Source organism: Colletotrichum abscissum, assembly GCF_030869225.1.
Source record: "Colletotrichum abscissum strain IMI 504890 chromosome Unknown Scaffold_6.1, whole genome shotgun sequence".
NCBI lineage: Eukaryota > Fungi > Ascomycota > Sordariomycetes > Glomerellales > Glomerellaceae > Colletotrichum > Colletotrichum abscissum.
The window spans coordinates 1363947-1630708 of record NW_026850503.1 but is presented as its reverse complement, the minus strand read 5'-3'; the positions used below and the strand labels follow the sequence as shown (position 1 = coordinate 1630708).

At 51.5% G+C, this 266762-nt stretch overlaps 93 protein-coding genes across 93 annotated transcripts; 43 read left to right on the top strand and 50 right to left on the bottom strand.

The window, feature by feature from the left end:
- Positions 1-2216: 2216 nt before the first annotated feature.
- On the bottom strand, positions 2217-2630 carry CABS01_03529 (uncharacterized protein; the record flags this gene model as incomplete). The annotated part of the gene is made up of 1 exon (XM_060536904.1): positions 2217-2630. One exon carries the CDS (start codon positions 2628-2630, stop codon positions 2217-2219), a length of 414 nt encoding a protein of 137 aa, XP_060392823.1.
- A 583-nt stretch (positions 2631-3213) lies between these two features.
- CABS01_03528 (FAD binding domain-containing protein) lies at positions 3214-4831 on the bottom strand (the record flags this gene model as incomplete). The annotated part of the gene is made up of 3 exons (XM_060536903.1): positions 3214-4245; positions 4312-4519; positions 4581-4831. The coding sequence occupies 3 exons, from the start codon at positions 4829-4831 to the stop codon at positions 3214-3216; spliced, it is 1491 nt and encodes a 496-aa protein (XP_060392822.1).
- Positions 4832-7489: 2658 nt separating this feature from the next.
- CABS01_03527 (uncharacterized protein) lies at positions 7490-9112 on the top strand (the record flags this gene model as incomplete). Its single annotated transcript, XM_060536902.1, has 1 exon — positions 7490-9112. One exon carries the CDS (start codon positions 7490-7492, stop codon positions 9110-9112), a length of 1623 nt encoding a protein of 540 aa, XP_060392821.1.
- Positions 9113-10643: 1531 nt separating this feature from the next.
- On the top strand, positions 10644-10787 carry CABS01_03526 (uncharacterized protein; the record flags this gene model as incomplete). The annotated part of the gene is made up of 1 exon (XM_060536901.1): positions 10644-10787. The coding sequence occupies one exon, from the start codon at positions 10644-10646 to the stop codon at positions 10785-10787; it is 144 nt and encodes a 47-aa protein (XP_060392820.1).
- Positions 10788-19439: 8652 nt separating this feature from the next.
- On the bottom strand, positions 19440-21371 carry CABS01_03525 (fork head domain-containing protein; the record flags this gene model as incomplete). The annotated part of the gene is made up of 2 exons (XM_060536900.1): positions 19440-20222; positions 20430-21371. The coding sequence occupies 2 exons, from the start codon at positions 21369-21371 to the stop codon at positions 19440-19442; spliced, it is 1725 nt and encodes a 574-aa protein (XP_060392819.1).
- Positions 21372-23194: 1823 nt separating this feature from the next.
- Positions 23195-23686, top strand: CABS01_03524 (uncharacterized protein; the record flags this gene model as incomplete). The annotated part of the gene is made up of 1 exon (XM_060536899.1): positions 23195-23686. One exon carries the CDS (start codon positions 23195-23197, stop codon positions 23684-23686), a length of 492 nt encoding a protein of 163 aa, XP_060392818.1.
- Positions 23687-24504: 818 nt separating this feature from the next.
- CABS01_03523 (uncharacterized protein) lies at positions 24505-26556 on the bottom strand (the record flags this gene model as incomplete). The annotated part of the gene is made up of 3 exons (XM_060536898.1): positions 24505-24522; positions 24600-24632; positions 25123-26556. 3 exons carry the CDS (start codon positions 26554-26556, stop codon positions 24505-24507), a joined length of 1485 nt encoding a protein of 494 aa, XP_060392817.1.
- Positions 26557-27250: 694 nt separating this feature from the next.
- CABS01_03522 (DNA photolyase) lies at positions 27251-29703 on the top strand (the record flags this gene model as incomplete). The annotated part of the gene is made up of 3 exons (XM_060536897.1): positions 27251-28713; positions 28783-29328; positions 29610-29703. The coding sequence occupies 3 exons, from the start codon at positions 27251-27253 to the stop codon at positions 29701-29703; spliced, it is 2103 nt and encodes a 700-aa protein (XP_060392816.1).
- A 1274-nt stretch (positions 29704-30977) lies between these two features.
- On the top strand, positions 30978-32203 carry CABS01_03521 (cellulase; the record flags this gene model as incomplete). Its single annotated transcript, XM_060536896.1, has 2 exons — positions 30978-31343; positions 31400-32203. The coding sequence occupies 2 exons, from the start codon at positions 30978-30980 to the stop codon at positions 32201-32203; spliced, it is 1170 nt and encodes a 389-aa protein (XP_060392815.1).
- A 1503-nt stretch (positions 32204-33706) lies between these two features.
- On the bottom strand, positions 33707-34740 carry CABS01_03520 (aflatoxin biosynthesis ketoreductase nor-1; the record flags this gene model as incomplete). The annotated part of the gene is made up of 5 exons (XM_060536895.1): positions 33707-33781; positions 33855-33954; positions 34011-34061; positions 34133-34619; positions 34698-34740. The coding sequence occupies 5 exons, from the start codon at positions 34738-34740 to the stop codon at positions 33707-33709; spliced, it is 756 nt and encodes a 251-aa protein (XP_060392814.1).
- Positions 34741-35583: 843 nt separating this feature from the next.
- On the bottom strand, positions 35584-36759 carry CABS01_03519 (beta-lactamase; the record flags this gene model as incomplete). Its single annotated transcript, XM_060536894.1, has 1 exon — positions 35584-36759. One exon carries the CDS (start codon positions 36757-36759, stop codon positions 35584-35586), a length of 1176 nt encoding a protein of 391 aa, XP_060392813.1.
- A 1267-nt stretch (positions 36760-38026) lies between these two features.
- CABS01_03518 (trichothecene 3-O-acetyltransferase) lies at positions 38027-39358 on the top strand (the record flags this gene model as incomplete). The annotated part of the gene is made up of 1 exon (XM_060536893.1): positions 38027-39358. The coding sequence occupies one exon, from the start codon at positions 38027-38029 to the stop codon at positions 39356-39358; it is 1332 nt and encodes a 443-aa protein (XP_060392812.1).
- Positions 39359-39432: 74 nt separating this feature from the next.
- On the bottom strand, positions 39433-40765 carry CABS01_03517 (tyrosinase central domain-containing protein; the record flags this gene model as incomplete). Its single annotated transcript, XM_060536892.1, has 3 exons — positions 39433-40160; positions 40220-40292; positions 40367-40765. The coding sequence occupies 3 exons, from the start codon at positions 40763-40765 to the stop codon at positions 39433-39435; spliced, it is 1200 nt and encodes a 399-aa protein (XP_060392811.1).
- Positions 40766-42688: 1923 nt separating this feature from the next.
- CABS01_03516 (spherulin-1A) lies at positions 42689-42853 on the bottom strand (the record flags this gene model as incomplete). The annotated part of the gene is made up of 1 exon (XM_060536891.1): positions 42689-42853. The coding sequence occupies one exon, from the start codon at positions 42851-42853 to the stop codon at positions 42689-42691; it is 165 nt and encodes a 54-aa protein (XP_060392810.1).
- Positions 42854-44547: 1694 nt separating this feature from the next.
- CABS01_03515 (FAD binding domain-containing protein) lies at positions 44548-46096 on the top strand (the record flags this gene model as incomplete). The annotated part of the gene is made up of 2 exons (XM_060536890.1): positions 44548-45041; positions 45097-46096. 2 exons carry the CDS (start codon positions 44548-44550, stop codon positions 46094-46096), a joined length of 1494 nt encoding a protein of 497 aa, XP_060392809.1.
- A 157-nt stretch (positions 46097-46253) lies between these two features.
- On the bottom strand, positions 46254-47565 carry CABS01_03514 (uncharacterized protein; the record flags this gene model as incomplete). The annotated part of the gene is made up of 3 exons (XM_060536889.1): positions 46254-46529; positions 46619-46938; positions 47178-47565. The coding sequence occupies 3 exons, from the start codon at positions 47563-47565 to the stop codon at positions 46254-46256; spliced, it is 984 nt and encodes a 327-aa protein (XP_060392808.1).
- Positions 47566-48592: 1027 nt separating this feature from the next.
- CABS01_03513 (daunorubicin C-13 ketoreductase) lies at positions 48593-49786 on the top strand (the record flags this gene model as incomplete). The annotated part of the gene is made up of 4 exons (XM_060536888.1): positions 48593-48666; positions 48722-48954; positions 49020-49092; positions 49147-49786. The coding sequence occupies 4 exons, from the start codon at positions 48593-48595 to the stop codon at positions 49784-49786; spliced, it is 1020 nt and encodes a 339-aa protein (XP_060392807.1).
- Positions 49787-51169: 1383 nt separating this feature from the next.
- Positions 51170-52555, top strand: CABS01_03512 (uncharacterized protein; the record flags this gene model as incomplete). The annotated part of the gene is made up of 5 exons (XM_060536887.1): positions 51170-51416; positions 51472-51551; positions 51623-51999; positions 52060-52124; positions 52182-52555. 5 exons carry the CDS (start codon positions 51170-51172, stop codon positions 52553-52555), a joined length of 1143 nt encoding a protein of 380 aa, XP_060392806.1.
- Positions 52556-55798: 3243 nt separating this feature from the next.
- CABS01_03511 (uncharacterized protein) lies at positions 55799-57843 on the top strand (the record flags this gene model as incomplete). The annotated part of the gene is made up of 4 exons (XM_060536886.1): positions 55799-55856; positions 56596-56780; positions 56830-57311; positions 57378-57843. 4 exons carry the CDS (start codon positions 55799-55801, stop codon positions 57841-57843), a joined length of 1191 nt encoding a protein of 396 aa, XP_060392805.1.
- A 217-nt stretch (positions 57844-58060) lies between these two features.
- Positions 58061-58642, bottom strand: CABS01_03510 (uncharacterized protein; the record flags this gene model as incomplete). The annotated part of the gene is made up of 1 exon (XM_060536885.1): positions 58061-58642. The coding sequence occupies one exon, from the start codon at positions 58640-58642 to the stop codon at positions 58061-58063; it is 582 nt and encodes a 193-aa protein (XP_060392804.1).
- A 1521-nt stretch (positions 58643-60163) lies between these two features.
- CABS01_03509 (UV radiation resistance-associated protein) lies at positions 60164-62049 on the top strand (the record flags this gene model as incomplete). Its single annotated transcript, XM_060536884.1, has 2 exons — positions 60164-60541; positions 60598-62049. The coding sequence occupies 2 exons, from the start codon at positions 60164-60166 to the stop codon at positions 62047-62049; spliced, it is 1830 nt and encodes a 609-aa protein (XP_060392803.1).
- A 325-nt stretch (positions 62050-62374) lies between these two features.
- CABS01_03508 (WD domain-containing protein) lies at positions 62375-66217 on the bottom strand (the record flags this gene model as incomplete). Its single annotated transcript, XM_060536883.1, has 1 exon — positions 62375-66217. The coding sequence occupies one exon, from the start codon at positions 66215-66217 to the stop codon at positions 62375-62377; it is 3843 nt and encodes a 1280-aa protein (XP_060392802.1).
- A 902-nt stretch (positions 66218-67119) lies between these two features.
- On the bottom strand, positions 67120-68277 carry CABS01_03507 (uncharacterized protein; the record flags this gene model as incomplete). Its single annotated transcript, XM_060536882.1, has 3 exons — positions 67120-67257; positions 67308-68055; positions 68108-68277. 3 exons carry the CDS (start codon positions 68275-68277, stop codon positions 67120-67122), a joined length of 1056 nt encoding a protein of 351 aa, XP_060392801.1.
- Positions 68278-69865: 1588 nt separating this feature from the next.
- CABS01_03506 (uncharacterized protein) lies at positions 69866-70751 on the bottom strand (the record flags this gene model as incomplete). Its single annotated transcript, XM_060536881.1, has 3 exons — positions 69866-69932; positions 69989-70255; positions 70330-70751. The coding sequence occupies 3 exons, from the start codon at positions 70749-70751 to the stop codon at positions 69866-69868; spliced, it is 756 nt and encodes a 251-aa protein (XP_060392800.1).
- Positions 70752-71254: 503 nt separating this feature from the next.
- On the bottom strand, positions 71255-72604 carry CABS01_03505 (uncharacterized protein; the record flags this gene model as incomplete). The annotated part of the gene is made up of 3 exons (XM_060536880.1): positions 71255-71807; positions 71858-72396; positions 72449-72604. 3 exons carry the CDS (start codon positions 72602-72604, stop codon positions 71255-71257), a joined length of 1248 nt encoding a protein of 415 aa, XP_060392799.1.
- Positions 72605-73608: 1004 nt separating this feature from the next.
- CABS01_03504 (uncharacterized protein) lies at positions 73609-74463 on the bottom strand (the record flags this gene model as incomplete). The annotated part of the gene is made up of 1 exon (XM_060536879.1): positions 73609-74463. The coding sequence occupies one exon, from the start codon at positions 74461-74463 to the stop codon at positions 73609-73611; it is 855 nt and encodes a 284-aa protein (XP_060392798.1).
- A 1082-nt stretch (positions 74464-75545) lies between these two features.
- On the top strand, positions 75546-76211 carry CABS01_03503 (uncharacterized protein; the record flags this gene model as incomplete). Its single annotated transcript, XM_060536878.1, has 1 exon — positions 75546-76211. The coding sequence occupies one exon, from the start codon at positions 75546-75548 to the stop codon at positions 76209-76211; it is 666 nt and encodes a 221-aa protein (XP_060392797.1).
- A 1204-nt stretch (positions 76212-77415) lies between these two features.
- On the top strand, positions 77416-80055 carry CABS01_03502 (uncharacterized protein; the record flags this gene model as incomplete). The annotated part of the gene is made up of 1 exon (XM_060536877.1): positions 77416-80055. The coding sequence occupies one exon, from the start codon at positions 77416-77418 to the stop codon at positions 80053-80055; it is 2640 nt and encodes an 879-aa protein (XP_060392796.1).
- A 354-nt stretch (positions 80056-80409) lies between these two features.
- Positions 80410-80976, bottom strand: CABS01_03501 (uncharacterized protein; the record flags this gene model as incomplete). The annotated part of the gene is made up of 2 exons (XM_060536876.1): positions 80410-80875; positions 80957-80976. The coding sequence occupies 2 exons, from the start codon at positions 80974-80976 to the stop codon at positions 80410-80412; spliced, it is 486 nt and encodes a 161-aa protein (XP_060392795.1).
- Positions 80977-82311: 1335 nt separating this feature from the next.
- On the top strand, positions 82312-84168 carry CABS01_03500 (uncharacterized protein; the record flags this gene model as incomplete). Its single annotated transcript, XM_060536875.1, has 6 exons — positions 82312-82333; positions 82386-82813; positions 82885-83071; positions 83132-83249; positions 83313-83597; positions 83655-84168. The coding sequence occupies 6 exons, from the start codon at positions 82312-82314 to the stop codon at positions 84166-84168; spliced, it is 1554 nt and encodes a 517-aa protein (XP_060392794.1).
- A 776-nt stretch (positions 84169-84944) lies between these two features.
- On the top strand, positions 84945-85861 carry CABS01_03499 (TRI15; the record flags this gene model as incomplete). The annotated part of the gene is made up of 2 exons (XM_060536874.1): positions 84945-85117; positions 85180-85861. 2 exons carry the CDS (start codon positions 84945-84947, stop codon positions 85859-85861), a joined length of 855 nt encoding a protein of 284 aa, XP_060392793.1.
- Positions 85862-86517: 656 nt separating this feature from the next.
- Positions 86518-89261, bottom strand: CABS01_03498 (uncharacterized protein; the record flags this gene model as incomplete). The annotated part of the gene is made up of 5 exons (XM_060536873.1): positions 86518-86978; positions 87053-88538; positions 88593-88821; positions 88883-89015; positions 89081-89261. The coding sequence occupies 5 exons, from the start codon at positions 89259-89261 to the stop codon at positions 86518-86520; spliced, it is 2490 nt and encodes an 829-aa protein (XP_060392792.1).
- Positions 89262-90052: 791 nt separating this feature from the next.
- On the top strand, positions 90053-90747 carry CABS01_03497 (uncharacterized protein; the record flags this gene model as incomplete). Its single annotated transcript, XM_060536872.1, has 3 exons — positions 90053-90104; positions 90235-90524; positions 90607-90747. 3 exons carry the CDS (start codon positions 90053-90055, stop codon positions 90745-90747), a joined length of 483 nt encoding a protein of 160 aa, XP_060392791.1.
- A 136-nt stretch (positions 90748-90883) lies between these two features.
- On the bottom strand, positions 90884-92697 carry CABS01_03496 (FAD dependent oxidoreductase; the record flags this gene model as incomplete). The annotated part of the gene is made up of 2 exons (XM_060536871.1): positions 90884-92564; positions 92627-92697. 2 exons carry the CDS (start codon positions 92695-92697, stop codon positions 90884-90886), a joined length of 1752 nt encoding a protein of 583 aa, XP_060392790.1.
- Positions 92698-93435: 738 nt separating this feature from the next.
- On the bottom strand, positions 93436-94480 carry CABS01_03495 (uncharacterized protein; the record flags this gene model as incomplete). The annotated part of the gene is made up of 2 exons (XM_060536870.1): positions 93436-94054; positions 94149-94480. The coding sequence occupies 2 exons, from the start codon at positions 94478-94480 to the stop codon at positions 93436-93438; spliced, it is 951 nt and encodes a 316-aa protein (XP_060392789.1).
- Positions 94481-95485: 1005 nt separating this feature from the next.
- CABS01_03494 (S1/P1 Nuclease) lies at positions 95486-96529 on the bottom strand (the record flags this gene model as incomplete). The annotated part of the gene is made up of 3 exons (XM_060536869.1): positions 95486-96082; positions 96137-96228; positions 96298-96529. The coding sequence occupies 3 exons, from the start codon at positions 96527-96529 to the stop codon at positions 95486-95488; spliced, it is 921 nt and encodes a 306-aa protein (XP_060392788.1).
- Positions 96530-96688: 159 nt separating this feature from the next.
- CABS01_03493 (uncharacterized protein) lies at positions 96689-97448 on the bottom strand (the record flags this gene model as incomplete). Its single annotated transcript, XM_060536868.1, has 4 exons — positions 96689-96895; positions 97000-97047; positions 97114-97269; positions 97341-97448. 4 exons carry the CDS (start codon positions 97446-97448, stop codon positions 96689-96691), a joined length of 519 nt encoding a protein of 172 aa, XP_060392787.1.
- Positions 97449-98420: 972 nt separating this feature from the next.
- Positions 98421-99240, top strand: CABS01_03492 (isochorismatase; the record flags this gene model as incomplete). Its single annotated transcript, XM_060536867.1, has 2 exons — positions 98421-98486; positions 98611-99240. 2 exons carry the CDS (start codon positions 98421-98423, stop codon positions 99238-99240), a joined length of 696 nt encoding a protein of 231 aa, XP_060392786.1.
- A 4343-nt stretch (positions 99241-103583) lies between these two features.
- CABS01_03491 (hydroxymethylglutaryl-coenzyme A reductase) lies at positions 103584-107177 on the top strand (the record flags this gene model as incomplete). Its single annotated transcript, XM_060536866.1, has 2 exons — positions 103584-106735; positions 106787-107177. The coding sequence occupies 2 exons, from the start codon at positions 103584-103586 to the stop codon at positions 107175-107177; spliced, it is 3543 nt and encodes a 1180-aa protein (XP_060392785.1).
- Positions 107178-108376: 1199 nt separating this feature from the next.
- CABS01_03490 (AAA family ATPase) lies at positions 108377-110453 on the top strand (the record flags this gene model as incomplete). The annotated part of the gene is made up of 2 exons (XM_060536865.1): positions 108377-108646; positions 108702-110453. 2 exons carry the CDS (start codon positions 108377-108379, stop codon positions 110451-110453), a joined length of 2022 nt encoding a protein of 673 aa, XP_060392784.1.
- Positions 110454-112320: 1867 nt separating this feature from the next.
- CABS01_03489 (fluconazole resistance protein 1) lies at positions 112321-114063 on the top strand (the record flags this gene model as incomplete). Its single annotated transcript, XM_060536864.1, has 5 exons — positions 112321-112529; positions 112580-112601; positions 112665-112738; positions 112801-113130; positions 113190-114063. The coding sequence occupies 5 exons, from the start codon at positions 112321-112323 to the stop codon at positions 114061-114063; spliced, it is 1509 nt and encodes a 502-aa protein (XP_060392783.1).
- Positions 114064-114324: 261 nt separating this feature from the next.
- CABS01_03488 (uncharacterized protein) lies at positions 114325-115680 on the bottom strand (the record flags this gene model as incomplete). The annotated part of the gene is made up of 1 exon (XM_060536863.1): positions 114325-115680. The coding sequence occupies one exon, from the start codon at positions 115678-115680 to the stop codon at positions 114325-114327; it is 1356 nt and encodes a 451-aa protein (XP_060392782.1).
- A 4053-nt stretch (positions 115681-119733) lies between these two features.
- Positions 119734-120711, top strand: CABS01_03487 (uncharacterized protein; the record flags this gene model as incomplete). Its single annotated transcript, XM_060536862.1, has 1 exon — positions 119734-120711. One exon carries the CDS (start codon positions 119734-119736, stop codon positions 120709-120711), a length of 978 nt encoding a protein of 325 aa, XP_060392781.1.
- A 160-nt stretch (positions 120712-120871) lies between these two features.
- On the bottom strand, positions 120872-121051 carry CABS01_03486 (uncharacterized protein; the record flags this gene model as incomplete). Its single annotated transcript, XM_060536861.1, has 1 exon — positions 120872-121051. The coding sequence occupies one exon, from the start codon at positions 121049-121051 to the stop codon at positions 120872-120874; it is 180 nt and encodes a 59-aa protein (XP_060392780.1).
- Positions 121052-121086: 35 nt separating this feature from the next.
- Positions 121087-122997, bottom strand: CABS01_03485 (cytochrome P450; the record flags this gene model as incomplete). Its single annotated transcript, XM_060536860.1, has 6 exons — positions 121087-121209; positions 121264-121756; positions 121807-121932; positions 121997-122361; positions 122482-122678; positions 122802-122997. 6 exons carry the CDS (start codon positions 122995-122997, stop codon positions 121087-121089), a joined length of 1500 nt encoding a protein of 499 aa, XP_060392779.1.
- Positions 122998-125610: 2613 nt separating this feature from the next.
- CABS01_03484 (uncharacterized protein) lies at positions 125611-127121 on the bottom strand (the record flags this gene model as incomplete). The annotated part of the gene is made up of 3 exons (XM_060536859.1): positions 125611-126147; positions 126224-126799; positions 126876-127121. The coding sequence occupies 3 exons, from the start codon at positions 127119-127121 to the stop codon at positions 125611-125613; spliced, it is 1359 nt and encodes a 452-aa protein (XP_060392778.1).
- A 1186-nt stretch (positions 127122-128307) lies between these two features.
- On the bottom strand, positions 128308-128571 carry CABS01_03483 (uncharacterized protein; the record flags this gene model as incomplete). Its single annotated transcript, XM_060536858.1, has 1 exon — positions 128308-128571. A coding segment is annotated over one exon (264 nt), but the record flags the coding sequence as incomplete, so codon positions are not given.
- A 3290-nt stretch (positions 128572-131861) lies between these two features.
- On the bottom strand, positions 131862-132869 carry CABS01_03482 (uncharacterized protein; the record flags this gene model as incomplete). The annotated part of the gene is made up of 1 exon (XM_060536857.1): positions 131862-132869. The coding sequence occupies one exon, from the start codon at positions 132867-132869 to the stop codon at positions 131862-131864; it is 1008 nt and encodes a 335-aa protein (XP_060392776.1).
- A 1024-nt stretch (positions 132870-133893) lies between these two features.
- On the top strand, positions 133894-134631 carry CABS01_03481 (uncharacterized protein; the record flags this gene model as incomplete). The annotated part of the gene is made up of 1 exon (XM_060536856.1): positions 133894-134631. One exon carries the CDS (start codon positions 133894-133896, stop codon positions 134629-134631), a length of 738 nt encoding a protein of 245 aa, XP_060392775.1.
- A 496-nt stretch (positions 134632-135127) lies between these two features.
- On the top strand, positions 135128-135745 carry CABS01_03480 (uncharacterized protein; the record flags this gene model as incomplete). Its single annotated transcript, XM_060536855.1, has 3 exons — positions 135128-135322; positions 135376-135450; positions 135659-135745. The coding sequence occupies 3 exons, from the start codon at positions 135128-135130 to the stop codon at positions 135743-135745; spliced, it is 357 nt and encodes a 118-aa protein (XP_060392774.1).
- Positions 135746-136220: 475 nt separating this feature from the next.
- On the bottom strand, positions 136221-136760 carry CABS01_03479 (uncharacterized protein; the record flags this gene model as incomplete). The annotated part of the gene is made up of 1 exon (XM_060536854.1): positions 136221-136760. One exon carries the CDS (start codon positions 136758-136760, stop codon positions 136221-136223), a length of 540 nt encoding a protein of 179 aa, XP_060392773.1.
- A 909-nt stretch (positions 136761-137669) lies between these two features.
- CABS01_03478 (uncharacterized protein) lies at positions 137670-137912 on the top strand (the record flags this gene model as incomplete). Its single annotated transcript, XM_060536853.1, has 1 exon — positions 137670-137912. One exon carries the CDS (start codon positions 137670-137672, stop codon positions 137910-137912), a length of 243 nt encoding a protein of 80 aa, XP_060392772.1.
- Positions 137913-138406: 494 nt separating this feature from the next.
- On the bottom strand, positions 138407-139879 carry CABS01_03477 (monooxygenase; the record flags this gene model as incomplete). Its single annotated transcript, XM_060536852.1, has 1 exon — positions 138407-139879. The coding sequence occupies one exon, from the start codon at positions 139877-139879 to the stop codon at positions 138407-138409; it is 1473 nt and encodes a 490-aa protein (XP_060392771.1).
- Positions 139880-143226: 3347 nt separating this feature from the next.
- On the top strand, positions 143227-143802 carry CABS01_03476 (S-(hydroxymethyl)glutathione synthase; the record flags this gene model as incomplete). Its single annotated transcript, XM_060536851.1, has 1 exon — positions 143227-143802. One exon carries the CDS (start codon positions 143227-143229, stop codon positions 143800-143802), a length of 576 nt encoding a protein of 191 aa, XP_060392770.1.
- Positions 143803-148060: 4258 nt separating this feature from the next.
- On the top strand, positions 148061-149505 carry CABS01_03475 (uncharacterized protein; the record flags this gene model as incomplete). Its single annotated transcript, XM_060536850.1, has 5 exons — positions 148061-148235; positions 148301-148326; positions 148392-148428; positions 148485-148938; positions 148998-149505. The coding sequence occupies 5 exons, from the start codon at positions 148061-148063 to the stop codon at positions 149503-149505; spliced, it is 1200 nt and encodes a 399-aa protein (XP_060392769.1).
- A 1377-nt stretch (positions 149506-150882) lies between these two features.
- CABS01_03474 (POT family protein) lies at positions 150883-152781 on the bottom strand (the record flags this gene model as incomplete). The annotated part of the gene is made up of 2 exons (XM_060536849.1): positions 150883-152272; positions 152327-152781. The coding sequence occupies 2 exons, from the start codon at positions 152779-152781 to the stop codon at positions 150883-150885; spliced, it is 1845 nt and encodes a 614-aa protein (XP_060392768.1).
- A 4116-nt stretch (positions 152782-156897) lies between these two features.
- CABS01_03473 (uncharacterized protein) lies at positions 156898-157339 on the bottom strand (the record flags this gene model as incomplete). Its single annotated transcript, XM_060536848.1, has 2 exons — positions 156898-157115; positions 157309-157339. 2 exons carry the CDS (start codon positions 157337-157339, stop codon positions 156898-156900), a joined length of 249 nt encoding a protein of 82 aa, XP_060392767.1.
- A 1520-nt stretch (positions 157340-158859) lies between these two features.
- CABS01_03472 (D-isomer specific 2-hydroxyacid dehydrogenase) lies at positions 158860-160166 on the top strand (the record flags this gene model as incomplete). Its single annotated transcript, XM_060536847.1, has 2 exons — positions 158860-159211; positions 159298-160166. 2 exons carry the CDS (start codon positions 158860-158862, stop codon positions 160164-160166), a joined length of 1221 nt encoding a protein of 406 aa, XP_060392766.1.
- A 1415-nt stretch (positions 160167-161581) lies between these two features.
- Positions 161582-162721, top strand: CABS01_03471 (uncharacterized protein; the record flags this gene model as incomplete). Its single annotated transcript, XM_060536846.1, has 1 exon — positions 161582-162721. One exon carries the CDS (start codon positions 161582-161584, stop codon positions 162719-162721), a length of 1140 nt encoding a protein of 379 aa, XP_060392765.1.
- Positions 162722-162961: 240 nt separating this feature from the next.
- On the bottom strand, positions 162962-164361 carry CABS01_03470 (F-box domain-containing protein; the record flags this gene model as incomplete). Its single annotated transcript, XM_060536845.1, has 3 exons — positions 162962-163309; positions 163464-163956; positions 164042-164361. 3 exons carry the CDS (start codon positions 164359-164361, stop codon positions 162962-162964), a joined length of 1161 nt encoding a protein of 386 aa, XP_060392764.1.
- Positions 164362-165284: 923 nt separating this feature from the next.
- CABS01_03469 (F-box domain-containing protein) lies at positions 165285-166590 on the bottom strand (the record flags this gene model as incomplete). The annotated part of the gene is made up of 3 exons (XM_060536844.1): positions 165285-165629; positions 165711-166245; positions 166307-166590. 3 exons carry the CDS (start codon positions 166588-166590, stop codon positions 165285-165287), a joined length of 1164 nt encoding a protein of 387 aa, XP_060392763.1.
- A 1465-nt stretch (positions 166591-168055) lies between these two features.
- CABS01_03468 (uncharacterized protein) lies at positions 168056-168757 on the top strand (the record flags this gene model as incomplete). Its single annotated transcript, XM_060536843.1, has 1 exon — positions 168056-168757. The coding sequence occupies one exon, from the start codon at positions 168056-168058 to the stop codon at positions 168755-168757; it is 702 nt and encodes a 233-aa protein (XP_060392762.1).
- A 189-nt stretch (positions 168758-168946) lies between these two features.
- On the bottom strand, positions 168947-169909 carry CABS01_03467 (short-chain dehydrogenase; the record flags this gene model as incomplete). The annotated part of the gene is made up of 3 exons (XM_060536842.1): positions 168947-169441; positions 169503-169758; positions 169872-169909. The coding sequence occupies 3 exons, from the start codon at positions 169907-169909 to the stop codon at positions 168947-168949; spliced, it is 789 nt and encodes a 262-aa protein (XP_060392761.1).
- A 949-nt stretch (positions 169910-170858) lies between these two features.
- Positions 170859-172096, top strand: CABS01_03466 (Ras family protein; the record flags this gene model as incomplete). The annotated part of the gene is made up of 4 exons (XM_060536841.1): positions 170859-170921; positions 171002-171066; positions 171153-171282; positions 171350-172096. The coding sequence occupies 4 exons, from the start codon at positions 170859-170861 to the stop codon at positions 172094-172096; spliced, it is 1005 nt and encodes a 334-aa protein (XP_060392760.1).
- Positions 172097-172504: 408 nt separating this feature from the next.
- CABS01_03465 (uncharacterized protein) lies at positions 172505-173209 on the bottom strand (the record flags this gene model as incomplete). The annotated part of the gene is made up of 2 exons (XM_060536840.1): positions 172505-172926; positions 173164-173209. The coding sequence occupies 2 exons, from the start codon at positions 173207-173209 to the stop codon at positions 172505-172507; spliced, it is 468 nt and encodes a 155-aa protein (XP_060392759.1).
- Positions 173210-174466: 1257 nt separating this feature from the next.
- Positions 174467-177154, top strand: CABS01_03464 (glycosyl hydrolase family 2; the record flags this gene model as incomplete). Its single annotated transcript, XM_060536839.1, has 2 exons — positions 174467-175051; positions 175106-177154. The coding sequence occupies 2 exons, from the start codon at positions 174467-174469 to the stop codon at positions 177152-177154; spliced, it is 2634 nt and encodes an 877-aa protein (XP_060392758.1).
- Positions 177155-177409: 255 nt separating this feature from the next.
- On the bottom strand, positions 177410-178691 carry CABS01_03463 (xylose isomerase TIM barrel; the record flags this gene model as incomplete). The annotated part of the gene is made up of 7 exons (XM_060536838.1): positions 177410-177509; positions 177599-177771; positions 177838-177940; positions 178004-178162; positions 178223-178360; positions 178422-178515; positions 178589-178691. The coding sequence occupies 7 exons, from the start codon at positions 178689-178691 to the stop codon at positions 177410-177412; spliced, it is 870 nt and encodes a 289-aa protein (XP_060392757.1).
- A 1188-nt stretch (positions 178692-179879) lies between these two features.
- CABS01_03462 (sister chromatid cohesion protein Eso1) lies at positions 179880-181625 on the bottom strand (the record flags this gene model as incomplete). The annotated part of the gene is made up of 1 exon (XM_060536837.1): positions 179880-181625. One exon carries the CDS (start codon positions 181623-181625, stop codon positions 179880-179882), a length of 1746 nt encoding a protein of 581 aa, XP_060392756.1.
- An 856-nt stretch (positions 181626-182481) lies between these two features.
- On the bottom strand, positions 182482-182826 carry CABS01_03461 (uncharacterized protein; the record flags this gene model as incomplete). Its single annotated transcript, XM_060536836.1, has 2 exons — positions 182482-182661; positions 182725-182826. The coding sequence occupies 2 exons, from the start codon at positions 182824-182826 to the stop codon at positions 182482-182484; spliced, it is 282 nt and encodes a 93-aa protein (XP_060392755.1).
- A 2780-nt stretch (positions 182827-185606) lies between these two features.
- On the top strand, positions 185607-186117 carry CABS01_03460 (uncharacterized protein; the record flags this gene model as incomplete). Its single annotated transcript, XM_060536835.1, has 2 exons — positions 185607-185815; positions 185937-186117. 2 exons carry the CDS (start codon positions 185607-185609, stop codon positions 186115-186117), a joined length of 390 nt encoding a protein of 129 aa, XP_060392754.1.
- A 2340-nt stretch (positions 186118-188457) lies between these two features.
- CABS01_03459 (alcohol dehydrogenase GroES-like domain-containing protein) lies at positions 188458-189676 on the top strand (the record flags this gene model as incomplete). Its single annotated transcript, XM_060536834.1, has 2 exons — positions 188458-188481; positions 188552-189676. The coding sequence occupies 2 exons, from the start codon at positions 188458-188460 to the stop codon at positions 189674-189676; spliced, it is 1149 nt and encodes a 382-aa protein (XP_060392753.1).
- Positions 189677-191313: 1637 nt separating this feature from the next.
- Positions 191314-192421, top strand: CABS01_03458 (uncharacterized protein; the record flags this gene model as incomplete). The annotated part of the gene is made up of 2 exons (XM_060536833.1): positions 191314-191550; positions 191624-192421. 2 exons carry the CDS (start codon positions 191314-191316, stop codon positions 192419-192421), a joined length of 1035 nt encoding a protein of 344 aa, XP_060392752.1.
- Positions 192422-193895: 1474 nt separating this feature from the next.
- Positions 193896-194573, top strand: CABS01_03457 (uncharacterized protein; the record flags this gene model as incomplete). The annotated part of the gene is made up of 1 exon (XM_060536832.1): positions 193896-194573. One exon carries the CDS (start codon positions 193896-193898, stop codon positions 194571-194573), a length of 678 nt encoding a protein of 225 aa, XP_060392751.1.
- Positions 194574-195801: 1228 nt separating this feature from the next.
- On the top strand, positions 195802-195921 carry CABS01_03456 (uncharacterized protein; the record flags this gene model as incomplete). The annotated part of the gene is made up of 1 exon (XM_060536831.1): positions 195802-195921. The coding sequence occupies one exon, from the start codon at positions 195802-195804 to the stop codon at positions 195919-195921; it is 120 nt and encodes a 39-aa protein (XP_060392750.1).
- A 1272-nt stretch (positions 195922-197193) lies between these two features.
- On the bottom strand, positions 197194-205885 carry CABS01_03455 (uncharacterized protein; the record flags this gene model as incomplete). Its single annotated transcript, XM_060536830.1, has 2 exons — positions 197194-199709; positions 203446-205885. The coding sequence occupies 2 exons, from the start codon at positions 205883-205885 to the stop codon at positions 197194-197196; spliced, it is 4956 nt and encodes a 1651-aa protein (XP_060392749.1).
- A 3168-nt stretch (positions 205886-209053) lies between these two features.
- On the top strand, positions 209054-209638 carry CABS01_03454 (uncharacterized protein; the record flags this gene model as incomplete). The annotated part of the gene is made up of 2 exons (XM_060536829.1): positions 209054-209093; positions 209346-209638. Coding segments are annotated over 2 exons (333 nt in total), but the record flags the coding sequence as incomplete, so codon positions are not given.
- A 260-nt stretch (positions 209639-209898) lies between these two features.
- On the bottom strand, positions 209899-210627 carry CABS01_03453 (uncharacterized protein; the record flags this gene model as incomplete). Its single annotated transcript, XM_060536828.1, has 1 exon — positions 209899-210627. The coding sequence occupies one exon, from the start codon at positions 210625-210627 to the stop codon at positions 209899-209901; it is 729 nt and encodes a 242-aa protein (XP_060392747.1).
- A 298-nt stretch (positions 210628-210925) lies between these two features.
- CABS01_03452 (uncharacterized protein) lies at positions 210926-212608 on the bottom strand (the record flags this gene model as incomplete). Its single annotated transcript, XM_060536827.1, has 4 exons — positions 210926-211569; positions 211795-212028; positions 212093-212266; positions 212395-212608. The coding sequence occupies 4 exons, from the start codon at positions 212606-212608 to the stop codon at positions 210926-210928; spliced, it is 1266 nt and encodes a 421-aa protein (XP_060392746.1).
- A 13028-nt stretch (positions 212609-225636) lies between these two features.
- Positions 225637-226354, bottom strand: CABS01_03451 (uncharacterized protein; the record flags this gene model as incomplete). The annotated part of the gene is made up of 2 exons (XM_060536826.1): positions 225637-225861; positions 225926-226354. 2 exons carry the CDS (start codon positions 226352-226354, stop codon positions 225637-225639), a joined length of 654 nt encoding a protein of 217 aa, XP_060392745.1.
- Positions 226355-228875: 2521 nt separating this feature from the next.
- On the bottom strand, positions 228876-229826 carry CABS01_03450 (uncharacterized protein; the record flags this gene model as incomplete). Its single annotated transcript, XM_060536825.1, has 2 exons — positions 228876-229473; positions 229537-229826. The coding sequence occupies 2 exons, from the start codon at positions 229824-229826 to the stop codon at positions 228876-228878; spliced, it is 888 nt and encodes a 295-aa protein (XP_060392744.1).
- A 720-nt stretch (positions 229827-230546) lies between these two features.
- CABS01_03449 (oxidoreductase) lies at positions 230547-231551 on the top strand (the record flags this gene model as incomplete). The annotated part of the gene is made up of 1 exon (XM_060536824.1): positions 230547-231551. One exon carries the CDS (start codon positions 230547-230549, stop codon positions 231549-231551), a length of 1005 nt encoding a protein of 334 aa, XP_060392743.1.
- Positions 231552-231982: 431 nt separating this feature from the next.
- On the bottom strand, positions 231983-233460 carry CABS01_03448 (major facilitator superfamily transporter; the record flags this gene model as incomplete). Its single annotated transcript, XM_060536823.1, has 2 exons — positions 231983-233275; positions 233359-233460. The coding sequence occupies 2 exons, from the start codon at positions 233458-233460 to the stop codon at positions 231983-231985; spliced, it is 1395 nt and encodes a 464-aa protein (XP_060392742.1).
- A 1294-nt stretch (positions 233461-234754) lies between these two features.
- CABS01_03447 (uncharacterized protein) lies at positions 234755-236868 on the bottom strand (the record flags this gene model as incomplete). Its single annotated transcript, XM_060536822.1, has 7 exons — positions 234755-234796; positions 234858-235696; positions 235774-235914; positions 235979-236020; positions 236100-236303; positions 236377-236389; positions 236503-236868. The coding sequence occupies 7 exons, from the start codon at positions 236866-236868 to the stop codon at positions 234755-234757; spliced, it is 1647 nt and encodes a 548-aa protein (XP_060392741.1).
- A 604-nt stretch (positions 236869-237472) lies between these two features.
- Positions 237473-237853, bottom strand: CABS01_03446 (uncharacterized protein; the record flags this gene model as incomplete). The annotated part of the gene is made up of 2 exons (XM_060536821.1): positions 237473-237666; positions 237748-237853. The coding sequence occupies 2 exons, from the start codon at positions 237851-237853 to the stop codon at positions 237473-237475; spliced, it is 300 nt and encodes a 99-aa protein (XP_060392740.1).
- A 2459-nt stretch (positions 237854-240312) lies between these two features.
- Positions 240313-241106, top strand: CABS01_03445 (uncharacterized protein; the record flags this gene model as incomplete). Its single annotated transcript, XM_060536820.1, has 2 exons — positions 240313-240589; positions 240649-241106. 2 exons carry the CDS (start codon positions 240313-240315, stop codon positions 241104-241106), a joined length of 735 nt encoding a protein of 244 aa, XP_060392739.1.
- Positions 241107-242978: 1872 nt separating this feature from the next.
- Positions 242979-243758, top strand: CABS01_03444 (uncharacterized protein; the record flags this gene model as incomplete). Its single annotated transcript, XM_060536819.1, has 1 exon — positions 242979-243758. The coding sequence occupies one exon, from the start codon at positions 242979-242981 to the stop codon at positions 243756-243758; it is 780 nt and encodes a 259-aa protein (XP_060392738.1).
- Positions 243759-244407: 649 nt separating this feature from the next.
- On the bottom strand, positions 244408-245267 carry CABS01_03443 (uncharacterized protein; the record flags this gene model as incomplete). The annotated part of the gene is made up of 2 exons (XM_060536818.1): positions 244408-244510; positions 244579-245267. The coding sequence occupies 2 exons, from the start codon at positions 245265-245267 to the stop codon at positions 244408-244410; spliced, it is 792 nt and encodes a 263-aa protein (XP_060392737.1).
- Positions 245268-245963: 696 nt separating this feature from the next.
- On the bottom strand, positions 245964-248685 carry CABS01_03442 (OPT family small oligopeptide transporter; the record flags this gene model as incomplete). Its single annotated transcript, XM_060536817.1, has 4 exons — positions 245964-246916; positions 246970-247867; positions 248011-248304; positions 248434-248685. 4 exons carry the CDS (start codon positions 248683-248685, stop codon positions 245964-245966), a joined length of 2397 nt encoding a protein of 798 aa, XP_060392736.1.
- A 3250-nt stretch (positions 248686-251935) lies between these two features.
- On the top strand, positions 251936-253828 carry CABS01_03441 (glutamate decarboxylase; the record flags this gene model as incomplete). The annotated part of the gene is made up of 4 exons (XM_060536816.1): positions 251936-251953; positions 252033-252271; positions 252329-252931; positions 252982-253828. The coding sequence occupies 4 exons, from the start codon at positions 251936-251938 to the stop codon at positions 253826-253828; spliced, it is 1707 nt and encodes a 568-aa protein (XP_060392735.1).
- A 585-nt stretch (positions 253829-254413) lies between these two features.
- On the bottom strand, positions 254414-254950 carry CABS01_03440 (RNAse P Rpr2/Rpp21/SNM1 subunit domain-containing protein; the record flags this gene model as incomplete). The annotated part of the gene is made up of 1 exon (XM_060536815.1): positions 254414-254950. One exon carries the CDS (start codon positions 254948-254950, stop codon positions 254414-254416), a length of 537 nt encoding a protein of 178 aa, XP_060392734.1.
- Positions 254951-255604: 654 nt separating this feature from the next.
- Positions 255605-257585, top strand: CABS01_03439 (DEAD/DEAH box helicase; the record flags this gene model as incomplete). Its single annotated transcript, XM_060536814.1, has 4 exons — positions 255605-255827; positions 256399-256809; positions 256861-257479; positions 257537-257585. 4 exons carry the CDS (start codon positions 255605-255607, stop codon positions 257583-257585), a joined length of 1302 nt encoding a protein of 433 aa, XP_060392733.1.
- Positions 257586-259002: 1417 nt separating this feature from the next.
- Positions 259003-259257, bottom strand: CABS01_03438 (uncharacterized protein; the record flags this gene model as incomplete). The annotated part of the gene is made up of 1 exon (XM_060536813.1): positions 259003-259257. One exon carries the CDS (start codon positions 259255-259257, stop codon positions 259003-259005), a length of 255 nt encoding a protein of 84 aa, XP_060392732.1.
- Positions 259258-264906: 5649 nt separating this feature from the next.
- Positions 264907-265131, top strand: CABS01_03437 (uncharacterized protein; the record flags this gene model as incomplete). The annotated part of the gene is made up of 1 exon (XM_060536812.1): positions 264907-265131. One exon carries the CDS (start codon positions 264907-264909, stop codon positions 265129-265131), a length of 225 nt encoding a protein of 74 aa, XP_060392731.1.
- Between the last annotated feature and the right edge of the window lie 1631 nt (positions 265132-266762).

Sequence of the window (266762 nt, the reverse complement as noted above, 5' to 3'; positions counted from 1 at the left end):
GAATTTTCTCTGCTCTTGTCTCCTCCTTTGTCGGCGCAAAATTTCGTTTCTCGTGGCGGGCTAGGGGCAGGCGAAGGGTGTCGTTTCGCGCAGTGTTTTTGTTTTCCATTCGTGCATGCCGTCAATCGGTGTTTCTGTCGAAGTCGAAGCTCAATCCAACACTTCCGGCCGTTGCCTTGCTGTCTTCAAGATTTCCTCCTCTTTTCCTGCGTCGATCGTAGTGTTGTTTTGTGTCGAAATTTCGAGCGCCCGCCCGCTTCGTGCCGCGTGCATCCCACCAAAACCCCCGTCGTCGCTGGAGGAGGGGTGAAAAGAAGCCGAAAATTTTGCGCCGTCGCTGGATTCGAAGAGTAGAGTGACAATGACTTACGAGAGCTTGGCCATTGTGTCGGTTTGGGGGTGTCGGAATCAACTACGGGGCTGGCTGGAGGGTTAGATGGCGGACGTGGAATCGTGAACTAGGCTGGAAATTTCACGACTTCGAAAATGTTTTTGGTGAATCGCTGGTGTGGAGCACCGAACCCTACGCTCCTCCCTTACCCGAGCCAGAATTGTCGGTCACGTGTAGATTAGATAAGCTGTCCCGAAAACCTTTTCCTCTGTTTTTTGGATGCACAAAGACCCCGCTGTAAGTCTTGCCCCACCTCACTCTCTCCCAGGGCCCGCCCCTCATCACTGCCATGGGGGAAGATACAACCGCAGTGAAGGATGTTGGGTCTTTCTTCGGTTCTCAAAGACTGTAGATTGCAGTGAACGGGTATTATACAGTCATGTAATCGTTCACCGGCGAATATAACTAATCAGTCCAGATCAGCCATTCTCACCGACTCTTACCGAGCCACCCCCACTTGATCATCTTGGGAGGAATAAAAATAGCAGCGAAGACGGCGCTGCGCGATATCCGTTTTCGCTCTCAATCAGTTATGGGAAGATAGACTTCTAAGTCATTCGATTTGCTGCGTGCTTAACTTACACACGGGCAAGCCTAACGAGGCCCATTACGATTGGCTGGGATGCTAGATGTGGATACTTCACCCTTCAGTTCCACGCCTTTGCGTGGGATAACAGCGAAGCACATCAAGAGCTCCCGAATCCATCGCCCGTGAACGGGTCGAGATTGAACTTGACTTAGAAGACCGTAAGGAGGTACGGTATGTTCGACGATGAGGGAAGCGATCGTTGCTTGAAATAGAAGCGACGCAAATGACGCAGTCTTCTTGATGACTTCGAGTTTTGAGCTTCCTTACACGACGCCCTGCATCACGCTCATGGGAATGACTGCTTTGTAAACATACCTGCATTTGTCTCATGATAAGACTTTCATCGTCGCTCCAATACCATATTGAAAGCCCTTCCCCATTCCGTTGTTATACTTGGTAGCAAGGACAATGTTACTTCTGTTCTCTTATCAGTTCGCCGAGATTCATATCATCGACCATCTGGTGCAAGGCGCTCTCCAGTTGAAGCCTAGCTCAAATAAAGCTCATAGACCGTGCATCACAGATACCACCATCGCGCAGACGACTCTTTCGTATCAGGCCATCTGAGAGTAATCCGTTGTCCACTTCCACCTCCAAAGTCCCCATCCAGACATCCTCGGGGCAAGGTCCATCAGCCAAGGCCTATCATCCCGGCATACAACACTCCGAGCCCCTCCATCACCCCGTTGGTGATCGTAGTCTACGGCAACCGGGTGAATAAGAAGATTCTGGCGATGCGACTGAAGAACCACATCATTCCGGTGCCGGCTTGTAGGCTCAAGTGAGGATAATTCTGGGTGAGATAACCGCCCCGAGATGTAAGAGGTCACGATATGAGAGGCAGGGCTGTATTTTCACACCTTGATAAGATCTTGGGGGCGACTGATGTTCAACTGATTCCAAGTGGGTTTCGTAATCATTTTACAAGGAGCTATTGTAAAAGTAGATCAAGACCCAAGTCTGAAACATGGTTGCTAATTCCAATAGTTTGCTAAAGCGGACTAGAAGATAACACAGTCGTTGAACAAAGCCGGACATGATCAAATATGAGCTGCCGGAGCCTTGATCGCATCTTGAGTTCCAAGTCTCGAGACCATGATTCTCAGCGTAGCTAAGACTATCTAAGTCATCTCCGAAGCCTCTTGACTTCAAAGTCGCAGTCTAACCCATACCAACATCGCGCCCAACGACCTCAACTCAAGCCATCACCCAAACAACCGTCACCATCCCTCTCACTCATCCTCTAACCCATCTAACCCCCTCCTCTACCAAAACCGCACCCAGCACCCCCATTACACCCCACGCAAAAACCTCATACCCCAAAGCCCCAAACCTCCTCAGCACCATCCACCTCAACATCCGGAAGCAATCCCACCGACTCAGCTCCACCTTCCACCCGGGCGGATACCACTCCGGCACAGGCGGATCCTCCGGGCACCACATGTCCCGCCCGCCGGCCTCGAAGACGAGGTAACCGATGCTGCGGAGCGTGAGGATGGTGCAGTAGGTTATGTAGACGAGGTAGATTCCCAACACGACCTCGCGCGGCGTGAGGAGGGAGGGGTGGTGGAGGATGTGGGATATCCGGGTTGCGGATTCAAGGACGGTGTAGGGGCGGCGGGAGAGGTTGCCGTTAATTACGGAGGGCATCTTTTGGTCGGTTGGGGGTGAGGTTGTGAGGTGGTGAAGAGTGAAGATGCTAGTACTGATTGACAGGGAAGTTTCGAGACGAATCTGAGTTCACATCAATTGCTTCGAATACATCAATCAGATCAAAGGCTTGATGAGGAACGAGCTCCCGCCAGGCGAGACGAAGGATTGTTGAGTCTAAATGATGCTGGCGTTGGTGGTGGTTGATGATGAGTGTTGGCCGATGAGAGGGCGAAATTACGGCCCCCACAAAGGACGGACCAGGATCGCATCGCGGGTGCCTATGTGTCCTGCCGTTGCCCAGGTCGGTCATCTGACTCCAAAGGTGCACATTGTTATTTGAATGCCTAGCAGGCTTCCTTGAGTTTTCACGGCACTTGCGTAACCACAAACGTGGCCAAATGATGAATCCAATAGAATATGCTTGAATTGATACCGGGTATCTTTGAAGAAAACAGCCCACTGCCTCATGATCTACCGAGCCAGTGCCTCAAGCCATGAGTATAGAGAATGCCAAAATCATAACCGTTGTGAACACGAGTCCCATAAGACCAGGTAGATGCCGGGTGCTCCCGGCCCCTTCCTAGCTCCCACCGCCTGTCGAATCGCTATTATTCGAGCCATTCGAACCACCACTAGTCGTAGGCGCGACAATCTGAGCGCTCGCGTTGGGTCGCACGCTCTGGGGATTCGAGAACAGATCCTTGGGATCCCACGTCGCTTTGATGCGCTCCAGCGTTGGGAGGTTGGTTCCCCAATACCTCTCTTGCGCGTTGTCGAGTGTCGGGTCGACATAACCAGCATACGTGCTCAGCTCGTTCGGACTCGCTTTCCGGATCTTGTCGGCGACTCCGGACATGAAATCCTTGGTCTTGCTGCTCAAGGTCGGGATGCCGACACCGTAGCCCTGGAAGAACATGACCTTGTCGCGGTGACGGTAGGCGGTAGCGTTCATGGGCACGTCGTTGATTGCGCCGCCGGTAACGTCAAAGATGAGGAACCAAATCAGGGTACCGCGGTCGGCACCATCCACATAGTCCATCATTCCTTGAATGCCGTCTTCGCTGAGGAGGTCGTTGCGTGTAAAGGCGAGACTTTTGGAGGTGAAGGGTGACTGGATGTCACTCAGCCAGAGCGCCGCATCTTGTGCCTTTTGAGCAACGTCGCCGAGCCAGTCATTTACCACCACGGACACCTTGCCCTCGGGGATGCGGTCGGGAATGCCCGTCTTCTTGAACTCATCTTCTGTACCGTAAAATGTAGCCGTGATGGCGACGCCGAGCTCCTGCATCACAAACTCGCTGCTGAACCGACGGTCCAGCTCTGGATCAGAAATGAGATCTTGCCATTGCTTGAAGACAGGTGCAAGATCGCGGTGCTTGGCGAAAGTGATGGCGTACGAGTATTGTACAACATCGCCGGGCTCCGGGTGGGTCCGCATAACAAATTCGGTGATGACGCCGAAGCCGGCGCCGGCGCCCTTGAGAGCAAAGAAGAGGTCCGAGTTCTGGCTCTCGCTTGCTCGCTGGATCTTGCCGTCTGCGGTAACCACCTCAACTTCGACGACATGATCAAGACAACTTCCCCACATTCTTGAGCTGGGGCCGAGACCGCCCTAAATGTGACATGCATTAGCAGGGCGCACGAAGGCTTGATATATCGCCGACTGCGGGGGACTAACAATTGTGGCATGGCCTCCGATGCCTACGCCGGGACACGTGCCGTGAGCCATGGCTCTCTTCCCATTGTCGTGCAACTTTTCCGTCACGTCGTGCAGCTTGTGACCTCCGCCGATAGTTGCCTGCCAAGTGTTCGTGTCCATGGAGAAGTTTTGAAAGTTTGCCAAGTCAATGACGAGAGCGCCGTCGGTGCCGCCAATGCCAAAGTTGCTGAGGAGAGATGAGCATGTTAGCAGTGGACTAGATAACGATGACATGTCGAGAAACCTACGCATATGAGTGGCCTCCCGATTTGGCTTGCACCTTGACATTGTTGTCCGCAGCGCATTTGACGAAACCGGCGACATCTTCCGTTGTTGACGGTTTTGTGACAGCGATGGGCTCCACCGGGATATCGAGATTGTACGGCTTCACCCAGTTGAGCTGGAAGAGAGGGTCGTTTGGATATCCAACGCAAGAGGAGCGGCCATTGCAGACGTTGTCGAGACAAGTCGCCAACGGACTGCTAGGCTTCTGTCCCATGATTATTGCCACGAAGGGGATTTATCGAGGGCAGTAGAGCATAACACGAGATGCGCAGAACTGAAGGGGGGACGGTATTGGGTTGTTAAAGGTCGTGGGTATGCTCCGTACTCAGTTTATACATGGCAGGGGATCCCCTCTGGCGTCGCAATCCTTCCCGGTACTCTGGAGGCCCCAACAACGAATTATGGGGGAGAGAAGCAGGTGATGTCCAACTTCTTGCGGTGGGATAGGCCGAGCCATAACCAAGATCCTTGATGTTTGGCGTGTTTAGGTAGCAGCGACGGGCCACGGATAGCGTTCCTGGCTGATCATCCCATGGCAAGGTAAGGTAGTACACGTTGACGCCTGCCACTTTCGCCTTCCGCCGCCGTCATCCCCTCGCCTCGGAGAGCCAGGCTTGCCAGGTCTGTCCTATAATTCAGACGCAACACCAACGTACTGTAGGCATGGCTGAGGTGTGGCTGGCAGCGGACCACCGAAAAGATGGCCAATGGTGGGTGGCCAGCGGCGTGGAAGATTGCCACCGGTATCCTACTTTGTTGCCGTGAATGCCATATGGCGCGGTGCGAGAAATTGATGAAGGCTCCCCTCACTTGGGAACGTCATCCGCCATGTCCCTGTCCCTGCTTTTCGTGCCTGGCAAGCATGGCACTGGTGATGTGCCCTTGACGGACCAGTCAGCGCCTGGCGACAGGCTCGCAGGAATCCTGAATCAAGCTTGTTCAGCGGGGGTGGCGTAGCACCGAAAGAAGTCCAACCAAGTTAACAGGCTCGCATGGGATCTTGGCGATAGACGGGGGGTTTCTCATACAATGATGCTGGAGCGTGGATGTTTGGTGGACTGGAGGAAAAACGAGTGGCGCATTCGGCGCCACGCGAGGTCGAGGCGGAAAATATGGGGGCGTTATGGCGGTGCACAGCTACGCCAATGAAAGACTTCGGATGATGATGAGTGACGGCTTTCTCTCGTCTTTTTCAGGGAGTCTGGAGCGGCCCAGCTCCACGTTGACGGTAGCATTACAACGGTCTGTCTCACTTTTCCACGCTGCTTAATGATCTTGAAGCGGTCAGTGGCTGGCGATTGTCTTATACAAGCTGGAGTTCTGGACTCTTGACGTTGCAAAGGCGCTTGACTTGACTCCATTGAAGGAACCTAATCAAGGCAAGTATGAACAAGAAATAATAGCACCTAGGTATTGCGTAGAGGACTGGCACACTGGGAAACGTCAAAATATCCGACCACCGACCCAAGGTAGATTGGGTACGTACCTGGCGTTCATCTTCATGACTTACATAAGGTTTGAGGCACGTGCCCTCATGAATCCCATTGAGCTGAGTAAGGCACTGAACTTTGAAGACAACGGGTGAGATGAGTAAGAGAAGTAAGAAAGTTGATGGAACGGAAAAGCGTACGGCTGGAAAAGAGTACACATCGTACCGAAGCCCGACTGAGATATTCCTAGATCAACCATTCTTGACGTGAACGTACAGTAGTATGGTACTGCCAATGTTAGGATGCCCCTGCTGGATGTTCGTCCAAACCTTATCCTACTTCAGCCTCAAGTTCTCCCAGCTCTCAATCATCCCGACTTGGACCAACGTTGCTTCTGAGACACGTCAAATTCAGTCGGTTGCAGCTTGTTTACTCTGACATGGCGTGAGCAAAAGGCTTCGAATGAGGGGGAATAGTTGAAAATCTTCGTTTTCATGGTAAGTAAGATACGTTCACATCCCCGTTCGACTTACATTCATGGACAAGTACGCAAGACTTTGTCTGTCAATGTCGTGGCACCCACCCAATGTTGTGGTACACTATGCTCGACAGCCTCACTTGCCCCAAGTATATGAGACCTATGAATGTTGGCACCCGTTTCTTCATGCTGCCCTCATGCTCACTCTCACGCACGTTCTCATCGGGGTTCTGTAAATTGGACGACCCTCTCACCCTGTGTTTCCATGCACAGTGCAGATAGTCTGTCAATTATCCCCACATTTCTTTCCCCTCCCATCTTCATTGTGGCTTGACAACCGGAAGCCACAGTCTCCAACTTTTGCTTCTCACTGTACGTGGCTGCCTGATTGATGCACCGCAGCGCGCCAAGTCTTTGGTGATACCTTCCACCTCCACGTCTTGCTCTCCAACCTACTCCTTTGAACCCAACGAATTCCATCACCCTCAACATCCCCGCCATCCTTTCCGTTCCGCGGGGCTAATGCTTCTTGTCATACGTGTCACTGCAAGATCACCACATCCTTTCTGCATCAGACGCCCCAAAATTGACCGGCCACTATCCTTCTACGCCCATCCGAAGCAACTCATAGATGCTGCGACTAGCACAACCGCCGTGTTCTTGGTCCACTTCATTCTAACTCATTCATTGAGAGCTGCGTCAAAACGTTTCATCAAGACTCTGTCCAAAGAATAGGGCCGACGTACTCACCAGTAACGTCGCACCGGAAGTCTTTCTGCTCGAACCCCAATTACCTGCTGCAAGGCTTCGTCTGAATCGGCTCTTGACGTGCCGTCGATGCAACGGCCCTCCAGCTGCGAGATAACGCCGCTTCGAGTTCTCACGCGGCTAGCTGCGTATTCTCCCATCTGATAGACCACGGAAGTTTGTTCTTAGTTGTCGAGTATACGGGACTTGCGCAGCCATGACAACACCGTCCGTCTGGCGACGGCTGCCTGTGCCTCCTTCAGCCGATCTGCCCAACCTTTTGGTATCGACAACATTCACGACTACATCATACACAATCTTTGTTACAGACCTGGCCAACATATGGTCTGAATCGTTGGATCGGCGTGCAATCTACAAGCGCAGCCTCAATGAGTCCACTAGTATCGACCCGACGGACAGCGACAGCAACATGCGAGCATTCATGTCCAAGATTCAATCTGTCTTTGATCCAAGCCACCGAGACCATGGAAAAGCATCCATGTCGATATCAACACACTCTAACAAGGAAGCTGGGGAGCAGGGTCTGACATTGAGTATTACTTGCGAACTGGATAACATGCAACCTCTAGAATGGCCGATGTATCTGCAAAAGTGTTCCCAGTCAGAACTCACGACAGAACTTGTCGTGCCCCTCGCACAAGCAAACTCTGTGAGCCGCCGGCGAGTGGAGTCCCTTACAGAAACCATCAAGCAGAAGGATGCCGTTATCATGAAGCTTCTGGACAAATTAGAAGCTACTGGGACCCGCCTGGAGAACGTTTTCGCCGTCTTGTCCGCAAAACAGAAGCCCACGAGAAAGATGGCAGAGGAAAAAGTCAAGGGTTTGGCTCCCTTTTCTCTCGAGGATTGGAAGGCGCAGTCAGACCACGGCCTGGAGGACGTCCTCGGTGCTATTGAGAGTCTCTTTGGCGGCGATGGACTCGAGTATAGTCGCAAGGCTGACATGGACACCGCAACTCCTCTTGACGACTGGTGGGCCAGGCCAGAGGCGTTATGTATCCCGATTGTGGGACCCAAGTCGAGGTCCCGTTCAAGCAGGCCGGCAATGTCGCCTCCCGAATCCGAACGAGAGGGGCATGGTCACAGCGAGCGGGCAAACAAGGGGATTGCGGGAGAGGATCAGGATGATGATTTTCAAGTGCAGTCGACGCCTCCCCATCTTATGCCCGCCCGGAAACGTTCCGTCCCGCCGCCCTCCGGACGCGACGACGATAGCACTGAAGACGAAGACGAATCCCACATTCCAGACAGCGTACCTGTACCTCCTGATGAACCCATCATTCAATCTAATCGCCTGGGTACGATAGGAAAGAAAGGCCAGCCTGCAACAGCAACGAGATCTTCAGGCCTGAAAGATCCTGTGCCAGCTGCTCCAGGCTCGGATACTGAAACGGCATCTGAAGACGAAAGTCCATTATCGGTAGTTGAGATCTCGCCACCACCGAAGCCTGCCGCGAGTAACTTCAAAGGGGGCTTGTGTCGTATCGGCGATGGTCGTGCCAGTCGCTCAAAGACTCCAGAATCTCCGAAGAAGGGGGCTTTAGGCCGCATTGGTGGCGACCGTCAACCTTCAAAATCGCCAGAGCCATCTAAGAAGCCTGTTTTGGGCAGGATAGGCAGAGGCGCGCGCCCATCGAAGACTCCAGAGCCGAAGACCGAAGATGCGGAAATCAGGGGAAGGTCTGGAGCGGACGAGGAGCCTTCGGTGAAGCCCAGGGAGACGTCACAGGAACGGGCAGATCGGAAACGAGATGAACTACAACAAGAGATACAGAAAAAGGCCACGTCGGGACCAGCACGGAAGAAGCGGAAGTTCTAGATCGACCCTAGTCTCAAGTCTTACATCTCTATGCCACTCGAAGCTACCTCATCACTGAACATCCTTCCGGCCATTTGGCAGTACTGCAATGAGGTGATATCGAAAGCGATGCCGGCTGCTATCTTTAGACGGACAATACTCGACTGGTAGCCTACTCAGGAGAAGAAGACATCAGCGTAACAAGGCTATTCTCGAAATAGATATTGGCATGCCGTCGGACCGGGAATTAAGGTGGACGAAGTGTTCAAGAATGTATCCGATGCGGATTGCCTTACACATGAGACACCCTCTGGCTCGGATTCTGGTTTAGAACTACTTCATTCTTCTCTCAAATCTGACAGCCTTCAGGACGTGGCGCAAATTACTCCACACGAGCCATGCAAGGTCGCTTGATAAAGGACCGAAAAGATTTACACGTCGTTAGCTCGTTTGTCCGACATAGGATGTTCGTTTCCGGAGCCCCGACGTTGAGCAGCAGAATCTTGCATACCTCCGTGTGGTTTCCTTGAGATGTTCGCAACTGCGTCTTCCTCCGAGGTTATACCTGGAGCTGAAGCGAGACAGGCCGAGCTTGTACAACAGCAGAAACGCGTCTGGCCGTGCCGCGGATCACGTACATTATTTCTAGAAGCCCAGTGACAGATCAGGAACAACTGTCATTTCTCAATGTCGAGACTTTATGTCCCATTGCGATACCCAGCCAACGGCACGTAACGTATTTCAACAACAATGGAATGAGAGGATGAAACGTTGCAGCCTTTTCAACGCAAGACCGTCTAGAAGATGAATATTGCTCGTGGACATCGTTCCACTTCAGCATGGACATGCCGTTCTATTTATGACATCTCCCGATGGCAAGGTGGCACCAGGTCACACATCGGCAGTCGATCCAAAAGGCTCGTCTTGTTCTTGAGAAGCGCAAAGTAATACCGAGACATATCTCAAGATACCTTTCCCCCACGTGGCACTCATAAACATCTTCAACCGGCGTACCGCCCTTCAAGTTCGATACAACTCAACGGAAGGTCTCCGCCTTGTTAGACGTTGGACCGTGCAACACTCGTTCCTCAGTTTGGCAAACCGCGCCCATTCTCGGGAAATCTCTCGCGCATCTTAACGGCGCGGCCCATAAGCGGAAAGTAATATTCGTTGTAAGACGAAGTACAGAGAAGCGCTCGTCTATTCCGTCTGTCGGCTACAGTGACACGCCTGCGGCTATGGAGCATTGTATTCAACGAGACGTAAAACCCTGTATACGATATCATGCCAAAGGAAGCCATTCGCTTTGATGCATTGCTTAGAGACGACACCGGTCAAGGGACGGTGCATGATCTGGGTTCCGACCAGCTGCCCGAGGCCGCGGCCCGCGATGCGACCTTGCAGCGTTGCGGGACAGATTTCTTCCTCATACGTTTGGCGATGTAACATGTAGCAATAAGGCTTCGAGATTCCTGCAATGAAGCTTGGCAGTTTACGTCCGCATTTCCGCAGAAGCAACTGTCCTTGAACGCCTCAAGTTTCAACGGGGCAGATGCATCACGACCATACCAATGCTGCATCGGAACGATGCCCCGGTGGCTCGTCCCGTCGACCGGGCAGGACTTCTCAGGGCACAAAGTTGTGCTCTTTCGCCCGTAAGATCGCACGTAAGAAGACGGGAAACCTGCCGTCGTGAGTGGGTGACTGCTTTAGCGAGCCCACACGTCAGCTTCTGCTACAACCCAAGGGCTTATCGGAGCCTTCTTTACGGACGTTATAATTCAACGACTTGTCTTCGACCTGCGTGCCATTTTTCTTTCCTAGCATTTGTGCTTAACGGCCGAAGGCAAAGCCATCGGTTGAGGAACATTGCCTTTGCCAGCCAGAATCAAGCTCAAACGGCCGTTCTCAACCGGCCAGCGCTGGTCTGCAGCTTCGCGATGGCGAAGATTCAACGTGAATCACTGAATGATTGGTGCAGATCGATACACGGGCATCATTCTTGTCGCAGGATATTGGCTCGAGAAAAGAAAGCGCCTCGGTGGCATCAATCACCGGAGTGCCATCAGAATAGCGAACTGAGGATACGACAGAATGCCATCGAAAGATCAAATGAAACGTCCCCGAATCGACTTGAGAGGCGTAAAGTCGGCTAAAAGGCTTTGAAGATGACATTGAACAGGAGAAACTCGGTGCGGTCATTCATCACCACCCGCGTCTCCATGCCGTGAGTGCGCTCGACAATTATGAGGGAGGAATTGAAGATCGATCGAGAGGATGCTTCTTTCTCGGCGAGAATAAGATTTCAGATTTACGGACCGCTGCATTACGCTGCATCAACTAACCGCGGTCCGGACGGACATCAAAGGACTTCTGCAGGCTGTTCAAGCATACCCGACAATGTAAGCCGATGGCGCCGTGTGTTCGAGTAGTTGCTCTGCACGCTGCGGATTGACGATCCTCGCCAGCGTGGCCTGCGCATCAGACGGGAAGATTCAAACACATATCCCAGGGCCGCCCGCGGCACGGAAACTCGACCGGAGCCATAGATATGGGCCGAGGGGCCTGCGGCTTTCCTTCGAGGATGTCGATCCCGCGCCGCTGTGCAACGCAATGAAGCATAAGATGCGATGTATACATGTTCCTTTGAAGTTGCACTCAAGCCTGTCAACCGGGAAGCAGCATATAGGCTACTCCTGTGCGGGTTCTCGAGGCGAAAGCCATGGATCTGCCAACTTCATCTGCGTGACCCAGAAGCCAGTGATCTCAACCTTTCTAGGATGAATCGGGTTTTAAGGAACAAGGACTTAACGTCAATCTCGGTCCACACAGCACGGATCCCGTGCTCATGTGTGGGAGAGCCGAATGGCGGTGGACGACATTGCAGACACGGTTTCTGGGCGCTGGCTCCCCCCCAAAGTTCATCATCACCGATCAATGCCGTGCGCTGTGTGACAGACCATTCATGGACTTACGTCCGTACTTGGCAAGGAGAGCGAAAAAAACGGCCGGGAACTCGTCAGAACTGCCATCTCGATAATCAGAGATCCAGGATCTATCACAAAATTCAGCCATCGAACTCTCGATTTTGTGACGAGCGGCTCTTGGTAGAATAAGTCCTCGGCGAGCCACGGTGGTGTGCGATAATCAAGCTGGAGTCCAGGACTTGTGGAAGCACCCCCCTCATGTTTGAACGCAAAGAGGTCTGGCGAGTTGGTATCTGTGCCGCCGTATCTGTACCGCGGGCCCCCATCTGGATTGTTGGACCAACGAACAAAATTCGAGTCCTGGACAGGCACGCGTGTCTCCTCCGGCGGGATCTGCCCCCACCAAACCCGAGAGCCAGGGTATAGTTGCCTGTCTCGCAACCGTCTTTGCAATGACAGTGGATAGACCGTTGGAGGTGCTCAACTGTGGACGAGGAAGGACTAGCGAGAAAAAACGGCGTGCTAGCTCGCCCGGCAGGACGGCTGTCAAATCTGTCAACCGCGCAGCCAGTCGACACCACCTTTTGCTCGACTGTATTGGCACATGTGGGGGATGAGCGACTATGAGCGAATCATCTCGGCACCCACGAGCCCCCGCCTGGGTTGGGATATCGTCGTAATTGTGCTCTTTTGGCATTTTCCGATCACCCAACGAGTGCCGTTTGACATCTTTTGTTCCCCCGATCACTTATCCGAAGATTCGAAGCCGTTGGCGCGGGGTTCTCGCACCTATGAACGTGCCAGGTTAGGGATGGTTGTTGGAAACAACCCCCCCAGGAGCCAACCTTGCAAGCGTGATCTGTCCACCGCTGGCCCTGGACTAGACTAGTTGTCTCCTCAGCCTTTTTGAAGACATGTCAACACGAGGGTCAAGGACGGGACGCATAGCGACACAGCACAGGACTCGACCCAAGGGAAGCTTGAAAGAGGGCAAAGGTTGCGAGTTGTCGTTGGTTGTTGGCCGTTGCCACTTGGGTGTTTCTAGTGACAGTCTTCGCGCTGGTGACTCGAGACCCAAGCCTTGACAGACCAGGGGGGGTTCATTCGAGGGAACGACGGTCGCGTTGGGCGGACCTCTTGGACGGAGCGGAGGAAGTGTCCGAGGCGGCGAGGTGTTTCCGCAAAGAGGAATGCAAGAGGTCGGAGAGGGGGGTAAGAAGGATTTCCACTTGTACCTGGCACTTCCAGGTTAAAAAGTGGATGATTTGTGGACCATGTCCATCGGACGTTTGCCCGTCCCCCCGCCGCAAAGAATGGGAAAAGAGGAACGCCCAAGAGAGAAAAGGCAAGTCTGTTTCAACGACGTGCGTCTTCTGGTGAGCCAGGCCTACCAGACATACCAGACAGGCCATCATTTGGTGTTGGCGGACTCTCGTCAACTCCGACTTGGGGGGCGGTGACAACCTCTTCAACATCTCAGACGCTTATTTTACCCTTAGGGTTTGTTGCATGCCGCCGCAAACAATTACCGGCGGTCAGTCAAGGCTTTATCGGTCTATCGATCCTTTTGCCTGCATCTCATGTGGCACAAGATGTGCCCCAGACATTGGGCCTACATCAAAGAAGCTGGATCGCTCAGCGGCATCTAATTTGAGCGTGGCTTTTGCTTGGGAATCTTGGATGACTGGACTGGGCCCCCCCTTCCTCACAGTCTCACACAGCTCACATCTATGCCAGTCTTGCGCCTCAGCTGTTATGCAGACTATGAACAACGGCACATCGTATTACTGTGTAAGGTATCTCGTCCCAGTATCAGTGCGGGACAAGTACCCATGACACCCTCAACCGTTGGCCATATGACCGTGCGACTGCGGGTTTTCTTTGTCAAACCAGCCACTCGAGGGGTCGACAGTCCTGCAAAGACAGATCCGGCCTGCCGTGCGGCTTCCGGGCAACCAGTCAGCAGCTCGCGCCCAGCTTCGTGGCTTGCCGGTTCTCTTGGCTCGATGCCTCGAGTAGAAAAAAGATGGGGGCCATCTGGCCACAGTCAGGGACAGGGATACCTTCGCGACATAACTTGACGCTGCGACGGGCCTACCCTACTAACGAGGCCGTATTGTGCGCTGCGCCGCTGGCCTCGGGTTTTGTCAGTCGACGTTGCCAGTGTTTAGAAGATTGATAAGTTTTTGGCGCAAACCCGGCTTAAAGCCACCCAAGATATACAGATTCCCGACGAGGGCACCCCCGCCTTGAGGACATATGCAGAATACGATGGCTTCTTCCAGTTCCAGTTGCGAGTCTGACCCCTGGAATGGTGTTGCGAGATCAGTCCAAAAACGCACCCTAGCCTTTGAGAAAGAGGCACGAAGAGGGTGCTTGAGCAGGGTGTGAGCAAACCGCCTACCAAGAGAGGGCAGTGGGACCCAACAACCTCGTCTCGAGTCCAACTACCTGCTCCATGGTCCATGGGCTAGCTAACCAGCTAGTGTGGTTCTTGTTCATCCCAGGACCTTGGCATGGCCACACCTGCCACCTAGAATCCACCTCGAACGAGCAGAAGTCCGGGATTAACGAGCAGAACTCCGGGTTGGGAGACGCCATGTACCAGGACCAAGACGCCCATCAGTCCCTAGTCTCGACCCGAGGGCTCGGTAACCAATGATAGAGAAAGAAGCGAGAGTCACAACCCTCTTATCACCCTTCAATGACAGGCTCTGTGGACAAGCATGACGTTCACCCAGGGCGCGGCAGGACAAGTGGTTCGCCAGTTATTCGCCATTGCTGCATGGCAAAAATCCCCGGCAGGGTTATACGCGGTCTCGCGGAAGTCGGGATCGCAGAGCGGCTAGTCCTGTTACATTCAAGCGTCTATCATACCCATCTCCTCCTCTCGATGTGCTGCAGATAAAGGAGGAAATCAAAAGACGTCTTGCATGAGTTGTTGCTTCTCCAACGGGCGTGCGTGAAAGGGAGATGGCCCTCATCTCGACAAAGAGACTATGGAGCCATCCTCTCGTCGGCCTCCTCTCCACCCCCGCGATGCGACATGCGGAAGACACAGACGGGTTGACAATGCTACGAGGAAAAAGAAAGCGGCAGACATTTGACAAATTGACGCGACGTTGGGCCCTGAAGAACTCTTTCCCCTCAGAGGGGTGTGCTACCACGCTACCTACATTCACCGCTGATGGCCTGGCTTGGGCGACAACCTCGTCGCCTCCGCCTCCTCCGCCGCCGAGCCTTGCCGCCCAGTAGTCCAGGCCGATCTGACCCGGGGCGACTGTCGTTGTTGTCGTCGTCTACAGGACCTATCATGTCTCATCGCTTACCCTAATGACTATCTGCCCGCCTAGTTCTAGCGTGCCCTGATGCAATGAGGGCTGCGCTTTGCGAGGCTTTGATCTCCGGCCTCACAGGGCGAAGGAAGTAGATTGGGAGTATCCAATGCAAGGGCCGCATGGCTACGCATGGCTATGGAGCGCGGCGCTGCGGCAGGCACATCAAGCTCCATCCTGGCGATCCCCGATACTCGGGGCTTGCTCTTCTCCACATTCCCACGACGTTCGAGGAAACCCGATGTGTTCTTCGTAGCAAACCGCCCACGCCCCTGGTGCGTTCGTTCCATGGCATCTCTTCATCTCAAATCCTCTGTGTCCGAGGAGTAGGGAGGCCTTCCCGCCTGCCTGGCTTCAGTCACCCAATCCAGGTCAGGGATCTGAGAGGAGAGGGTGAAGGCTGACGAGGGACCTAGTGCGAGAGATGAGGAGGAAATAGAAGCTTTGTGACGATCCCGTCGTCTCATTCAACGGCCAGGTCTGACGGGACCCGCAGCTGGGTACGCTTTCCTTGACTTACCAGGCTCACCTAACCTTACCTACTTTACCTACTTTACCTATCTTACCTTACCTTACCTGCGCCGTCCGACTCCGACGGTCCGACTACTCTGTGCTCCATTTGAGGCTTGCGTGACTCCAAGAAGCACCCGGGTCTAGACTGAACGCCATGGCTGACGGGAGGGTTCATCGTCCGACCTTCGAGATTGGAGCTCCACCTGGCCGCCCACCCTGGATTACTTTGGTTTCGATTAGCAGGTTGACATTTCAACAGGCCTGGTATTGCCATCTCCATTTTGCTTCTCCACATTGGGCGACTGCATCTAGTAGTCTAGAGTTGATCATGGGCATCCATCGACTTTGCTACATATTGTCCTCTTGAATGATCTTCCTCTGGCCCTGCGCAGGCCACCTGGCCCACGCCCATACTCGCAGTCCATCTCCCCTGGTTCCTCTAGACATACACAGCACTGTACCTAGCTACGAATACCTTCCACGCCCCCGCAAGTTGGCCTGCCCAGTCACAGAGACGGGAGATGACACAAGCTTCCGCATAAGTCTGTACGCTGTCAGTTTCTATACGCTGTCTGCGGACACATTCTCTTTGTTCCTGTCCGCGACGAACAACGATCTACCCTTCCTCCGACCCTGGTCGACCTTTCTTCCTGTTACCTCCAGCCGCCATCTGCACACACAAGTCGACCAGTGACGGGCCAGTCACCACCACCCTCTTGGACCTCACCCCTGGCTATCTCTCTACGTACGATCACCCATCGTCCGTGCGCTTCTCTCAAGGACCAGAGCGACCAATAACCAGAGATGAAGCAAGGAACAAGCAAAGTCGCTTGATCGATCGTCCGTCCGCTACCGTCATGCTCCCCGAAAGTCTATCTCTATCCACGCACCACCCCCAAACGGGGTCCCACGCGGGCAGATTTTCTCGGAAATCACCCCCCCTTGTTCGCTGCCCACAGCTCCACTTTCATTGGTGAGATGACCAGGGTGTCGGAGCCGAGGAGGGGTGTGTGAGAGACAAGTACTCCGTAGACTAGGTGTGAATTGTGCGCGGCCGTCTCGTGCTGGCCCTCGAGGGCTTTGCTCTCTGTGATCTCGAGGCTCCCAAGGTTCCAAGCTCCCTTGGGATTTTTTTACTTTTTTCTTTGCTCCCTCTTTCCGATAAACTGGTAAATTAAACATTTCCAATTGAGATGAGATGGCACGAAATGAGGGGAATGAGGAATAATGAAGGGTAGGAGGGAGCTAGGGGAGGGGAGTGTGTGTGTGTGTGAGAGAGTTTCGCTTGACGTGCGGCTTTGGAATCTTTGGATGCAACAGCGAAATGCCCGACAGACTGGAGACTTAAGCAGAGAGGAGGATCTCCTTAGCTCGACTATGACCGTATGCATGCATCATCACCAGTCATCGTCATAAGTGGTTTTTATGACCATTATAGAAGAGAAGATGGTTTATTGCACTTCTTCTGGAAAGGATAATCATAATACTCATAATTCAGATCATGAAGCCAACACTACATCAATTTTCTTGTCCCTTCTAGATATCAAGACACTGTCCACGTTGAAGAACTCATACTGACTCATCAAGCTATTCCGCTTGTGAAACCCTATCTTGAGGTAAATGCAAAACTGGCATAAAGACTAATAGCAGTGAAAATCAAGCAAACTCGTTCCGAACCGCAAAACCTATAAACCAGAAAATTGCAAAAAAGGGAAACAAAACTACTTAGGTATTGACGAAACATGGGGGTATTTTGCAGCAGCGGCTGCACACGCTTCTATGATCATAATGATGATATCGATGACGATGTTGACTTGGTGGATGTTGATGCTTCTTTTTTCGTCGACGAGTTGCCTGGCCCAAGGGTAAAGATGATGGTGATCGTTGTCGTGAGATGTTGGTTGAAATTCTTTTTTGCATCGATGCCGCCTCGGTTCGTGGATGTAAATTGAAGGAAGGTTCAAGAAGAGAAGAAGTGCGAATGAAAAGAAAATGCAAGTAAAACATAAACTTGGTCGTTTCCCAGGTATCCTTGTTGTTCCCTAGTTCCGTATACCCTCATATCGTGTCGCTGCGTGTGCTTTCTCATCCTGTCCCGTCCTGTGCCGCAATGAAAGCGAAAAGGTGGAACACCAACCAATTGAGAACTCTAAGAGAGAGGAAAAAGGAAAAGAGACAAGCGGGAGTTGCAAGTTGGGTAGGCAGCACATTCGCCACTCTCTTCTCTTCCCTCCTCTCCCCTCTCGCGTTCTGCTTCTCCTAGTCTCGTCGCATTCCCCCTTCTCTCTCACGCTCGCACCGCGATCCTGACCGTATATTCAGAATTGCTTTTTCCCTTGCCCTGTCAACTTGGGTTCGCGGCAACTGCTTCCAACAGAGAGGGAAGCTAGCCCACAACACGCAACACGCTCCGCGCCGCCGCACCATCCACTGTCTGTCCGTCACCACACACACACACCTGGCAGAACACCGAAAAGACAGTGAGAGGGAAGAAAAAGAAAGACTAGTCGTAGTGTAGAGCACCAACGAGTCTCGAACCCTGCAGGTGTCAAAGACGGGCACTGTACCCTTCAAATCCGAGCAGGATGAGGGGGGCGTGGATGTATGGAAATTCGGTGTGGGAGAGGAGGGGATGAGGGAGGGGTGGGTGCTTGTGTCTGTGTGTATGTAGGTGTGGTGGGTGTGGTAGGTGTTGGGAGGAGAGAGAGACAGCATCGAGAGAATTGTTCTCCACCGCCCACGCCTCAAGCACCCATGTCCTGCCCCCCATCTCACCGTCGAGCGGATTGCAAGACACAGATCCCCGTCCCCTGGGTTGGCCCTTTTCTCTGCCCTGCCCCCGATGTGCGTCGTCGACCCTCATCCGAACATGTCCCCGGAGCGCCAGATCTTGGCGGGAAGAAAAGACGTAGGAGAGGACAGGGGTGGGGGGACAGAGAAAGAGAGAAGGTAGAGCGACCGGGGCCGGGGCCCCCGAGAACAGCTAGAGAAGATAGCCGGACCGCTCTCGTGATGTCCCGTCCAACCAGACGGAATACTCCGCCGCGAAAACTTGTTGCTGGTTTTCCGTCTTAACAGGAAAGGCGAGGGTAGTCGTTAGAGATGGAGATAGGCGTAAGCAGACCAAATCGAGAAGTGTGACAAGAGGTGGAAGAGGCTTTGATGGGGTAATGAAACAACTGGAAGCTCTATTCCTCTTGGGAACTGATCTTCATGTCTTTTTGTGTTTTTTTTTTGTTGCCCTCTTCTGACCCTTGACATCCAGAGGCGGAGACTTTTTGACTTCCCGCGACCGTCCAACCCGCCGTACAATAATACATCATCGCCCTAAAAGGCGGAAAAGCGAGAAAGAAAGCCACCCACCCATGACCAACCCAACTCGATCTACGCTTCTGGTAGAGGGGAGGGGGAAACAATCGTTACCCCCGGTAAACGCCGTTGTGAAAAAAATAGATAGAGGAAGGGAAAGAGTTACAGACCACCCCAGAGACGAAGCACTCACACCACAGGAGCCACACCAACCCAGCCGCACCAACCCGTCTCCAATCATGAGATGTGATGTGCCAACACCGCTCACAACTGGGCGTTGGAGCCCCATCCATAGATGGCACCGCCGGCGGGTGTCGAAGGGCTGTACACTCCAGAAACATCAGCCATGGCATAGCCCTGGAACTGGTAGGGCTGGGCCGCGGCCATGAAGGGATCCGGAGCACTGGTAGGAGTCGTGATGTTGCCGCCGCCGGGCGTGCTGCCAACGATGACGGTTCCGGTAGGAGAAATGGGGCTGAGGTTGAGAGGACCGCCGCGAGCTTGAATTTCGCGCTGCTGCTGTTGCTGGAAGCACTGCTCGTTGGTCACCTGACTCCGTCTCATCATCTCCTCGTGAATCTGCATGTGCGGAGGAAGCTGCTGCTGATGGTGATGGTGCTGGTGGTGATGCTGCGAGGCCATGACGGGGCTCATGGACCCGGTCTGGGATCGCTGGCGCCTTGCGTTGCGGGAGTTTGTCGTGGCGCGGCCTCCTCGGCGTCCAGACATGGCGCGGCCGGGCATGGATCGGTTGGGATAGTCGGGGTTCGGGTAGTGCGTGATGGTGGAAGAGCGGGGAGGGCTGTTGCGTCTTCCCATGCCCATGGGACCGCCGCCGAGTGCGTTGGCGTTGGCGGCGGCGGCGTTGCAGGCACGGCGACCGAGGAGGCTGCGAGAGGTGCCGCCACGGTTGCCATCGCGGAAGTGCGTGGTCGGCAGAATGTCATCAAGGTACTTGGGGTTGAGGTACCACTCAGACACGCGCTTCTCGTTAGAGGTGTGGCCGTCTGGTTGCGTAAAAATCTCCTTCTCTCTTCTCTGGAAAGCCTAGATGGGAGTTCTCGTGTTAGCGAACAGGATCATTGTGTTACGGTAGGGGACAAAGAGGGGCTCGTCGGTTAGGCTTATGCAAGATGCAAATGCTTCACTAGCCAGGGGGTTGGAGTTCAAGCATAATATGCATGGGGCCTTCTTGGGCAGGATAATGATCCTACTGGAGTGACGTGGGGCGAGCGAACAGGCAAAGATACTTACGTCGTTCATGCTGAGGTTGTGACGGATGCTGTTCTGCCATCCGTTCTTCTCGGTCCTCTGAGGCTTGTTGGTGTTGTCTCTGAACCACTTGTAGAGCTCCTGCAAAGTCATGGAGTGGTCTGGTGCGTTCTTGAGGGCTCTGTGGATGAGTTTGGCGTAAGGCGGACCCTCGCCGTTGTTGTTGGCAGCATCTGACTGGGGGTTGGCCTTGGTAGAGGGACTCTGGCTACCGAGATTCTGGATGCCATCGGGCAAGTCGCCAACGTGGAACGAGGTCGGAGAGCCGCCGTAGGGTGACCCAGGAGCGTCGGTACCCGGCGAAGATGCGTAGTGAACTCTATCGCTCTCCAGAGTTCGCTGCAAGGGCTCGGGATCGAAATGGCGCTGCTCAAAGCCGTGGGGATAGCCGCTGTTACTGTAGTGAAGGGAGACATTTAGATCTGTTCCGCGTAGAGTCTCTGGCGACATTGTCAAGTGGTCGTTGGCAAGCCCAAAGGCTGGTTCCTGCGAACGAATGGGCAACTCGTACTGCGAGGCTTGCACCGGTGGGGGGGTCTGGGTTGACGAGGGCCAGCTTCTCGGTGAGAGAGAGGCTGGGTTGTATGCCGACTGAACGGTCTGGCCGCGGTATGAGTAGTTGTCAAATTCATCTGTAGACATGGACTGTGGCGAGGACCAGGTAGTGTGGTTCATGACTGGCGACGGATATTGATGCTGGCTGATGGCAGTGAGCTGTGTGTAGTATGGTTGAGGATCTTGGACGGTGAAAGATCGTTGCTGAAGTTGTTGTTGTTGTGGTTGCTGTTCAGGGGCCATGGTGTTGTATGTTTCCACCATGTCCGTCTTGATGGCCAAGGCGGTTGAAGACTGTGTGCTATTGCTCTGCTGTTGATGGGCCAGGGTAGCGCCCATGTTGTGTTGAGGTGAGTTCTTTGCCGTCATGATGCGGTGAACAGTAGGACTGTGTGGAGGAGGAAGGGGAAGAGAATCAGGTAACGCTGTCTGAAACAAGTTGGGAAGAAGTTTGCGCGGAAAGAGGTTTCAAAATGAGGGATAGATGAAGATGCCAGACACCACTTGAAGATGATGTTGTAAGGATGAAGGCAGGGTGGGGGAGAGGAGGAGTCGAAGTTTAACAATGGTCGAGGTGAGACAACGGGTTGACGATGTTGAGCTTGATATCGAATAAAAGACCGTCTCAGGAAGGCGTCTCGAGAAAGTGAGAGGAGACACGAGAGGTTATTAATGAGGCGACTTCAACGATGTTGGTTCAAGACCAAAAGAAGCACAGATGGCTATTCAAGGTGCCTCCAGCAAGGGGTTGACCCCGTTGTGATTTAACAAGAGAGAGAGAGAGAGAGAGGCCTGTCCTATCTTCCAGATGTTCCCATGTTGGTAGTAGAGCGTAGTGCAAGGAACAGACAGACGTATGTCGCCCAATTTGGTCTTCTTGAGTACGTACAAGAAGATACGTACAGGATCTGGGATGAGCCAGCCAGAGAGGCGCAGGACCGGGGTAAGGTTGCAAGATGGGGGGGTGTGTGGACTGTCGATAGAACTGACATGGGTTGTAGGGGGTGTTAGCGTAACATTGGCCATGTGGATATCGGGAGAGGAAGAGAGAGAGAGAGAGAGAGGAACAGAGTGAGTGAGAATGACAGAGAGGGCAACATGTGCCAGCTCATTGCTTGGCTCTTGTTTTAGCGTTGTCTTCCCGCTGCCGCGGCGGCGCCATGTGTGTGTGTGTGTATGCGTGTGCGTGTATGTGTGTGTGTGTGTGTGTCTGCTTGTTGTGTATATGCTTGTGTGCGTATATGCGTCTGTCTGAAGCTCTTCTCTATGCGCGATTGCTGGTCTGCGCGCCCTCCAGTCTCCTTTACTCTCTCTCTCTGCCGCCTGCGTTTCCCTCTCTGTCTTTGCCTATGTGCGTGTGTCAACTAGATAGAGGTCCCCATCCACGTCTGCGGCAACCTCTCTGCTGCATGCACAGATCCGTTGCAGCCTCTATTCTCCAAGACCGGACGCAAACGGAAACAGATGGAGGCTTGGATGTGGCTTCTGCCATCAGCTCCGTCCGGGGCAAGTGCAAGAGTATAGTCGACCGGGATCATGGAATTTCTATTCTGGAATGCTGATTGAAGGAATGTCGGAAATGGCGTCCCCTTATGCATCCTCATGAAGGGATCAGGTTACTAACTCTGAACTGAACGGACGCCCTGTTGCCAAAGAAAAGGTGCGAGGAGTAGAAGACGGCCGGGGCTGGACTGGGCGGTACGGGGAGCCTCCAAGGGCGTTTCTTTCTTCGGATTACCTTTCTCTCCTCCTCCCTCGTCTCCATGTGGTCTCTACCCCGAAGGTAGAGCAAAAGCCGTTGGAACTAACAACGCCACCGACCTGGTGCCCATTCGTTAAGAGCCGTCGACCCATGATCCAGGTCGTCTGCGTGCAACCATGGTTTGATAGCAGGAGCGGAACTCTGCCCCAGTGACCGCACGGGACGGCCATGGCGGCCATGACAGTCCAGGTCCATCGCCCTGTACGGGATGGCGGATGGAGAGGGGGGAGTGTGGGAGGTCAACGGCAGGATACTGGCATGGTACATGCTCTAAGCCTGAGGCTACCTAGACACCAGGCGAGATCGCGAGAGAGCGGAGACGCGAGAGAATGAGAGGTTGTTGCACACATCCACAACCAGGCCCATGTGGGTAGCAGGTCGTGGCGGGGCATATTGTAACAGGTACAGCTCGACATGAGATGTACAGACCATGTACGCCTGTCATTCTCATGGTTGGAGTGAGGCCCGCCAGCCAGCTTTGACAACCAGCCAGTCAATTATCGAGCTGAGAAAGGAGGCATCTGGGGCAGAACAACAGCTCTTCGGAGACCAGCAGCAGGTACACCGGACGCATGCATCGACTTTGGCGAGAAGACCAATCACTCGCTGCCGTCTCCACGAGCGCTGCCTCAAAGTCCTGGCTTGTACCAGTGTAGGAGAGTTGCAAGGCAGGCGGATGATCGGTCTCTTGATGCCAGCCCGCGGGCACGTAGATCATTTTCGGATTCTAGAAAGTTTATGGTGCTCCCTAACACTCAACGCTGTCGACACGGATTTAGAGCAGGGAAATCATGTAGTCAAGGTGGAGATTCAATCCCGCCTATGCCGAAATGTGGCCGCTTGCTCAAGAGTGGTGTTTCGGGTTTCTTTGCCTCTCTACATCTGTGCATCACGGGGAAGACCGATCGTTCCAGGTCAGTAGTACCCAGGGACTCTGCTGCTCGTCATAGTACCCCGTCTTCCCACCGACAACGCCCAACGGCCAAGTCGGTGAAGGGGGTTGGATCGCCAGCCCAGAGATGAGAGGGTAGGCGTGGCAGGGTGGTGGGTGGATTCCTCTGCGGTGGCGTGGAGATCAGCAAGTAGCTGCAGCCATTGTACTCGGACTCTGGTCAGGATAGCTTCATACAAGTCTGCTTAGAATCATGTCAGTCGTCCGGGGCCGGCAGCACTTAGCGTCGTGGGGGCCAGGCAGCTATTCCAAGTAAAGGTACAGTAACAGTCCGAAAAGGGTTGCCCTGGCGCCCCGTCCGGTGCCTTGATGCCTTGGTGCCCTGGTACCAACTACCAACAGTTGCACGAGAAGATGAAAAGGAGGCAATTGATTAGTTGCAGACGAGAGCTATGGTCGCCTGTGTGATTGTGCGTCATTCTCTTGTCTTCCCAGGAGGTCGGCCCGCGGCCAGCGGCGGTCTGTTGCGGTCGTCGGCGGGTGTATGATCCGAACGGTGGAGGAGAAGAAAAAGAGGAGAGAATGTACGTGGTACCAGCGAAAGTGAGAGCGGCCGGCGAGCGAGCGAGCGGGAGAAGAAGATGAGGCGGACGGGATCTGAAGATGGATAGCAGATACAGATCTGTCCTGACTTCTGGCCAGGCCAAAAACAAAACAACCTCCCAGCACCAAACGTTGTCCCAATGTATCCGCCCACCCGGTTGATTCTGTCACATCGTGACATCGTAGATGCATCGTGACAATACGAGCGAGCCTCCTTTCCAACCCCAGCCCGATTCTGGGGGCAATTACTTCCGGTAGTAGATCTGCGGAGGGGGGGGCATCATGTCAGTATGGTTGCAATCAGAGAGAATCAAACGTGGGAGTGGGACTTGTTCCTTACCTTTTTGAATTGAAAGTGCAGTTGCAGGATACCCTGCAGGGAGTATAAGATTAGCTCAACGCCATGACAAGGGTGGCTGGTGTCAAGTAATATGACAGAAAAACAGGAGAATATGTCCAGAGGCGCGCGTGTAGGCGGTTGGGCAAGGGGAGGGGGGGGGAGGGGGAGGAATGGCGGAGTCGGTGGTCTGGCGGAAAGCGAAGGCTGTCTTCCCCTCGTCTCCTCGTGGACCGCCTATCACGGCATTGGAGAAAGGTCTCATGGAGGGTCGGTTCCTTCGACATGACGGCAGATTGGGGAAACGAGGAAAAGAGAGAAGGGTAAGGGGCACAGTTGTGCGGGCGTTGCTCTTTGCAACCCCCCCCCCCCCCCTTTGAGTGATTCTTGTGCTCTCCGTGCATATGCACCGCGTCGACTCCGCCACGAGCACTATGAGAAGGGAGAGAGAGAGAGAGAGAAACAAGACAAGATGCAGATGAAAAGGGCCACGTGAAGACGGTGTAGAAAACGCCACAAAACATACCTTATCGAAAGAACTTTTGAAGCCGCGATCCTTCTTCGCACTGTAATCCCACTCGCGGTCCACGATTCTGAAGGCAATGTCTTCGTAAGGTGGACCTGCGATGAATCGGATGAGGCATGTATCTTCCTCCCCTGCTGCGGCAAAAGACTCCCCCCTTTTCCTGCCGTGTTCTCGAATGATTTTGAAAGTAGGCGCCTTGGTCTTGTCAATGAGTTCGGGATAGAAGATGTTGAACTTGTAGCCCTGGACAACCTTTGGGGGCGGGTTGTCATGGTCGTAATGTGTCTGGTTGTACTTGTTCCATTCGTAGCCCATCTGAACGCGGTTGAAGTATCTCGGCTTTCGTGGACGGTGCTTGTCAGCCCATTGAGGTTTCGAGCCACTTGCAACGGTCTCTTCTGCCGTGAATATCTCCTCGTCCTCACCAATGCCACGCGCGACCTCACGGTCGTATAGAGCTTTGGTAGCTTGGGAAAAGTCTTCGTTGCCCGTCTGAGCGAATCGAGCAGTTCCCGGGGGCGCACTTGAAACAGGTACCGCCTTTGTTTCTGTCCTGCTTGGTTCAGATGACAGGTTCCTGACTGCTGCAGGGCCCGAAATAGAATCGGCATGGTTGGCTTGGTGGTGGCCCAGTGCCTTTGCCTTTTCCGGATCCTGCAGCTTCAGCAGTGCGGCTTTGCTGTCGTTGATTGCTTCGGACACCTTTCTCAGCTTGGCCTTAGCCTTCCACACCAGCAGACTGCGGAGAAGCTGCTCCCAATAGTCGACATCGATATCGTCGTTGGAGCGGAGCTTTGCCTTGATCTGTGATTCGAGTGCCTCGAGCTGCTCGTACGTCTTGGGGCGCAGGATCTTGTCGACATCTTCGGATACTGTGCTCACGACCCGAGCGTCTGGACCTTGTGGTTTCAGCTTCTGCCGCCTGTCGGCACAGATGGCTTGCAACGACTTCCAGTAGTCGCGATTGCGGTCGTTTTGCTCGAGGGTGTGGTAGGACGTGATGTCAGAATCCAGGTCTCGTAGCTGTGATTCGTCGAGCCCCTGCAGGACCTCCTCGGGAGAGGCCACATTGAGGTGCAAGTCGGCATCGTCGTCGTCGAAGACGTCCCGGTCGTCGTCGATGAAGCGCAGATTGAAGGCCAGAAGATCAATAGGCTTGGCTCGGCCTTCCCGAACTCGAATATCAGCCTTCTTCTTGGCTTGTTTCAGAACGAACTTGTCCTCATCGGCGACAAACTGTCTAGACTGCTCATCCTGCGTCATATAGCTCGAATTGTTGTTCTGACGTGGCCGCGAAGAAGGGGGAAGGTTCGAGGGTTTGGTGATGCGATTATTCGGGTCGCGTCGTGGAGAGGCTATGTCTCTGTCTCTTTCGCGATCTCTGCGGCTGGGTGATCTGCGCCCTGAGAGCATGGCTCTGCGGCCCGGGTCCATGTTTGCTGTCGTTGAGGGATTGGGGGATCGGCGACAACGGTTCTGGTGTCAGGTAGAATACTGTCTTTGTCGTGAAGGTCGTAAGTTGGGGGCGATCTCGTCGTCGCGAGCTGAGCGAGCTGCCTTGCGACAACAGGAAAGAAGGCCCAGGGCTTATCGGGGAACTTGTCTTACGGGGGGCCAGCTCTTATCGCCATGTGACGTGAGATTGATGCGTGGGTCCGGCTGATCTCCGGGCACTGTTTTCCGTCCTTACCCCATAAGGTACCCATAATACACCGAGGCTTACCGAAAGCGCTTCTGCTCACCGGGCGTTGGTCCAGATCGTTCACCTCGAGCCGCACGGACGGTCCCCAAAGGCCAATCAGATTCGCTTTTCGCTTTCTCCGCCCCGCCATGGATCCCTGAACCAATCGGGCGGGGCAACAGGGCCCCCGCTAAACCAGGGCCTTGGGAGCTGAGATGGCACGCTAGAGCTGATGCACGTCCAGATCTCCCGATTTCAGGAACATGATGACGCACAAGACATCGCGCCGATCGTGAACCTTTCTCCAGCTGGATCATGTCCAAAGCCCCTTCCCACAGGCTGAAGAGCTTGATGGGAGGGCCAGACGAAAGTTAGAACCATGCAATATTCAATCAAACAGTTCAGATTCAGTCTTTCGATTGGAAAAATCTCAGTTTTCGTCACCTTATGCTCGCCTGTCGCGTCTTGCTCCCCAGCAACGCGCTTCCACCTCTAACTCATTCTTATACTCGTGTTGCGATTGCTACTACTGCCATTTCTCCCTTTGCCTCGCGCTTCAACTCGACTTCCGCCTTGAGCTTTTCTCAACTCTGCAACTCCCGCCTCCTCTGCAGTACTCGACAACCGAGCTCGATCAACCTCACAGCAGCGAATCCTCGCTCTCATCCTCACTACTTCACCACGATGCCGCCCAAGCAGAAGCGCAAGGCGGCACCGGCGGCGGAGTCTAGCGACTCTGGGAGAAAGAGAACCAAGACGGAGCAGAATGGCGGAGATCCCCTGCGCAAGCCGCACCCGTTCCACGAAGACGCTGAGAAGCATGGGATCGTCCTCCGGAAGTTCTATCCACACGAGATGAGCAACGACCGAGCACGCGCCTACAACGAGAACGAACTTCCAAGACCAATCGAGGAGCTCACCTCCGCTCTGGAGCAGACTTCCAAAACGAGAAAGGCAGTCAAGACAAAGAACGCCGTCGTCCATTGGTTCAAGATGGACCTCCGGACAACAGACAACAGATCGCTGTCTCTAGCGAGCGCTAAGGCCAAGGAAGCGGGCGTTCCACTGATCGCCATGTTCATTGTCAGTCCCCAGGACTATGAAGCGCATCTAACGGCCCCCATCCGCATCGATTTTATGCTCAGGACCCTGCATGTTCTGAGGGAGGACCTCGCCAAACTTGACATCCCGCTTTATGTCGAGACCGTTGAAAAACGCAAAAAGATTCCCGAACGGATCGCTGAGCTCATGGATCAATGGGAGGCCAGCCACTTGTTTGCCAATATGGAGTACGAGGTGGACGAGCTCCGCCGAGAGGGGAAGATGGTCCGCATGTTTGCCGACAAGGGCCTCTCGTACGAGGTCCTGCACGATACGTGCGTCGTCCCTCCCGGACTTTTGACCAGCGGGGCAGGCAAACAGTACGCCGTTTATTCACCCTGGTTCCGGGCCTGGGTCCGGCACGTCCACGAGAACTTGGACCTTCTCGAGCTATACGATCCGCCCGCGAAGAACCCATCCAGCGCAAGGGAGAAGTACGGCAAGCTATTTGAAACGGAGATTCCGGAGGAGATTGTAGACCGGAAGCTCGACGACGACCAGAAGAAGCGCTACCGTGCCTTCTTCCCGGCTGGCGAACATGAGGCACGAAGCCGTCTGGAGAAGTTCTGCGAGGAAAAGGTCGGCCAGTATCACAACAAACGCAACATCCCTCACGACGCCGGGACCTCCACCTTGTCAGTGCACCTTGCCAGTGGGACCATCAGTTCGAGAACATGCGTGCGGTACGCTCGGGACCGCAACAAGACCAAGAAGCTGGATGCGGGCAACGAGGGGATACGGGTATGGATCAGCGAGGTGGCATGGCGAGACTTCTACAAGCACGTCTTGGTAAATTGGCCATATGTCTGGTATGTCGGACAACGTTCCCCTTTCCGTCCATAATCCGAAAGCCTTGATCACTAACAAGTCCCAACTAGCATGAACAAGCCTTTCAAGCCCGAGTACGCAAACATCGAATGGTCCTACGATATGGACGACTTCAAAGCCTGGAAAGAGGGCAGGACCGGATTCCCCATTGTCGACGCGGCGATGCGCCAGATGGTCCACATGGGCTGGATGCATAACCGATGTCGCATGATCGTCGCCTGCTTCCTCGCAAAGGATCTCCTTATTGACTGGCGCATGGGAGAACGAGTGTTTATGGAAACCCTTATTGATGGCGATTTCGCCTCAAACAATGGCGGCTGGGGTTTCTCTGCCAGTGTCGGCGTAGATCCCCAGCCCTACTTTCGCATTTTCAATCCACTCCTCCAGAGCGAGAAGTTTGATGCTGACGGAGACTATATCCGCAAGTGGGTGCCTGAGTTGAAGGGCATCAAGGGCAAGGCGATCCACGCCCCGTACGACCGCGGTGCGGGCGCCCAGGCGAAGAAAGCAGGCTATCCCGAGCCCATGGTTGAACACAAGGGATGTCGTGAACGAGCCTTATCGGCGTACAAGGCTGGATTGGGCAGAACCGACTTGTGAGCATTACTGCTTAGGCCTGTGGTCGACCAATTGGTCTTTGTAAGGTAGTGTTGCAAGTCTTGGTGGGGTTGGTCTCGACGTCGAGCAAGGTTATGTTACCCCTGGGTGGATAGAAAGCAATACCATAATAGTGTCTGTCGTGACCAAATACCTCACCTCGAGCATGACAAGTCAAAATAGTGTGTATCTCTGGGTGAAGACAAGTCTTTCGAACACCTCTCTCGAGACCTTATCATTCGTTCGATTACTGTTGATGTAACGCGTTCTTCTCGATCAGCCTCTCGAAGCCAGCATCCACGGTCAAGGTTTGGGACGCAAGCGCGGTCGAATGGGCGCCGTCTCTCTCGAGAAGTACTGACCAGCAGCAGTAATCATCTGCTTATATTAAACACTTTTTTTACACCGCTCCGATCATCCAAATGAATCTTCATTTCTTTACGTTGAACCTTTGCTGGATGTGTCCATCTTTCGTAACGTTCATACAGCCTCTCGCCTTTTAGACGTCAACCGAGGCCTAGGATGATGTTCGGACAAGAAGGTCCTTGGGTCGCACAGATCTACGACAGTCTCGGCAGTCATGTTCCGTCACCTGCATCTGGCATTGGCTACAGCCGTTGGTCAACAGTTGTTGGTGAAGTGGCTGCCGGCGTCGACGCCAAGATGCCAAGCCGTGAACTCTCCGAACGCTCAACCTGCGGGTTACCCAAGTCAACGCAAGACTCGTGACCACAAAGCGTATATTGACGACTTCCAAGTCAGCTTGACAATACTTAGAGCTGCTATCGCGAAACAGAATGTATGTATGTGAGTGAACCAGTTTCGCGAAGGCACTGGGACGCAGCGACGAGCCGTGGCGGAAGCATCCAACGGCGGGACCCAGGCCTTCTTACCCCTTGCGCCCACTCTCAACTTCATTTCAATCGAATTCATCACTGGTGGGATCGTGAATAAGGATTCATCACATTTCGCGGTACCGAAAAATGCTCGAGTCGTAGTCATGTGCTGTAAAGTGCGTTCCGATGGCCCGATGCAACCTCGGAGGCAGCTACTCCGGCTCGACCGCCCACCAAAGACCACGACTTTTCCGACATCGCAGGTCCCGTTCTTCCACTCCTGGAAATGAAACATACTCTCATTGGTCCCACGTAGTCGCATTTCTTCGAGGTCACCTGCCCCTTCTCCGGATTGTGTGATTCCAGTGAGCCGGTCCGACGTTGCTGTCGTCCTCACCACGAGTCTATGGCACCTGCGGCTCTAGGAATGCCGGCCCCCAAGGGGAAACAGACTAGGGTACCTAGTCTAGATCGTTCCCTTCACGGAGTCTAGAGCCGGTGATATAAGGCAAATTCGCAAAAGGCAACATTGAGATTACCCCTGTGAGAACGGTAGCGAGTCGGGCGGGACATGCGACCCCACGGGGGCTCCCAACTTTCATGGTGAAAGAGGGAAGGTGCCACGGAGTAGAGGGTTCCATGAGCCGACGAAAATAAGAATATGGGCTAAAGGAAGCTTGGGAGGTGACATGCTGCTCTAAAGCCTGGCTTATAAGAAGACAGCCAAGTATATGTGCCGAGACATACTTCCCATTTGCTTCTTCATCCAGATACCCAAGAGTCGTAAAGAGTCTACGCAACTCTCACTCATCATGAAGCACCTCGCATCTCTCGGAGCCCTCATCGGCGCCGTCTCTGCACAAGCGCCCCTGTATGGGCAATGCGGGGGCCAAGGATGGGCTGGGGCAACGACATGTGTCAGCGGCTCAGTATGCACTGCTACGAACCAATGGTACAGCCAGTGTCTTCCCGGAACGGCCGCGCCTTCGGTCACAACGACGCTCGTCACGAAGACGACTTCCACGGCCAAATCCACCGCCACAGCAACCTCTCCACCTGCCGACTCTCTCGGCTGGAAGTGGTTCGGTGTCAACGAGGCCGGTGGTGAATTCGGAGAGAAGACGCTGCCTGGTGTTTGGGGCACGGATTTCATCTTCCCTGACACATCTACCATTACTGTGAGTTTCCGAGAGTTCAGTCTAGGTAATTGGACTTGAAACTTACACTTGTTTAGACTCTTCGAGGCCAGGGTTACAACACATTCCGTGTCCAGTTTAAGATGGAGCGCATGACTCCAAACTCCCTGACGGCAGGCTTCAACACAGCCTACCTGGCAAACCTTACAACCGTTATCAATCATATTACCTCAAGCGGAGGCTGGGCTGTCTTGGATCCCCACAACTACGGACGGTTCTACGACAACATCATCACTGATACTGGTGCTTTCCAAACGTGGTGGAAGAACTTTGCCACCCAGTTCAAGAATAATGATCACGTCATCTTTGATACGAACAACGAGTATAACACCATGGACCAGACACTTGTACTCAACCTGAACCAGGCCGCTATCAATGGTATCCGCGCAGCAGGAGCAACCCAGTATATCTTCGTCGAAGGAAATCAGTGGTCTGGCGCCTGGTCGTGGGTGACAGTCAACGATAACATGAAGGCCCTCACCGACCCGTTGAACAAGATTGTTTACGAAATGCATCAGTACCTCGACTCAGACAGCTCCGGTACATCGGCAACGTGTGTTTCTGCAACTATTGGCGTTGAAAGACTTACTGCTGCCACTAATTGGCTGCGCGAGAATGGTAAGGTTGGTATCTTGGGCGAGTTCGCCGGCGGAGCCAACCCCCAATGCCAGGCCGCCGTCAAGGGCATGCTTGACTACCTCAAGGCCAACTCAGAAGTATTTTTGGGGGCCCTTTGGTGGTCAAGCGGGCCTTGGTGGGGTGATTATATCTACAGTTTCGAGCCTCCCTCTGGCACGGGTTACACGTATTACAACTCCTTGTTGAAGGGGTATGTTGCGTGAGGCGGTTGGAGATGCGGTACAGCCTTGCGTACTGTGTAACGCAAGGAAGGTGCTCTGGGGACGTCTGAAATGGCTGTAAGGTCATGCTTATACCTTAAATTTGCTGTACATATTCACTTCGTATATATGATTCGATTCTTACCCAGACATGACAAACGTCAACTTGAAGCTTGGAAACTAGAGGTTTGTCCTGATCATCAGCCACGAGGAGACTTGAAATTGGGAACAGAAGAAAGAGATTGGAAAGATATGAGTTGTGTTGTTGAAGAGTTTGACGCGGTGGATGCTAAACTATCACCGCACCATCGGGGCCCTCCGGGTGAGGAGCCGGTATCTCGGCCCCACTCATACCGAGAAAGTGGACCACACCCGGACCAATCCGGCATGGACATTTTTCTGCCTTACACGTACCTTCAGCGATATTGAAACAAGACGCAATTCGATTTCATAATTCAATCTGATCGTTGAGGCTTTTATCTAACAATTGAGACTTCAATCTCATCGTCGAGATTAAAGCCATTAAGATAGAAAGGAAGTAGTGCAATGCCTTGCCGACTCGCGGTCCCTTCGTCAGGTAGCTGCAGGTGGATAGACAAATGGCCTGACACCCAGCACATCCCGGGAGGTTATTCCTAGTGTCACTTCGACCTCTATCACTGCCCGAATCTCGATTTCTATCTTTGTTATCGCCATCATCTCTACCATTACTCGTGTTCGCCTTTTTCTTTTGAATATCCTCTATCGAATACTTTCGAAGTGTTGGAATATGATATTGGTAGTGAAGGTAATGGCAAGGGTGAAGAGGACGTTCTGCTGTGGATCGACCTCTATGTAATTTTTTCAACGGGGAAAACTTCACGGAAAGTCCAGTCACCAAGCAATCACCTTCAATTCTCCAGCAACAGCCCCAAGACCACCATCTTCATCGGCGCTCAGTCTAAAATCAGCCTATCTATGGCGTCCCGCCAATTGCGCCTAGGCATGGTAGTTAGGCATGCCCTAGTGTAATTAGCGCGCTACCAGTTCATGGCGGTTAGCTGACATCTGTAACTTCGTCTCGTAGAAAGCTCTCGGCTTGATCAAGGGTCTGCCATTCTGCTTATCAAACCACGATGTTGCTTTTGAAGAGAACCAGTGGGCAAGTTTACCTCCTGCGCCACCAGTCGTCAAAGTCATCTGCAGGCACATCACGTATCGCTTGAAAAAGAAGTGCTGAAAGTTTTCTGCATGTGAGGAAATGGGAAATCTGAGGCCACTGTACGCGATTGCTTACGAGGACATCAAGACTGGGCCAGCGAAGTAGATCATCACTGAGCCTATATCATAGTCTTAAAGGGATGATTCATGTCTTCTATAGTCTTCATTCACAACTGAAGTCCTGAATGCTGCCAAGATCACCCAGGTACCTTTTGCCGATGTTCGAATCCAGGCTGTGGCATCAATGTTCTAGAACTTTCAATTCTCTAGCTTCTGACTTTGAGAGGATCATGTGGAGCTAGCACTTCACCAGGGAATTTCCTGGCCGGTAATGACGTTGATAAACTTGCCCGACGTACTTTCGCGGGTTGCGTTGTCGATCTATCAATATCTCAGTCAGCCAGCCTAATTCCCAATTACTTGAAGAGAGTCAGGAGACATCGGAACAACTTACTAAGTCTATCGTCTTCGAAGTACTCTCTTCAATCGTATGCGGTGCTTCTTTAAGCCCCATGATGCGCGCACCGATGTTGCCCATCTCCGTCTGAACATGGCTACGCCTTAGGTCAGCATGTTTTGTCGACAACTATCAGCTCCAGAAGCTGCTTACCCAGGGTGAATGGCAAATGCGACCAGAGAAGGGTTGCCGGCATGAATAGCTCTGCCATGAGCGAGTTGTAAGCGATCTAATTCCGGAGCTTGTCCACCATCTGACTTTGCCTAATCACTTACACGGTGAACCAATCCTGAGCGGCCTTAGACACGCCATAAGCACCAGCATAGAACGCCATGTACTTCTCGCAGTTGGTGATGGAGCCGGCACCGCTCGATACCGAAACCCACTTCGGCGAAGTGGACTTGTCGAGAAGTGGCTTGAAAGCCTGGAAGAGACGAATGGGACCCAGAGTGTTGACCTGCAGGGTGTACTCTACTGTTTCGATTTCCGCGGTGTCCAGCTTTTTGGGTGGCATGGGGCCCATACCAGCGTTGGCGATGATGAGGTCTACATGTTCAATTCCAGCTGCTTCGACATCCTTGAACGCCTGCAGAGGATCGGTCGATGAAATACTGTCGATGCCGACGAGGAGAAGGCGGGAGCCTTCGGCTTTGGGAAGTTTGTCCAAGTCTTGGGATGCTTGGGCTTTGGTATCCCGCACGCTACCGATGATTGTATGCTTCGGTCGAGCAAGGTACTTTTGCAGAAGTCCCTTCCCGATACCTGGCGCGCCATTAGGTTCGGGACGTCATTACCTCAACTTGATTGAGAAACAGCATCAAGACAAGGAAGAGAGCCCACCTTTATTGACTCCAGTGATGAGCACAACAGTTGAGGTAGACATTTCCTGTTCTTTTCAAATCTCAGAAGATTCAGGTAAATATGTTTCGAAGTAAAGAGTATTCAGGTTGGAAGCAGCGAGATGGCAGGCAAAAGGGGTGTTTGGCGTATAGCCTGTGATCGGATCTCTTGTGATGATAGAAAATGTTGCAGTCTCTTTATAAAACCTCAAACCACTTACAAACTATTCGAAGCTACTGAGACAAAAGAAACCGTCTAGTCTTTTCTTGGCTAGGTGTCGTTCGCTTTCGGAGTAAATTGCTGCCTAAGGTACATCGTAGTGAGGGGCTAACTGCATGTTTTTGTTGGAAATGCGGCACCAGAAGAATACTTGCTGCCTGTTTATCTGAAAACGCATCCGAACCAGTCGTAATGAGGAAATTGGCGAGTTATGCGGGCCCCAAAACGGGTTTACTGTACTGTTGCCGCATGACCGTGGAGACAAGCTGCAGATGCGGTTTGAACGACAGTCCGGCTCGCGACCACGCACTGATGTGATCTTGGTCAACCGGCTAGATGATGTTCAACATTGCGAGCCCATGCTAGAGCATAGATCTCATGATCAACCAATCGCAATGACTTGATAGAGCTAAGGAAGCTTATCCCCTAAACTTCTGCCTGCCGTCTGTGGAACTCGAGAAGCTTGATTTCACGTACCTTAGGCAACGATTTCGGTAAGGTACTCTCGTGCTGAACCTTGCGACATTGATCTCATCATCATGGAGTCCTGGGGCAAGTGATGCCGGAGCATGATAATTGCAAATCCTATTGTACCATTGAGTGCATTACATAACAACTATTCGATGGAACCGAGAAGTCGTGTTGTACAACCCTTTACAACCTCATGTCACTGCTCCTCTAATGCCTTATAAATGGCCCTGATGTATGACTTCGCAGCGTTGTTTCCCAAACCCGACATGGACAGCTTATTCATCACATATGCGATGGTGATTTTCCTGTCTAGATCCATAACGACGAATGATCCACCGAGGCCTGCCCAGAAGCATATACGTCCGTTAGGCAGGAAATCAGCAACCGCCGTACCACCTTCGCCCGTAATGCCAAATCCGATACCGAAACGCATAGGCACGCCCATAACAAGATCAACCCCGTTGGATTGTTGCTCAAATATGAGGTTGATGGTGTCTTGTGAGAGGAAACGTTTGCCGTCGACGCTGCCGCCGAGACTGATGATCGAGAGAATTCGCGTGAGCGCGTAGGCATTGGCGTGCCCGCTCCCGGCGAGGATGTCGCCCTGGCGCCAGGTAGGACCGTTAGCGAAGTCTGAGGGGAAGGGCATGGGGTTCATGGTCTTGAACGTGATGGAGCCCGGCTGGGGACCCATGCCGGGACCGAGGGGAGGCATAGGTGCGGAAATAACATCCGTCGTCCGGGGGAGTTCTTTGTCGGAAACGCCAAAGTGAAAGTCTGCGCCCAGTGGCTTTACGATCTCTTCCATGATGAAATCTCTTAGCGTTGTACCCGTCGCGCGACGGACGATGGCTGCTAGTAGATGGCCAAACGTGAATGAGTGATATCCAGATGCTGTGCCGGGTTCCCACCACGGTGCCTGCGTAGCTAGCTTTGCTGCAGCCGCGTCGAGGTCAGAGATTTCTTCGAAAGAGAGCGGTCCATCGGCATCCCAGCCAGAGACCCCCGACGTGTGAGAGAGGATATGGCGGATCTCGATATCTTCTTTACCATTGGCGGCGAACTCAGGCCAATGCTTCGAGACCTTGTCGTTGATCGAAAGGATTTTTCGGTCGACGAGAATGAGGATGGCGAGACTGAGGACGGTCTTGGTGGAGGAGAAGATGGTGACGAGGGTGTTTTTGGTCCATGGCTGGGTGCGTTCCTTGTCCGTGTAGCCACCCCACAGGTTTACAACATCGTTGCCCTCAATGTTGACAGCAATGGCGGCGCCGACTTCTTCTCCACTGTCGATATAGTCCTGAAGTTGCTTGCGTACCTCTTGAAACTTAGGGTCGCAAGTGCCGTGCGTTTGTGTTCGTGTTTCTGTCATGATGACGAGACTGTTAACCAAGAATAAGCAGTGGACTTGGTCGAGTTGTAAGTTGTATGGTGGGGCTGGAGTTGATTGAAAAGTCGATGATGAAGGCTGATTTTACAAAACTCATAGAGTACAGCGAGACATGTTTTCCTTTTATAGTTGATATGATGCCAACGACACCTACATTGTCGGTGGTTGTTCACTCCGAGCCATCACGGCTTCAGATGCAGGCTGCCAAGCGCAGGTCTTCGTTCCACCCTAGAGCGTCTCGCAGTGCAGTGTCGGTAGCTACCACTGCCGACTCCCCGGCCATCGGAGCGGCGCGTGGCGCCTGAGAAGTCGGTGCTTCACCCGCCGACTGGCCGGACGGAGTGTGTCTGTTCTAGGGCCTCAGCAGGCACACAGGCCAGCGGTGCTTCTTGGCGCTCTGGGTGCCTCGCTGCTTACTGTCGCTAACCGTTGTTGGCTTCAGGCGCAGGCCATGGGGATAACGCGCAACTTCCGAGGTGACCCGGAATTAACCCAGTTAAGAGTCTTTCCAGCTAGTGTATGGAGTATCTATCATTTGATGACTGGTACAGAGAGTTTTCTCGAATTCCCCGGGCAAAGGTCAATGTAATGTTGCGGCGCAGAGCGGGTGGCATCAACCGAGTAACAACGGGTAGGCCTACCCTCGTTTCAACCTCCAATCGCTCAACTCTCACCCAACTCTCACCAGTACCTCTGCATCATTCCGAGAAATATTGGCCTTTTCTCCCATGGGCGATGGCCAAGCCGTTGGGTTCGGACTAGGTCTTGCCCTGGGCGGTGTTTTCAGCGGCACTGTCGGGTGGCGATGGGGGCTTCATGCTGCTGCAATCCTTCACGTCTGCGGCCTTCTCACGAACATCGTCGTTGCGGTCTTTCTGTCACGTCTCGAGCATCCTATGCCGTCACGGTTGCTTGTTTTGGGGGTGAACTTCCTCCTGCGAGATGGGGGCGACGTAAGATTGTCGAACCAATGAGAGTTGGCTGCTGCAGTGAGCCATGATGATTCATTGTGGGTATTCAGGGCTGCTAGGTATGACAATGCTTGAATAGAGCATGTTGCTTACTCCGTAGTAATACTTATTCACCTGTAGCCCCGTTTGATTAAATACCAGGGATGACATGACGGGCTTGCAGTCAATTCCTTCCGACTTCAACTCACTCGACATCACCACATCACAGACCCCTTCGCATCTCCGGCGACACAGTTGCGTTTTCTGACATTTGCATACATCAAGTCACTTCAAAAAACATGGACGAGCCTATCGAGATTCTGGGCCAGCAGCCCACTCTCAAAATCTACACCCAGATAGCGGTCTGCTTTTCCGTCCAAGATGACCAATCCTATGCAAACATCACCAAAACTCTGACAAGCGGTCTTGAGCGACTTACCGCCGGGTTTCCCTGGGTTGCAGGGCAGATAATCAACGAGGGCGCGAGCGAAGGTAACACTGGCATCTTCAAGATCGCGCCACTGGAACCAACCCCGCCCTTGATTGTCAAGGATCTGAGAGAGGACCCATCAGTATCGTCGATGAAAGACATGAAAACGTCAGGCTTTCCCTTCGCCATGCTTGACGAAAGCATCGTCTGTCCTCGCCCGACTCTACCCATCGATCCCAATCTAGTAGGGAAACCTGAGCCAGTTTTCATCACCCAAGCTACGTTCATCAAAGGCGGGCTCGTTCTCGCATTCCTTGGCCACCATCAGGTGCTCGATGGAACCGGGCAAGGACAACTCATCAAACTCCTGTCCAAGGCGTGCATGGGCGAAGACTTCACCGAAGAGGAAATTGCAACTGGAAACCTGTCACGACACAACATTATTCCCCTCCTCGACGACTTTGAGGGTGGGCCCGAGACTGATGCGATGATCATCAAGCCCTCAGCAACGCCGGCAACGGCACCTGCCACGTGCAGCTGGGCCTACTTTGACTTTTCTGCAGCTTCTCTTTCAGCCTTAAAGTCATTGGCTTCGGAGACGGTCAAGTCAGGCTACATCACAACAGACGATGCCCTTACTGCCTTCGTCTGGCAGTCAATCAGCCGCATTCGTGCGAACCGCCTATCACACGAAGCGACAACTAAGCTCGCTCGAGCCATCAATGTGAGAGGATACATGGGCATTCCTCAAACTTTCCCAGCCCTCATCCAAAGCATGACGAACAACTCCATGGCGATTAAGGACCTCATCGAAAGACCACTGGGGGAAGCGGCATCTCAGCTCCGATCTGCTGTGGATCCTACAGCCTTGAGCTATGGAGTACGAGCTTTGGCGACACTCATGAACCAAGCGGCCGATAAGAGTGTCTTCTCATTCACCGGGACCCTTCATCTCGATAGAGATTTGGCTTTTAGTTCCTGGGCGAAACTCGATCTTTATGAGCACGACTTTGGATTGGGATTGGGCAAGCCTGAGTCGGTCCGGAGACCGCAATTCACACCCGTGGAGAGTCTTGGCTACCTGCTTCCCAAGGCACCAGATGGCAGCATCGCACTAGCAATATGTTTAAGGGACGAGGACATGAATGGGTTAAAGAAGGATGAATTATGGTTGAAGTATTCAAAGTACATAGGAAAGTAATTATCGGGCATTCCAGGCCCTTCAACGACTGCCATTCTGTCCCCCCTAATCTTGATCTGATACCACAGGAGCAACTACCCCTCGTAGACGTAGCAAAATGGAGAGCCACCGATTCCAATCGTGCTCATAAGGTCCCTCAGCTTTCTTGGCCCAGCCAAAGGCCGAAGATCAACCAGGTCGTCCAAAGTGCCGTTGCGGCTCGGGGGAATATTTTGCATCGTAACAGTACCAAAGATATCCTGCCTGTTCTCCCAGTCAAGCATCTGCCAGATCCAATAAACACGGTCGATCTGGCTGTGGTGCAGGAAGAATGCTGGGTCAGCCGGAGAGATGAAGAAGTTGTTGCCAGAGTCGCCTCCGAGCTGCCAGTGGCCAGCCGCATGAACTCCTAGCTCAAAGGGGTTGATGTAACGATCATCACCATTCAAAAAGCCCCAGAACGACTCGAGAGTGTTGTGCTCAGTCAGAAGGAGCGTCGTGTTCCGAAATGTGGTGTGCCGAGAAGAGACGTGCTTGTTCAGGTCTCGCTGCAGGCAGCGCGGGTCCGCAGCGAGAGGAGTGTCTGTGTTCTGAACGACGGGGAGGTTGACCGTCATTTTAGAGAAGGGGCCCGACATGACACACCCACCACCAGATCCGGGCTCGAGCTTGAGGGTTACGTTGGTGTAAGCCTGGTGAATTTCGAGGCCTTCATGAGGAACAAAGGCGCCGTTGCTGCCGATGGAAGTGTCCGATCCGTCAAAGAGAGGTGACAGCGTAGGGTCTTCCGCATCATAACCCCATTCCCAGAAGGGAAACGTACCTAAGATTGTGTCAGATGTATACTGACAGATGGTCAGGCAATAAGCCACAAATGCTTACCAGTATAACCGCATTCGCGGACCTTTTGCTCAAACACGTCTGTGTACAGGCGATGCCAGACCTGGAAATTAGCCTAGGCAGAAGAACAAGAGAAACGTTAGCTCTCGGCACAACATCGTTTTTCTTACACCAAACTTGCGCTCTTACCGTTCTGTGAATGACAGGAGTCTGCTTGAGGTGGATAGCCACAAAGTCATCATACAAAGTCTTTGCAGCAGGCATCACTCCCGGCTCATACAAGCTCGGGGAACTCTGCATACACTCAATAGCAGCTACAAAGGCTCTCCTCTGCTCGGCAGGGAGTGTTCTCCATTCTCGGCGGACGCGAACCTTGTCCGGCGTGCATGTTGAGTTCGCAAATGCACCCAAACGTTGGTGCAATTCTTTAGAGTTAGCCAGAGCCTGTGCAGCAAGTTGAGCAAGGGCGTCGCCGTTGTTGATGGCCTCTTGGGTAAAGTTGTAAGATGGTGCCGCGGCCTTGATGGGGAGGAAGAAGGAAGTGGCAAATAAAAGCACCGAAAAGGCGCTGAGAAGAGAAGGACTCATGGTGAGAAAAGAGTGGACGCCGAAAAGTGCTCGACTGCAAGAACTTCAATGGCCTCTAAGCGCGGTCAATGATTGGATATTAGGCTGGTTGATGAAAGATGGCACGGATAATGGAGCGGACTCCAAGGTACTTAAGTTCAACAAGATGACAGCAAAACTATATAAAACCTCCCGATATCAAGTGCCCGTGGGTCCAAGGAAATCCATCCGCGATCCATTTGGGAGATGACCAGTTGCAGTTGCGGTGACAGCATCATCCTGGGCCAGGGTCGTGAATCTCGTGGCGTACTCTACTAGTCTTTGGAGATGCAAATTGCAACATCGCTTACAGGATCCCGACTCAGAGTACGAAAGCGAGGATTGCGCGTGGGTTCTAGCACGGAACCTTGTTATCTGGGGCACCACCCTCAAGCCTGGTCAAGCGCGCCGAACAGCCGCAATGACACAGCCAAGTTCACGGCTTGAATTTACGGGCACTTTTTTGTCAGCGTGGTCCAAGGTAGTGACTCGCGTGTGAACATAGACTGCATTATACTTGTCCAGGGTTCTAGTCCTCATAGAGCAGGTCAGAATTGAAACCCAGGCTCTCAAAATAACCTTAATTTCATCGCTAAGGCTCATGGGTGTAATTCCTGATGCAAGGTCACCTTCAACTGCAAACAAGCATTTTAGCAGCCGAGAAGTATTGGCACCTATTTTAGGTTTGTGAAACTGGAGTTGATAGAATAAGCTCTGTGATGGTCGGGAGCTTTTCGGTTCCGCAGCTCGGGGTCACCAATGTTTCATAGCATTTTGAGTTGCACCCAAGTGGGGAAGCAATCTATGTGAGTATTATCACCATGACCTATAGGAAAGCTAGTCATATTGTTAAAAATGACTTTCCATATGGATAGCTCCATCCCTGACACAGATCGCCTTGTTTAGGGCTAAGCGCCAGGTCTTTCCTATAAGTTGATTCCTAGGCAGTCAAGTCCGTCGAATAATAGACTAGCTTGGCTATCGCTTAGCCCAGTCTCGCCAACCTCCGAATACAGTGGCACTGCAGGCTAAGTTCCTGACGCTTCCGTGCTTGCTTGACAAGATTTTATGTGGGCTGGAGACATGATGGTCGCAATGGAGACTTCAGCTTCACAAGTTTTCTGAGGACTTATCCAAAGCTCTCTGGCTCGTTCTCATTGTCAGGATACGAGTCAAAAGGTAACATGGTGCAACATCATCATATTTGACTGACTCATTGATCACGTAACCGCGTTGGAGGATCTATCATGGCAACTTTGGTACAGTGGCTAGGAGATAACAGTGCTTCAACTCGCGCTATGAGTGGCTCACCTGAAGGAGGGTACGGATGTCCGTGTAATGAAACTGCAAACTCCCTACTCTATCCCTTTACTCCTAATCACTGCTGAGTGACACTTCTCCAACCCCCCAGAAAGAAGTTCTTTCTTCTTGTTCATTACTTCACAAGCAAACTGAATAAACATTTACGAAGTGAAATATCAGCATAATCGCGTTATCAACCCAAATAGAACGAAAAGAAAAGCATAAGATTCGGAACTTCATACTTGAAACGGTTCGCTCAGCCTGCAAACTCCTGGCATCATCGCCATTCTAGTTCCTCACTCTAGCGCTTTCCCATGCCGCACCTAGCCAAGCACTCTTCGGATCCGAGGGCAGCTCCGGTGCCCACACCAGGAACGCGATTTCCACTTCCTTCGCTACTCTTCGATCCCGAAATGCCTCCGAAGGCAGCCTGAACCATGTCATTGGGCAACTTGAAAAGGCCGTTGAGTATACTCAAGGTGCCCGTATCATCGGAGTCAAGGGCTGAAATAAGCGTGGCATAGCCGCACCCTGCAAGAAGGGGTTACAATTAGCCAAGAGCTTATTCGTGCCGCCCCGTCATAAACCATAAATATACCTGTTCTACGTGGGGTGGAGACTGCCCCTGGGGAAGATGGTCAGCTGTCCTGGCTTGAGTGTCGTGGTGGCTAGGTCAGCACCATTCTCTTGAATCATCCATGTCTGCGTCTGGCCTTCAACAGCGGCCACAAAATTGGTGGCACGGGGGTGGTAGTGAGGCGGCAACATAGCACAGAGCCCAAGAGCGAGCCAGGTGACAGTCAACCCATGACCAGTTGCCGCGGAGAAGTTGCTGCGTTTGCGTTCACGACGCCGCCGGGCGAGTATGTGAAGTACTCGTGTTTCTTGAAGTCAAATACATAGTCATTTTTGACGAGCTGCAACTTGTCGAGCTTAGTAGCCGTTTTTTTTTTTTTTTTTTTTTTTTTTTTTAAGCTTTGTGTTGATATCAGGGCTCACTGGCTTGTCTACTGTAAGGGCAATACCCGCAACGAAAGAAATGTAGAAGACAATGATCAACATTGTGCTAGAATGCAGCGTGAAGGATATTGTTGGCACCTTTGAGACAGGTATTTAATGAAGTAGAACGAAGTTGTAGAGTATTTCACATTTGAGACACTGTCAAGATTCTCGATAGTCAACATCTATTTTATACTTCCCAGAAATGCAGAAACTTGTGAAGATTGCTCAGCTTAATGCTCGCCCCCAACGGAAGAACCATCTCAAAAATGCCAGACGAGCGAGGCTGGAGGAGTCATAGACGTCAATTGCAGGCACAGGTACTAAGTGGGAGCTAAAGAGGAGTTGATAAATTAAACGTGCGTCCTATTATATCGAGGCATGCAGATGCTGCGCTGTCATAAAGATCCTTCAGGAGTCGGGTGAGATATTAATTAATTAGTGTGGTGTGTTTCTCAATCGTCGAGATCAACTTATCATCCTCCTAGGCTCAAGCCCTCAACTCCTTGCACATCAGCGCGAGGACAGCCTAGCAGGCTAGGAAGTGCGGTTGCACTTATCACATTGTCTACTCAATTGATCTATGGAAACTACAAAATTTCATGATACTTGGCGATATTGACATTATGGCGGATGAATGCGCATCCCCTGCCTCTGATGCTATCAGTCAAAAATGATTTCAGAGGCTGAGACAGGAACCATGTGTGGCACCAAGGTACAATTAAGTAGGGGCTAAGGCACCCCTCCAGGCCGGTGGTCGAGGATAATGTGCTGGGATTGGGCCATCAAATACTTGCAGTCATCTTGCGGCTTGCTCCTCAGCTAGACCCAATTGGAGCGTTCGTCTTGAAGTTCACCCTTGACGAAACTACGGACGAGCTGGCCTTCGGTTGGTGGTTGTCCTACGAGCCTTGTAGACCTTGAAATCATTGTTCATCTCGGAGGACTACAGGATGGGGTACGGCCCAGGAAAGCCCGAGACAAGCGCCCTCTCTATAATTTTTATATGGCTTCCCGAAGTTTGGCCGCCTCGCCGTACCTAGGTAGTACCTTATTTCTCGTGTTTGAAAGGCCTAAATTTGCGATCGGTTTGGTCTTGGGCCGTTTCCGTCGGTGCAAACAGATCGACCCCCGGGCTAAACTGTTTGTGACTAAGGCCCCAGACAAAGACCAGTCATCAACTTGGGAGCTGGCGCCTCTTTCCATTGTCTGGTCTGATCCCCAGAAAACCCACAAATCCAAATGGCCCCGTGGAGAAGCTTGTTCGGATCATGTTCAAAGATCAAAGAGATGACGGGCGGCCCTACCGAACCCTTACCGCTCTCGTGGAGGCGAATGGGTCTAGGTGCAACACCAGGAATAGACGTCCTAGTCTCTTCGTCGACATATAAACCTACATGGCACGGAGAGCTGGACCACGAAACTCATCTTTCGAGGCAAGCTCACTCACATTCATTGATAACATGTGGTCAAATATCATTCTTTCTTTGGCTCTTGGCAGCATTCACTCGACCGTGGCTAAGCCGTTGCCCGAAGCAGCAACCAAACCCGGCACATCGAACAACACAGTCCAGGGGTGTCTCAACGCCGCCAAGGCACCAGTTGCCGTATCCTCATCCTCAGATTGGTCCGACGATATCCGGCCCTACAACTCTCGTTTGCAATACACACCAGCCGTTGTAGTAACGGCGACCGATGTCAGCCATGTGCAGGCCGCCGTGAAGTGCGGAGCGCAGTATAATCTCAAGGTCACAGCCCGAGGCGGCGGTCACAGCTACTCTTCGGCCGGACTCGGAGGCGAAAACGGCCATGTGGTTGTTTGGCTCGACGAGATGTACGGCGTGACGTTGAATTCCGATAACACTGCGACGGTGCAAGCGGGCGCGAGGCTTGGCCACATCGCGACGGAGCTGTTTAATCAGGGAGGCCGGGCCATCTCACATGGATCATGTCCTGGGTAAGCATCAAAGTACATTGGTCAGTTGTGGAAGAGGCTAACACCAAATTGGCAGTGTTGGTATGGGACATGTCTTGCATGGAGGCTTCGGCTTTTCATCTTCCATGTACGGCCTTGCGCAAGATTGGATCGTTGAGGCGACCGTAGTCACGGCCGACGGAAAGGTCGTCAAAGCATCGCAGACCCAAAATACGGATCTCTTTTGGGCCCTTCGTGGCGCGGGGTCGTCTTTCGGCATCGTTACAGAGTTCAAGTTCAACACCTTCGCAGCTCCATCAGTTGTCACATGGTTCAAGGTCTCATCACCATTGAAGAAGGACAAGCTGGCTTCGGCTCTCGTGGCTCTCCAAAAGTATGCCCAGAACGACAAGCCTATTGAGTTAAATATGCGGGCCGTCGTCACCGCCGACAGCACCGCGTTTGACGGCCTCTACTACGGGACCGCAGACCAGACACGCGCTGTGCTCAAGAAGTTCCTCTCACCCCTAGGTATCGACGTCGGTGGCGCAACCATTACCCAGACTGACTGGATCGGCCAGCTGGAGCACTACGCCGGCTCAGTGGCCCTTGACGAGACCGGACCGCAAAGCCTATCCGATACTTTCTACGCCTCGAGTCTCATGACCAAGACGGTCTCGAATGCAGGCTTCGCTGCCTTTGCCGATTACTACCAGAACACAGCAAAGTCGACGGACAGCGGCTGGTTCGTCCTCATCGATGTCCATGGTGGCAAAACCAAGACAGCCCAGGTTTCAAACTCAGCGACAGCTTACGCCCATCGTGATAAGGTGCTCATGTGGCAGTTCTATGACTCCTCTGGAAGTTCTGCGTACCCAAAGTCCGGATACAAATTCCTCAGCAAATGGATGGCATCAGTAACAAACACCATGGCAACTAATGAGTGGGGTCGCTACGTGAATTATGCCGACTCCCAGCTCAGCAATGCGGACGCACAAGATCAGTACTACCGGGATAATCTGGGGCGTTTGAAGACTATCAAGGCTAAGCTTGATCCCAAGAATTTGTTCACCTACCCGCAGGGGGTGGGCTCATAAGTCATGTGCACACATGTAACTACCTAGCCTATTTACTGTCACATTAGTTCCACGCTGGGGCGTGTATGAGAATTGTTTTAATGAGACAAAAAAGCGTGGATCATTAGCACCAAGCATTGAAATATCATGATGTAGTTTTTGGTATTAGTAAGGTAATTTAGGCAGCTCTCGTCGGAGTTCTTGTCGGACGTATCACATAGTCCATGTTCCGGTTCACTCCCCCAGCTCTTTTCGATTCTTCTGATTTGAAGCTGAGATTGACCTGTGCCATGTGTGCCGGGGACAGATCGTTCTCGCTGAAGAACATTTGCAGATCGTTGAGCGACTCATCCCCCTCTCCCACAGCCGACTTTGTCCCACCAGTGCACAAAAGTGCCATGCGTTCAACGGCTTTCAAGTGCTTTTCGGCTACGTCAGGTTCTCCAACCAGATTCTGGGACGATTTGTGTTAGCACGTCATGGTCGTACTCACTTGATACTAGGCATGTGATCTTGAACCCTGGGGATATGGTGATCTCTTACAGCGTCTGATGCCAAGCAAAGGCTCTTGGCCATGGTGAGGTTACTGATATTGTTTCCCTCTCTGGTGATTGTTGCGTTGAGCTGGCGTATGGTCTCCATCTTATACATCGTCATCACGGGGTCATTGTAGCCCTCCTCTCGTACAGTGGCAAGGTGTCGCATAGACCAGAGCAGTACCAAAGAAAGCATTCCCGGATCGGCGAGGGCTGACTGCACCCAGTAGGTCGTCATCATCTTGCAGAATGCCGTTCGTTCACCTTGCACCATCACTTCCATCTCTGGCAAACGGATCAACTCTAGTAACGCCATGCTGCGCAGGACTGCATACAGACATAGTCAGCTTTTAGCCTTGGCACAATCAAGAAAAACAGCATGCTCTTTTCGAGGTGTGAGCTGCAGTCTGTGGATGCAAGCAACGGGAAGGGCGGGAGGGAACAGGGAAAGGTTCCTTTATACCGCAGCCCGCCCTTTTATACTTGCAAGGTTGACTGCAGTCACGGCCCGCAACTTCTACAGGCTGATGTACATTATCAGTCAAGCTTTCAGGTCTCATACTCACAGTGGTCAAGAAGTCCTTGCTCCTGGATAGTGACCCTCCTGACGAAGGCGTTGAATGGATCCGTTCTAGCGGCGCCGAGCATTGAAACGGGGCTGCCGGCGAGAAGGGGGGTGTGGCCAGAACGCGAGCCGTTTTTCAGGGTCGTGACAAGCCACAACCTCACAGATTGAATCGATGGGCGAGCCGGGGAATCTTCGATTTGGCTTTGATCAGGAGGTGTGGTTGACTTCTGATAGGCGGCCACCCGCTGCTGACGGGCTTTTGGATTCCGTGCGGCGTGCGATCTGACCTTTTTCTTCCAGGCCTTGGTCTCGCTTGGATGGGTGATGGGCACAAAAAGGAACCCTTCCTCCCGGCTCCTGCCGCCGCCCTTGCTCGCGGGCGGCATCGCGGGCGAAGCCGTGGACCACTGTCGTCGAGAGGCGAAGGAGTAAGGGCTGGATGTTGAACGACCTCGGATGGCGTACCCTTCGTACCCCTTCCCGGTTCACCTCGAAAATGGAGTCAAGGACCTTCGTTACCGAATAGCAAGGCGGCGAGAGAAACCCGCTAATCGAACTGAACCGTAGGGCCGGGACGAGAGGTACGAGATGGGTGACTTGAGCAAGCTTCAGTGGCTCGGGAGACGTCCGTGATGATCTGGGAACAAGGTTGGCATTTGCCTATTCCAGCAAACGCTCGGGTCACACAAGGGTTTCTGGTGCACGAGATGAGAGGAGTGAAATCCTGACTGACGGGAAGGGTGTGTGGCAGAATCGAAAGAGGAGAATGTCTGGAGAAAGCCAGAAAGCTGACTGTGTTGTCGACATTTGGCTTCGTCTCCGGCCCCCCTCCTCATCTTCTCCCGCTGCCTCCTTCCCTCCGCCGCGTGCGGTCTTCGAACGAATGGACAGCCCTCGACTCACTTTGCTTGTTGGTTACAGGTTGTTTCTGGCCATGGCACGAAACTTGACCAATCATGTATCTCGTCTCTTCAACCCAACCCCGGCAACAAAGAGCAGCCGGTGGATAGTGTCTAGACTCTCCACGAATCAGAATCTCAAATTATACAAACGTCCCAACAATGGTGGAGAGTGCCAAGGCCAGCATTGTCCCGAATCGGACGAGACCCAAGGGGCAGCGGCTCCATCCGAACCCCCAGTCGTCTCCGCTCCCGTCGGGCTCGGCACCGGTCTACGGGTTGATTACATGAGCAATGTTTGAAAAGTGTCCGAGAAGGGAGACGTCGGCCTGATTGTGCCTAGCAGGGACACAGTGACGCGGCACGCCAGATCGATGAATCCTTCGCGCTGAAGATAATAAGTACAACGGCGAAGACAGGAGAAAACATCGTACAGTGTACATGGTCAAGATAAAGTGATTCGATCACAAAATTCCCGAACTACAACAAGTTGAAGAGAAAAAAGCAGCTCAAGATGTCTGGAAAGTGGGACCCCCTCACTGATATGCCCAACCTCGAAGGTAAAGTGGTTGTTGTTACCGGTGGGAAGTATGTTGTGGACCCAACCGAATAAAAGCTAGCAATTCTTTTGACACACCCGCAGTGCAGGCATTGGCTTGTCAACCGTCAAGTACCTCGCCCTTCGAGGTGCCAAGGTTTACTTCACAGCAAGATCGAAGGCCAAAGCCGACGAGACTCGCACAGCACTGGCGGCCGAAAATCCTGCGATAAATACCGCCAACCTCCACTGGCTCCCCTTGGACTTGGCAGACCTCAAGTCGGTCGCCTCCGCTGTTGAAGAGCTGAAGAGCAAGGAGACCAGGGTGGACATTCTTAGTGAGTCGTCGTTGTGTTTATTAAGAGTTGAGGGCAGAAATATGCTGATAGGATACTCCTCAAAGTAAACAATGCCGGTCTAGCCTCCGGCACAACGGAGACGATGGGTCCTGGGTGGGAATGGCACATGGGGGTCAAGTAAGTGCTCATCAAACCCACGTGGACATGTTTGCTAATATTTCGTGCAACTAGCCACGTCGGGCACTTTGTTCTCACCAACGGCGTACTGCCGCTTCTCAAGGAAGCCACAAAGCAACCCGGGGCCGACGTCCGTATCATCACTCTCAGCTCCAACGTCAACTATGCCATGCTGCCATCAAACTACGGCTTCACCTTTGATTCCGCTTCTTTCTTGACGAAGCCTGTGCCTTATTACCCGTGGCAATGGCGCTATATCATTAGCCGTATTTTTGTGGTCGACATGATTCGCTACGCTGTCTCTAAGGTCGCCAATCTCCTTTTCGCCCAAGAGCTGCAGCGAATTCTGGATGAGCAAAGTCTCCCGATCCTGTCCATCTCAGTGCACCCCGGTGGCGTGGCCAGCCCCGGTAGCAAGGACATTGGAAACTCCCTCTTCTCCCTTGTTAGATCGGCGGCCTTCCTCACCGTCGACCAAGGCGCCATCACATCCGTCTTTGCGGCCACTGCCGCCGAGGTTCGCGAGAACGCAGACAAGTACAAGGGTAGGTACCTGGAGCCGTTCGGGAAGATCGTGACACCGAATCCGGTCGCCAAGAACGAGAAGCAGGTGAGGGGTATGTGGGAGCACACCACAGTCGAGGCGAACAAGTACCTGGCGACGCTCGGCCTCGCACCCCTTCAAGAATGGTAGCCGCGACGAGATGATGGCAGATGAGGTTCGCCCAGGCTTCCATACGAATGTTCTCATCTATCATATTCTCGATGCACACAAATACTCGATCAATCAACAGAACACAGTAGTATATCAAATTTGGTTCGAAGCCCTGAGCGAGCATGCGGTTACGGAGTATACAGGACTCGTTTCCAGGTGCATGGGATAGCATTCTCCGAAGAGGTGTGAAGCCGGTTGATATCATCTCGAAGGCACCAACGCGCGCACCCACTCTTCAGAAATGAGGTTCAGCATCCTTTCAGAGCATCAAGAAAGTTGAGAAAGAAATAATGACGTTGAGCAGCTTCCAGTAATAATTACATGACGTTTCACCAAGGATGATCTCCCGCGATTCCTGCAATCTCACAGCAGGATGCATGTTTAGTGCCTGGGCCATCACAATATGCCACGATGATCCCAATGTTAACTGCTTTCCAGGCCAGTGTCCCACTGCTCGCAGATGCCTGTATCCCACGTGTTGAGACTGCCAGTGATCACACATCGAGACGGTCCGGCCCCGCCAGGTGAGTCGGCAAAGGCAGAATTCTTCCTCAAGGCGTCAGTGCGCCGAGCATTAGTTTGCTCCCAGCCCGAGGCACTAGGTTGAAAATGGTGAGCTATGTTGGTCTAATTCGGGATTGCTAATTTTGTTCTGCCCGTGGCTCCTCTTGAAGAATTGGAGAGGGCGGTCTTGTGGCGGCCTCTTGTCGATTGGCGCCGAGATAAGCTGTGCCGTAATCTTCTTTTCATGTTCCGAACAGGAATCCTCATCGTCGTTTCTTCACTCGGAGACTGAATCGACGATGAAGTTGAGGGTGCGAAACGACCTACAAGATGGAAAACATGTTGTTTACATCTTTCCGTACTCGTTGTTAAGATTCTCTCTTCCCGCACAAAGACCGAAGGGCCATAGCATATCGCGCTCCATAAACACGAGTCTGCACGTACACCCTCAAGCAATTTATGAAGACTTTGCACACTGTAGTGCCTTGGAAGTCGCTGCTAGCTCCCGCCCATTGACGCGGCACTCGGTGAGGTCTCTTTTTGATCTGCTGTTCTTTCGCGTGGCGCCGAAGGGGAGGAGGCGCAAAACGTCACTCGTGAAACCATGGTGGCTTGTCGATGCTCATGACAACGGCCGTGATGCATGGGCATAGAATACTTTCGGGTCTGTGTAGAAAAGTCAATGGCCTCCCGCCACACGACGCGCTTTCGTCGTGATGTTTGATGGTCTTCTCTTCCGCAAAGATTGTTCTTCTTTCTTCGCGCCCAGCGCTTTTCAGTTCTTTGCTGTCGACATTGAGTGTCGACATGATTAATCAATAACATTTTCTACGCCTTTTCCAGTTCTATACGTCAAACATGAATAGCGAACTCGCCAACGGGTCGGATCTGCAGGTCGTCAGAACGGGAGGTGGTACCGGTGATAAAAGGAGTTTGGTGACGGTGGTTTGGGCGGTCAACCTCACGGCTTTCGTCCTCGTCGGAATAATAGTGCCTTTGCGGATTATCGTTCGCTGCACTGTAACACGAAATTTCTTCAGCGACGATGTACTTGTTATCATTTCTGCCCTCTTCACTTTTGCAGTATGCGCACTGCTTCCTATAGGTATGTTCTCATCCGTCAGAGATAAAATCAAGTCTGTTACTTACAAAGATGCCAGCGACCGACCTAGGACTTGGTCAGCACTCCTGGAATCTCGATGCTGAATTCCTTCCTGATAATACCAAGAGTTTACTCCAGGTATGGACCGTGAAGCGAACGCACTAGGAAGACAATCTCTGTGGGAAAGAAATGACTGACCGGCCTTGTAGCTCATCTTCATTGCTAATACTTTGTATCCTTGCGCAATCGCGTTCACTCGTCTCTCAGCCATCAGCTCTTTTCTCAGACTCATAACACATAAAAGCGCTCGCTGGATCATGTATGGTGCAGCGTTCGTCACGGGGGGGTTCTGCTTGGCATCCGTGTTTGCCGTCATCTTCCAATGCAAGCCCATCACGGCGGCATGGGATTCGTCGACTGGCAACGCTACTTGCTGCCCTTTTATTGACTTTCTTCATGCCAGCGCGGCGTTGAACATTGCAATCGACATGCTGCTGTGCACCGTGCCCTTGCCGTATATATGGAACATGAAAATGACAACGGGCAAGAAAGTTCTGCTCACGATTCTCTTTGCCTTTTCTGGACTGTGAGTTTTAATAGGATAGTGTTGGACGGAGAGGAACGTTTGAACTAACAAGAGACTCAGCTCATGTGCTGCGGCAATCCTCAAGCTTGTCAACCTAGAGCCTCTGAACGACTCTGACGTGCCCTGTAAGTTTTTCTTGCATCCCAAAATAGAGAGAATTCAGACATTGACCACTGTCACAGACAACTGGGTCTCCTGGGTGCTCTGTTCTATCGCAGAGTGCACCATCGGCATCGTCTGCATGTCAATACCGCCGATCATTCCTCTCTTCACCAAGTGCTCCTGCAACAAGCCGCCGACGCCTCGAAAGGAAAGAAGCAAGTCGTTGCGGTATACCTTATTTGCTGAAAAGCCAACCTTCAGCCGTGCTGTGGCACCGCGAGTCATAAGGCCGATGGCAACACCGTGGAAGGATCAACCGCTCGAGAGGACCGTCAACCCGGACTTCAAGCCAGATTTTCACTGGCTCAGACTGGAGCAGCAAGAGTATGGACGTTGTTGGGACAGAACGCCTCAGTCTACTAAGGTGGATCAGGTTCTTGGGATTGCGTTGTAGAAAGTTTCTTCTATTACCATGCGTCACTTTCGTTTATTACAGTTTCGAGATATTCAGCGAATGAGTTTGAGAGATTCCCACATAGACGTACGAATATATCCAGATTGGTGAACGGATAAAAGACTGTTGCGAACGGACTTGGTATAAAACAAGACAGCCATGAACATGGATCTATCGATCGAATATCACAAGTGCCATCGTATAGTAACCTGAGTCGGTAAGTAATTTGTGATCAGGGCCGTGCAGTATCTCTAATCCACCCGAGACCACTGGGTTATCAACTGCCGAGCCGCAATAGGGGGCAGACTTCACCGAAGATCTCCCATATCGACTCGCACGCCCGTCAACCAACCAGCTGGTGATGGTCCTGGCACCGGAGCATCGCCGGTGCTCAAAATCATATCGCATATGATTGGGTGAGTGTCGTTGTAGCCAATGGGGATTCCATCCGCGACCGGCGGCCGCTGGTATTCAAGAGTACGTAGGCAGTCACAACTCCGCCTTATATCCCCGGGGCTGGGTCTTGAAGTCGTCCGCCCACGACTATACGGTCAAAGCTTTTGAAACCCAAGCACCTGCCATGGGGTGATCTTCGAAGCTTCTGCGGAATCCACGGGAGCCAGCAAAGATCCGGGTGTGGTCTGGACTCATGTCGACATGGTCTCATGCCTGTCCCGTTTGCTCGTGGTCGAACCATCCGGTGGTCGAGGCGGTTCAAAGCCGGGAGAAGGGCTGACAGCTATGGTGTGTTTGCTACTGACTCTTGTAAGATTGCGGATCCGCGGGCCCCGTTTCAAGCTGTCTGGGAGGATTTGACAGACGGACTAGGTATGCGGCAATGAGGATCTTGAACTGCACAGATATCCGTGGCATTTTCCATGGAGGCGACCTCGGAAGTCGGAGCATGAAAGCTCTCACTGCCACTTAGACTAAGATATTTCGTCCCCATGACCCAATAAATACGAGGAGTAATTAGAATGATGTGCCGGTGTCAACTAACTAGATATGTTTTGGTATTCGAGGCATCATACTAACATTAGTTCGAGACAGATCTCTCACAATGCGACTTTGGAATGAAATGCTGTACACGTAAAGCCGGAAGAAATTCCGCCACCTACCAGGAACTCGAGCCTTCAATTGAGATCTAATACGATCTAGCAGGGAAGAGACTCGTAAGTACGGGTTCGACCTTCGGAAAACCGATATTTAGGTTGATCTAAAAGAGCCTAGCCTTGCACTACAAACCAACTGACAGAGGCGAAAGCTATCCGTACGGTCGTACCAAGTGCTTTTCCTGGGGTTTTCTGAAACTACCAAACTCAGCTCTCCACCTCGGGCGACGTCCCTGCTTCATTCCATCTACTCCGTACGCCGTGGGCAGCAGGGCCAGACGATGGCACGAACACCACATCAAGCAACAAGGGGAACACACGGGATAAGGAACTAGGGCCCGCGTCTATCTCAGCCCCATCAAAAGCCCCAGCCGACTCCAAAGAGCCGTCAACCCGGTATCCGAACCTCAAATCATGACGTGCAGCGGCGACACAGCCAAGCAGCATCCAAGGACGACTCAGAAAAGTGCTGCCACTTCGAATCAACACGATCCGAATCGAAACTCAAAATCCATAAAAGGTCACACCAACTTCGGCTGCAGTTGTTGCCCGCGCCCGTCCGCCACCTGGCTCCATCACCTCTCCCGTTCTAGCGCGTGGGCTTAAAGAGCAGCAAATCGAGTAGCATAACTAGGCAAGGAAGCCATTACCACCAGAACCAGAATCTCCGGCACTGACCGCCCAGGCGTCGTCTGACCCAAGCGCCGGGAAAATGCTGCTTCTGCGGAGTTAGCGCCTGTATAGCGCCGGCGACCATTGGAACAGAGTTCGCCCGTGGTTTGATATGTTCATTCCCAAGTTATTTAAAGGGGGTAAAATCTGCCGGTTAGGAATCAACACTGAACAAATCCTGCGCGCCGTGACGCTAGAATTCGCTTGGAATCTACGTTTAAGGGTTCTAGAAAGGAAGCTGAACGCAAGTGGAAAGGTAGAAAACCTTCGCCCTCGGTTACAACATACCTTGAGACATTGAATCTCTATGGAATGGATGCTGTCTTACTGCATCTTTGTGTTCATTTGGAAACTGCCGACACCATCTCCTGTTGATTCAACTTGGTCAGTCGGGCAGTGCCGGCCTCGCTCGCATCCTCTTCTAACCACATCCCCAAACACGAAGTGAAGTCATGACTTTGCCTAATTAACCCCCCGTCGCGAGTCATTGGACAGGCTGACAATTCGACGTCCGGTCAGACCTCTTCAGAGGATTTAGCCTGCCTTTATCCGCTCCGCTACCCGACATGGGAACCATTTAGTGTCCGTCCAAAGGTGTGGACGCACCCAGTGAGCAACGAGCTGCCCCTGAGGCGCCCGAGCGGCATCAGATTCGCCGACAGGTAGCGTCCGAATTTCTCTGTGGCTAGAACTCGCTGTCTCTCACCCTCCCTCTCATGTCTGTACTGTCTGTCTTTTTGTGTCTGCTCATCTCTCGAACGAAAATGGCCAAAGGGTGGTGGGGGGCTTCATAGGCGAGGGACCCCCTTTTGGCATGTCGCTGATCGCAAGTTTCCCATCCCCGCACTGACAGGGCCTAAAATGTGATAAAGCTCCTAAAGAGTGGTCCTTTCATCGGGGAGGTCTTCCCGATTCATCGCCCCCAACGCCACCCTACCAACTCGGCCGTACGACGCCCTTCCGGCTTAGCTTCCAGCCATTCTAGGTATTGTATTCGCTGCTTACTCTTTCTTCAGCAAGAAGCTCTAGCTGATCCAAGAGGGTTTGGTAGATCTTGAGTGACAATCTCACACAAGTTACATAATAGTAAGAAGTACGGGAGGGCGTTCGGCGCCGGCCTACACAGCCACTACCATTGTACGGCTCTACTAAACGACTTAGAGTGTTTCTAGACGCATTGACAGTCCTTCTTCTGGTCCAAACTATCGTCGGCCAGGGTTCATGCAGAAGCGTGTGTCAGGAAAAGCCCACCCGCCATGTGGGTTCCCCTTGCACCATGCTTCACGTACTTCGTACCTTCTTTTTTTCTCCTTCCTGCAGCGGGCAGCAGTTCTGACCCCTCGGTGGACTAGCCCGCTTTTGCTCTTTTCGCCCGGAAGTCTGCCGCGTCGACGCAGAGACAAGCGCAGGTATCTGTGGGTGTGGTGGGTGTGTCACTGTGGGTTGGCCATGGTGAAAGATGGGCTCGCGCACTCGCGCGATAGAGGTCTTGGCCACCGGGTGGGATTCGAGGAACTGTGAGTGGGAGAGGGGAGGGGGTCCAATGCTGCCCACTGCGTAGCCTTCTTAATTCGTTCCAGTCTCTTTTTCTCATAGAAGGAGGTAGGTCGGATAAAGGGCCTTGCTTCATATTAAAGAAGACCGGCGGGTCGCACAAACATCCTGGAGAATGGAGATGCCCTTTTCCTTCCCCCTTCGCTTCTTCGATTGCTACTGGCTTTTTCCTGGGTTTAATTACTTGTTTCCCTTCATGATTCCCCCCAGGGTATCTAGGAGATGACCACATATCCGAGGCGGTATGGCCGGCGCTCGCTATTACTGCTCCTACTGTGGTGTATTGCTTCGGTAGTTGAGGCTCAGAGCGTCGCCGGCCTGCTCACACAAATCCCTAATTGCGCAGTAAGTCAACACCAACGTCAAGTTTCTGTCGTTTGCTCAACTCTGTTGTTTGCTTTTTGTACTTGCATGCCCTTGCATTCCCGGCATGGGGCCTTGTCAAATGTTCTCCGGGCCGTATGGAGTACAGTAGGGCTGACTTGTCATGTTTGTTGCGATAGCTTCCATGCATTACACAAGGTCTACAAGAGGGCAACTGCAGCTTGGCATCGGTTGCGATTGTGGCCGAATGTCTCTGTCCCAATATCAAACTGCAGTCAGATTTGTCAACGTGTGTGCAACTCAAATGTCACCTCGAAGACCAAGCTCGTAGGTTTTCTGCAAGTATCGACACGATATTCGCATACTGATGACTGCCAGGCGCCGCCAAGCTCGAGACAAGTCTTTGCGATGCGTATCCCAAAGAGTCTAGGAGTAATGAAGTCAAGACTATCGCCATCGCGCTGTCAGTCATCACATTTCCCGTTGTTGCGTTGCGGTGCATATCAAGATGGAAGATCACCAACAAGTTGTGGTGGGATGACTGGACAGCCATCTTCGCAACAGTGAGTGAACTCTTCGCAACACCAAAGACGAAAGCTGACGAGAAATCAGATGTTGCTAGCCGGCTTGGCCGGCATCGAAATTGCGAGTGCCGACCTAGGATTCGGAACTCACTACTGGAACATTGAACTCGATGCTGGAACGAAACTACTCAAGCTTTTCTACGCCGTTCAGCAACTCTACATCATGATTCAAGTCTTCGCCAAAATCTCGATCCTGTTGTTCTTCTCCCGAATTTTCCCGGCAAAGTGGTTCCAGCTCACCGTCCGCTACTTTATCATGTTTTTGCTGCTCCACGGGCTGATATTCCTTCTGGTTATCGTGTTCCAATGCACGCCAGTCTCTTCGGTTTGGGACAGAAGCAACCCGAACCGGACATGCCTCAACGTGACCGCCATTGGATACGCCGGAGCAGTCTTCAGTATTGTGGAAGACTTGGTGATCTTGGTTCTGCCTATCCCCGAGTTGGTGAAGCTCCAGCTCAATATAAGGAAGAAAATTGCGCTGGGCTTCATGTTCAGCCTTGGCTCATTGTGAGTATTTCTTTACAGCCATATTGGTCTATCGTTATCGACGGTTGTGACTAACATAGTTCGCAGTGCCTGTATCACAACTATGGTTCGTTTGAAATATCTCGTCATGTTCTCGAGCACTTTCGATACTACGTGGGACAACGTCGACATTGTCATATGGTCCATCATCGAGGAATTCTGCGCCATCCTCTGCGCAAGTCTTCCAGCACTCCGGCCTTTGCTTCAAAAGGTCCCGCAACTCTTCTCCAGCAACAAGACCAACACCAAAGATCAAAGCTTAGGGACGGTAAACTCAAGACGCTCTATGCTCAATATTGGAAAGGACAAGTTCCACGAAATTCCCGAGACGCCGTCAATGGCTTCAGAACTACCACCCACACCAATCGATCTTGCAGACGAGATGGCGGCAAAGGCCGACGGGAAGCGTCAAGTCCTCATCACCAAGGATGTCAAGGTCAACGTAGCCAATTTTGAGCTGCAAAATGTCAAGTCTGGCAGGAAATGGCAAAAGAACGAAAATGGGAGGTTCTAATTGGTCAAGGAGGCAGATGGGAAGAGAGTCGAAAGTATTCAGCGTTATGGATAAACGTTTTTTTTTGTATTACATTGGCATTAAAGCGACGGCGAACTTGGAAACTTGATTTGGGAGCGGCGGAATACCAATACCCAGAATACCATTTTGTTTCAGCAAGGGTATAGAACACGATCAAACTTGGGATGTGTGTATAATGGAACGAGTAATGAGCAGATCAGCCGTCGCGCGCTTTGTCCAACTCCTGCGTCTCTCGTGTCTCTGCCTTCTGCTCCTCCGTAACCAAGTCCCAGTCCTCATCCAACTGCCGACGATATTCTGCCGCTGCCAAGCCAGTGGCGACCACCAGATCGAGGTCGAGATCTGCGAGAGCGGCATGCAGCTCGAACCCGGGTCCCCGCCCGGCCTTGCTCATCGTGTTTGTATGACTTGCAGGTGCAGGTCGGCTCCCGCCTTCTCCACTCCCTCTCGAACTGTGTCCTTCCTCTTCTTCTCCTCTGGGGCCAGCATTCACCACGTGCAGCCTCGGACGGAAAAAAGCTAGAGTTTTGCCGTTGAAATCGATGAGCTTCATGCCTTTGCCGTGCTTGCCCAGATCCTCCCACAGCATCTCGCCCACGCCCAGGAAGCGGAAGCTGAGAGTACTAGACAGGGGGTGCTTGCGTGCCACCTTGAACTTGACACCTCGGACGGTAGCCTCTACCCTCGAGGGTAGTGTGCGGAGTTTGACAGCGGCGATGGGGCGGTGTTCTGCGGAGATGGCGTCGCAGTTTACTCGCCGGATTTCCATTTTGGTCATTTTGGTGTTATGACTGATTGTGTATACTGGGATGAGACACTCTTTGTGTTTGAGTAAGTTGACAACGATAGCATCCTCGTTACCTCTACTGAGGACAAGGATGTGTCGCGGCTCTGGTGGGATTTCCATAAGGTATGTGAGGAACTAGCTCAGAAGAGACGAGCAGCGCTGGTAAATTCTCAGGTTTCCTACATTAATATCAAGTTTCATCTGCTGAGAAGACGTTGAGGAAATGTATTCCGCGGGTTTCTTGTAGGTTCGTTGACGTATGCCAAAGTTTCCCAAGGTTACTCAGCAAGACTCTCAGCAAGACTATCTATGGGCGGCATCCCACGGTGCTCTGAAAGTATGTAGACCGAAGACGGGATGGAGAAGGCCATAGAAGGTGGTTCATCTATGAATCTCGGGCGCAATGGTGAGACGGATGGGCGAACCAAAGTGTCAGATCCATGAGGGGAGCTGAAGCTGCCACACTTGGCATCTAAAACCAAGCCCAAGGCACCCGTCTCCTATCGCTCGATGCGCCGCGGCGGCTATGCTGTGTACCTTTCTCCGATGACGTATGCCTCAATATTCCTCTGGTAGAAGCTGATGTGCCGACGACGGGAAAATCCCCAGTATCCCACATACGGCCAAGCTCGGGCATTTTGGCAGCGATTTAAGGTTTCGGCGAGGGCGGGGCGATCGGAGGTGGAGTCGCTTTGCAGTTCACCGTCAGGGACAAGCCGCGATGCCGGTACTACCGGGGGAGGGAATCTCGATACGACGGGCGCATCCGCGTGTGACCGGAGACTTAATCGATCTTGTTCCTCTCTAAAGCTTGACTGGCATATGGCTGGGTATCAGAAAGGGGCGTGTCTAGCCGAGACCAGCCCATTGTCGCGTGTTACTGCAAGGAACGCATGGTTTGGTTAATTCATGGTTCCGTTGGAGGAACTCTCTTCTTCGATCGTGATCGAACACATGTCGAACCTGCTGAAGCTTTGGAAGAATGTGAAGATGTGTCAAACTGGACATATGAATGAAGGAAAAAAAGAAGAGAATGTGGTCAAGTCCCACATTATCCATCAAAGTTGCATCAATGAAGAGTATGCACATAAGAAATAAATGCAACACTCATCTGGCCATTCGGAAAGACAAGCAGTAAATGCATCTATGCATCTAAGCAGCTATGACGATGGTGGGGCTAATTCCATAACAGCCTGGAAGGAGCTCCCCGAGGTCGTTCCTTCCTGCAGCAATGGCACCGTGCTTTTGGGGAGGTACCTTCCGTCAGCAGCAGGAGCAGCAGGAGCAGCAGCAGCAGTGACAGGAGCAACGTGGACGGGCAACCGGGAAGCTTTGCCCGCACCCAACGACCATCACCACCCGACATCACGATCCTTTGACAAACTTGGGCGTGCGGCTCTTCACACCACATCCTTGTCAAAACACAATTCAAAGCTGCGACACCGACACCCGGTCTCATGAATCTTTGACGCAAACCTCCCCCACCGGCCATGAATTGACCTGCAAGTCAAGATGCCTCCCCCCGAGTCCCGCCCCCTCCTTATTCCTCAAAACCGCAAGCTTCGTCATCTTCGAGGCATCTACCTGCGAAACCTGAGCTTCATTCGCCCTCGAGGCCACACCATTGATGACACTGCTGTGAACAAGACATCCTCGAAGCTCGAATCTCTTCGCGACACTCCTCAGCTCCAACATGCTCTCTCCAGCGACAATCTGCGACCCAAAGCGCTGCGCCGCCGCAGCACTGCTCTGGCCCAAGCTACACCAATCACGAGACAGCGGATGCTACAGTTGACCATCGACGGTAGGGCCGCCGATGTCTTCTTCTCGCTGCATTGCGAAGGCGAAGATGAGCCAGTCTATATTAGTGAAATGCAGGAGCATGCGACGGTATGTCAAATTCCAATCCTTATGTTCCACAGCCGGACTGACAAGGCGACCAACAGAACTTCAACTTTCAATTCTTCGATCTCAACCACCATGGCCCCTCTGTCACCCGCTCCCCGGTGATGACGATCAAGATCTGGGCGAAGCGAACAGCATGGACTTTGCTGCTTCAAGATACAATCGATCTCCGAAGTCTCCATTTCATCGGCAGCCTCCAGAATCGCAAATTCCCGCCCAACGGCCTCATCTTCCACCTTGCCGACGGTATATACTCGCTCGATGTCCCGGCCAAGCCCACGCACCCGAAGGAGCTGCCACCCCTCCACACATCTTCTTACAACGCTCTGATGAAGCTCGCGACTCTGGACAACTCTATCCAGGACGCCATTGCGACACAGGAGCAGCTCACATCCCAAATCAACGACATCCTAGATGAGACCGCGCACAACGAGACACCAGCCGCCGAGGAGAAGGTGAAGCTGGCCAACAAATACGTGGCCCAAGAGCTGCGATCCTTGAAGGCAGCCGAAAAGCGGCGAGAGGAGCTACGCGAGTCTCTCAAGTCGCGTCGAGAAGCGATTGCCCAAGGCCGCGCCCTCCAAGATAAGCTGGCAAAGGATATTGTCGACGCCACAGAGCACCTATCGGCATCTAAAGAAGTTCTTGCCAAGACCAAGGAGACGATTCGCGGTCAGCGACGCCGCATTTGCGCAGACCTCGGCAACATCTACCAGATCACGCCCTGCCCCACGAGTGCTCCCCTCTTTTTCCAGATCGCGGGTCTGCCCCTTCCAAATACGAGCTACGACAGCGCCACTTCACGCGGCCCCGATGACGACCTTCTCTCCGCCGCTCTGGGCCATGTTGCTGCTCTCACCAATGCGCTGCAATACTACCTCTCTGTGCCGCTTCCATACCCAATCACGCCTTTCGGCTCACGGTCCCATATTCGCGACGATATATCTCTGCTTACCGATCTGAACTCGGTGCAGGCGGCTCGACAGCGCGATTTCCCCCTGTACCTCCCGCGAGGTGGGTCGACCGCGGCCCAGTATCGCTTCGACTACGGTTGGTTCATTCTCAACAAAAATATTGAGGCACTCTGTGCCAGCCAAGGGTTGAAAGTCGTCGACATACGTCATACGTTACCCAACCTCAAGTATCTCCTGTACGTGTGCAGCGCCGGCACCGAAGAAGTTCCCGAGCGTAAGCGAGGCGGCGTCCGTGGTCTCTGGGCGGGACGGTTTAAAGGTCGCATCCCTTCGTCGGTGGCAGGCGTTGGCGATGAAGACTCGAGCAGCGTCGGCGGCAGTCGCCGTGGCAGCACCGACAGCGAGGTGCTCAGCCGGCAGCGTGATGAGCTTAGGAAGGCCATGACCGTTCGTGACGGTGCGAATTCCCCTGTCGACTACAACTTCACTCACGGGAATGGTGGGTCTGCGGGCCTCCCATTCGATGATTTCAAAGTGTCGCTGAGAACCAAGGGCATGAGAGAAAACGCTGGGAATTGATGGCAGCCGTTGCCAGAAAATTCAGGATGGTTCAACGTTGGTCGAATTACGTGGTTTCATTGTTTGAGATACCCCGGCGATTCGTCGCCGCCATAATAAAATTGCTAATGCTGGAATCAATCGTGTCGAACAACATTCGGTGGGAATCGTCTCCATGCCCCCAATGCCCCAACTGGAAAAAAGTACATGTAGCAACACCGTGAACAACATGCGTAGAAATACGCCATATGCTCCCCTCAACGCCGTGAAACACCAAATAACACAACCCGACACCATCCTTCCGTCATGGCAATTACAGAGACCGCCAGAGACGACCGAGCTGCCACTAACGCTCCGTCGGCACAAACTTGACGCTCTTCCTCCTCTCGCGCTCGCCGGGTCCAGTCCTGCTCCCCGGGCTTGAACTCAGTATCCCTGACGTAGGCGTACCGTTCGCCAACGCCTCGCGAACGCTCTCCACCGCACGACTCTGCGGCACTTCGACGCTGTCGCCGCGGACATTGGGCGGGATCACAGGACTCCGTCCCCCTTCGGCTTTACCCCCTCCACCGACGCCGCCAACCAAACCGCCCCCGCCGATGCGTACTTTCTCGACAGCTGCACGACCAAGCTCGTCTGAGCGCGTCGTCGACTTCTCATCCCGCCATTTGCCGGGAAGACACGCGTGTCCGCAACCGTCGAGGGGACAACACCCGTCGCTGAGCTCGTAGCTGCCGTCGTCCGAGGGCGCGTGCCAATCTTGAAGACAGGTCGCGTGACCGCCGTGGGCGCAGCCGGGACAGTACCACCATATGCTCATCACCGGGTCGGTTGGTGCCGGGGCGGCGGAGACGCCTTCGGCGAGGGAGAGCATCGTCGCTGTGGTCTCGCGGTGGCCGCATACGGCGCAAGGGGCCATTGTTGTTCGGCAGCGGTCGCATTTCCACAGGGCCCTGGAGCCGAGAGACGGGTCCAGCTCTCGCGGCTTGTGGCAGCTAGGACAGATGAAACCGCCCTTGACGCCTTGTTGAGCGGGGCCGAAAATGGATGTGTAGTTTTCGCCCCAATCTGGAATACCTTCGGGCCAGCCTTTGATACAGAGCTTTCGGAGGAGGGCAGCTTCGATGAAGAGCTTCATTCCTGTCAGGCGTGAGTGGTGTTGCCGGAGGATGGAGGATGCGCGATGGGGATCGATGACGGATTCGGGCACGAGAGGCTTCAGCAGTAGGACCATGGCGGAGGCGTTGAGTGCTGATGTCCGTGTTTCAAAATCCAGGGCGCGAGATAGGAGGGTATACGGGTTCAGCGGCGGTGAGCGGTCCTCCTCTGGGTTCGATGATAAAGGATGTGGGTATGATGGGTCCTCCGGCCATGGGAGGTAGTCGGACTCGAGAATATTCGGTGTTGTGTCGTGTTGAGGGGCTGTGGCGATCCTCGGAGGGCTCGACGCAGCAACACCGACGTGAAGAGGTGCATGGTCTTCGTAGGTCGCAGGTAGTGATCCCAGCTGTGAATGTGTCGACGGTTCATCCGTAGCTGTATCAGAAGCCATGGTCGTCTGAGAAATCATAAAGATTTCTTCTGGAGATTCTTTGGGCATACTCTCGCCAGGACCATGCAGCGATGCCAGGGCACCATGTTCTGGAGAGTCCTCGATTTCTTTGCCACGGATGCGGCTTTCATATTCGCCCTGCTCTTTAGCATTCCTTTGATGTGCAAGCTGAGCGGGATAGCTAGTGATGGAGTGAGCCGACGCTGATGTACCCCCTTCGGAGGATGATGCCAGCCCAGAAGTCTGTCGGCTGCTCTCGGACATGGAGAACATTTGAGAAAAGCCATCAGAGTCATGTCGCAACGGGCGTCGACTATTCGGCGTGCGGGGGCCATAGTCCAAGGGCTTCTGCTCCTTTTTCTTTGGCTCGGGCACATCTATCGCTTGAGACAGTGCGTCAGTATCATAGAAGTCGTATCCCTCTGTGATGGAGGCCTGCGTCTGATCGCTTTCATGACTTGTAGTAGACAAAGGAACCGAGTCCAGCCGTCTCCTTGGACTTATGTTGAACGTACTGTGGGCAGCGGGGGGCAAAGCAAAGCTATCCAACTCTTTGACCGGCGGCAGCTGAGCTTCCTCAAACTGATCCGCATTTTCCTCGTTGATGGCCCTCGCAATTGGGGTTGCAACGTTGGATGTGCTTTCAATCTCTTCGGAGAGCAAGGACCGCGGCCCCAAAGACTTGCTGTCTATGCCATTGGATGTAAGAGCTGACGGCCGTCGAGGGGTTTCTTCCCCATTCATCTCCACAACAACATCCAATGCTCTCGGTACCCTGAGCTTGGGTACGTCTTTGCCTTTGGAAATGGACCGCCTCTTCTGGAATCGCCCAAGTCGCGTCTCGAGGTGGAACTGCGCTCTTCTGCTCAACAAGAGGTTCATTGAGTAAGCCAGAATCCGCCATGTCTGTGCTAGGCGGAACAGATTGACGTGTTCTGCAGCGCGTGCGTATTTCTCCATAATGCCAGAGATTCTTTGCGCTAGTGGTTTCGCTCCATCGACAAACGGGAGGTCTTTGTCCAGAGTCTCAAGATAGTAGCTGGAAAGATATTGATAAACATCGACTCTTGCTGCTGCAGGCACATGACCAACAGCCATAGACTGCTGAGTCTTGTAAGTGCCTGTGACTTTGATGGCTTGCTCAAGACCCAGAACGAGATCGTCGCCTAGGCCTGGCCCTGATGGAGGGGTGGTGCTGAGGACAGGGATGGAGCGCAGACTGTGCCTGCGTTTCCTGCTCACTCGCCGACGAGGCCCTAAAAAGCTGCCGACGACATCTTCTTCAGAATCACTGCGACTGATGCTCAGCATCGGTGTCGTCGGACTTGAGCTGTAGGATGTTCGTGGAGGCACGACGCTTGGCTGATGATGGACGATGGGAGGTCGTGGGCGGTCATGTAGTCGCTCGTCGAGGAACATGACGGCATCGCCTCTAGCAGATAGTGCCATCGTCGACACAGATTGCCTATCGAGGACTTTCGGGGCAAATGCTACATCGCATTGGTTGAAAAAGCCGTCGTGGCCGACGGTCCAGAGAAGGTCCTGGTTCTGCCACAACAGACCTGAGGGGGAGATCTCGAAGCGCTCAATCTCCTTGTATGGCATGGATGGCCTGGCCAAGTCCCAAATGTGTACGGCGTTGATACCGTATCGCTTGTGGCTGCCGTCGTCGTAAGAGACAGCAACCTGAGCGGCGCGTTTTCCCTGAGCGCTGGCAGACCAAAGACCAGGCCGCCACGCCACCGCAGACACAGAGGAGGGTGTGTAGATGACCCATCGAGGCTTTTGACGTTTATCAGCATTCTTGGACATATCCCATACAGCGCATTTGCTGTCCCAGCCGCCGCTGATCAGATGGTTGCCATCCGGATGCCACGAGATGGAGGCGCAGGCCTTGTCATGCGCAGGGATCTTGAGCAATGGCTGAGCAATCTTGCGTACGTCCCACTTGAGCACGACGCCAGACTCGGTGCCACAGGCAAAGTAGAAACCATCTTTGGGTGACCATTTGACCTGCCGGACTCCGTCCGCATTGCACTTGTATGCCCCTCGAGGGCTGTAGGTGAGCCCCCCTGACCTGCTTTGTACTGGCGCGCGAATGTCGAAATACCGCACCAGACCATCCTGACTCCCGGAGAGTAAGGTGGTTTGCCTATGAGGGTTGATGTCGAGACTGTTGACCTGTCGCGAATCCTCCCTCGTCTGAACGAACTCGAGCGCAGCGCCGCCGGTCGCAATCCTCGAAAGGTCGTAGGAGAAGATCTTGCCGTTGGCACAGGCAGTGAAGATGGTGGCGTCGCCATGCCATTTGACGTCTCGAATGGAGAGTTGGTCTGCCGTCAGAGAGCTCGATGCGCCCTTGCTCGAGGCGGAATTGATAGCGGCGCGGAGGTCGGTGCCTTCGCTGACGGACAGGCCGTCGAAGAGGATGGTCTTGAGAACATGTCTACCGGCGATGACAGCAGCTCGGTGATCGGTGGAGGTATCGAGGCATAGAATGGGGGCGCCGGCAGGGTAGACGACGTTCTGAGAGGCACTGGGTCTGTAGGAGGCCTGGTATTGCGGCGCACTGGTGATGCCGATGGAGTGGGTGTCGGTGCTGCTTTCGGCAGTTACTTTGCCGAGGAGTTTTCTCATGATCTTGTTTTCGCGGCTATACATGGAGCTCGCACGGCGCCATTGGCAGCGCCGTTATAATGTGGTCGGTATGCCGAGGGCTTATTCGGGTGGTGAATGTGATGCGATGGTAATGAGTCGAGTCGCACCTCCAGTAGAAGCGGCGACAGCGACTGGCAGGTAATCGGGCACTTTGGTAGGTGCGAAGCTCGGCGCGTCCAAGCTCAACCGAAGTCGTCGATAAGAAGATTACGATAAGAGGGGTGGTGTCTATCGATAAGATTAGATAAGTAATCATGGTGGGGTCTCCTTTTGCCTCCAGCTTCCATTGCTCTCCTTTGGTTCATCACCATCCAAAACTCCATTATCAACTATCGCCTCTTTGGCTTCTAGCCCTGCGCCCTATCCCTATGAAAAACGTACGGTCACATACTTCGACAGGAAAGACCAATTGCCGGCCATGACTATGCAATGACAATCGGTGCAAACGAGACAGTGGCTGGCTTGCTTGCGAACTCGCTCACCAGACCCCACCACTTGGATCGAATTACATCTAGACAATGACACGATTTCCTCGATTCGCGGAACTTCGCCTTCTTCGAACCAATGTATAGTTACGAAACTTTATTTGCGATACCTTTAGAGCGATTCTTCGTATCAAGTCATCCGCCATCAATCTCATAACTCATCGTCTTGGTCACACGCCGTCCAGAGGAGTTGATCTGCCCTCAACGTTCCATGTTGCCATCGTCCCTTGCACAGGGAATTCTCTCGATAACAGCCGCGATGCAACATCGTACAGCCCACGCTACTTCAAATACGGGAACGCCAGACGCTACTACTGAGTCACCCGCGATTGCTGTCGTCGCCACCAACTATTACGCCACCAACTATTAGGTGCGTTGAGAATCAGGCAGGTCACCTCAGCATGTAGCTGCCAGCTGCCTCGTCATGCTCTCCGAGGCCTCATTCTTTTGGACTTCTCGACTCTCCCCCTCGGAGCTCTCGCTGGCTGGAATGTCCTGGTCCTCCCCGCCTCTCTTGCCCGCCGCCGTTCTCCCCTGTCAAGCGTCAGCAAAGTGTATGATCAAGGACGATTGTCAGATTCTACATACAAAAGCTGGTACAGCTCTTCAGTCTCAAGGTCTGATATGGCTGAGTCCGAACCACGACGTTCATATCCCACCTCGATGGGCCCTTGTGGTAACGATACTGCGGGCAACGGCACTGCAGGTGCTGCTGGGATATCGACTTCCCTATGGCTGCTGACCTCGGGAGATGTGGGCGAATTCGAAGTCAATACTGCATTTTCCGATAGCCTGGGCATACTCAATTCCAAGCCTGGGTCTTGCTCGTTGTCTCTTGAAGCAAGTTCCCACATCTGATACGCTAGTACTTCGTGGGGGTGGACTGAGGACAAGTATTGCGCCAATGGCTGCTCCGCTTTGGCATCTTCGGCGCCTTCGGTAGTCCCGAAAGGCGACGTGCCACGTTCGATCTGTTCATACACTCCAGGTACTCTTCTTTTCCCAAGAATTACCGATCCGCAGTTGGAAGAGTTCGCGTCGTGCCCGTCATCGTTGTCGGGAGGCAGCCATAGCGCCCGTCTCTCATGCGATTGAGGGCATGCCAAGTACGATTCCAACGGCCCAGCGGCTGGTGGTGTTTTTGACGCCAAGCTATCAGACGATGAAGCCTCGGGCGTTGCTGGAGTTCCAGGCCGCGACCGCGCTGCTCGTACTGTCTCGTCATGTTGCAAGTGTGTACTCTTGGCAGTGCTTCCATTGACATCCACGACAGACTCAGGAGATGGGGCGGATGACCGACGAAAAGCTTGTTTTGGGAGCTCAATCTCTGGGCTGGTTTCAATTAGAACACAATCCTCGTTTCGCCGAGCAGAGAGAACGTTACCGGAACACACTCTTCTCTTCTATCCTCGGTTCTAAGCTGATGCTTGATCCGCCGGGTGATCTCGATCCATCGCGACAGAAGCCAACTACGTTGACCTCCGGGCTCATGCCAATACCATGATATTCGATGTTCTCCAAGTCGGGATAGGAACCAGAATTCGTTATGGTCATCCTGCAGGACGAAAACACCACACTACCAAGGCGTATGGCTTCTCTCTTCGCCAGTTGAGTTCGAATCAGCAATGATCGATGGTGGTAGCAGCCAGCTTTGGGTAAGGGAGTGAGTAGGGCAGGAAAAGCAAAGATTGCACAGAATAAGTCCTCAAACTGGAGGACAAAAAGTAGCACTATCCTCTGATCTTCTCTTTCGGACTCTCGCGCACGCCAACACAGGACGAGAAAGTCCCAAGCTGGCGGCGCAGCAAGGCGACCACTATCACGCTTTGAGAAATCCCGAATCCAGAGCGTTGGGTTCCGGCCCGCGTGAAAGTCTGCACATTGGCGAGACAGGGAACGGTCACACTTTTAACTGACCACCTTCATCGTCCCAGGCCGAAGCCTTTTCTGCAGACGGACGCTCCTACAATCCCTGGACAAGACAAAAAGGTCTGGCGACAGGATGGTGATACGACCACTCGTTGATTATGGTGGGGTTGTGCAGGGTTCCCGACAGAATGGCACACCAATTCCTGGGAGATCCTGGGCGGCAATAAACAGCCACTCTTCCCCGTGGCTCCCACCGCGGAAGCTCGGCGGGGAGACGCCAACAGGGCTTGATCGGGGGGGCCCTGGTTGTCATTCTTTCTTTTTGTCATGGCACCCAATTCCCAGCTTCATTTCAAGAAGCAGCTGCCTCGTCTGAGAGGGTGCCGTTTGGCTGGAAATTGCACCGGTGGTATGGATAGATGCGCTGCAACCCTCTTCCCCTTGCTTGCCAACGGGGTTTGCTCTGCCCATCCATTTTCTGCATGTCTCTGTCTGCAAATTTCTACGGAGGTGTGGGAGGACTCATGGATGGGCTGATGGGCTTGTAGTTTGACGATGATTGACATGCACAGCTCACCACATGAGTGAAAAAAGCAAATCTTGCTCATTGCTGCTAGGTTGGCTCTGTCTGTTAATGAGCGAAAGCGGACTCGAACGTTGCATTGAAGACTATCATTTGCCCATCCGGGAGAGACTTGCATCCATCACAAAAGCACAGAGCCGAGCGCATTACTGAATTATTGAAGACTTAATCTCTGTGTTGCAGACTTGCATATACGTCAGCGGCATTCTCATCCGGATATAAGACTTCGGGATTTGAACATTCTCTCAATTCTCAAGTTCCTCAATTGCTGCCACCTCGTATCATCTCACCTTTTATGGTTCCGTTTGTCTTTCCCGTCAAAGTTTTGACTTCGACTCGGCATTCATCCCCATGCAGGGAGGCGTTGTTAATGAGCTAGGATTGGCAAGAGATTCGTCAGTTGTTCAGGGGCAGCCCGGACGTCCCGTCGCGCCCGCTCCTCCTTACCATTCTGCTGGGTCGTCCCCGCCGTCAACTCGTGTGTTGGCAGATTGTGCGGCCCTGGCGAACCATCACATCTTTCGAACATTTTCTATCAACTTCATCCTCCTCCCTTACTCTCGGGACCAGACTGCAGATCTAAATAATACATCATTAATGCTGTGGATCTGCAAAGCCAGGTCTCGACGAATTGCGTTCTCGACGCTACGATTTCGGTCTGCGTGTAAGTTTCCTCATGCTTGACGCTGCTCATCCCCCATGTTTCTTCGACCTCCTTCGCATGAAGTACCCAGTCACAGTCGCAATGCCAACTGGTCTGCGAAATCGTTAGCAAAGACGCCGCAGCCTGTCTGGCTCACGTACCCAACTCACAGCAACAACACCCGGAGCACGCCCACCGCCATGCCCATCCTTAGTCCAGTCCAGCACTCCGCCGACTGCTCACCGTATTCATTGCAGGGAGCCTTGTCTAGATTGGCCTTCATCGCAAAAATGAGATATGATCCCGTCGCGGTGGCGTTGAGACAGAGGAGGGCGGCAAACCCAACAGAGAGAGCCATCCCAAACCAAGAGCACGCCACCAAGGTGACGATGGTCCAAGCGCCAACCTCGACGCACATGGATATCAGCGATATCATGCTGCGTGTCTTTGTGTCAGTGTTACCGAGTCGACTGGCTTACAAGAACGACGAGCGAGATGGGCAGAAACTCACGAGACAAAGTCGGCCCTCTCAACCAGGCCCTGGAACTTCTTGACTCGTTGAAGGCTCTGTGAGGAGATGACAATTGCAATGACCTCAAAGATGATGAGGACTACATGTCCCGTGAAGATTACCGCTCCACCATTCTCTGGCTTGGACCACCCCCGTGATGACGGCGTCCTCACGCGGGACCTTATTGGCGGATGAGGCCTGCTCGATGCACCATTTGTGCTGTCCCTAAAAGTCTTGAGCGAGCTAAACTTGCCGGTCCAACTCCGAGTCTCATCGGCGTTGGCGTTATGATCTGTCCAAGGTTGTTGCGGTATTGGCGACGGGGGCGGAAATCCGGACCCATTGGTCCCATGGGCCCTCCGTTGTGACTGGTGAGCGCTGGCGGACCTGACCTGCGCCTCCGGATCACTATCGTCAACCATTCTGATGGATGTCGATGCGGCTTGCTTTTCTCTCGATTGAGTCGTTGTTTGAGAGAAATCCGGAGTCTCGTGAAACCCACTCGGGCTAAGGTATGAGCTTATGAGTCTCGAGTGAGCACTTTTTTACTTCTTTCTGAGGCGCTTCATCAGGCACCCGGCGCAAAGTGAGGCGAAGGCCTCCCTCAGCCGCCAAGCACGATTCTGCCTCGTTGATCGGCGAACCCGCCAGACTAACTCATTCAGCCCAGCTACGGAGCCGATCAGCCGACTCACAGTAAGCTTAAGGCTTCGCTCCATGCTTTTGATAAGTCTTCGATGTTCGATGTGGATCAATCTGCCTACTCAGTGAGGCGCAACCGCATCTCAGGTCACCATCATGATGATGCAACATCGACCACCACGGGTCAGACTCAAACGTCGCATTTGATGAGTTGCCGAGTCAAGCTTATGTACGAAGTTTGAGGACTACCTAAGGAGTGCCGTGTTATTCACGTATCCCCTCTTCAACCTTTCAGAACATCCAGCGGAAACCTGGTCGCAATTTCCTGATACCCAGCCACATTCGGATGCAAATGATCACCACCATCAAACTGCGCCTTCAACTTATCCCCATCACCAATAAACCCCGCAAAGTCCACGACATGATCAAACGTCCCACTCTCCAGAATCCACTTATTCACCCTCACACGCGTCCGCTCCCTCTCCGCGTTCGAGTACGCCTGCCCGCTCCCCGCAAACGGCGTGATGGTGGCCCCGACGGTAGCTAGCCCGGCCTTCTTGCAGTCGGCCACGATCTTCTGGTACGCGGCGATGAGCCCGTCGCCGATGCGCTGCTGGGAGCCCGTATCGGTACCGCCGCCGCCGATATCGTTTACGCCTTCAAAGATGAGAACGCGGGAGACGCCTTGCTGGGTGAGCGCGTCGCGGGAGTAGCGGGTTAGGAGGGTGGGGCCGAGGCCGCCGCTGAGGACTGCGTTGCCGCCGGCTGCTTGGTTTGCGATGGCGAGGTTTGTTATTCCCTCCTTTTGCAGGCGTGCCAGAAGAAGGTCGGACCAGCTGTGAAGATATCAGTTGATTGAGATTGTCATGAGACGGCCGTGGCTAACCGGTTGTTCTTGTCATCGTCGCTCCCACGTCCATCCGAGATGCTATCTCCAAGAACAATCATCGCAGACGTGTTCCTGGGAGCCCAAGCTTCCACAGCACTAGCAAAATACCAGTGCTTTGTGCTAGCACCTCCGATAGACGATGTATTCACCTGATTCCCATTCTGCATCCATGACGTCGTGCGACTGCCGGGGTGTCCCGTGATACGAGTCCCAGACTGGCCTTGCTGGGAGTACAGACTCAGCGCGATGTTTGCCTGCGGTTGCACCTTAAAGTCTATCGGGTCAGAGTAAACGACCGCGCCTTGCTTGATAATCACAGACGGAGACCCGGAGAAAGTGAGTCCCTTGGTGGTAGCAGGATCAATTCCAGATACGCCTGCGGCTCCGCCGAGTGGAAAGGCGACGGAGGCTGCTGTGATGGGCAGATCTGAACCCCCAAAGGTGTTTGTAAGCTGAAAACGGATGCGTGATGCGCCGATAGAAACGTGGAAGGTCTGGCGAAGCGTCGCGTTGCGGAACTGAACACTTCCTTCATTCTACGAGAGTCATATTAGTACAGGCACGGTGTAGGGGAAGAAGGCAGCATACGTATGGTGAAGGTGGAAGATTACTCTGTTCCACCTCTTGGGTCATAGACGTCCATGTCACGACCCAGTGGTTGTCGTCTTGTTGTTCGTAGAGGTTATCGTCAATTGGGATGGCGAGGGCGAGCGTTGCCCAGAGAAACAGCAGGTATGCCAGCATTACGAAAACCCGCAATGCGAACTCACTTCGGTAGATTGACAAGGATTCTCACTATTCTCGAGGCTGGAGGCAGTCGGGCTTCATCGTTGATATATAACTGCTCTTCGTTTCAAACCTCGGAATGAAGTCGTCCGAATTTGGACTGTTTGAACCCCTCCCCCACGTGGCTTTTAGCCAGATCATCCCTGGACCAAAGTTAGTTCCCGTACATCCGTATATCAGCCAAAGTGTGGATGAGACATACCTAGAGACGAAGATGTTATGACGAGTCAAGGGTTCCCCGGTTGTGGTGGACAAGCTTTGCAGACGAGATGCCGGGTCCCCAGTCTCCATGTTAGTCCCGGCGCCGAAAGCCTGCACTGGCGCACTACTCTATTCATCCCACTTGCATGTCTAATGTCGTCGGGCTACGTTGGAAAAAAGCAAACATCACGCAAAGTCACATTTAACCGTCCAGACCCGACGAGCAAGGTTCGGAATGGATTGTCAGGCCAGACACAACCTCGGGAGTGGAAAGTAGCAGATCCTGGGGGAAGCCAGATGGGCTATTACTGTTTCCTCAGATATTGCTTGTGCCGTTCTGGGAGAAATACTAAGCGATAATCGGCCGCAAGGAGATCAATTTGGAAGCGTCAGTTGGCTGAGATATACGGCAGCTTGTGAACTTGACTCTTTACTTATGACTCTACTAACTCCGTCATCGTCATCACAGTTGATAAGAGAACTCGGACTTGTACGGTAATTGTTGGTGCGTGTACTCAATATTACACATCAAGCAAGTAGGAATGGCTAAGTAAACATGGCTTGGGATAATGTATAATGCATTAATGTAGACAGTAATGATGTACAGTTGTATTCAGAACCGTTCTGGGCAATTACAGCATCTTGCCTTCACGGTCCATGATCCCACGAAGACCTTCAAGTGATTAATCAAGTTTCCCAATCTCATGAATCCATCTCTGTGCCGAGATCGCGTGGATTCGCACCTGAGCCTTTGGCTCTCCTCAATTCTTCCTTCCCTTCCCCTTCTTGCACTCCTTTCTCATCTTCTTTGCAACTCGTGTACGTCGGGCTGCAGCCTCGGTGAGCTTCTGGGCTCTGGGGCGGGAAATGGTTGTTCCCAGGCGCTTCAAGGTGGGCTCCTTGCAAAGTTTCGATATGCACTTCTTGCGGAGTTCAATCCAATGGTTGAAGGCTTCGTGGTCCTCCATGGACTCGAGAATCCCGGTACCATCGGTGAATTGCTCAAAGGAGAACTCCACTGTCTTATTTGTGATTATATCGAACCAATTGAGAACCTTTTGGTCGGGGTTCCATTGGAACTCAATGGCTGTTGAGGTGCCGAGAGGGGGGCTTGGCCAGCGAGAATACGAGAACGGAAGGTCGTCGGCTTCAGAATCTTCCTCGTAAGCTTTGTAACGACACCGTGTTGCCCACCAGTCGAAGTTGGCGTTTTTAAGTGTCGCGTACACAGTGTGTGCCAATTTGACTTGTGTGAGATTCTCCAATGAGGGATCGAGCTGACTTATGTTGATCCATGAAGAGCAGCTCTTAATCAAGTTGGCCATGCTCTCGGCTGGCTCATATCGACGAAGTAGATTTGCCCAGGAATCTAGATTGTCTCTAGCGCTGGTTGCGTTCAACTCGTCTCTCGGTGAATCAGACGCGATGTCTGAGAGGAACGGCAGTCCCATAAAACCTCTCTTAGCAATAGCCATGTTGTCGGGTATATCGATACCCTGAACGACGATGTGTTTAGAGAAGATCTTTTGACTCTTATCGTCGCCGTTGCTGTGGGACTGTTCTTTGCGCACATATCCCGGCGCTGAGCTAAACAACAAGTCGGATGTGTAATCCATCTTGATGATTGAAGCGTCTGAAAGGGAACTGATGATGAAAAAGTGTGTCAGGTGATGCTGGAGGCAAGATACTGAAGCAATGCAGTCAAACTGCGGGCGGTAAGACAGAGGAAGACCGAGTGGTATGTGTGGTATGAGGCGGTGGGAAGATGATTGAGTATGGAGGATGCCAGTTGGAAAGAAAAGCAAAAGAAATATTGCAGAAGAAGCGATTATATAGGGTCAGCAGCAAGAACCTTCCCGGTTTTGACACCCTTCCAGCCCGGTACGTCTTGTTCTCGCCGACATCGTGAGCAAATTATATGAAGCAAACCATCCGGGCACCTCTTTCGCTTCCGGAGATAGGTTTTGAAGGTTGTGAACCGGGAGTGAAGAATAGTTCGACCGGCCTGAGGTAACTGATAGTGCCAAGAATGAAGCCGCAAGGTTATCTATTTGCCTCGTTCCGTCCGACACGTCAACTTTATCCGTGGGAAGAATGGGCAGTATCTTGTCTGAGTTTGGCTGTTCGAAAATACGTTGACCATGGTGATTTTCAATTATATACGGAAGCTGACGTATTCAAGGCATACACACAAACTCACGCAGGCATAGTTCCAAAACACAACCAGTAGCAGGTGGATTTTGTCATTTCTATCACTTGCAAGTCTGCAAATCTGTAGCTTATATCCGTGGTCTTCTAGTCTAAGGAACTGTACACAATCTGGAAAGATGTCAAACGGAGTATCGGCATGAAAACTCATTACCAAGACTATGGTTAGGGTTCCGTCCCTTGACCCCCTAACACCCGTAGCGGAGATGGGTACCTGCAGCCGCCGTCCCCAAGTAGACTAGCCTGAACCCAGGAAGGTGGCTTTTGGGGTATCCAGGTGCCTTATTCCAACCCCAAAGTTTCATTCCACAACATCTCACTTCTGCCAAACTATGGGCCCCTGGCTTACTTACTCATGAAAACGACTCTTAAATCAAACTCGAGGTCTTTGTATACAAGTCTTTGGTGTAGCAAAGGATCACTGCTACACAGCCCTCTCGCCCAACGCCGTACACAGCAACACCCCCAGCCAAAGTTCTCATCGACGACCATGCCGAGACGTACCAGAGCAAGTCTACAAGCTGAGATCAAGGACAAAGCGGGATCTTTACCTATGCCAGCTAGCAATGCAATTATTCCACCAAACTCCTCGGAGTCAATCCCAACGCTGCTCTTCGAGGATCACTCCAAGTGGGAGAGCTACCTTGAGAACTCGTACCAAAATGCACTGGGCGTTTGGCTCAAAATCTCCAAAAAGAACGCCGAAAAGCCAACAGTCACGTATGATCAAGCGCTCGATGTGGCGCTCTGCTTCGGCTGGATCGACGGGCAACGCAAAGCCTTCGACGAGCAGCACTTTATCCAGAGGTTTACACCACGACGGAAGAACAGCCTCTGGTCAAAGAGGAACGTTGACAAAGTTGCGGCTCTGACACAAGCAGAACGCATGAGACCAGCTGGACAGGCCGAGGTTAACGCCGCCAAGGCCGATGGGCGATGGGATCGAGCCTACTCTTCTGCAAGCACGATGGAAGTGCCTTCAGACTTTGCGGAGGCGTTGCGCCGCAACAATGAGGCAAACAAGTTCTTTGATGCTTTGAATAAGACACAGCGGTATGCCTTCCTGTGGCGGATCGAGACGACGAAACGTCCAGAAACGAGGAAACGAAAGATAGACCAGTTTGTCAATCTTTTAGCTGAGCACAAGACAGTTTGAAAGAAGTTCTCGACTACTGATGGAATTACGGAGTTGGATAGTTTTATGCATGTGTTTGATAAGAACGAAAGAACTTCAAGCAATGGGTCCCTGTGGTGACCGGAATGTCTGCAATGTGAGCTTTATATTGCAACTTATCCATTTTTCCATGCGTCCTTCGCTTGGTTGGCCACATCAGGAAGTTAGCACCCTTATCCCAAGCCTTGTGGAATTCAACCTGCCTACCGTCGCGACAGAGGAACTATGAAAATGATCTGAACCAAATCGTTTGTGCTTTTGAATCGGAATTTGTGTAACCATGTAGTCATCCACGTTCTGCGGAGTCATTGGTTCACGCCAATATCCCCAGCTATCCTTTTCCAATATGCGTACATGTAGATTCTTAAGACGCTATCAAGCTTGGAGTGAGAGCGGGCGATGTTCATGCGATAACATGTGACAAATGAGCCAAAGATCAGGTTCGAAAACCTTCCTGATTCGATGTAGAGCATAACCATAGTAGTATGGGTGTTGGCCAGAAAAGAAGTGCAGCGTCTGACTAGGGGCTGAGCGTACATCGCTGGTGTTGCTACATGATTCGATCGGGCGATTGCACTGGACAGGGCATCAAAATAGCACAAGTAGCAGATTTGATTTGACTCACCCACGCCCTTCGCTCCGACATTTCTACAAGTCGACCTTTTGATTCCCATCTCGAATGACCGATCTGGTCTGACCCGACATGTTGACAACCCGCAGCAGAATAGCATGGAGGCTCGTGGAAATCTGCAACACCTTGCAACTCCAACTTGCGCCCTTCAATTTCATGGTGCTGATGAGGCCAGTGTTCTCCACGCTAGGCAGCAGCCGTCAGCAGCGTCATTCCAGGGGTTCGTGCATTTTCCCGATTCGGATTACCACCATGGAAGTACGGTGTAAGCATTCTACAGTTGACCGTCAAGTCATCACAGCCAATAGAAACTTGGAGACTGTCTTGGCATCCTACCTTTCTCTCCTCATTGTCAAGTCACTTCTACTGTTACATCTCCGTTGCTTGGCGACATTTAAATTATATGTATCAACAGCAATCACGTTCAGCTTCCCAGGGCAGTTACATGTCCACAACGTCACTAAGCCAGACTTCGACCTGGCAATCCAATCTGAACTCTGCTTGCCCGATTTTTCTTCCTCCATTGGGGTTAGATGATTATCTTTCACGAGAACGATGGATGACCTACTCCCTCAAAGAATCGTTCGAATCGCCCGGCAGCTCTCGGTCACCCCGGCTGAGCTCATTGAGCCTGTCCTCGCCGACCTCCCATATCACCGCATCCTCGACCTTCTGGGAACTCAGTATGGCGCAAACTCTCCTCACGGCACGTCCCTTCAATCAGCCCTCGGCAACAGCAAAGCATGGGCGGTACTACGCGATCAACATCTCGGCCACTTAGCAAAATCCTGGGTAGCTTTGAACAGGCTCTCTTTGTTATCAGAGGGACAGCTCGTTATGGCAACGAAGCCAGACTCTGAATTTAGGCCCCGACATGCCAAGGCTTCATCCTCTGCTTTGCCGGACTGGCCACGTCCCGCAGCTGTTCTCGAAGATGACCTGGTGCGCGCCTTTTCCAGGATGATACTTCACAAGGAAAAATTTCGGGATCGTGGCACCAAGCTCTACGCCGTCATACAGTATCTACCCAAACCCAAAGATTCAACAGCTTTCCAACATCCACGGACTGTTGCGGGGTTTCGCGCCAAAGGCTGGAAACCTGACGATTGCGTCGAAATTATTCCACGTCTTGCCGAGGCACAGATACTTCTCAATGATGAAAAGGCATCAGAGCTCCACCGTCTGGCCAATCTCTACGAGCAGTTCCCAATGTACCTGAAGACTCCCTTGGCACCTCAAACCCCACGGAAGAACATTGCTCATGTTCCTCGGCAACTACGTTTGTACGCTCGAAGAGCGGGACGTACACTATGGTCGTTTCGGTACGCCCACCCAATACTGGTACCATACGACTGGTGTCTCCAGCTATTTCATGCTGTCAATGAAGAGCTAGACTACTCTTTGGACCTACAGAAGACAAGAGACGGCATCCAAAGCATTCGCATCCTCGAAGATACCCTCCCGCGCTTGAGCTCGACTAAAGGGGTGAGACTTCAAGAGCTCAAGAACACCATGCCTAGTACTCCGGCAGAATTGGAGTGGCTTGAGTCTTTTATGCGTGTCGTTGAACAAATAGAAAGTCGATTCCCCGAACTAGCTTCAAGTATCAAGGAGAGCACTGCACACCAGCCCTCCGAGGAGAGAATTGCCAGTCCTCCTGAAGTGGCCGAGGACCCCCCAAGTGTTCTTCTGGGACCGTCCGACTATCAACACTTCATCGCGAACTCACGACTTCAAGATGTCGCAAACCAACTACGATATGATTTTGACCTGTCGAAAAAGGCTGCAAAAGACGAAACAGAGCTGCCCAGCCTTCTCGCTCTTTATATGCCTCCGTCATCTTCAGCTGAATCTAAAAGAGTTTCATTCCACCTTTGGCCCATCCTTGATCCAGGTATGCGCCAACTGCTATTCGAGCAAATGATTGAGACCATCAAGACAAGACTCTCCGATACGCCTTCAGAAGCCGCTAACGATAATCCGTATGATCGGGTGCACCGACATATGCCAATGGGCAGTCGGAAACGAACTTGCTACGTCTGCCGCATGATTCTCGATAACCCACATCCAGAACTGGGATCGATGTGCATTCCTTGTGGAGAGTTCAATCTCGCGGAAAGAGCTTTGTCGCTACCCGAGAACATGTCACTAAATGACAAGACCGCTGTCGTTACTGGTGGACGCGTCAATCTCGGCTTCCACACGGCCCTGCGGCTGCTCCGTTGCGGTGCTGCTGTTATCGTGTCGTCACGTTATCCCGAAGATGCGCTCTCGCGATACCGGCAGGAGGCAGACTTTGATGACTGGGCCCAGAGATTGAGGATCATTGGGGCGGATTTCCGAGCAGCAGCTGATGCTTTCGCTCTGGTCCAAAGCATCAAGAAAGTTCTACAGCAAGAAGGATGGGATCTTGACTATCTGATCAACAACGCCGCTCAAACTCTTACGGATCCCCTTCAGAAAGAGGAACGCGCCATTGAACATGAGCAGTTTCTTCTTGGCAAGCCGTCGGACGATGGAAAAGGTGTGGTCATACGCCAAGGTTACACACCCCGTGTACGAGGTGGTGCCGGCAGTCTTCCTGATGGGGTGAAAGGAAAGGTTTCTGGTAGTGTTGCTGGGCCTTCAGCTCCGAAAAGCACGTCCGTTTCCGACTCAATGTCTAAGTTGCAAATATCTGGCACAGACACACCAGCCCCATCATCTTGGGTTCAGTCACTCTCGGAGATCCCTTATGAGGATGTCATCACGGCACACAGCGTCAACACTTTTGTGCCTCTGATATTGATCCGGGAGTTGCTACCTTCGATGCGAAAAGGTGGTCACATTGTCAACGTCTCATCCAGAGAAGGTATATTCGAGTCAACTCAACGCAGCTCCGCTAAAAATAGCAAGCATGTTCACACCAATATGTCAAAGGCTGGACTGAATATGATTACGGAGACGGAGGCGCCGATGGCTTGGAAGCTAGGCGTGGCCATGAACACTGTTGACCCGGGCTACATGAGTGCCGCTCCCGAATTCGAGCAGGCTTACGGTGGCGAGCGGCCCATTGGTTGGGAGGATGGAGCTGGCCGGGTCCTGTGGCCCATAGCCAGAGCTGGCAGGAAGAGACTGTATTCTCCTCCTATTTGGGGACGATTCTTGAAGCACTATGGCGCGGTCAGGGTTGATACCCGACTAGGCCGTGGGTGATGTATCCATTCTCATACTGCCTCCCCATAAGACGTTCTCTACATTTGAGGCGGACATCAACCATGGTTCTGGAGCACTCTTTGCATTCAGTGCCTTGAACAGATCTTCGTAGATCATGTTCATGGATCAAGTCTTGCCCATATTCGTTTTGAGCCACCCGAGCGTTGCATTTGCATTCAAGCCGACAGGACTTGAGGGGAATATGGTGGTGATTCAAGTGTCGACGTAAAAGTAGCCAGACTCAAAAGATTTCTTCTTTGTGTGCCGTTGAGGTTTGATATTATCTATGCAACTGCGCGATTGTCTCTTCGATAGCCTCCCATGTCATCCCTTCGAGTGATGCCCGAAGTCAGTTTACAGAGCCCATGGTCCGCATAAGCCGGTGTTCGGATCCGGGACTTGCTTTGGGCCCTTGACGCAAGTGACATCCTTCCTACCCCAGCAAGTAGCACCCTTGAACTGTTCCCATGCAACGAATGTGGTTGTGAACTTCGTTCCAACATTGTTCCACGCGCGCCAAACCCTCAAATCTCCACGGTAGAGTTGTGTTCCCGCAGGGCACGACTTGTCCCCCTGCACCACGGAAGGACTACCTTCAGCCCATCCAGCACAATCGGGACCCAAGATGAGGCTCACTCCCTTCGACGCGACAGCAAGAGCATCGACAGGGTCTTTGGCGCAGACCGAGGTATCACAACCAACTTGAAGACAGTCTGAACTGCCAGAGTCGTCGCGGTAGGCACCACGCGGGCTGAGACCGGTGACGTCAATCGCGGTGGCAGAGCATAGCTGGACCAGAGCCAAACAAGCCCAAATGTTGCTGCCGTGATATTAGCAAAGTGTCTTCTCGAATTTACAAGTATCATGTCGCATTTGTGTTTGATCGTTGAGGGTAACTTACGCTTTCGTGAACAGCAACATTCTCTATCTTGATCTGTAAACTACGAGTTGTTCGATGGAGAAGTTCGACCCAGTGCTGGTTGTATTGAATGGAAGGAGGCAGGACTAAACAAATGGCCACGGGCTCGAAAGCCAGGCTCCAGCACAGCTCTATTATATGTAGAAACTTATTGCTAGTCTCAGTCGGTTGACAACCTTCGTATCGGCTCGGTCTCCGTCAGCTTCTCCTCGCACCCTCATCCACCTCTTCTTTGCAGTCATGGTCCGCCTCATTGTCGCACAGCGGCGCTCATTTCCGAGAGATATTCGCTCTTTCTGCGACGGAGGAGTTCGTCCTGGGAGGACAAGGTTTTTGCCCATCAGGGTAGACAGGTACCGGGCATCGAACCAACAACACTGTTAACCTAGATCTGCCTACGAGAAATCAGCTCATGCTTGGGCCGATGACAGGGCAAAATGCCCATGACAAGCTTTTCTGAATTTTTCAACATGGTCTTGGCAACAACTTTTGTTGATCGTTGTCAGAAGCACAGACTTGAAAGAAACGTAAAAACGCAAAAACGCTTGGCCCCATCAGTGATCAGCTCTCAAAACCGCGATCAACCCAGCGAGGAATGAGAAGGATAGCGAAACATGCGGTAAACAAAAAGGCGAAAAAAATGCCATTTTCTGCCCAGCTATGTGATCGAGTTAGTCACGAAGTGATTCGTCGTTATAATCTAACATGAGCGCGAGCACCTGGATAGTTCCACCATTTCAATGCTTTCTGTAAAGCCAGCCTAGCAAGGAGAGATATGACGATGTTCTCCAGGCTGGCGATAGTAGAAACTCATGTCCCCGTTACCTCAAAATGCCATAAACCTGGAAGAAAAGGGTTGACTTCAAGATGCAGAACTTTGAAAGAGTTGCCCCGTATCAGTCGTCAATGATTCTTTTGATCCCTCGAAAATGTTCGCCAGTGACACTTCAATAGCACATACTCTAATTACTAGAGATGCAAGCCAGCTTGTCGAGCCAGGTCTTGGTCAATGTCCGTACTAAAGTCTAGATAAACTTTTCAGAACGCCCCCATCCTTGTTACAACTCCCGTGCTCAGCAATCCGCCTTATTGCCGATCAGTCACCGAGATTAACGGAAATAAAGTGATCAATCACATCTAATCAGATTTTCGATCAAAGTTTCGGAAACCTCCGTAGGAGAGACAATCGTGAAGTCTTGTCAATTACCGCAGACTGAATTTCCACAATTTGCCAAGTCTAGGTTTTCCCAGCGAAAAAGTTGCGGACGGACTAAGGATGTGTCAGGCAAGCACTATGTGTCGTCGCCCCAGACTTCTGAGTTCACTGACTGCCCATCATGGAGACGCCTGATGAGGAATGTATAAGACTATGTCAGTCACCAGCAGCTTCGGATCAAGCTGATACTCGCAGCTAGAGCTCCTCTGCAACCCTCTACGTCCCTTCAGTCTCGATACGAAGTCCTTCTCCCAATGCGCCTCTCATTCGTAGCCGTCTGGCTATCCTCAGCCACGGCTCTAGCCGCCGCCGCCGTGGACTGGAAAACCGTCAAGTGCCAAGGTACGGTCATTGATGCAAAGGCCTTGCCTGACAAGAGATGGGCGGCAGCCGGCGCCACTGAGGCCCTCAACGAGGTACTCAAGGCCTGGAAGGAGTACGACTCTGGCCCGAACGAGGTCAAGTTCGAGTTTAGCCAGTTCGCGTCGTGGTATCTCGGCGGCCCGGAGATGTGGCGATGCACGCAGCTGCTTGACGTGCCTTGCTCAACGTCGTTGACGTGCGAGGATACCAAGTACCCCGCTGGCCATCTGATTCTCAACTCCTTCTCCAAGATGCACCAAGTAAGTCCCACATCCCAATGGAAGACGTTACATGTTGTACGTGTGCGAACAGCGACTAACGACCGACTCAGTTCCACCGTCGGTACTTCGAGGCTCTCGACCAGGCACAGATGGACATTCAGTCCGAGATGGGTCTCTTTGCCGAGAAATTCTCTGTCCCTCTTGCAGAGAGCGACTCTTCGGCGAGAATGCAGAGAATTATGCTCAACGTCATCTACGGAGTCGTTGGTATTGCGCAAGCTTACACCAACAACATCTGTAAGTCTCCCGAAGAACTCTCTAATGTCATTGGTTCATCAAAGCTAACGATTTGAAAAGTTGTGTACTCGGCCCTGTTCCAGAGTTTCCTCACTCAGACAATGCGATCTCAAATCACCACAACCAGCAGTTACACAATCTTCACCAGTTGGGCTATTGGAAAGGATTTCCTCCTTCCGTAAGTCTCAAACTTCATAAATTATAGCTCACGATGATTCGGATCACTGACGCCAGCAAACAGAGGTGCTTCACCCAAGCCTGCCTATGGAACATTGTCTGCTATGATGGGCGACGTGTTCGACAGCTGGAAGGCAGCTGAGGTCGAGTACCTCAAGAGAATCTTTACTCCCAGAGATGACGCTACGATCAAGTTCTTGACTGCCGCGCTGGACAACGGCCTCATGTCTGCCACCCCCGACGATATTGACTTCAGGGAGATGTCCAAGGTGATCAAGAAGCTCTTCTACCCCAACCTCATGCTTGCTGCCTGGGAGACTGTTCCCTCGGCTCGGAGACCCTTCGTCCTGTATGTTGCCCACTCTCTAGCGCACCCCAACGAGCCGTTACTAACATGCAGCACCAGCCAAACCGGTCTCCCCTGCAAGATGGGCAAGACCGAGAGAGACGATTCTCTCTGGCCATTCTTGCCTGCCGACTCACACGAGAGGGCTGCTGCCTGCTACAACGGCGCCCTTTTCTACCTTCTCGACATTAGAAACGAGGGTGTGGAGTTGAGCATCGGTCACCCCTCCATCAGACCCAGTGAAAACAACCCCTTCTCTGCCCTCTTTGGTACGGACACCATGGACGGCAAGCAGTGGGGTGGTGTCACAAAGGAAGATATCGTCGCCGCTGTGTATGGAGGCTGGGTCGAGGGCGGCCGGATGAACAACAACTTCAACATGAATTACACCAACATACAGCCTAGCGAGGGATCCAGCTTGTGGTTTGGAAACGGCATTCGCGTCCCTGGCTACGTCAAGATGCCGCTCTGCAACAACATTTACACCATTGTTGGCAATGTCGAGTTTGGCAAGCCAGAGACCAACCCTTCCTGGCCTTGTGCTAGTCTTCCCGTCATTAAGCCTTCTAGATAATCATCTTTGACCTTATGTAGTTTCAGGCAATTTGACTTGATATGTGGAATGCACCAAGAATTGTTTTGAGTATGATGGTCTAGCTCAATCGCTGCACTTGATCAAGGTACCTATAGTAGTATCAATGCCATGGTAATGAATGTTGCTATACACACAAGCCTGATTCTCAATCGCGCTGGTAATGTAAGTCTACCATGTACTACCACTTTTCTAGAGTGTAAGGTCCCTGGACGTAGCTCTGCTCTGTTCGATGTCACGCCACAAAAATTGAAGAGAACCCCTCTCCAAAGAAACATGAAAATGCGCCGTTCGTGACATCCTGTTTTGCCCACATTCGCTACATGTATTCGTATACTTAGAGTTTCTAGCTGACCGAATATGAGTAAGTCTGTTTTGTTGGTAATCTCCTCCATGGGACACGGCGAAAGACCTATTGGTTGATTACCAAAAGTATCCCGTGCCGCCACTCCACTGCCTCTTTGAGCACTATTTATGCAGTCATACGGTAAGTTACGCAAATAGGAAGGTCGTGAAGCACTTCAGCGGCGTTCTGGGCCCATTTGTTCTTCCTTCCATCCAACGAACTTGGGTCTAGACCTTGTGCTCGTGGATATTGTATTTTTACCGCACATTATAAGACCGGTGAAAATGCCATGAAGTCCCATTTTATATCAGCATGTACATGATCCAAGTCCTCATCTCTCCCCCGTCGCTGAGGTGTTGTACGTCCAGCAAGACACTCCTTGGATAGCTCAAGAAGCCTCCATCATCTCATCATGTCAGAACTATCGGTCTCGCGGTCGATCCCCGTCGCCGAACTCGAGAACGCCACTGAATTTCTCAGCAAAAGACTTCAAGAGGCATCTCTTTCAAAATCAGACACAGATGAACATGACACTGAATCATCCGGCGAAGACACTTCGCCCCAGGACATCTTCAACCCCAGCCAGTGCCTCTTTTGCAATGAGCTCAGCACAGAATTCGCAGAAAGCATGCTGCACATGCAGAAAGCATGCTGCACATGCAGAAGCGCCATGGGCTCTCTATTCCAAATCTCGAAAGTCTGATAGTAGACCTGGAGACGTTGATCAAATACTGTCATCTCGTCATGGTCGAGTACAAGGAGTGTCTTTACTGCAGCTCCGTCAGGAACACAGCCCAGGCCGTCCGGCAGCACATGACGGGCAAGTCACACTGTCGGATCGACATTGGCAAGCCAGACTCAGAATTTAGAGACTTTTATGATCTCGGCTCTAGTTGTGGCAGAGACAGCGAGGACAATTTTGGATGCTGGCGTTTCGCCGACTCGGACGAAGACAGCAGAGAGTTGGCATCTGGAAAGGTCGTATCAAACCGAAATAGGAAGAAAGCTAAAAATCACCGGAAGTCTACTCAAGGCCAGAGGAAATCCAGCGACTCACTGCTGGTTGGTAAAAGTTCACTAAGAGAAGACGCATCGACAGCCTTGACAGCAAGTGGTGATAGCAAGAAGGGCCTGACGGCAGCAGCCGTCAAGCGGAACGGAATTTTCGAGAAGCAATTAGCCACGCTTCGCCCAGCCGATCGACAGGTCTTGTCGCACTTGCCGCTCCCACAACAGAGGGCTGTGGTAGCCAAGGCGAAGAAACAGCAAGAGACTTGGAACAGCGAGCAGGTGGCGCAGAAGATGAAGATTCAAATGAAGGCCAGATAAGGGCCAGTCTGCAATATTTATCAATCGATTTCACCCTATTCGAAAACGTTGCTATTCCTTGTGTCATGGCTGGAGTGAAGAGATCATTACTCTGGCACGGAAACAGTGCTGGATCGGAGCGGAAGCCCGGACTCGGCATAAGTGGGACCCAAAGCCGTTGCTGGCCGGCCGATGTCCAGGACCAACTTTGAAAATGCCTTCAATGTCAACCACAATGAGTTTCAACAGCTGTTTTTATGCTAAAATGGTGAGATGATGGACATAGCTACTCATAGGGCCAAAAATCAAAAGAAATATGACAAGAGTGGGATTCGAACCCACGCCAATTACTTGACTAGCACCTGAAGCTAGCGCCTTAGACCGCTCGGCCATCTTGCCTTGATTTTCCTGGCGGGTTTGTATCCTGAGTAGCAACGGGTCGAGCTTCGCAGTCTCGAGTGCGCGTGTCGTCTCGCGCGACATCCATCTTTTGCAGCTTCAGTCGCCGACTTGAAGATTTTCTAGTTGACAGGCAGGGAGAGAAGAGACTGGACGACTTCACATCGCTCGGCCATCTTGCCTTGGTCTTCCTGGAAGGCAGGGGTGAAATATCATTACTGAAGTGAGTACTAAGTTTAGATATGAGAACTACTTATCTAGAATGTTACGTTTACTTCTCAGCATCCATTGAGGAATGCATAAACACTCGAATCTTCGACTCCAATGTATAAGTACTCGTCCCTACTGTCTCCATTCAAGTCCCCAAACGTCACCATATTCGAGGTTGACCAATTTGGTAAATAGCTTACTCCGGAAGCGATTGATCCCGGGTTCCACCACACCAAGGGAGCGACGGCAGCCCAGTTCTGGCTCTGCGGGCCGCGGTTATACCACGCCTTCAGCCCGCCTGTGGCACTCTCAACGGCGATGTAGTCATCACGACCGTCACCGTTCAAGTCAGCAAAACGAATGTTCTCACGGCTGGTGCCGACTCCACTAGCGATCACGCCCCAGTTCCACCATCCCCAGCCGCCTGTTTCGCGACGCCCTTGGTTGATGTATAGGGTAGCCGCGCCATTCTCTGCGAGGTGGATGAAGTCCGCTTTCCCATCGCCATTCATATCAGCAAAGCGCACACCTGTACATCAAAGTTGAGGTTAGTTTTGGTTTTGAACCGAAGAAAGCAGTGACTGAAGTAAAGTAGCGACTTACCTTGGCCGTCTCCAATGCCCGTGGCGATCTCTTCGCCGGCGCCTGGACCCCAGATGACTTTGACTTGGCCATCAGAGGCGAAGCCCCTATTCCACCACACCGTCGCAGATCCAGAATCCTTGACCCAGATAAACTCGGAACGACCATCACCATCGATATCAGCAAAGCGAACCTGGTGTCCCTGTGCCCCGCCACCACTCGCAATAACACCGACAGGTTGCCACTGAACCTTACCAGCATTTGGACCCTCGTCGGGAGCTTTGCCAATATTCCAGTACATGTAAACCTCGCCGTTCTCACTGACGTGGAGGTAGTCGTCCCGCCCGTCGCCGTCAATATCCGCCATGAAGACAGCAGTGGCGTTATTTTCGAGGGCCGCGCTTCCGAGCCCACCGCCGGACGCGACTGTGCCCTGAGGGATCCAGGTGGGCACCGTCCCGCACACGACACCGCCACCGCCGTTGTCCGGAGGCTGACCCGCAACAGGATCGTCGATCCAGCGATTCTCGAATGCCTGCTGCACGCCGTTCCACCAGTTAGTAGCCATGATAATGTAGCCTAGATCGTTGGGGTGCAGCCCGTCGATCAGATCCGCCGTGCCGACAGCTTCGTCCATGCGAATGACTAGCACCTTCTTGCCGTCGTCCGCGCGGGCGTTCATAGCATCCTCAACGCCGTCGTTAAAGGCGTTGATACGAGCTTGCATGCTTGTGGAGGTGGATGGTATGATGCGGGCCACGAGCACGGTTGCATCGGGACATTTGGCGATGATCATGTCCACCAGGTTCATCAGGCGGTTAACAGCTCCAACTGCACCAGCATCGCTGCCCATGTCGTTGGTGCCCGCATGTAGCAGAACAACATTGGGCCGCTGTGAGAGAACGCGCTCTGCGTACCCGGAAATCTCGGCGATTGTGGCACCGTTATGGCCCTCGTGGTCGGCATCGTCGGCATCGCCTGACCGAACGGAACCGATCATGTCAACAACGTTGTGAACCTCAGTGGCGAGGTTGTAGAAGTAGCCACGGTACCCGGCGTTGCTGCTGCTACCGAAGCCGTTGGTAATCGAGTCTCCTAAAGGTAGCACACGCAGGTCTGGTCGCTCAGGTTCAGGCTCGGGCTCAGGGTCAGAGGGAGGATTGCATCCGTTATTAGGAGGTAGGTTGCCAGGCGAGCCCTCGTCGATGTCTTTGTCAAACTCAATTCGGAGAAGAGGATTGGTGCAAATGACTTGACCACTAGGGTGCTGGTCACATTGTCGATCAACGAGTTTCCCCAAATTGTCCGCAAACTGATGACCTATCCCGAAACTTGCACTTCCGAAATTATGGTTCTCTAGAATGTTGCGATGATCCGGCGTAGGGAACCCGTTCCAACTGACCAAATCAGCCAGCTGCCACTCCTTTTTGTGATTCTCCAATTGGTCATCCGCTTCATTTGCGAATCGGAAGGCATGTGTTGAGGGCCCGTCTTTATGGTAAACAATCTATCAATACACGTTAGGCGATGAACGACCACGGGTTCAGAGTTACTATCATACCTTGGGATGGCCTTCATTGTGCCATCGCACCTCGTCCGCATTTTTGCAGTCGTAACCGCCATGTGCCGAGGCACATACTATTTTTTGTACGGTGCTGTCATCTGGAATCAAGACAATGATATGCTCCCAGTCGTGGCGGTGTCCAGTACCGGGCCCGATAGCGTAGTCCTTCTCAAAGTAGTAGTCATACATGTAAGCACACCAGCCATTATTACATCGCTGCCGTGAGCTACGGCCAATCTGGTCAGCATCAAACAGTCGAGTGAATGATGATCGAGGAGCTAACTTACTAAACGTTGGAGTTGTCAAGATCAGCCTCGTCACGGCAGCCTTGCCACTCGCCACTACCTTCAGATAAACCCTCAGAAACACGCTTGTCGCAGCCAATAGCAGGCACATTGTAGCAGCCATCAGTATCAAAGTCTTGAAAAGATATTAGCAGTGGGAAAACACGCAGCTACCAGCTTTATTGCAAGAAGCGATCTTACCAAGAGCTGGTTGGTGGCGAAGATCGTTCTCCGTAGCCCATTCCGGAAGCTTCGTAGGGGGCTCGACACTCTGTCTCAGCGTAAGAGCATGAGAGGGCGAGAAAAGTGCTGCCCCAAGGAGCCAGAGAGCAGTTTTTGCTAGAGCATGCTGCCCTCGTCGCGAGGATGTGGATAACGACATATTTGCGAAGGATAGTGTCTTTTGCTGAGAATCTAGCAGCTTGCTTTCGGGCTAATACATCAAATGGACCGACTAACAATGGGGGACACAAGTTATATACTTGACTCCTAACAATTGAACCTATGCGCAGAGACTTCGATAGACAAAGGATTGTTTGCGAGGTGAAAGACTACACTACACGTCTTTGCTAACATTCGCTGTTGATTCCGGAGTATGGGCTGTCAAAAGCAGCTGCCTAAAGAGCGTAGCAGAACATAGTTGAAGTGAGATCTTAGGTTATTCGTTAGTTTCTCTTGGCTAATCAATATCCTAGTTTGTATAACTGTCCTGCGGTATTTTCTGCTTTTGTTTTTTATAAATGGCAAATTACTTGAGGGAATTCAGAGCCGATAAGGCCCTGATCTCTTCGCAGTCAGAGCCAGTCATGGGCCAGAACCAGGACTGCTGAATCCATTGTCAAGCACGAACAGCGGGTCAAAAGAATCTGGAGGTGTCTGGACTCGGGGCTGAGGGTCGAAGATATTTCCTTGCACGAAAATAGCGCCCAGAGTAAATGCATCTTGATTTCGCTTGCCCTATCTGGACGACGCTGGCTCACTTGTACATGCACATCGGCTTACATGATTTGCCAAGCCAGCAAGCGAGCGAAGTTTAAATCAAATATCTGACATAAGAACATCCCCTGTATAGAAGACTATGCTTCCCGTTGCAGCTGAAAGGGTTCATTAAGCTTGCAAACGAGTAAAGACGAAATGACTATCTGACACAAATTACTCCCTGCTGAGAAGAATATGCTTGAGGTTGCCGATGTGGAGGTAATTCACCGCCGCAAGGCAACAAATTGTATGTGGAGCCCTTCGTCTTTCTAATTATTATTCTTTGTGTATCTTGACATCTGGTGGATCCAGCCGGTGGGCGATACCTACCTACTTCAGGTAATTGAAGAATCCTTGACAGAAAAGCTGACACGAAGACGAACGATTCGGGAAGTTGAGAAGACTTGGCGGCGGCATCGGACCCGGAAGGCCCGAGCTGGGACCGGATGGGCATCCGGCCGAGCCCACCGCCACCAGGGAACCCGAGCCTGAGCCGACGCCGTCAGGCGAGATATGCCTTGCGGGTTGGTCAGCGGTCTTTATAGCGGGGTACAACGACTTTGGCTACGTCGCCTTCAAGCACGACGATCTCTGCGGCCACAACTCGGTCCGTATCAACGAATTTAAGATTGATGGCACTGGCGACCTGGCCCAGAACAAGTCCAGGGTCTCGTTTGTGTTGTGCGGGGTGAAAGCGTAGTTCTGAAGATTCCGTGCCGTATCGAGAGACACTCGGTTGCGGTACGCAGCTTGTGGCGGACGACAAGAGGTATCCTGCTGGTGAGGTGGGCTCCATGGAAGCCCCGTGTTTTGGCTCTTGTACGGTGGGACCGGCGTTTGTGTCGGCCATGGGAATCTTAAAGTTCCCCAATACGCCCGTCTGCCAGTGAAGGTAACTGGTTGGTTGAGCCCACGATTATTTCCTTGTGACGGTAAAATAGCTAGGTGATATAGTTTGTCATTGAACAGCAAGTCTCCTCTTGTTTTCATACAAAAGACTCTATATCCGCTACCCCGTTCTCGATTCTAAGGCTGACTCCGCCCGTTGTTCCCATCCGCCAGGTTCTCCGTGCTTCGCCCTGCCTTAACCTCCTCCCTCCAAACCGACCTCTCTTGCTCAGCCACACCAGGACCCTTGTACACACTGCCATATAACCCAGAAGCCCAGCTCGCACCATCCTTGGCCTTCTGGCTCTTGCTGTCCTTGAACTTGCGACGATACCATTTCCCATACGCCAACAGATAGTAGAGCCTGAAGCACAAGAGCGCAAACTTGTCGTGCTCCAAATCCTCGGGGTAATCCGCGCCCATGTCGACAGCGGCAGCAATACCAGACATGATGGCGACCTCGTGCGCATTGACCAGAGTCCATGAGCCTGCGAAACGGACGCGCTTCTTGGCTTGGAGGAACATCATCCACGGTACGACAAAGGTGTAGTGCTTCCATGTGTGGCAAAGCTGATGCCACCAGTCGGCGCGGATGATCTTGTCCTTGTCAATCTCGCTGTCGGTCCAGTGCTTGCGGTCGCGGTCCTTGTTCAGGTAGATGGTCTGGAAGACGTGCTGCTCAAAGGGAACCTTGTCGGGGAACTGGGACTGGTAGTTGGTGGTGTCAAAGCACATCTCCAGCTTGGAAAGGTCATCGTCGTACATGCGAATGTAGTACATGGGTCTAAAGTTGTCCTTGGCGAACGCAAGGCGGGATGACTCGTCAACCTCGCCCTTCTTGCCGAGTGTCTTTACAGCCTTCTTCTCGTCGTAAAAGTTCTCATAGTACTTCTTCATGTAGTCGGCGTCGTTGTGAGTAATTGTGATATCGTCGGAGAAGGTAGCCGAGCCGAGCACCTTGCGCTCGCGCCATGATGAGGTCTTGCCCAGGATCTTCTTAGCGGTGTCGGCAAGGACGCACATGACGATCTCGTCGTAGTGTTCCTCTGACTCGATTGCATCTGGGTCGCCGCCAACGGGGTTATGTCCGTCTTCCACGGGGGTCCGGGGTTTGGTCTTGACGAGGACGCCGCGCTTGTTGCGGTGGACAACCTCAGTGAGCTCCGTCGACAAGCGAACGGTCACGCCTCGAGACTCAAGGTCCTTCTTCCAGGTAGTATAGAAATCGGTAAAGTTGGGGAAGACGACCATTGGCGGCTGGTTAGAGGCGACGCTGTTCGGGTCGGCGGGGTACCACATTCCGTACGTTGGCGAAGTACAAAGACGTTCCAGCATGATGGCGGGCACCTCTGGCGTCGCGTTGCCAGTACCAAGGAAGAGAGCAGTCATGGGCAATCCCACGACGTTTGTGAACTCGTCTGAGAATCGAAACAGTTTGAAGACAATTTTCAACGGCAGTAATGCGAAAAAAACTTCGAACCACCTCATAATCTTGAGCATGAAAGCCAGTCTGCGAACTTCGGCCTGGTGCTTCTCGATGAACTCGGTCGGGAAGACGTTGGTCCAGAACTTATCGTCTTTACCGAAGGAGACCTGAAGCTTGACGGGATCCGCGTGGTAGCCTTGGCGGGCGAACATGGTCAGCGTGTGGTGGAAGATGTAGCTGCCGCCCTGTACACCCTGGTTGAACCAGCTCGCGCCGTGTCGCTCCTTGTTAATGGGCATCGAAAAGGCCTGTCCTCCGCAGTAATCGACCGAATCGATGAGGGTCACATCGAACTTGTCCGGGTGGTTCGAGAGATGGTACGCTGTCGACATGCTACGACATGTGAGTCTCTCGCCGTGCGAATTACAATCGTTCGTCTTGATAGTTTTGCTTACCCAGCAGCACCGGCGCCGACAACGAGGACCCTCTTCCGCCCATCCTTGCCTGTGTTTCCGTTTTGCGACATGGTTTTGGAGCCGTTTTGCTCAAGGTCACGATTGGGATCCTGAGATGCCATCAATGTCAAAGGAGAGATTCGTTATCTCATCACATCAGTGTAGACATCCCAGCTGGCATGCGGACGCGTGCGGGTCAAATATGGGACGAGAAATGTGTAACTATGGCGTCTATGACGCTGTGACATTGAGTTTAATGAGGTCACCACCCGCAAAGCGCCTCTTCGTTGTTCACCTGCGCCCACTACGCCCAGGGGGGAGCTACTAGCGATCGATCCGGGGGATCCACCCCCAAGAAGATCCTAAAGATCGGGACTAGGGTGTCACGGTGCTTAAATCGTTAGCGGATGCGCTGGACGACGCCTGTCACACCTCGTGCGCTCACATGTAAACATGAGCGTGTCACTCTTTTCTCACCTTCATCACGATGAGAGAGCTTTAAGCTCCTGAAGGGCAAAGTTCTACACCACGTCGAAAGTTTGGGGCTGAAGACGAACTACTATTCACATGAGTGGCCGTATCATGAACTTGTCGAATCTCGAGTCCAGACTAACACAATGCAGAGATCACCCCACTATAGACTCTGGTAACACTCAACTGAAGATATTCAAGAGGTAGTAAAATGCTTAGATACGTGTAGAAATTCCCGATTCCGGCAGTCAATCAATCTACTTATCTTGCCCAGGTTCACAGAATGACACGATGTGTCTCAACTCACTCTCACCATTCACTCTCACCACTCACTCTCATCAAAGCTTAGCAGCCTTCTGCAACTGCCTCACAAACCGCCCATCATCCCTATCCCACCATGGCCAGAACGGAACACTCTCCCGATCAACAGACCCCGTAAACTCAGGCTTCCTCCTCTCCAAGAAACACTTCACCCCTTCAACATTGTCCTCCGTCCCAGCAAGCTGCACAAACACCCTCGAATCCAACACGTGCGCCCCCTCAGGCGAAGCCGGACAATACACCATCATATCCCTCATCAACTTACCACTCACCAACGACGTATTCTCCGCCAGATCCTCCGCCAACCTCACCGCGTACTCCACCGTCTCCCCCGGCGAGGGCAAGAACTTTGAAAACAGCCCGCTGACAAGCGGATCCGTGACGGGGTACATGTCCCCCGTCGCGACGACGTGATTGGCGCGCGAGAGGCCTATGAGGCGCGGGAGGAAGAAGGCGCTGCAGGATTCGAGGACGAGACCGCGCCGGGAGAAGGGGAAGCCGCACCGCGCGCCCTCGTAGGCTACCCGGATCGTGGCCGGGAGGATCATTGTCAGACCGACGCCGGCGGCGGGGCCGTTGACGGCGGCGATGGTGGGTTTCTTACAGTTTGAGATTGCCAGCGCGACGCGTCCGCCCCTGTGTGAAGAGTGAAGTATGCATCAGTCCGAATTCGCGTTAAGTATCCTGCGGGATTACTGTTTCTATGGCTTTGGAATCAGGCAAGGCTCACCAATCCCTAAAATCCCTCATCGATTCCTCCGTCTCCTTGAGGGCCATCATACCCATAAACCCAACATCCAGGTCCGCCCCTCCGGAGAACGCCTTGCCTGCCCCCGTGATGACGACCGCGCGGACCCGCGGGTCCTCGCTGACGGTGTTGAAGATCACCTCGAGGCCGGTGAACATGTCTCCCTTCATGGCGTTGTACTTTTTGGGCCGGTTGAGGGTGACCATGATGACCTTTGTAACGGATGAAGAGCTCGCTGGGACATGGGAGACGAGTAGACCATCGTACTTGAACGAAGCGTATGATTCGGGCAGCTTATTTGGGAATGAGGCCATTGTTTTTTGCGGATCTGTTCTATGAGTGCTTGTGATTTACTATCAAAGGTGAAATTGCCGTCAATGATGCAACGTAAACAGCGACTGCCATCAGTTTCTGTCATTCTACTTATATGTCTCCGGTCTGCAGTTCGCGGAGGGAGCCTCGGCAGATTCACCACTGCATGTAAGTAATCACTAATCGACAAAACATCAACTTGGCCGAAGCATCCTGCGAAATGCCTGTCGACCCCGCGTTCAACCCGTCGACCCCAACTTTGAATCCCGACAACTGAGTTCTGGAGTGACATTGACCACCCTTATGTACAACGCCTCGGCTGGGACTTTGGTTTGCTGGTGCATCTGATAGGATAGATGAAAAGACACCAAAGATGACGGCCTGTTGTTACGGCCGGTTCATGGGGTCCAGGTCTCATGAGTCTGTTTGCTCTCATTAACGCCAGCTTTCCCAAGTTGGCAAGTCTAGGCAGGTAGGAGAAGACTTAATAGAGGCTTATGGCTATTCATCGCCTACCGAGTCTTGGCTCGGGACGATGTTAATGCCCATAGTCACGGAGTAAAGAATGATCGGTGGTCGATCAATTATATGGAAAGCAGAAGCGATGACCACCAACCCCATAGGAACGAATACAATGGGATGCCGTTCAAGAGTCTAAGTTCTCATCGTTTCTTCATGCCATCAAGAGCCAAACGTAGCTTTCCATACCTGTCGTCGTCAATAAGCTGCTGAGCACCGCCTCAACTTGGCTACAATCATACGTTTCGTGATATGTAAGTCACCAGCGTCGTATTCCCTGGTCCTAAAGGAATCAGAAGCAGCTCGATGGTGTGTTTCACGAAATATCGATCTATTCTCAATCAAAGACTGCTAACATAAGACATGCAAGCAAGTCTCTGGACTTCCAGGTCGGTGCTTGGCAGGAGATCAGATCTCGCCAAGTATCGCCCTCAGATGTTGACATCAAGCCTGGACCTCATGCCCTGCGATCAAGCCCGTTTGATTCTTCAAAGATCCTCAAACACAGGCTCCTTCTTCTCAGCAGATAATCTCTCGGCAATGGCGTTCAGCCACGCTCCCAGCCTCACGCCCGCCTTCCCAATCACCTCATCAACGACTTCCCAGTTCTCATCAAAGTACCCCTCGCTGAGGTCATTCGACTTCAACCAAGCCAGACCCTTCTTCAGCACGTGTGAACAGACGTACGCATTCGACTCCGTGGCCCAGCCCAACGCACACGAACCCGTCTTGAGATCAATGCACTGCCCGTCCGTTGCGTTGACACCTGCCTGCTCTTGGCGTTGATAGAGGTCAGCTGCCCATGAGGCGGCGGCAACCTTCTCCTGCGGAATGCTCAGGTGCGGCGGCAGACCGCGGATGCGGTGCGGAATCTGGGTATCCCAGACGGAGTGCAGGCTCATTGGGCCGTTGCAGACACCGTGATTGGGCTGGCGGCGCCAGCAGACGGGCCGGATGTCGTTGCCGCCGCGAAGGAGACCTGTGGCGTGCAGGGGCTGATGGATATCGCCCAGGAAGTGTATTACAAACATTGTCGCGTTCTTGCGGTCAATGTGTGGGAGGCTCGTATCGAGTATTTGAGATGTCTGGTCCGAGCAGGTCAGTCTTGATGATTGCTGCGATGCAAGGGTGGTTCTTACGTAGTTTGTGATGGCGGAGATGATGCAGCCGCTGGATGGGCAGTCTTGAGGGTACTTCATGCCGCACATACTAGGGGGGTCGTCGCGGGGATCTGGCAAGTTGTGAGCTTTTGGATCTTGCGAGCGTGGCTATGGCATGGTCCAGGTGACAGGATTCGTACTGATGTAGTGATACTTGCTTGCCCAGCCCATGTGGCCTCTGAGTGTATCGGCCCAAGTCGCAGCATCAGAGAAGTCATAGTTGCGATCGTTGGCGAGCAGGTCTCCGTAGATGGCGGCGGCTTCATCAGTCAGGTACTTCTCGGCGAGATATCCGACGGTACGGTGACCGACATTGCCCCAAGACACGACCGGTCTGGCGACCGCGGCCAGGAGAATAGTAGAGAGACGCATCTTCAGTTATGTTGAAGCTGTATGTGTAAGAGCGTTGTCGGTTCTTTGGCAACCTGCGACGCAAACGCGGAGCTTGGAGCTCTTATCAGATATCGCCGTTCCCCCTCCAGCGAGTGACCCGTGCGACAGGCTAACCCGTTGCATCGCACTATTGGGCTGTCACCTCTGAAGTGGCTGGCTGCCGTCTGATGTGGCACGTCGAGACACGGCGGCAGCAGCTCTCGGAGACTTCCGCAGTTGAACGGCCATTTGGTGCTTTTGATTGGAGAGAGACACAACAGGGCTGAGACGCAGGTCCAGAATGGGGACTGGAGCTCTCTGTTCACGACTCAGCTCGAGGGGAGCTCTGAGGCGGGAGCTTTGATACTGGTGAGGTGTGGACACTGGACAGCTGAGAGCTCTGCTAACAGATTGGCGTGCCAGTCGTGCCAGCCTGGTGCTAGAATCTGCCGGTTGGCTTGTATGCGTACTTGAGAAATCGTTGAGTACTGGATGGGAATGACGTCTCCATCGGCGAGCTGAGGATATTTGGGAAACGATTGTCAGGGTGATTGAGCCGGCAAACGGAGTGCCCAACTGCGTACCGAAGCAGCTGTCCCGGCCGAGCTCGGATCTTCACTGACGCCCGGGGAAGCATTCTGGCACAATACGCAGATGCTTGACTCAAACGACGGCATTTGACGAGGATGTAATCTGTAGCTGTTCCTATCCTGCCTTGCCTGCTGCAACTGAACCCCGAACTGTTGGCCAGCGTTGGTGGTAGCGGTTAGAGCATTCAGCAACTGCACAAGATGCCCAACCCATGTCTCACAGCGTCGGCCACAACCCAATGAGCCGTCTCGAAACTTAGCACAACGTCTGCCTCAGAGTGGTCATTGAGATTCCCCGTGGGGTGGCACTGGTGGATGGCTGGCGCCATCAGCCGCAGGTGGACTGTGGAGGGCGAGACAAGCTCCTAGACCCAGGATTCCCAGAGAGTCAAGACTGGAGCGCTGACATTGCTGAGGCGGGCTTGGCTCAGCTTCAGCTCTTGGAGGGTGGCGCATTGATGCCCTCCATTACCAGACTCCCAGTGCCTGCGTCCTGGCCCGTAGGAATGCTCGGGACCTGGCAGGGGTTCCTCACATCAACATGGCTCCCGGCACCTCAGGCCAATGATGTGTTGTGTGTCAAGCTGCGAGGGCCGAGCTCCTGCTTGGTTCAGGATGGAGACAGCATCAAGGGATAATCCACGGCGAGTGGGCGAATCAAGCTGGTGGTTGTTAATCTTGTGGTTGTGTCGCACTTTGGAGTTGGAGTTGGGAGTTCACTGGGCAAAAGCTTTGTTGTTAGGTACGGAGTACTTTGGCACGTTTGAGTGCCCGTTTTGGGGATTGCCTCAGGTACCTCACCTGATGACGATAAGCCAGGATAAGATAAGCCAGACCCAAGCCTGCCCGATAAGGATAAGTGACCTTAGGTAGTGTCCCCGTCCTTTGAAGTTTGAACAGCTGCCGCAGATCGGGCTGCTGCAATTTGCGCCTGCCAATAGCGTCCCAAAGCCTGTAATTTCGCTGCAAGGACCCCTAGACTCACTTATCACAGACCAGGTTTCCCACTACTCCAGTGAAGTGATTCCCCGCCGTTGGCGATAAGCAGGCGAAGAAAGCTGACGTTATCGTTGATGCCATCACGAATTGCGCACCCATCTAATTACCCCTCTGCCTCGATGCGCAGCACGCGACACACGATATCTCACAAGCCACCACCTTGCTGTCAAGCCTAGGACGCTTCAACTACTTTGACTGGTCGACCCTTGACTCGTTCATCTGCCCAGCCACACAGCCAGAACGAGCCGTTTCGACAGCCCCCAGAACCACGGCAAGCGACTAGGTACTACGCATCAGCCACCATGTCCGAGGACCTATTCAGACCAGCGCTGATCGTCGTTGACTTTCAAGAAGACTTTTGCCCGCCTGTAAGTACCTGAGATGGACATTTGACTTCTTGGTTCGTCACATCTTGGCCCATTCGCGGTGTGAAGCCTCAAGTGAGCTCTCGTCGCTGCTGAGAGTGAGTGGTGAGACTAATATCGCCTCGAGAACGGCTCACTTGCCGTGGCAAACGGCCGCGACATTCATCCCGTTGTCAACTCACTACTACGCCTACCGTTTACGATCAAGATTGCCACGAAAGACTGGCATCCCCAAGACCACATCTCGTTCGCATCAAACCACGATGGCAAGCAACCCTTCGTCGATGCCATCGATATCGTCAACCCGCGAAACAGCGCCGAGACATTCCACACCCGCCTGTGGCCAGTGCACTGTGTACAGGGTACGCCCGGTGCAGCCCTGGTGCCGGAGCTAGATGCCTCGGCCGTAGACACTGTTATCGAAAAGGGCCAGAATAAGGACGTTGAGATGTACAGCGTCTTTTACGACCCCTTCCAATCACCCAGAGTGTCCGACAGCGGACTTGCGGCCTCTCTCAAGGGCAAGGGCGTCACGGACGTCTATGTGGTCGGTCTGGCTGGTGACTACTGCGTCAAGTGTACCGCGCTGGATGCCCAGAAGGAGGGGTTCCGGACCTTCATCGTGGAAGAGGGTACCAGGCCGGTGGACGCTGAGAAATGGGACGAGTGCAAGGGCGCCCTGGAGGCCAGCGGAGTCAAGATCATCAGCATGGAGGGCCCGGAGGTCCGTAGGGTTGGAGCGGGTGGACGGGGATGAGGGGCCGATCAACGTTGTACTCCAAAGCCGTCTGATATCTTTGACACCGAAAACCCCAGAGCAGAGGCCAACGATGCTTCCGTGTTCCCTCCAAGATAGGTTATGCGATGAGTTCGGGATATCTGTTGTTTCAGAGACTGATGGCGTTTGGGGAACCGCCGAGCTGGGTTTACCAGCATCAGCTTCAATGGTGTATACTTTGGGCACATGCATTGATACAGCTCTTCCCCGGTTACACGGGTGCTGTATTTGTATGCATGGATAGCTTGAGGCGATGTGAGAGGTTACGTAGCTTGGTAACGATGGATCGGCCGTGTATCCGTATTCTGTGCTCTCCCCTTTGTCGTCATGACTGAGATTAAGATTGTCTTCTTGCCTCTACTTGTAGTAAGGCCATAGCTATTGTAGCTCGTCAACGGCCGCTAGCAAAGTAGCTTGCCTACCCTGCGGGCTTGGTTCGTAGCAGCCAGCGAGCAGAATTGACTGACAGCATGGAGTATCCATAGCGTGTTCGTAGACATTCTCAGTCTAGTGTACGGATAGAGTAACAAGGACTCGCTGTGCCGTCGTCGACGTGGTCAGCGATGCTTGGATAGTGACGGGTCGCGAAGGATCCGTGGCCCCGCGACAGAGCAGCAAGGCCCGGGGGAAAGGGCAGACTCGGGACCTTCAGTTGGTCTATGCAGGCGCAGACTTTCGGGGGGCCAGTGAGGAGACCACTGACAAGGCTTGAGGAGGGTGGGTGCCAGGCAAGAAACAAAGACGGGGAACAAGGCAAGAATAACACAGGGAGATCGCCAGGGGTTCGCTGCACAGATCTGACGTTGATGGACATTGGCGACGAACCTTTGACCGTGACTGGAGCTTCACCGCCGGACGGTACCCGCTGATGCCCACCAAGGCCGGAAACGTCAAGATAACATGAGAAAGGACCGGGAGGATGGGGGATTCAAGTTGAGTGGGCAGGAGGATTTTCCCTCATTATCAGATCAGGCCCGCAAGAGGGGATAGTCCGAGAGAGGCTAGAGACTTTGGAACGGCTGGAAGAGGGCAGAGAAAAGTCTCTTGTCTCCCGTCCGGGCATTACAATCTGGATGAATGGCCATGTCGAGTGGCATTTCTCCATCTGGGGAGGCTGGCAGGGGATGGAAGAGTTTTCGACAAGGGGTCTTGCGCATCGTGAGACTGAGGTAGGAATTTGAGCAGAGTCATCTTTTCGTACCAGCAGTGAGATGTCGCTGGTGAGGCTCATGCGGCACAGCTATCTATCCGTGATAACGTAAGTCCAAGATGATGCATGAACGGAGTTGAACTGAATTGTTTTTGCAACCAAACGGAATTGGGAAAATTGTAGCAAGGACCTTTAGAAAAATGGCGTCTCAAATGCAGGAGCAGAATGCAGTGCCAACGAAAAGCAGCTGGAAGGAGCCATCCACCATCGTTGCACTGCTGCAGGAGCGGGAGACCCACAGCAATTCTAATCAAAGCCGCCTTTCCTAATCGGGACATTTTGTAGGTGTCAATTCTCATTCGATTTGGGACTGGAAAGAAGAACTGTTCCCTTCCTTCATTGTATCGAAGAAGGTACGGATACCAAGGTATAGCTACCTTACCCAAGGTAAGGTACCCTACGAAAAAGGATGCGAAGAAGGAAACCGCGCCCAGTGATACACAGTTCAACATCTTCATCTGAGCTCAGGTTTCACTTCGGGTTGTTTAAGGTAAAGCAGCCCCACGTTCCTATCACCTCGACGCATTTCAACAGCAAAAAGGCGGCCTTCCAGAAGCGACTTAACCACACAGAAGGACGCACGACGCATGGCGCACAGGTGCTGCGACACGCCTAGCCCCTCGACGCAACCAAGGCACCGAACGACGCCTTCCTACCACCGTCCCTGCTGTGTCTGTGGTTACCTTGCTTCATCCGTCTCTTTGGGGCACAGCAGCTGAAGAATTGTCGCAGCAGGTCCCGTGTTTGTAGGTATGACGCGGCGACCAGGCGGCGGTGCTCTTGGACATTTGAGAGCCTTGACAAGTTCACAAAGTCAGACTTCCATTGGAATTAGGCACCAGAGTATTCTATGCCAAAGGCAAGATACGAATAAGCGTGGCTGATCTTGAGGTGCGTTATCGGCTTATTCGATTTGGAAGCGAGGTGTGCTGCATGTCTCAAGCAGGCCTGATAAGCTGATAAGCTGATATGATGGGTACATTTGGGGTTCAAACATCCAGATCATCGAGCAAACACGACACCTTCAAGTCGAGCAAACTGCATTTGAGGCTGATTTAGCTGGGTCTCAGCTGTTGATCTATTCTGCAGAACGAAACCTTTCCACTGCTGCTTCTCCAATGACATTTTTGAGTTCTCTCTGACCGAAAAATCGCAGAGACTAACAGCAGAGCCACATAGTATGGCACATTACCTAGAGCAAAGAGCAACGAGTGGATGAGATGTGACGCGCCATCCGTGCGGGTGCGTCGTCTGCAGCTAGGCAGTGCCGTGGCTCCCAATGACACATTTGCTACTGCCTTACGTGCGCTTACCTAGGTATTAGGTTGGCTTTGAACATTCGCACTTTGCCCAAGTTGGACGTACAAAAGATACTGTGATAGACGTTAGTGACGATGGAAGCATTTAGTGCCCGCCTGGCCTTTCCCAACACTCCGCAAGATGGTCTTAGCGGATGGCAATACCCAAGGTACCTAGGTAGGCTGGTTGCTGCCGCGAATGGGAGGTGACAGGCGCACCAACTTGTCACAACGCCCAACGTCTGCCAGCCTCTGAAGAAACAAATGAGCACTAGGTACCTTAGACCGTTGAAGCTCACGAATCGGTGTTGGGCATGACACAACGAGAGCACCCTGTGTGCATTTGGTTCAGCGTGATAATACGACGGTGTGCTCTGCCTTTCTGGGATTAGTCTGCGAGAGTACCTCTCAGAGTCCCGCGGTACATCGGCGCGGACCATCATTGGTAAATTTGCACTTGGTGGGGCAGCAACTAGGTACGTATCTTCTACCCTTGTCCAATTCATCACTTTTTTTTTTTCCCTCTCTTCCAGTGTTCCTCTTTGGCCCAGAATGGCCATCCCATGGCTGGCACTGCTCATCCTCATTGCCCACCACCAAAAAAAAAAAAAAAAAAAAAAAAGATACACAACTTGCGCCAACATGTCGCTGGGATTACCATCATTTCACTTTCCGTCCCAAAGTGGATCCTCGAGATACTTTCTTACGTATAGGCTTTGTCACAAAATAACAAGTACCTAGAGCACCTCACCTGGCTGCTTGTTCCCTCCGTTCGCTGTGCCATTGACAAGCATCCGGGTGTCTGGCAACTCTCTTTTTTGGTTTTTTGATCTTATTTTCTGTGTTGTTATTCCCTGCACCTTACTGTAAAGGTACCTACTGCGAAAGTTAAGGTGGGAGGAACACGAACCATTGCTTAAGCTCGCTCCTATCCCCTCGTGCCTCTCTCCTATCTTATCCTTCACACCTCTTTTTATCAAGGTCAGGCAGGTTGTTGCTCCTTTGACCACAAGGTCTTATCCTGTCTGTTTCTCTGCTCTCTTGATCCTCACACCCCCGCTACCTTACGCCACTTGTGAATACCTTAGTGCCGTGGTGGTCTCCATATCTTTAAAAGGTACCTGGCTGCCCGTTGCATCGCGACTCTTGATTCTCGTCTTGCTCCTCTCCCTCTCCCCTTCTGAGCGATCTTCTCCCCCCACCCCTTTTGCAAGGCATCCTCTTCAACAGGAACTGAGCAATCCACTCCCGTCTCCGATTCGAGCACTTCAACAGCTCCTTGCGACTTCGGCTCTCCGCGACCACCACCCTCGATCTCCGACACCTTTCGCAACCACCTCTTTAATTTTATTTTGCTCACTGGCCATCCCTCTCGAAAACTTCTCTTCCCCCTCTCTCGTGTCATCGTGGTGTGTGAGCTTTTGAGGCACTTTGCTGCAAAATCTAAACTCCAAAACGACGTCAACGGCGTTGGCTCAACAGGTACGTCCATTACAACCCTCCAATCGGCATTGCACCGCACCGCATCGCATCGCACCGCAGCGCGCATCCCACACAATCCCATCTCATCTCCGTCGCCAAAATTCCTCAACCCAAATTCCAGCCGACCCATCGCTCTCTGCCTCTCTCTTCCACCAAAGACACCAACCACCCCTCCGCGTCTTTTCGCGCACAATTGCCTCTTGCCCGGCTTCCGAAAGTCCTTCAATCACTAATCGCAACAAACAGGCTCCGCCTTCGTCCTCTTCTCTTCGGTCGTTGTACACCAATGCCTTCCTTCTAATAGACGATCTTGATTCACCGCAACTTTCGCCATGATATCCTCAACACTTCTCCCCCGCCGTTTTCGGGGTGAGCAGCCCGCCGCTCAGGCCGCTGCTCCCTCCTGGGTCAACAAAAAGATCACGCCCGCCTTAAAGTTCCTCTCCAAGCTCGCCTGCTCGCACCCTATCCATACCGTTGTCATTGTTGCGGTCTTGGCCAGCACTTCCTACGTTGGATTGCTGCAGGAGAGCTTGTTCGATGCCACCATCAGCGTTCGCACCGCCGACTGGTCATCCCTCGTCGAGGGCAGCCGACGCCTGCAAGCCGGTCCCGAAACTGCCTGGAAATGGCAGAATGTCGAGCCCGAGGCCTCCATCGCCGGTGAAGTCGACCACCAGGCCCTCCTGACCCTCGTCTTCCCCGAGTCTCAGTCTCCCGAGTCGATCAACACCGCCCCGCGCACCCACGCCGTCCCGATTCCCCAGAACCTCTCCATTACCTCGCTTCCCTCGACCTCCAACTCTCTCACCACCTACTCCCAGGACAGTGCTCTCGCCTTCGCCGTACCCTACTCCCAGGCCGCCGAGTTCCTGTCAGTAGCCCAGGAGATTCCCGATGCCACCAGCGACGAGACCGAGACAATGCACGGCAAGGAGAAGAAGATGTGGATTATGAAGGCTGCCAAGGTTCACACCCGTAACAGTCTGGTGCAGTGGGCCCGCAACGGCTGGACAGAGTTCCTCGACCTGCTCAAGAACGCCGAGGCTCTCGACATCTTCATCATGGTCCTTGGCTACCTGTCCATGCACCTGACCTTTGTCTCCCTCTTCCTCTCCATGCGCCGCATGGGCTCCAACTTCTGGCTCTTCACCAACGTCCTCTTCTCCTCCGTCTTCGCCTTCCTGTTTGGTCTGCTTGTCACCACCAAGCTCGGTGTCCCAATCACAATGGTGCTGCTGTCTGAGGGCCTGCCATTCTTGGTTGTGACCATTGGATTCGAGAAGAACATCATTCTTACCCGTGCCGTGCTCTCCCACGCTGTTGAGCACCGCCGGCCGCAAGAGAACAAGGATACCAGAAAGTCCAGCAAGAAGTCCGACGTGTCATCCCCCAACGTCATCCAGTACGCTGTGCAGGCAGCCATCAAGGAGAAGGGCTACGATATTGTCAAGGATTACGCCATCGAGATCGGTATTCTCGTTCTCGGTGCTGCCTCTGGCGTCCAGGGTGGCCTCCAGCAGTTCTGCTTCCTTGCCGCCTGGATTCTCTTCTTCGACTGCATCCTTCTCTTCTCCTTCTATACCGCCATCCTGAGCATCAAGCTCGAGATCAACCGCATCAAGCGCCATGTCCAGATGCGCCGCGCCCTTGAAGACGACGGCGTCAGCCACCGCGTGGCCGAGAACGTGGCCAAGAGCAACGATTGGCCCGAGTTCGACGGCAAGGCCCCCAAGGAGACTTCTTTGTTCGGCAAGCAGATGAAGAGCAGCAACGTTCCCAAATTTAAGGTGCTTATGGTCAGCGGTTTCGTCCTGATCAACGCCATCAACATCTGCACCATTCCTTTCCGCAACTCTAGCTCTCTCCCCAGCTTGTCTTCCCTCACTGGCGGCCTCAGCGCCGTTGTCACTGCTCCTCCTGTCGACCCCTTCAAGGTTGCCTCAAACGGCCTCGACGCCATTTTAGAATCCGCAAAGGCCAACGAGCGCCCCACCGTTGTTACTGTCCTTACACCCATCAAGTACGAGCTCGAGTACCCCTCCATCCACTACGCGCTTCCTTCTCCTGCTAGCAAGTCTGGCCAGAAGCACGAGGATGAGTACGACACTTTCGAGAGCTACGGTATGGGCGGCCGCATGGTTGGCAGTATCCTGAAGAGTCTCGAGGACCCCGTTCTCTCCAAGTGGATCATTGTTGCCCTCGCCATGAGTGTTGCCCTGAACGGCTACCTCTTCAACGCTGCTCGCTGGGGTATCAAGGATCCCAACGTCCCCGACCACCAGATCGACCCCAAGGAGCTCGCTCGCGCCGAAAAGTTTAACGATACCGATTCGGCTACCCTGCCCCTTGGCGAGTATATTCCCGAGACACCTAGGCCTGCCACACCCGCGGAGACCGACGACGAGTCCGAGGCCAAATCTGGTAAACCTGCTACTCCGGTCGAGCAGCGCACCATTGCCCAGCTCGAGAAGATGATTGCCGAGAAGCGTGTGCACGAGATGACTGATCAGGAGATTGTCGGCATGTCTCTCCGTGGCAAGATTCCTGGTTACTCTCTCGAACGCACTCTGAAGGATTTCACTCGCGCTGTCAAGATTCGCCGTTCCATCATCTCCCGCACCAACGCCACTTCCGACTTGACTAACGGTCTCGAGCGCTCCAAGCTTCCCTACCACAACTACAGCTGGGAGCGTGTCTTTGGCGCTTGCTGCGAGAATGTCGTCGGTTACCTTCCCCTGCCTGTCGGTGTCGCTGGCCCTCTTGTTATTGACGGACAGAGCTACTTCATCCCCATGGCTACCACCGAGGGTGTCCTGGTCGCCTCTGCCAGCCGTGGCTGCAAGGCCATCAACTCTGGTGGCGGTGCCGTTACCGTCCTCACTGGCGATGGCATGACCCGTGGACCTTGTGTCGGATTCGAGACTCTGGAACGTGCCGGCGCTGCCAAGATCTGGCTCGATTCCGAGGCTGGCCAGAACACGATGAAGAAGGCTTTCAACTCTACCAGTAACTTTGCTCGTCTTCAGACCATGAAGACTGCGCTGGCCGGAACCAACCTCTACATTCGCTTCAAGACGACCACTGGTGACGCTATGGGTATGAACATGATCTCCAAGGGTGTCGAGCACGCTCTCTCCGTCATGGCGTCCGAGGGTTTCGAGGACATGAGCATCGTTTCTGTCTCTGGTAACTACTGCACGGACAAGAAGGCCGCCGCTATCAACTGGATTGACGGTCGTGGAAAAAGTGTCGTCGCCGAGGCTATTATCCCCGCCGACGTTGTCAAGAACGTCCTCAAGAGTGATGTTGACACTCTCGTCCAGCTCAACGTTGACAAGAACCTGATTGGCTCTGCCATGGCTGGTTCCATCGGAGGTTTCAACGCCCACGCCGCCAACATCGTCGCCGCCATCTTCCTCGCCACCGGACAAGATCCTGCGCAAGTCGTGGAGAGTGCCAACTGTATCACCATCATGAAGAAGTAAGTCTCGATTCTGTACCATATCTATGTGCTACCACTAACGGTCTCCAGCCTTCGTGGTTCTCTCCAAATCTCCGTCTCCATGCCCTCGCTTGAAGTCGGTACCCTCGGTGGCGGAACCATTCTTGAGCCCCAGAGTGCCATGCTCGATATGCTCGGTGTTCGCGGTCCCCACCCCACAACCCCGGGCGAGAACGCCCGCCGTCTGGCTCGTATTATTGCTGCTGGTGTCCTGGCTGGTGAACTGTCACTGTGCAGTGCCTTGGCTGCCGGTCACCTTGTTAGAGCGCACATGCAGCACAACCGTTCCGCACCCCCTACGCGGACCAACACGCCGGCTCCGGCCAGCGGAACCATGACACCCGTCGGCCTGGCCATGACGAGTGCCGTTGAGAAGGCTGCTGGCAAAAGCGCAGCGGCTGTCGAGCGGGCGCGTCGTTGAGTCCGCTTAGTCGCTGTATATACGCAAAAGAAAAAAAGGCATGAGACATAATTATGGAGTTTTGGGGATAGAGTAAACATTACATGGCGATTGATGCACCATTTTCGCATACGCTGCATTGCACTTACGGTAGCAGGGGGAAGAAATCATGCACCTCGCAAGACGGTGCGCTGGCCACGCCAGCTTGTATGTAGAATCAGATACATAAGAGCTTCTTTGTCCTAGATGAGTCTGTAAGATTTTTACCGTGATATCATTCATGTGCATCATATCCTCTATTTACTACGGAGTATTGTTGCCACTATTCACTCAGTAAAGTGAAGGCAGAATTAGAAAAGACTCATTTGGCCATTGATGACCAAATCAATAGGGTCCTTCGCGCCACAATCATGCGCCACAGAGGCGGCTGCCTTGCCGTGTGGCTGGTGGTCCCCTTGTCATCCTCTCCACTCCCAAGACAACAACGCTTCAGAGCCTCAAGAGTCTTGACGGTGATTGTGCAAGTACAACGATTCAAGTCCAGTCTTGAGATCGAAAGATGTAATGATGCGTCCAACTTCAATCTTCAGAATCTTTTAAGACGCAAACTTGCCGCATCACTCTTGAACCATAGCCTAAGGCGGTTTGATCAACCAACTTTAGCGATGTTATTGGGCAGCGTTCAAGGAACACCATGTGCAATGATGCAAGAATGCAAGTCCAAAGAGTCGAAACGTCCCATAGAAGGCTCGAAAGGGACTTTCGGTCCATTAGGCTGGTTCGCGGTTCAAAGGATTTCAGGCGACGCAGGCAGCAACCCCCCGGCCTAGGACCATGCCGCATAACACAAGCCCAGAACCCCGCAGACCTCGGTGTCTTCCTCCATTTTACTGAATCCTATCAAGGTTATCGATAGGACCTTGACTCACAGATGGTCTTGTTCCCGTCAATTCGATGCGTTTCCGGGAGCCGATGACTCTTGACGGCCGTCCGAGCGGGGTACGGCTGCCTACCTATGTCCTGCCGGGTCCCGGAATTCTAGGCAGGCTATCACGGGCTGAGGCATTCTAAAACATCTTGAGGCATTGGGTTCTCAGTATAAAGAGCCTCGAGATCTAGAGACATCTGGCTTGAAGAAAACAAATCATCTTCCCACCTCCCATAGACTCCACTCCTTGAAAACTCCCAAGATCTTTTTATCAAGGCCTCTACAATTCACAATGGCACGCACCAGGCAAACCGCCCCCGGCCCGGGCAAACATTCAGTTCAGCAGCCCCTTGATGAAGAGGACCAGGAGGAGATCAATGGAGTTCTCACCGAGGAAGACAAGAAACGTCGCGAGGAACTTGAGAAGGCACCCATGCAGATCGAGGTCAAGCACCTGGAGAAGCGGTGGACAAAGAAGGGACACCCATACATCACCGAACCAAAGGAAGACGAGGACATTCCCCAAGAGAAGATCAACTGGTACGAGAAGTATGCACTCTGCGTAAGTACTCCTCCCCACCACTAGCTACCTTCTCCTCTCACACAGACGCATTCAGATTACGCGCCAGTATGACGGCCAGAACAAGTACATCTGCCGTACCTCACTTGAGGTCAACTCTCCCGGACTCAAGAATATCTTGGGAGACGTCATTGGCAGCAAATATCCTGGCCAATCCTACCTGACTTCCAACATCACCGTCGACTTCCCTCCCCGTAGTCTCTACCACTACCGTCAGGAGCTGGCCGACACCGCTGTCGACCACGAACCCGGTTCCGATGAAGCCAGGCACCTCCCCCTGCTGCTCAGCTTTATTGACGAGGAGTTCCACGATGCCATTGTCGACGGCGCAAACCTTCTTGAGCAGGGCTTGATGAGCTACGAGCACCTCTGGACCATCTTCCGTCCAGGGTGCCTCGTCTACGCTACTAGGATGAGCCAGGCCCGCGTGTACAAGCTCAATAGCTACCAGTATACCTGCGGCCAATGTCCCGGTCTCCAGCTGAGCGTCGAGTTTGTCGACTTTGACGGTGACGACTTTGGCACGAGATACGATTCCCTCTTGATTCCCGCCTTCTCTGGGGCCTCGCCAATCGCCTCTCTCAACGCCCTTCCTTTGGCGCACCACCCTGACCCCGACGCCGTTTCGCGCCTCCTTACTGAGCGCGGTCGACGATGGGAGGCTCTCGCCGGCCAGAATTTCCGTCAGTACAAGGGCGTAGCGTTGGACCCCCGCAATCGCCGCTTCAACATTGATGGCCGGGTCATGGTCGACGCCGAGACTCACCACCGCATCATGGCCGACTACGCCTTTAACGTCAGCTCGTTTCCCAAAGCAGCAGGCCGGAAGCGGAAGCAGGACGATGAGAGCGACGACATGGAACTCGTTCCAAAGGAGACTGCCGAGTTTGCGCCTCTGACGGACGAGGAATGTCTGCTGGCCAGCCCCATGGTCCGCGGCTTCAGCTTCACCGAGAAGAAGTTCCTCGACTTCTTCGTCGACAAGATCAGCCCAATCGAGTGGAACACGCAATGCTTCGAGCAGCTCGTCCTTCCAGACTCCCAAAAGGAGCTTGTGCAGGCTCTTGTCGCGGAGCACACCGCCCGGACCACCGATCCAAACTCGTCAGCGTTTGATGACATTGTCAAGGGCAAGGGCAAGGGCCTCATTCTCGTCTTGCATGGTCCTCCTGGCGTGGGAAAGACCTTGACGGCGGAGTGCGTGGCCGAGTTCAGCCGTCGGCCGCTGTACATTGTCTCCTCGGGCGACCTCGGTACCTCGTCAGAGGTCCTAGACGATAAGCTAACCAAGACGCTCGATCTGGCGAGTACCTGGAAGGCGGTGCTCCTCATAGATGAGGCCGACGTCTTCCTCGAGCGTCGATCACTGCACGATATGGAGCGCAACAGTCTCGTGTCCATCTTCCTGCGCACACTCGAGTACTACAGCGGCATTCTCTTCATGACGACGAACCGCGTACGGACCTTTGACGACGCCTTCAAGAGTCGCATCCACGTGCCTCTCAAATATGACGACCTGCCGCGAGAGAGCCGGTTGAAGGTGTGGAAGAACTTCCTGGGCAACGTCGAGGGTGGTGTCGACATTGACGAGGACGGGTATGAGAAGCTCGCCGAGGGCAAGTTGAACGGGCGGCAGATCAAGAACGTGGTTCGGACGGCCAAGAGTTTGGCTGCGCACAAGAAGCGTAGATTGGACTGTGAGCAGCTGCAGCAGGTTGTGGATATCCAGATGACGTTTGAGAGGGAGCTGGACAGTGTGGATGGTGACATTGATGTGGTTGTACGATAGAGAGAGGGGACTCGTAGTCGGTGTAAACGGGAGCGAAAGCCCACGGGAGCCAACGGGATCGGCGCGTTGGGGGAGGGCATGTTGGTGACCTGTGCTGATGAGTTTTCCGGGGGAGCAATAAGATTAAGTTCGCTTTCTGTCATCTCCGCGTTCTTGACTCCGCAGTCGTTGAAATGACGACGTGCGATGTTGTTTGTTACCAGTGAGGAGCCAACGGCTCGCGCGAAGCCCCCAGAAACAAACAGGGTAATGAGAGTCGAGACTCGGGACGCAAACGCAAACATCGCTGGTCAAAGACAACATGGCAACCAACAAGAATATGACCCCACAGCTAGATGAATGGACGGGTAGATACTAACGAACGTCAAGGGGAAAGGCGACAAACATACCCGATTCTGCAATAAAGGTGGCGGAGTCCATCTTTTTTTGGACTCTCGTCCCGGTAGACAAACGCAATGCCAGGTGCCCTGAAAGGTTCAATTTGTTGGTCGTATTCTTTACGGGTTCATCGACGCTGTGTCGTAATTATGATGGCGACTGTCAGCAAACCCGACGACATCGCTCACCTCTGTACTACTTCAGCACCTTTCGTTCTGTCCCAAGATTAACACGACGACTGTGGGAGTTCGTGATCGAGTAGCGCTTTCCTGTTGTCAAGGCAAGCTGGACGCTTCCCAAGAGTCGCCTGCAGTCTTCTAATCCCAGTCCTTCTTTCCCCGTATTCACATTCTGACCCTAAATTCCTGAGCATGAAGCTTTCAAGTAAGTGTGCCCAATGACTCTCGGCAGATCTCAATATTGCTCCAAGCTGAGGGCACCTCAGCTCAGCCCAGACTTGTATCTCTACCGAAAGAGCCCTAGTCCCGGAGGCGGCTCACACGCTTGTGGCGCCCCCCTCACGAGGACTCGAGGACCGGCAAACCCGCCAGAGCCAATCGCGCGAGACGCACGACCAGTTAGCGTGTATGGTACCGTGCCGCCGGGTCACGCCAAGCGGACGCCCCGTGTCTCGTTGGTCTGGGGAGATTGGGTGCCTCCTTTTCTTGGGTTGGATGAAGTTTGGGTGAAAGCTGGCAAGGTGGGTGAACTTGGGTGTGTTGGCCCTGGCCCCCCTTGGGAAACTAAACTCCAGCTCTGGGGCGGTCTGGCTTGAGACGGGGTGGCTGAAAGGCTTTGAACCCATCTAGACTGCAAACAGACTAAGCGAATTGCAAGGGTGAAACTGTGAGTCGGTGACGCGATTGGTTCGGAGACGAGTTGTCATGGCATGTCGTGCTCAGTCTAGATCTCTCCCTACTTCAGAGGTGAACAAGTCATGAGCCGTCGATGCTCGGAGCTTCTTGTCTCCCTCCTTTCACCTTAGGTAGGCCCGGTAAAGGCGGTAATGACAGGCATGGGGGAGCCCTGGCCCCATGTTCTTGGAAGGACAAGGTCTGCGGGAGAATTCCCTTGTCCACGCCCTGGCTAAGATGCCGATTCAATGGCTCGATTTGGTCCAACTAATTCCCGAAACTGCGGTCAGCAAACGGTTGCTGTCTTATTAGACTGGGTCGAGACATGCCACTCCAAACAGAACACCGTCATATGCTTTGCCTGGACGGCGCGGATACGCGGTCAATGAGTTGGACTACGTCCAACTCGCTTCCACACTAGTTTCCCCGGCAGGCACAAGCACGTTTTCGAACCTCCTTGGCGCAAACGTGGGCAATATTGATATATCAGGGCTGTAATCCTTCGTGTTGGCATATTCTGTGCTTCTCCATATCCAACGTCCGGGCAGAGCATCTTGACAGAGTGCGAGAAAAGTCTTTGCATGGCCCGCAATGATTTTGGAGCAAGGAGGAGTACGCCACATGCCGCCTTCAACATGCATTTTACTCATTTGACAGCTGCGCCTTCTTCTGCCTCCCCATCTACGACGAGGGACTATCCGAAGATCGATGTTGAGCTTTCGGTCATTCCTTGCTCTGGCAGTGAGGGTTCATGGACGCTGGAAAGGCACGTTCATCCAAGGCAATGGAGCCAGGCGCGGAAGACATATGATACGTGTTTGATTGTCTTTCTTGAGTTCTTCACGTATGTCAACCTCGTCTTACTGTCTAGGGATCACAGCTGACTCTATCTAGTACTATGATCAGCACCGCAGGAGTATGCTCTCCTCAGTTTTCTTCCACCTGAATAAGTATGTACTGATGCTGATATTTTCAATAGTCACCGGTTGCTGGACACATTTACGGCGATCTCAATCTGAGCCCAGTTGCAGCGACTTGCATTTTTGTTTCAACGTAAGCGAGATGGAAGAAGGGGCCCTTTTTCCACTACTCAGATCACTCACATTGCCACATAGATATCTCATCGGCCAGACTATCGGAGGACTCTTCTTCCCACCTTGGTCAGAGTCCTTTGGCCGTAAGAAACTCTACGTAATCAGCACCGGCATATACAGCCTGTCATGCATTCTCGTCGGCAAGGTGCCCACAATTCCTGGCATCGTTGTCGGTCGTTTCATCGGTGGACTGTTATCGTCTGTCCCTACCATTGTTGCCACGGGCAGCATCGAAGATCTTTGGGACACCAATGCGCGGGTATGGTGGCTGTACTGGTGGTCACTGGTCGCGAACCTCGGGATATTGACGGGGCCGGTCTTCAGTGACTTGGTCATGAGAAGTACTCACTGGTAAGACCATGATGTCTGGCTCAGCTTGAGTGTACTATAACTGATCATGGACTCCATAGGACGTGGGTGTTTTACACTGCGGCCATAGTCACAGCATGCGTCACGATGCTGCTCCTCACAATCAGGGAGTCTCGTCCCTCCGTCGTACTAGCGAGGGCTCAGGCACTCACCGAAGTCCAAGGCCTAAATACCAACACCACCTCACCGGACAAGGTTTTCCCTTCGACTCACGAGAAGCTCGACCTTCTCCGCCCCCTCCGACTCTTCTTCACCGAGCCAATAGTCTGCCTCGCCGCAGTCATCAGCGCCATCGCCTTTGGGCTCGTCTACCTCTTCACCGAGGTCCTACCCCTTGTCTACGTCGACATGGGCTTTACCGATGCATCGGTGAACTTACCCTTTCTCCCTCTTGCAATCGGTATGGTCTTCAGCGCACTCACACGTCTCTACGATCGTCGAGTCCTTGCCGAGAGGATGTCAAGATCGCTACCACTCACACCCGAGTCGAAATTCGCAGGCTTCATCATCGGAGCCCCGTTGTTGGCTATCGGCCTTTGGTCATTTGCCTGGACTATCCCGCCCTACACGACATCAGCACACTGGGCTATCCCGACGATAGCACTCGTACCCATAGGCTACGCAGTCAACGAGTTTGACTACGTGCTGGCTGGATATCTCACCGACTGCTATCAGACATACTCGGCCAGCAGCTACGCTTGCATGTCACTCTCACGTTCAACTTGCAGTGCAACGTTTCCTCTCTTCGGACGAGCACTGTTTGACTCCTTGGGCTTCAACGTCGCAACTTCCGTGTTTGCAACTCTGGCCACGGTTCTGTGTGCTGTACCTCCATTGTTGTTGAGGTACGGGGGTACACTTAGAGCCAAAAGCGCGTTCGCGAGCAAGGATTCGAGAGATCTGGCTACCTTGTGAGGGGGTACTGACCCCTTTTCGTGTACATATTCATGCAAAACTTACATATGACGTTAACCAACATGCAAGTATTCAGAGTACAGTTCAGAACGGAGTCCGTGATTGTTGCAATAGCGGGGGCACAAGTGAGCATGAAGCATACTATTGCTATTACAACTAACTAGAGCTATCGGCAAACTATGACATGATACAACCCCTCGTGAGATCGAGGAATGCCGACAATACAGCCGGATGAAGCTGCATGAGACTCTTATTGAATTATCAATGCCCGTTGGTAGCTCCATTTCTGTGACCATTCGAAGAAGGAACGAGGCCCTTTGTCGAGTAACCCAAGGGCATGCCAACCAGGTACTTCTGCTTGCTCGTAGGTGTGCCATCCGCAGCCTGACCTTGGGCACCTAGAATGTGAACCTGGGCGTCCTGCTGGAACACAAGGATGATGTCGGAACCTCCAAACTCAAAGTGAGATATCTCGTCGCCCTTATTGATGTTCACATTCGGCTGAATCGGGTATTGCTGTCCCGGTCCAGGCTGCCACTGAAGATTGACCGACGAAACCTGGGCCATCCCGATGGGCAGCACAGCGACGTAGCCGAGAAGAGGATTTTTGATGATGACGCAACCGCGGGCTTGGAGAAACTGGTACCCAGCCTCGTCGGGCATGCTGAGGGTGCTGTTTTCTCCGTCACCTTCCTTTTTTGCTTGGGCGTCTGGTGAAGTGTAGCTACGATGAGGCTTCAGCTTGCCGGTTTCGGGATCGACGATGACCTGCAAGTATGCCAGGCCCTTGATCACGTTGGCCTCGACGACAGTTCCAGCCACAGGTGCTTGTTGGCGATGGTAATCGTAGGTGTTGAGGTATGCATGCATAAAGGTGCCGCCCTCGAATTTGTCGGCGTACTGACTGCCGGCGAGGAGGTCTTTGATGTTCCAAGGGACGTCTTTGATCGTGATATCGTTGTTCTGATCAACGGGCCAGGCTCCGTCGAAAGTGCAATCGGCGGGGTAGACCACGAGACGGTTATAGTCTACATCCGAGGGTTCACCCGCGCTGATGGGTCTCTGGCCAGGCTTCAGAGAGCGAGCAAAGAGCTGGTTGAAATTCTTCCAACCCTCGGGCGGCACGATCGCCTCATCGTAGTTGTATCGGGGTGAGTCTTGGAAAGTCTGGATTGCTGCGGCGTTGATCGAGCTGCTGGTGTCCATCCAGCTTCCAACCTTGTTGGCAAAGTCGATTGTCCATTGGCTCAGTGGTAGGGGGGCCTGCCCGACAGCGTTCGGGGTGATGGGTGTCGAGTATGGGGGAATGTTGATGGGGCTCTGGTCGAGAATAAAGTAGAGAACGCAGAACGTGTTGTAGATGAGCTTCCCGCTGCAAATTTCCGAAGGCACCCAGTTCAGCATGGCACTGAGGAAGCGGAGAAAGGTGTCAGCGTCCTTGATCCCCCAATCGCGCAGCTGCGGAATTTCTTGGGCAGTTGCTGCGTTCACGGCCTCTTGCAAGAGGGTCAGATTACCATCGAATATATTTTCGACGAGGTTGGTTTGTATCCATGGGTCTACTTTGGAAGATAGAGGGAAAGGGGCGGGATCGGGCGGTGAAGATTTCGGAAACATGGCTGCGCTGAGATTGTGATGGAGAAGATCAGTCTGGATCTGAAGATAGTAAGCTAGCTAAAGCAACTTTGGGTGAGGAATGATAGAAGAAAGATGCCACAAAGCCAAGGTTTGTCAATATCTTATAACCCTCGAGACGAGTAGCTCTCTCGAGCGTTGCCGAGCTTAGAAATGCGATTGCAGCGAGAAGAATCACGAGACTGCTTCAGCTGATGCTACTAGATGCTGGCTTTGCGACGTTTGCATTCCCAATCTCTCGTGTCTGGACCATTTGCTACCAGTATGTATCCTCATCGGTCCATTGTGAGAAGGAGCTGAAAGCCACGTACTCAAAGAAGTGATGCCTAGACTGCAAACATCACCACGGAACTTGCGCTGTGGTACTTGAGCTGAAGGTAGTAGAATGCACATCGCTCATCTACCGAGTGCCGGGAATATCATGATTCGCATGGTTCTTGCTGGAACGGCCCAACCGCTGATGTTCTCTTCGTCGGGTGAGTGAACACGACATGTTGGTGGTTCGTCCCCAGACTCGAGACATGTGCCATTGCCTCAGCTCCAATTGGGACTGAGACAGCGGGCGGCAAGTAAGAGCTCCCGCGGCCGGAGTAGGACTAATGTGCTTTGCTTTAATTTCTGTGGATGGACTAGATCGAAGGGACACTCAGGGTCTGGATGCTCTGTAGCACGAGCTCTTATGTCAGTCCCGGATCGCTTACCCTGTAGTATTGATGTGGTTGGTATACTCGTTTTCTTCGATGACTGAGAGACCAAGAGCTCCCGTGTAGGAGACGCAGCTGCCATGAGCCGATCGTCTGGAACCAAGTTCTGAGACGGCTCTGCAAAGTTTGCCGCAGATAATAACATGGCTTGTGTTCTAGGTAAATCAAGGTACCCACCCTGCAGGTGCTTTAGGAAAAGAGCATTGAAAGACGGTCATGCTGCGCTGGTACATGTGCTAGAGCATTGCCCTCGGCCTCCGATATTGCAGCCAAGCTCTGTTTGGCGCTGCGAACAACGCTTACCATAGAATTCCGCAGCAGGTACGCTTGGTCCTGCTACCGGAAGACATACCAGGCACCAGTATTCCAGAAATCATTTGTAATAAAATGGTCAAGAATGGATTCCACTTCCCCTTGAGTAACCTCACCTGAGTTGTATGATGATCAGATCAATGCCTTAGTGGGCAAGACCTATGTGCCTACAGTTCTTTGGTACTTATCTTCGGTAGGGAGGTTCGTGTCCGTTTCCACTGAGCAATGTCAAACTGTGTGGGCTGGGAATCTGGTCAAGTAAAGGTACCTAAAGTAAGTAAGTAGCGGTACTGCTGGGTCAACGTGAAGCAGCAGAATAACTTGCTTTGGGGGAGATAGGGGCTCTCAAGCCGCTCTAATCTCCTTCCGCAGAAAACTGTTATTGGAGGCGGGAGCGATTCTGAATGTTTCTTCATAGCCGTGATAGGGACGAACCCAGCGAAGGGTTCCGGAAGCCGGGGAAGAAAGAGAATATCGGTACCTACTCTTGCCAATAGATCATGGTTTCCCTTGGGAACCGGAGCCATCCAAATGAGTAGATGCTCGAGAAACGAGGCAACCGTGGTTCAATCTATCATCTCCAAGATCTCAGGTAGTCCTGACTCCAGACTTGGCATGATAATGGTGAAGTCTGGCCTACCTGGGAAATACGTTTGGCACTGTCCGCAACTTTCCGTAATCACAACAAAGCTTCAGATGTGGCTTTTAGAAGAACACCCGGCAAACTAATGAACGGGGAGTTCTACCATTTGAATACGAGGTACATGTCCTCAACGCATGACTAAGAATGTCGTGGGCACAGGGTTAATACCAGGCTCATGTTATGTATTGATCTTGGTAAGGTGTCGTTCTGAACACATAACTTAGGATAACAGAGATCGACAGGCTGAATGGACCCATAACAACGTTACCTTGCATCCGGTTGCTGCCGGGGCACTTCTGCTGCGCAGTTTTATCCCTAGGAAATGACAGGTAGTGTCAAGTAATGACATGAGTGCCTCAGTAGCGGTCATGCTCTCTCATCGCTTTTGAGAAATGGATCCCACTAGCCTTACTTTGACCACATAGGTGTGTCACAGTCCTTATCATGGAAGCACCAGACTTCACTTACGTGCAAGTCATTCGCTGTCAACGTTGTCCTTCCTTATTCGGAGTCAAGGCCTCATATATTTCCGTTTGTGGCCAAGTCGGGCAACTTCGCCATGCCACACGGCCCCTTCCGTGAAGACGGATGAAATACAGACGGACAAATGGATTTCGTCCATGCCGAAAGAGGTTGATTTCAACTTGATCATGTACTTATGGCAGGCTAAATTCAAAGTAGGCGATACGTAGTCTGTAACAACCCACTGTTCGCTTCCTGGTAATTGCCCGAGGAAGGACGAAGCCGATTGGCCATGAACGTCAAGATGCTTGTCAACTGCACTCTAAATTTCTGCTTCCCCATACCGTCGGATTTTGTATTTCATGCCAGGGCTACCCTTTTTTCTGTTTAGAAATACTGCTGCCTCGTGCGGAGACGGTACAAAATGCTGCTGCCTTGAGGGTGGAGGTTAATGTAGTAGGTCGCGGGCCTTTAGGCGCGCTTAACGCAAGGCGATAACTGCCACTCTGGGATATAGATGGTCCACATTTAGAAATCCTTCAAATTACTGTAAGGCTTTGCGGCAGGATCATTTGGCACATATTGATTATGTCTGCATGAGACGTGAGCCTACGGAAATACCGGCCTAGAAGTCTTAATGGTCTTCGTTTTAGACTCAAAGTTGGGACTGAATCATGAGCCATAGTTTCATGGACAGTGAATTGACTCCGCGTCACATCTTTAGCTCATTCCAATCTACTGCCAAGTCAGAGCAAGTGATCTCGACCTGATTGTATCTCCCATGGAAAAAGTCGGGACAAACATAAAATCAAGAAACGCCATTGGGGTAATTATGACAAACTCGGATGCAATTGGCCAAGTGCTTGTCGTTCATGCAGGGGGCAGAATGCAAAAGACTTCATCTGGAGCTCAGCCCTCCTTGAGCCACGGAGGCGCCCTTCGCCTTTCCGCTCTAGGGATGTGTTAAACTGTTGCCTAACTGTTGGTTCCACGATTAATTCGTCGTAAAACTTTACGAACCACACTTTTTCCACACCAACGGTTACTCCTGGTTCACCAGCATCCACGTGCGTCCATACGCAAGTGAGCAGCACTATTGTCGTAAAAGGAGGTTTCACTCAGGCCATTGACGGCTGCCGAGTTGTGGCGAAGCTGTCAATGGGAGATCGACTCAGTGTCATTATAGCCAATCTTCAAAACCCGATACGAATGGGGAGGCAGCCAGGCCACAGGTGATGGGTTAAGTAACTAGCCGCTTGATGGGGCTGATCCCAAAGAGTGTCTAGCATCATGTCCCGTACCTCCATCGGTCTAATTCTAAAACCTAAAGAATGGGTTTGTGACGATGATTTGTCGAGTCAGGAGAGATGATCCATGGTACAGGCCAGCAAGGTACATCTAGTCTAGGAGCAGCCTGTGGCAGTACCTGGGTAATGTTGAACTGATCAAGAAGTCTGTACTCTAAAGTCTTTGTCTGGGTGCTGCGAGCCACATGAAGTCTCCTTTATTTAATAGAATACCATGTGTTCGAACTTCCTCTTGAGAAAAAATACCTCTGATCCAAGTTTTATTCGGAGTCGTTCCAATTCACTGTACGTTCGTTGATAGCGTTCTGCAAACATCCTTATTTCTGAGACTCTTTTCTGTGATACCCGACTTCATTTTCTCTACAAGCTTCTAGGATTATTACCCCCAACCTTACTCAGCCCTCTGTTCATTCTTTACTTTCACGATATATCCTCAACTTTAGCGACGTATTCCTTCTTCGATTCTTCTCCTCAACCTGTTCGAAAACCGAGAACCATCAACGATTACCTCCAACGAAAGCATAAGAAGGAAACGTTTCTGGTGTCCAAGATGATAGCACTCCCTGGAAAAGCAATGTTGAAGGCTTCGGCGCTTGTTACCTTAGCCATGACGGCCGCCTTGGTTGTTCATCAACTCAGCTACGCAAACGACTTCGCTCTCCCAAACCAGTCCATAGAATTGGTCAGGTTCTGTAATGCTTCTGAACGCTATGGAAAAGACCTTATACATCCCACCGAAGCATCCACACCACAAGAGCCCATTCCTAAAATTATTCATCAAATCTGGAAAACCAACGATACAAGCACTTATCCAGGTTCGGGGGAGCGCATACAAGCTTCATACGAGACGTGGAAACATACGATGGAACCTCTCAACTATACCATCAAACTATGGACAGACGAAGATGTTCTCGAACTTATAAAGACAGAATACTCTTGGTTGCTATCGACATACGAGGGCTATGCCCAGAATATTCAACGAGCCGATGTGGCGAGACTGGTCGTTGTCCATGCAGAGGGAGGCATTTATGCAGACTTGGACGTATACCCCAGATCGACTGAGGTGATGTCCTGTATGCAAAGCCTCGGCTTACAGGCTGTCTTCGCCCCGACATCAAATACTCTTGGACTCAGCAATCACTTCTTCATGGCACAGCGTGGCTCCTCCTTTCTCGAATGGGCTCTCCAAGAAGCTAAGCGACGCGGCGGTGCGACCTCGAAACGAATCCTCCTTCCCTACCTCCAGGTGTTCTGGTCGACAGGCCCGATAATGGTCACATATGCGTTCCATCAGTACGCGTGGATGTACAGCACATTGCATCACGGCGTGGCGTTGCTGGATGAGGGATACGCCCGGAAGCTGTTCGGCCACGCGGCAGGACGCTCGTGGCATGGGTCAGATGGGCAGTTCTTGAACTACGTATCAGATCACCTGGGAACTGTTTTGTTCTGGGTTACTGTGTGCCTATCTGTGCTGTCTTTGGCGACCATAATCGTCCTTAAGAAGAGTCGCGGGAAGTCCATTGACTTTCTTGTCGGTTGCGGATCTGTTTGTAGGAAGAAGAGCTGGGTAACCAAAGTATAAGCTGAGTTCCGTCAAATATCATACCCTGCCTTATGTTTTCCTTCTTGTCTAGCTTCCTTGTAATCTATGAAGCATCTCTAAGTATGCATGCTTCAACATCAGAAAAGAAATATTAGAAGATTGATCACATGGAACCATTCGGGTTCATTCCGGACAACGTTCAATTCATACTTAGGATGTATGTGTAGCAATACATTATTTCAATTACAAATACTGCGTTGCAGCCCTTGTTTGATGAAATCCATTGAAAGATAAAGGCATCGCTAGACTGCCTCAAGTGGGAGATTCCCTCCCTTGAAGAGGTGACGAGAGAAAAATATAGGAAATTCATAGCAGTCATTATTTACGGGAACACGATTGAGGCCGGGCTGTCCGTTATTCCCTCGTTGGACGCCTAGTCAACCTCACCCAAAAGTCCCTGGCGACGAAGAAAATCGCACTGAGAGTCTTGATTGGTGTTTCTGGATTCATGACGGTGAAGTCATATCTCCTCAATAGCTGTATGAAGTTAGTAAGATGCTGCACGGAAAGTGTATGAGGAAAAAATTTTACCTCGACGAAGACTTTGTTTAACTCCATCATGGCGATCGGTTTTCCGAGACAAGAGTATTTACCGTGGCCAAAGTGGGAATCAACTGCGGCGTTCATTCGTCTGAGACCATCTTCATTTGCCGAAAGCCATCTCTCTGGGCGGAAAACATCGGCATCCGGACCCCACACCCAGACTGAGCGTCCGACGCCGAAGAAGTTGTGTCCGATCTGGGTGCCGCCAGGAACAAAATAGCCGTTTAGGATGTCTCCGCCCTCCGGTGCTTGCTTGAAGCCGAGGCCAGTGACAGGAGGGTAGAAACGCAGGCCTTCGCGGATGACGGCTTGGAGATATGGAAGTCTCAGAGCTTCGGCATTGGTGATGGGAGAACTGATCAGACCGGCGGCAGTCGCATCGTCGATCTCCTGCTGGAGCCGACGGTAAGCAACCGGATTGTTAATTAACGATAATAATGTCATGCGCATGGCTTGTGCGGCCGAGTTTGTGCCAGCGATCCTGATATGACATGAGCATATGAATCGAGGAAAGTTGTGGATGATACTCACATGTGGATGTACACGAGTTGAATAAGTTCGTCTTTGCCGAGACCTTGGTTGATGAAAGCTTGCATCATGTCTTTCTGGGGCTTCGCGCCGGGTTGAAGTCTCATTTCAGCGTAGTTTTTAGCGAAGCTGCGTTGCGTTATTAGTGATCAGACTCATGGATGGTGCCAGGCCCAACATTGGCTTCACTCACCCCATCAAACGACCAAAGCCGATCTGGTCATCCTCCTTGGGTAACATGAGCCTGAAAGGCCATTTGTGAACAAGTCTCCCAAGCCAAGGAAGCACCGAAACGACGTTCATAATAGGCAAAGACGACTCGTTAATCTCAATATACCGAAATAGGTCCCGGTCCTCTGCAAGAAACCCGAATGCACCGCCGAAGGAAACATCGCCAATGGCGTCGAGCGCAAAGAACTGTGTCTTCTCGGCGAGATCCAGCGGACGAAATTCCGAATCGGTGGAAACGTAATGTCGGTCTATCAGGCTAACAAAATTCATGAGCTGGCGGTCGATCCCGATCTCAAAGCCATAACCTTCATTCTCTTTGGCGGTGTACTATTCAGCAACGCAGAGACCGCAATTAGCGGACTTGAACTCAAAAGTGGCAGCGCTTCTGGGGGTCACGAAAATACCAGCCAGCGAAAGTCTGAGGCCACAAAGGAAATTGAAACTTACGGCCGGTCCCATTCTCGCCCTCATAGCCTTATGTTCGTTCTCGTCCCGCATCGAGACAACATTATCTACGCCCGGAGTGATCCGGCCGGAGTCATAGAAATCGCCCTTGGTGTACGACGAGCGGACGGCCGACATCTTGCGCAGTGAGTCTGGGTCTGTGCAGAGGAGCTCGTTGGGCCCAATGCGAGCGAGTGGTCCTGCAATGACGATCAGTGATCAGCGTCTGTCTCTCTAGTTTCTTGGGGTGCTTGTTGGCTTGCTATCGCAACTCCAAAGCCACCGGGTGTGGTTTCTCAATGGCAATGAAGAAGTCCACTCACCATATTTCCTCGCAATATCATTCAGGTGCTCATGATATGTTCCCCCAATTGCCTTTTTCAATTGCCAAAGGACTGAGATCGAGGCTAGGAAAGGTCCAGGGATCTTTCGCAGGCGATACCATGACCGAAACTCCCACACAAAAAAGGCGATGGCGGCGACTAGGGCGATGGATTTTGCGATTAAGACTCCAGACATGCTCAAGCCTGGAATGGGTTCCAGATGACCCTCATCCAAGCCCACTTGATTGGGCCCGAGACCGGCCATTCCCCCCGAACCTCTTGTCCTGCTCGCGTAGAAAAGATTGTCTCGTCCCGTCGCCCGTCCCGTGCCGTTCCAACAGTCTCACTGGCGCACCCCCGATTCGCTCTTGCTGCTGCTGCGCCGCTTGGTAGCTTGCTTCGCTTGTAGGCGGTCGTCCCGTGTTCTGGGCAGAAAAGAAGGCAGATACTTGGCGCCGTCAAAGATGCATGTATGTCTGCTTCGTCGCTGATGTGATTGTAGCCCTCGTTTCCTGGCTCTATTGTCGCTTGCCATCAACTGCTGTTTGTCTAACTGTGCTTTCCGGTGCTGCAATAGCTTAAGCCCTGTGTTGCCTATATCTCGATAGGGCTTGATAACTGCTGTCTGGTACCTCGCCCGTCTATTTTGTCGTTGGTTGGCGCATGCGTAGACCCTGTCGCTATTTTGTCATTTCTCGTTCGTCGCGGGCCCGATGGCTTGGTAACGCCTTGCGGGAGAGAGGCACAGCAGCCGCGACAGCGCGGGGCAAGCGGAAAAGAAACAAAACTGCAGGTCCAGGGCGTCGGAATCGGGGTTCACGCTCGACGATGTTGGCCCATGAGTATGGGAAGAGTAAGTGGAGGAGAAATGACACGATGAAGACGACAAACGAGAGATTGGGGAATAAGCTTCGCTTTATTGGCAAATGCAACCCAAGGCTGGGTGAGCGCCCATGTCCAAGGTGAAGAATCGTGGCTGCAGAGGACTAGTAACAGAGGAGGGTAAACCGGGAAGAAGCCTGGAATCACGCTGAACAAGGCCATTTGCACTAAGGATTCGCGCTAGGCGAAGCATGTGGAAGATGTGGAGGGTCACTGGCCCGAGGTCACCTATCAAGCCTGCTTCTTCCCCCTCAGCATCCAGAGTTGTATCCGTATGCTGTGATGTGGTGTTCGGCCCTATGGATGAACCTTATGCCATGATGAATATAGCACAATATACCCGGGATATTCCAAGACGTCAATCAAGCTAGGCATTGTGTACTCGGGAGATGGAAGTTGATTCATTCTACACAATGGGTTACTATGCGTGTAGGGAGATGGATTTCTTATGCTTCTAGGCCTCCTCATCTTTGGTCCGTGACCTGATTGTCTAGATTTCTTTGTCTCGGCTTAAGATCCACCCTCTGACCGAGTGTTCGAATTCGACGAAAGCCAAGTGCAGAGAGGCATTGTCTTGAGCAATCAGAAAGCATCTATCTGGGGTCACATATGCAGGTCAACACTTGCATGCAAGGTGCCGAAGAGCTCCTCTCGACAGCGCCGTGCCATCTCACCGGTGACATCCACCCGCCCACTATAGCTCAACTAATGGGATGGTTTCTCTCTTATGGTGTCTTTCAGTAGTATCTTCTTCATCCAAGTCTCCAATCTCACTGCACACCTGTAGTTTGCCGTGAGTCCTTACTAGTTAGTCCCAACACTTAGCCTGTTCCGTGCCCTGTTGCATTGCAAAGTGCGCTAGAACAGCGCCGGTCCATGCGGCCTCCCTCCAGGATCCATTGCTGAACTCCAATCCCGACGAATTGACTAAAGTTCTTGTGACGGCTAGCCATCTGAAATCCCATCATGCCGTTCAGATAAGCGCTGATAATCGTGAGACAGAACGAGATGCTCTCTCATTTCGAGAAGAATTGCAGTGACTCAATCAAGTGCTTTCCGGAGCAGAAAGGCCCACTCGTAGGATCTCAATCCGCTGTACCGCCATGCACAGTTCCCTGCGGCAGCGTCTGGTGTTACTAAGGACCACTGCCTTTAATATTTCCAAGCAAACTTCTCTCGGATAAGAGACCTACATAAGACAGAGCTAAGATCAACAACTGGGAAGTCGAATTGAGAGTCAACTCATGACCCGTACCTCTACTAAGTTAGCGGCAGCCTCAGGCCTATATCACACCTCGACAACCAGGTTCACGAACTCGCGATAGCCTCGACCCAAAAAGGGGTGATGAGAGACATCTACTAATCAAAAGAATGGACGATCTGGGAATCGAACCCAGGACCTACCGCATGCTAAGCGGTCATTATACCACTAAACCAATCGCCCATATAATGATCTAGCCCGGACTTGAACCGGAGACCTTCAGTGTGGCAGACGAGAGAATTGAGAGGCTCTCGAACTGTTAGACTGACGTGATAACCAACTACACCACCAGACCAAGTTGCTTGATGACTCAGCTCAAGCAGACACACTATGTGAAGGGTTGGCCGACTGTGTGGAGGGCATCACGAAGCGATAGGGCTTGGTGGGTTGGTGGACAGGTGCAACTTGCAAGGGGAGCAGCAATCCACACTGGCATGTGGGACAGCCAAGATCCAGGCCCGCCCACGCACGTCGCAACAGGGTTGGTTCTGTCTCAAGCCGAATTAACAGGGGAGTTAGGACAATGCCATGGGCATCTACTTCGTATGAAAAACGGGATCACAAACACGAATAGACGTAGATGTAAGAATCGAGAACTTTTGTTTCATATTCACATGATGACGTGCTCTAAATCATTCCTCACAATGCTTCCAACAAATAATCGCCTCAACCGCGCCAAACGGCCTCGATAATGACAAAGAAAGTCAAGGGGTTGGCCTCAACACGCTTGATCTCGTATCTCTCGTCCGCCTTCTTGAACAACTCTGTCCACGCGTCGACAGGTCTCTCCTTTGCGCTGAAAAGACCCATCATTCTCAGATCCGTTGAAGTGCCCATCTGCTGAATAGACTTGGGCAGCGCCGCAGCCGCCGCGGCGTTCTCCTCGACATCACCCTGCTTGCCGACGTAGTCGATGAAGAGAACTCGGGCACCAGGGCGCAGTGCCGGTGTGAGACCCTTGAGAATCTTGATAGACTCCGCATCGGGCCAGTCGTGGAGAATAAGCTTGATCATGTACAGGTCGGCGGACAGGGGCTGCGGCTCGAAGAAGCTGTGGGGCTGGAAATTGACTCGGCCCTTGAGCTCCTCGGGAATGTTTTGGTTGAAAGAAGTCTCGCAGTTGGGCAGGTCTTGAACAGTGATCTTGAGGTTGGGGAAGTTCTTCGCCAAAACGAAGCTGTCGTGGCCACCAGAGCCGCCGAGCTGTAAAGGGGGTGTCAGTCAATGATTTCCTGAGATACTGGGATGTTGCGCCACTAAAGCCCCAAAAACAACTTACATCGACAACGCTGAAGTCGCCAGCGGCCTTCCAGTCGTAGGCACTGTTGACCAATCCCTCCAAGCGGAAGATCTCTTTGATGTAGTTCATCCACTTGACGAAGTTTCTCTGGCGGAAGCCCTTGTTTTCGCCCTCGCCGTCGTTCTCCAGCAGCTCCCACGAGTTTGTGTATCCACCACAGAGTTCGCCAGAGTGGTACAGCGCAAATGCAGTCTCCGTCATATCCTCCTTCAATTCTGTCTTACCGCGCTGGAACTTCTCCAGTGCGTAGGGAAGGACACCCATAGCCGGGCCAGCATCGTTCATGAGAGCCTCAACCAGCGCCCTGAGGCCGGCGTTCTTCAGCAGTGCAGCAGATCGCGAGGTGTGACGGACGCGAGTGGTGAAGGGCTTGCCGGGATCGGTCTCCTCAAAGATGCGCAGGGTGTAGGCGTGATCAAGGACACGGTGGACCACTTCTTCGGGCAGGCGGACGTGCTTTGCGATGTCTGCGTACGAGGCATCGCCATCAATGGGCACAGCGGACCAGAAATCGAAGTGGTTGAGGGTATTGAGTGATGCGGCATCAGGAGACATCTATTCAGGGTCAGCTATCTGAGTCACGGCACCAATAATGAAGAACAGCAGCGAAGAAGGGCAAGGACTAACTTACATTATGGGTGTAGTTGAAGATGCTCTCACTTGGTCCTGAGACTAGGTAGGAGAGATCGTTGGCGGCATCCAACAGCTTCTGGCGGAGCAAGAAGGCTTCTGACGTGAGGCCATCGTAGCTTGAGACGCTGTCCGCGGCAAAAGTAGGCTGAGGGATCTTGTTTTCGCTCAAGAATTTGGTGAACTCGGCCGAGAGCTCGCCGATCTTGGCGGCGAGGTCGTTAATAGTTGGCTGTGGCGCGGCCATTTTGGAAGACAAATAAGAACTGAAAGGGGTATCTATGAAAGCAGATGCAGACATTTCCGAATGGTGTGAAGAGACGTCATTACCAACGAGGGGTTGGAGGGGAAGCTGTCTCTTTTATTTACTCTCTTCGGTCCCTTCATCCCACGAATGCCGGGCTGGACCAGATCTCGCCAAGAAGCGTGTACCTCTCTTCATCGTCTTTTCGTACATGTCAAGGTACAAGCCGTGGGGTTAACGGCGGCTATTTTCTTCATCTAACCTTCCTCTCTTGCTCGTTAGGTAATTAAACCGAGCGTATGCGGTAATGCCACCCACCGCCGAAGACGCTCGCCGTTGCGATGGAAGGGCACTTGTGTGACAGGAAATGCGACGCACACTGCAGATCTGATTAGATTATCTTATCCATCTGAATAATAATCATAGACGGAGTCGAAGGAATACCCCTCCTCGCCAAGCCGCCAAGGGCAGAGCAGAGGGAGAGTTCTGTCAGGTTTAGAGGGCTATACGAGCACGAGGCTGCTGTAGAAGCATCGCGAGAGGTTCATTTCGGTAGCCATCCCGTTAGAGCGCCCCGTTCTTGCCCCAGTCCCCTCTTTTTATGCTCCATGTGGCTTGGATGTCACCTCTGGATTTACCACCGTCTGTTTTGGGTATCCATTAAGCCATTGTGCCATGGGGATCAACGTGGCTTTCGAAAAGGCCCCCGGCCTATATTTGACAAGCTGGGCCGCCCCTCCACGAGCTATGCCACCTGTCGATAGCTTGCGATAGGCTAGGGTTGAGGTATTTTCTGCAAGGTTCTTGATGCAGATTGCTGCTGCATCATGTGCGATGATGTAGGCCTGGGATGGCCTTGAATGACGAGCTCGCCCGATTTTTCGGCAGTTTCCGCAGGTCTTCTGTGTTCCGCGGCCTCCGACTTGTCCATCGGATCTCTCCATGTCCCCCTAAAAGTAAAGTTTAGGGGCTCTAGGTGGTAGTGAATGCACTGCTAGAATTTAGACTTAATCTCATGAGCTGAACCATTGCGCTGGGAGTCGTTCATCGGGATGTGGGAGAAGGACGGACGAGTTGCCTCAACTCCCCAGGCAATTGGGGGAGGGCCCATCATTTAGGCGCTATCCGAATTACTGGAATGGATTGCAGTTGGACGATGAGTGGTCAGCTCGGACGTTTCTTCACAGGGTCATGAGTCGGCGTCAGGGCTGTCAAGTCGGCCATCTTCAGTCTCGAGGCACTTCGCGTTTGCAGGGTTAGAGTTTGTGTAGCTTGGCGCATCTTGGAAGCTTGTTGTAGACTCACCGCTGAGCCACACTGTCGCATAGAGTGCTCCGCATTTCTTCTCGGCGAGAGAATGAATTGGGTAGACGTCAATGTTGTGCGACTTTGATGTGCCAGACAATGCCAGGTTACAGGTATGTGATCCCTCCGGCGAAGTCGAGTCTTGGGGGTGGTAAGATATTCATGACGTGCTCCGCACATGAGCCCACCCAAAAGTTCTAGTCTCGGGTTCTTGCAACCATAACTGGCGATCGACTCCATTGCTCTTGGATTCGGCCGTGCCGGCTCGAACTCAGTGCCACTCAGAGACGGTTCAATGGCGGGGTCTACTAGTGACCGAAGACCGAATTTGGGTTTTTCGACGATTTCTTCCGCAGCCTTTCCGACTCTCCACAATGTATCGTCCAATGATGTACTTTTCACGCACTCGGTGTATCGGACAAGTCTTCCACTTGGGTTTACTGCGGCCGCTGAGAAGCTTTTTCTTCTTAATCTCATCCACGCCTCGAAATTTCCACTGACTTTGAATCCACTTCCAGCTCTACATATGTACACATCCCCGCCGAGTGGAACTTGCAACTTTTAAACGTCGGGCCTCGGCCAATTTGGGTGGGACTCGTCACTCCTAGAGTTGGTCGGTATTGGCCCCATTTGGGACAGAACCAGGGGTCTAAGCTATCGATGCTATCGGACTAGTATCACGACAGACCTCAGTCTTCAAGATCCCAAACCAAGGAGCATCAAACTTGCTGTGTGAGCAAAACGAACCCGTTTTACCGGGTGGCAATCACAGCCTCTAGGTCACGATGACTTGATTGAAGGGCATTGAGCGGGCACCTGTGGTTCAAATGACTGACAAGGGTGGTGATCTTCACTGACATCTGCGAGCAACGTCTACAAGGTCAGACGTGCTAGGGTCCAATGGACCAATGGCCACCAGAGGGTACACAGGCAAGCCGTTACAGCCTACAAATCTACAGCCAAGACCCATTGACTCAAGTTAATCGCCAAGGGAGTAGTGATACGTCGGTCCCGAGATGCAGGCATAATGTCTTGAGCATCTCTAGAACACGGCAGATGGGCAGTCCGAGAACGGAGATAGACATCGCGAGAAGCTTGGTGACGTTTGGGACTATCGAGCTCCTTGAAGTTTGGGCTACAGCATCGTGAAGCGTATCGGCACTTTGTATCATGCGAAAAGTACCAGAATGATCAACTGCTTGTGATGTAGATTCCCAGACATCAAGCATTGCTTCGCTCTAACGAACTCAGGATGCTTTACAAATGCCCCTCTATTCTGAACTGTGTGAATTCGTCACCTTCCCTTTCCAGTGAGAACTGCTAGCATGTCCTACTTTGTGTCGTGAGCATCGACTAAACTTATCCCCCGCACTTGGCGGCCACAGCGTTCGCTTTTGACTTGGGGAGCGTCGAGAGGCCACGGAGCAAATGCCAAAGGAAGGCAATGCCGGTGCTGATGTGGCGCCCTTGCCGATACCGCGGGGAGTTAACCAGAAAAACACGATGCCGATGTATCCATGGACGGTACTAGCTCTCATGTGCCGTTCTTGACTGTATTGTTTCGAACAGCACTGTCGGGCTGACGCAGGAGAGGCATTGCGCCACATTCGCGGGCCGCAAAGCTTCAATCCCAGTCCAAATAGGTAACGGCAGATTATTTGCCCTAGATGTGAAAAGTCTTCTGTGGGACATGAGTAGTTGGGAATACTAAAATTCCAAACAGGCGACTCAGCATACTTCGACGGTTTGTCGTGTGATACTTTCTTCATTCGCGATTGAGATTCCTGATCATACCATTACCCAGTCTTGAGTCTCCAGTCGAGAGGGCAGGCTTCATCCGTCCTCGCTATGAAGACAACTCCAAAGATTGCTATTCAAGGAATGTGTCACTATACTCTAGATCAGGACTGGATGGTCTACAGGCACATAACGTGATATCACAGATGGCATCTAGATGGATACCGCTTGCAAAAGGCATGGACGCATGTAAACTATCCCCATGCAGTGTGCTACGTACTTATGCTTCTCGACTAGCAACGTCTCGAAGATCTCAAGGGGAAGAAGGCGCATAACGATACAGCAAGAGCTCGGCGAAAGTTGCTGTGCAAGCCATCTTCAAAACCCATTTTCCGCCCCAAATACGAAGGCAAGTTTTGATCAGTGAAGGATACGAAACTTCGTCCAGATGTCGGGGGCTTGCGAGCCGCAAACTGCCAATTCCATTCTCAATACCAACTTCCATGACTACCCAAGCTGTTTCAGCCATGAAGCAGTACTTCCTCACTGTCAAGGCCCGGCCGTGGAGGCTGATCAATCCTCAAGTATGGCGTCATATCTCCTGCGACGAGAGCTCTGTTTGAGGAGCGAGGGCCATGCCCGCACGCGATTCCGATTACAGTAAAATTATCCAGAAGTTGGTGACCTCAACCCACTGAAAACCCGCCCCTGCTAGCCTTAGCCCATAAGCTCGTTGTGATAGATCAAGAATTCGAGTACAATGCCGCCACTCCCGAGTGACCTCCCCGGCAGATTTCCGAAGGTTCCTGGATGGAGCCTGGGGAGACTCATCGAAGCCGACACGCCAAATCAATAAAGCTTCGCGACTCACGGCGCTTGCGGCTACTGCTTTAGCCTCTAGGACCATCCCACCGGCACATATGTCTAGTGACGGTACCTGGAGCAGTGGAGTATGTCAAGACGCGTGCTGAAACTGTGCCTGCTGGACACGACGCCATGGCGAGTTCTCCGCCTAGAACTGCGAGAATAACTGGACTGAAATCTGCTTGATATTCTGCAACATCCCCTTTGACTCGAGCTCTTGATGCCTCCTCCCTTCTTACACCACGCTTGTCGCGTTGCGCTGTTTCCGTATCGTCCGAACCTGGAAGCCCTCCGTGAGAACCAGGGGGAGTAGCCGGCTAATGCAAATCAACGATCGTCCGAATCTCCAAGCAGCCAAGGGATCCACCCGAGCTCTGTAAGATATCCAGCATCAGGCGGAGACAAAATAAGCGGACAGATGCACCAGAAACTGCGACTAGACTGATTGGGTGCCTGACAACCAAGCCCTCTTTCACCCCATTCACGGCAGGCTACGCAGCTCCCACACCTTAGAGAAGATGAGTTACGACTGAGGGCCAGGCTCACCAAGAAATTAGACGAGCTTCGAGGGGTGCAGCCGGATTCTGATTCAAGTTGTCACCCTCACTAAGCACAAAGTGCAATCTTCTGAGAATCATCGATAATCAATACCAAGACTCTCAATCAGCCAGGGAGGCATCGGTAACGGAAACGACCGTACAGCGATCGAGAGATACCAGAGCAGAAGAAAGTCACTCGGAATTAAAGGAAGAGAATGATCAAACAGTAGTATACCGCGTGACTGAACTCGGACTCGATCACAAAATCGTTGAATCGATATCTTCAGATTCGCAATTTCTAGGCTCTCACCACCGTCTCAACTGATTTGGATGGGTCGGCATACAGACGCCCGACAGTATCACCTCGTTCCAGGCGGTGTAACTCATTCTTCAAGTTCCCGAACGCAACCTCCTCGATAGCAGGAGTAATTTCCTTCTTTGCAACCATTTCCAGCGCTGTCTCAACTTCGTCCATCGATGACCCAACAGATCCCACAAGGTGCACGCCCAAGGCGACGAAGTTGTGCGTGTCGAGTGTGGCCTCCTTCTTGGTGAGCCCGACGAGAACAACTTTGCCACCCGCCTTAACGGCTTTGGCGGCGGCAGCGGTGGTAATGCCGACTCCAGCAAAGTCAAGAACAACATCAAACTTGACGCCAGGGAAGTCATCCAGGGATCTTCCGCAGCAGTAGGCCCCGGACATCAGTGCTGCAGGATACTTGCGACGATGGATGTCGACCCCATAGACCTTGGCGCCATGGTGCGATGCAATTTGAACAGCGGATAACCCAAGGCCACCTAGTCCAATGATGGCAACTTTCGATGATTTTTGAACTTGCCCCTCAGTTACAACGGCATGGTAGGCTGTCGCAACGGCATCTGTGGCAACGGCGGCTTGTGCAAAGCTGACTCCGTCGGGTATGGGCAGGGTCTTCGATTCGTAGAGTAAAACGTATTCGGCGAATCCGCCGTCTATGCCGATGCCGGGACTTCTGACAACATCTCCGATCTCTACCGGGTGTTTCGCGGTGACTACAGACACGACTTTGTCTCCAGCGGCAAACTTCGAAACCTTAGGTCCGCAACCAACTACTACGCCAGCAATCTCGTGGCCTAGAGTGATGGGCCTGTTCCAAAAGAACGTATTGTCGAGTCCAGAAATTATGTTGCAATCGGTGTGGCAAAGACCGGTCGCTTTGATCTGAACCAGGAGCTGGTCCTTGGCTGGGACCGGAATAGGTAGCTCGCGGTACTCCAGGCCTTTCGCTGGGGTTGAGAACTGGTAAGCCTTCATCATCTTATCCATCTATCCAGCGTTCCAGACAATCTTATAGATGTTTCTCAAAGAATCTATACTTGCTAAAGGTTGTACGTTGTGATATGATCGAGCTTTATACTAGTATTTGCGCAAAGGGTGGAAAGCGAGTAGAGAAACAAGGCTAACGGAATTTGATGTGTAAAAATCGTAATCTGAGAGGAGTTTTATCACATATTTAACGGCATCTATGCAGCAAGACACTACACATCATGACGACGTCTTACCGTGTGCATGATTACTTAACATCTCCTCAGTCGGAATGGATCAAATCCATTGCGGCAGTTGAAGTTGTTTTTCACCAAAATCTACCTAGAGGATCCAGAGACTGGCATCTTGATCTCATTTGGTTCTTCCGTCTACGCCTGTCCGCTTAGAAATTGTCTGGGAGCCGGCGGGCCCGGATTACTCCGGCACTCCATCCGGAACGATTACTGATTAATTACCCCACACGTCGGTCCGTACCTTTAGGTTGCTCCACATTGCCCCGGATCCGAAGTTTGGGGTATGGTTTGGATCTGTGCCATTGTACTAGTAATCAAGTGCAACAGCTGAGTGAAGAGGCTTTGTAAGGTATACAAATGTTCCATTCATTCTACTAAGCATACTAAACCTTGGCCTACGTTAGAGCTTCCGAGGGTGATTTTCCCAGTCGGAAAGGATGACATATCGCGGAGTTTTACCGGAAGGTCAGGACGTGATCCAGCACTGCTCTTGAACGCGAAAAGGGCGATGCAGGCGAAGAAATGTTTATAAAGTCCACTTAAGAGATGCTTAGACTCGAGAATCGATCTCTTTCATCGAAAAGAATACAAGTTAGCAACTTCATCTCACTCAAGTATTCAATATCCAGTCCAGTCACAATCCTCAACGAACTTTGTTCACCATCGGAATGTCTACCTATCAAACAGTGGAGACTCAATATGTCGCCGTCGACAACACCCGAATCGCTTACCGCCGGATCGGGGTAAAGAGTCAGGTCCCTTTACTTTATATTAACCATCTTCGTGGTTCAATGGACACTCTCGACCCTCTTCTCTTCAATACGATTGCGAAGTCAAGAGAAGTCATCGTATATGACAGCTTCGGTATCGGGCACAGTGAGGGCGAGGTGCCCTCTTCCACTGAAGTCATGGCTTCAATTGCAGCCAAGTTTCTCGCTACCCTTGGTGTTTCCAAAGCTGATGTCATTGGCTTTTCCATGGGAGGTGGTGTGGCTCAGATTCTGGCATGGGACTATCCTCAGCTGGTTCGAAAGTTGATTCTGGCTGGGACTCAACCAGGTATCGGAGAAGGAGTTGTCCTGCCACCCCGCGAGGTTCTAGAAAGTGCCGGAACAGCCAACGATGAGCCACCTACCAAGGAGGACATGTTCCATCTTTTCTACCACCCGTCGGAAACGAGCGTCGCACTCGGTGAAGCATGGTGGAAACGAATCCATGAGCGAAAGGTTGACGGCGAGGAGCGCAGAGAATACCTGATCGGACCTGGAGCAAGGGCCCAACTGAATGCAATCTTCTCGTTTACGGTTGATACGGACAACTTTGAGCGCATGAAGACTATCAAAGCTCCCACTCTAGTCACCAACGGCCACACTGATATTATGTCCCCAACTTCCAACAGTTTCACTCTTCAACAGAACTTGTCGGATGCTCAGCTCATAATCTATCCTGATGCCGGTCATGGTCATCTATTCCAGTACCCAGAGCTCTATACACAACATCTCAACCTTTTCCTTGGGAGCAAGGAATGAGCTTTCTTAAGGAGTTTTCCGATAGTTCATCACACCTCCAATGTAAAATGTTGACATGCACTTCGCACGATAACATAACATATCGTAATTGTACTTACAATACGTCTAACTGGAAGCTTGATCGAGGTCTGATTTGTCCCAAGCCATTCAAAGGCCATCCAGGTATGTTCAGCGTATGGTCAAGGTGCCGATTAGAACGTAAAGTTACACCTTGGCCGAGTGCCTTCCATCAAGGGAGTTTAGGCCCACGAAGCCCTGTCCCATCCAGCTCCGAACCTAACACAATTCTGCTACGCAGCAGTCCTGTCCCATTCAAACCCAAAATACTGAAGTGACGGAAAATTCTGCAATGTGCAGATCAAACTTCATTTCGCACCTACGATTTCGTTTTCTAACCGACATCTAACGCAAAACACAACAATTCACTACCTCATACATCTCCCGTAATTCAGACTTGAACAGCGAACAGAGCCCAATCTATTTGAACCTCGTCAAGATGCATCTGTCACCCTTCTTTCAGCTCATTGTTGCCGCCTTGATCACTCCTGGCATGGCACTTCCAACTGAGGTTAAAGAAACTGGCCAAGCAGCAACCAGCCATGCGCCCCCGACTGCCATGGCAGACTCCATTTCGGCAAAGGAGTTTGACGGGACTATGACGACCGTATCAACATCAACAAGGTGTATCCACGTAAGTAAACACATCACTGCATTATATGTTGCCAACGTCTGACCTGATCGAAGGCGAGTTTGAGACCCTTTTGCCCTGCACTCTGCGGCATTACCTCGATTGCCGGGGATGATGTCTACTGGGAATGCGTACGTGGATGCGATTGCCGATCCAAAAAGCACGGCGGATATTAGTTTCCAAGATACATCAAATGTAGCGACTACCTACCATGAGGATTTTTGGACCGGCAATCTGGCAACCTTCTCATTTCAAAGGGATCCGCGTCGAAACCTGGATACATCAACAGACCCATATCATTATGAGTGCGGTATAGACATACTGTCCTTACCCAGACAGTCATCAGACAAGGCCAAGGATTCAGATGACACTCTCGGCACCAACTCGACCATATCATCAAGTCGCCAGAACATTTGCCATAAATAGAATAAACATCAAGTTTTGCGGCATTACATCAATAAATGAACCAAGTCAGTAAAAGATTGGCTGTTATTCATGTGACTTGGGTGAAATAGATATTCTTTGACAGACTTTCGTCTTTCTTCATCACGTGTATCTACCCCGTTCAACAACGAAGTTATCAGTATCGCGCGAATCTATAACGAAGTGATATCTACCCATACCTCAAGATACCGTAGCTAAATGTTAACTTTAGTGGATGTGGTTCGAACACAAGATGTGGAGATCTCCCGTAGCCATGGTTAGCACTATCTTGTAGTAAATCACATTTTACGTTACTGGTCAAGCTCTCTGTCATCAGTCCAAATACACAGTTCCACAGGATCAATTGGACTTCTATTCAGCAATCAAATATATGAGATATTCTCGCTTTCCGTTTCCGATGTACTGAATCAAGCCGAAAGAGCCTTCAGATTCAAGCTAACCTGGTGGCTACTTGTGTTTAGAAGACCTCCTCCTGCTCATCATCGTTGGTAAGTTGAACGTTGGGGTCAATATCGCGCTTGAAAACCTCCTCTTGCTCGTCATCGTTGGTGAGCTGAACGTTGGGGTTGATGTCCCTCTTGAAAACCTCCTCCTGCTCGTCGTCGTTTGTCAACTGAACATCAGGGTTGATATCCCTCTTGAAGACTTCCTCCTGCTCGTCGTCGTTCGTGAGCTGGACGTTAGGGTTGATATCGCGGCCCAGGAGACCCTTGGCGGCCTCGGCATCCTCAGGGTTCTCAGCAGCGAGAGCCTGGATGGCGGCGTTGAGATCGTCCTCGCGCTTGAAAACTTCCTCCTGCTCGTCGTCGTTCGTGAGTTGAACATTGGGGTTGATTTCACGGCCCAGGAGACCCTTGGCGGCCTCGGCATCCTCGGGGCTCTCAGCAGCGAGAGCCTGGATGGCGGCGTTGAGCTCGTCTGCACGGGCAGCAAGGGTATCGAGAGGTGCGGCCATGGCGGCAGCGACCAAAGTAGTGAGGGCGACGGTGAAGCGCATGTTGGCGGTATTGACTCGAATGAATGATTAAACTTTGTACGTTGATTTGAAAGAGCGCAGCTCGTAAATGAAGAACGGAGATTATAGAGTGGACCGGCACAAAAATAGGACGCTGAGGATAGAGAGTTCGTCGAAAGATGGAAAGATGCGTGGACATATACAGGTATTTCAATATTTCTCAGAATCCAATGGGGCGGATGCCTCGGATCGCCACAAACTCATCCAGAGCAAGCTTAGGAACTCCCGAGACGCACTGCTGCCGCAGAGCCGGTGTTGTGGATATCGAATGGCATCCCGCTGACGTTTCTTGGCAACGCGGACTCTATTTCCATTTCGAAACGACGCTTTCGTCTCGCCTTGGCGAACGATTTTGGGTATGTGCTTGCTTACTGTGCTCGTGTTCTGTGGTGTTGTTCTGATGTACATTGCAGAGGCGTTTCGAGTATCAGGCGAATCGCATTCCTTTCTTGCCGTGGGGAGGCCTCGAACAGGGGCAGAGGTTCGTCGGCTCGGTGGGTGGGATTCGTGACCCAGTTTGTTTACGCTGATCAAACCTGGCCAGCATGTCCCGTAGGATATGCGCGATGAGGGGTCTCCCCGCACGGAAAGGCTGCGGGTTGGATGAAGAAACATCGGGTGAAGCGATACTTGTCGGGAGCCTGAGATTCCGTGCTCAGAGCCTCATTTCTTGCATTGCATGCTGCACGAGTGCTCGGACGGCGAACGGATGAGATAGGTCTGGTTCTCACATGAATCATTTTAGTGTCCCTCACCCAGAAGACCTGAAAAGCCGGTCACCACAGCCACGTTTGCCTCATAAGCGAGAGACAGCTCATGGTCACGATCTTTCAGTTGAAATAGCGAAACTGGTCCTCGAGGTAAACAAAGATGCGAGTTGCAACTAGGGTTATGTCGATCCTGAAGACCTCCCGAGACAGCCCCATGCCGGGGATTTTTTTTGCCGCCATCCCGCTATTGCGTTGCAGCGTTTCGTTTTGCGTCTTGAGCTGTCCCAAAAGTGTCCCAGCGGCAGCGCGACCGTGCACACGAGGTTCCTCCAGACGCAAACTTGCCGCGTCTTCTTCACTCCACTTTGTAACATACATATGTTATGCATATCTCTTAGGGACATTCTGCTTGTGCTCCGTATGAGTGGTTAGGTTATCCAAGGAACTCGCTGCTGATCGGCGGTCACGAATTACCGATCGATTGGTGGGCCTGGTCGATGTTCCTAGGATCAACGTTGAGACTAAGAAAACAATCCCTTGTTCGTTCCTCTGAACCAACAGCTTACCCAAGTCGGGAGGCCCTAAAGAACCCAGTCTTGCCAGTGCCACCCTAAAAGCCGAACTACTTGTGGCAAGCGATTTCTATGGTGAGGCAAGTCTGAAGTACAGCCCTGGTGAGCACGGTATCCAGGTCTCGCCTCACCTTTGAGCACAACATAGGGCAGCTTATGCCCTCGCAACGGCCGGCAAATCAGCTGATCGGAGTCACGGCGAGTCCATGATCAGCGCGAGACCTTAGGTGAGACGGTTAAAACACGGGAGGCTCTCGGCTTGCCAAGCAATCTTAAACTGTGCATTCTCAACTCTATGCCGACGACCAGGTAGGCTAACATACATGGCTCATTATTCTCGTAATCATTAAATATCCTTCGACTTCGTTGCCAAGCGATAGTCCATGCCTACCGTCACACTCCCGAACCAAAGCGCCAGCTTATCCACGATAAGGTTCTTTCTTCCATACCAAGGTCCCTGGTTAGTCACCACAGGCATTCGACCGTGCGCGCGGGTGAAGTAGTTGGATGTGGCATCTACACAAGGCAACCTGGGCGAATTCTTCTTCTCCTCGTCCGACAAGACGGGGGTGGCAGCAACGGCACCGGTCTTCTGCATCTGCTTGATGACACGGATGCAGAGCCGGGTCACGGTATCGGCGCCGGGAGTCCAGGTTTGAGTGACGTAGCCGATGATTGCAGCCGCGTTGGGCACGCCGTCGAGCATGCATCCGCGCCAGCTGTACTTCTCTCCAACCTTGACCGGGACGCCATCGACAGTGACATCCGTACCTCCGAAAAGCTGCACGTGAAGTCCAGTTGCCGTAACAATAATGTCGGCGGGCAGATGGCGGCCGGATTTGGTGAGAATGCCATCCTTGGTGACCGTCTCGATGTGGTCCGTGACAATCTCCGTGTTGGACTGGTGCAGCGTCTTGAAAACATCTCCATCTGGGCACATGTTGAGGCGCTGCTCGAAGGGGTTGTATTTGGGTTTGAAGTGGATATCGACAGGGTAGTCTTTGGGAAGCCGACGCTTTGCATCGAATCGGAGGAACTGCTTGGCCAGGTTGGGGAAGCCCAAAACAACCTGGATAAAGACAGTCTCCAGGAGAAGGTCCTTGAGCAGGATGAACCAGTTCGCCAAGAATAGAGGTAGGAACCTTTTCGCGGCTTTGTCGACTGGTGATTCTGCCCCTAGTGCGAAAACATACGACGGACTGCGCTGGAGGATGGTGGTGAAGCCAGCTGTTTTGGCGATATTGGGAAATAAGGTCATGGTGGTGGCGCCGGAGCCGATGATGATGACGCGCTTTCCAGCGTAGTCAAGGTCTTCGGGCCACCACTGAGGGTGGATCGTCTTGCCCTCAAAGCTCTCGATTCCGGGAATGTGTGTCTCCAGGGCCTTCTCGTAGGAATAGTATCCGGAGCAAACAAAGAGAAACTTTGCTTTGATCTTCTTGGTTCCCTGGGGGGTATTGCACTCCAGAGTCCATCGAGCCTCATCGCTGTCCCAATCTGATGACAACACCTTGTGCTGGAATCGGATGTGCTTGTCGATGTGGTGTGTCTTGACAGCATCTTCAATGTAAGCCGCAATGGGCGCGCCCTCGATGATCTTCTTGTCGTGAGGCCATGGATGCCATCCGAAGCCAAAGTTCGTCATGTTCGAGTCGGAGCGAAATCCGGGATACTTCCAGTAAGACCACGTCCCACCGACTACGTCACGGGCCTCGAGCACCGCGAAGGTGCTGTCTGGCAGCTCTGTCCGCACACGGTACGCGGCATTGACGCCGGAGATGCCTGCGCCAAGAATGAGGATGTCGAGTTCTTCCGCCATAGTTTCGATGGTCTGCTGTCGAGTTGGTGATAGACCTCTCAACACTTGAGGTCGTGATGGTAGCAAAGATCTTATGTATGGAAACTCGTGCGATCAGAGGATTTTTTGTTGAGGCAACGTGCATGCCGAGGCTTTTTTTTCCTAGCGGGTCATGCACGCGTCGATCTCGTGCTTGGTGGAGGATGCCATGCAGGGGCTCGCATGTCTTAAAGCGTCTTGACGCCTCCTCAACCCCTCGATCCAGCCTCTCCTTGGCTGCTTCGTCCCTCCACTACCATGCGAATGCGAACGACAGCGTCAATCAAAACACGTGCCTCGGCACATTTGACGCTTCGACAGCGCTTCTGTGCGTCTATCGACCTATCCATTTGACGGCAACTATCACAATTGTCTTTATGCTTTGGATTATTCGCCGTCGCCTCATGTTTGTGCCTCGGCAAGCATCTCTTACTCGCATTCGTTCGACTTCAGAAGGCATAGACCGATGCTCATACAGGATTTTGTATCAGAGCAACTGAAAACTATGTGGTTTCAATTACACTAATGATGGCAGACATCGATCTATCCTCCTGACTTCACATGCGAATGCCAACGCAAGCGGGTGGTGGGCGGCAACAATTGGATGGATGGATCAAAACAGAGTTGCGTTAGTGAGATCCGTCAGTGGTTCGTTTCATGTGATATTGTTCGAGTTCAACACTAGAAGGCCTCGTCTATGCGGCCGAGTCTTGAGTGTTGCCACGCGGCGCTTCTAGTCCGGTCAAGTAGTCAATTTTTTATTGCTGCCTTGCTGTCGTGGAATGGGTAATAGGAATTCTGGTGGCGAATGTTTTACGTCTATCTTTCTTGAGATAGGAAAAATGAACGTACTATGCGTACTTGAGGTGTTTCCGTGAAAAGTTCAGAGAAGGGAGACAACCCATCGTTGAGAGTGAGAGATTTAAGAAAGAAGCAGTCTAAATGTTTGATGCGTAGCAGCACCCCACGTGATAATATCATCGTATATTGCACCGGATTTGCAGTGCGGTGAGTTCAATAGTGATGCTAGGTAGGTCTCATGGAACCATCAGTCCATTTATCCTCTGATTGAACGACGTCATCATGCTCATCCATTTCGTCAAGGCTATTTATCCTGTCGCCCACGTGGCAGAGCTGGACCATGTTCTACAACTACCAACATAGGTAATACGCAGGGCAGGTGGACTGGGCAAGATAGATACCATACTCACTAGTTACCGTATATGATAAGCTTACCTACAAAAATTTGTATAACACGCACAATTCGGCATTGGATTTATCCAATCGAGCCATCCTTCTAGTACTTCTCCCTTGTTCCCGTGCAGAACCAGACGGATGTTAGCACAAAGGTTCGGACGTCGGTTCATGACACAACGATGTTACCTGTTTGGACATTCTAAATATACCTATTTTGGCAGGTTACCAAGTGGGCCGGAAGCCATGAGTGGTAGGAGAACAAAACCTGGAGAGGTATTTTCCAGGGAGTAGGACCGAGTAGCTGAATAAGGTACCTTATTCAAGGAATGCTTTTTGACTCAAACTGAGTAAAGAACAAACATCTGGTTCCAAGACAACACAGACACCCACAGTGATGACTGCACTGTCAATTCTAAACCTGGCTTTGGAACTTTGGGCACTGCAATGGACAAACCAGCTAGAAACGTGCAACTTTATATGCGTTGAACTAATCGCTTGGGTCTCAGTAACTTCCAACATGCTCATTGCTGTGACTCTAATGAAGCCTAACTAACTACATGCACGCCAACATAAGCATGATGAGCGCTAAAAAGACCATTAAAGATATTGCAGTCTATTACACAAGCCACGAGCTATCAGCTTCGCGAATCAAATAGCTACGAACAGGGATTTCTATAGAGACCGTGATATTTATGTGAAGTCAGCGATGTTTTGAAATTGAAGTGGTTCAATTTTCAGCAACACTCTGAGTTCAGACTAAAAGACTACTTCTGCTTCTGTTACTACAATTTTCCTTGCGTAACTGAGCTACAAAAATGCCAAATGCGAGTTGATGTAAGAAAGACCAGGTTACCAATAACACATTCTCAAACCTCGGGATGAATGGCCACTGAGCTAGAACTTGTGACATAGATAGTGACCACGAGAAAAGCGTAGGATTGAATTAGGTCTACCACAAACGCAACTTTGATGAACTGTTGTGGCCGCCTTATGCTTCAGCGTATGGGCTTTAGTTATATATTTTGGACGATCTGGGTGGCCCCTAAAAAGATCTTAGTATGATAAAGCACTAGAACTTCACTACCTTATGTACAATAAGAATCATAGCCTATTGCCTCATAGCCAGTCCATTTGATCTGGTATATCCTACTCATGATGAAACCTTGCTAGATCATCAGTTGGAGACTAGGCTACGCAGTTGGGCGTTCTCAATGTCAATGCTCATTTGCACGAGGTCGGACGAACGACATTGCTATCACATTGATACGAAAGTTCTGTGAGTGAAGTTGAAGTTCTCCTGGCAATCTTCCCTATCTGCCGGCCGACGGACCGAGAGCCGGCCCCGTCATCGGTAGTGATCAGAGTTATTTGAGGCAGCGCTCGGTGGTATGGAGGCAGCTCGGAAATTTGAGGCTCTGCGCCATTCGATCACGCCTTTTGATAGTTCAATAGGCAATTCGGTCTTCCAGAACCGGCCAAGCCACTATCGGTCTCATTTTCGAGACCTCTATGCCTAACGCCGACAACTTCGTCTCACATCAGCGGCTTCTACCATGCCAAACAGCATCATCCGGGTCGCGGGGTTAGGCGTTACGTTGGCCGAGCGGGGTATTCTCCTTGGTTCTGCGGCGAAGCAATTGACTTCAGAGTGAAACTTTGCGGGGTATCATCATCATCGGCGTCAAATCGGGTGGGGATCCGATAGCCTAGGCGCCCTCATAATAGCAACGAGGAGATATGCAATCGTGAAGATTAGGCGGAACGGGCAAGTTTATCCCAGTTGCGTGCTCGAATCAACGTTTGACTGACAGCATTCGGCATTGGAATGCGGGGAAGACAGCGAATCAGGTAAGCCAACGCGTGGGTGTTGGTTCCGGTCCGGCCTCTTCGGGGATGGTTCGGGAACCCTTCCGCCAAGTCGCCGGTCGAGGGATCGGGAGTTGAGAACGCCCCGAAAGTGAATGAGAGCACCTGGTATAAAGGAATTCCTCGCCGTCTTTATATACACAATCAAGAAACTAATCAAGTCCATCAAGGTTCTACTCCATCAAGGTCCTCGGCCCACCCATCAACACCAATATCCGATTAATCAACCACCACCAACCACACACACCACTCCAGTCCAATCTACCATGGCCCCTTCTCTTCACCCATTGATCGACAACGGTCTCACCAAGGGAGATCCCAACTTCGCCGGTGGAAAGCTCCGTTGCCATTGCAAGAGTAACCCCGTGGAAGTCACACTCGGAGGCAACGTTGCTCACAACCACGCATGCGGATGCTCAAAGTGCTGGAAGCCCGCTGGCGCCCTTTTCTCAGTTGTCGGTGTTATTTCAAGAGACCAACTTAAGGTCACTGCCAACGAAAGCAAGCTGCACGTTGTCGACGACTCGGCAGTCATTCTCCGAAACGCATGCAAGGAGTGCGGGGTTCACCTATTCGGACGTATCGAAAAGGCACACCCCTTCAAGGGTCTGGACTTTGTGCACGCTGAACTCTCGGATGAGAAGGGATGGCAGGAGCCCCAGTTCGCCGCCTTTGTTTCCTCAATCATTGAGCAAGGCTTCCACCCCAAGGGCATCGATGAAGTCCGCAACAAGTTCAAGTCTGTTGGCTTGGAGACATATGACGCCTTGTCGCCTGCGTTGATGGATCTCATCGCGACTTGGACTGCACAGCAGTCCGGTCGTCTCCCGACCAAGCTTTAAGGGGCAACCAGAGATTATTACTTGTTCTTGATATCCTCGATGATTCATACATTGGCACCCGGACTGCACAAAAGCCGCAAAGGCATGGATTGGTTATCTTAGCAAAACAAAATGTAAAATCAATAGTCTTATCACATAGGCTGCGGTGGTAAAATTTATAAGCTGCTTTAACGCGTCATGCTTGCTTGATCATCATCGCCATTAATCGGGTAGATGCCACGGGCGAAACAGAACCAACGTTATCCATCTATATCTAATTGTGCTTTCTATCAATTCACGGAGAAGGGAATACTAATTGGCATTGGCTGAGTTCTTGTGATCTAAGGCCACTTCATGTTGCTAAGCACCCCGGTGTAAGTATGGCTGAGTTATGCGCGTTAGGTATGCCACGTCATGTCAACACTATTCGGTCATGTCGGAAATCTATAAGCTAAGTAATAGTCGCAATCAATACATTTTCTATAGATCGGAACATCTTATAGCGGGAATTCGCACCCTAATTTCACCTTTCTGCATGATACGTATCATTGCTAGAACCAGATGGCTTTGGCGTATCTACAAGTGACCCAGTTAAACTATGCCCCAGAACCGGGGAAAGAAGCAAACCCGAGAATTCGAGAAATAAGAAAATCTAATCTCAGGCGGGTCGTTCTTCTCTATAAGACGCAGCGAGTTTCGACGACCATATGACAGACCTACTATGTGAGGGATGAGGTAACGTCTCTTCAGAACTACAGTGTCTCACTAATATAGATCTCAGTAATGTTTGGCCTACCACTGGAAACCAGAGAGATCGGAAAGTATTTGGATACAATTTCTATTGCGAACAAGAATCACTTGGTCTACCTCATGTCTTGTGCTTGGTGCCGTGACCTTCCCAGAGTGATAGCTTCAGCCTCTAAGAAGACTAACACGCATATGGAATCTCTCAATGAACATCCTTATGCGATACGGAACCATCCAGGAATCGATCTGTGGACTCCTGGAAACAGGACGAACGCAGTCACACCGGTGGCTGCGAAGAGAGCAGCCAAGTGACCAAGCTTTTCTTTCAGCTGAACCAAAGTCTTCTAGGCTGGCGGAAAGTGGGTGTCTTTGGACGCGCCGAACTTTCAGGCGAGTCGTGCGAGTCAAAGGCCGATGATCTTGCCTCCGAGTGTTCTCAGTGCACCAGCAAGTATCATCACCTGTGCGGCTGTGCCTGCACCGGCGCCGACGCCACCCAACCCGCGGAGCAGGCTGTCGGCTCGTTCCCGTAGCCGCTGTGTGATATCCCGGCTGGATTGATGCCCAAAATTTGGTGGTAGACGCTCTATTGTAATTATCCCACAGGCAGGTCAAGGAACAAAAACCGGCTAATTGACTGAAATAGGTGACAGCAAGCCGGCCCTTAAGAGTCCAGAAACCGCCGCCAAAACTCTCTTTCATCAAGTCGATAGATCGCCATGGGGCACGATTGGTCTAGTTCCCAACCCCCGACCTGTTGTCGAATTCTTGGCAACGCAAGTTTCGGAGCGTCGGATGTCGAGAGAAGCTCATCCAACGAACTTCCTGCCGGACCCACGCCGACGCCACGAGGCCAGGACTTGGCTGCCTGAAAAGACAAGTCATGTCCGAACTGAAAAGAGGCAAGAAGGAGGACGTCTCCATCCGGAAGGGAAATGCTGAGATAATGGGTTTTTGCACAAATGAATCAGGGTTCGCGACTGCCCCGTAGTTGTGAGGGGCTTCATAACTTAGTCTCTCTCGCTTGCAAGGGTTGAAGAGTCTTTGCCGGGGTGCTTGACAGGACACTGACACCATGTGCGGTAAGGATCGACAAAAGACAATTTTGACAATTACCGTGCGTTTTTGCACGCGGCCAGCCGCTTCTACCGCAGTACTACGGATACAGAGTGGGAAACGGCAATGGCGGTGAATTTGGATCTGGGGTCCGGGGTTGAGCTCAAATTGAACCTGCACTGGCACTGTCGGGCCTCAAGCGACAAGCGTACGGCCATACGTAGTTGCATCGGAATCTGCAACGGCGGTTCGTAACTAGACGCCGTTGGTAGCGTACTCATTGCCGCGACTAAACAACACACAGACTGGGCCTAGTTTTCTGGAAGCAATTCAAAGAGGGTCTCAAGCAGATTTGATGCTTTACGAATTGTCCATTCCCTCGGCTGAAAGCCAACCCGCACTGTTTAACTCCATCGTTTTGCATTACTAGAGGATTACCGCAGTATATATAGATACTACCCTGCCCTCGAATTCCGTACTATTTAACCTTAACCCTTTTTTTACCTATCCTTTCCTCTATTCTACCCTCTCTTTTATTAAGGGATCACTAGAATCGTAGTTTCGATAGCTTATTAATAAGCTAGTATTATTATTTAAAAATAAGTAATTTATTTTTATATATAAGTACTAAGAATCTTATTATTATAAAAATAGTAATAAATATACTAAAGTACTTAAAAAAGCTTTTTAATAAACTTTTAATACTATTTAAAATAATTATCCTCGAGCTATAAAAAAAAGCCGAGGTACTATATTAATATAGCCCTATTTATTTTATTAATATTAATAATACCCTTTTTAATATAGGATATATTAGTAATATTTTATAATTACGTTATTATATTTCGTAAATTATACTTAACGTTAATAAGGTTTTTAATATTATTTATTAGGTCTTTTATTAAAGTCGTTATTATAGAGTTAGTTTAGTTATTAGTATTTTAGTAAGTATTTTAACTTAGTATATTTAGAAGCTCTTATAGCTCTTAAGGAGAGGCTTTTAAAGGATTTATAATTAGACTTTTTACTTATTATAGGTAAAGCTATTACGGTTAAAGCTATAGTAATTAAAACTATAATAATTAAAACTATAGTACTACTTACGGACTTTAATAATAAGTAGTTAGTAATATAATTATTTTTCTTTTATAATAAGCTTAAAAAAGCATCTTAATTTAAGTACTAAATAGGTACTATACTATTTTATTAAAACTATATTCTTATACTTATAACTTAGAAAGAATTAACTTTCTTCGATAATAAGGTACTTAGAAAGCCAACCCGCTGTTCTCTCCCTTGCGTTGCCCAGACACGCCATTTTCTTGGCCGAGCATGGTATTCTAAGCGGCTTGGCAGACAAGGAATACGTCTGCGAACCCCTGAGAGAAATGCAACGCACGACATGAGAAACGAGTCCTTGGAGCTGGAATCGTTGCCGAAGCTCGGAGACTGCAGATTGCCTTTGAAAATTTCTGATGTGATGATGATAGTCCGATCTTAAGGCTGATAGTCGAGTGCGGGTGGTAACTATAATATTTGAATCTGATATTTAGCACCGACACTTTGGTGGCCTTGTCATCTTCATTGGGATGAACCAACTGTTGTCTCAAAAGTTTAAAAAGGCTTCTCGCCTAGCCCATGCCGTGCCGCAAACGGCAGTCAACACTATGACAACGTGGGGGCCCTTTAATGGCTCTGCAATTTTCAACACTCTCGGGATTTCATATGCGCGCAGCACACTACCGGAGGTTTGCGGGCGGAGCAAGGGTCTACATAGGCTAGACTATTCTCCTACCTGGGACCTTGCTCCTGTTCGTCTCCGCCCCAACCTTTGAGAGCAGAAGATTCTCCCGTTCGCTCGCTTGTGTTGCAAAGATGTCTCTGAAGCCAATAATATGCAAACTCTGAGATGGAGGATCACGGTGCCTTGCAGAGAAACGGAGCTAGAGGCAACGCCCCCTTTCCCTCCCTTACAGACCACCCTTGGAACACGAGAGGAGTCAGGATCACTCCGTCCACATTGGCGATCTGCAGAAAACTCTACTCTGCAACGGGTGAACGGTTATCTTTCAGAGCCTGTCAAGCTTATTTTCCCGTGTATCATGTTTAGCGTAGTCGTTCGACTTGGTTCAAGCAGCAGTAGCGTCTAGTCTTCCCGGAGAGGGGGAAACTGTGGCGACATCGTGGATCACCCTCTCAATAAGACACAAAGATCTACATAAAGAAAAGGGTCCTTCCTGTCTCTCGCTGCTACCTTCGATCTGACCGCTCTTCTCTCTTGGTTCGCTTTGGCCGATAGTGAGATTTCTTGGCTCTTACCCACGACGACCCGGCGCCCTGGGACAGGACAGCACGACTCATCAGCTGAGGAGCCAGTCAAAGCTTCGCCTTGGGGGCCGATCTCCCTTTTACAAGGCAGCCCGGCTGCTTCTTGCAGGCCTGATTACATATCATATCCATTCATCCATCTTTCAACATGGAGTATGCTTCGATTGTTGCTCGGCGCCCTGAGCACCCGGACGTATTGACGATACCGACCCCGCCCCATCAGCAAGCCGCCATCTTCATCACATTCTTCTTTCCGGCGCTTTCGATAGTTGTGTTTGGAGCTCGAACATATAGCAGACTTACGACTAGACAATGGGGTCTTGGTACGTTGGCCGAGGAGCAGGTTTTGTGCCGGCTGGAAAACCATAGGGGCTAACACTAGGAATAGATGACTGGTTATGCGGCATGGCAGTGGTAGGCAAATTCGAACGAATGAAAGGCAACAACGGAAAGGATCTTGTTGGCTAACAAAGTTTTAGCTATGCGCAGTGTGTATGACGCCGCCATTCTATATGTGTAAGCGCTTCGCCATGCCTTCTCTTTGCCTCGTTTGTGTATTAAACTCTACCTAGACATCAAGCTCATGTACTTCGGATACCACGCGGTTGATGTTCCCCAGCCCTTCAACTCGTCACCCGCTATGTGGTGGTTCTTTATGGCACAAATGTTCTACAACCCCGTTTTGGCCTTCGTCAGAGCCTCAATTTTGGTCTTCCTTCTGCGTCTTGGAGGACAGAAGCCCGGCGTTAGATGGACCATCCATGGCTTGAACATCGCCAATGCTGCCATGGCCACAGCCATCTTCCTCGTCGCTCTCCTTCAGTGCCTACCAATCGAGGCTAACTGGGATCCTCTCGTACGAGCTTCTGCCCGATGTGTCGACAACTCCTTTCACGTGTCAATCTCTTGTCTGAACGTCTTGATGGATGTACTCGTTCTGTTGATGCCGTTCTGGATCTTCCTGGGCTTAAAGATGCCAATGGGCGCGAAGATTGCCGTCATTTGCGTCTTCTTGGTTGGTGCAGTGTAAGTTTGACATCCATGATCTTGAAAACCCTGTCCCAAGCTAATAAATCCTCTACCAGCGTCACTGTCGTGGCTATCATCCGTCTCGTAGCCATCTACAAACTCTTCTACGTGCCCCCGGATCCCAACAAAGACCCCTTCTACGATATCGGCGTCGTCTACAACACGGTCGAAGTGAACCTCGCCATCGTCTCCGCGTCCGCCCCGGCTCTGCGTCCCATGTTCCGCAAGTGGTGGCCGAAGCTCTTCGGTGCCATCAGCTCTGGCAAGACCGGCAGCAGTGGGCTCAAGTACTACGGCAACTCCTCTCGCCCTCGTAACACGGTCCGAGAAGGCGACAACATCACGCTTAAAGACATGCGTATGACGCGCTCGCAACACCACACGGAGATCCGAAGCACGTCACCTTCTGGGTCAGAGGAGGAAATCATGACGTACAACGGAATTGTCCGCACAACCAATGTCAACTTGACGTACGAGTCAAATACCAGCGTCGGGGACGATTCTCGGTCTTCGACCGATTACAGGACCGGAGAGAAGCCCCTGAGCAAGGGAGCCATAGTCTGAGAAAAGATTTGTATGATGACTCAATGTTGGACAAGAGCTGGAGTTCAGGGGAAGCGTTCGATTTCTTAAGTTGAAGCAACATCGAGATATCCCGGGCTACCACCCAAAAATACAAGTGTAACAAGTACCTTTTCTTTTGTCATAATGTCAACGACCAGAAACAACGTTCCTCAAATTACAGTTTATCAAGAAATGGCATTACCAGCGCGTCATCATCCTCGAGCCAACCTAGAAGGCTTGTGTATTATGCAGTATTCTGTGAGAAACAGAAGATGGAGGATTATTTCGATGACTTATTAATATGCCTAGTAAAGTTTTGCCGTTGTTACTAGCCTTTCGCCTTGGGGGCACAGCTTGTTCTAGCTGGACTGCGTCCTCGGTCTGAGGTTCTACTCGAAGCTTTGAATCACGTCCTCTGAGCTTGTGTCCAAGATCCAAATTCTCTAGCGTGTCCGAGGATTGATTCTCGTCAGAGGGCAGTTTTGCAGCGTATTTAATCCAGTAGATCTCAAACATGATGGGTGTTCCAACTCTCCCGTTGAGACATAATAGGCTATTACTGCTTAGTAGTTTCCAGGCCCAGACTTTAACCCTTGCACACTTGGATGGATTTAACCGCTGGGTTATGACCGCGAAGTCGGACTGTGCTGTTCCGGATAACGAAGATCTGAACGACTACCAAATGACACATCTAATACTCGCAGCTGCATATTATCCGCTTAACGAGGTCAACGCACACATGCTCACAGCTTGGCTCAATTCTTTACGAGGGTGCCCGAAGTTATCATGGCCAGTCATTGGTACGCTCAGCTTCATGCTATGGAAGTCATCACCATATCGGCATATGATCTTTATGGCGTTGAACACGCATACTGGAAACTGAAAGATGGTCGGGTATCACCTGTGTTAGTCTCATTTTCACAGCTAATGGGAGGACGAAGACCTCATTTGGCTTGAAGTGGCGCTAGTTGGTACGAGTATGATGGCAAGCTCGTTAGGTACGCTGAATACACATTCGTGGTTCGGTGCTGTGTCGGGCCATATTGAGAACGGAATCAGCTTAGACTGAATAAGAACAGAAAGGAACGGCACATTCAATTGCCGGCTAATCTACACGACCCTCAACAGCAGACAATTGACGCTGAGATTCATTCTAATAACCTCATTCACATTATGACTATGGCAAGACTGATGCGTGGGGAATAGGTATCTTCATTATATGCATTATCGTGCACTTGTCTAACTAGGAGTATTGACAGCTAGTCCGCAAGACCAACTGCCGGGGAATCATTTGACGCGGGAAATCATACAACCAAATGAGGTCACACACGCTCGTCCACAGGAAGCAGAGCATGGACATTTCTGAGTATAAGTTGTTCAAACCTTCTCAGAAACTTGGGCCTGAGCGACCTGGTCGTCCTGAGCCGCGGCAGTAGGCTGGTTGGAGCCAAGGAACTTGGTCTTCTTGAGCTGGTTGAGCTCGTCCTCCTCACCGTCAAGGTGCTTGAAGCAGAACCAGAAAGCGACACCGCCGAGGAAGGCGATGATGGCGACGGAGGCGTAGTTCCAGACGAGAAGGGGATCCTCGGACAGGGGAGTCCAGGCCTGGCCAATGGCGGCAGAGACAGCACTCATGGCCAAGTTGACGGACATGACGAGAGACTTCATGTTCTCGGGGGCCTTGGAGAAGGCATACTCGTAGGAGGTGACGTTGGTAAAGATCTCAGCGAGACCGACAAAGACGTAGGGGAGACACTGAGCCCAGACGTTGATGGGAGCCGGGCCCTCCTCGCAGATGGTGGCCAGGTCACCGCAAGGGGACATCTGGTAGATGTAGTGCTGCATGACGGTAGCGGCAACCATGGCGGCGGCAGCGAAGAAGAAACCGGTGGTCATACGCTTGATGGGAGTGAAGTTGAAGCCCATCTTGCGGAAACCAGGGTAGACAACGTGATCCAGAATGGGAATCATGATAATGATAGAGAGGGGGTTCAGGTTCTGAATGACGTCGTTGGGAGCACCGTTCAGGACCATGGAACCGGCCTGGGAGGTCAAGTTGTTGGTCATTTGGTTGTAGGCGAGGAAGAAGATGGGCAGGAAGAGGAAGACCTTGCAGGCCTTGAGACCACGGCGGACTTCATCAACCCAGGCGTCATCGTAGGTCAACCAGCCAGGGCGCTCAGCAACGGGGACGTTGCTGGGCTTCGCATTCTCCCAGTTCAGCTTGGTGATGCCTCCAGAGCGCTTCGCAGCAAAGTTGGACATGCGGAAGAACTTCTCGAGAACGGAACCGGTAGGGGGAGTGAGGTGGTACTTCTTCTTGTTGGACCAGAGGACAACAGGGCAGATCAGGAAGAGGATGGTAGGGAGGAGGAAGGCCAGCCAGAAGCTGTGGTATTTCTCAACGAAGACCATAGAGATCTGACCGCTGACGGCACCGCAGTTGATGGCGAAGTAGAACCACAGGAAGATACGGGTGTTGGTGACGGAAGGGTCGACAATGACACGCTCGCCGCCGCGTGTCTCAACGCGCATACGGGTGTCCTTGTTCTGCTCGGCGAGCAGGGGAGAGATGTTGGCCTTGAACAGACCAGTACCGCAGCAAAGTGTGAAGAGACCGAGGAAGAAGGGGGCAAAGGCGACCTTGCCCTTGGAGATGACGGAGGGAGCGGCGGCGACAGTCAGGATAATGTGAGCGACGGTGGAGACGGCGATGGCGATGTGAATGACCTTGTAACGGCCCAACTTGGAATCAGCCAACCAACCACTGGAATACTAGTCAGTCTGTGTTCTCGGCGAGTATTCACATGAAGCAACATACCCGAAAAGGGGAACGAGGTAAGCCCAGAACTGGTTCACCAGAGAGACACCCTGAGAGGCTCTCTGACCCATGCCCAAGGCACCGGCGGGGATATCAGCGCCGTAGGTGGCGCCGGTCGTCGAACCCGGAGGAAGGGGGCGCATGACGAAGTTGGTGTACAAGACGGAGGAACCGTAGTACGAGAAACGCTCGCAGAGCTCGGCGAAGGCGATGGTGTAGATACCCCAGTGAATGGGACCCGAGACACGGCGAAGCGTGTTCAACTCCTCCTCGGTGGGCTTATCCTCGTAGTCATCGTCGGACTTGGAGTCGTAGTAGTTGTCTTCGAGAGGAGGGGCGGCGGCGGCGGTCACGTCGAATGAGCCGCGAGTCTCCTTCGAGGTGCCCTGCACAGTGGCCTGGGGAACGTGGGCCTTGGCCAGGACATCGTCCTGAAGGCCTCCAGCGTTACTCATGGTTTGAGTTGGAGGAAAGTTTCTGGGGCGGGGTGAGGAACCAGAGGTTTGGTACAAGACGCTCCGCGAGTGATGATAGCGAAAGACACGAGTTAACGAGTCTCTGACAGCAAATTGACAGGTGGGTCAAACTTGGACCTGAGCTGTTGGCCGTGGATGAAGGGCTGCTGATCGCGAGAGGAGAGGGAAGCGGAGGGCTATGAGTGAGGGAGCGTCTCATGAGAGATGATTTATATTTCCCGGTCGCGACAGCAGGAGGTCGCATCACAGCTGCATTCGGCAGCCGATAGGTATCCGCAGATACAGAGACATGGACAAGATACTCTAGGAGTCTAGCGCCTGGAGGTGGGGGGACAAGGACGGGGGTTGGATGACATGGACATGGACTCATGCCTAGCATGGAGGGAAGACGGTGGTGGCATGGGATGGCATGGGACGGGCCAATCGTGGAGGAGGTAAGGTTTGCCTCGATGTCAACAAGGTTCCTGGGTCCAGGGTTCGTGCGTGGGCGTCGACGGAGCCGTCAAGAAGGGAGGGAGGGGACCGTCCATCTCGCCCAGAACCGTCGCCACGGGACAGGAGACGAGAGAATACCATACAAGCTACCTCTTTCTCTACTTGGCTACGTTGCAAAGAACAGAGTAACGCGGAGTACCGCACCACCAAGAGAAAACTGTCGGGGACGACGGGGTCGAGGTCGGACGTTTGGGACGGTGCAGGGGGGGGGGGTCAGAATCGGAGACAGGCGGCCAGGGCGCGCAGGATGCAGGTCGCAGGGAAGAGTTGAAGGGATTCGTTGCAACAGAACGATGCCACAGGTGAGAGTCCACGGAATCCACGCCAGGCTGGACCGAGACAGATAGTAGTGGTGGGTGGTGGGCAGCTCCAACGAAAGGGAGATGATGGACCCCGATGGATATGATGGACCGTGATGGGCTCGAGGACAAATGGCCCGATTAGGCAGGTCGAGGATGAGAGGGTAGCAGATAGGCGGCGGCGTAGCTGATGTCGGTCCGGGTTTAACACCAGAGTTGAGAAACAGAGTGAGAGACAGCGAGCCTGAGTTCGCCTTGTTAGACACACACTCTGGTGAGGGAGAGCATCTGATTCGCGACTCGTGAAACCCGGGCAAACAGCTGAACTCGGCCGGCTCTATTTGATATCAGCAGGTTGCAGAATCTGCCTACCTACCAGACTCGGGAAAAGTCAGCCAGCAGGGCGACAAAGTGGTGAGAGCTTGAGTCTCTTGGACGGTGAAATGCGACAGCCAAGGGGCTCGGCGGTAACGTTGATCGACCTTGGCATCGCCGCCACCCCATCTCATCGAGCATCTTCATTGGCGCGTCTCCCGGGCCTGACTTCTCTATCAGTGTTGGCACGAAAAAATTGCTCGTTGGCTGTGTTGCCAGCGTTGGTGTGGTGGTGTAACTTCGATGAACAGACGTGTTTTGGCGTTCACTTCGGCTCACGGGAGAGCGCCAGCGTGAGCCTGCCGCATACCTGGCTGCGACTTGGCTTCTGGCGCGGCTTCGAGAACAAAGTTGGTCCTGGGCATGCCTGGCGCCGTCCTGCACGATGGACGGGAAGGGAGAGCATTGGGGGCGGGTGGCCTGGTGATAGCCGAGTGCCACACCGAGGTCTTGATTCGTTGATGCGCCACACGAAGGATTGCCGTTGATTAGGGGCCTTTTTAACGGAGTAGTATGCGACGAATCGCATTATTCAACTCTACTGCATCTGCTAACACGTAGTCGCTACCAATGAACGGATCACTAGTCCATTGGTGTACTTGCGGGGGGATGTCGATGATGCGAAGGCGCATCTCAAATCATCGCCGCCCCCTTCATGATACGCACCGCCAAGACTCATACACGGCGCGGGAAAGGGAAGGTGATGTCGCTACCGAGGCCACCGTAGTGGTTGAATGGGTGTAAACGGGCTTGGCTTAGGGCTGGAGAGGGGTTGAATGGACAATTGAGTTTGCAAACGAGGGCAAAGGCCGAGGATGGCCGCATGTGCACATCATGACTCTCTTTCTCTACAGCAGAAGACGATATCGTTCACTCTCCCATGCAGTTTGATGCCACTACCTTACTGTTCAGCTGAACATGCGGTTCCTCCTTCATCGCTTTCTACACTTCAACTCCTTCAGCCAAAGCCGCGTCGTGCTACCCACAATCCACGTACGCGTTCCTAGCATAGGTGGTTGCTGACAGATGGACCGCATGGAATGGTCCGGTCAAACACTTTAGTTGCAGCTCTCTGCCGTGGCACTAGTCCCCCGGCGACCTTCCCAAACGATAAGAGCCGTAGCAGTGGCCCATGAGCTTAATGTCGCGACGCCCACGTCCTCCCCTGTTTGGTTGGTTCCGGAGCGAGGCTATACCCGGTTCAGCCAGACACCCCGGGGGATTTTTGTCTGCAGTGCTTGGAACGGCCCCATCGAAAGGTCCTTTTGGATGATGGATCAGCTTCTGGCTCTTGAGATGGACCAGTCGGACGGGAGATTCGTATCGGACTGCTTGCGATCCACTGGATACCGCCGAAATTGTGCAGACTTGAAGGACTGGCGTCGTTGGGAATTGGGAAGTTTGGGGGAATATGGGAATGTGGGAGCGGAAGCCCGCCCAGACACACCAATGCCCGGAAGGCTTTTCTCTTAGTCAACGGTGCCAGACTCCTGGGCAATGATAATGGGCACGACTTCCTACTCCAGAGATGACACTTGACATGTGCCCACAGGATTATATGGGGTTCAAGAGACCAAAAGGAAAGGTGGTATTCCCATCACGACCGCCCAGACAACGGGCAATGAAATATACGGTCTTGGCTTCATGTCCTAGCGAGTTGGCCTCTTCAAAAGTGCCCCCGTCTCCGTCTCCGTCTCCCTCGTTTTCGTCCAAAGCCAAGACTCGGTTGCAAGCATGCTCCAAGCTTCGCCTCATTGCTTGTCTTCTTGGCTTTGGTTGCTAGTATTCACGGGTAGCGCCGCCGAGGCATCTCTTCAAAAGTTCGTCTACGAATACTCATACACTGTTTGTTGAACCCCGCGAAACAATGGAGCAAAGCCCGCGTGCATCAGGCTCAGCACACAGCAACTAGGTGACGGGCAGTGGTCTCGGTGTCGCGTGTCTACTTTCTGCACTTGATGGTGGCAACCACTGCACAGACCAGACAGACCCTGACACGATGGGAACCTGAAGTCAGAGAGGTCGGGCGACCCCAGGTCTCCCCCAGATGGTGTGGGTTGCCAGATTATCAGTGGCCTGAGTAGAGATGGGCGCACCACTCACAGCATGTGCGACGCGGGATGTCGCATACAATCAGCACGGCAATGTCCCACGAACCAGCCCTCTCGCGAATCCTTCAGGCTTCAGCCAACCCACGGTTTGCCGAACTTCCGATAAGAAGAACAACGAATGGAAGCTCGCGAGACTCTTACACGACCATGATAACTGACTTCACTCTTCTTGGCCGCTAAATGTTGATTATAGCCCATTGAGTTCAGAGCGGGACGAAGCCCGAGAGTCCCCAATATCATAATACTAGTACGAATAGGAATCACATTGCAGTTGTGTTTTGATAACGGTGTGGTAGGCTTGACTGAGAAACCGATAGTTCTCATAAGTTTTCATGGGCACACTCAGGGTATTCATTCTGCTGGTAGTGAACCTCTTGCTTCAAACCTCGGTAGGCTCATTGCCTCATGTCGTTCGCGCCGTCGAGCTCAGATACCTAAGTATCGAGTTTCGCGAGGCAACATAGAAATCCAAGATGAATCGCAAGCCACAAAAACCAGGGGGTGTAGGAGAGGTATCTTTCATTGGGACAAACGCCTGCACGGCAATGGAGTCGTAGGCGACGGGTCGGACGGGTGAAAATGCGAGGATGAGTCCCCTGGTTAGCACTACGCAGGTGGCGTCCGGGGGGGGCTTGAACGGATTTACGAGCGCTAATGGGCCCTGGAACCTCTCCGCATGCCCCAAGAGTGCCAGTCTCTCATAACGTGTGAGCCATGTCCCTTCGCAGTAAGACTCGAGGACGGCACGGCGGGGAGCTTTATCAGGATGTCTGCTTTGGACGTCGCGTAAATGCCCAGTCTCGCCGAGCTTTTGCCTAGCTAGAAGGAGGCTTGAAGGCTAGCAGAGGCTCGCAACGGCAAATGCTTGACATTTGCTTGCAGGCGCCATGGCTCTTCATGGCACAGTGAGAGCGTTGAGTCAAGGCAACGCCGCGACGGGATGGGCGCGCTGGCGCAGCAGCCTTCAGGCCCCAAGAACAGACGGCAGCGCCGAGAGCAAAGCCGAGTCTGAAGAGAGACACGGAGAGAATGGCCGAGAGGGCTGGCAAAGCTTGTTGTCGACATCACGTTACATTTGTACGAGCGATCAGCGAAGAGCGCGGCGATTGAGACCCTACGCTAAACGTCCCCCTCATAGTCCGCGGTCAATCTTGATTCATCCTTGATTGTAGCCACAACCAGGTTCTCTTGTGATTGTCTCTCACAATTTGTGTGGTCAAATTTACGATTCATCAGAAGGGAGGCAAATCTCATCATTAGCTGTAACAAGAAATCCAGATTCCAGAATCAGGTGAGAGGATGCAGTTCCTGGCCACCCGCAAACCAACCTACCAGAGAGGCATCATTTGTCAGTTGTGTTGGACCGACTTGGCAGCAACCAACCGATCAACCGACTTGGTCCGCGTCGATGGATGCTTTTGGTTGCTTGGCGAGGAACTTCTGAAGTGTTCCCATTTCTTGGTATTCAGAACCAGACACGCCAGCCGCGGCCCGCGTGCCAGTCATACAGAAGCGAACAGCGGGACGGGATGAAGGCGGACATTAGCAGTCCGTAGTAAATGAGAGCCTCAGCATTGTCACCGTCGTGCAAGAATAGGCATTCCCCTCCGACCTCCGTTTGACTGCCCGGCGTTCGCCATCCTCCTACCTTTGTTGGTAAAGCTGTCAAATTCTGTTAGCAAATATTTTCATCTGGTGGGACGCTAGTCGATGGCGTCATTCGCAATGGCCCGAGAAACAACGTGAAGAGACCCTCTTGAGACTCAGAAGTTCAAACTTCAGTTCACTGTCTCCAGAACGGAGCGGTCAGGGACTCGGGGACGCAAGGTTAGCTAGGCGCCGTTGTTTGGGCAAAGAAACGTCAACTCCACAAACCTCCGGGCAATCTCCATCCCATCTCCAGGTTGGCCCTCATGGGTGGCCCATGACTAGTGAGCGCGATGGAGAGTCTTCAGAGGGCACCGAGTGGTCTGGCCACCACCCTGGAGAGATTGGGGGCCAGGAACGTGGGTGAACCGTGAGAGAGACAGAGAATACATACGTAAGCACGACAGGTTATGAGATAGCAGGTGTCTTACCAAAGACTATGACTAGACTTGATTAGATAATTTGTTAGTCGTAAAATCCCGGCCTGAATGCCGATATGTCCCGACCCGCCGAATTACTGAGGCTTGAGTCTTGACAGATTGACCGTCAGAAAGGAGCACTCGTGGCGGTTGAATGAATGCGAGCATTGTTGTATGTAGATGGGAAGGCCATTATCATTCAGGTGACTGTTTCCAGTCTTGTCGATGGAGGCTTTGTAATCTCTACAGCTTAATACAACCGAAGAACACAAACTCGGGTTTTCGGTACCGGATCGGCCTTTTCCCCTCATCCAACCCCACGAAAACGCCTTCTGGGTGGCTAATGTTTTACCCCTCCACCGGGGTATTAGATGCTCTTCGAGTGATTTGAGAACTATTCGTGACATGAGCAGATAGTGTCGTGAGAAAACAACGTCTCCTCCAACCACGCTGTAGCAAGGCTTACCTCCATTCGGAAGTTTCCTTTCCATTATCTGATCCTGTCGAGTGAGGCTGCATATGCACGCCCACCTCCAAGTCGCCGACTGTCAATACATACGCCCCGCCAAGATCCTCAAGCCGACTTGGAGAAGCCGAATTGAGTCACCGTCGCCCTGAACACCTTGATATCACCAATTTTCCTCGTGAAATTGGAACGCCAGCTCGCTATTTTCTTTCCCATAGTCGATACTGCGCCTCTCAAAGTTCTGCATGAGGCTGTATCGCTCTCCAATCCGCATCAGTACTTTGACGACCCCTCTCAGCCGGTCAACCTCGTGGTACGCACGCCGTGGATCACCGCATCCCGGACAACGCCTTTACACTCTCGCTAGTTATCCTACCTCATCTAGATACTTAGCAACCATGGTTCAGGTTACGCAACTCAAGATCGCCGTCTTGGACGACTACCAGGGCCTCTCGGAGCCCCACTTCAGCAAGCTGGATAAATCGTTGTTCAATGTCACCACTTTCAAGGACACCCTGCTGCCCTACAATCACCCCGAGACCCCTGAATACGCCAAGGATGCATTGGTCTCGAGGCTGGAGCCTTTCGATGTTCTCTGTAATTATGACCCATTCCCTTCCATAGAATGGCAGCAACTCCGATGTCTTCATGAGTGTATAATCCAGGCTAACACGAATGTCAAGGTACCATGAGAGAACGCACTCCGTTTCCCAAGGAACTCATTGGAAGATTGCCAAACCTCAAGCTTCTTCTCTCCACGGGCCTGCGTAACAAGGGTCTCGACCTCCCAGCCTTCAAAGATCGCGGCATCCCCGTCGCTGGCACTGTTGACAAGGCGACAGTCAATCAGACCGGCACGAATAGCACAACTCAGCACTGCGTGACCCTGATCCTCTCGTTGGCACGGAACATCGCCGCTGATGACCTCGCTGTCAAATCTGGCTTGTGGCAGACGGACGTTGCCATGGGCGTGACAGGCAAGACATTTGGTGTCGTTGGACTGGGCCGTCTCGGCGTCTCGACGGCAAAGATCATGCATGTAGCATTTGGGATGAACGTCATTGCATGGAGCACGAATTTGACACAAGAAGCTGCAGATGAGAAGGCCAAGGCCGAGGGCTTGCCGGTGGGCACTTTCAAGGCTGTCAGCCGGGAAGAGCTGTTCAGCACTGCTGACGTTCTCAGCGTTCACATTGTACTGTCAGACCGATCGAGGGGACTCATCAATGCGGATGACCTCTCCAAGATGAAGAAGTCGGCGTTGTTTATCAACACCTCTCGCGGCCCCCTTGTAGTCGAGAAGGATCTTCTAGACGTCTTGAAGAAGGGCGGCATCAGGGGCTGTGCCTTGGACGTGTTCAACCTCGAGCCGTTGCCTGTGGACAGTGAGTGGCGGTCGACTGAATGGGGCCGTGATGGTCGCAGTAGGGTGCTCCTGACACCTCACATGGGTTATGTCGAAGAGGGTACCTTGAACGCGTGGTATGAGCAACAGGCGGATAACATCCGGAGGTGGCAGGCAGGCGATGCTCTTGATAACGTTTTGGCTTGAACGAAAAGTGTCACGTGAAAGCCATACCTCGGAAAGAGATAAACAAGCCTCAATGGACAAAAGATCAAATAAATGTCAATGTTTCGACAAGCACTGAAAGTCCGAATCAGACAAAGGATTCTTGCAACCTGCTAAGAGTATAATGTCCAGGGGAATGAGGCACTGTGACTCAACAGAGCTACAATTCTTGTCAAGTGAGAAATGAGGAGGATCAGTTGTCTTTTCGAATGTACTTCAGTAGTTCCCCAGGCCTATGCGATAATGGAGATGACGTTGAGTTAATCTCAGCCACTCGGTTCACGCTGTTTAGCGTTGATCGCCTTGCCAACTGCATTACCTGTCAGCTCACTACACGTACTTCAGGCGCCAACTTTTCCAGACAAGTGCAATTATACGAAGCAGATTTTTGTGAGCTCCATCGGACTGGCTGTAGAACATGAGGGAAGCCGAACATACTTCGAGCTGTTGGGGTCATCGGCGGCTCAACAATAGAGGCGCCGTCCACTATCTCAAGCGTCATCAAAAATTCAAGGGTGGCTTCTGCTTGTGCCCAGAAAGCCCTCAATAGAGCCTGGGGCAAATTTCAATGCAGCCTGAATCATTCACATGGCTTCAGAACTTTCGAAGAATCCCCTGTGGCTTCGACGCTCGTGCGATAATGTCCTCGAACAACTCAGACCAGCCCCGTGCGTGTTTCTTTGGTATTGACTCTGCGTGAGTGGAGAAGACGGTGACGAATCCCGAGGCCTCTGACAGGTCATCCAATGATCGACGCTCGTCGGAGAATTTTCGTATTCGATACGACGAACTGGTTAAAGGCTTGTTTTCTCTCAACCACAATAAAGCTTAGTTGTTCTGCTCATCTCTGCTATGTGCTTTTTAGTGACGGAAATAAATACCGTCGTCGGAACGCGAGACCGAGCTTACACCTTTTCGAAGACACAGCACGCCCACAGCATGGGAGTCGCGCCGACTTCTGAGCAATGTCTCCGGCTTCAGCAACGCGACAGAAAAGTGCCCTGACCCTTGATAGCCTCGAAATATCTGTGCTATTATCTATGCACTGTCGCTCGGGAGAGTGAACCGTCATAAAAGAATTGAAACATCTGCCGTGGCTATGGCAGGCGAAGGCATCGACATTTGCTTGGGTTCCTCCTCGACGACCACCCGGTCCGGAGGCTGTTGCTGCGGGTCGTGTCGCAAAAATAAGAGAAGATCGCACAAAAAGTCTAGAAATGGTTGTCAGAATTGCAAAAGACGCAAAGTCAAGGTTGGCTAAGTTACATCCATCAGATCAACGTCGCCCGGAAAATATGCCCTTGGCTACTACTTGTTCATCGAGCTGCTCAACTAACATTCTTGCTTAACAGTGCGATGAGATTCACCCCGAGTGCACCAACTGCGTGAGATTTTCAATGAAATGCGACTATCTATCTGCATCCACAGAGGAGCAGACTTCCACGTCCCTAGGGGACGACGAGCGTCAAGGAAAACGAGTTCGACAAAACGAAGAAAGGAAGCCCGCCACAGACATACCTACTCCGACGGCCTCTGATATGGAATCAGACTATGGCCAGACACCCTCTAGTCACATCGATCCCCTTTTGCGTAATGCCTGTATTCTCGATATCCAGAGCCTCGAACTCCTACACCACTACATGTGTCACACGTCGATAACCCTAGGAGACCCCCAAATCTTTAGGGATGTGATTCCACCACTCGGCTTCAAGTACGAATGCGTTATGCGAATGGTCCTATCAATTACCGCCCGACACCTCACCCGACTACGACCCGATCAAGCGGGTTACTATCATCGTCTGGCAGAAGACTATGCAGCGGCGGCATTTCCAGAAGTGGCGGCCATGCTCGCCCAGGTCAATGACGACAATTCGCAGGCCCTCTACTACGCTACAGTCCTAATAAGTCTGTCATCTTTTGCTACAGACCCATCACCAGGGAATATTCTACTTGTCGCCGCCGAGGAGGACGAAGTATCATGGTGGGCGTTGATGAGGGGAGTGAAGATCGTGATCAGCACGACAGGACTAAAAAATATCAGAAAGCAATCAACGGCCGCTCTGCTTTGTGGTAGTTCTACATGGAATGAACCAAAAACTTCAGCTCTTAGCGTAACATCGCTTGCACTGCAGTGGGAGAAGCCTCTGGCTGAGATCGAAGAGCTTGTGGGCGAGGTGTATGCCGCCGAAGACAGCATTCATCGGCCTGCTTTTACCCACTTGAAGGAATGTTACAGGAAGCTATTTACTGCATCTGATGAGCCAAAATTCGACAACGAGCAGATGCCTTCTATCATTTACGGCTGGCTATATGAGCTGACTGAAGACTTCGTATTGTCTATACAGAGAAGAGACCCTGTACCCCTGGTTCTGCTTGGGTACTATGCTGTTCTGCTACAGCAATTGGAACATCACTGGTTCATGGAGGGCTGGTCACTTCAGGTCATGAATGGCGTTTACGCGCTACTTGAGGATGGTCACCGGCATTTTCTTACCTGGCCATTGGAACAGGTTGGGTCCATCTGGTCAGGATTATGAATCAACAATAAGTACATGTAGCAGTGGAAAGGACCATCCGAGCATTCATCATGGTTCTACTTTCCACAATGGAACCCTTTGATAGAATTTCCTTTGCTTCCGAACCCTACCGAATGAGACTGTGGTCAACTGCACGCCATGGCATGGGGACTCCATTGTTCAATAGATGAATGGACAGGTTTCAACCATTCACATGGTCGCGACCTTCGCTCTAAAGGTGACGGTATCCCACGCAAGCAACTAGGCAGCCTTGTTGATGACGGGCCAGCCCTTCTTGATTGAGCCCAGTCCACTATTGTTGGCATTCTTGCTCTTGACTCTGATCACGTCACGACTCTGTCCGACTGACCGGTAAACTCTCGAGCCCGTATCGCACTTCAATAACAGTGCCGTCAGGGATTTACACTGCCGAAAGAACCGAGTTGCGTTCGTCGCAGAAGATTCCCGGTCCAAGTGATTGGCCCGGAGTGCCTTAATCATTGCCTGCAAAGCTCCACCGCTCAGTCCCCGCGGTGGATAGACGACGGGAATCTCAGTCATAGCCAACTTCTCCAAGTGGTTAAGATGTTTGAGGATTGGAATGATATCCTATAATGAACCATGAGCACTGATTTCTAGGTGCCCGCCGACTTTCATTCGCCTTGACGTAGGGGATGAACATCATTGTGAAACGTAGCAGGTACGAGGGGCAAAGGAGAAGCTGACGGGAGCGGTTTGTTGCGCGTCACACTCACGAACTTACCGAGACTCTTGTGCACTTCAGTTCGCCATCAATGAGAAGGTAGTTGATAGATGGAAAGAGCTTCACGACTTCCTTGAGATCATCACATTTCCAATGCGCCTTGTAGAGCTCTAGCGTTGCAAGGGTCGTCAACTTTGGGGCGATAATCCTGAGGCCGGCCGTGTGCATAGGCGAGCCGTTGAGTTCCAGACTTAGGCAGCGAAGGTTTGGAAATGTCTGAGGGATGAAGCTGATGGTGATCGATGAAGGGTATGTCAAGACTCGGACGGATTGCAGGCATGCTTTCTGCTTGCCAAGCTCTGCTCGGAAGAAGGCGACCATGGATTTGTTTCCACACTTGAAGGTAAGACAAACTTCCTCTGGGGTGATCTTGCGCAAAATCTTGACGAGAAGTGCTGCTGTGGTTCTTGAACATGGGATGATGGATGGGTCGTAGTCATCCCGCCACTTCGTGGGCGGCCACTCGGGGCCTTGAGTGCAAAGAGACAGGTGGCTTGGAAGGCGTTAGCATTCAGAGCCAGGTCATCCGAAGATGTGGCGCTGAAGGAAAAGTAGAGGACGAGTGGGTGTGGACTTACCGTATGGAACCCAGAATCAACGCGTTCCCCTCAATGGCTTGGAGTTTGTAATGCATCTCGTTCTCATTAACTGTTCGACAGACAGTCTTGAAGAGGTCAGGGATGGTGAAAACGCGGAAGAGCTTGCAGACCCGTGACATTGCTCTGAGGCTGTTTCGATCTTCAAAGTAGACGCCTCTTCGACTTTTAGAGAGCTTAGCAAATCCGATAGTCTCGATGATCAGCTCCAGAGGCAGGGTCATAAGGCTGGCGCTCGATGAGGGAGTGGAAATGACCGTTTTGGTTGCAATATAGCCGCTCTCTCTGGAAACATCCTCCATGGTAGTGGTTTCCTCGATGACCTTTGTCGATAGATAACTTGAGAAAGTTGGAATTCGAAGGTGGGTAGCGATTGGAGGCTCGTTAGCTCAGAAAAGTGCCAAGAGAAAAGAATTGAGTACCAGGCGAGGAAGTAGCGGGTGTTGGCAATATAAGCAAATATTGCAGATGGCCCAGGGCAAAGCTGGTATTATGCCATTTTCATGAAGGAAGCTGCGAGAAGGTGCAGCTTTCGAACTTGACAAAGAGTTGAGGCAGTTGTAGGAAGTGGCCACCGTGAGAAGATATTCGGGGCAAATGGAAGCCATATACCTAGGTACTGGGAATAGTAGGCACATAGCATCAAGTGCTTATCACAGCCTTCCAGTAAGGTGGGATTTCAGGCCACCGAGGTTTATTTTATTCAAATTGTCTTGGCCTGCCAAACCACCTCGGATACCTTGGATGTCCTATATTTCCATTCTTTACTGAAGAGCAATAAAGAGTCGTTTATTACGAACACACGCCTTTGTCTTAAGGTGTGCCATAGAAGCGATGACAAGGGGAGTGAACCAGACACGACATGGAACAAAGGCTATCCAGAAGTTCAGAGATGCCACTTTCTCTAAAGACAAAGATCACAACAGACAAGACACGGGGTCTAGTACAAATTACCGTTGAGAATCATGATATTCTTTTGCCAAATAAAATCCCATTTCAACTGAACGCCAATACAACTTGTGCATTTGTGCACTTCACTAACTAGCCCTTATGCCCTTGTATCACACAGCACTGTCGCCTCTAGTAGGCCAACGATTAGGTGCTTGGGCAGGGAAACAGATAAAGCAGGATGAATTGCAAATAACCTCAAAGTACGGACACGAAGATCCTCGCGGGCATAGGCATGGCATGGCCCCTTGGCCAAAAAGACATGAAGCTAGGGCCCTCAGACAACAGGCCAAGGGAACTCCTGCACTCCATCCGAGAATTTGACGTCGACGAGTTGTCCTTGTTTGTCTTTGACGGGAACAAAGCAATGCCCCTGAAAAGCTCGGTCCATGATGTAGAGAACTTCCAAGTTAGGAAGGTTCTGCCAGACTCTCCACGCCTGGTCGTACCGCCGGGATCTAGCATCATGGAAGCCGATTGCGGGGAGTAGCTTCTTGGCCATTGTCGAGGCCTGATAGTGAACTGGCAAGATCGCATCCAGAGGTGAGGAAGCCTGGCACCGCTCATCACTGAGTGCAAGAACTTTGAGGTTGGCCATGGGCGTCAGGTGTCCAGTTGCTAACTAATGTGCGAAACTGGTCAGTAGGGTGTTCATGAGACCTGCAGTGAGACAGATAAGGTAAAGAATGGAATAGTAACTTACCTGCAGATCCCATCTCGGCCGTACCGGGGAACCTCCAAAGGCCATAGTTCCGCCCATCGTCAAGCGAGATATCTGGGGGAAGATTGCTTGGACCTCTTGGAAGTCACTGGCGTCCCATCGCATTTTGCAGATCTGAATATACGCAAGCTGGGGTCCAAGTATGCTCGCAAGGTCGCTCAGACCATCGATCGAGGACAGTGGCTTGTTCAAAGGGGCCTCGAAGCTGAAAGCTTTGAGATTCGGAAAGCCGGTTACAATGAAGCCGATGTCTGTCGTGACGGGGAAAGACAACGCAGTGACTAATGAGAGATCCCACTGAACTGCATCCATAATCCGAGACAACGGTCTGATGAGAGACAACGTTGCCTTGAATCGAAAGTCCATCCGGATTTCCCGAAGATTATCCAATTCGCCGATAAGGAACATGATGTCCGTTGGAGTTGACGGTCTGCAGGCAGCCTTGGGGCCTTGGACCTGAACAAAGCGGCCGGGGGTTCGTGAGGTTGGCGGACCTTCTGTGTAGATGCTGAGTACTCTGAGAGGAAGTAATTGTCAGTCAACAGACCTGTGCCATGTGGGTAGATTACCAGACATACTGTATGGAACGAAGGATGAGTCTATTGCGAAACACCAACATCACATGATCAGCGAGGGCATCTTCAGCGCAGCTTATCTGGGCAACTCGGAAGATGATGGGAATGCTGAGACCTCTCATGAGTCGGCTAGTCTTCGAGATCGGGAGGAGAGAGATGTTGTTGTTGTCCATCTGGCGGAGAATTTCCAATATGAGCTCTTGGGGCATCCGTTGGAGCGGAAATCCGCCGCTGCCGCCGTTTGTAGGAGGCTGGCCAGGGAATTGGATAGGAGCGATGGCACTCATCTTGTCGCTGGTGGTAGATGAGAAGCAAAGACAATTTCGTATGAGAAAAGTGTTTGCAATGCTCAGTGTGCGTGGGATGAGGGTGAGAGTGAGATGGGAAAGTGAGGTAATCTCGTGTGAGCGCGGCAAATATTTCCGAGACTCGATGGATTTTGACAAGGAGAAAGGCTGTAGTGAGGAAAGTGAAAGAAGAAGTGACAGGCGATCTCGAAAGAAGGGAAATATCTGCGAGACTCGATAGGTGTTGAGAGGAAGAAATTCCAAGGTGAGTGAGGGTGAAAAGAAACAGTGGCAGGCCAAAGACGCGACTGAGGTGGAATTTTTCAGAAGAAAGTAGGAAGGCACACTCACCCTTCACCCGGTCGTACCTTCCATAGTAGGCGGTGTGATATTAATTTTATGAAGTTGCGTATTCAGTCACTCACGTGTTCACTATAACGATGCAGGAGGCAATCTGGATTCTGGAGTCTGGGATTAGGACTTTAAAGACGGCCATAATAGCGCCTTTGTTTCTTACTAGCCCTCATCCCTTCCTTCTTCTTCGCCTTTCTTCTTTGTGCAAGATTCATTTCATTCATCTTGAAGTTGTCTGTCCAGTCTCCTATAAGTTTTGGTATTGGTGTATTTACTGAAAAGTTGCTCATCTAAAGCAAGCGAACTTCCTTGAAAAACACAGGCAAAGGTAATATTCAGGCGTTGATCTCCTCGGTATCTATACATTGCTTTCTTAATGCTTCAAAATACGTCCATGTTACAGATTAAATTTTCACGTTGTCGAGGACTGAAGCATCGCCAGCCCTGGGCCCCGTCTACTGATGACTTCTCCTGAGGCAGCCTAGCCAGGCTACCAGTATCTTCGGACCGGTTCTCTCGCTGCCAACTGAAGCACCCTGCCTGCAGAACTACTTCTTAGTATCGTCGCTTGAACCGTCAGAACGACTTTTGCACATCTTGTTGTGGAAATAAACAATCAATGACTTTCTATTGATGAAGGCCACATGGAGAAACGCAGGAGGTGCCATTCCAATCGCGAGATCCGCCGCTTGAAGTTGAGTCACGACCGGACACTTAAAGTGCCGGGCGAACTATACTCGTGATGATGACCCGGTACGTTCCGACCACCCCAGGCAGCATAGCAGCGATGATTCTCCGTCATAAATAGTTTAGAGCACGCTTCGAGTTCAAGGGATTCGCTATCATTTCTTCATCGTCGAATAAATACTGGGGTAGAAATTCTTCACGATGGACCCTGCAAATTTGGGAGGTCAGAGAACCGTAGTGCTGGGACTCTATGACCATTTTATTCGGGCGGTCAACTTCATGGTAATATTATTCCAGCAATCTACCAAGGAGATGGATACTGATTCTTGAACACCAGGCTCCATATCCCTTCCTCTATCTCTTCCCCACGAGGAGGATCTCCCGGCACTTGTTGAATTCAAACCATACATGTACAGACACTACCATGTTTCCACCCCGTGGCGTCCCAAAAACGCCTAAAAGCCGCGACAGTCTTACACATCGGCTGCTTTCCCTTGGACTTTGGGCCTGCTACAAGAGAACACAATCGGTTGTCTACTCCCGGCTAGAGTCACACTTGCCACAAGTTGTTGCATCGACGCTCACCACGATTGCCTGTGCTCCTATCCGGCTGTCCTGGACATCTCTAGTCACGTCTGATGAGAATGAGAGGGGTGGCACCTTCATGACGTCTCTGTTCGCCATACGACGTGCCACATGGCTGCGCTTCATCGCTACAACGATTTTGTGCGACAACTTCGATCTTGTGACGAGCTTATGCCTCAAGTTTTTCTTCGACGCTATCGCCCCGTTCCCATCTGACGAAGAGTTGCTCAGCGGCGAGGCTACGATTCGTGTCTCGTCTTGTCTGAAAAGCGCTGCCTTGATTCTTCCAACTGTCATGCTCTTATGGATACTGGAAACAGTACCCTCCACCTGTGCTGCTACTGCTGCACTTTACCAACATTTGGAAGTTGACAAAGGATGGTTGGTTGGTGTCGCGGAGGACATTCGTGTTGGAATTCACTCCATGAGTTTGCAACTATGTCAAGGCCTGGCCCAGGACTTCTTGCTCGGATCCGTCAGTGTTCTAGGGATTGCTTTGGCTCCGATGGTCGGTTGGGTGCTGTTTCCGCGATCTGTATGATAACGTAACTTCATGTAAGAGGATGTGTCTTGCGCCAGCAAAAGATGTAGTCTACAATTACCACCCAGCTCAACCGCACAACTTCATATATTTCGGATAGCAAGTGCAGTGAGTTTACTCAAAGATATGTTCACAGGCTGTCATGTCGTGTACAAGCATGTATGGTTGTGTTGATTGAATAGAACTCGGCTACATCTTACTCGGCATCCGCATGCCACCATCTAACCTCAACACTGTCCCATTGAGCATCACATTCTCAATAGCATGCCGTGCTAGTGCCGCAAATTCCTCAGGCTTACCCGCACGTACGGGAAACTCCATAGAACGCTCGAGACTGGCGCGGACCTTGTCGGACATCATGGAAGTCATGCGTGACTCGAATAGACTCGGGGCGATGGTGACAACGCGGATGCCGAAGCGGGCAAGGTCACGGGTCATGGGAAGCGTCATGGCCGCGACAGCGCCTTTACTCGCGGCATAGGCGACCTGGCCCTTTTGGCCGTCAAAGGCTGCAGACGATGCGACCATGATGACGATGCCGCGCTCGCCGTCGGGCTTGGAGGGCTCGTTTTTGGCCATGAGAGCCAGTGCCTGGCGGGTAAGATCGATGGTGCCGCGTAGGTTGATGTTCAGGACAAAATCCCAAGCATCTAGGCCGAATGGCGCGCCATGGCGGTCGAGGATCTGGCTTGATTGTTAGACATGCACAACACGGCAGTAGCCGGACTCGGGGATGGAAGCATACAGATGACGGGTTACCAACACCGGCTGCTGGGATGACACCTCCGACAGGCTTTCCTGACTCCCTTACCCAGGCGGCGGTTCCCTGGACGGCGGCCTCGATGCTCTTGGTGTCCAGAACATCGCAGACAAAGAACTTTGCAGATGAGCCCAGCTTGGATACCAGCTCATTGCCGCTATCCTCATTCATGTCCAGAATGGCGACGTTTCCTCCATTGTTGCATATGTCCTCCACGCAGGCCTGTCCCAGGCCAGACGCGCTGTCATGGGATGGAAGTTAGCGGGGTGGTCATTAGCATGTGATCAGGGATGATGGGCTGGTTGGGCTGTGGAGAGAGGCCTGTTACGTGAGAAAATGAGATGCATTGCTTACCCGCCAGAGACGATGAAAGTGTGGCCTGAGATCTTCATTATGATGTTTGTCTATGAAAAAGTATAAATCAAATCACATGGGTTGCAGTTGAGGGATGGATGTCAAAGGAGGTCAAATAGGACGGCGTTGAGGTGAGAGCTTACAGCGGGTGCTCCACTAAAGCTCGGTAGTCCGGTGAGGAACAAAGTCAAGCCTCGGCAGCCGGTGTAGGCTCGGTGAACTCTGCCAGTCCCATTGATTATGAGGTGGAGTGTCAAGCCACGATTGGCGGGGTCACCTGAGGCAGTACGTATCCTCAGGGCTGGAACAGGACGGGAGTGCAGGACCAATGGGATCCTATCTCGGGCCGTCCGATAAGGCTTCGAGGTACGTACTCCTAACAGCCACACCTCTGGCACGTGCGCTGTACGCGGGTGGGCTTGACGTTGGCGCTCGAGCCCCCCCATCCCATGTCGCAGACTCAGCGGAGCCCGGCGGAGGCCCGGCCCAGTTCTCTGGTGGTGGTGGTGTGCCGTCATTGCAGCACCTCTGGGTGCTTTGCCAGCGCACTTTACTGCACCAACCAACTACGGATACCTGAACGCAATCAGCGCAAGGCTAAGAGCGCACCTCAAGCGACGTCAATCTTCCTTTTCCTGTCCCTTGCCCAACTCGAAACAACAAACCCGATCTGACGCCCTTTCGTTGCTCGTTGCGACCTCAACGTCGCCGCCAGTCCCAGAGGCCGCCGATTCTTTACTCCCTCCGTTTCTTTATGCCGAGCATTGCTTGCTTTTCGCGAATCGAAACTTGCGCCTGAGCGCGTTATCGGCCCAAACTAGAACTGTCACCGTCTTTTGCTTACAAACTGCACGACTTTCCCTCCTCCTCCGCCATTCAGCTTCCCTCGTGGCCTTATCGCCGCTGCGCCGCTGTCGCCCGACTTTTTCGACCGATACACCCCATCGCGCCGCATACCATACCTTATACACATTCCGCACCGCCACGATGACGAGACCGCGGGGTTCCAGCGCCGCGAGCGAGGAGAGCAACGGCACCGCCGGCGAACAGGTGAGGAACCACCCAAACGAGCTCCGATCCGATAACGACCGGGAACATGGGATGGGATAGCATACTGACGGAGTGCGCAGGAACTGGGTAGCATGTACGACTACTTGGCAAAGATTATCTTGCTAGGACCAAGCGGGACGGGCAAGTGAGTGGCATCAACACCCGAATGGGAGCACGCGACCAACTCCGGCCCTCGCACATAGCTGACATGGCGCTTCTCCGCGATCTCAGGTCCTGTCTGCTTCACCGCTTCGTCAAGAACGAGTGGAGAGTCCTGTCGTCACAGACCATCGGCGTCGAGTTTGCAAGCAAGATCATCAAAGTCGGCACCGGATCACGGCGGAAACGGATAAAGCTTCAGGTATGCCCCCAAGACTCTCAACAGCGCGACCGAAAAAGGAAGGCGATGCTGATTACAGGAACACCAGCTTTGGGATACGGCCGGCACCGAACGATTCCGCTCCGTTTCGCGATCATATTACCGAGGCGCCGCCGGGGCCATTCTCGTCTACGATGTCACAAATCACAGCAGTTTCCGCGGTCTGCAGCCCTTCCTCAATGACGCACGCGCACTAGCATCCCCGAATCTATCATGCCTATTAGTAGGCAACAAGCTCGACCTCGCTTCCGACCAACTTATCGATACAAGCCTTCCTCCGCCAACACCGAGCAGCGTCGGCTCCATGTCGTACTTTGCAAACGGCTCCGTCGGATCAACGGGAACAAGTCTGCCATCGCTCGGCACGCAGCAGAAGGCCACGGAGGCGCCGGAAGGGCGGGAAGTCAGCAATGCGGACGCAAACAGATGGGCAGGGACGGTCGGGATCCCGGTGGTGATGGAATCAAGCGCGTTTAACGGCGAAAATGTGGACGAAATCTTTGCGAGGCTCGCTAGAATGATCCTTACCAAGATCGAGCTGGGCGATATTGATCCGGACGACCCGATGAGTGGCATTCAATACGGCGATGGATACGGAGGAGGATGGAATGCGGGCGCCAGCGACGGCGCGAGTATCAAGAGTTCCATGACTGGCGCGACACTCGATGAAGCGGCGGGAGGTGTCCGCAGAAGAAGAGGCCGACGAAACACGCGCAGCGGCGCAAACTGGGGGCTGAGAGATTGGGAAGAGGTCTTTACGTTGTCGAACCGACGAAGAGGGGGCAACTGCTGCTGAGGTGTTTTTGCCTTATGGTACCATAGGCGTGCCATATGGTGGAAGAGAAGAGACGAAACTTGGATTCTTGCTGGTTGGTATCTTTGGGCGCGGAGTTTTGCGAGGAGTCTTTATTTCCCAAGGGATGGTCCATCACGGGGCCGGGATACTACGGGCTCGAGGGTCCGAGATTAGCGTTGTACCTGACTTTTGGTTGACGACGAAGGAGCCACGTTCTCTTCACATGTCGAAGTTGGTGGAGCTGGCGTTGCGGGATAGATACCTCATTCTTAGGTCAGGGCTGGCCATACACATACACGCTTCGCTTTCACAGCTACATACATTAATGACACCTTTTGGTACATGCAGACAGGGCGGGTGCTTTTTGTATTGATGATGTGACTTTTGCCGGTAACTAGAAGGGTTCGACTATGGGGAACATGGAACTAATTGCATGATCTGATTTGGAATTTGAATCAAAAAGGCAATCTTAACAGTCTCATGACGGAGCTTTGGCTTCCTGGATCGTTGGCAAATGTAATGTCTCGAGTCTGATATTGGCCGTGAAGTGAAGGGCATGATGAACGGCGGGAATGCATCCGTCCCACTGGAAGCCCACCCGGGCGATGTGATGCCAGAGGATAAGAAGGACGGCACAATTGAAAACCTGAAACGGCGAGCTGCAGAACTGCAATGCATTTGTAACACGGCCGAGAAAGCCAGTGATTCGAAACCAGAGTAATCTCTGGCCGTATCGTAAGAGCGAGGGAGACTGACAACGTGGAAGGTGGTCGTCATGAGGCTATCCTCGGGCCCTGAAGCATCGGAGAATGATGCAGCGATTCCCACGGCTATTCCCAACAGAGAAGACGGAGGGCCTCCCTCCGCGAAGGAACCCCACCGAGGTGAGCAGGGGTCTCCAAGGTGGAATTGGGGGAAACTTTTGGATATTTGGGGTAAAGAGGCGGTTCTCCACTCCGTTCGGTGGTGATTTATATCCCCGATGGTGAGACTTGACGATATTTATGGGAACTGGGACAAAGGCCTTCGAATAGGAAGAGTTGCCGATTTGCCATGACGAGTTGTATCCAAGAGGATACCGGCGTGATGGGAACGATCTCTTGCCAAGAACATGTGCTGCGCCGTCAGTGGGCTTCTCTACTGCTACTGTAGAGCCAGCCCGGCCAAGGTAAGGTAGGTGAGGGGCAGCATTGCCATCACAGACGTTCTCATAGTAGTTGGACTCTTAGAACAGAAGCACGACGTAAAGGGTCACCTCACTCAAACCCCTTGGTCTTGCAGCCATGTGCGTGGCTTCCTCCGAATGCAGCCCGCCGGCAGGTTGACTTTATCCAGCAAGGGATGTAACCACACAGTGGCAGCACACTTTAAACAATGTTCCATTTCTAATCCTAGAGAACAGACAGTCTTGTGCCCGTTGGAGAAAAAGAGGCGTCCCTCATTCTCCGCGCGAGCCTGGCTTGGACCAGATGGGGAATACCGGTAAGTGAGAGCAGACAAGGTGGGAGGTGTGGGGGAGCTGATTTCCAAGGAATCCAAAGGGGAAAAAGCCTATGAGGAAAAAGGGGCCCTGGATCATGGATCGGGTAATGGAGGGAATGGAGATGCATCTCGGCGGGTGTCGTCCCGTCGTTCAGACTGAGGCAAGTTGCACGAGTTTGGAGGAGACTCTCATCCCGGAAACTGGACGTGTTGGTCGGAGTTCAGGGATATTTTGGCTTGAATACCTCTGCGCCGATCCCGAGGTGAGGCGAGCTATACGAATTAGTGTAGAGAAAGCTCAATTACCTGACAAAGACCAAAAGCATGAGATGAGGTGAGATGAGAGGTGGTGAGGTGAGCTCAAGTGGAGAGAGCTCCCCGGTCTGGTATGAGTGAGTGTGGTGCATGGATGAGATGGTGAGGAGTATATGAGGACGGCACATCCTCCCAGCCTTCCACGCGTATGGCAGTCACTTCGCGTGAAGATTCTCTGAGAGCTTCCATCATCAGCTACTCAGTCTCACTTACTCTCTGCTGCTCCGCATCGTCGTGAGGTTGCCAATTGAGCGAGATTGTTGTCTTGTCTCATTCACCCTCGACGTTCTCACAGTAAGACACCCAGCACCACGATCTGCCCCTCGGCCCCTCCAACCCCCGGTCCCTGTCCCGGACCAGCATCTAAGGCACCTTAAGGTACCCATCTACCCCGCCATCCTCCGCGGGGCACCTGCGCTCGGTGCGCTCATCCCCGACTTCATCGTCGCTCTTGCGCGCGCCTGCAAATATCCCGGGATTCTTCCCTTTTATCTTTGGTGAGATCCCAACCATCTACTCTTTCAATTGGCATCTCTGCCCACCTTCATTGCATCCTGATTGTTTCCCCACGCAATGCGCGTTCATCCAGAGCTCCTCCGCAGCTCGACGACCGCTAACACCTCCAGCCACCGCCGCCCCCTCCAAACAATGGCATCACGAACCGTCATCCCAATCGACAAGAACTGGCAGTTTAAACAGGCCGGCAAAGAGGACAGCGAGCTCCTTGCTGTCAGTCAGTTCCCAACAAACGTCCACCTCGACCTCATTCACCACAACGTCATCCCCGACCCCTTCATCGGCAAAAACGAGCTTGATGTCCAGTGGATTGGCGAGGTGCAATGGCTGTACAAGACCACTTTCGCCTCAAAGGCTACCCCCGAGGGTGCCAAGGCAATCTTGGCCTTTGACGGTCTCGACACCTTTGCTACCGTTGTGCTCAATGGCAAGACAATCCTGGAAACGGATAACATGTTCACACCAGAACGTGTCGATGTCACATCTGTCCTGAAACAGGATGGAGAGAACGAGCTCGAGATCACCTTTGACAGCGCATACCTACGGGGTTGGAAGCTGGTTGAGAAGTACCCTGATCACAAGTGGGGATGCTGGAACGGCGATAACTCGAGACTTGCAGTCCGCAAAGCTCAATACCACTGGGTATGCGCTCCATAGGCCCTCATTTGGCTGGGATGATTATACTGACGCTGCTAGGGCTGGGATTGGGGCCCGACTCTTTTGACGTGTGGTCCTTGGAGGCCAATCAACCTCGAAATTTACGAGTCGCGCCTATCCGATCTTTACTTCGAGACCACTGTGGACGACTCCCTCAAGAGTGCCAAGGTCGTCGCTCACGCCACGACCGAAGGCAAGGCCTCGAAGGTCCGCTTCGATGTGTCACTCGATGGCAAGTCGCTGGCCTCTGAGACGATCGATGCCAAAGCCGATGCGGATATCGCAGCAACCTTCCAAATACAAGACCCTGCGCTGTGGTATCCAATTCGCTACGGCAAGCAGCCCTTGTACACCGTGACAGCCACCCTCCTTAGTGGCAGCGACGAGGTCGACACACTGTCCAAGAAGATTGGTATTCGCAAGGTCGAGCTGGTGCAGAGACCCGTCAAAGAGCAACCGGGAACATCATTCTTCTTCCAAGTCAACAACGTCCCCATCTTCTGCGGCGGAAGCGACTGGATTCCTGCCGACAACTTCATCCCTCGCATCAGCAAGGAGAGGTACTACGACTGGATCCGCCTGCTGGCAGACGGCAATCAATTCATGGTTCGTGTCTGGGGTGGTGGCATTTACGAGGAGCAGGAGTTCTACGATGCCTGTGACGAATATGGCATCCTCGTGTGGCAAGACTTCATGTTTGGATGCGGCAATTACCCTACCTGGCCGGAGCTTCTAAAGTCCATCGACAGAGAGGCGAGAGAAAACGTCAAGATGCTGCGTCACCACCCCTCCATCGTTATTTGGGCGGGCAACAACGAAGATTACCAGTACGCAGAGAGCGAGAATCTGACATACGATCTCGCAAACAAGGACGCAGAGAGCTGGCTCAAGACCGATTTCCCCGCGCGATACATTTACGAAAAGATTCTCGTCGATACTTGCAAGGACCTCATCCCCGATACCTACTACCACTTTGGCAGCCCTTGGAGTGGGGAGGACACCAGAGACCCCACGGTCGGCGATCTTCACCAGTGGAACGTCTGGCACGGCACACAAGAAAAGTACCAAAACTTTGACAAGCTTGTCGGCCGCTTCGTATCAGAGTTCGGCATGGAGGCATTCCCCTCGGTCAAGACCATTGATGCATACCTGCCCAAAGGCAAGGACGACCCAGACCGCTACCCTCAATCCTCGACAGTCGACTTCCACAACAAGGCCGACGGCCACGAACGCCGCATTGCCTTGTACCTGGTAGAGAACTTCCGCTACGCGCCCGATCCCTTGGAGCACTTTGTGTACTGCACGCAGCTGATGCAGGCTGAATGCTTGGCCTCGGCCTACAGACTGTGGAAGAGGCAGTGGAAAGGTCCCGGGAGGGAATACTGCGGCGGAGCACTGGTATGGCAGATCAACGACTGCTGGCCCGTGACTTCATGGGCCATCTGCGACTACTACCTCCGCCCGAAGCACGCCTACTTTACTGTAAAGCGCGAGATGGCGCCAATCTCCATTGGTATTACCCGCACGGAGCACAAGCACCCCAAGGACAAGTATACGCGCGTCGATATCGAAACCAAGACGCAGATTGAAATTTGGGGCTCGAACTTGCAACTGGAAGACCTGACCGTTGACTTGCTGGTCAAGGCGTGGGACGTCGAGACCGGGGAGGAGACGTACTCTGAGACTGTTGACAAGGGCTTTGTCCTGCCTGAGAACAGGTCAACGGAGATGGCCGCCTTTGAGGTGCCCGTGAGGCAAAAGGGCGATGAGGCCAAGACCGTCGTCGCAGCGTACCTGATTCAGGATGGCAAGCAGATTGCGCGATACGTCAACTGGCCTGAGCCGCTCAAGTATCTGCACTTGCAAAAGCCCAAGAGCCTGAAGGCGACACTTGCGGAGGGCGGTGATATGGTGGAGATCAGTGCCGAGGTTCCCGTCAAGGGTGTCGCGTTGGAGGCTGAGGATGATGCTGTGGTATTCAGCGATAACTTGGTAGACATTGTCCCCGGTGAGGTTGTCAAAATTGGAGTCAAGGGTGCGACCAAGGATACAAAGATTGAGACGAGGTATCTGGGTATGCTCAACTGATAGAGATTCACGGGTAGTGAATCACCTTTGGATTGTTTAAGGAAGTAGGATATGATTCAAAAGCAATATTAAGTCTTTCGGATTTCACCCCAGACTGTCAAACGGTGCAATGAATCAAAGGCTGTCTATGTCTACTGAGTCCAAGATCACGGTCAGTGAGTCTATGGCCTCTAATAAGTAAGGTTAAGTTCCCGTATCCTCCATCTCAAAATAATCATGCCCACCACGTCTCGGCCCTGGAGGCAAGCAATCTGTCTACAAGGCCGCCAAGAAGAGTCCCTCTAGGCGAAGACCCTCAGTATCGGCGACTTCAGTATACACTCTCGGGCTGTGATAGGGGTGGTACGGGTACGGTCTGGTGTAAGCAGCGGGTGTCAGTATGCAAGTATGATTCCAACCTGTTTGCCTGCTTGTGGGATGGAAAATAAGCTGATTGCAACTAACCCGTATTCAGGCGTAAACGAGATCTGATAATCGGCGCCGCGAGTCGCGCTGTGTTGAATGACCTTTGTCCAGAACCGCTCAAAGAACTCCCTCTCGGGCTTATAGACTGGGTCTGAAGGGTCGGCGCACTGCGATGCTTGTGTTGTGCCGATGCGGGCGTGGACGTGGTAGATCTATGGACGTCAGTATCGACGTTGATCACTTATGCGCTTGAAGCATGGTGTTTCCGTTCAACTTACATGCGGGATGACCTTTTCGAGGACCTCCTGGTCTTCTACGGACTCGTCCAACAGACGCTCTGAGACGACGACCCAGTGCGAGATGTCGGCGGTTATGCGAAGGCTGAAGCAGAGTAGCCACTGTCAGAGTAGTTCTCGGTACACGTCATTGAGAGTGAGTACTCACTTCGGCACTCTTTCCAGGATGTACCTTGCCGCGTACGGGTTGAACATGGATCGGTTTCGGTGTGTCTCGTGTGTCACTCGCCCCACAAACCCCAGTTCCTCGTCGATCTTGAATGTGCCTTGGTAGAACTCGACAGACTGGTCGAGAGTCCAGATGTCGCTATTCCTCGAGACTCAGCACTGTGCCGGTATCAATGTGTGACCTGTTGGGGGAGCGTACCTTCCAGACTGTGCGTTCACTTTCACGGGCTTGAGAACTTGGGCACGTTCGAGTTGCTTGCGATAGTGCTCGAGGTGGTCTTTTGGCGTCAGCCCTGGTGGCCTGGGACCTACGTATCCGGGCCATGAGGACATGATTCTAGAGCAGGGGGCATTAGCACAGGTGGTTTTTGGTGGCTAGGGGAGATCTTCAAGCTTACTGTGCGACAAGCTGAAAATCAAATTGATCGAGAATGCGTCTCAGTTCGGGTAGTTGCTCGGCGGGAATGTCTCTGTAGTCAATCTCGACTCCGGCTACGCGGTGTAGTGAGTCAGTGGCGAGGGTTTTCTCACAATCAGAGCCACAACGATGCGAATGCGGACTTACTGTAGCCCTTGGCCTTGAGATCTGGGAATAGAGCGACCCAGTTGGCGAAGTTGTCGCCAGGGGAGATGCCCCATAGCGTGCGGAATCGAGCGATGCTAGGCATGTTGACCAAAGTGCAGATACGATGGGATCCAGTGACGGGCAAGAAAACTGACGAAGGAGAGAAAGATCAGAGGCAAAGGATCAGCTTCGAGAGACGGAAAGCCTGGTAAGGCGAATATGCGAGGGCGAGGCATTGCTTTTTAAAGCTCGCACAGCTCCCACTAGAACCCCTCCATAGCATTAACCCCGTGCCAAAGCTCCCCACGATTCCGTCAAACTCGGGAGCTCTTATTCCATCTATAGCCGGCCAATGACCCGAAGCCAATTCGACCAGATGGGCTTCAACGGTGGACCCCGAAAATGGTCCGAAAGCGCCCGAGTCTTGCTTTCTTTGCTTTTGCTATAGTCAAACCTGGGGCCATCGTAGTCTAGAAGGGATACACTCGGCGAACTCTTACTTGATATGGACAGTCCTCAAAGGAACGGCGCAATGGCATCATCCCGTCCGACTTGGGAACCCCGCGGATTGCAAGCCCCTCCCCCACTTGCCAGAAACGGTAATTTTTCCCTCGGAGTCTGGGGAATAGTGGATCATCCATTCGTTGTGTGAGCTTCAACTCGAGTCTCGAGCTGCCCAAAGCCTGTGAATCAGGAAAGGGAATAGAAATGGAGGCGTTCTGAGCTGTATCGAGTAAGACTCGCCTATGTCCTATGTCTGAGATCTGTATGTATAAAGACAGAGCGTCGTGTTTTGGTGTCTCTTGCCGCGCCAGTGTCAAGTCTGACTGGGTGTCAGTAGCTTGATGGTGCCAAACCAGTCTGCATGCTACTTAGATCCATGCCATCTTGGAGCGCATCGAATTCTGTATCAGAGTATTCTCGCTTTTCATTGATGGCTATTGATCACACCCTCTACTACCTGAGACTAGGCTGTTCGAAATACCCAGCCCTATCGGCAGATCTTAACCAACCATACCGGGTTCAATGCAACGTGGGAGACTGAACTAGACATCACGATGAATTCCATTCGTCATCAAGTCGTGATTAACCCCTAAAAAGGGAAACAGGATATCTGCGGCAGATATTCTGTGCTAATAGACTGGCTTTGAAGTCCATGGGTTATCCTACTACCCCGTCCACCGCTGTCTTCCTACCTGACGTGAATTACGTCTAGAGAGCACGGCCAATGCAGACAGAGACCCTGTCGTGGGGATCCATAGACTGACGAGAGGCCGACTTCTTTGTATGATCAGCTCTCCTGGTTCTGAATCTCCATTGCGACATGCCAATCCAAATGTTCGAGAACATCTTCTGGCTGCACAGCCTCGTCACACATAGGGCACAAGTATTGCTGTCCTTGCTCGTCTGTGGAGCTACCTTGAACGGCCCGAGCCGAGATACTCGCAGTAGCTAATCTCCCTGATGTTGAGTCTTCTGCTGCATCGTTCGCTGTATACATCCTTTTTCTACCTGCATGCTTGTTCGCCACATCTCCCTCTCGGCTTCGTTTCCGAAGGGACGCAGAGGAGTCCGATGTAAAGAAGGATGTGATACGGTGCCCAGGATCAGACGTAGGCACCCCGGATTCCAGATTCGACATGCTAACAGAGATACCCAAGCACGGCCAAGACTCACCGTGGTCTGTAAGATCCTTGAGTAATCCATGCAGCATGTTAAATATGGTATCCCGGTTGATCTCGACGTGCGGTGGGATCGGCGCTTGCTTGGATCGCGTCGGGCCGAACCGACCCCGGATATGGTGTTGAACAGCAATAGTCCTGGGTCGTCGAGGCACCTCTGAATCCAGATCGAGATCGCGTAGTCGCGACTCGAGATCTGCCGCAAAGATTCGCAGCCATTTGCTGGCCTGTTGAAGGTTCTCGGCTTTGGGCACAAAGGTCTTGGCAGCCAGCAAAGACTGGACTTCACTCCGGGGCCTCACTGGGCCTGTCTCGTCACCTCTGATGGCCCTATACACCCATTGACCATCTGGCGCTCCCAATTCTGATCTCATCTCTGCAAGTGAGACCTGGAGTAGGTCGCGTATGCCATCGGACCCGAACGCCTTGACGACTTTCTGACCAAGCTGCCTTGCCAAACCGGAGAGTGAGGTCACTTTGAGGGTCGGCATAATGGTGGGGATGCATTTGCGCCTGATGATTGTTTGACCGAATGGTTTGTTCATTCGAGAAGCGACCTTGGCGAGCATCTTGTTATGGCTAATGCCAGCGGACGTCGTGAGTTCCAGTTCCGCCTTGATCTCTTTGCGGATGTTGCGAATAATGCTAGCCCCGATGCTCAGTACCACATCGTCCCAGTCGAGTAAGTATTCTGGGTCACGGGCATTGGGGAGATCCATCACTTTGTCCGACTTCCAGTCGAGCGACGTGTCCACCGGGGGCAACGGTAGCGTCTCTTCGGGGTTGTTTCTGAGCGATCCCAATCCGGGGAATCGCTCTGTCAGAACCTGGTAGACTTGAGCTGACAGGTCAACGTAGAACTCATCCACCCCGGCTTTCTCGATGGTAGGCGCAGGTGTGGCCGGAAGAATCCTTCGCACAAGCTTCATCGTCCTTCGCGACATGTCGCGATATGGGTCCAGAGAGGCCTTGTCCGTCGTCAAATTGTCCAGAACGTCGGCCCTGTACCTCCAGCAATCATCGCCTTCCCTCCAAGTTGGGACATGTTGAAGGACGATGTCTGGGCAGAGCCGACGGGCTTCCTCCACCGAGATAGTCCTCTTCAGTCCGCGATCCTTTGCTGGATAATTCAACGCGATGATGGCGTTCCATTGGCGCACTGCGAGGGGCTTGGAAGGAGGAAGACCAAGCCTGACTGATTCGTATTGGGCATAGAAGGAGTCGTAATCGACGAGTGCAACAACTCGGAGAGGCGATTCTGGGGATGATTGTGCTAGGAGCTGCAAGTCATGCTGGGTGAATTGTGATTCTGCGCTCGTCGGATCAGTCGGGAACGTGAAGCTGTCATCGGACATGTCTGTGGCGTGTTCAGCTCCGTAAATTCATGTCATCGCTTATTTGATTGTGTAAGCTGAGTGAAGACCTTTGAGTTCAAACGCAAGGCAATCTCGTCATAAGAGCCAAAACTTAATTGCATTCCTGTAGATGGAGGTTGGAAATGTAGCTGTCGACTGCGCCATTGGAAGGAAATGTTGGGGGTCCTCACTAACAGGCAATGAGCACAGCCTAGGGGCTTGACTGCAGTAGTGCTGTGACATTCTGTTAGAGTGTAACTTTAGATCGCGGGTAATCGCTAACTGAATCGAACATCCCCAGGCTGCTTATGCGGAGCTGACGTACAACTACAGTGTAAAAATGTCTGAGAGTTAGTGGGTAGCTGCCTGTGAGTGAGAAACCAAGACTACTTTGGGGGTTGAGGTTACCTAATATCACCGACTGGACTCAACTTCAGTCCGCATAATGAGAGCTTCGCTGTAAGATGATGATTGAAGAGGACCCATAGGTACAGTATCCAGAGGAAAGCGTATGGACCGATTTCAGAAATGGGAAAAAAAAAATATCTCAAGACGGATAAATTACGATCGAATCAATCGTATCTGTCATATCTTCAGAGAGTCTTACAGGCCAGTGAGGTGCCCAAGAAGCTTTAAATCGCTTTCCATGCCCCAACTCTGCAATTGGTTAGAGTACAATATTTCAAGTTGGGTCGGCGGCGCCGCCTGATCACAGACCATCTGCACCAATAGCCGGGGTAAGAATCTTCAATTCAGGTATTATTACGGATTAACGGCAGAGAAAAAGACAAGTCCCATTTCCACCTCGGTAGTCGGAAACCCCCGAAACAAAGTCCATCGTAACGGAGTCATTGTCTTAAGCCTTGAGGTTGGAGACATAAATGCAGTGGGCGGCGTCCTTCGCGTCGGTGCAGTCGCGGCGGATCAGCTTGGCGCCGTTGTTGACGCCGTCGCAGCTGCAGTGGGAGCATTCGTGCCAGTAGCACCGGTTGCTGTCGTAGTAGCAGGCAATGCCCTCCTCAGCCACACAGAGCTTCTGTTATAGCAGACTTGTCAGTAAATCTGGACGATCTGAACCTTGAGACCGTGTGTAACTTACGCGAGCGAAGAGCTGGGAAGCCTCGTTGGGAGAGGTTTCGAGGGGAGCGGCGAATACGGCGCCGAAGAGGGCGACGGCCGAGAAGATGACAGCCGACTTCATTTTGAATGTTGTAAAAGAGTGTTTAGATTTTAAAGAGTGTGGGTTGATAGCGAATATGTAGCTGTTGACAGATTTGTTCGAGTTGATAAAGTAATATGAGTTGGAGGGAGAGAATCGTCCTTCGTCTTCTTAATAGAAACGTCAACCTCATGTGTTCTCCCTTCCTGTGCCTTTTTCCTCTCATCCCACGTCGTGCCGTTGTCCCCATCGCCAAATTTGCCCGTGCTTTCTCCCTTCCTGTGCCTTTTTTCTCTCATCCCACGTCGTGCCGTTGTCCCCATCGCCAAATTTACTCGTGCTTTAAAATTGCGCATCTACGGGGACGATGACTTTTGAAAATATCTCCGAATAGAACACCGACACGCAGACCCGGAACACAGCCCGCGAAGAGCGCGGCAGGGCTGTGCTAGCCCACGATCCCCGCAGTTCTCAGCCAGCGGAGTTGGGCTCACTAGGAGCTACGATACAACATGGATATCAATGTAGTGCGAAGCTTTGTTGTAGAGGACAATAAATAGATTGCTTTTCAGGAACCGAAGATACATGATTCGTCATTTAGGCCCGATCGAGGTTGCATGTGGTGCTGATATGTCAACGCAGGTGATTGTTGATGTGTGCAAAATTGCTTACCCCCTTCAGCCCTTCGGGTGGACTCTCCCACAATCCCGCGCCGAGATGACAAAGTGATTTCATGTCTATTGGCAAGCCTAAAATAGTAGTAGTTGTGTAGCTGTGGGTTAGCGCACGAATCGTACAACGCTTTTTGCTGGAATGCTCGGAGCGCATAGGCGGAACGTGGAGATTTCAAGTTTCATATATTTCTGAACAGGAAAATAGACAGCGAAGACACCATCTTCTTCTAATGTGAAATGTGAATTTGAATTTGAAATAGGCTATTTTACTTCTATTGGTAGGGCCCGAAGGTTTTGGAACAACTTAACGAGGTATAGTTTAACATCAACTGATCGAAAGGTGACAAGGAAGACCGCGCCATATTAGCTCGGGACTTGGAACAGCCCTATTCTAGCCATCGGCATCTTCCGTCTAAAGGCGCAGATCCAAATTTCGGGCACGTCCGCATCCGCTTCGACTTACGATTCATGTCATTATAGGTAGAGAGGTCTAGTCGAGATGGAATCTCGTTGGTAATAGAGCTGTAAGCGAGTTCGGTATAGTCCTAACGGGGCGACCTTAACGTCAGACAAATATGCTCAACTTCCCCTTCCCGGGAGTGCCGTCTTCGGGCTCTATCAACTCCTTCTTCCAAATAAACAGCCAATCCTGGAAGCTTAGAGCTGACTTAGGGCTTAGAGGCTAGCTCTTATAGCTCCCAGAGATCCGAGATGGCTTCTTAGACTTGTAAAAATGACGGCTAGATGGTCATTACTAGTGACGAGAGCTCGCGGATACTAGCGATCAATTGCGAGTAGGAGAGGGCTTTGGAGAAATCTAACCTGAGTATAGTGAGAGACGGAGAGATAACCATTGATGGTCATGAAGAATTCTGTGTATTCGTCTTAATGTTCCCAGATGCCCTCGTTCGCCATTGGAAGTATTCACACAATCCCGTGATACACATGGGATGTTGATGCCAAAAGGGCACCAGGCTGCTTAAGTACCTGGTCATTTGTAGAGGACTTCACAAAACGAGATGCGGAGTCCTTCAATAAGAGTCTTGGTGAGCCTCTAGCATGATCATCTAGAAATTCAAGCTGTACCCCGTAGCTTGTTTACACACTATCAACGGGTCAATGTCACTCCTACGGGCATGGTTTGGAGGACTAGGACTTGTTGCTGACGACTTCTAGTTCAAGTGTCGAAACTATTTTCACTAAGATTCCCTATACGTCCATATAAGTTTGGAGACAATAATCTCTTTGTATGATATGGAAGGCTCAAATTCCATCCTCAACTTTCTCTCTGGGCCCATGCCTTGACGCGGACTTGCGGACTCGCGGAACAGGATGGGTGAAACCCCTTACCGGTGACGAAGCAAGATAACGAGACGGCATATAGACTATCCGTCAATAAAGAATCGAAGCATATCATAACGTTACTCAACGACTTTCTATGCCATCAAAAGCCGACCAAATCGCTATCTTATCACTGACATAACAATTTTCGGAACCCCCGCAACCAGCATCGTACGAGCAATCGTCAGTCTAAGCTGTGGCATCCATCATCGCAGTAGCTGGAGGCACCGGCGATCTCGATCGTGCCATTGTTAAGGATATTCCAGCAGACGGGAAGTTCTAAGTCGTCATCTTGAGCAGAAAGGTAATGTGTGTATAATTCCCACGATCCAAAACGCCGCAGGTTCGATTCGCCCACTAAGGTAAACAAAACTCTAGGCGGATGAAGACAGGGAGAAGAAGATCGGGGCTCGTATTCTGCCGGTCGACTATAGCAATGCCGTCAATATTGCTAAGGTCTTGGAAGAGAGCAATGTGCATACGGTCGTGTCCACCCTTAGCAACATGGCGTCTGTGCAGCCAGATTTGAACTTGATTGCTGCTGTCGACCAGTCCGCGGCCACCAAGCGATATGTTCCAAGCATCTGGGCCGCCAAATCCAGCAGAGAGTAATTAAGCATCAATTTTCCGGACTCTTTGTGGACAGCAAGACTAAGATACTCTTTCTCTCATAGATACGCGGAGGGGATGCCAATCATTAAACTCAAGATTCTCATCATTGACGCACTTGAAAAGACCAACTTGGAGTTTTCGGCTTAGTGCCCTGGATACTATGTATGTCCGCCCTTGGAAAGTCATATCAGGAGCATGGCTATGGTCGTGGACGTCGTCAACAGCAAGGCAGGCATCCCGGGTTCTGGAGACGTGCCAGTGGCCATGACTTTCACATCGGACCTAGCCAAGTTCGTCGCCACAGCCCTAACCCTACCAAAGTGGGAGCAGGAGACTTATCTTACTGGCGACAAGTTGACGTGGAACCAGCTTGTCGAGCTCATTGAAGCTGTCAAGGGTGTCAAGTTTGACGTTTCCCATGACTCAATCGAACGTTGAAAGCTGTCAAGGGTGTCAAGTTTGACGTTTCCCATGACTCAATCGAACGTTGAAAGCTGGCAAGGTGACGAAACTGCCTCGCAATAGATCACCTTACCCTTACATCTCAGACGAGCAGCTACAGCCGATGATTGCCATCTTAGGTCTCATGTTCGAACGTGGTGTATTTGACTTGAGGGTTGAGACCTCCATCATGCAAGACTTTCCTGATCTCAAATTGAGGTCGATGAAGGAGCTGCTGGAAGAGGCTTACAAGCTTAAAGTTTGATTATGTCACTCCAAGGAACGCCGAGAAACTCGAAAGAGTTTGTGAAGATAAATCGAGAGGCATTTTCTTTGGTCTTGATAGATATGACATAGGGGAAACATATGTGCAAAAAAAGAATGCCCAAAAATCGGTACTCAGAGTGGCACAAAGGCTCCGCGGGGCGCCCATGCAGGTATCTTCAACAGCCCACATGAGCCCCATGTGTCATGGCATGACAGTGGTGCGTGAGGCCGATTCGGGCGATCTCGGAGCTTAAGATTGTGGACTCGACAGGAAGCCGTTTCCCCAGATCGACAGATTCCCCTGCAAGCGTCCAAGATGGGCAGCTCCCGGACGGAAGGGTGTTCCGAGAGCCTAGAAGGTTCGGGTCGGACAGGAGCATAAATATCGAGGTAACTCCCTTTCAAGCAGAGGCTGCAGAGTGCCGCTCTGCTATGCATTTAGAGATGCTACGCGAAACGGACATCGAATCGGCATCGGTGTCTTCGCGCATTACATCACGAATCCTGACAGATTCCCCGAACTGTCTGACACCAAACATATATGACTGCGGTACTGGCGACATTCATACATACTGGCCTTTGCGATTGGGCCGACGATAGACGAGCGATACAACAGACCTGGAACGAGCCTGGAGTGAGTCTGCAAGAATCGTACCACAACGTTCGGATGTGCCCGACGTTCAAGAAAAGAAGGGCTTCGTATTATATGGGAGAATGCTGGATGGGGGGGGGGGGGGGGGGGGTTGAAGCGGGCAGCAGCAGAGAGGGGTAAAGAGTGCGGGGGCGGGAAGGGGAGGGCAGGAGGCAGCGGGTGGGGCAGCGGGGGGTGAGAAAAAGGAGGCGGGTTCGATATTGTGTGGGGTGGGGGGGGGGGGGGGGGGGGGGGGGGGGAAGATGACCGAGTCGCAATCTAGCCCTCTTGTGGACTCCCTCGACAGAAAAGGGGGACGACGAGGACCCGAAAAGCAACACGAGGCATCAGCAAAAGTTTTCACGAGCACCTGACAAACGCTCGGTCACAGACAACGTGATAAGAAAACAATTTCCAAAATAATTGAGGTAAGGGAAAGGAGCGGTAAGTCTCCGACCGGCCGAGAGGTGAAGCAGCATGACCCAAGACCGGGAATATGTCTCCCACTCTACCCCACCACGCCCCCAGATCTTTCTGGAGTCTTTTCTTAAACCCACTAGAACCCATCTATCGGATCCAATTCACATGTTCCCATTGGCGCGGGTAAAGTGCTGGATAAATAGGCCACAGGACGCTAGAGTCGGGTACAATGCCGCTGCGTTGCGCGCCTATGACACCTTGGGACAACTGTTCCACTGCGAATTTCGATGCTTGGGAGAAAGCCATCCGAGGACTCAACATTGTTGACTTTGGTCTATTGGAAAGAAGCCAGCGGGTAGCAGTCAACAAGTCTGATGCTCTCCCGGAAGCCCTCCTCAAGTCCACAACCCCGGTACCATCTCCCTACGAGATCTGCTCTTTCAGACCAGTTAGAGAGACGCTTTGGTCCATCGTACAACCAGACCCCAGGTTCTTACGAAAACGAGGAGCAACGTGGGAAAAGTTGAGAAGCTCCCTGGCAACCAAACCAAACCAAACCACCAAACCAAGCCTCTCCTTCTCTTTTCTTTTTACCCCCACCCCGCACCGGCGATAGCTCTTCTGGAGCACAGTCAAGGAAGAGTCTCGACTGCCATAGCAGGGAATGAGGGCGTATGAATACGGGTAATGACACGGGATAAACAAGAACGTGGAGCTTCCCTCCAGCTCTAGGCTGGAATTGGGAAGTCTAGGAGTCTAAGACGCGCCGCAATGAGGGGCAGCCGTCAGTCGCACAGAACACCGGTGGGTTACCAGTTGAGACGATGCGCGATCTTTGTCGTCTCTCACCCACGGCACGGCACAGGCACAGCGCAGCTCGCTCATTCATCCTCCCAGAACATCCGTAACGTGGTCGCATTCCCCATCCTGATCGCGTCCCTCCACATCCCTCCAACCCCTCCAATCCTGATCCTGACCCATCACAACGTTTCTGCGGGCCAAGGACTGCCGTCATAGCTATTTAATCCATTGCACGCCGGTCCACGATACCCGGAGCATCACTTCTACTCTCACTTTTCTCGCTCGGCCTTCCATCATCCAGCGTACTGATTGTCTCTACCATTCCCCAACGATACCCCTTTTGTTTAGGAGACTGTAAACTCTGTGACGAACGCGCAGCCAAAAGTGAATCTTGTGCTTCTCTCGGTGGAACGAGCACCGACCAACTCCCAACCCCCATCCCTCACCGAATCCTGCCTCTTCCCGTAACCCCGCAATCCATCCATCATGGCCGGCACCGAGGGACAAAGCGTATGTTTCCCCTCATCACGGAGGCCTGTTTGCGCCTGGAGCTCGATCGACATCTACTAACACCCCTTAGAACCTCTCCTTCATCCTCAACAAACCCCACGACGTCGAGTTCGCCGAGCGCCCCATCCCCAAGCTCTCCGACCCCCACGAAGTCCTCGTCGCCGTCAACTACACTGGTATCTGCGGATCCGATGTCCACTACTGGGAGCACGGCGCCATCGGCCACTTTGTCGTCAAGGACCCCATGGTCCTCGGCCACGAGTCCGCCGGCACTGTTATCCAGGTTGGCGAGAACGTAAAGAACCTCGTAGTTGGCGACCGCATCGCTCTTGAGCCAGGCTACCCCTGCCGTCGCTGCGGCGACTGTCTTGCTGGTTTCTACAACCTCTGCCCCGATATGCGCTTCGCGGCGACTCCCCCCTACGATGGCACCCTTGCCGGTTTCTGGACCGCGCCCTCCGACTTCTGCTACAAGCTGCCCGATAACGTCTCCCTGCAAGAGGGAGCTCTGATTGAGCCGTTGGCCGTTGCCGTTCACATCACCAAGCAGGCCCAAATCACCCCCGGTGCCTCCGTCGTCGTCATGGGCGCCGGCCCTGTTGGTCTGCTCTGTGCCGCCGTAGCGAGGTCTTTCGGTGCTACCAAGGTCGTCAGCGTCGATATCGTCCAGTCCAAGCTTGACTTCGCCAAAGACCTCGCCTCTACTCACACCTACCTCTCCCAGCGCATTTCCGCCGAGGAGAACGCCAAGGCCCTCATCAAGCAGTGCGACCTCGGCGCGGGAGCCGACTGTGTCATTGACGCCAGCGGCGCCGAGCCCTCTATCCAGACCAGCTTGCACGTCGTCAGAATGGGCGGCACCTACGTTCAGGGTGGCATGGGCAAGTCCGACATCAACTTCCCCATCATGGCTCTGTGCTTGAAGGAGGTTACTGCTCGCGGCAGCTTCCGTTACGGCCCTGGTGACTACAAGCTCGCCATTGATCTCGTCGCCAACGGCAGAGTCAACGTCAAGAAGCTTATTTCCGGCATTGTCGAGTTCAAGCAGGCTGAGGAGGCCTTCAAGAAGGTCAAGGAGGGTCAAGTGATCAAGATCCTCATCGCCGGCCCCAATGAGAAGGTCGACGGAACCTTCAGCACCGAGGTGGACCCCAAGAAGGCAGCCGAGAACAGCAACCAGGGTGGATGCTGCTGAGCGATCGGCGGGGATCTCCAAAGTCAAATAGGAAAAAAAAAGTAATGACTGGCGAGCGGATGATATCGAAAAAGTTGGGCGTATTGGGTGGGTTTGCAATGTATTTTCCGGCGCATGCAGCATGTACGGGTTTTGATGAGGCGTGGTGAGTACGGCACAGCAGAGTATGTTTGCATTGGATGAGTATGATCAACGAAAGATTCAATCACTTTTTGCACTTTGTGGACTTATCTCCGCGTGTCTCATGCCGGTTCCGGCTCTACTGGGAAGTTGGGCAAGATTGGCCATTCATTGTTCCTACACCAGGCTGCTTCTGCACTGCGTAGCATCGTCAGTCCGTCATATCAAGCATCATACGACAACCTGCGCCCTTTACAAATTAGCATCAGTGTTATGAAACTCATACAACAAGACAATGATCATTAGCCGGCAGACGGGACCCTGGCCAAGTCCAACCAAAGTTATCTTTGCGGGCATGGCCACATGTTAGCATGTTAGCTCAATACCATTATCAACGCCCAACGGCCACCAAAGTCCGAGTCTTTGCTATCGCGACAACTCCTCAGAGCCTTATTTCCCCCATTTCAGATAGTGGAGAGGAACTTGACGAAGCATCCATTCACGGCCACGAGATAGACGAGCAACAGGCATGTAACCTGCGCAAAACTCCGCCCTCCCGCTCAGCTGAAGACGCCACGAAGCGCACTAGCAGCTTGAGCGTCACTCTTGTCCCCAGAACCGGTCTAGCCCGGACGCCTTGGGTCCCACAACCTCACCCGTTCCGCCCTCTTACCCCCGGTCAACGCGGAATCTCTAATGTCCCCCATCTGAACCCTTGATCAAGCCTCAAGCCGGGCAACTCAACCCCAGACATGGTCTAGTGATCTGCCTACGGACACGGATTCACAGCAAACTGACTAACACCGGCCACCACTAGTGAGAACAAACGTTCGCGCCCAGGACTCACCACAAAATCCGTGTCGACCACCCACCCGCATTACCGCAGCCCTGCCAAGGCAAACGATGTCAAACTTGCAGAGGAGCTGAACCACTGAGCAACCACTCAACCACACTAGCATCTCAACTCATGGCTACTCACGGCCGTTTCTAGCTTGAAAAGCATCCACAATTAGGCTTTCTTCGTTTCCATGCACCCGTCTGGGAAATAAGCCTTTCGCAGCCCCTTACTTTTGTACGGCTTGTATGGGAGCCTCATGCAAGTTTGCCGCTAGACTGAAGTCTCTCCTCGGCACGCTGGTTTATCACAAGAACCCTGCATCACGATGGACGCCATCAGGTACATGTGGCACGCCCAGAGAGCAAGAAAAGAGAATGAAGGCTGAAAGAGGGAGCGCTCTGGTTGGCTGTGTGAGAGATGGAGGAGATGTAGGCGACGATGTCGGCCGCCCCCTCCCTTGACTCGTCCTTATCACTTTCTGTCTGAGTCTCACTCCATAAGTATACCTGCATCATGCCCATATCCACCATGGCGCTCTTGGTCTTTCTGTCTTTGATTCCCCACGAGCTCGACAAGACCTCCATCTCACTCACGCCAGGGCCGCCAACACTGACGAGTCGACAAAAACCGTGAACAACTCGTCTCGCTATACAACCTTGTCTATCAACTCTTGGACACCATGGAGAATACCCAATATCAACAGCCTCAAGCACAGCCTCAACCGCAGGTCCAGCATCAACCACAGCATTTTACCCACCATGCTTCACCCAGCCCACCACCGCCCATGATCATGACCCCGGCGTGGATGGTTGCCATCCGTGGCGTACAGTTCTTCCTGGCCATTGTCATACTCGGTTTGTCAGCAGCTATCATTCACTGGGTGTACATGGATGAACTCGGCCTCGCTGTTGCTATTGTACGTCCTTCCTCTCATCCATGACTGCTCGTGCAGGTAGTTCCCAGATCCATCGACTGACATACCCAATCAGCCTCTCTTCACGTGGATCATCGTACTTTACACTGTCCTCTCCGAAAAGATTTCTTCCCTCCGCAACCTCTACCATACCTATGCCGTCCTCGCTCTGGATCTCTTCCTTGTCATCCTCTGGCTCGCAACGATGGGTGCCTGCGCCGCCCGTCGTGCTACCTTCACCGTTGACGTGACAGCCTCTTGTACCTCGGATGGCTCTGCTGTGAACTCGGGAAGCTGCACCATCTACAAGCGATACATCGTTATGAGCCAGGGCGCGTTGGCCATGTTTTCTGCTATTGCAGGATTATCTGCCCTGCAGTTCATTCTCTTCTTGGTGACCTTCATCTGGACTCTTGTTCAGTTCTTGCGCTGGAGAAAAGCCAACGCACCTGCCGCTGCTGCAAGCGCCAGTCAGGGAGAGATTCAGATGGAGTCCAAGCAGCCGTTCCTCACGCAGCAGACTGCGTACCAGCAGTCGCAGAACGGCCAGGTTCCCCAGCAGCAGCAGCAACAGCAGCAATCCTACCCGCCTCAGTCCTACACGCCTCAGCCGCAGGCTCCTCCTCAACAGTACCAGCATCAACCACCTCAACAGTACCAGGAGATGCCGAGCCAGCAACCCCAGCAACAACAGTATCAGCAGGCTACTCCGGCCCAGAACTACACACAGCCGCCGCACGACTATCAGCAACATCCGCAGCAGTACCCTCCTCAGTCATATACCCCTTCGCCTGTTAACGGCACAGTTTCGCCGACGCATTCCCCACCCCCTCAAGGGCAGACTTACACCTATCCCCCGCAGGAGCTTCGGTAGACATCAGTTACGAGACACGAAGAGTCGACAATGAGCTGACACTTGGAAAGTGGCCTGAATCTATACTGGTTGTCTGTCGTATGATGACTTATTGATTTGTTGGCTGGTGTAATGTACCATTGTTATCTTGGGTTGGGGAGTTGGCAGCAGGCTAGATATGACGCTAATGTCCTCGTGGTTGATAGTTAGTTGTTTGATTTGAATGATACCTTAAAATAAGTGCTTTAATCAAAATGGTTTTATAACAACGATTCAAATGACAAAGAAGTCCCCACCGATGCCTGTTACTGCGTATCTTATCATACCATCTTTGCCACGCTGGATCGACCATACACTGTCCAATATGAGTCTACATCCTTCCTTTAACCTGCACTCCCTTAGATTGGTGTGACCCCTATTTCTGTGCGTTCTGCCAAACTCGGAAGCCCCCGACTGCATCTGGGTTTCGCACTAAGGACAGCTTGATTGTGGGAATAAGATGATAAGATCGAAGAAGCAAGGCAGACGCATTTTCTAAGTTGCGGCAGCTTGTGAATTAGATCAGATGATATAGTATGTTTTTGCGAACGTTGGAGTGAATTTGCCCCCTGGCAATAGCAAGCTACACGAGGGCTGAGTCTATGCTTTCCATACCATTCACCACGGTTAGTAACCGATGGGCCCCCTTGTGAAGGAAGTCATGACCTTTTCCAGTTTTCTAGATGATTTCTTCCACGCGCGATATCTTAGATTGCGATCAACTCATCATGTTCTCTGCTAGGTATGGATGGCACTTTGGTACATCAGTGAAGCTCAGAGGGAGGGTTAGGATTTCCCGTCGCGGCCCTCGCCGACCATGATGTGATTTCCCAAGCTAAAGATACAAACGTTGACTATGCTTTTCGTCACTACCAAAATTTGGGGCTAGAAAGTCTGCTTCGAGTCTTATTTTAAAAAGATCTAGCACACCACAAATACTGCAGATTTATACTCCAGCACCTATGACCATCGCTTACACTTTGGTGGGATGAATGGAGATATTCTGATGGAGAGATGGATAGAGAAATAGAGAAAAACGGTCAGGTTTGATATTTTTGCAGCATGATGAGATCTTCCAGTGGCTCCATGTCTAAGTATGCGAGAATCAGCGCCTTTCTTGCCTAAAGAACACAAGGTTCCCTTAAATTGCTGCTCAAGCTCTGTTGTACTTTATGACATGGGTTTTGAGTCGCGCGCAGACAGAAGCTCCAGTTCGCATATTACGGACTTATGCCGAATACAGGAGAAGCTGAGGCGGCACAACAAATCCCCGAGTATAGCATACCGAGGCAATGGTGAGAACAGCTATCAGATACACTCCCTCCATTCGTGGGTACATAAATAAAGTCTTAAGTCTGATCAGGGTTATGATTATTTCGGTCCATATCCATCCTACTTCGTTGAATACAATTTGTTGACACGACGCCATACTAGCTCGGCCTCTCAATCCTCTATCATGCAGACCTCTCTGATCTTACCTCTCCTGCTCTCGACTGTCTCTTTGGCATCACCTCTGGTGTCACGGGATAGACAGCCTGATTGGATCGCAGGAGAGATCGCATATGCTGAAACCTACGACATTACCCTTCAGCCGAACCATATGGATATCGGTAAACGAGGCGTGCTCCTGGCTCGCTATAACGACGGCGAAGGCCGTTACCTAGGTTCCGACGGCAATCATCAGTACGCCTCGGGTGTCAAGTGCTGGAACGATTATTTCGTTGTCGAACAGAACCTTTACAACGACCCTTGGCGCCAGGCCTCCAGCAAAGTTTACTGTACCAAGAGCCAGTCGTGCCAGGCAACACAGGGCGTCAACAACCAGGTCTGCGAGATTACTTCTTTCGAAATTTCGGCTGGAATCACGGCCGAGTTCGTGACTGCCAGTATCAGCGTTGGCCATCAGACGCAGACTTGCAGCGGATCGACCTCTTTGACTGCGTGTACCTGGAACGATCAAGGGTGCCATGTCATTTGGAGCCAACAGCAGATGTTGAGCCAAAAGGGGTACCAAAGACGAAGGTGCACAAGTAGCAAAGGAGACTACACGGCCTGGACTAAATTCTTGGAAAAGAAGGCTCCCACCGAATTCAAGAATTACGGTTGTGGAAGCTCCTGCAATGATAGCTTCTGACTCGAGGATCACCCTTCGGCGGCGCATTATGTGGAAGTTAGACAGCTGCGCACGTACGTTGTCTTGACATCGCTTCTTATGTCAGTAGCATTGACTTCGTCAATTCCTCAAGTCTGTGGGCTTAGGCTTGTCTGGCCAAGGGGCTAGGGAATTTTTGGTACTTGGGCTAGGACTAATTCTAAAGCCGAAGGCAAGTTATCATACTCGATTACTGCGAAGACTATTTAGCAGTAGATAAACAGGGTATATTGCTTTCTAAAGTATATATCAAGTTAAATCCAACTTTAGTCACCGAAACTATTCTCTTTTAGCTGGTTGCCCTGCCACAAATTTACATCGATCGTTGTATTTGTGGCTAGATTGAACGATGCGTTTTCTATAGGTAAACTATCTGTAGTAAAAGGAGCGCCAGTGGACAAAACACATCAGGAGTTGATCTCTACAAAATCAAGAGGAAAAAGGGGCATACTTGTACCGTTTGTTCAATGAGTCAACAAAACGCCAGACTGGAGGCTTCCCCCCCCCTGGGTCCCTCTGAGCGGAGTTCCAAACCTTGAAAGCCCTACTTTGTCCTAAATCCTTAAGTATAACATAAAGTGCACATGATAATCTTAGGACCTACGCATTTTCAAGTCCCACCAGCTAAGATCTCATACATGAGCTGGCTGCTGAGCCCATCGGACCGCTTTGCCATGGTTCTTGTATTTGATTCCCGCCAGAGTTAGTCAAGCTTAGGCTTTCGGACTCCTTAGCTATCTTCCATGCGGTTGTCAGATCATTCGATCTCAATGGGGCAGAGCCGGCATTGCGTTTGCCTCCAAGGCCTCGAGGAGGGGGCTCGCCCTTATGTCTGATAGCTGCGGATTGCTATGAAACTGACTCGAGGCCTATGCTCGCTGACGTATATAAAGTTAATCTTCTTGAATGTTGGAATAAGTCTCCTCTACTCTTTCTCATCCTAATTACATTCGGCTTACTGTTTTCAATGGCCTCTTGGAGTATTTGAGAAAGAAGCCTTGCACAGAACCCCGCCTTCTCGAGCATTGCCAAGGAAGTTCGAATAAACAATATCAGCAAATAAGAGAGTGCTTCTTGCCAGAAGAAAAGGCGATCAAATGGGATGGCGGCTGGCATGTCAAAGTTATGAAGGCTTCCGCCGTTACTTGCCTTTTGGCATCTCACGCCGGCATCGCTATGGCCGCTGTCGGCTGCAGAGTCGAGCTTCTCGATGTCTACTAGGCTATGGTTGGAAGTGGTTGTGTTTCTTTCCAGTTGTCTGCAATCATCTAAGATCCCAACTAGCGCAAAGGTCCTTACACTGTTTATGCCACAAACGACTGCGGCCTGAGCCTGGAGGCCAAGACTCGCTTTGCTGATGGATACACTCTCTGCAATGGGGGGTTGGGTTGGGTTGGGTTGTTAAAGCATTTTCTGAAACATTCACGTTTGTTTGCGTCTTGTATCCGTCTAAGCTTCACACAATGTGCGGATAAGGATAGAAGAAAGATTCAGCTATGTGGATATAAAGGTGACGTGGGTACCTAACATTGGACTCGATCATGAGGAAGATCTTTGCGAAAGTTTAATAGCAATTCCAAGAAATTTAAGCCATCTTGGGGAACTCCCCAAAGGCTATCTGCTAGCTGTCATACCGAGCGGTTTATTAGTCATGCTGTCGGTAATCCTGCCGTACATGGGAGTGGGTGGCTTCCTGTACTTTGAAAGTCACAGAAATGTAGTAAAACCGCCTAGCTCAGTCCATTATGATTGCGTCTCTCAAATTCCATCGCAGGCTGGCAATTTCATGTGAAGTAATTTCGGTCGCGACCGTTGAAAGATAAAAGTATGGCTGGAACGCAAGTCAGCATCTCTGGGTCAATGAACTCCGACGAGTAGGACTTATTTCACCAAATGTCACTGCACCAAGCCTTGAGTACTATGTCAGTCAGTGAGTTCAGGACAATTTCGATTTGATTGCTCTTATTCACTGCTGTTGTTATCTTTGGGGCATGATTTAGTCAGCGATACCATGCTTTTTAATCATGAGAGCATTCATCTCTTTTCATCATCCTGGCACAGTTTTCCCTTCAAGTCTGAGAGCAACAAGCGATGAGTCGGGCGTCGTGGGGCTTGTCTGCGGTACGCGCTTGCAGGAGCCTTGAAGCTTATGATAGCATTTGTTCCGTTTCGCAAAGACTGTGGATTGAGATTTGTGTCCAAAAATCTGACAGTGACTGTCACCACGTATTCCGCTATATATGTAGAGTCTCGCGTATTTTACAGTGTACTTTTGGTAGAGGAGTGTCATTGTATCTAGCCGTGTGCTTTGTTTTGTACTCATATCAATACTCGAGTTCGGTTTTTTCTTGCTGTCTAGAATGACTTATAACTAGAAGCTTTGCACACGGAAAATATCCAGAATGCGTAAAACAAATAGTGCTTATTGAATATATCAAGACCAATACATTGTTTACGGGACCTTAAACATCAGGTCAATAGCAACTATCAAACTCGACGACAAAGTATATAAAGTGTAAGGAGAAGAATTGTTACAGGAGAGTAGGTAGGAAGAAAGGAACAAGCATTACTAGTACTAACAAAAGAAAAACAGGCTTCTTATCTAGAAACTAAAGGGAGCGGCGTCTGCATTGTTCGGGCAGCTGCTCACAAGCTGGTCTCCAACGACAGACTGGGAGTTTGAAACGACAACGCTGCCGGCGGGATTCGTGAGCGAGAAATTGAACAAGCCACAGTTCTGCGCGTTGACGAACAAGATACGAATCGGATAGTATTGACCAGCAGTCGCAGTAAATGTAAAAGTACCCGAACTGCTTGTGTCGTAGTAATTGACATTTTTGTTATAATTTGAATTACTGTAGCCACTTTTGGCGACGCTGCTGCCCAGCCAGAGATAGACGCTATCGTCCACACCGCTGAAGCTGAAAGTGTAGGTTCCGGATGTAGCAGGATGAAAATAGCCAATATGCTGCACGATGATGTAGTTGGATTCTGATACAGTAGTACCATAAACATTTCGGGTCGAGGTGCCACAAGACGATGACAGACCAACTGTGGTCGTTAAGCCCCTATTATTGGGACTCTGTCCGCTGAGTACGGTTTGAATATTGAAGTAAGTTGTCTTCCAGTTTGCTTGTGAGGTTGCGTCTGAATTCTGGAACGGGATCTTGCCCGCCTGACTGGCGGTGTCGGTCGGAGCTTGTGACAAGCCATAGTACGCCCATAGCAATCCAGGGGTGCAGCTCGGGCTCGGCGTCACATAAGTGACAATAGTGGTCGTGCCAGCTGGGTTGGTCTGAGGAAGGGTTGTTATGCCAGTTTGGGATGCTGTTGAAGTTACGGTTGTCAGGGCGCCGGTGATGGGAACAAATGTGACGACGGTAGTCGTGCCAGCAGGATCGATTTGAGGCAAGGTCGTAACACCCGTTTGGGTAGCGGAAGAGACCACAGTTGTGATGGCACCGGTTATGGGAACAAATGAAACGACAGTTGTAGTGCCGGCGGGATCGGTTTGGGGTAAAGTTGTGACGCCCGTTTGGGTAGCTGAAGACACAACCGTTGTGAGAGCGCCAGTGATGGGAACAAATGTGACGACGGTAGTCGTACCCGCAGGATCTGTCTGTGGTAGGGTTGTGACACCAGACTGAGTTGCGGAAGAGACAACCGTTGTTAAGGCACCGGTGATGGGAGGCACGAAGCTGAGAACTGTGGTGATGCCAGCTGGGTCAGTCTGTGGGAGAGTGATCACACCCGTTTCGGTTGCCGTTGATATAAGCGTTGTAAAGGCACCGGTCAGTGGCACAAAGCTGACAACTGTGGTAGTACCAGTTGGGTCGGTCTGAGGCAATGTAGTAACTCCCGTCTGAGCTGCCGATGAAATGACTGTGGTGATGAAACCGGTGGCTGGAGGAACGAAGCTAACAACTGTCGTAATACCCGTTAGATCGGGTTGGGGAAGCGTCGTGATACCCGTCTGAGTTGCCGTTGATACAACTGTTGTAATGCCACCGGTAAGTGGCACAAAAGTGACAACAGTGGTAATTCCGGTTGGGTCGGTTTGAGGTAGGGTCGTGACGCCGGACTGAGTTGCAGATGAAACGACTGTGGTAATAAAGCCTGTGGCTGGAGGAACGAAGCTAACGACTGTAGTAATTCCGGTTGGATCAGTCTGTGGTAAGGTTGTCACGCCTGTCTCAGTGGCCGTTGAAACCACCGTTGTAATAAAGCCGGTGGCTGGAGGTACAAAGCTAATGACCGTAGTGACGCCCGTTGGATCGGGTTGAGGCAGCGTAGTCACTCCTATCTGAGTCGCGGTAGAGACCAGCGTGGTGAGTAAGCCTGTGGCTGGAGGTACGAAACTGACGACTGTGGTAATTCCAGTTGGATCAGGCTGAGGTAGGGTTGTCACGCCTATTTGAGTGGCCGTTGAAACTACCGTGGTAATAAAGCCGGTGGCTGAAGGTACAAAGCTAATGACCGTAGTGACGCCCGTTGGGTCGGGCTGGGGAAGTGTAGTCACTCCCGTCTGCGTGCCTGTTGACACAACTGTCGTGAGGAGTCCAATGGCTGGAGGGTTAAAGCTGACTATCGTAGTCGTGCCAGTTGGGTTGGTCTGAGGTAAGGTAGTAACACCCGTCTGCGTACCTGTCGATACTAGCGTCGTCAGGAATCCTGTTGCTGGCGGGACGAAAGTAACCACAGTCGTCGTTCCAGCAGGATCTGTTTGAGGCAAAGTAGTGACGCCTGTTTGCGCACCAGTCGAAGTTAAGGTTGTCAAAAGCCCTGTGGCTGGCGGAACGAAAGTAACCACAGTCGTCGTTCCAGCAGGATCTGTTTGAGGCAAAGTAGTGACGCCTGTTTGCGCGCCAGTCGAAGTTAAGGTTGTCAAAAGCCCTGTGGCTGAAAGCTCTGTGGCTTGCGGAACGAAAGTAACCACAGTTGTCGTTCCAGCAGGATCCGTTTGAGGCAGAGTGGTGACTCCGGTCTGACTGGCGGTAGATGTCAGAGTACGGACGACCCCGATACGAGGCACGAACGTGATCACAGTAGGAGGTCCGCCGGCCGTTCCGGGAGAAATGGTTGTCAACCCTGTAGTGCTGCCTGTTGAGGTAATAGTGACTGGAGGAGTTGTAGTTACGAATGTCACTATAGTTGGCGTGCCACCTGCAGGTCCGGGAGGAATTGTAGTCAGGCCAGTTGAACTTCCGGTTGAGGTGACAGTGATTGGTGCCGGGGGAGTTACAAATGACTACTGTTATCGATATAAAGTCGTCTCCGTCGCCAATATAATAGGGAAGCGTGGTAAGGCCGGTTGTACTCGCCGTCCGAGTGATGAGAGTTAGCAAATAAGGTCGGGCGCCGGTTACCGAAATGCCGGGTGTTGGAGGGAACGTCTGAACAAGACCGGTCGTAAAGGTTGTTCCAATAGGCCTAAAGCTAGTCGTAAGGGTAATGACGGTCACTGGTTCCCTGGTAATAAAGGTTATTATAGTAGTCGGTCCGCCGCTAGGGCCTAGCGGCAGCGTTATGAGACCCGTGGTAGTTACTATTAATAGCGCACATACCCATTCAAATCAATTAAACAAATAAGTTAAACAAATAGTTAAATATAGGAATTTTAGTAAGTTAAATAATTAAATATTATAAGGCCTTATATTTAATATATTTAATTAAATATAAAATTACGTAAAAAAATGAAAATCCGGGGCCGGGCTAATTAAAAATTAATATTCCTAACTACGCCCTATAAAAGTTCGTAATTAAAAATATAAATATTTATAGCAGGATTTGAACTTACGACTCCTTATTTATAACTATAAGTTCGGTATTATATTACTTAATTAAATAGATTATTAATAATTATTATAAAGAAAAAAGCCTAAGTAATATAGAGTACTAGATTTAGTATTTTATTATATTTAGGAATTTAAAAAACTTATACTAATTAACTAATACCCCCTTTTTTTAATATTAATAAAACTAATAAAATTACGTACTACTATTTCTAACTCTTTATAACTATTATAATTATTATTAAAATTAATTAAATTATATATTAATTAATTCGCTATATCGTAATTAATTAATTAGTAATAAGTCGTATAATCTTTAGTATATAACAATTACTTCGGATTACTTTATAGTTATAAACCCTAACTAACGCTAACTTCGTATTATTAACTAACCTTAAGAATTATAATAACCTCCTCGCCCTTTTAAAAATAATTTAAAAAAGGAGGATTTTTATTAATAATAATTTAATATTATAAAAGGGTATAAAATTAAAGAAGTTATAAATCTACTTAAAAAAGGTCTTTATTTAAGAAATTTATAATAAAAATAATCAAAGTAAAGTTTTTTAGTTTTATTGTTATTATAATAAAATAAGTATTATTATTTATTTTAAAAAAATAACTACGAGCTTAGTAACGACTTATTTAAAGTTAAAATACTAAGTAATAAATTTAAGCTTTAGTAAGTCGCTATATTTATTAAAATCCTTAAAGTACGACTCTATATTAAAAAGATAAAAACTTATCCCTAGTACTATTATAAAAAGCTAAGTAATAAGAATTAAAGAATTAATAATTAGGTATATTATTAATAATAATAACCTATTTATAACTTTTTAAAATCCTTACTTCCGGGCCCTCCTTTATTAATTAGATTATAATATTACTAACGAATTCTTATTATTATATAAAAGTATAAAAAAAGAGCTAAGTAAGATCTTTATTAAAAAAAAATATATAATTAAAATAAAATCTAGAAATTAATAATAAAAATTTACTTATTATTCGATCTATAGACCTCGCTAATATAAAATACTATTATTACTATTTTTACTTATTTTTTAAACTATACTAAGTAATAAATATAATATTTTATTATTTTATAATAATAGTATAGTACTTATAATAGGGCTAATATTACCTAAATTATAAAGTTTATAATAGATAATTAGGAATTAAGTAATTAAGTCGGGGTAATTATTTATAATAATACTTTAAATAACGATACTTACCTAGGTTATTTATATCCTATATTATCTTATACTTATACTTAAAAAGATATTCTTAATTAAAAAATTAAATATTACGGTTATATCCTTAACTTCGTTAATAAGGCCTTTTTATTTAATAATAATAAAGAGGTATTTAAATAGAAATTAAATATATTAATTAATATTAAATAGCTTTAAAAAGATCTTAACCTCTAATATATAAGGGGCCCTATTAATAAGCTTTAAAACGTCGTTAAATTTATTTATTTATTATTTTAATAATATAAGGCCTTTTTCGAGGTTAGTAATAAGACCGATAAGAACGATATATTTACTTTTTTAAAAAAATCGTTATAAGAACTTATACTAATACTTAATAATAATATAAAATAAAATTTGATATATTTTATAATATAGCGCTCTTTATAAAAAAGAAAATAGATCTATACTTTTTTAATAATTAGTCGAGCTTATAAAAATCTAAAATAATAGATCCTTATTAAAGACGTTTTTAATAATAATAATTAGTAATTACTAATTAAGCTAAAAGTAATACTTAAGCTATTTAATTTTTAAATAATAAAATACTAAAGCTAAGGTAAAAAAGATAGTTATAACCGTTTATAAAAAATAATAATAAGTTTTAAATATTTTATTAACTATTTTAAAAAATAAAAGAGGTTATATAATGAACTTTTTTTAAAAAAAATAGATCTTATAGCTTTTTAAATCGTAGTATTGTAATCGTAATTAACGTAAATAATACTACTTTATTAGTAATTAGCTCGTTATTAATTTATATCTTAACCTCTTTTTTAATCTCTAATTTTAAATAATATCCCTTATTATATTTAGTTTAAGTATATATTTAAAGAGCGAGTAGAGCTACTTTTTAATAATAATTTTAACTCGCGAGGATATTTCTAATTATTAATTGTTAATACTTAGTAAGTCCTTAATAAGTATTATATTAAGTTAAATAACTCTTTACTCTATGCTATAATAATTATTTTTTACCCTAAATAAGGATTAAAATAACTAAAAAAGAGGTAAAATATACCTAAATAGAGCTATTAGTTATTTAATATAAAAAAGGGGCTCTATAATTATTAATAAAAATAGTATATAAACGAAATAATAAGTCCTCCTCTTCCTCGTTATCTAAGTTCTCTTCTTTTATTACGATAGTTATAAACTACTTTTATTACCTTTATAATTCTAAAAAGTATTATAAAAGACTCGTAATATTAATAATAGTTAATATCTTAAATAATAAAAATAGTAATTAACTACGTACCTAAGCTTAATTAATATTACTTATAAATTATCCCTTAGCTAGTCCTTAACTTAATTTAATAATAAATTAACTATTAACTAACCTATTTAACGTTAAATAAGCTTATGCTTAATATTTTTACGATCTTTATAATAATAATAAACTATAAAAAAGTATTTAACTTTACGAAGTTAATTTTAACCTTATAATAATTATTAATAAGATCTTCTATACTAAAAGAAGTTTAATATTTTAAAAACTAGTTTTATAATAGTATTATAAAAATAAGAGGTTAATTTTTTAATTAAAAAAGCTAATTAAGGTTAAGTTTATAAGTTAGTACTATAAGGACTTTCACAATAGCTTTATTTAATTCCTAATTAAAAAATTAGTTAAATTAATTAATTATTTATTAAATAAGTTAAATAATTAAATATAGCGCAAGAAATTAATTAAATAATTAAATATAAACCTTATATTTAATTTGTTTATTTAAGTATAAGCGCTGGCTATTAAAGTAAGAGTTATAGGTGGAGTTCTAGTAACGAAGGTGATTACTGTTTCGGGACCTCTACCTGGGCCAATGGGAAGAGTTGTCAGGCCTGTCGTAGAGGTAGTAGATGTGAAAGTGACGGGGGCCGGTCTTGTCACGAACGTGACTACCGTAGTAGGGCCTCCATTTAGACCAGGCGGGATAGTTGTTAGACCTGTCGTAGATGCCGTTGAAGTTACTGTTACAGGGAGAATGCCAGTGACAAAAGTCACTACTGTACTTGGTCCACCGTTAGGGCCCGGCGACAGCGTTATTAGACCAGTCGTCGTCGCTATTGAAGTCACGGTGATAGGAGAGGGTCCGGTAACAAAGGTGATAACGGTAGGTGGACCCCCAGGACCCCCGGGCACAGTCGTTAGGCCGGTGGTAGTTGCGGTAGACGTGACCGTGACCGGTGGAAGACTCGCCACATAGGTGATGACTGTGTTGGGGCCGCCCGGTCCTCCAGGTATAGTAGTCAAGCCCGTCGTACTAGCAGTCGATGTGATAGTCACTGGTGCCGGGCCTGTAGCGAAAGTGACAACCGTCGGCGGCCCACCATTTGGACCCGGCGACAATGTTGTGAGACCAGTAGTGGTGGCGGTAGACGTGATGGTGATTGGTTGCGGGCTGGTGATGAACGTGATAACTGTATCAGGGCCCCCAGGACCACCAGGAATCGTAGTCAAGCCAGTTGTGGTGGCCATAGAAGTAAGCGTCACGGGCGCTGGGCCCGTGGCGAAGGTGATGACGGTCGGCGGTCCGCCATTAGGACCAGGAGGAACAGTCGTCAGCCCTGTGGTGCTTGCGGTTGAAGTTAGAGTGACCGCGGTGAGCTGCGGTAGGGTGGTGAAGGTAATAACGGTGGGCGGGCCGCCGTTCGGACCCGCAGGAATAGTGATGAGGCCAGTAGTACTCGCGGTTGAGGTGATTGTAATTGGAATAGGCGCAGTGCTTGAAGCAAAGGTGACAACAGTAGGAGGACCGCCGTTTGGACCCGGGGGGGATGTAGTCAACCCAGTTGTGCTTCCGAAAGATGTGAGGGTAACCGGAGGCGGGCCAGTAATAAACGTCACTACTGTTGGCGGACCGCCGTTGGGACGTGAAGGAAGAGTTGTGAGACCTGTAGTACTCGCAGTGAAAGTGACTGTAACTGGAATGGGTGCGGTAGTTGTAGCGAAAGTAACAACTGTGGGAGGGCCTCCACTGGGGCCTGGAGGTAGCGTAGTCAATCCGGTTGTGCTTCCGAATGAGGTCAAGGTGGCTGGAAGAGGACCAGTCGCAAACGTCACCACCGTTGGTGGGCCGCCGTTTGGACCAGCAGGAAGAGTTGTTAGCCCAGTAGTGCTAGCCGTAGACGTAATTGTAACTAGCACAGGCGCGGTTGTTGTAGCATAGGTAACAACGGTAGGAGGGCCTCCACCCGGCCCCGGAGGGTATGTTCTCAGCCCAGTTGTGCTTCCAAATGATGTCAAGGTGACTGGAAGAGGACCGGTCGCAAAGGTGATGACGGTCGTGGGACCGCCGTCTGGGCCCGGATAAAGCGTCGTAAGACCGGTCGCGCTGCCGGTCGAGGTCAACGTGATAGGCTGAGGCCCCGTCACGAATGTGACAATTATAGGGGCTCCGCCATTTGGTCCAGGTGGAATAGTAGTGAGACCGGTAGTGCTTGCGGTAGATGTCAAGGTGACAGGAAGCTTGGCTGCCGGCGGACCGGTAACGAAGGTAACTATCGTAGCAGGTCCCCCGTTGGGCCCTAACGGAAGCGCTGTGAGGCTAGTAGTAGATGCAGTAGACGTAACAGTAATTGGAGGAGGCCCCGTTGCAAAGGTAACGACAGTTGGTGGACCGCCGTTAGGCCCCGGAAGAAGAGTTGTCAACCCCGTTGTGGATGCTTGTGAGGTTATCGTCACTAGAGGTAAAGGTGTGGTAACAAAGGTAATCACAGTCGGCGGGCCACCATCAGGACCGGATTGAAGAGTGCTCAGGCCAGTGGTAGATGCGAAAGATGTTATGGTCACCGTTCCCGGGGGTTCTGGAGCGAAAGTGACAACAGTAAGAGGGCCTCCTTTAGGCCCCGGGGGCAGAGTCACCAACCCAGTAGTGAGGGCGGTAGAGGTGATTGTTACTGTCTTTTGGGAGTTGAGAAGCGAAGTGACGAACGTGACGACAGTAGGAGAATCTCCGTTGGGACCAGGGGGGATGGTTGTCAAACCAGTCGTAGAAGCAAGCGACGTGATCGTGACTGGGCCAGACTGAGGGGTCGCAAAGGTGACCACCGTCGGAGAACCTCCATTGGGACCGGGAGGAATGGTTGTGAGCCCAGTTGTCGACGCGACTGATGTGATGGTCACTGGAGACAGCGGCGTAGTGACAAAAGTAACCACCGTCGGAGGACCACCATTGGGACCGGGAGAAACGGTTGTCAGACCAGTCGTAGAAGCAAGAGAAGTGATAGTGACTGGGCCAGACTGAGGGGTCATGAAAGTGACGACCGTAGGGGGGCCGCCGTTGCGACCAGGAGGAATAGTTGTGAGCCCAGTTGTCGATGCGATTGAAGTGAGGGTCACTGGAGACAGCGGCGTGGTGACAAAAGTGACCACGGTAGGGGGTCTTCCATCAAATCCGGGAATGGTACTCAGGCCAGTTGTTTTTGCAGACGAGGTCACTGTAATAGGACCTGTTACGAATGTAATTACCGTAGATGGACCGCCATTCGGACCCGGGGGGACGGTTGTTAACCCGGGCCTACTTGCGAGAGAAGTGACAGTAGGTAAAGAACTCCTCGGAGGCTTTATATAGGTGATAACTGAAGTTGGATCTCCCGGGTGTTTTGGCGGAATTGTTTTGGCTCCCGTCTTGGAGCCTGTCGACGTAAAAACAACTACACCAAGGGTTTCAGAGGCGGTCAAAGTTACCGTTGTCTTTGACGTGATAGTTCCGCCTATGACAATATCGGTGGTGGTTAGCCACTCAGTCCACGTCCTAGATAATGTCAACAAAAAGCGCCCATGTTGAACTTTTGGGAAAGGCTCACCTGGTCTTGGTTGAAGTCGCGACATTCCCAGAACACTGGATTTCGAAAGGTTGGTATTCAACCACGACTTTGGCATCTATTGGGCAGGGAGAGTTACTACCCGCCGGAATGGCAACAATCCTCGTCAAAAGACGATGAAGAAAATCGGAATCTTCCACTTCATCTTGCCTATCTTGTGACTGAAAAGTCAGTTCGAAAAAGCAAATTTGGTCTCCAAGTCCCCAGAGTTCTACAACAAGGAAGAAAAGCGAGTTTTTGAGACGATGATTCCCTGATGCTTTGACATAAAAAAACAAGGACTGTTTTTAAATTTCGAGTGCTCGATTTCCTAAGTGGACATCGCATTGCCGTTGAAGCTGAGCCCGCTTAGGAGAGCGCCAAACCCATACGTGTTTCTGAAGTCAAGTGCTGTTGCCATTCGAGCCAACAAATTGATCGACAGAGTGACTTCTACACTACCATAAACCTGAGCTACCTACTCCGTACCTGTAATCAAAATTGTTACTGTAGCCCCAAGAACCTTGTCCCCGCCATTTCCAACCATCTGCTTCGAACCGGATGCAGCAATAATACTAAGAGACAATATCGCCTGTTTACATTATGAGAATATCTTCTGTAAGCAAATAGCCAATAGTAGTTCTGGACAGGAAAAGAAAAGGAGCTGTGGTACAAGTCGACCACCCAGAAACGAACGCCCTTCAGAGGAGGATTAGTTCAACTCAAAGCCGGAACGTTGGATGGATCCAGTCTCGCCTCTTGCCGATTAAGTTTTCAGTAACCTGCATGTATATTATTTCGTCCAATGGAAAAAAGTCTACGAACTGTTCTAAGGACATCTTGCTTCTGCATGGAAACATGGAGAAAGACGATTAGGCTAGGGCATGCCTTGACTAAGATCTCATTAGCTGTAGTGCACGGAATTACTCGACCGTCACACTAGACGATGTCAAACCGGATTAGAAATGATTGCTTATTCAAAGCAGGTTTGGATCGTTTTCTGGTTGAGACTGCATTCCGATGTAGCGACCCGAGATCAGAAGAAGAGGGGACAACGGGCGGCGATAATCATAGTGGGTGCAATGCATCCGGATGTCCGCCCATCTAGGTGGTGGTGGCTGTGCTATACGGTATGGTCCAATACTGACTCCCGACCATATAAGGTTTGAGAAGGAAAGACATCAGTGAATTTTCGGGCCAGATGCCATACGAAGGCTGATCAATTTCGGCAAGCAGACCTTTGTCCTAACTTCCGTTACATAGCGCCCGGCTAAGTGACTTGCCTGACATAATGAATGAGCAAGCTAGACCATCTTCAGAAACCGGTCGGTTTCGTGTGGTGATACGAGAGCACCGCATAGAGACTGAACTGAGACATTATCTATAACGCTAAACATCGCCCGGCACTTGGGGAGCGCTATGTTGTGATGATGTCCTACCTGCCTAGATCCAGCCCCAGGCGCGTCAAAGGGGTTAGGCCTATCTGGTGATGTTCGGGGTTAAGATACATAATCTACATTCCGATTCCTTGGCTTTGACGCTAGGTAGATGCATTGGGCAAAATTGCTTGGTACAAGGCGGTAGGTCATTACATTCGTGTCTGATTCTTCATTATGATCCTTCACAGTCGATGCAGCTTTCATTGCTGGAAGAAATTACGGATGTCTGCACTTAGAATAGCTCAAAGACTACATGCCAAGTAAGAGATATCAAACCAAAATGAGTCTTCACTTTCCTTCAAACTTAAGCGGACTGGAAGATTGGTAGCAGTCAAGAAGCTACATTTGATCCCAGCTCATGTGTTGGAACTTGTCAAAGCTACCCACATCACATTGAGAATTTCTATGAAATGTCTTAGACTGAAGCTGCGATCAGAGCCTGAATTATGTGATGACCAAAGATGTGCAGACAAAGAGGCGAAGAGGCATGTGCCTTTGTGAAGAAACTTCGAAGTTGTCAGGATCAAGTCAAGTGAGCCAAAGCCCACACGCTACCAGCATATTTCCATATTTCCATGTCTTGGAGCAGTTTCAGCTAGATTATTGTACATAATTTTGAATCGAGAGACTTTTTCCAACTACCTCAGACAACTAAGACCTGCTCTAAGTAATACACCTTCCATCCAAACCCAGCACTTTCATGGTCAGCTCTCGCAAGGCGCTTTTGACACGTATGCGAGCTTAAGAGTGCCAATTATCCGTACCGGACCTCATTTGCCCCGATTCTTTGTTCTTCTGGCGGTATGCAGCGATCGCCAAGTTAGTAGCTAGGCTTGATAACTCCGGCAACTCAGGATTCATGTGACCTCGCATCGCTCTTGATGACACTGAGGTATTATAATCAAACCATGGGACAATCACTTGATAATGGGCACTTAAAAGACGACACCAAACCGTGAAATCGTAGGATTGATCATTTCACCTTGTGAATTGGGAACAGTCGAAGGGTCTCGTGGCTTCCCAGAAACACCCCCCTCCCCCTCAGCTACCCCCTTTGGCGAGTGATTGTTTTCCTTTGCCCCTCAACTCAATCTTGAACACGACGACTTATCACCATCTCGATTCATTATTGTTAATCCCTTTCACTATTTTCTTAGCTTGCCACATATTTGGTCGACCTGAAACCTGTAGCGCTTGTGGCCATATCGTTTTACGTAGGTATGTTGGGCGGCAACATTGTCTACTGAGATTGAAACGTTGGTATTATCAACAGTCGACTGTTCAGTAAGCTGAAAGCCCTCATAAAAGCTCAGGAAACTCTAATACAGAAAATAATTACGCCTTCACATCAAGTCTTGCGCCAGTACCTTCCAGTAGGCCCGAAATGTCTCCTGGTATTGGTAAGTGAACCTTTCCCGTCTCAAGGCCACTTCGTTGTTGCAGGATGTTTAACACAGCTGTTTAACACAGCTACCGCGTCGCCTGCGACTCTCGGTAAAGTTGGTAGCCCCGGTAGTTCCCCTGCATCAACCAAAGTTGCTAGCGGCAGTTCAGGCGGTGGTGGAAGTGGTGAAAGTGGCGAAGGAGGCGGAGGAGGGGTAGGAGGAGAAGGAGAAGATTCTGACGGCAGCAATAGAGCTTCACCAACGAACAGAGGTATAGCTTCAGGCGCAGCGATCGTACAAGTCCCAACGGCCAGTGTCCAGGCCGAGGTTAGTGAAAGCGAAAATATCAACTACCGGCTGTTACTCCGTAGATCTTAATACCCTTTTCCCTTTCCCCATCATTTAGTTTGTGACCTTCCCTCACGTTTTCTTCTGGCAAAGTTACTAACAGACTCAAGGTTCGGGCCTATCCGAACCAAAAGAGGGCTCTACACTAGACCTGTGAGGATTATGCTCTCCCGTCACTCCTTGCTCTCCAGCAAATCATCAACTTTAGCATACGAGCACGAACATTCAGAGGCCAAACAAAACTTGGGGGGAGACCAAAATCCATGTATTTTTTTCATTAGGTTGCTGCTCTATCCTGAGCGAAGCGTGCGTGCCAAAACAAAACTATGAAGAAAAAACAGTCCCATCCGATCCGTCTCCAACGCAAACCCATGTTGATGATCTAATCCGCATCTTTCCCGACCAAAACCCCCTCTCTTGATGCGGTCAAGTTTCCCTCTTCTTTTCCGTGTCGAAAAAGAATCACGAAACCTCATTATAGCCCTGACCGTCCCGGTGTCCCAGAAGCAGTCAAGGGCTGGAAAGGCAAGTGAAGAACTCCTGCGGCGCAACCTTCCGGTGTGGAACCCCCCCGTAGCAGAAAGACAAGGAAAAACGGATCCCCCCCAAAGTAAGAATCCAGAAACACCCCGATTCCCCAAATCCCTGATTTTTTGTGTGATTTTTTTTCGCCGTGTGAAAAGAAGAGTCGTCTTGTGTGCTTTGTACCAACTCCCCGGATGTGTGTTTCCCAGTCCCAACCCATTCGAGTCAAACCAGATGTCGGAATCCACGCCCACGCCGTATTGTATGCTTGCAATTCGAATCATAGGTTGCCCTCCGACGCTTTTGGCACCCGAATCATTCCATGACCAGCCCGAACGGACATCTGCCCGAAAGAACAGAAAAACGAATCGCCCTGCTCCGTGTTCACAGTCGCCTGAATTTCCCAGATCATCCGAAACAGTTCCTTCACGCTGTGATCTCCCTGCCAACACCCTAAACAACTGCTGGCCCCCTCTTTCGTGTTCATTTGACATGCATCTCCTTTTACCCCGTAGCAATACTGTTCGACTCCGAAGTTGCAGGATTCGGCCCCTGCTTATGGTGTAAAAAGAAAACTCCTCAAAAGATGCCGAAAGACACCCTCACTCCGAGTACCGTGTCGAGACCGAGGTATATATCAAGTTTTCGTGACCGTGGAAAATCAATCGATGTTGAAATCAAGCTGAAACCCCACCCGCGCAAACCTCCTAACCATCATTCTCTTCCTGTTCAATTCCATAATTGCGCCAACGTTTCCAAAAGACGTGATGCGGTTCAAGGCGTCGAGTTCTTCTAGCCCCAGACGCTCGCGGGAGGCTGGCTCAGGCCGGAAGACTGGGGGCCCCACACCCCATTTCCACGGCCCCAACCGCCAGGGGATGCCAATGGAGTGGTAGATCTCTTCGAGGACGGGTTCGAGGCTCCAGCCTGGTTTCCTGAAGGTCGGGTGCCAATGGGAGCAACGGTCTGGCCCGATTTGGCTCCAGCCGGAAGCTCCTGACGCGGCGGGGAGCCGCCAGGCGAAGAGTTGTTGGTGCGGGCCGCAGCCTGGTTGACCGCGGACTCGAACGCACTCTTGTTGTTGCTCGGAGCGTTAGGCTGAGGGCTGGCAATGCTGCCACCACGCGAGCCTTGTTCGCCCGGGGGTCCAGCAATGGGCCCGGGACCAGCATCAGTAGCCGAAACGGGAGTGTGAGCATCACCGTGAGGAGGCGGGCCGCGAGCCGGATCGTAGGTCAAGGGAGATTGACCACGCAGGCTGGAGGGGCCGCTGTGGGTCGGGACACCAGTGCGCACGACTCCGTTCTCGTCAACATAACCTGCCTTCTCAGCAAACGGACCCTCGCCGTACAAGGCGCTCCGCTGACGAGCAATCAAGTCGCGAGTCTCCTCCTCGGACATGGCCTTGGCACCGTAGGGGATGTCAGAAACGACGGCTGCGCGCACAGTTGATTAGCATGGCTTCCTCCGAAATCTCTCGGTATTACGGGGAAGGGATGGACGAAGGATCTTTCAGGATAGCATCTTTCGACAGTGACATGACGGGGCAGCAGGATGCGCATGATGGTGAAACCCCTCGGCCTGAATTATCTATTTTTCTGCTTTGCTGGTTCCCCCCTGGCATATGGAGTATGTGTGCTATACAGAAGAGGGCGGCCTACTTCGTTGGTATTGCTGCTCAGTGTGCAGGTTTCGCAGTTCCCGCTCCCGTTGGGCGGCCATCCTTCTCTTGGCCTGCATCATCTGTTCCGCGTCGTTGGAGCCTCGGGAGGGCTGGTGGCGCTGGGAGGCGTAAAAGTTCTGGAGGTTCGAGTTGGGGTGGCCTCGGGCATCATCGAACTGGTTCATCGAGTGCGGTCTGGGACCGGGACCGGCTCCGGCTCCCATGCGTCCGGCTGCGCGTTACAAGTTAGTATCGGGAAGGCTGCGGTGATGCCCGCCAGTTGCGGGCAGACTTACTGAAGTCGAGGGATTTTCTGGCGGGACCATGACCGGCGGGACCCATCTTGGGACCACCAGGGGTTGGGTACTCACGTCCGCGACCGCCCATGCCGTATGACTTCCCGCCCTTGGCGAGATTCTCGTACGCACGATCAACCTCTGTAGGCCTGGCAGTCAGTGTCCGCACCACATCTATAGTAATTATCTCGTCAGCCTTGCTCTTCCTGCGCGCGGCACACTGTAGGCGCGGGTAGACGATGGACAGACGCCCGCGCCATGGTATTGGATTGCCGCGCGCCGAAGATTTCGAGATGACCTACCCTCGAATTGGTAGAAGAATGCGAAGTCGTCCTGGGGCGTTGGGCCGCTGGCACCTGTTGGCGAGAACCTCGAGTCAATTCCGGCGTCTGGTTTTGCGATTTGGTGCTGTTGCGACAACTGGGCCGACTCACCAGCACGGGCAGGAGGCGCTTGGTGTTCCCAGTTGTTCTGGCCGGGATTGGACCATTGAGGGTTGTTCTCGTAATAGGACATGGTGATGCTTGTGGTTGAGGGAGATGAAACCCGGTTGGCCACAGTTGTTGTCTGAGAGGTCGAGACGAAAGTGCCGCGCGAAAAAGGCAGGTCGAGAGATTTCTGATCCTTTCTTGAAGAAGGGAAAAATCAGTTCAGGTCTTCTCAAGGCGATGTTCGAGACCAGAGGCGCGGTTGAGAAGCCTCAGGGGGAACGGTGTCGCAAAGGGATGGGTTGAAAGACGGCGCCGCAGTGTCAGGGGAGAGGCCAACGGGAAAGACAGGGAAAATAAATTTTTGGGTATGGGCGGCGGCGCGGTTAAATGTCTCGCGGCTTTTTTTGCGCAGGGGTTGTAGCGGACTGACAGGGAAACCACTCACCAAAGGGGAAAAGAGGGACGGGGGTTGTTCCTCGAAGTTGTTGCGCGGGCTCGAGTCAACGATCAACGGGTACGAAAGCAGGCGAGAAGTAGAGCAAAGAAAGACTCTTTTTTTTGTTGGCCAGAGATGCGCAAGATGAATTTCCTTTGCAGCGGAGTTTGGTGTGAGGGTACTCGTTTCGAGGTGGCGGTCGTCGGCTGGTGCAGTTTGAGGTGATGGAGAGAAATCAGGCGAATGCTCCAAGATGGAGAAGAGCAAAGAGGTATGCGGGAAACGAGACGACGGCGAACTGGCGGGTCGAATCGGACGTATGGGTTAGTAGGTGGGTGGGTTGATGTGTGTGAGGTGGTCTGGGTATTAGAAGGTAGCGTCCGGGTCGGACAACCTAAGGTACCTAGGTAGAGTGATGCTGGTAACTATGTATCTTTCTCTCTCTCTCTCTCTCTCTCTCTCTCTCTCTCTCTCTCTGGTGTTCAAGGCCTGTGCCTTGACTTGACTTCGGACCGTGGCAAGGCGATGTGGGACTCGAGGCAGTGAGAAGAAGTCGAGCAGTCATTGCCAGCAGAGCAGGCAGGGCAGGGAGAGAGTCACAGAGAGAATGATGATGACTTTTTGCGTTTGCTAGTGCAGCCAGTCCCGGGGTGGCAGGATCAAAAGAGGCGAGCGTGGAAAATGGAATCAAAAATACAAAAATACATGAGAAAAAATGAGTGGGAGAGCCAAATGTGAGAGGGAGGAGCAGAAGCAGTAGGAACTTGGAAAGGTACTTCGTACGGGGGCAGCACAGCCAAGCCGATGCGGAAGGAAGGCCCAGTTCCAGTTGGCAGTCGCACAGTGGGCGGTGGTCTGGTGGAGGAGGACACAGGAGGAAGTGGTAGGCTCAGGTTGTCTCTGTATCCGTACGAGGTACTGTGACTTGCAACTTGCAACTTGCACCTGCACTTGGGGGAGTTCGGCAGCGACAAGTTTCCGGCCAAGCACCAGAAGTGGAGGAGGAGGAAGGAGAATACCAATGTGAGGTAAGGCAGTCTTGGGTACCTTGGGGGGCACACCGGGGCAGCAGCGACTGCGAGGAGACGAGGCAGGGATGGAGGGTGGAGGATGGGGGTGGAGGGGCGAAGGAGATGGAAGTCGAGGAAGGTGCCAACTGGATACCGTATTTTACTTCATTACCGTGTACGGAGTACACTAGCACTGCACCGACGAGAGAGGCACCCGACGCACAACCCGCACATGCCCTTGACCGTCTAACACTTTTACATGTCGGAGCATCAAATTTCTATGTGCTGGGCGGGCACTCTGTATTCCTAGGTAAGTGCGGACGTATCTACCTAAGGTATCATACGTTATCTGTCCTACGTACCTAGGTAGGTACCTAACTCGAGGTGCCTTGCTTCACCTTAGGTTGTGGAAGGTTTCTGCCTTGGGTACCTTGCCTTGTTGCGGATATGCAACAAGTAGAAGGAGCGAAGGGGGAGGGCCGGGGAGGAAGGGTGTGAGGTGCACTTCCTCAACATCGAAATGCTGGGTGGGAAAGACCAACTGCGACTGCAACTGCAAACTGCAACGGCGACTAGGACACCAACTGGGAATCTGGGACCAAGGGGGGCCAGGGACGAGAGACGACATTGGACACTGCACTTTGAGCAACGGGACGCTAGCGCAAGAACTTGACGGGAACTCCATCGCTGAGAAGGAGGAGGACGGGGTGGGGGTGGCCGAACCGGAGGAAGGTACCGGTACACTCTGCCTTCAAGAACGTGCCTGCCTTCAACTTTCCAACGGGAGGTTAGGTAGGTAAAACTCTGTACCTTTCGAAAGCACTTACCTTACCTTTCTTCACCTAGGATTGACAGTCAATAGATTTCCTACCATCGTCACTTTTCCCTTACAGATCTTCTTTTTTCCTCAATCCCATGAGTCTGAGGTATCATGTCCGGCCGACCACATCAAGCACAACAAACTGTTCGAGGCCGACCGCCCTTCCACTTAGGTACTGGACCAAGTCTACGCGCTTACCTCGAATTCCTGCGAAGCTTCTCCCTTCCACTCTGTGCCTGAAGTCGGAATTCCCAACACTGGGCGAGGGAGCCTGCCGCGACACTGTCGAGACGAGACGTCAATTTGAGACGAGACACCAGAAGAGGCAATGTACCAGTCATCAGGGACTGAAGTTGGATGGTACGCCTCCACTGGGCAGACTCCAAATATCTTCACTTGATACTTGCCGTCTCACTGTCCATGTAAGCATTTGGCAGCGCTTACTCAACAGCCAACAGCCTTCATTAATATCCACAAGTCGGCTCTCCCTTTGATGAGCAGCCGGTCCGCCGCAACGTCTCGATGTTCGTCGATGCGCGTCAATGCTCGAAGAGATTTCCAAGTTGCAGGGCATGCATCAGGACTACGTGGAAGCTGCATAGCTCACTATTTAACTCCATCGTTTTGCATTACTAAAGGATTACCGCAGTATATATAGACGCTACCCTACCCTCGAATTCCGCACTATTTAACCTTAACCCTTTTTATAAATCACCTATCCTTTCTTCTATTTTACCCTCTCCCTCGTTAAAAAATCGCTAGAATCGTAATTTTAATAACTTATTAATAAGCTAATATTACTATTTAAAAATAAATAACCTACTCTTATATATAAGTACTAGGAGTCTTATTATTATAAAAATAGCGGGGGATATACCGGAGTATTTAAAAAAGCTTTTTAATAAACTTTTAATACTATTTAAAATAATTATCCTCGAGCTATAAAAAAAAACTGAGGTACTATATTAATACGGCCCTATCCGTTTCGTTAGTATTAATAATAATCTTCTTAATATAAAATATATTACTAATATTTTATAGCTACGTTACTACTTTTTATAAATCGTATTTAATATTAATAAGGATTCTAATATTATTTCTTAATTTATCTCTTAATTTCTTTATTAAAACTATTATTATAAAATTAGTTTAGTTATTAATATTTTAATAAGTATTTTAACTTAACTTAGAGGCTCTTATAGCCTTTAAAAAAAGGCTTTTAAAGGACTTATAATTAGACTTTTTATTTATTATAAGTAAAGCTATTATAGTTAAAGCTATAGTATTAATTACGAACTTTAATAATAAATAGTTAATAATATAGTTATTTTTTTTTTATAATAAGCTTAAAAAAGTATCTTAATTTAAGTACTAAGTAAGTACTATACTATTTTATTAAAACTATATTCTTATACTTATAATTTAAAAAGAATTAACTTTCTTTGATAATAAGGTACTTAGGAAGCTGTATAGCTATAAGGATATATAAGTAAGGTGAGGTATTAACCTCCTCCTCGGAACATATATCTCAGTAGACGTAAGTAAATAGGAGGGGAGGCAGAAGACGGGGGCATGTCGACGTAGAAACAAGCCGAGGGAGCTTGTGAATGGTATCCGTCCAGTATCTTTTCAAAAAGTGGCCTGCCAGGCTGCCCCTACCATTCAGCATCATCCGGAACCTATTAAGGTAGGAATTGGAACGGATAGCTTATGTGATAAAGGCCATGTCATGGTCGGCGGTCGCCTGCACCTGCACCTGCACCTGTAGGTCGTCGCATGCGGTCTCGGGGATAATTAACATTTGGGAAATCGCGTGGGTAAGCACAGCAAGACGCCATCCATCAGTTGAACGTACCTAATCTCTGGGGCTCCAACTTGCCAGACTTGCTAAGTTGTTCCAGTGCTCCTGCTCCATCCCATCCCGTCAATGATCAGGCTTCAGCAAGCTTCCAAGCCAGGCGGGCCGGGGTCGGCAGGCGACCCACTCGATATTGGAGAAGCAGGAGAAGGAGATTGGCATCTCGAGATGAAAAGAGGAACATGCATACTTCTTTGTAAGGTACCATCTCGCCAGCCCTATCTCTCCTTCTCTTGCCGTTGAATCCGCTGGGACCGTCTCCAGGTCTCTAAAAGGAAGACGAGACAGCTGCTCGTGAAGTTGCCAGTTTCCGGTTCTTCGTGATGAGGTCAGCAGAAGAGGAAAAAAGGAAGGAGAACGACAGAAAGACAGAGGAAGGTAGCCCGGTACGTAGTTCCCCGTCGAAATCTCCATTGTTGCGTTAGCGCCGTTTCGACTGCACGGTATCAGTACTTGTATGTGTCTTGGGTTCCCGCCCGCGCCGTTCGTTCTTCTTCCCGAGCATTTCCATGTTCCGTCTCTCATTCCATGTCGCGTCTTTCCTCGCCCTCGTCCTTCTCCCGCCCCTTGAATTCTCAACATTGGGATTCCAGAGAAAATGTCGCCAGACCTAGGCCTGGAAAGGTGTCCTTGTATCCGGTGTTTACGAAGTCCTGGTACTAGACGAGAACCGCGGAAAGCGAGCGTCACAAATCTCACATGCTTGCTGTGCCTCTCGGAATCTTGCACAGCACCAGGACCGACTCCTCAGCGTCACTATCGAAGCAAGCACCACGCAGACAATCTCCAAGAAACCCGAAATAACGACTGGGCCAGACACAGACCAATGCGTGGGGAGCACCCCTGCCAACCACTTAAACCTCTGGTTGATCCACCCACGCTAACGAGCAACTAGTACCCATGTACCTTGCTTGCCCTTTCCGCGATTGCCATTACCAAACAGTAAGGAACCTACGGGGACGTGCCTTATCCGTATCGCCGCAGCTCACCTCATTCAAACCCGGAAAGACCTGAGGGTGCGAATGGAAGATGGAAAAATCAAGGTGCCTATGTATCTGTCTGTAGGTACTGATATGGTATTGCGAACTACCTTAGGTAGATGAGCCTGAGCTCCGAGAAGCCGTTCTTTTGATGCTCACTTCAAGGATCAGGGAAAGAACGTTTGGCTCGTTGGACTTATCGTCAGGAACGTTCCAATGGCACACAAATCTGCTGCCCAACGCTCCTTCCTACGTCTTGTCTGCTTGCTGCGCTCACATTACGTGAACACCTCTACAGCCCTTTGTTGCGAACCTCAGTCCTACCGTGTCATGTGAAGTTCCAAACAAGTTGGTCACATTGGAAGGCAGAGCAAGCAACAACCAAGCGCAAGCGGAATCTGGGCACACACAAACCTCTGTCTCCTATCCCATCAACCGCTAGAAGGCGTCAGTACATCCGTGTCCAGCCTTTCCCCAACTTCTACTTTGTTTTGAAACTGTTCACGAGCGAATATAAGGGACAGAGAGTCGGATAGATATATACTTCATGATTATCTCTTAGGAAAGTACGGACATACCAATTGACGCCATCTAGCAGGGAGGCACACCAGAACACTAGATTCTCTCACATCGGAAACCTCGTGCTCAGCATAGACACCCTCGAGACCTTCAACGCCGCCGGACCAACAGTAGTCAAGCTCAGCATCACCATGATCCAACACCGTTCCCTTCCCAGAGAAGACGATGCCTACGAGACAGCAAATTGTGACTCAGGCCCTTGTCGTCGGCATCAGCTTTCTCCGTTCTTTGTCAACTGCCTCGGTCTGGACACTCAAGTCTGTGTTGCTGCATCTCGCTGGCGCCCATTGGAAGGTTATCTTTCTGCAGATCGAGCCGAGCAACAATTTCAGCCACCGACGCAGGAAGCAAGCTATTGCCACCAGTCCCGTACTTCTACTTCCGCATGCCTCCATGTCTATCCCAAAGAGCAAACCCCATGGTCGAGGCCGAGACCCTTCTCATCAATTTACACCCCAGGTGCCAAGTGGACCGCAGATCTGCTCTTTCGCGCGCTCTAGCAGCAATAATTCTTGAGCCCTGGCATATGGAGAACGGGTCCCTAAAAAACGAACATTCACTGCCGCCAGCCCGCAGATAAACCCCTATTTCACCATACTCCATATTATTGGAACGACATTCTCGAGGCCCATACGAACGTGCCATGCTTGCAAAACCTCAACAAAGAAGCATCGTGTCGGTAATTGCCCTCTGTGCTACGGTCACTTTCTGTCCTCTCGGACGCATCTAGCCCCAGCGGCTACACGCAGCTTCGGAGCCAGCAGTTACGTCAGCTGAGGCCGCAACCCGCCTCTCTCGAGATGCGATTTGATCGGTTAACGTCTCAGATGGTCGCTCTTCATCTTTCCTAGCTGCCTTTCTTCGCCTCTGGGGGCCGCCCTAGCCCGACTTGCCCTACCCGCTAACCAGGTACTGACTCTGAAGGTGGGTGTCCTTGAACCTCCTTACTTCGCCTCTCCCCCTCCGAAACCTGACAACTACGAGCGAGAGGCTACCACTTTGTTACCAACAGACTACGGTTTAACAGCCGGGCTGGTGTCGACAAGGATGCGCCGCCTATGACTTGTAACCCTTTTGGCCAACCAAGACTGACACGTCGACATGCTACCGTGCTGTAGTTTGTAGGTGCCGTCAGCATTTGGCTTGCCTTAATCTGAAAGTTTCCTTGCCGGCCGCTGTCAACGTGATCGGCATTGCTTCACGGAGTACGCAGTACTTATTGATGATTTGGGTTGTGGAGGGCTTCCTAAGCAACAAGAAAATCGAGCTTGTTACCCCGCACAGTGCTCGCCATGCACACTCACGCACCATCACCGAGGACCCATTGGATCCGACTAAACGACCTTCCTGACAATGGACCGAACTCCCGCCGCGTTCCCACCTCCCTCCATCTTCCCCCACAGGTCATGCACAGGACTTTGCAGACGGCGGGATTCCGTCGGTAACGGTATGCGGAAACACCACGACCGGCATATTCTATCTTCTTGATTTGATGGGAGAGCCTCCGTTCGATCACCGCTGCTACTCCTTCGAGTCTCATAGCGTCGGCGTTTTCGGACCAAACACGGCCCAGCTCCACAGGAAGATCACTGATATCAACAGTTCGACAATAATTCTGATCTTCGCGTCGCCAGTGTTCTAGAAGGTGCTCGCCCCCAAGATGGAGAGCCCTGCGTGCCCTAGAAGCGGCAATCAAACACGACTCTCCCGGACTGCTCCTCTCTTCAGGTTGTGAGGTTCGCGCTGCGGCCCCATTCGCCTCAGGCAGTCAGCGTCCCGAGCTTCATACCGCAAGGCCAGATCCCTCAATCTCTGGTGATCCACACCTCGTCCTCCCCTGATCCCAGATCCCTCAAGCTTTACGATTCAAGGCGCTGGCAGACTGTCAGCTGCGCCGTCGCAATGTCAACGAATCACCAAAGCCGTGCTATGGGATCAGACCATCGTGGCCGACACGAGATAGTAATGTCCGCCGACTCTGTTCTTCTTCGGCTTCCGCTCGGTTGCTCTGAGGCCCAATGTCGAAACGGTCTTGATCATGATGCAACTTGAGTCGGTTCAACGTTCCGAGCAGGCGGACAACCTTTTTTGATGGAATTGACGAGAGTTGCGCAAGACGTGGAAACGCTATGAAGTTAGGGTGATTGTGTACCGACCACAACCTTCAACTACCACTCCGCCGCAATTGCCAAAGATGCAGCATACGGCTGCCGTGCCGTCATACCTGCAACCCGCGCGGCCTGCAGGAGGTCATCATCACGCACCTATGCAGCAGGTCGCACGCTGCAAGCCTGCAAGGCTGTCCTAGTACTGGTGGCTCAGCTCTCCGAATGGGGGCAACTAACCCGTAACCGGTTGCAGAATGGCCACCAGTGCGCGGCAAAAAGTCGGCATCGATATCGATGGCAGCTTGCCGATGTCTCTCAGCGATCCGTCGGCTGCTGGCGCCCTCCCTGATGGATTGGAAGACGCGCCGCTGATTCTTGAAACTTCAATGGAACAGTTTCCAACTCTGTTCTCTTGTCGACTCGGGAAGTGGACCCATCAAAGGATCCCTGAACCTGCTCCCTTCCATTGAAGCAACCTGCGTCTTGGCTCTTCACCTATTTGGACCCTTTTGGTTCTGGCTGGTAAGACACCACCCCACACGACAGATCACCCCCCACGACGGATCACCCAATTTAGACGATTTTTTCCCTCCTTTAACACTACTACTACCACAACACATAAGTAATAAATAATTAAAAAAAATCGCAAAAATTATACTAAAATTACTAATAAATTCGCTATACTTAAATATATAAAAGAATACGTTAAAAACGCGCAATATAACATTAGCTTTAGTAAATTAATTTAAAAAGCTATTATAAACTAAGGAATTCTCTATATTACTTTTTTAAACTAGCTATAAAGTACTACAATAGTTAAGAAGTTAAAAGAGGATTATTAGAGGCTTAATAAATACTAAAAATAATCCCTTATTTACTAAATAATTTTATAAAGCTAGTTAGGGTTCGCTCTAACTTATACTTAAGTTAGAGAGTTCGTAATACGTATTTCCTAATAAAATAATAACTAGTACTTATTTAAAAAAAAATAGTTAAATAAGTTTTTATATAAAAATCTTATACTCTTAATATTACGGGCCCGTTATATAAATTTTAAGTACGTTAAGTTTATTATTATTAACGTTATATAAGCTTTTTAAAAAATCTTAATATTCCTAAATATTTATAAAATCCTAATATCCCTCTACTAAAATATAAATAAAATAGGATTAATAAAAAGGAGTAATAAGGACTATTTAATACTAAATAAGTTTAAAAAGAAATTTATTTATATTTAAACGCTAGGAGATTATACTTAGACTTTTATATTTAAATATATTTCTATAAGTAGCTAGTACCTCTTATTATTAATAATTTTTAAAGAACAGACTATATAATAATAATAGTTCTTTATAAAAATATTAAATTATACCTTATAGAGCTTTACGTCTTTTATAAATAAGTAGACTTTAAATATAATTAAGTTAAAATAGTTAATTAAAATATTTATTTTATAAATAAAAATAAAGGCTAAGAGATTCTTATTTAAGTATCTACTTATTATTAATAAATACGGTAGTTATATTTTTAACAATTTTATATAGTAATATTATTTTAAAAATATTTACTTATATTATTTACTACCATATTTTAATTATATTATATAGCCCCTAAATATCTTAGTATTTTTATTATTTAAAATATACTATTATAATAAGTTTATAAATTGCGGCCTCTAGCTTAACTTAGTACTAATTAAAAAATAAAACTTCTTTTACTATTATTTTTAGGCCCGAGTATAAGTACTTATAAAATAGAATATATATACTAATTAAAAAGTAATAGGGCTATACTTTATTAATATATAGTAGCCCCTATTTAGTAAATTTATTATTATAATATAGCTTATAAACGTTTTATAAGTATTATTATAAGAGCCCTTATTTCTAAAAATACTTAAAATACCCTAAGATTATAATATTATTACTCCTAAAAAATTAAAAGATTTTAGGAGGTATTAAAAGCTCTAAGTATAAGATAAGAATAAGGTTAACTTCGATTTTATTATTTATAAGTTAATATTTAATAAAATAAATAAGTAATTAAATATTTAGAACGTAGCCCTAGCTAATACCTAATTAGTTATTAAGTTACTAAAAGCTTAAGTATAATTATATAAGCTAATTACGAGAGTAAAAGTACGTTAGGATCTAAATAAGTAATTCGTACGAATTAAAGCTATTATAAGAGTAAAAAAGGAGGCTAAGACTCGCTTATAGTACTTAATTATAGTCTTAACGCTTATAAATAGTATAAAAAAAGCTTAATTTATTAATATATATTTAAAGTTTTAGATTTAGTAGCGTTATATTATTAATAATCGAATTCGTAGTTATAAGGTTAAAAAGTCGAAGTCTAGAAAATTATCTAAATTAGGTGATCCGTCGTGGGGGGTGATCCGTCGTGTGGGGTGGTGTCTTACGATTTTTCTCCTAACCGGAAACTCCTTATTACCGGCCTAAGGGATCTTTGGGGAGACTGGAAGATACGACAGAACGATCCGTCACGCCCATTGGACGTTCGGAATCGCCATGGCAAGAAACCCACGGGCAGTACGGAGGTGCGTCTTAATAGTCCTTATAGTTACTACTAAGACCTAGACCTATAATTACGACTAATTTTGACTAATTAGAGGCTACGGATTATTTTTAACCTACTTTAGTTATTTTTTACCCTAGTACTACTTATAGTAACTACTTTAACTTATATATTACTATTACGATTATTACGAGGCTTATAAAAATATTAAAACTACTAAACCCGTTAAATTATTACTTTTAGAGCCCTTTTTTTCCTCTTAATATAAATCCTAAAATACTAATAAAAAAAAAGCTAAATCTAGGTATTAGGGTAGTAATTTTAGTTTTATAAAGTTATATAGTTAAGTAGATTATTAAATAAATATCTTAGGCTTTAAGAATTCTAATTCGTACTATTTTTAACGTTCTTATTTACGTAAAAAAAATAGATTCGACTTAGCTATTCCTATTTTTTTAATTTAACCTATTTATTACGAAAATACCCCCCGAAATAGTTATTTAACTAAGTAGATTAAAAAAGTTAATAATATTATTATTTATAAAATCTATTATAATTAGTATAGCTATAAAAAGAACTATACTAATATTACTAAAAATTTTATAAAAAACGACGGCGTTAATATATTAATAATAACTATTTAATAAATCCTTTATTATTACGGCTTTTATAAAACTAAACTAATTTATAAACTAAGCTTAATAAAAAAGATATAATAAGAGCGACTTAAATAGTACTTCGACTATTAGTACTAAACCTTTAATAACTAAAAACGGGTTATATAATTAAATAAGACCGTAGTTATTTTTAATTATTATTACGGTAGCTATAAGCTCTAGCGCTACTTAAATAAGGCCTATACTAAATAGTATATATAAGAGAAATAAAAGGGTTATTTTAAATTTATATTTTAAGGCTTTTTTATATATAAAAAAAAGGGCTATATTATTATTAAATTCCCGAGACTATTACTAAGAAGAAGGCTATTAAAATAAAGATCATTTAGTTTAATATTAAACTCGAGCCCGTTTAACGTTAATAATAGGAGCTCGAGAGCGGTATAAAATAAATAAGCTTATAAAATTTACTAAGCTATAAGCCCTAATTTAATTAAAATACGAAATTAAGTAAGTTAATACGGAATAATAAGGGTAGGATTAACTAGTATAAATATTATAAAAAGATCTTATTACCTAAATTATTCCCTTAGGTTAAAGGATTACTTAGTAATTTAATTATATAAAAGAATAAAGCGCCTACTTATAACTATTACTTTATTTATTATATATATAGCTTTTTTAAAATTATAAAGCTTTTTTAGCTAGGTAATTTACTTAACTTTAATCTTATTAAACCTTATTAATTATAAATAAAGAAATAGATTATTAAAAAGAGGGTACTTAGGTCCTAAATAGAAGTAATACGTTATTAATAAGAGTATTAGTATATATTACTACTAAAGGAAATTTAAAAATAGATAAAAAGGATATTTTATTATATTAAGTAAATAATTATACTAAAGGGTAATAATAAATATAAAGAGGGTTAACGGGCTAGATTATACTATTAAATAGTTATTAATTAACCTTAATTAACGTTTTTTTATTATAAAATCGACGATAATTAATGATAATTATAGTGGCTGAATTTTGCTACTTATATATACCCTAGCTAGCCCCTTGTCGACTCCCCTGTCTGTGGTAGGGGTTGGTCTTGGTAGTAACTATAAGGACTATTGAGACGCACCTCCGTACTGCGCAGAGTTTGATTTCTGTCTCGACTGCGACAGCCCAACCCGACGATCTGGATTGTGATGGTCTGATGGCAGCCCGCCGCCCGAGGACCTCGCACTCGTCCCGTCTCGCCAAACCTTGGATTCTCTCTTGAGGAATTGATGACAGGTTCTCCGAGCTGAATTTTGATGTGTCAAAGGGCCGGCTGATACAGCTTAGACGCCGTACTGCTCAGAACCATCTTGACGTGTCAGGTATAATGAATCAAACCGAGGACCTCACTTGCAAGTGACCGACGCCACAAGTGCACGTTTGGTCCAGCGCAACCACTCAGTCAGTACAATGAACGGGCTGCCAGCTGTCCATTTCCCTGCCTACCACACTGCACTTGGCCCAGCTGATCTGTGGTGGTCATACTGTGTTGTTTCTTCTCGAAGGATTATTGTCCCGACAATGCCGAAAGAAACTGTGCCGCTGGCTGATGGCGTCCGACCAAGGTCAACAACGTCTAGTAACACAGTCCCGCCTTTCTTATGGGCGACCAGCTAGCTATCTGTACTCTGCGGCCAGTTCGCTGTCACACCCAACTCTCGCATGGGGTGGCGTCAGACATCCTTTTTGTACAGAGATCGAGTCCAATTAAGTGATTCGCGGGGTCACAGGGAACCAGGTTACGGACATGTCCCCGGCTTCACGCCGTTTAAAACCTGACATGAGCAGTTGTCCAAGATAGCAAAGCTACCTGTCTGCACAATATTCTACAGCTGATGATCGGGGACCAAAGTGTTTGCAGCAGCCATGAAGTCATCATCCCGTCGCACAAAAATCAACAAAATATTACAGCAGCAACTTAGGCAGCGCCTGTCTTTCCCTCAGCTTCGATCCCGAACAGCAAAGAGCAGCGGCCTGACAAGGAAACGGTGACCAACACCAGGCCGAATTCAGGACAACTTCCGACGCAATGCTCCAACGGTTTACCTTGTATAGCCTCCCACAGTTTGCTGACGAAATGAATGGTGCTGGGCAGCGGGAAACATGGGGGTAATCCCGCTTAGCTGCTCTTGGACTCGCCGCTTGGGGACCACTCCAATAAAGCACTAAGGCTGCATGTCACCAATTGCACCAGGGCTAATTTTCTGGAAGCGCCGCGGTCCGTCATTGCGACTCGTACGACATGCTGATCGAAATGGCAGTACGCAATCGTTGCCAGTGGGTTTGGCCCCTCTGGATTTCGGTCTGCCATGGTGCTGGTCTGGCAGTCCCGAGAACGGCGGATATGATAATTACTTTTTGCAATACGGAAGAAAGCTAGAGAGCTCCCGGAAAGACATCACAACCACCGGCTCGGATCTCGGGGGGCCACTTGATTCGGCAGGCCAATAAGGCGCTGCCGAAAGCCCGGAATGCGTTGCCGGGAGACAATCGGAACGTTGCATTGAATCACAGATATCAAACTCGAAGAACTCTTGCTCGCCCTGGAGCAACCGAGAAGGGGGACGTCGCTCGTCCCAAATCATGGGGCCTCCAGCCATAAATACTGCCAGGCTCAAAGCTACGGTCGCCATCGGGCCAGCCGCCTTCGTGATGGCAGCACCAGCAGCAGGTGGTGCAGGTGAGAGGAGGGTCACGTAGGGAGAGGTTGCAAACCACGCATGCACCGACATGCAGGTTCTTGCATTTGGTCCTTCGACATCACACCTGGGAAGCCAGTCAGAGCTGGCCAGACATGGGCACATGGCATCCAATCCAGCGCTTGCAGATTCGGACATACGGTTCACGGGAAGAGCGTGTTCCCCACGTACACTACCTTTGGCATCAGGCCCCGATCAGGGACGAAAGGAAGGGAGGGGGGGGGGGGGCATATGCCATCTCGGCTCAACCTTCTTGAGCCTTTTCCAAGTCGTCTTACTTTGGAGTGTGGAAACTCAAAAGGTGGGGTGCGCGTCAAGCCAATTCAGTAGCCCCGGTAGATGTACGTACGGACTTCTTTGTGTCGAACTTCGGATGAACCCGGCTGTTGACATGCTTTCTTTCTTCTGATTGAGAAGGACTTTTTTTCTTGTGTTGTCGTTATTTTCCCCGCGTCCAACTTTCTTCGAGCACTAGCCACACGTCAACTTATCTCTAATGGCTTTTATGTGTGCTCCGTGCATGGCACATATACAGTAGGCCAGGATGGGAGTCGGTGCTCATATGGCACTCGGCAACTTGAAGGGCAATCAGTTATTTGGTCAGCGGATAAAGTGGTTTGGATTTCGAGAGCTCAACGATTGAAGCAGTCCTCAATTTGGGAGTTTTTGGACTGGGCACGAACAAGTCGTTGTGCTCTCTGAGACTACTATTCTTCCTTCCCTCGAAGACACATGTTCAACTCTGTTCACTCGCAGCAGCCTCCGATTATTGTCACTCAATGGCGGCGTGGCAAGCTTGGAAGACCTCCATGAGACTCCGGGCGCGAAGTTCTTACCAAGGCCGCTCTACGATGGCTAGTCTGTCTACTCAAGGACGAGCTGCTTCGAGCAAGACGTGAAGCTGTAGTAGTCTGCAAAGATTCACTTGAACATCGATGAGTAGGGCGTTAGAAATTGTTTTATACTGGGCCCAGATTATGGATTCCAGATGTAGATAGATCCTGGTATATCTGTATCGGGAGTTTGTATCAAGCTGCCACTTGGGTCAGAATCCTGTACCCCCCTTCCCCAGGAACGTTACACGTCTACTTCCTGCAGCCAACATCTCACAGATATGTTTGTGGTCTGCTTAATATTGTCTCTGGTTATGTTGCCTCTGGCTTGGATGGCGGTCTTCGAACTATATGGTGCTTGTTTCGATCTAAACTCAGAATCATTGTCGAAGTCTCTGTTGAGATTACTTACTTATAGGGCCCTGGTTTGGAAGCGATGTAGCAAGCTCCCTCTTCTCCTGATAGTCATGAAATAGGAGATGGGGTGGAATGTGAAAATGGGCCATCGAGGCTGGGCTCGTTTCTTGATAGAGACGGCATTCGCATTGTTCATGTAGAAGCCTACATGTACACGAGGGCTTATGGAAATGCCGACCTATTTAGCTATAGACTATTTATAATTTCGTTCGATGGGACGAAAAAGCATAGCAGTGGCAATCTAACCACGCAATGTAGCTTGGATGATTTTTGTTTTCTCATGTCTCTCGACTGCGTTATGTGTTTAGGTGGGCGGCGTATTTGAGGAAAGCCTCGGAGGGGGACTTTTACATGTTCGATTCTCGTTTGTCCCTAGAATTCCTCCAACGGCTCGTAAATTACTACTGAATAGAAGACTCATTGCAAATACAAGGAATGAGCTGAACCAAATGGCCTCGAAGGATAAGATTAAAGTAATGAGTGATTGGGGAAAAAAAATAGTTGTACCGACGGCGGGACTTGCACCCGCAACCTTTGGCTGAGACTCCCTCGGCGAAGATAGGAGGCCAATAAGCTACTATTGCTCCACGACGGCGTGCTTGTAACCATTCGGCCATCTGGTCTTTGGCTCTGTTTGTTGGATTTCAGATGGCGGGAAGGCGCGTTAAGAATGGGAGAGGGAGAGTGGTGGGCGGTGTGAAGTTTCTGGGTTTGTGTGTATTCCGTTTGTTCATGTCCTTAGGCTGCAAAGGCCTTTTTTTTTTCTGAAAGACCCTGAAACACAGCGATAGTGGAACTTACAGAGAATGGATTATCTGTATGGCTTGATGAATCATTCCAGGGGGTTTGGGAGGTTTGCGATTTCGTCGTGATATCCCAATAATGGTTTTATCGAGAGCTGAGTAAGACATCAAAGGCACCAGGATAGAATTGACGTCCTCTTTCGTAGCCGAAAAGGGCAATAGCTCACCTCTATGTGATGTTCTATTGGGCTCTGATAGGTAGTAAAGGGGAGGCGCCGGCTCGAAGGAGGACTGGTCGCTCTCAACCTGCCCAAGAAAGTCAAGGGTATTCAAGATAGTATATCTACAGCTCCATTCTTCATATGGAATTTTTGCCTTTCATGGGATGATTAGATTGAAGGTGCTCCATCGCCAGCAGATATACTGTCTATAAGTCTGGCTCGGGGACTTGGTAGACGGGGAATTACATCAGCTGATATCAAACACATTGCAGCAGTGCCATCATATCCAAGCAGGTCGTCCCAACACGATGCTTCTTTCGTATGAAAGAGGCACCGTCCCAGGCAAGACTATTTCCTTCAACCATCCTGATCCTCTCGGAAAACAGTTCATTGACCGGAGTGACTGGGCCTAAACCTCCACTTCAAGTGACCTTCTGCCGTTCTCTCACTCCTCGAAATCGCAAGCATTAGCAATATGCGCCACGGCATCAGTATTCCGCTCCAAATCCTCAACCTTCTCCCGCGCCGTCTTGACAGCAGCCTTTCCCAACGGAAGCCTCAGAAACCTCCCTCCCTTCCTCTCCTCCTCCTCCTTCACTGCCTCCGCTAACCCCTCCCCCGTAACAAAATCAAACATCTGCCTCGCAGCCCTCACCGGATCCCCAGCCTGCTTCCCACCACCATCCTCCAAATACCTCAACACCCCCTCCGCCGCCGTGCCCTCATAGAACGCACTCATCCGCCCCGCGGCGGGCGAGAAGCCGGGCTGGTCCCGGAACAAAGTCCGAAACGGGCCCGGTTCGACGAGCATAACGCGGATGCCAAAGTCGGCGTACTCGGCCGCCAACGACTCGGAGAGGCCCTCTACGGCGAATTTCGAGGACGAGTAGGCGGATACGGCGGCGAGGCCGCGGAGACCGCCTGTGGAAGAGATGTTGATTACGGTACCCGAGCGTGCGGCGCGCATGTGCGGGAGGACGGCTTGGGTTGCGCGGACTATGCCGAGGAGGTTCGTGTCGAAGAGGGTTCGGAAGTCGCTGAGGCTGTGTTTTGTTCGCTTGTCAAATTGTGATTTGGTGAATACTTGATGGCCTGGGATTTCTCACCTGAGGTCCTCGAAGCCGCCGGCGATGCCGTAGCCGGCATTGTTCACGAGGACGTCGATACGCCCGTGGATCTGTGCTGCGCTGTCTACCTGTTGTTGGACATTATCTTTTGTGACGTCGAGGGCGATCCAGTTGCCGCCTGCTTGCTGGATCTCCTCGACGAGATGGGGCGTCTTTTCTGGGGATCGCGAGGAGGCGATTACGAGGTGGCCCCTTTTCAGGACCTCGCGGGACAGTTCTAGGCCCAGGCCGGAGGAGCAGCCTGTGATGAGCCAGATTAATTGGGCCATTGTTGCTTTGATGGTGAAGGAAGTTGGGGGGAGGGGGTTAGATGGGTTTGGGGGCAATCAGCGAGGACAAAGTGCAAGGAGATAATTAGGAAATGGTCTTTTTAAGCTCTAGTCAGATTGGAGTAAAGGAAATGATACTCGAGTTATAAATTTCTTCTACTTTGAATAAAGCATACATTGCATATCATTACATCACAGCTCTTTTCTCCATGAAGAGCTAGGCAGTGATGTAGCTATCTTCTCGGACTTAAGGAAGGAGGTAAAGATCAGGTTCTTCGTGGGCCCGTTCCCTGCGGATCGATTCGAAAGCAATCGCTGTACATCTCGTCTGACGAATTTGCAGATTTACGGCGAATGTTTTCCAAGTCTGGCGATGCGTAGTGAGGTCTAGTATGCCGGACGAGACCGGACATATGGCTGCGAGTCAGCTAGTTGCTGACCGGGGGCAAAGCAAGACTAAAACAAAACACCACATGTGGATTCGATGACAACCCTTAGCTACGGTAAATCCGTATATACTGTCGCTTCTGTAACGTCATAGCCGCAAACTCTCAATGATGAGAGTAACAGTACAAATGTCATATAAAGCCTCCCGCGACTACGATAAGATGGATCATCACAACTTCAAGTTCTCACTCGTCTGCGGAAGTAAATCCACGAGCCATTCCATCAACAACCTCCTCCCTCTCTCCTGAACAAACCACCACCACCCCCACCATCATGGCAGACCGCTACGTCGCAATCCACGCCGACCCCAAGGGCCCAGGCGACGCCCGCCCAACAGCAGAACAAATCGTCCGCGACGAGAACCTCGTCCCCTCAGGCCTCGCCTCCAAAACCGCCCTCATCACAGGCTGCTCCGCCGGCATCGGCACCGAAACCGCCAAGGCCCTCTACCTCGCCGGCGCAACCCTCTACCTGACGGCCCGCAACCTCTCCAAAGCCCGCAAAGCCCTCGGCGACGACCTCGTCAACGACACAGCCCGCGTCCACCTGCTCGAACTCGACCTCGAATCCTTCGCCAGCGTCCGGGCCTGCGCCGCCGCCTTCCTCGCCAGCACAGACAAGCTCGACATCCTCATCTGCAACGCGGGCGTCATGACCCCGCCCGAAGGCCGCACAAAGGACGGCTTCGAGACGCAGTTCGGCACGAACCACCTCGCCCACTTCCTCCTCTTCAACCTCCTCCGCCCCGCCCTCCTCAAAGCCGCGACGACCTCCCCGTCCCACACCTCCTCCCGCGTGGTCATCGTCTCCTCCGTAGCCCACCGCTTCGGCCAGCCAAACTTCGCCAACATCAACTTTGACGGCTGCTACGACCCCATGGCAACCTACGCCCAAAGCAAGACCGCAAACCTCTGGACGGCCAACGAGATCGAGCGCCGGTACGGCGCCCAGGGCATCCACGCCCTGAGCCTGCAGCCCGGAGGCGTCATCACGGAGCTGATGCGCCACATGCCCGAGGAGCAGCAGGGCGGCTTCGCCAAGCACCCGTACCTTTCCAAGATCTTCAAGACGGCGCCGCAGGGGGCCTCGACGTCCGTGTGGGCCGCCACGGCGGCGGCGCTCGAGGGCAAGGGAGGGCTGTACCTCGAGGACTGTCAGATTATCGGGCCGTGGGATCCGGCTGGGGAGCCGTGGGGGCCCGGGTACGGCGAGCACGCGTATGACGTTGAAAAGGCGACTTTGCTTTGGGAGAAGTCGCTCGAATGGGTCGGGCTGTGAGGTGCTGTTGGCTTGACGTGATGAGATGTGATAGAATAGCAGAATCAAAGAAGAAAACATTACCCAGCGTTTCTCTTGGCGGACAACTCACTTCGATGTTTCGTATGCTCCTCATTAGCTTCCGCGTGCGTGAGCTGCTGTACAAGACTGATAGAGTGACATTTTCAAGTTACGAGAATCCTCCAGGCCGCATGCGAGGAGACTCCAGTGAAGATAAACACATCCAGAGCTTGCCACCATCCTTAATAAAACAGAACATCATGTACATTTGCCCCCTTGAGTATACTACACTGAACCTTGTATCAGACTCCTTGAAAATGCTCCCGAGCCGAATACATGTACAGTAGATCAAATATCAACAAAAAAAAAAGACCGTTCATACAATGCGTCACAGTAGGCTCTATCTCACTGTTCTACACATCAAAGCTGTCTCACGCCGCCTTCTTCTCGGCAGGCACCTTCTTCTTCAATGACCCGGGCGGCGTCTTGAGGCCGGCAAACACTGCGGCGGCCACGACAGCCATACCCGTGGCACCCATAGTGTACGCAACTTCGCGGCCAGCCCACCAGTATACGCTGGTAAAGAGAATCGGCCCCAACCCACGGCCAAGCTGGCCCCAGCTGCGGAGGATACCAAGCTTGCCGCCGCGCTCGTCCTCGGCAGCCTCAAAGCTGCTCAGCGTGTTAAGACCTGAGACAACGGTTGCGGATGTGACAGCAAGACACGTCGCTGCGGCGTACAGCCCGCCGGTGGTTGTGATGCGGCCCAGGAGAATAAAAGATGCCAGGCAGGCCACGACACCAGTGCGCACGGAGAGCAGAGGTGGGAGGCGGCGAGTGACACCACCCTGAAGAATCGAGGCGACGAGACCAACGAAACCGAGGAGGCGGCCGTTCTTGGCGGACCCGAAGGCGAAGAGCTCATAGGTCATGAAGGAGAGAGAGGACTCCATGCCGGAGAAGAAGAGCAGGAAGACGAAGTGGACGGCGTTGAGAAGGAAGTGCGAGTTCGTTCGGACCAAGGGCGTCGATTTCGGTTTCGTCGTGCTCTTGTCATCCTTCTTCGCGCCGCGGCCCTTGCCCGTCAATGAGGGGAGGGTTTCGGGGAGGCAGAAGTAGAGGTATACAGTCTCGGTCAGAATAAGAAACAAGCTGAAGCCGGCGGCCGTGGCGAAGGGGTTCTCCTTGACGGTGCTGATGCTGCTCAGCCAGGCGCCCAGACCGGGACCAAATGTGAAGGCGATGGAGAAGCAGGCACCGATGAGGGCCATGGTGGAGCCTCTGCTCTGCTCGTCCGAAATGTCCGTCGCCATGGCGGTAGCGAGCTGAACGTTGCCCTCAGACAGGCCGCCTACGACGCGAGAGGCGACAAAGGTGCGGAAGTCAACGGCGACGACCCAGAGGAGCACAGAAAGGATGTTACCGCACATGGAGGCCAGCAGAGCGGTGCGGCGGCCGTGACGGTCCGAGAGGTGGCCGATGAGCGGGGAGGCGATGGCCTGGAGCAGACTGAAGAGGGAGCCGAGGGCGCCGCCGAGGAGAACGATATCATAGCGGGAGTCGATGGGGCGGGCGAAAGCGGCCTTGTAACGGTTCAGACCGGACAGAACGGACTGGAGGAGGGTGGCGGGGCCGGTTGCGTTTGCGATCTCAGGGCCGACCTCGCGGTCGCGGTAGAATTCGAGTAGCTTGGGGAAGAGCGGGAGGATAAAGGTGAAGGAGATCTGGAGGAGCAACGTTCGTTAGTCCTGGGAGGCAAATGGTGGGAGACAGAGGGCCGGAGCGGCTTGAGGGTGTGGGATAATACCAGGTCGAGAAGCAGAGAGATGGCAATGACCCTGAGCACACGTTTGCGCGTGGAGGGGTCGACTGCCGTTGAGGGCGACGGTGATGTCGCTGCGACTGCCATTGTCGCAAGCCTGCGCTGATTGTCTTGTGTGTAAGAGCGAGGTAAATCGAATCGTGGAGGACGTTATATTCGGTGTTCGTCAACAGTTAGTCGTTGTATGGTGATCCAGAGAATGAGCGTGGGGTAGTTGGAGAGTCGAGTCGAAGAGGGGAGAAGAAGAGAATCAGCCAAGGCAAGAAAAGAAAGGCCAAGTCTGCATTAGGCCGGGGACTCGGAAGTTGAAGATGAGAAAGCGGAAACGAAGAAGACAAGTAGAAGAGTAGGCAGAAGTAAGAAAAAGAATATCGAGGTGGGACGACAGGTGACAGCACAACATGAAGGTACAATACAACGGATGGACAGTGGAGGGGAACGGGGCCACTCAGTAAAAGGAACAGCGTGGAAGTCGCGGCGCGCGGTGTCCAAGCTCCCCCGTCATTGCCGTCGGCCGGTGCATTGCAGTACTGTACCTGTCCGTGGTGGTGGAGAGTGGTGCAGAAACATGCTCTTTCTGCCCTTGTCCCCTGAATTTGGGGCCATGGTGGTGATCCAGTCGGCCCAGTCCGATGTTTCAGGGTCAGGGGCTGACGCTGGCCGCCCCAATGGCTGGGACTTGGTGGGGCCCACCCGACCTTCAGTGCTCCTGTGCTCCTGCACCTTGCGGCCCACGGGCTTAAGGTGCTGCTGCGCTAAACATCGGACGGCACCCACGCCGGACCGGGGATTTGTTGACTTGTCCCCCACCCCGGACTCGGCCAAGTACGTATCCGTAGTCAGCTGCTATTTGGGATGATTTTATTGGACGCTGCTTCAGCAGGCACTTTGACCTCCACATCGGCAGCAGGCGCGAACTTGGACCTCACTTATTAACTTCTCTCTACCTATTTCTTCTTCTGTGCATGTACGAGAAACAATCCGATCTCTGAATATCTATTCTGCTATCATCAATTATATACCCACTTGATCAGACGCTGCAGCACTGCCATTCGATCCCATCTCACATCATCAGATGACAAAGTCTGCCGTCAGCATTACCGTCCATGCTTCGCATAGTGCTGGGAGATGACGGGCAGCCGAGGCCAAGACCTTTGTGCTTGTCCTTCCCGAATCGACGCCAATTTCTCAGACTATCGCAACTCTAAAGGGGCCCGGCGATGGAACAATGTCACACTGGCAAAGACGGCAATCCGCATTTCCCGAGCTTGCTCAGCCACCAATTCTGCCCAAATTGCAGCACATCGCCGACATATTGAACAAGACACCGGCACTGGACTATCCGTTGCACACTAACGATGAACGCCGCTGGGATCGTCAGTCAGTGCTGTCTGTCAAACACCACGCGGATCCCCTTGGATTCCTAGATTGGCTCGTCAGTCACCATACACAAAACCCTTCAATGCGATCCGTCGAAAACGTACCTTATAAGGGATTGGAATAAAATAGTCCGCAGCCATCTCACAATCTCTCACCGTCGTCTCAAAGATCCTGAGCACACCAACATCACCCGCCCGCCGGTCCTCTCCTTCCTTTCCACTACCGCCCACGACGCCCGCTCCGCCCCACCGCCGGAATAGCTTCGCGAGCATGAGATACAACTCGGCCTGCGCTAGCGCCATCCCGAGACACACCCGCGTGCCCCCGCAAAACACGGTCAAATACTTCTCCAGCCGCTCGCCGTCCTCCACCCACCGCTCCGGATGGAACCCAAACGGGTCATAGTAAATGCGCGGATCCGTCTGCGTCTTGTACGTGCTCATCCCAATCACCGTCCCCGGTGGGAGGTGCACGCTCCCACCGCTGCCGTCCTTGTCGTGATACACCAGCGTCTCGTCGGGGCACACCCTCGCCAGCCGCGAACTCGTCCCGAATCCGAGCCGCAGCGCCTCCTTGACGACACCCCGCAGGTATGGCAGGTTCTCCAGCTCCGCGAGCGGCACCACGGCATCGCGGTCCGGGATCGCGGAGAACAGCTCGTCGCGCAGCCGGCGCAGCGTCGAGGGCCGGTTGAGGAGGTGGAACACGGCCAGCGACAGCGTCCACGACGTCGTGAGCGTGCCGCCCTGCACCAGGATCTGCCCGTCCTGCGCGAGCCGCGAGACCGTCTTCTCGGCGGGCGGTAGGAGCTTGGAGGAGAGCATGTCGTGGAAGATTGTCGGATGGCTGACGTCCAGCTGCCACTTTTCCGTGTGCTGCGTGGCTTTGATCTCGCCGATTTGGTCCTTGATGTCGTTCTTCATCTTGAGGAAGCCGCCCCAGCCTGTTTGTGGATGTGAAATGTGAGTAATGAGCCGAGAGTGAGAAGCCATGATAGTGTAGAGGCAAAGAACAACTTACCGGGAACGAAACGCCCGGAAAATGATTCTGGTAATGCGTTGACCAGCGTCAGGGCCCAGTTCATATGCTTGATCATGGGCCCCAGATGCGTACCCATGAGGAGGTTATCCGTCACCACCTTGCCGAACGTCTCATCCTCGACTGCGGAAATCCCATTAGCTTCCACTACTGATGTATGCCAATCTTTCGAGACCGCGCTACTCACTTAGGTGGTCACTCCTGGCGAAGCTATATTCGTTAATGACATCTGATCCATCGCGTCAGTAACTGAAAACTCCAAATCCTTCCAGCAAAGGCATTGAGGCCAGGGGTTGGTTTTGGTTTACCATTAGTAAAGGCCGAAAAGGGATACATGACGTCCAACGGCTCCTTGGACCTCTCGCTAGATTCCAGAAGACGGTCAAGCAGCGCATCGACCCGTTCCTCGATAACAGGCTGCAACTTGCGGACCGTCTGCGTCGAGAAGAAGGGGTTCAGCGCCGCGCGCCGAAGTTTGTGGTGATCATGGTTCACAGTCGCCAGCGCGCTCTCTCCAGGGATCGTTAGCTCAAGGCATTTGCCTTCTTGAAAAAGAGAGAGACAAGGCTTTATGATATTGCTTACCAGGGGATCCAAACTACACCAGTCCACATTAGCAAACACATCCACTGTCTTCCCAACCTCCCTCTCAGGAAGGGGAGATCAAAGTTGGAAGACAAAACAAGAGAACAAAACATAAACATCACATACTTGCTGCGTATAAAACCCCCACTTCTCCCTAACCCTCCCCGGTCCCGTATACAGCTCCGAAAAGAACTCCGGGTCGCCGACGTGCACCTCCCACGGACTAATCCGCACCACGGGCCCGTACCGCCGGTGCAGCTCGATAATCTTGAACGTGTACTGCCCGCCGAGGACAATGTCGTAGTAGAACTCGTACAGCTGCGTCAGCGCCGCCAGGCGCGGACCCGGGACGTGGGAGACGGGGCTGAAGTAGAGGCGGCGGACGCCGAGCTGGAGGGCGTAGAGGAGCCAGAGGAGGGAAAGGAGTGCTGCGAGTCGTGTCGGGGTGAGGGCGAGGGTGGTTAGGCCCGAGAGGATGGTTTGGATCGCCATCTTTGAATTCGCTTCCGTGCGGGTGTCCTTTGCGATGGAAACTTGCTGGAGCACGGGAGAAGATGGGAAGTTGCTTTCTCTCTGTCTCTCTCAGCTCGAGCTGTATCTATCCGAGAGGCCGGGTCCCGTAGACCATATAATAGACCACCACCTCACTACACGCCGCCGCCACTACCATCACCTCACCTCACAAACACCCCCCAAAACTACTGCGTGCCGGGATACGTGCTTAACGGGAACAAAAGTGGCGCCCAGCTTTGAACAATGAGGTTTAGCAAACCGGCCTAGCGGCGGCGCTAGTACAGGGTGGTCGTGATGATGGTTTGATGGGGAACAAACCAAGTAGCTACTAGCTGCGCTGCGCTGAAGCAGCTTTTTTCGTCGTCATCTTGGCGGGAAGAAGATTGTGGGTATTTGGTCCTGGAACTATGTACTGATCCTGGAAGCAGGTCCCTCTTCTTTTTTTTACTTTTTTGGCTGCCCGCCAGTGTCCGTGTCGAAGACGAAGAAGAAAGTTTTCGGGTGCGTCCATTGATAGACTAAGGTAGGTTTTCTTGCGGCCGGAGTAGCGTGATGAAGGTCCGAGGCCATAGCTTCGGGTACCCTAGTTGAGTAAGAAGATACCGGATGAAAGAGAGCCAATGACTTCTTTCAGGGACACACACTCTTCCTCAACTACATGGTATCTTGGATCTGGTATCTTGCATCGTGTTTCGTCAGATACGTGATCTCGGGTGGATCGTATTTGGCGATGAACATAAGATTCTGGAACCGATCGATGCTCCGTGTGTTGTTTGCCTGTGCCGCCAATCACCAGGAGATTATTACCCTAATTCAGCAATGGAAATCATATCTCCGGGCCTCGTAAGGAAATTATACCACAGAGCAGCAGGCCCAGGGAGCTGGGTTTGTTACACATAGATCTCATTATCATAAGATCGGACAGATCGGATCTAGCAAAGGGAGAAATTGTGCCGCCAAACATTGATCCTTCACGTACGGGGCAAGATTCCTTCGATTTGCACATTGAAAGAATGAGACGTGGTTTGCCATGCCAAAACTGAAACCAACAGAAACACACAAACAGAGCCTCATGGGTTCTAGCCTCTAGATTGGAAGCAAGCAAGCAAGCACCACCACAGAGGCGCAGCATCGACCTACCTAAAGCAAGGCACGAAGCACGTGAGGTCTTGAAAGTTGGGTTACGAACAGGCCAACCCCGGACCCCGTTTCCTGGGGACCGGAATGAAGTCGAAATTGACTTCCCAACGGCAAACACCATCTCCGTCCGTATGGACAGTCCCGGAGGGAAGGTCGCCGAGATCCGGCATTGGCACCTTACTCCGGAAGGGGCTTTGCACCGGGCTTCGCCGCCCGCCCGCGGAGACCCGTTGCATGGGAATTCAGAGTTGGCCAACAGGAGAATGAGGAGAATTCCGTCATAGCAAACCCTTCCTACGTAATCGAAGCAGAGAGCTCTCTCTCTCTCTCTCTCTGTTCCTCGACGATAAAGCTTGTTTTATCTTCGTCTCTGGCCGAAGCGTGCAGTACGTCTACGAGGATAGCTTGACCCACCAATGAAGAATCGACTCTGCCAAGTTGCCAAGGCTTCGATGACAAGAGAATGCAGAGCATTAACCAACCACGCCAAACCATCACCGTCTTTGCGGATTGGTAGTGCTATGCAGACATGACGGCATGTTGTGTACAGCAGCAGGCGATCGGTGCTGTGCCGCAGATGAGGAGCAGAGGAGGAACTTAAGAGGAGGAAAGATCCCCTAAAGTCTGGACCAATTGAGTTCCAAAAGTTCAACGTGTGCCGGGCGACGATCTGCAATCAGTGTTACTCAAATGACGTCGCGACCGCCCTCTCGTCTCCTTACGAGTTCGATCGTCTCTCGCTGTCCTTCTCTCTACGGATACTCCAAAGTCCCAAGAGGCCTGTGAGATTGTAGAAGCCATCGTTGCCAAGGATTATATTCTAGATGCCTAGAGGGTGGGAACATGTTCGTAAATTGTTTCCTGGAAGAGCGAGAGCATTGGCGCTGACTACGGATACACCAGTATGAGAGCGGAGTCAAGTCGAGCACATGGAGAAATAAGCTTCCAGGGAGCATGGGAGTTTGGCACGACCTTACCTTGGTCCACTCCACTGGGATTATGCCCCTGTACTAAATGTGCGATAAGCTCCGAGGGAAGCATTGGTCCCTCCTCTCACAAGCCTCTCAGGGAATCACAGCCCTCCGGTTGCCTCCGTGGTGCTCCAGTTCTCCAGAACAGAAGGGGGAGGGAGGACCGCACATGGCCGCTCCGTAAGGCTGATTGAAAGCTACGCCAGGTCCCCCGCTGTTGATGCTGCCAACTGGGGGTTCTTGGTCTTGGTCTTGGTCAGTCTCCAGGTTCAGAAGGGGTCATCCCTCCAACAGCGCTTGCAAGTATACACCATGCATGCCCCCCTGGCAGCTTTGAGAACACCGCCCGATACTGTGGTTACCGCGATGCCGAATGAGGAACTATCAAGTCGCGACTTCTTCGACTTGTCCTCTCTCCTATGGAGCATCTCGTACCTACAGGCTACAGCCTATTACCACGAGCTAGGACGGCGCCAAGGAAGAGCCCCTCGCCGGCTGTCATGGTGAGATTATACCACGCTACGAATATCGTTGTACCTTTTGCGCGCAAATTGGCGAATGGCATCACCTACGGCTGATCTTTTGCCAAGACCAGACTAAGAAAATCCTCAATCACACCTTGTCAACTCGGTCTCCTCGCTCTTTCTCACCAGCCAGCCAGACCTTGCCAGAGCGGCAGAGAAGTGATCGTCGCCGTCTGCTGGGCCAATTCATGGCATCCTCCAAGTGTCTTTCTGCTGGGCAGGTTAAGCTTGTTTTCCTCGCTTACAACTAACTTCCTAGTTTCGGGTCTTGATGAATATGCGCAGCTGCGCAGCCTCTCAAAAGAGGTCAAAAAGATTGCAGGTCAGAAATGACGAGAGAGGGACCCCCGCCTCACCCCCAGACCATCTGTATCTGTACGGTGTGTGACATTGTAACTAGCAGGGCTCAGATCAAAGGCCAATGTTCGGTGGCCTGGGTGCGTGGTGGTGGTGGTGGGACTAAACCGCCGGCCGCTGGTCGACGCATGTAAGACGGGCGGGCGCCGCTTGCGGTGTCTTTGATACTTAAAGACTTGGCAGCCCGCTGCTCTCTCTCTCTCTCACACACACACTGTCTTCAGCCTTAGATCCATTCTTACTTTGCTTCAACGAACATTTCCTCAATCACATCTTCCCCTCAGTTCGAGTGTCTTGTGTAACAGAGTCTCCCACAACCAATCAGATATCCTCCAGCGAGGGACGAGAACCAATCGATCTAAGCGCCGCCGCCAGCTCACAACAGTAACAGCAACACACCTACCAACAAACCCAATCCAACCCGAGCACACATGGACTTCATCCTCGACTCCCGCGTCCCCAAAGGCGGTGGCTCCAGCGGCAGCCGCGGCTCCAGCGGCGGCAGCAAATCCTCAAAATCATCCAAATCAAAGAGCGGAAAGAACAAGTACAAAGGCGGCGGCCGCGTCGGTGCCGCCGGCGGAGGCGGGGGAGGTGGAGGAGGCGGCGGCTTCAGCGCGCTTCCCCTCTGGGCCCGGATCCTCATCATCGTCCTGGTTGTGTGGTTCGTTCTGTTCCTGGTCTCGCTCGCGTTTTACACGGTCAAAGGTAAGGCTTGTCTTATCGCAGGAGTATTGAAGAATAGCATGACTTACACCGGAGAACAGAACTCAAGCGCAAAAAGGAAGGAAAGAAATTCCGCATCGGCCACGTCCTCGGCCGCGCCCTCCTCGTCTCCACGGGCCTCTGGATCCCCTTTACTCTCTACCGAAAATTCATCTCCCGGCGCAGGGAAAAGTCCGGAGGAAGCGGCGGCGACGGCGACGAAACCAAGCGCTCCGCTGGCGGCACATACGCCAAGATTGAAGAAGGCAGGAGGTCCGATGACACCGGAACCCGAGACTCTTGGTATGCCGGAGCCGGAGCCGGCACCCACAACAATAACAACAACGCGGACAGCAAGTATGAGCCCATGGGCTACGCGCCCCATTACCGGTCTCCGTCACCTGCTCCGCCCCCGGCGGCCGGTGCTGCTCCGGCTCCCACCGGCGCGGCGGACGAGTATTACATGCCGCAGCCGCCTTCTCAGACGGCGCCGACTCAGCACCCGCCTCAGTATAGCTAAAGGATGTCCCGGTTCGGATTACGTCTCGGGCCATGATCGAATGATGATGGGCTAGGTTTCTATGATGATACGCCTTGTTCCAACGTTTTGCTACTTTCTTCCCTTCTCCGGATCGATACCCCTTTTCCTCAATTTAGCGTTTCGTATTACCTTTGTCAGTACAAAAGGATGCATGTACCGATGTGTGTCACAAAATAGGACCTAGAACAGAACTTCAAACTTTACTACTACTCATCTGATTTTTGGGTACATACCTCCTACATCACCACGCTTCACCTTCCAGTATCTCTCAACCATACGCTCCAGTCGCCAAAACAGATGTTCCATAGTCCACGCACTGCGAGACCTGGAGTTCTTGTGCCCCATTTATAGATGCGACGCAGTCCGGTTCCCGTAGGGCCTGCCAATGCTCCAACCAACGAAGCTTCCCTTTCCACCTCCTCAATGACATCGGGCTGGTATCTCGCCTCTTGTCCTTTAGTCAGCCGTAGACTGCGCGTTGATAGCCGACGGACGGCGTAAACACTCTTTGTCGTCCATCTGAGAGGCTAAGGGGAGGCGCCACAGCCATCGCCCTCAAGGCCCAAAGCTGATGTCAACTTATGTGGTTTTCTGCTGAACCTCGTCAGCGCGTCGATTCATCCCGCTTTGTTCTCTCTCTCACTTACACCGCGCACCCGAACTTATTGGCTCATCAAACATCTAGCCCCTGAGCCCTGTCTAACAATTCAATTGACTACTCCTCCACACTGGTTGGAATTCCCATCAGTCTCGAACGTCCCACACAAAATATGGAAGATCAAGTGAACACAACCATACTACCGAGCAGCCGACATCCCGAGTCTCATGAACCCTCTCAACGAAGCCATCCATCCTTAGTTTACAGTACCTCTACTTCTTAGCCGCAGCCCCATCACCGCCGCCCCCAGCCCGATTCTTACTCGAAGCCGACGCGGAAGCGGAAGACCCCGAACCCGTGCCGTTCCATCCTCCCATCTGCTGTTGTTGCTGCTGCTGCTGCTGCTGTGACTGCTGTTGCGCCATCTGCATCTGCATCTGCCGCTGCATCATCGCCCTCTGAGCCGAGGCGCCGTAATCACCGCCGTCGTTCTGAATAGCGAGGCTTGCCTGGGCACCAGCACTCGTACCAGCACCGCCGACAGACCTCGGCTTCTTCTTCTTTGCGAATCCTCCCAGGTCTGTGGTATCGTACCCGCTTCGACCCATTCTGTTCCTCTCCCCTTGTCCTTCCCTTTGCCGCGTCGAACGTACGGCCTTTACACGTATTTCGTGTAACTATTTCGTCGCGTGGTGCGTTGATGAACCTGGTGGACGTGTGAGAGGTCTCCTCGCCTCTTGTGCTTGCGACTTTCCGGAAAGGAGGGATTCCGGATCCCAAATGGTCAAGTCGATTAAAAGCGCCCGTATGCGCCAACTGGAATCGTGTCTTTCAGCTTCCTTCCGACAATGGAAAAGTGAGCTTTTCTTTTTTTGTGAAGGGTTGGCCCGGTCTGGAGGAGTCGGTCTCCTCTCGTATAGTGATTCAAAGTAGATTGATAAAATAAGTGCGTCAGGGCGGCCGCGGTCGTAGAAGAGCAGGCCCTCGGCAACCAGATATCGTCTCGTAAAGTCTCGTGTGTTTGCTACTTTCTCTTACGAATGACATTGTCTGAGTGGAATGGCCTCAAATTTCTGCTCAAGGTAAAAAGCGATAGACGGATTCAACAATGACTCTCGTTATAGTAGACTTGAAGTCAAGAAAGCTGATTTGATGGTGACTGATTGTTGATTTCGACCGTTGATCCCCCACCAAATATCACGAGTGGAAGTGTGTGGATATGGAGTTGAGTTTGGGTGTGTGTCTCCTGTGTAATGACAAAAGTCGCAGAACCAAGCAACATCTTCGACCTCCATGCGTCTTTCCCTTTTGCTTTATACGAGCCAAATACCAGAAATAGAGCACTAGAGTCGCAAATCCCGTCTTGCTTGTCTTGCTGCTTGCTCCAAAAGAGATCATGGTTGCGAAATCTGTCCCAGACTTTCTTGTATTTTGTTTGCCCGTCACTGACTCAGCCTGTCTCAGGAGGCTTTTCCTTGGTGTCACTAAAACTTCGTCAGAAAACAAGGGAGATGGACAGAGGACGTGTTCCTCATTGTTGTTGTTTTTTGCTTTTTCCTCTCCGCCCTCTCGTCCTCTCCCCTTTTCTTATTCCCGCCCCGACGAAAATGCAAATGCACTATCGTTGTCTTCCTGTGCCTGGAGAAGAGAGTGAGACAACATATCCGTACGAGACCCCCTTTCACTGGTATTTGTTGAGCAAGGGAGGTAAGTCTGCATTGGCATGTCTCCCCGTGCCCCTGGCCCCCTGGCCCCTCCTCCCCATTGTCTGGACTGACACAAAGTTCCGAAAGACAATGAACCTGAAAGAGACATGCAATACAGACGCTGTCAAACCTGTCAAGCTTGTTAGATCGTTCGCAAATCTCGGGGAGACCACGGAGATGAACCCGGCTGGGTGGTCAAATGGGGCACGGCTGGGATTGGATCGGGACCCGCTCCGCCAGCATGACGTTCTGTTGGTAAGTTCCATTCAAGAGGCTCAAGTAAGACGTTCTTCCTTCCCCTGCGATGATTGTGATGATGAGGGATGAAGCTCGCCCCCGATGATTCAGAAGGATTCGCTCATTAGACATGGGAAGGGCGATAAGCACTTATAAAGAGCCCCCGGGAGTCAGGCCTCGCTAGTCAGGCACAGCGCCACCAGGAAATGTCGTCTCATTCCGTCACGGGAGGGAGTGGTCGAGATCCTTCTCCTGCGCTTTGGAATTGCGTTCATCAGCGATGAGATCTGACATATTCCAGGCGATAAATCGAGGTGGCGGTGACTTCCACTACGGCCTTAATCCAAGGCAACGTCGAACCGAAATATCGATGCTTAGTGTCTCAAATTCCGAGACAGATTTCCTGGCGCCATCTTGCCGTGTGTTCCAGCACTGGTTCGGCCGCGATAGATGGTTAAGCATTCTTCTGAATACCCTAGATCTGTCGAGTAGCATCGGTCAAAGGTAGCGATTTGGTATTCTTAGGAAGAGGAAGTGTATTAGGATCGGAATGAGGTCCGCCAAAAGAAACCATCTATACGAAAATGTACAAACTTACGCCATTCATCCACACCATAATCAGGCCGATAGGTCTTGGGATGTTCTTGAAGGGCATTGCCACAAAGGACCCCAACAGCTTCGTGCTGCTATTTGCCAATCTCCGTTATCAAGGCATGTTGAGCCGTTGACTAGGAGTAGCTCACTGCTTTGTCGTATGTCCATCATCCATGGGCTTGACAGCTTCCTTCGGTCTATCGGTCGGCTCCTCCTTTGCCTCAGCTCGACTTTGGGCGAAAGCGTCTCTGGTGGTCCTTATTAGTGTACTAGCTCCGAAGTCCTATCCAGCGATACCAACATTGCTTGTTCGTACCTGAGAATGTTGCGGCAGCTGGATCGAGGCGTATTCTCTATCGGTGGAGATAGGCCAGCCTTGGTTGGTTGAGGATTCCGCTCTGCCGTGGCATCTTGCTGATCAGACAGTCCCGAGTCCTCGCTCTGCATGTTTTGTCTTGTCTCCCTGTGGCTGTATGGCGACTCGTGACCACCCTTGCTCTTCTTCTTATCCCGACCGAGGAGTCGTCGAAGCCTGGCCCGAAACCCTCTCTTCTTCTGCTCCTTCTTCGCCACCCTCTTCTTCGGCTTCTTGCTGCCACGACGCCTTGGACGCTGCTCCGAACCAGAAGAAGGTGCCGAAGAACCCCAATTATCCGCCAGGATATTCGGCGGCAGCTCCAGGTCGTCTACATCGTCAACGTCGTCGACATCGAAGTCCTCTTTGGACGAAAAGGGCCCCCGGGACTCGGTCGATGCCCTCGACCTCCGTGTCCCCCGAGACGGCGTCATCCGCGACACGAGCATGGCCTGCTTCTTTTTCATCGATCCCATGCTCCAGTTAGATTGAGAATTCAGCCTTTCCAAGGACGCCAAGAAGGACTGGCTTTTGCCGCTGCTGCGGCTGCCTTCGCGGCTATGTAGTCTCTTGCTCTTATCTTCGCGGTAGGGGGAAAGGAGTGGAGCGATTGGTGGTTCGTTCCAAGAGGCAGGGCTGGGTCCGGCCATTGTATTCATCAGCGAGCTTTTGGGGGTATTCTAGCAGGTACATGTACTCGTAGCGATGTGATGTTTCGTTGCTTCAAGCCAGGCGGATTGTCGGATGTCGAGAAGGGTGTACGATGGATCTGGAAGCTCAAAGCTCGAAGCAGGTGAGGTCTTTGCGACTAATGTGCCCAGGTAAGAGAATTAGAGGTAAGTGAGCTTCTCAATGGGATGCTCCTTCGTAGAAAGTCAAGTGCACCGAGAACCTGCCCCAATAGCGTCGAGTGCCGAGTTGAGGAAGGCGAGCCTCCAATCGAGGCAGCTTGCACGCTTGTCGCTGCTATCAATTTCCCTTGGGAAGCCGCGTCGTACACTCAAAATAACACTAAAAAAGATACCGTGAGCAAGTAAGGTATCGTTACTTGGCATAAAGCGGCACTCTTCACAACACCATACGCAACTGGAATTGAGTTGCAACGTAAATACTATCGTTGATTCACACTTATAAAAAGACGGGCAAGTAAATTCGCACCGAGGTATCATCAGCCGTACAGACAATCCTCGTATCAGAGCCGTGAAATAATAGCAATACCCAAATACTCCTCCCCAAGGGCCGTGAGACCGTGATACATACGTTCAGGAAGCCACCAAACTCCTATATCCTTGTCCAACTGAACATCATTAATACGCTTCTCAAATTTTCACATCCTCGTCAAACTCTCAAGGCCAGCGACTGGGGCCAATAATCTCGCCAGGTGCCACTTGCGTCCTGATTGCCGTTCCCTTCCAGTCCATCGTTTGAAATACGTCGACATTACCCCACCATTGTGGTGGCCTGGCGGATGTGAGGTACAGCGTGAAGAAGATGATGAGGGTGGCCACGATGAGGCCACAATCGAGAGCTGCCGAGGTAATGTAGTTGTATTGCAACCACCAGCCAGTGTAGCGACGCTTGATGAAGAAGTTGAAGATGGTGCCGACGAGCGCCCAGCAGAGGTAGATGTAGACACTGGCAGGGGGGAGCCAGCCGGAACCTCCGTAGAGGAGGGGGGTGTTGACGTAGCGCCAGATGCTCTTGGGCCACTTCCGGGCAAGGAACCAAGTAATAACTGGTGTGATGGCGCCAACGAGCCAGAACCACTGGAGAGAGGCGTACAGAGCTTGGCCGGAAAAGATGCGGGCGGGGCCGATCGCACCCCAGATGATTGATGCGGTGAAGAAGACACGACCACCGGGGCAGGTGTAGCTGTTGGGCTGGTCGGGCTGGCAGACGTCGGGGATGGTGCCGAGGGCCCAGTTCATGACAGCAATCTGAACGATAGCTGACCAGAGCGACGCGACAAGCTGGGAGGCGAACATGGTACGAGGGGGTACCTTCATGTAGTGACCGAGCTTGAGATCCTGTGCAAAGTACAGCGCTTGCGACATGCAGATGTAGCCGTAGTTCTTAAACATCATCATCGCGAGGGGTCGGCCCGGCACCATGTAACCGATGATGAACTCGGTCAAAACGTTGAGGCCGAGCTGGATGTTGGTGATGGCCTGCACGATGCCGATAGGAATGAGCCAGAATACGGGAATCAGAATGCACACAACGTAGGCCCACGCAGGGAACCCAGTTGGCCACCCGGCAACAACACCAAACGAGATGGCAACCATGACGACGAAGAGTGCTGAGAATGATTGTTAGCCTAGGTCAAAGGAAAATACCATCGACAAAACGTACCCAGATACCACCAGTCCTCAGCGTCACGATACTTCTTCATCAAACGCATGTGCACGTCGTCCTCTTGATGGCGTGCCAGCTTAAACTGACCCCAAATTTCGGTGCCATGGTACAGAACAACGTGGACGACAACGGCAGCTACGGCGGCGAACGACAGAGCGTAGGCCAGAGCGAATTGAGTCGGCAGGTAGAGAGGAGAGTAGTCGTTGTAGGCGGTCTCGTTGAATTGCAAGTTGGCATCGAGGATTCGGGTAACGTTGTAGACGGCGCCAGTATTGTCGAAAGATTCGGAGCTCTGTACGGGGAAGTAGTCGGAATACCAGGTTCCGGAAAAGTGGATGCCGGAAGAGACGATAACGAAGAAGATGATGATGCCCGCGATCACATTAGCGATGGCGTGGAAAGGCGGGATCAGCGGCGATGTGAGGTAACCTGAGATGACGGTCCAGTCAAATGAGATGGGCATGAGTCCATAACCTGAAAGGCCACCAAAGACCTTGTTGACGATCTCGTTCTTGGGCGCAATCCAGCAGATCCAAGTAAAATACGAAAGTCCTTGGAAAATCCAACCGGGGAACCAGTACCAGATGAAGGCGCCGCTGCTGACGATGAGGAACCAGCGGTAGCGGCCAATTTTCCAGCCGTTGGTCTTGGTCGGGTCTGAGCCGGAGTGATCGTGGAGGGTGTAGAAGAGAGCACAGTTAACCAGGTTCGAGGGCCAGATCATGGCAGAGGGCCACACAAGGAAGCGTCGGGCCAGACCGGCCAGACCATATCCAGTACAAAGGGTAGTAATGCCAAAGAGCAACTGGAAAGCCCAGCCAAAGTGCTGCTTGTAGAAAAGCTGCTGTGCAAGCAAGACATCGGTTGCGTACAAGACACCACCTCCATAGGCAGCCTAATAATCATAGTCAGTTCTGCCGTTGATCTTTTTTTCTCTAAGAAGCCTCTTTTGCCGCGACTCGAAATCTTGGCTGCTGCTATCCCCCAATCTGGAGTATCGACAGCGCCCCGCTCCTGATAAAAATCGTCCAAACTCACATTAGACATGGCCACAATGATAACGTGCTCCTTGTAGTTGAAACGGCCGGGTTTAAGGTTGAACTTGACACCAAAGACGTTCTGCTCCTTGTCGGGCATGACTAAATCCCAACCCAGGCCAATGGGATAGGCGATAAGTTGGACGACATAGGTGGTGATGGTAACGCTGGGGTTACGGAGTGAGAAGAGCATGTTGACACCGGAGCCAACCGTGCAGAGAAGCATGCCGATGACCCATGCGCGAATCGTATTTGCTGGCAAATCGACATCGTAATTCCGTACTACAGCGCGGACCTTTGTTGCGGCGGCGGATCATGTTAGCGACTTGAACGAGTTTCTCATTTTGGCTTTTTTTTTCCCTCTGTCTGTCCGTCCCACCGCGATACAAGGCTCTCAAGGCCTGGGCGGAATTTCGCGACGTACCTCTGGATAGGGCGAGTTGTCCTCCATAAGAGCCTGTTCAATTTCGAGACCCTTCTCGGCGTTTCCGGTAGCAAGCGCGGTATCGACATCGTTGAGCTCATCAATTGGCATGTTCGGATCGAGCTTGTGTGCCTTCTCGAATTGAGCCAGAGCCTTCAGCGGCTCGATGCCCGTGGCCTCGGCATCGTCTTCGAGGGCGGGGTAGGGCGTGATCTCCTCGGGCTCGCCACGTTTGCGAAAAATAGACGGCATCGTGACAACTGTGCCTCTCTCCTTCAATCTACTGTCGACAGAGTAGGTTGAAAGGTGAGGGTTTAGGTACGCCGATTGCGGATGGGTTGGAGAGCGACCGACGAGATAAGCAAGAGGGCGAAAAGAAGGCCTCAAGGCCACAACGGGGGAGACTGGGGACAGCGGGCGCCAAGGGCTTTTTCAATCAAATCAAGCGAAAAGATGGCGGCGGCGGCGGCGAAGGTGGTGCCGGTCGGCAGTCTGCAGGCTAACAAGACACCAAGACAATGTGACAAGGTAGAGTCAGCCCGCCAGACAAGTCAAAGTCCCACTCCCCGAAGATGTTGAGATTGAACACCAGCAAGAGGTAAGCTGGCTTTGGACCTCTGTGAACTCGTGAAGTAGTCCCTAGGGATTCTGCAGAGTTGAGAGTGTGTGCCAGTTGTGTGTTTTTTGGGTTAAGATTCGCAGAGTCGAAAGAATGGCGCGCCCAACGATACCCATGAGCCGACTCATTCTCTACCCTCACTATCCCGTATCTATCCCTCCCCAATATCGTCCCGTGTATGTGTGTGTGGGTTCTTCTTTGGGGCCTTGTCGGCGACTTGAGGCGCTGGAAGGGACGGGGGGACCCAAGGGGACTAGAAAGAAATCGGTCCTCTAGCGTGCTATCACGACACCAAATGCAGCGGCGACGCGACAGCCCGCAGGTCCAGCGGCCGTTTGTCGACCTTCCTAAATTGGGGTAGCGACATCCGAGGGGCTGTGGAGGAGGCGAGGGGAAAAGAAGAATGGTTCGCCGGGGACATGGTGACATTGGAAGGACAATGGGCGACAATTCTGATCCACACCTCTCAATCTCTAGTACAACTCGGAGCCGGGGGACACCTAAAGCTGACTCTCTGTTGGTCCAAAGTCGACGCCTCGGTGGCTCGATGCCTGCTGGTCTGGCTGGCTGGAAAGACGAAAGGATTCTGGCTGTCCGGCTTCTTCCCATTTCGAGCTGCTCTGCCTCCCACCCTTTGTCCGCGAAACTTGGGGATCAGCAGATCACAAAGTTGCCGATGTGCCCCTGCCACCGATCCGGGAGTTGGTGCATACTGCTGATCGTCCAGGAGCAAAGTTGGGGGGACGAACAATTGACGGACCAACTGCAAACAGCTACGATTCAACTTCGTCCGATATCTGGAGAGTCCTTACTTTGGCAGTTTAGCCTTGCCATCGTTCTCGCAGTTCGCGTGGCCAATTCGTGCCAGTTCGAAGACTGTTCAAGTGCCAGGCCGCTTGTCCCAAGGGTCCTAGGCTCTCAGTCTGGATGAAAGCCACAGCTGCCAGCGTGCCAATGCTGGAATGCCACTGTAGCCGTCCATTCGGCCCAGCCGCGGCCATTGCGCGAGACTTGGCGAGTCACTGCAACGGGACTTTGGTCGAATTGAGCCGTATCGGCCAATCACCAGTCGTGATTTTCGACCGGGGGCTTTCTGGGAGAGCCTGGCTTATCTCTGGTTGGTGAATGAACCAATGTGACTGGAGACTGGGAAACCCCCCGTCAGTGCTGACAATCTAATCTTATTTCCGATGGTGTCTTCTCCCTCTGTCGTCGGTCGATGAATGTTCACCGGGACATGATACTCTTTTAAGGTTTATCGAACACGCGTTGTTGGACGATCCACAGATTGGAGTCCTAGCTCGTGAACCCCTGGATTTGAAGTGTCGGTTATCGATGGTCCATGGAAGTATCCGTGGACCTCGGTGGGTTTTCCATTAGACTTGCATCGTCTCCTGTTTGCTATTCTTCTGACTACCGGTCCTCCGTGATACGGTGGTATTGGACCTTTGAGGACTCTGGTTGATTCGAAGAGATGTCAACCTCTCGCAGTCAATATTTAGAGATTTGAAACCCCCATAATCGAAGCAGTAGTTGTTGTTGTCCTTGCTCTAACACATTGAAGATAATAACCGGGATCAAGTAGTTGGACACAGTTCAAGGGGATGTACGCTTTGTTGAATAATCTGATCTTGCACTGAAAATTATCAGCTTCCGTTTGGATCAACTCTTGAAGCGTCGTTCTCGGAGACGTAGCCTAAAGAGTATCGGCATTGTGGTGATCCATAGCCATTGTAGACTATGGAGGTCTATCGTCGAAGAAGACTCCAGTTCGTTAGGGGGCGGCCTCACCCAGAAAGAGGATTCGACAGCATTGAGCAAGAAGAAGAGGGTGAACACAACGATAGCTTGACATGAGGTGGGTAAGGTAAGGTAAGAAAGATTTCGGGCAAGACTGATCACCTCCGGATTCCACGGCGATTTTTGGGTTCCTGCCGTCTGCCGGCGTACCTGCTGCGAAAGTGCAGTGCCAAGACGGGAACGGGGCCCACCCGAGCTGTCACTGAACTCCTGGAGCAGTGGGAGGAAGAGCGGAAGGAGCCTCCCCGGCTGGTCAGGTCCGGGCCCCAAGTCGCAGCTTCCCAATGTTAAATGCCGTCACCCATCCACTCTGTAGGGCCAGACCACCTGAGCATCTGCGATCCAATTGTTCCTTCCCTGCCAACCTGACTGCATTTTACAAGTTATCTCACCAAACATGTCAGCCATGTCATAGCACGTAACAGAAACTCCTTCTCCTCCGCTACTCGTTCGGCAAGAAAAAGTCAATTCTCAGCTGCACTGGCGCGACACGCAAGTCATCGTACCTACGTAAGTACTCGATGAAAGAGGAATCCACCGGCAAACTCGGCATTGGACCATACCTATGGGGCACTGAGCTGCTCCAGTCCAGTTCTCCCCCATTCACTGAACCTGCTCCACGTCCCCAGCAAAAGTTGACGAGCTGATGCTGCACCATCGACTGCTGTTGGCCATGGCCTTGGCAGAGAACCCTGGAGGTCCTCGCACTAAGAGGCCAGAGACATCATTCCTGTCTAGCCCATCGCGATTCCCTCCCCTCCTCGGCCCGTGATCTGGGGCTACGAGGCGTGTCTTTCATGCACTTGGAGCTGCTATTTCCGACAAAACTTGTCCACAAGGAAACTCCCGTGCTCCGCTCGGTCTACCGTATGTCGTCATTCATCCCTCATCATCGGCTTGACGGCCACCTTAGCTGCCTCCTCCTTCGTGATCTGCTGTTGTATTTAAGCCTCAAGCGGTGATCCCCCAGACTTGGCAATCTTGATCTCAACATCAATCCATCGCATTGTCTCTTCTAGTGCATGCCCAATCTTCATCTACACTCTTGATACCATAACCACAGTTGCTAATCCAAACGTCAATATGCCTCTTGCAAGTCACGTAGGTTTCGACAAGCATCCTCCGTCGATGATTGATGCGTCATATGAAGATGTTGCACTAGAATTGACACTTTACGCAGGTCAACCCAGAGGACATTGTCCAACGCCTCCAGGCAACTCACATCACAGCTCCAGGTAATGCCAATGCTTCCAGCCATGGCACATCATCACACATCCAACCCTATGACAGCCGATACACCAGTCAAACCAACATTCCCAAGTACAAGATCCCCGATGAGGGCGCCCCAGGAGACACCGTCTTTCAGATGATTAGGGATGAGCTGGACCTCGATGGCAAACCCAACCTGAACCTAGCCAGGTGAGCATTCACGACATTTCCAATAAAGATCCTCTCACTAACAGTATACCAACCTAGTTTCGTGGGAACATGGATGGAACCCAATGCCACCCAGCTTATGCAGGAGAACCTCTCCAAGAACCTCTCAGACGCAGACGAGTACCCTGCCATGATGGAGATGCACCAGCGCTGCATCAGTATCATCTCCCACCTGTGGGGTGTCCAGCCCGGTGAGAAGGCCATCGGCTCCGCAACCACGGGCTCCTCCGAGGCCATCCATCTCGGCGGTCTCGCCATGAAGCGTAGATGGCAGCTGAAACGCAAGGAACAGGGTAAGGACACCTCCAAGCCCAACATTCTCATGGGCTCCAACGCGCAGGTCGCCTTGGAGAAGTTTGCCCGTTACTTTGACGTCGAGGCCCGCATCTTGCCCGTCAGCAAGAAGAGCCACTACCGTCTGGATCCGGCTCTTGTGAGAGAAAATGTCGATGAGAACACCATCGGCGTCTTTGTCATTCTCGGTAGCACATACACGGGGCACTACGAGCCCGTGGAGGAGATTTCGCAGATTCTCGACAAGTACCAGGAAGAGACCGGTATCGACATCCCCATTCACGTCGATGCCGCTTCTGGTGGCTTCATCGCCCCATTCACCCACGCAGGGGTTGGCGGCTCCAAGTGGTAAGTCATATCGACTTGTTCTCTTCTGATCATACACTTACAGCCCGCAGGAACTTTGAGCTCCCCCGCGTCAAGTCAATCAACGTCTCAGGCCACAAGTACGGTCTTGTCTACGCCGGCCTCGGCTGGATCATCTGGCGCGACCAGTCTTTCCTCCCAGAGGACCTCATCTTCGAGCTCCACTACCTCGGAGGCACAGAAAAGTCCTTTACTCTCAACTTCTCCCGCCCAGGTGCCCAGGTTATTGTGCAATACTACAACCTTATTCACCTAGGCTTCGACGGCTACCGCTCCATTATGGAGAATTGCCTCTCCAACGCCCGTATCCTCGCTCAGAGCCTCGAGGCCACGGGATGGTACACCGTCGTCTCCGATATTCACCGCCGCGCACCTCACAAGGAAGCCAGCGGCGCTGTGAAGAAGATTGTAAACCAGGCCGCCACAGCCGTCGGAGGCGAGAGTGCTGCCCCGGGAGAGACGTCGGCCGACTACGTTGCTGGCCTACCTGTCGTCTCTTTCCGTCTGACGGATGAGTTTAAGGCCAAGTACGAACACATCAAGCAGGAGACCGTCTCCCTAATGCTTCGCGCCAAGGGCTGGATCATTCCTAACTACCCGCTCCCACCCAATGAGGAGAAGATTGAGATCCTTCGCGTCGTTGTCCGTGAGACCATGACGTTCGATCTGCTTGAGCGGTTGTTGACGGACATTGTCGAGGTCACGGAGACACTTATTGAGAATGATCAGATCGATTTGCAGGTTCTGAAGAAGCATCACAGCCGCAGGCGGGTGCGTGTCAAGGGCGATGAGGAGAAGCAAAAGAAAGGGAGCGCTGCCAAGGGAGTCGAAGATGGAGTCAGAAAGATGGAGGATGGTATTCATCGTGCGGTATGCTAAGGCATAAAGGTGTTGGCAAACAATTAATCTCGGTAAAACGGTAGCAGCGAAAATTTCATGACATTTTAGCTTCGAGATCTCCTTGGTAATATTTGCCCGATCGGCAAATCCATATGTATAGTACATAAGGGCGTCTCATACCCAAGGGACCATTATGAGTCTACTCTCATCGAGGATTGCTCATGTCTCAACATCTCCGGAATCCATCGCAGCGTTCGACCCGGAACAAAAATCATAAATAGCCATGCACCAAGCTTATTCTATGTTTTTAGTCTAAGCTTGAGGTAGGGTATCTAGCTGCCACTTCTTTTGGGAGTGTCTTTAATCTGGTAGTCGAGCCGAGCTATAAGCTGCGCGCTTTGCGAGTGATTCTGATAGTCTTGTTAGGCATTCCCATGTTTTCCTGTCCCCAAAGAGATCATACCTGACGTAAGAGTTTGCCAGGTTTTTGGCCTCTCTACGAGCGACATAGCTTCTTCTTGGAAAGCTCCGGTCTCCCCTATGTAGGAGCCTTCTGACAGCGGCTTGCCACTCAGGTATCACTTGGTGGTGTTTTGTTTCGGTGAAGAGAAGGGCAGCCAATTCTCATCCACCTCCAGCTGATTGAGCAGAAGCTTCAGCCGTCGTGTCCTCAATCATTGCGTCCGGCCCTTCAACAGTCTTGGGTTCCCTAAATGGTCGTCTTTTCTGACGGGGCGCGTTGACAGGAAACCGCTTGACATTGTCGCAGGTCTTGCACTTCATGACCATAACATCGGCCCAAGGCTTCTTCCCGCCCTTGCTCATATTTTCAACCGTCGTAGTGCAAGACATTCCCTCGATGAGCAGTGAGTCACAGAACTTGCACATCATTTGCTTGACCGAAGGGCTCGGGCGAATTTGAGCCTTGAGAGAGACGGCTCGGATATCAGAGACAAATCGACGAGCAACTTTCTCATTTGTCGAGCGCGAGTTTTCGATCCTGGCGAGCTGCGCGTCTTCTTGAGACCGTGATGATGAGTTTGGAAGTGAGTCGGCGCCCGGGATCTGCAGAGTCGCCAGGTATGAGGCGGCCTGATGCAGGTAGGATACCCGCGTATATGCGTGCCGGTTTGGCAGGCTTTCGCTCTTGGGCTTTGCCATTCTCGCTCGTCCTCCCTGCGATTTGTCCCACGTTTCAGACCCTGAATGGCATTGAAGTCTGCGTTGCAACGAGAGTCAGTGTTGGACCTTGTCGTAAAAACTTCTGCAGGGGTGGTGGGGATGTATGGCTGCCAAACATGAGTGTTTCTCCAGTTCAAAGGTTAAGGTTAAAGGCAGGTGTTCACCGTGTGGACCATAGATGAACACGGTCTTCTCAAAAACGGGTCTGGTCACATGACGTCGCCTTTTGGGGGTGAGACTCAGCCGCCTTTCCTTACGCGAAAGCTTTTGACCTGCGCTGCCCGCCTCACCCTTCGCCTCCAGTTCCACGTCGTCCTTGGATCTTCCACTTCCACATCAACTACGGCGCCTCCTTCCATCACGCCCTCCAACCCTGCACCTCCAGTTGCCATCCGCTTTTAATCCCCCCCACCTGTCGTGCACTTTTCTCGACACGAATACGCGGGTTTTTTCATTCCTGCGATTTTTATAGTCTTTCGACCCTCCCTCTTCACGCGACACAGATCGTCACGCCTCTCCTGACATCTCAAGCTTCGCATCCGCAGCCTTGGGACCTTTTTCGCCGTTGCGCATCAGTACAACGGCCATTTCTTCTCCGACACTTCAATAACGACACCCCCGACAATTGACAACATGTCTGCTGAGGAGGATCTCATCGACTACTCCGACGAGGAGCTCCAGACCAACGAGACTGCGGCCGCCTCCAACGGAAAGAAGGCTGACGCTGCCGCCGGTAACGCCGTCGACAAGAAGGGCAGCTATGTCGGCATCCACTCGACCGGTTTCCGCGACTTCCTTTTGAAGCCCGAGCTTCTCCGCGCTATTGGCGATTGCGGTTTCGAGCATCCTTCGGAGGGTCAGTCCTGAGTTTATGATACCCTAACCCATACATCATCCCCTCCCCCATCAGCAAAGCGTCCGTCCATCTCGCAAGCCACACAAAGAACAAAAAGCCATCGACGTCGCCATCGAAGAAGAGAGAGAAGAAAACGTACCGAGAAGCGGGAGTCAAGTTGGACATCCAAGTTTTTGTACGGGCACTGCTCGCGAATTCACCGGTGACAGGTGGATGTATACAAGCGGCCGTTTCGGGGGAAGCGTGACAGCACCCCTAGGCTGCGCGAACACTGCGGTGTTCCCGAGTGCACTTCAGTCGGTCGGTCGCTGCTAGAGCTTTGGCTCACGGCGGTCTGGCTTCTTTTGTATCACAGTCGCGAGCGACACGGGGCGCATGCGACGCCGACGCTCGCGATTCGTGCTCTGCCCCAGCCATCATCTTGATTGAATGATTGGCGTATTGTCGTAGTGGAGGAGGAGACCAACTCGACAAAATGGCTTCTTTGCGCAGATGGACGGGCCCTTTGCACGCCCTCTACGTCGTTCTTCTGCTCTTGGAACACATATCTAACTTCGGCGCGATCCAACAGTCCAACAAACCTGTATCCCCCAGGCTCTCCTCGGTGGAGATATCATCTGCCAGGCCAAGTCTGGTCTCGGAAAGACAGCCGTCTTCGTCCTGACTACCCTGCAACAAGTTGAGCCCGTTCAGGGCGAGGTCTCCGTGTTGGTTATGTGCCACACTCGTGAGCTTGCCTTCCAGATTCGCAACGAGTACAACCGTTTCAGCAAGTACATGCCCGATATCAAGACTGGTGTCTTCTACGGCGGTACCCCCATCCAGAAGGATGTCGAGACGATCAAGAACAAGGAGACCTGCCCCCATGTCATCGTGGGCACCCCTGGCCGACTTAACGCGTTGGTCCGCGACAAGGTTCTCCGCCTCGGCAGCGTCCGCATTTTCGTCCTCGACGAGTGCGACAAGATGCTCGACCAGATCGGTGAGTAACGGCCTCACACCCGCCGCCAACCAAACCTCTAACATCAACCAGACATGCGCCGTGACGTCCAGGAGATCTTCCGCGCTACCCCCACCCAGAAGCAGGTTATGATGTTCTCAGCCACCCTGTCCGATGACATCAAGCCCATCTGCAGAAAGTTCATGCAGAACCCTACCGAGCACTATGTAGACGAGGACACCAAGCTCACCCTGCACGGTCTTCAGCAATACTACATCAAGCTCGAGGAGCGCGAGAAGAACCGCAAGCTCAACGAACTCCTGGACGACCTTCAGTTCAACCAGGTCATCATCTTCGTCAAGAGCACCCTCCGTGCGACCGAGCTGGACAAGTTGCTGAGAGAGTGCAACTTTCCCTCCATCGCCGTCCACTCCGGCGTCAGCCAGGAGGAGCGTATCCGCCGTTACAAAGAGTTCAAGGAGTTTAACAAGCGTATCTGCGTTGCTACCGATGTCTTCGGCAGAGGTATTGATATCGAGCGTATCAACCTGGCCATCAACTACGATCTGCCCGCCGATGCCGACTCGTACCTGCACAGAGTCGGTCGTGCCGGTCGTTTCGGTACCAAGGGTCTTGCCATCTCCTTTGTGAGCACTGACCAGGACCAGGAGGTTCTCAAGTCTATTGAGAAGCGCTTCGAGGTTGCTCTTCCGTAAGTTTCTCTCAAAACTCTTAGCTTATCTTGTCAAGTCTCTAACGCATTACTTAGTGAGTTCCCCAAGGAGGGTATCGATGCCAGCACCTACATGGCCTCTTAAGCGCGTCATGCCACAGTTTGGCAGAGGAATCTGCTGGTGTATTTTCTTGGTTCTGGTTTCGGGAAATTGCAAAATTTGGACGTGGGTGACGCACACGCAAAGCGGTCACGCAAAAGGGAAGAAATGAAGCTGCTTTTAAAGTGCAACTGAGAAAAAGTCTATCAAGCCTCTCACGGAGAGGTCTCTTGCTGTTTGTACAGAGTAGTTATCAACATGGAATCAAGACTGGATCACCACGCTCATTGTAATTGATCAATTGTATGATGTTTTTCCCACGACAGGCTCGGTCTGCGGGATGCTACGGCTTAGGCCATGCTGTCACTTTGTGCAATACTCTAGCTTCTAGCCTGGCTTGTAGATGTCTTGTCCGGACTTGGGTGCCCACGATGACAACGCCTTTACCACGCCGATGAATGCTACCCGGCCCAGTATTCTCCGTTTGAAGTCTAGCACAATACTCGGCCTCCCTTCCTAGGAGGAGGATGATTAGGTGTAGATACTTGTGCTTTCACGTCGTCTTACGGTAAGTGCGCGCTATGTCATCGATGAAAGACTTTGCAAGTCAAGCAACTCCAGGGTCTACACCGACTGTATTGAATCCTGCCCTATCTCAGCCTCTAAACAAAGGTCCCCCATCAAGTGATTAGTGACCTCTGCAAGGTTGCTAGGCACGGTGAAGAAGTGGTTCTGGAGCAGCAACATACTCGGTAACCCGCCCACAGTTGATTTGAATATGCTGACTCGGCTCTCCACTGCGCGGAGGCCGTATCGGTGGTTGTTGTTTCTCAATACGCGGTTCGGCGTCGGTAGCATGCTGGCTGTCGGCCTCGTCGGCGGTCGGGGCTTGCTTCTTCGCACTCTTGCTGGGCTTCGCGGGGCGCTTTCGCTTCGGGGGAGGGTTCGCTTTTTTGTCGGCTTCCTTGTCGGCTTGGGTCTTGGCCTTTTGCTGCCTCTTGGTCAAGGGCTGAAACAGCTCTCAAAGTCGCCAAGGGAAAGCTGAGAGAAGGTTCCTCGTAGGTCTTCGAAACAAGAGCAGCCTGGAAGTTTATGAACATAGTTGTCACTGCTTACCTATTCCACTGGCAATACATGAGAAGCAGCACTGCTTGATGGCGAATAGCCTAGACTGGTATGTATAGCCAGCGGAGAGCTGTCAGAGGTCACGTCCGCGCTGGGACACTTCACCCGTCCTCTTTTTTGCTCTTCCCTGTCAGAAGGTTGTTGCATCTCGGAGGTGTAGCAACATCTCGGAGGTCCTAAATGGTGAAGCGACACTAGGCAAATGGTAAGGGGAGGGGGCTTTGATATCGTCTCACGGCCGGCCCCTTGATAGAAATACGGTGTTTAGAAGTCGCAAGTCTAAGAAGAGCTAAGAAAGCTGATAATCTCTGATACTACGCCCTGCCTACGATGCGTTCTACTGCATAATGGTTGTCAAAGATCTTTGGAGGCAAACATTGTTTCGATACTTGATGCAGAACGGTTCAGTGTGTCCCAAAGTCATTCGATGGCTCATGCTTGCTGCGAACCCACAACATCTATGTTTACTTCTCGCAGCGTAGCGGCCCCTGCCATAGAAACGCTGTCGCAAACGGCTTCTAGAGGAGGTGTCTTGTCTTGGAGCTGGGTCGTCATCACAGTCTTCCGCTATCAATTGTTGCCGAGGGTACATTACGCGTACGACAGCAGAGAGAGACCAGGAAAGGACCGAACTTTATGCATCACCATGTCTAGAGTCCAGTAATTGGGCTCCTAGTGACCACGCTTTGACACTATCACTATGATCACGAACTCACCACATCGTCTTCAACCTAATTTAGCACATGCTTGCCCTACTGGTCACACAGAAATGGCACCATTCCCATCTGCAAGACAACATAAGGAATCCCGAGTGGGTTGCCCACGGTTCTCATTTCCAGACGCTTCTTTCCTCGCCCTGATGCGCCCATCAAAGCACACACCAGACACGAGCCCTACCATTGGAATCAGAGCCGACCAACTAAGCTGTTCCAGTAGTAGTTCAGGTGATTTCCGGTACTGAGAGCTCGGTTCCCGACGCGAATATTAAAAGACCCTTTCTTTGCAGGATTCTACCGTGTCTAAGAAGGCGACCATTAGATGTGGGAAGACCTTTTTCATTCTTCTGTTGTGCTACCAACTGTTAGCCTATTGGGCACCCTGAGTCGCTCCTGGAGCATCGACCCAAAGCCTTGATATATGATTCACTATATGTAGTCCTTGCATGCTCCACCCCTTTAGCTATGGGGTATTCTTCGTGGAATATGTGACTGGCAGAGGACAGCAATTCGGGGGTCTGAGAATTTGGAATCGACCATCGATGCTGTCGTGATACATCTGTAAATCTTAGGCGAAGCAACATGGTGAGTACTATATTGAGTGGAACCCATGACTTTCAGTCCGAGAGTTTATGTTGCCTGATTTTCATTCCTTGAGCTACTACAAGGTTTATTTATACCTTCAATTCCCAGTCTCTTTCCTTAGTATTACATGCCGAATATCGACCGGTAGTGTTCTCCCTTGTGAGGGGAACACATTTCCCTATGATTCCCAACGTGATGGGTTCTGGGGACAGCGTCACTAGTTATCAATATTAAAATCCATCTTGCAACAAAAACTTCGCTCCGCAGCACAATCTGCTTCTACGTCGCGAAGGGAGAATAGGAAACGAGTTTCATGGCCGGGGTAATCTGATAACTGTCAACTTGGAAACTCCAGCAGAGCGAGTATCGTGCACCTTTGATAACTACGGTTCCACCATCAAAGTCTCCAGACCTCACCTCGACCTCGACATGTAACATCCAGCCTCGCAAATTTCCCAACCAAACAGCCTCAGCATGCAAACATGTCCATCCCTTAACATAAACCACACACCGAAACTTTGCGTAAGTATCGCAGCAACCATGGCCGTCATTGTCGAGCTATCTCATGCCCTTTTCCCTCACACCAGCCCGACCCAGATCCGAAAGGACCTCCGACCGCCAGAGAAGAGAAAGCTTACATCAAGAGTCATCACATCTCCCCATGACACCCAAGGAAAACTCTTCAATCAGGCATGACTTACACAAAAAGGGACACAAATCCTCTTCGTCCCTCCGCACCTTTCTTCCTCCCGCTTCCAAGCGAGGCCAATAACCCAGAGTGGCCGTCTCACCCGTCACCTCCCGAGGAACGGCCAAGCCAGGCAGAAAACACCACGAGGCCTCAAAACGACGATGATTCACATGCTTACCCGTACTCTCCCGTGCTCCTCTTGCTTCCCTCACTCTTCAACGGAACGGGTAGATAGCTAGCTAGCCTCGGTCCTGAATCGGCCTCGTTGCCTACCGCCTACTTGCCTACCTGACTGCTAGGTAGTCCATTTGTTCCAGAGAATCACCAGCCGGTAACTGTAGAAATTTTCACATATATCACGAAATCACCTATGACGCATCAAAAGCAACGAAGCAAACGATGCAAAAAACCTAGCTACCATGCACCAACTCCATGTCAGGCTCCCACCCTCGACTTCCCCAATATCAGCCTTAGCCAAATATCAAAGTCAGCCTACATACCAACCAGCAAAGCCTCGCAGCCTGACCCCTCAAAAGCGGGTGAAGGACATTATACCGCCCAGCCTGCAAGACAGCCTGCCGAACATATGTCATACGCAACAAAAGTACAAGGCTTGGCCAAACGCAAGCGCCGCATACCCGGAAAGCCAGGGAGCCTACTTTCACTTTTCCTTTTCGCATCTTCGTACACGACTATGAACGTTGGCATGCTGCCGTGCCGTGATCGTGGCGTCTTCATGTTGGACTCCGCTCCGCAATGAAATGTAGTATCCGTAAATGACCTTTGTAAAATCCCATAATCATTGTAATAGTTCCCCCGTAGTCTGCCTCCCAGCCCGTAAGGCGCATGCGTTTTTCTTTAATAGCCTTACGTTTCCCATGTTCGTCGCAGCAAGGCAAAAAAACACAGCCACAAAAGGAGGCTGAATCAAGCGCGGGCAGCCAACCTACTCTAAATCTCTACGTTTTTTTCTGCTCTCGAATGCTGGCTGGCTTTCCTGCTGCGCCTGCGCCTGCGTACGCGCGCCTACTTTGACTGGGGACAGCCGCGTCCGCCGTGTGCCTCGGTTACCACCACCTGGGGTCCCTTACGAATGAATGCAAAGACAGAGCATCGTGGACTCCGTTCGAATGCGTGCTAAAAGTGTACCGATACTCTAATTACAATTAAGGGAGGAAAAAAAAAAGAGGGACCCTGAGGAGCCGAGAGACTTCGTCACTGGACACAAGTCTTCCCACCGCGAGTCGTGCGCGAAACCCAAGATCTGGGGCAAAAGCATATCCGGCGGGGAGGGGACAGAGGCCAAGACTCAAAAATGGCCGCAGGGCCGCAGCGACTCCAGCAAGCTGTCACGCGGGAGCCGGATAGGTGGGCGGTGGAGTCTCGGATTGCGCAAAGCGGGAACCATTGTAGCTAATCGACACGGTTTCGACAAAGAGTTCGGAACACCTTGGCCCTTTCTGCCTCCGATCGTTCGGGCTCGCTTTCTACGGGAGAGGTCGGGTTGAAAGAGGCATCGTAGGTTCAACCGTCCAGTCCAGTAACATTACCCCTTCGGACTTGTCTCCCCCGCAACGGGCCATATTTGCGGTGATAAGGACAGCACATCGTAAGAGTCATCCTCCATGACGGAGAGGATAGGTCGCTTCCATGTTGACACGTCGGCGAACCGGTGACTAAATCGCCCACGCTGTCCCTCTATCGCCGACACCGGTCCATTTCCTCCTCTTGCAGAATCCACAGTGTTCTTCCCAAATCTGAGGCCGCTGGAGCGATTGCGTGCACGCGGTGCTACCTGGCGGGTTTCGACAAGGGCGTGACGGCGGTGATGCGAACTTGTGAAGCTTACACGATGCTCCGCGTCGCTAGGCTGGTCCAGCCCTGTCCCGAGATTCCCAGGGAGTCATTTGCCCGAGGCTGGGGGGGACACTTTCGTCCTCGCATTTTGTAAAACCCTATTGTTCAAGGGATTTCACGCTTCATGACGTCTAGACTAAGACCAGAGCAGCGTGTTAGCCGCTGGCGCCCGGGGGATCAGATCTGAGATGAGATTCACGCCGTAAGCCATGCAAGGCTACTGCTCAGCTGCCTGCGCGTGAAGAATTGCACAATGGATGAGGGATGGCTGGGCTGCCTGTTTGACAATGACCTGTTGAAGGGTTCCCATAGGCTGTCGTGCCGAGCCAAAAGGCCAATCAGTATCCATACTCTGTAGGCCCCTCCTACTGTTCCCTTGGTGATTCGCCTTGTGGTGCCGGTGAAGCTGGGGTTGCAGACGGGTGGATGACATCCAATCCATGCTGCTGCCTGGTTCAGGATTTGGGAGGAGGGGCCCCCAAAGGGCTTGGTGATCCCTCGCCCGTAACAAGTGGGTGAGAGCGGTCACCAGGAATAGACAGATAGATCCATTGTTGAAGCAGGGTGGCAAGGTGATTCGCCCATCAACTCTTCTCCGGGTCCGTTTTCCATGCGAGCATGTCTCATCAACGGTGCCCGACTAAGAGTATCTAACTGCTAAGGCTGTGGAAGTGGACGCCTCGACCTTGATTCTTCGGATAGGCCTCCGGAACCCCATCGTCGACGCCAGCCTCTCTCCATCATACCATAGGTAACACTTTACGGATGACGACGAAGGTAGTCGGACTTTGGGACGTGGCTGGAATGGCCCCCAGATCGTTAGTAACGCCGCCTGCAGAGCTGAAGGGTCACGCGAGGTGCCGCTGTCGCGTCTCTCCAACAACTCAGCTCACGGATAGCCGTGAAACCAGGCTCAAGTTCCCACAGGCTGCGCCGCTAGCGCCAAGCTGTCTGAGTGATGGCCTCGCAGAATCGAGGATCGAGGGGACGAGATGCTAGTAGGCAATCTGACTGCTCACGCTAGTTCACGTCTTGCTTACAGGAAACAAAAAGACAAACGTCCCAATCACCGACACTTCCGGGGCAGCGGACTGTTCTCCACCATCCATACCTTGGCGTGGAACACGTTTGGACTGCCGCTTACTGTGCTTGCCTCCTCTTGATGTTACTGAACAGCAGGCCGTTCAGACGACTTTGCCAGTTCACATAGTATTAGCCAGGCGGGGGGGGGGGGGGGGCAAAATGAGGGGGTTCCGTCCGCCACCAACAGCTTGTCTAACGTCAATATTGGCCAAACTTCACTCGCTAGCTCACCTGAGTGACGGCAAATCGCCGGCGACGAAGCGTGACCGAAGCCTAGTGGTGTAATCGCGTCCCCGCAGTTGATGACTTATGAGTAAATGGCGTCGACGAATGACAATTTCTCGATTTGACAAGCGGTGTTCCGTGGGATCACGCTGACGGAATAACGGCAGACGTCTCTCCACATGTCGAAACCTCCGCATCACGGGTCTGCGTTGCGTTTCTCGCAAACAAGTCGCTCAACATCATCGTCGAGTGATGTCTATCCGTAGATCTCCCCATTCACCAACACGCGGGGTGATCCGGGTGGGACGTTCAATATCTCCAGACTCCAGGTTCCCGACTCCAGAGGGCACGAGGAGATCACGGAAAGGACTCCTCGCTATCGCCGATGTCCGTAAGCGAGCCATATCAGGGGATATTTGTATCGCTGGGCCTTAGTCATGCTGAAAAAGAGCGAGATTGTCGCTCAGATGAGCTCTCGGGCATTGCTGAAACCCAACGCAATTCCCGTCAGGGGGGATCATCACCCCATCGTGCCCATGTGGTGTGCCAGTCGAGCTAGAAAGCCGCGATCTTCTCGAAGCCTTCCGCTTTAGACCGCTCGAGGCCCTTGGTTGGCCTGGGCCAACCGATTCTTTTCAGCAGGCAACCAAATTTTGTCTCGGTGACTCCTTTGGTGTGTCGCACTTTGTGTATCTGAAAACCAGTATGGTGTGTTGTTCGAGATCGAATGCGCACCATCAGCGAAAAGTCTTCATGGTCCGGTGCAATATCGAAGCGAGTTTTACCGAAAGGCTAGAACGGCGTGTAGCTGAAAAGAGCCATACGAATATTGGGTTGCGCGCCGCGCTGTTCGAACTTCGAGGCTTGAGCTGTAATCCAGCTCACAGTTTGCTTGAGTCGTGTGCATCAGCCGCGCGGCAAACCACGGCAGCGGTGTCATGCAACTCACCGCCATCGTTCTCCCTCAATAGTAGCAGCGTGTCTCCGTTGAAACCATCGTGAACATGATACAGTCATAGCATAGGCCTTTGCGAAAACTCCTTATCTCGTGGGCCGAATCGAGCGAATCCGAGAATCTAAGGGGATGCGCAAACGAAGCCTCGCTTTTCATGCCACGGCGCTGTGGAGACGCAAGTCTTCAAGCCGCCACATGGCAGCAAGATCCTCAGGTTCGCGAGCTGTGCCACATAGGAGAGCATCCCTCTGCTTCTTTGAAATCTTTTGTCGAGGCTCGAGACGTATTGAGAGCATGAGAACCCAGCGCTCATTGGTCAAAGAAGATCACATCACAGGAGGCTTAGGATGTTAAGAGCCTACTCGCGATCCCGTACGAACTGGGAAAACAACATATGTGCCTCTTTGCAAGGCGCACGGAAGTCTTTGGCTTCACGAGGGACATCCACAGTCCTCCGTAAGACAACGAACCTGTTGCACGGAATCCGATCATGTGTACGGATATCGTAGAATTCCGTCCTGGCTTGGAGAACAGATCTCCACGCTATCGTTCTGCTCTCGGAGTAAGCTCCTCGGGCGAATGAGATTTCGGACAGACAACGGTGAGAGTTTGTCCAATGAGCGCCAGCTGTGTGTTCTTCGCCCCTCTTTATCTCCCCTTCATCGACGCTGCCCTGCCGCCGAACGACAATCTGAGTTCGTTGGCCTGCATCCAAGACGGCAATGCTGGACAGATTGAGGACAGCCCTCCAATGAAGGTCTGCCGCGGGGCGGAGCGGGGCTGGCTGCGACGGAGGTGTGTGACATGGCAATACCAGTAAAGCTGCAGGCTTTCCTGCAGCTTGCAGCTAGACCGAGTGATGCCTGCGAACTGCACAAGGGGGCGGTGGCCAGATGACGGCATTTCGAGGCAAGCAGACTCGAATCTTCACGTTCTCCCTCCCCCCTTCAGCAAACTTGATGCCATTCCCGGCCCCCAACTCTTAGAAGATTCATAGCTTTGAATATCCGTTGGTGGGGAGAAGTTGTGAGATATTTGAGGGAGCATATCATCAACCCGGCCATTTTTGGTGTACGCCCGGAGTATTGCTTGACAAGCCTGGCAAGGTACTTGAGGAAATACTGGGCAATGATGCCAAAGCTTGCAGGTTCGGTACGAATCGGAACAAATCTCGTAGTCGCCGGGGTTTAAACTGGCGGTCGGTCTCCCGCGCGCCCAGCCGTCTCCATTTCTGCCCAGTACAGAACCACGAGTGCAGTCCGGCGGGCGAGACGAGCCGGCACATGTAGCCTATGTATTGAACTGAAGAAGCCAAGACCACCAGGCGAATGAGCAGCAGCAGCCGCCCAGGACCTTTGGCACTGATTGGCTGCTTGTCTCTCCCGCAGCGTTTTCCGTATACTTCTTGACAAACAGAGTGCTCCCTGTCCTGTGTCCCCTGTGCTCCTTGCCCTCTTGATACTGACACTTTGCTCTGATGCTCCCCTCTTATCTGGGGCCAGGTACTTCCAGCAAAGTATAGAGCATCCATGGTCTGCTTGGGCGACTTGTGCACATTGTGCACCTTTCTCCCAATGAAGATATGCAGCGTGTGGGGGTTTAGCTTGAAAGTACGGAGTACTGCCTCAGGTCGTTCCAACATGATTGACCTCACAAAAGTGTATCAGGGTTCTCGCCTGGGATGTTTCGAGGCATCTATTTGAAGGTCAAGCAGGTGTAATGTGTTTGAAGACCAGGCAAGAGCCATGCTTCGCAAACATTTAAGATCATTCTCTATGTTTAAGGAATGATTTGAAGCGTGAATGGCCTTGTGCTTATTTGCGAGACGACTGCGTCTTTTTAGAAAGGATGCAACATGCAACCACGTAAGCAGTTGATAGACAAGACGCGCAGACGGCACCCTCGGGTCGTGAAAGGAGGGACAAGATGGCAATATCGAGCTGGAGGATTATCGAAGAGTGAGGCTTGGTCTGTGGATCCAAGAA